General features: G+C 30.1%; 3 protein-coding genes across 13 annotated transcripts; 2 read left to right on the forward strand and 1 right to left on the reverse strand.

Annotated features, from left to right (window-relative positions):
• Positions 1–33,763: 33,763 nt before the first annotated feature.
• On the forward strand, positions 33,764–174,437 carry LOC135950094 (uncharacterized). Of its 8 annotated transcripts, none has more exons than XM_065499617.1 (15): positions 33,764–34,192; positions 38,910–38,998; positions 117,398–117,506; positions 117,820–117,947; positions 126,493–126,609; positions 142,125–142,395; positions 152,845–152,905; positions 155,851–156,124; positions 156,212–156,330; positions 159,956–160,140; positions 160,208–160,381; positions 166,889–167,032; positions 168,611–169,042; positions 173,962–174,180; positions 174,253–174,437. In XM_065499617.1, the coding sequence occupies exons 2-15, from the start codon at positions 38,942–38,944 to the stop codon at positions 174,375–174,377; spliced, it is 2,415 nt and encodes an 804-aa protein (XP_065355689.1). In that variant the 5' UTR covers positions 33,764–34,192; positions 38,910–38,941; the 3' UTR covers positions 174,378–174,437. The 8 variants fall into 8 exon arrangements, with proteins under 8 accessions (XP_065355689.1, XP_065355705.1, XP_065355682.1 ...); XM_065499633.1 differs by having other exon boundaries at positions 117,401–117,506; XM_065499610.1 differs by lacking the exon at positions 33,764–34,192 and having other exon boundaries at positions 38,757–38,998.
• Positions 174,438–174,580: 143 nt separating this feature from the next.
• LOC135950145 (uncharacterized) lies at positions 174,581–175,131 on the forward strand. Its single transcript, XM_065499676.1, has one exon. It carries the CDS (start codon positions 174,820–174,822, stop codon positions 175,042–175,044), a length of 225 nt encoding a protein of 74 aa, XP_065355748.1. The 5' UTR covers positions 174,581–174,819; the 3' UTR covers positions 175,045–175,131.
• Positions 175,132–199,252: 24,121 nt separating this feature from the next.
• On the reverse strand, positions 199,253–211,266 carry LOC135948819 (diacylglycerol kinase eta). Of its 4 annotated transcripts, XM_065498271.1 has the most exons (11): positions 210,415–211,266; positions 209,796–210,352; positions 208,880–209,741; positions 208,663–208,809; positions 208,157–208,597; positions 207,335–207,910; positions 201,527–201,652; positions 200,939–201,149; positions 200,502–200,874; positions 199,619–200,441; positions 199,253–199,561 (listed from the first exon to the last, which is right to left on the reverse strand). In XM_065498271.1, the coding sequence occupies exons 1-11, from the start codon at positions 211,213–211,215 to the stop codon at positions 199,253–199,255; spliced, it is 5,226 nt and encodes a 1,741-aa protein (XP_065354343.1). In that variant the 5' UTR covers positions 211,216–211,266. The 4 variants fall into 4 exon arrangements, with proteins under 4 accessions (XP_065354343.1, XP_065354346.1, XP_065354345.1 ...); XM_065498274.1 differs by lacking the exon at positions 201,527–201,652 and having other exon boundaries at positions 207,335–207,907; XM_065498273.1 differs by lacking the exon at positions 201,527–201,652.
• Between the last annotated feature and the right edge of the window lie 77,092 nt (positions 211,267–288,358).

Below are 288,358 nucleotides of genomic sequence, written 5' to 3' on the forward strand. Positions count from 1 at the left end.
TATGTATATACTTTCTGGTGTCGCAAATGAAAAATGTAGAAATTACAAACGGAATGACAAAGTTATATATACCCTTGCCACTCATGGTGAAGGGCATAGAGAAATATACATAGAGCAGAAGGAGGGAGAAATAGCAATGGAACAAATTACTCTCTTTTCACACATACGGGCGATACAGTAACAAAATACATGGCAATACATTCTCAAATACATTCTCAAATACATTCTCAAATAAAAAGATTTCTTGTTAAATTTAATATTTATAAGTGGTATGAAATTTTACAATTGAAATAATTAAAAAAAAAAAACTTATTTCATTTTCACAGATTTTAATTATTGGCCAAGACAGAGAACAAAAACAACATTTATTGGACCTAAACTGTTGACAATTTAAATGCCAGAGTTATGATCAACACTGTAGATCGTACTCTGCTCGATAACACAGTGGCGCTGGTAAACAAAACAAGACAAAGAGGTGTGCAGGTGTTATAATCTATACCAAAACAGGGACCGTAAATAAAGATTATCCAGAAAATTAAGCCATGTCCGTCTGTTCAAATAAATTTTCTGAAGACCCCAGATTTCTACGGGATCCAAATCTTCAATAATTCTGTCAGACATGCCTTTGAGAAGTTTCCTATTTAAAATCAGCAAAATCGGTCCACAAATGGTCGATTTTTGTCCTATTTTTGACCTATATTTGGATTACTAAGTCATTAATATAGACAATATGGATATCTAATGATAGACATAGTAAAAAAAATTACAAAAAAAAATAATTAAAAAACAAAAAAAATTTAAATTTAAAAAAAAAAAATTTAAAATATCAATTTCAAATATTTTTTTTCAAAACATGAAAACAAAAATTTTTTTTACCTAAAAATATTTAAAATTTGTATTTTGAAGTATAATTTGGTGAAGGGTATATAAGATTCGGCACAGCCGAATATAGCTCTCTTACTTGTTTTTTTATATAGTTTTTTTTCAACGAAAAAATATAAGTTCTGTTGAAACTCTTAAAAATAGAGTTTAATTAGCCGTCATAAAATAAATCTCATTTGAGGAGTTTTATTGTTCCAGTCATAAAATAAAACTCATTTGAAAAAAACAATTGAATTTTTCTGACTTGAAAAATAAAACTCATTTCGTTTTTTTTCTTCTTTTTTTCAGTATCTTTCTTTATTGAATCTATTTGATATAATGTGTGTAGTAATTTATTTGTTTAAGCAAAAAACAACAACAATTTAATAATAAGAATCAAACAATAACAAATTAAAATCGCACATGTATTTATTTCAATGACGATTTATTCAATTGCAATTCAAGTTGCTTTACAAATTGTAATGATCTGACCAGCGGCCAGCTTCAGATGTCAGTTTTATTTTCTGACAGGAAAAATAAAACTCATCAAATGAGTTTTATTTTCTGACGGGAAAAATAAAACTTCTCAAATGAGTTTTATTTTACATCGGCAAATTAAAACTCTCTTTTTAAGAGTTTCGTGCGAACTTTTAGTTGTACGTTGAAAAATAACTGTTTTAGATGGAGTTTTATTTTTAAAGTTACAAAATATCACTTACTTTTTTGATATCACTTACAACCGTTACGGTTCCTGGATCAAAACCCTTTATAGCTAATGTAGCAAAAAGATTGTAATTTTCGTTAAGTTTTATTCAATATTTTCATGTTTAATTCAAGATACAATCAAATAGGAAATAAAAGTAAAATTTCCAAAAAAAAAGAAAAAACCCTTTCCATTTCTCATATTTCAATTGTTCCATATCTGAAATCAAAGAAAAATTCTTCTCCCGGTTGTATAGCACGATTAGCAAATATACCAATAGGATCATTGGTCGTGCCTATCATAGTTGGGATTGATGGAATTTACGCTTAGCATCCACAACGAAATCATTATTCATATTGAACGGTAAAGAGCACATGCATTTTTCATAGACTTTGGCACGACGATCAGCTTAATCTTGTGATATAATTTCACCACATTTTTCTGAGCAGCCTCCTTAACCCAAACGGCCTCAACTGATGGAACCATATGCAAGTTTTTATCTGTTTAAATCATGGATATACCATTAATTAAAATTGTTAGTTTTGTTTTAAAAATCGCAAAAACTTTTTATTAAGAATCTTAATATAAAAACTTCTATTTAGAGAACAGTATTTTTTATTATTTCCCAGGAATGACTCCTTTTATAGTGAAGATCATTGAACCGTAGACCCAGTACAGTAGCATACCTTTGAGTGATAGTTGATACCATTAACTTCGTCGTGCCATCATCATATATGTACCAGATCGACCTCTTGATTCATTGGACCATCTGGTCTCAGCAATCCCTGGCGGACAAAAATGTTACGGTTTGTAATAGGAATGCCAGAAAATCCTAATCATCAATCACCGCACTCCGTCTGCGAATTAGTGAGCTTACTGTTTTTTTTACTATTACCGTGTCCAGTGATAACTATATCTCGCTATCTCATTCAGCGACATCCAGTATTCTACTGTTAATCTAGATGTCTCGAAGATACTCCTAAGGCCATTCATTTCTTACTCTCCTTATGCATTAGCCAATATTCCTTTGGATAGTCCCATAGTAATCCAAGATGTTGGAGTGTCCACAGTATAATATTTACTGGAGGCTATTTTTGAACACCTGATAAAGTTTCTAAATTAAGAAATTTCTCCATTATCCCTAAATCTTCAAAGATCAAACATTTCCTTAGAAAAACCGGGAATGTAATGTTTGTATGGAATGGAATTTCGAGAATATTATTAATCCTAAAGCAAATATTTCGATTTAAAAACTTTATTTTGTTTAAAACCCACTAACATCCTCTTAATCCTGCTAGTGACAGTAAGAAAAAAATTCCGTAAATTTAAAAATAAATATTTACCTACAAACTCCAACCAATTTCTGTAAACACCAGAAAAATCTGCTTAATCGAATAAAAACCTGCAGCATCGTCAACAATCGTTTCCTCCAGATTGTTGCCAAAACACTGTCAAACTCAATGTATTCCAAATCTTCGAGTGAAGGGTATAACGAAAAAAAAAACTGAAGGAAATAAAAGGGAAAAAAAAGCACCAGCAATGAATCTGCACAACTTAACAAGCACAAAAACGACTTAAAAACGATGTTATTCTTCCATAGACTCACAGGGATACACTCACAGTTGGTGGAAGATTTAACAACCAGAGAATTACACTCGTACAAGGAAAACTAAACTTAGGGATTGATATAAAATGTTTCTACTGCACCATTTTTTTTTGCTGTATCTTTCGTTCTTCTTACCTCTTACTACAACTGCTAAATGAATGTCTTTAACAGGCAGAACAAAAAAAAAACAACAATAACAAAACACCGTTTAGATTTTTACAAAACGTTTCATTTCTGTCTTTTGTCTTCTTCAATTCATGTATTTTCTGTAAATTGTTTTGTTGCGCTCTTGTTATCACCACGGTTGCAGTTTTCGTTGAAGGGGGTTTAAAGTAAAGGGGGTCTCTTTAAACGAAAAAAAAAGAAAGAGTTAAAATAAATGCAATGCTATGAATGGAGTCAAATGTACTCGTTTTTCTACAGGGCAGTATAACGAGATGTACCGAGATTTGATGGTCATTTCAATGCTGTTGCGGTTGGATAATGCAATGTTACATTGAACTTATTTTATGTGAGATGATGGCGATGATGATGAAGATGATGATAGTAATATTTACAACAACGTTGTAGTTCTTGATATGGAGGAAAGATATAATATTAATGATTAAATGATGATGGCATGTGATGATGGTTTAAGATATGAGGGGAATATAGTGTGCAAAGAAATATTTGAAACAAAAAGGTAATGAGATGTTTAATTTTTTTTTCAAATATTTAGAAATTTACTTCATAGCTTGACCACAGATGCTGAATTTGATGGCGAAATATTCGGATTATTACCAAAGATAATTAACCAATTGCCAAAAGTGTTGCCTAATATAAACTTTGAATATAAATTTAAGAATGATTGTATGAAATACTTCTTGTCACTAAGGAAAATGTTTAAACATATAAACTGAGGCATTTAGGATTTCAGCTGCATTTCTGATAAAAGTGGCAAGTACAGAATTGGTTATGATTGGTCAAGGAATGGGAGAGACTATGGCAAGTCAAGTAACCTAAATGATCACTGGTTAGGAAATTATTGTATTTGGTACATTTTGTGACCACGGATAGTGGTATCGATGAAAGCGGGACAGTGGTATTTGAAGTGTTTCCTCCTATATCTCTCTGTCTGCAGGTCCGATAAAAATCATTTTAAATTCAACAGTCATAGACACAACCTCATATATATTCCCCCTCCCCAAGTCATTGCAAATAATACAATAGTACGGTCTTTATTCAGATTTGACCAAGGCTTCCGATATCTTGCATACATTCCTACTCCGAATTATTATATTTCAGGAGTATAAAACTGCAGAGCACAATCCTAGATTTGAATTACTTCAGATATTGACAACTCTCTTAATAGGAATAAACAAGTAATTTTCACCCAAATTTTATCTCAGAGGATACAACATGCGTTAAATCTACCTAGATTCTACCTACGCAATCGTGTAGTGGTAATTACTGGTCACTGGGCCCTAAATCCACACGCTTAAAATCTTTCTATCCCTCTTTATAAAAGGATACAACTGAACATATTTTCCTTTATTGTCAAAACTTATACCGGTTGCTTTATTGAGAAGACCTGTCTCAATAAAACAAGAGAATGGCTGCAGGGCGACGGTGACCAATACACGTAGGAAAAATTGTGTGACAGACAACGGGACCTAAGAATTCGGCATTTATTTGTACGGTATGTCACTGCGTCCCTTTTATTAAAATGCTCATCAATCTGTTTAGGTGATAAGCGGCAGTCAATAGTTTTTTTCACATCAGACACGATAACTTTAAGCACGAAAGGGTAGTTCGAATGTCAAAGACAAAATATCAAAGCTAATTCCTCAATCGCCAAAAGCTCAACCAGTCTAAGGTTTTGTCACTGAACCCCGGGATCCAAATGATCCATATGTTAAAATGATAATCTATCTGGTTTAGAGATCGCCAGTCCAGAGTTGAATTTATCGTCAGAGTCGAGAATCGGCAAATGGCAAATCTAGTCCCAAAATCCTAAATCTTCACAGAATTCTTACATGTGGAAGCAGCATCTCCACCGCAAATAGGTGCTGCCGCGTTTAATAAATATATTTTAATAACGGTAACACAATCGTTATCAAGGGGAAACTGTGAGCTGATGCACGTGCGAATGTTGGTACCATCCTAGATTTGAATGAATTCAGTCGTAACATTCTCTCTTAGTGTGATTTATGTATGATTCACATTTCCATTAAAACAACAGGATGGCTGGAGGGGGACGTACGGGACGTAATAAATCAGGATTTTTTACGATATATCACTTTGGCCTGGAATCCAAATGATTAAAAAATGAATTTTTGTCGTCAGAAACGAATATTTCATGGACGTAATGCTAGTTCGAATGACAAAACTGGTCCGTAAATTCCTTAATCGCCAGAAGCTCATCTCCTCTAAGTTTTTTCCGGTCTGTCACTGATTCATATGTAAAAATTATCATCAATCTGGTTAAGAGAGTGGCAGTCAAGAGTTGTATTTATCGTCAGAATTGACAAATGTCAAATCCAGTCCCTAAATTCCTAAATCAGCAGAATGCCGCATGCAAACCGGAAGCATTCTTTATATTGTGAGATTAAAATCTCAAAATTATATCTATATTCCTGCCACAGAAATTGGATAGATAAGAAATAAAGACTAATTCTCAACAAATGCCGGTTCAATAAATATGTAGCTTTATCACTTACATCGATTACCTTAACATCATCGATCCAAAAACCTAAACACCGCACATTCAAGATTCGTACATGTGAATGCAGCATCTCAATAACAATTGAATTGGCTTTATCGTCTGTGAGAAAAAGGGTCACTTTTGTTCCCATTGAGCTTGGAAGGATAAAAATTATACTACATTACTAACTAAAGCGCAACATCAGACCTATATACCTTTAGATTACATTATTTTCACCCAGCCTTGGCGGAAGCTTTCATAGCGACAAACAGGTGCTGTTTTCGGGATATCTATAATAACCCGATAGGAAATACTGGCCAGTTTAGCCTCCATCATTCGTGCTAGTTCCATCTACATCTCCTCCTTTTATGATCGTCATTACTAAGTTGGCTTCAATAATCTCACTAAACGAGTTTGAGACCATTTTACAGAGCATCTTCACACGTTTTTGAATTTGATATTCCCAGTTCTTGTTTATTAAGTTTTTTGGCTCCCTCGAGTGAGGGGATCAGTTCCTTGTCCGTGTTGCGTATGGGTTTCAAACTTTGTTTATTATTTTAAGTTTATATCCATTTAACTCTCATTATTGGACTCCAAGTCATACCGAAAGGGCCATCGGTTTAGAAGGGAGGGGAAAATGAGAAGAATGGATAAGAGAATGATCACGTTTTATATACATCTTAGGCAAATTATGGACGGCCATCGGACATCGAAATATGCTAATTTTGTTTTTGATACATCTGAACACAAGATTATAGAAATAGCTTGGGGTATTATAATTTGGTGAATATAAATGCAGTAAATGTTCTAAAAGAAACATTAAGAAAACAAAATCTTTAAAAAATATAAACTATAAATTTTGTTTTTTCTTCTTCTAACTAGTCCAATCTGACTTTTATGTGTTCCTCTCTCCACATTATTTCATATGATACCAGTTCATTGTTACAAAAACATCTCTGAAAAATATAATCACATGTCAATAACTTTATTTGTTGTCAATTTTTGATCTGTTCATACATGTACCAATTGCGCCATACGTAGTATAATCCCTTTAAGTACGCTTGTTCTAAATATAGAACAATTTTGGCAGACGTACGCACACATGATGTGTATGTCAGGCAGAAAAGTTGTATAAAAGTATCTGCTTTGTAAAGTTTTTATAAGAAGTTTGCTACATCAGTTTTTTTTGTTGTTGTGTGTATTTTGATTTCGTTTAAATGTTTTTTTTTATTGTTGGTTTTTGTTGGAAATTAATCTGGAATTATTTGTGTTTAATACTTTTAAGTTTACCGATCAATAATGATTTATTTAAGGTTGATTGAACTGTAAAAGTTTATGCGTAAGTCGTAAGGCAAAAAGGTAGTGGCAATAATGGGAAATAATAACTAACAAATTTATAATAATTTAACGTTTGGTTAAATCCTAAATTTAGAAAAAGTACTTTTTTGGTACTTAAATGAAATATATTTTAGCTATAAGTACTTTAATCATTTAGGGCTTGTTTTGTTTGGAACTTTGTTTTCTTAATAGCGTACACAGAGAAAACTGATTCGTGATAGCAACCGAATTTGTTGCCAATCGAATGATTCTACCTTAGTGACCGAATTTTACAGTTGTGGCTATAGAATTTTAAAAGGAGTAACAAAAGTTTGGTTGCATTAATCGAAATTCTTCTTTGTCAACTGTCTTTCTGTTGATAGAACCGAAAAATTCTATGTGTACAACCGAATCATTCGATTGGCAACAAATTCGGTTGCTATCACGAATCTGTATTCTCTGTGTAGCTATGTAAATTTTCTGATTTTTAATGCCATTTTAAGAAACAAAAAATTTAAAAATTTAGCTAAAAAATATTTTTTTTAAAAATTAAAAATATTTATATTTCTAAAACGACAGCGCAGATTAAAAAACCCTAAAAAACGCTGGTCAGATTTCAGCAGTTCATAATAGATAGGACACTTTTGATCCCACCATATACAGAAAATTGTCTTAGCGCCATGGATATTTGGCTTTGGTGTCGATTCATATTTGGCGGTTGGCCGGGCATCACATACGATCTCTTACCCTACGGGTTATTGTAATGGATCCATTTTTCATTCGGTGAAAAAATGATTTTCTTTTATAGCGTTCGAGCATCAACATCGCAAAATTGTCTTTCAAGGTATCCCGGCTTCAATTCGTATGGTACCCAATTGCCCTGCTTTTGGATAAATCCTACTGCTCACAAAAGTTTTAAAATTGCTGCTTAAGTAGCTCCCAGTGATTTTGCTAGCTCTTATTGAGTTTTACAACTATCTTCATGGTGTAATGCCTCCAATTCTTGGTCTTCAAAATTGTTTGGCCAAAAATCACCACTTCTGAACCGCACAAACCATCTATCGCATGTTGAAACCGATGGAACACATTCACCATAAGCTTTGATGAGCAATCAGTGTGCTTCAGAATCACTTTTTTTCAAATTAAAGAAGTAAAGAAAAACTTCCCGCATATGACGCTTTGGTGGAACAAAATTCGACATTTTCGAAGCAAAAAAATGTTGTTGTTTACATTACAATTTTCAATAACTAAGTGTGAATAAATGACAAAATAACTTATTAAAAACAAAAACCGTGTTCAAAAGATACGCTACAATTCGTAGTTTAGCTCTGGGTCGGCAATCAGGTCGTCCTTTTTTAGCGGTTGACGTCGTGTAGCTGTAACTCGTTACGGTTTCCCGAAATTTTATACATTAACCACATGAATTCGTAATTTATAACCTAAAATTTTTCGTGGTGTGGTACCAAACTAAACTCACGTTGGATTTTTGTTGATACCATAAAACTCAGGAGTTGATTTCGAGAATTCCAGCTTCCTATACGAAGAAATTGTAGGGAAACCCAATGTTTGGCTACTATTTGGTCTCTGGTGTTTCGTCCACGGTTACGAAATGGTGCAGAAACTCGTTCATATTGCGGTTGAATGACGCTAAGCACTCCTGCGAAGTTGTCTCACAATTTCATTTGTGGCTGATTGTGAGCAAACGCTGCACCCATCTTGCAGAGAGCTTTCAAATACCCATGTGCTCATTCAAAATTGAAACCTCTGAGCCATGTGAGACGCGTATGGCTTTCATAATCTCTCGCATTTTCAATTTCCGATCGGCCAACACCATATCGTGATTTTGTTCAATTAGAGACCTCAACTGGGAACGTTCTAAATTCAGTAAAACACTTTTTTACCGTTGAAATTTATGGTGCAGCTTAGCCTTTATTTGAGTGATATTTTTCCAATATCTCCTCAAGTCACTCGGTAGTCTGCTATCAATGGCAGTCATACACAAACTAAATGTCGCAGCTGGTTCAAATGTTGACAGGAGTCAACTGACAGATGCCTGTTGACAGCAGCTCAGTTAGGAGCCGGGAAATTCCGAAAAACCACTGAGCCATGTGAGTTGCCTATGGCTTCTACACAATTTCAATCTCTCTCATATCAATTGTTTCGGGTGTAGAGACCTCAACTGAGCGTCCAAAACGTTTGCAATCTTCCGTGCTTATACGACCATAACAAAATTCAGTAAACCAATTTTTTACCATTGAAATTGATGGTGCAGTTCCCATAGTATTTATAAAGCTTAGCCTTTATTTGAGTGGTTCTTATGAGGAGACGAAATGCTACTTTTTCCAATTTCTCCTCAAGTCACGAGGTAGTCAGCTAGCAAACACAAACTAAGTAACGCAGCTGGTTTTAATTTTGGCAGGAGTCAACTGACAGATGCCTGTTGACAGCAGCAGTGTTGCCCTTTCAGTTAGGAGCCGGGAAATTCCAAAAAGTCGCGGACTTATTGAACCACCCTCATTTTTACCAAATGACTTAATACAAATTCTTAGCAAACACTCTCTACATTTTCTTTCTCTTGTTAACCCACCAAATTACAGGCATTTATTTGAATAATATAGCATTATAATCACAATAATGGTAAACATAATTATCCATAATTATTGCTACTATTCTTAGCAACATTACTTTCGTTTACATGTAATTTACAGGCGTTCATACATAAATACGTAATGTAGTAAAAGGTATATGGGTTAATGCAATTATCTACATACAATCTAGCATACTTTGTTTAATTGATTCTTACAGTTTTAGCATGCGTTGTCAAATATTAAATGCTCAACATACTAGTATCATCATCATAAATTTCAGTAGAAAAAGCCAAACTATAAGAATTATGCTCATTTTGCCACAAATTACATGTCGTTTTTTTTTTTGGGTAGCTGTAATATTTAAGATTTTTTTGAAATGATGAAACCAAAAAGTCATGTAGCGGAAGTTAAATTACTAACTTGCTCTTGGCTTTGTTTTAAAGATGACGACGATAATTATTACGATGAAGACGATTAAGATGAGAATGATGATGATGATTACATGAAAAATCGGTTGTGGTCTGCTGAACAAATTGAAAAGCGTATAGTGTTGTAGTGCAGCCAACAAATAATTCCTTCGCTCTCTCATCTGCCTCTTGACGCACATACCATTAATGTATACATGATGATACACTGGATACTGGAGTAGTATGTAGTCCATCCATATTACGGGTATGTGTAACACATGTGTAATTTATTGTATAATTTTTTAAGCCGGCATTAAGGCAGCTAAAATAAAAACTAAATAATTTGCAGACAAAAAAAAATATGGAAATTGAGATTGCCATAATTTTAAAATCATAAATCATTGTTTAAAGGCAAATAAACAATGTTCACAAGAAAAATTGCAAAATTTTGTTTCTGTACTAAAAGAAAAAAAAACAAACAACTAACCACTGAAGACCTTTTTAAGGCAAATTTTATAAAGAAAAATTGCTAAAGATAAACAAGTTTCCAAAAACAAAAAATATAAGAAAATTAAATTGGTATAAAAACCTCAAGCAAGATTTTGTTTTTTAGTCGAGCTAAAAAATTCAAAAAACAAAGCAATCATAATACAAGTCAGTAAGTAAGTAAGTCTATAGGGAAAATAAGAAGAAACATTATTCATACAGCAAGACGCACTGCTAAAACAGACCACTAAAACAACATTTAGTCAGTCATACAGTTGGCCAGTCAGTCAGTCATTCGTTCATTCATTCAACAAAGCCAGTTATCAAATTACAGACAATAAAGTTTGTAACAAGACAAAGTACAAAAAAGAACAAAAACAAAAAGAAATCTGTCTCAAGATGTCATATTTCAAATTATAATTTAAAATTTAAGTTTTTTTTCTTTGTTTATGAATTTAAAGGGGCGAAAAGTGTTGCTCAAATGCTGACAAATTTTAAGTGTTTTATGGAAAAAAAAGGGATTAAATATTTAAAAGTTATCTTTTAGCAACAGAAATAAAAAAATTTTATTCCCCTAACCCCCAGTAACACGAAGTCTAGTTATGTATTAACTAATAGTTAAACTGACAGTTTTCATACAAAAATATTTTTAACCGACAGTATAACTATTAGTTAGGCCATAACCAGGCTTCGTGTTAATGGGGGTAAGAGTCTAGATTTGCAAGTTTAAGTTAACATTTATTGCAAAGGCAATTTAGTTCAATGTATGGCAATAGTCCAGACTACAAAGTATTGAAAAAATCGGTTATTTACTTGATACCAATTAAAATTTGACCAAATTCAATAAAAGAGCTATATTTTCACTTCAAATATATGCTTCTTAAATGTCCGCACAGCATGCTACCGATAATAACCACTAGGGTCTCAGATCATTCATATTTCCGGCACTGAGCCACTGTGGAACAGAATCAACTTTTTTTTGGAAATAAATCTGGAATTTCTGAACGGCTGGTCCGATCGGGATAAAATTTGACGTGGGCGTAGACAAGTTATTAAATGCTCCTGGGGCGGCGTTAAGGGGGCTCAAGGTAGGGTAGGGACATGTACAATTTCCGAGTTATAGGCATTTGAAAATTGAAATTTAAAAATTTTGCCATACCTTGTTCCGATTTTTTAAAAATATGGGGCGTTTTTTGGACCAAATGGACTCGAATTTTTTGGTTTTTATATCATTCGTATATTATTGGTAATTTAGTTGTCTAAATTGCCAATAATATACGAAAGATTTCAGAACAATATCAATTATGGCTCCAAAAATAAACGATTTTCAATTTGATTTTTTTTTTTTATTATAAAAAATCTTTCTTTAAGAACATATAACAATGATATATATTTATGTAAGGTATCTTTACGGAGAACATTTTGGTATAACAAACATGTCCTATTTTTCGAATATGTCGCCCATACGACCTTCGGAATTTCACCTATTTTTTTCCCAAAATTTAAATTTTGGGTCACATATTCTAAAATCCCAAAGCTGGGATAAGAACACGGAAAGCAGTTTTGAAAACCTTGATATGTTCCCTATTTATCCCCAAATTATTTTCGCAGCCCCGAAGGAAATGTGCAAAAAAAATTTTAAAAAATACCATTTTTGGGATTTTCCCTCCAATTTTTAGGAACTGCGGGATTTCCTTTGGCCTTTTGACAAGTTTTTTTACACTTTGAGATTCAAAATGACAAATTTAAAAACTTTAATTGAGGTTTGTTAATAAATGAAGATTTTATTATTCAGCCCAATCTCCAACAAAATTTTTGGGAAAATTTTTACTCCTTGGGGTGGTTCAACGCACCTAAAGATGCGGATTTTGATCTAATTTTTCTGTAGAGCAAAAACGGTTGTGTATATTGCAAATCTGATTTCACCAGTCTATTCTGCATCAAAAATTAATACAATTAAAAAAATAATTTTAGATTTTTTAAACATGCACGATGAAAAGGCATTTTAAGCTTATCAAAACGGTACCAATATTTTCTATCACAACCCGTTAAAAAGTCGTAAAACGACTAGGTCTTACATGAAAGGCTGAATATTACTTTATTACTTACATAGAACGGTTAAGTTTGAATTAAAATTTGATATTTAGATGGCGCTATCATTAAAATAGTGCTTATTTTATATTAAAAAAAGCCATCTATTTTTCAATTTTGAATTTTAAACAAAGGAAGTAAAAACCTGCAACACAACAGCGAAAAATAATTAATACAAAATTTGTTTTTGATAAAGTCAAAATATGCTATTAAACAGTAAAATATGCTCTAAAAACGGAAAAATATGACATAAATATGCTGTTAAAACAAATATATGCAAAAATATGCATTTAAGGTAAAATATGCAAAAATATGCACTAAAAAATCGATGCCAAAATTTATAAATAGTTCTGAAACGTGTAAATATCTTGTCCCTGCAGGGAAGCAAATAAATCATTTACCCAATTACAATTAGAGACAGAACAGAATGGAAGAACTATATCAGAACTATAATTTGTGATTAGACTAAATTCTATATTATATGTATGTATGTATATTTTTAAAGATAAAATTATAAATAAAGAACAAGTCGTAATTATAATAATTATAAATATAATAATAGTATTTTCAAAAATCCTCAAATTCGGTTTCAAAAATGAACACATATTTTTATATCCTTTACCTGAATGGCAAGGCAATATATAAGTTTGTCATTCCGTTTGTAATTTCTACAGTTTTCATTTAGCCATGTCTGTCTGTATCTTGAAATCTTTCTGTAGCCCCCAAATAACATGATTCAAAATTCAATATATCGGGAATTCTCCCGGCTAGGTTGCTATTTAAAATCGATAAAATCAAAAAATCGATTACAAAAAAAAAAATTTTTTTATAATGTTTTGTTTATTTAAGAAAAAAATTCCAATAAATTTTTTCCGCTAATAAATTTAAAAAAAACAAGTAAGAGTGCTATATTCGGCTGTGCCGAATCTTATATACCCTTCACCAAATTATACCTTAAAATTTTAAATATTTTTAGGTAAACAAAATTTAATTTTTTGGAAAAATTTTTTTTTCGATTGTTATTTTAAATTTTTAAAATTTTTTTTTTTTAAATTTTAAATTTTTTTTTTTAAATTTAAAAATTTTTTTTTTTCTTTTAAAATTTTTTTTCCGATTTTGAACCATTGTAGGTCCAACTTACTGTGGTCTTATATACGTTGCAAATGTCTTTGAAATATCTATCATTAGATATCCATATTGTCTATATTAATGCCTTAGTAATCCAGATATACATATGTAGGTCAAAAATAGGTCAAAAATCGAGGTTGTCTTGGTTTTTTCCTCATATCTCAGCCATTTGTGGACCGATTTTGCTGATTTTAAATAGCAAAATTCTCGAAAGCATATCTGACAGAATTATTGAAGATTTGGATCCCGAAGATATCTGGGGTCTTCAGAAAATTGATTTTAACAGACAGACAGACGGTCAGACAGACAGACGGACATGGCTTAATCGACTCCGCTATCTATAAGGATCCAGAATATATATACTTTATAGGGTCGGAAATGAAAAATGTAGAAATTACAAATGGAATGACAAACTTATAGGTGAAGGGTATAAAAATTTAAATTTCGTTTACCTTAAAATATTTAAAATTTTTATTTTAAAGCTTAATTTGATGAAGGCACAGCCGAATATAGCTCTCTTACTTGTTTGTTTATTATTTGACAAAAAATGATTTAAAAATTTTAAACATAAAATCAATGATATTTCTTCTATATATCCGCTTGTTTAAAGAACCTTTTAACTTTTACTGCGAGAACCTTTTTCAATATGTTTACTTGCATTAATGTTCTATTGGTAAGCGCTCCCTCCCTACCTACCTTTCTCTTTCTCTTTGCAGCACTTTACAAAGATTGATGTATTGTTAATGATTTCAATTTAACACGACACCTCCACCTTCAACACAAATATTTATCATCACATTTATGCTTTGTTCGGCATCACATGGTTCTTTTTCTACTGTCAACGCTAACGTTGACTAAAAAAGTACGAGAAGTGAGCCTCCAATAAACCATTATACCCCAACATCACGTTAAGTCATCTAAGTAACAAAAAGGCCACAATAACAACAAGCCAGTTAACCAACCAACCACTCAGTCAGTCAGTCAGTTTGCTAGTCATTCAGCTAGACAACTAACCAGGCAGACAGTCTCAAGCAAGAAGGCAAGTAAGTCAACCCAGCAAACAAACAAGCAAATATCTAGCCAGATTTGTTAACATTAAAGTGATTTATGAATGTAATTGACCGCAATACGTTTACGAAAAAAATATAGTCGAATAAATAAATATGTAGGTACTATGTTTGTATAAAAGAATGTTGTTGGTGCTATATCTAGTAAAACTTGGAGAAGATACACATCCAAACATACATCAGACAACTTAAAACTTAATGTATTTTTTTAACCATATTTTCTATTCAATATTATTTTTTATTTTTTGTACTTATTTGTTCTTTTGCGTGCATCATTTGCTGCTGTTGTCTATCGGTCGGTTTTTGTGGCCACAGTCTTTTTACGGTGTTTAAGATGTTTTTTTTTTTCGTAGGGTTTTAAGTAACCGAGGAAGTGAAATTTTTAAGTAAAGTAGTAGTATTAAGATGTTTTAAGTTTTATTTATTTTCTTTCATCTTCATCTTGTTTAAGTGGCGTCTTTTGGAAGTTGAAAATAAAAAAACGAACTTCTCCTCAATGGTTAGAAATTATAAAAGATGTCTTCTTAAACATGGTTGATGTTGTTTTAAATGGTTGCTGTTTCTGTTATTGCACTTAATACTCCATTAATGATGATGATGGTTTAATATAATAAATTTTCTGTTAATTTTATGCCAGCAATATTTAGTGTCCTAGGAACAAGTATTACAAAACACTGCATGTATTGTTCATGTTTAAAAAGTTGTGATAATAAATTTTATATAAAATTTATAGCAGCTATTATCTGGAGAATAGAAAGGCTTTCAAGTGCAGGTTTGAGAAATCTTAATAATTTTTGAGAAACAATTAAACGCTAGTAAAATGCCAAAGGAGAGTGAGTGAGAGAGTTATGTGAGCAATTAACACGAGGGTTGCTTAGAAAGATTTTCTAGCTGCTAATTTTGCTATTCATAATTTTTTGCAAAAATTATCACGCCACAATATAGGAATATTACATCAAACAATCTATAAGCAACAGCAATTTTGTACTTATGTATGTCATTTTCCAGAAATACTCTCATTTGATAGGCTTTGTTTCGTATTGAAAATGAGCTATTATCTGGAGAATAGAAAGGCTTTCAAGTGCAGGTCTGAGAAATCTTAATAATTTTTGAGAAACAATTAAACGCAAGTAAAATACCAAAGCAAAGTGAGTGAGAGGGTTATGTGAGCAATTAACTCGAGGGTTGCTTAGAAAGGTTTTGCAATTTTCTAGCTGCTAATTTAGCTATTCATAATTTTTTGCAAAAATTATCACGCCACAATATAGGAATATTACATCAAACATTCTAGAAGCAACATCAATTTTGTACTTATGTATGTCATTTTCCAGAAATACTCTCATTTGATAGTCTTTGTTTCGTATTCAAAATGAGCAATATCGGTCCATGATTTCAACTAGCTTTTCCCATCTTTCTGGCAATATATAAAAGAACTGCTCATCTTTTGAGGACTAGAATGAATCAAGCCAATATTGGATTCTCTGTTCCAAAGTGAAGCATATCCCATAGAGTGTGTTCTGCCTCGATCGAAACAAATGGCAGTCAGACGGGGCACTGTCTTTACTATAAAGCGGGTGAGGCAAAACTTGGTAACTACTTCATTGTAAATACATTTTAACAGATATTGCATCATGTGGCCGAGTTTTGTCGTGATGGAAAATTACGGTTTCATGTCTGCCGCATATTCTGGGCGTTTTTCGGCCAATGATCGCTTCAAATAAATCAATTGTGTTCCGCACAGGTTCCCAGATTTCAGCAGCTCTTAATAGATAGTCCCCTTTTGCTCCCACAAAATACAAAAAATTACCTTAGCGTCATGGATATTTAGCTTTGGTGACGATTTGGCTGATTGGCCGTGCAAGTAATGATTCGTAAGTATTCGGACAAGGTCTGGAGTAAAAGGCGGGTGAGGCAAAACTACCCAACCAATTCATTCTAAATAGTTTTCAACAGTTATTGCAAATTCTGAGCGTTTTTCGGTCAATGCTAGCTTCGAACGAATCAATTGCGTTCGGTACAGGTTCCCTGTGATGGTCTGGTCAGATTAGGATCCTTTTGCTCTCACCAAATACAGATAATTACCTTAGCGCCATCGATATTTTGCTTCACATAAGATCACTTACGCTTCGGCTTATTGTAATGGATCCATTTTTCATCAAAAGTAATTATTCGGTGCAAAAATAATTGTCTTTTATAGTTTTCAAGCAGCATTTCGGACATGCAAAATCGTCTTTCAAGGTCTCCCGGCTTCAATTTGTTAGGTACCCAATATACCTGATTTTGAATGAATCCCGCTGCTTGCAAACTTTTTGAAATTGCTGCTTGATTTAATCCCAATAATTTTACAAACTCTTGTTAAGTCTTACAAAATCTTCATGGAGTAATGACTCCAATTCTTGGTCTTCAAACTTTTTTGACTGCCCTGAGTGATCTCTGTCTTCCGTGTCAAAATCACCACTTCTGAATTCCACAAACCATGTCTCACACGCTGAAATCGATGGAACACATTCACCATCTTGATGGAACACATTCACCAATTGATCGTTATGAATGACATTGAAAATAATATTAGTGAATGGACCAAGATTTAATTCACTTTTTTAGCCGCTCATCTTTGCCGGAGATGGCTGGATAGGCTACATCTAATTCTGTATTCGATAAAATTTCAGACAAATTGAATAATTATGTTACTTTGGTGATGACTCAGACAATTTCAGACAAATTGAATAATTATGTTACTTTGGTGATGACTCAGTGATATATCAATTGATTTTCTCAATAGAAACTAAAAAAATATCATAAACATTGTATCAATAATTGATGCGCTAGAAAGCAGCAAAAGCTCGAATTATAGTTGTTCCGACTTTTACTAAAATTTGGTTACGTTAAACTAATAAATTGCCCATAGAATGACTCATCCTTAATGATCGAATTTTCCAGTTGTGTCTGAATATATACAAATTGTTTTATTGTTGAGTAATCATCGTCTTTTGGTTGTTGTTGTTGTAGCAGCAGCAATTGCTGAGTTGACAGCCCTTGACCGAGTGAACTCGGGTCATTCCGGTGCTTAGGACCGGCTGTCGTGGGAATGATCATCTTTTGGTGCTACAGCCCGGTGTGGGCCTTAACCTCGTTCACTTACTTCTTCCAATCGGATCTGTCTTGCGCAGCATTCTTCCAATCTTCTTAGACTCCACCAAGCCATCATTACCTTGGTTTTTCCCTTGCTCTCGTTCCGTATGGAGTAGCATTCATTATTCTTTGTTGTGCTCGGTACTGTGGCATTCTAGCTACGTGTCCTTTATAAATTTCACAACATCTTTACCTTCGATTATATTGTCGACCTCTCCATTGCTTCTTCTAAGGAAGCCTCCGTCGTCATCACGTTTTGGGCCATATATTCTTCTTATAATTTTCCTTTCAAAGATTCTCAGCTTTTCCTCGTCTGCCAGAGTCAGACCCAACAACTGTTTTGTATAACCTAATTTTCAATGCCCGTGGTATCAGCTTCGACTCAAATAGTTTGATGTGGTTATAGAATACCTTAAGGGCAGCTTGAATGCGGTAGTTCATAGAGAGGTGCATGTCGTTGTTACTGTTAATTAAAGCACCTAGTTACCCTTTCGAACGTATACTGTTGAAACGTTATTGATTGCGGAGTGTTTACGACCGTGGTTAAAAGGGGAGAGTCTCGGAGGGTCTTTCGAGTTCCCGATAAATTCCGAGTGGCCAGTGATCCTTGTAATGATGTGGCAGACAATTGGCGCCACCTAAATAACCAATCATGCAACACTCTGTTGCAAAGAAAAAGCACGTCTGGATGCTCCAATCGGCAATCCCGATACCAGACTACGGATGCTAACGGCCAATCACCGGTACATCCTAAACACAATTGATTGAGAAAAGTTCACATTTATTGTTGAGTACTAATTCAAAAATAATGGAAGTTTGCCGGTCACTGTTCCAGAAAATCATCCTAAGTGATGAAGAACTTTTTAACCTTGAGCTTTGTTAATCTCAAAATTGCTGCAATTGTGGTTCAGAGAACACACATATGATTGTCGAAGAACGCATGCATCCACAACGTCTCACTTTTTGGCGCAGATTTCGGTTTTACTCCTTTCAAAATTTTAATGCTCAAACAGTGCTCGGTATTGCAACATGATAAAAGATTCCTTTCTATATGAATTGAATAATATTGATGTGGATGACATGTAGTTTAAACAATTAAATAATTGCCATAACACCGATGCCCTTAATACTAGGTCGTGCATATCAGTAATGTTTATGATATCCCTCGTATACATCTCGATTTCAATTAAATTGTATGGTTACTAAGTTAGTATTTCCATAAAGACATTGTCATAGACAAAAGCCTGCAATATAAAGTGAAAAGCTTTAGAATTTATTTCAATACATATAAATAACTACCGGGAAACCTTTAGTTTTATTCCATTGTTAGTAAATACAAAACCATTAATACCACAATTTCATATTGATAATGGGTGAAGATTTCACTAGAAATTATTTTACGAAATCATAAAATTTCAAAGGCTTATTATTTGCAGCTTTCAAAAGGAACAGATTTCGAAGAATGAATATTACATTTTATAGCTCTATAAATATTTACATATACACAGATATAATTTACAAAATTCTAAATAAAATTATTATAGTAAACATTTTATATTCTTAAATTTTGTTATGACTAGATTCTATAAATTCATATCAATTGCTTTTTGAAAATAATAAATAAATTAAAAAATATTTGATTTATTAACATATAAATTATTAACAATTCACAGATTGCCAAAATTTTTAAGATACATAATCTGCAAATGTTTGGGGCGTTTTTTAAATGCAAATTTCACAATTATAGCCAGTAAAATTCTATACAATAACGAGTTCTTTGACATTAATTCTTGTTTTTTATTTCCATTTAAATACTAAACATCAATCATAATCATTTCTATTAATTTTTCACACTTTTAGTCATCTATTAGTTATCTAAATACATACTTCAAATAGGAAAATACCGATACAATTTTGTGGTTTATTATTGGTATTTTTGCATTAGACTGTTTTGGTAGACAACCGCAAAATTAAACCCATTCAACGCATAATTGGCAAACAATAAAATATTGCAAAACTATTATTAATACTTAATAACGACATCAACAAAAAAATATAGATATGTATATACAGCCACCCATAAACGCTTCAAATAACCTGAATAGCTGATGATACCCGTACAAGTTGCATTTTAATGTCTAAAAAGCAAACAACCACAAATTCTAACAATTAACAATTGTTTAATTTGCTAATTTAAATAATATTTCTATAATAAATACATTATAAACATAATGCTGACAAATAAAATATGGTGCTAGACAAATTGGCAACAAATGTTATTATTGTTGTTGCCAATAATGTTGTTCTCATTTGCACCCTACAGCAGTTGGGTAGAATATTTAGTTTGATGATATGTTGTCTATGAAAACATAGGCTAAATGTCATTTTTGACAGGAATTTGGCAGTTTTTTTAGGTTTGCCTCATTTTCAAAGACTACCGATTCGATACGATTAAAAGTAACGTTAACGTTAACGGCTGGCGAGCTGAAAGGGTTTTAGAATAATGATAGCTATTCCATTGGACGAATTGAATTGAACGAAGTTAAGTAAGTTTGGCTGCGGCTATCATGGGAACCTTGACCCAAGCTGATCATAAATTGTGAATGACATAGTCTAAGCGATATAAATACACATTCCATTTCTGAAAATACACATTTTTCCATCCGGACCTCGATTCCATCTCTGCGTCTTTAAAGGGTATTTTGTGAACGCGGTATTGATGGCGTATCTCTCAATGTCATTCAAAGCTGCCTTATACGAACCCCGATCAAATGGATCATGCACATACCTCAAAATGTTCTCTTCGCATAATCGAAGGTTATTCCTGATATACTTTTGGAGAGACTCCAGCTATGTGATGATGAAGGTAGGATTACTCGTACGATGATACCCAAGAAGGAAAGTTTTTGTCAACATGACGATATATTCCATGACATACCAATATTTTTTTTCTGGTGTAGACGCTGTTCCGAGATTGTTTGGTCCCGCTCCTCACTGTGAAACATTTGCTGCAAAACATTTTTAAATTCTCTTTTGAAACTGCATTCGTGTCCCCACAGTGAAGTTTTTGCTTTTCAGTTTTTGACATTTCTGTACAGAACGAATATGAACGCATAAATGTGGATGACATACTCAACAAAAACTTCATGTACATGAAACAGAGTACCCTTTCCCATTCCTCTTTCCCCTTTTATCAACAAACTCAAATGTTTTGCAGCAAATGTTTCACAGTGTGGACCGGGTCTTGCAAGTTTCCTGTGGCGGTCCATCTGACAGCTTTTATTATTGCTACACTGGATATATTCCATGACATACCAATCTTCTTTTTCTCATGTAGACGCATTTCCGAAGTTATTTGTAAGTTTTCTGTGATGGTCCTTCTGACAGCTTTGATTATTTCTCCACTGGATATCACACAACGAAGGTGACCACACGGTGCTGCCTAATTGATTACTGGAAGTCAAATCGTCGTGTAGGTGTCCAACAAAGTCTCTTTCTCAATGACACAAGTGCTGCTAGCGCTTTGAGAACTTTGTATCTACTTCGTAATTTTAGCGAAGGTGAAAATACTGGAGCAGCTTGTGGATGGCCGACAAGGTTCCTTTATATATTCCACAAATTTTGTCAGCCATCGCATTTCGAACTTTGTTAATACTTCGTAATTTGTGCTTGAGTTGAGTATCATAAGCTAAAGAGGTAGCTTTCAAAGGTTACCTTCAAATATATTGGGTGGTACAATGACGGAATTTGGGGCCCATCAATTAAGATACCAAGATTTGCTGCTAATAGTTACAAATGAAACCGGTCAAAAAGACTGTCAAAGTTGTCGGAATTTGGACTACGATGCCAAAATTTCCTGCTAATAGTTACAAGTGAAACCGGTCAAAAAGGCTGTAAAAAGTGTCGGAATTAGGACCCCATTGACTACAATGCCAATATTGTCCGCAGATTGTTGCATGTTAGGCGCAGTGAATCATTCAAACGACTGCCGCTTCTAAGCTCAAGGATGACCTGGTTTTCAAACCCAGAGACAACCAACTGACGATCTTATCGATGTCTTTGGTTTTTTCATATTAGCTGCTAGCTTGGGCTGTCTATATATATTACATTAATATACCTTTCGTGGTCTGTACGTAACTTACAATAAACATTGTGACCTATTACTCGATACTCAGCCCTATTGCATCATCTAAGTTTGCCTCCTTTGTAGCTCACACCAAGCTTCTAGACCATGATTTTTTTATACTTTTATTATAATACTGTTCCTGCCCTTAATGCCTAGGCCTTAGAATAAGTAATTAAATCTTATAACTAAACAATTATTTTTCTCTCAGTAGAGAATCATATTTGGCAAATTAGTTTCAAATTAGATGAGTGGTAAATTGATCTGTCTTGAGTTACAGTAAGTAGCATTGCGAGCGGGTTCGGATGATGATGTAATTTTGACAAATAAGCTTCACGATTTTTTCTAAATTCGTCCTTGACCTAAATCACATCTAAGTCTGGATGGGTGTTCTCATTTCTTATGTACCATGGAGCTCCCGTTATGGTTCTAAGAATTTTGTATTGCGTTCTCTGTATGAGATCTATACTGGTATTGCTTGCTGTTCCCCATAATTGGATTCTATATCTCCAAATTGGTTTTAAGACTGTCTTCTACAGGATGACTTTACAGTTTAGTCTTAATATAGATTGATGGTTAGTGAAGCCAAGTGGCTCCACATAAAACTAAGTAAGGCTTATATGTAAATGAATACCAAGTTATGTAACGTGATCAGACTGTGGGTTGTTCCCACTGTTTAGAGTCACTGGTGGACAACTTCCGCTCCTAAGTGCTAACGTGCTTGCTTTTGATTTCATTTACATGTATTTTCAAATTTTTTATCAACGTCTCCTTGTGCCTGAGATAATTATCTAGGTTTCTAGATGCTATATTCAAGTCCACGTGATAACTAAAAATTGCAGTGTCATCTGCAAAGGTGGAAATGGTTAATTCTTCGGACTCGGTCAAATCAGAGGAGTATAATAGGTACATTGTTGGTCCTAGAACACTTCACTGAGGTACTCCAGCATTGATCGCATTGTCGCTTGTCACATAATCATCGCATTTTATCCGAAACAATCGATCCGATAGGTAAGACTCTAGTATTTTGTGTATTAGACCTTTATGTCTAAGAAAGATTTTCGTATCTCTTCAGTTAGGCGATTAACTTGCTCACTTGTTCGGGATGCTTACGGAATACGTATTAGTGATGTGGGATAATGTTTTGATTATTAAATGTTAAAATTTTGCCTTGGATTATCTTCTCAAATAGTTTAGACAAACAAGGTAATAAGCTAATCGGTATGTAGGATGATGCCAATGTCAAATTCTTTCCATGATTCAAACTAAACTTTCCTTAGACCAAGTACGGATTCCGCAATTGCCTTACAAGCAAAAACTATAATATTCCATGTTCAATGGATTGCTTTAATTCATCTCACAATATTTGGTAGAACAACAAACATGTGTTTTTGGGTTCTTCAAATGTTAGCCCAGCATCGTCTAAGATTCCTAAGCTTCTGGACTTATCCATGATTCAAACTGGAAAGTTCTGTTAGACCAAGTAAGGATTCCGCAGTTTCCTTACACAGACTATAATATTCCTTGTTTCATGGTAGAAGAACAAACCTAAGTATGTTGTGGGGCTCCGCGCAAGCGAAGAGTTGAAACGATTTATTTCCTTTATTTCGAGATATTTGGTCGGGACTCCGTAAAAAACACAAAGAGCAATCTTGTAACAAAACATTTTAACCAATTCTACATTTAAATCACTTTGAAATCGTGCAGTAGTGTACCCTTAGAGATCACCTATGTACACCTACAACATCACTAGACTTGGATAGTATGAAAATCTCTTTGGCTTTTAGTTTATTGAAGTGATAAATAAACAAATGCTATTTATAATATATACTTTTATTTGTGTGTATGTTTTTTTTCCTTTTTGCGTAAGAGATAGATATGATGTTTAGTTAATTAATTTCATTAAGTGTGCCAATAAAAAATACAACGAAAAAAATGAAAACACAAAATTATTTAGTCATTCCACTCTACTAAATAAATTGTAGCTAAACGTTGAAATGTTGCCATTGGTTTGCATTTATTTCTGTCTGGTAAAGATACTTTTCTTATGTTTTTCCTCTTTTTGGTTTGTAATTATGTTGAATATGTTTCAGTTTTTGGTTTGTATTTATGTTTATATTTTTTGTTAATTTAAATTTTATGCTGCATTTCCGGTTGGTATGTAAACATTAAAAATAAAATTTAGCAAATTATAATACCAAACACAAATTAACATTAAAGAAGAAGCCACACAAAATAAGTTTGTCTGTACATGTTAATGATTCAGAGCCAAAATTTTATTTTAAGTAAAAGAGAAATTTCTTGTTGTGTTATTTTTGTTTCAAATATAGTTGACAACATAAATATTATGGTTTGATGTGAATTAATAATGAATTAGTTTACGCGTTTATTAAGAATTTATTATTCAGCAAAAGACAACCAAAAATAAAAACAAATATTCCACTTATCAGTTGACTTACTAAATGAGTGAAATCAAAAGTTGTTTTTTTTTCTGGTTATTGTATAAAAAACAGACACTATTGTAGATTATCATTGATGGATTTTTGCTATAAATACAAACTAAAATTTTTAAAATTAAGCGATATTCCGATTAGAACAAATATTTCAAACTGAATATTTTTTGGAACTCATTTACGATTTTTATTACATAAGATATTTAACACATTTTTACTGTTTTACAAAACTAGCAAAACAAGTTTTTTTTGTCCTCCAACGTAGCTCCTATTTTAGGCACATTATTTAGCTGGGTTTAAAATGGGATTTCGTAAATAGAGCTTCGTCTACGTAAGATTTAAATCTCTTTTATGTATAACATTCCAAAGATTTTCCTTCAAATCAGATAGTCACCCAATAACTAGATGCAATAGCTACTGGCGACTATTTTCTCATAGAGTAATCGAACATAATTGGCTTATTATTTTATTTTTTTTAATTTGAAATAGTAATGGGCTGTAAACTGTAGTCAGTGATGAACCTTTATTTGTTTCAAGTTTCTTATAGCCCTCTTTATCACATAAGGCCACTTTAATATTTTACAGCTTAACATACTGTAAATGCCTTAAAAATTCGGAATTTTTTCTAATTTTTAGCTTTAATTTTGAAACATTTGTACAATATAAATTTGTAAAAACTTTTGCCTTCTATCTGGCAACATGCGGATTCCGAACCAAAAGAACTGCTCACCATTTGTGGCTAATATCGAATCAAGCCAATTTCGGATACTCTGTTCTTAAGTGAAGCGTATTCCAGAGTGAGCATTCTACATCGATCGAAATAAATAGTAGTGGGACGGGGCAAGGTCTGGACTATAAGTTGGGTGAGTCCAAACTTCCCAACCACTTCATTCTAAATATTTTTTAACAGGTATTGCAACATGCGGCATATGGAATATTACGGTTGTCATGATGGAATATTACGGTTTCATGTCTGGCCGCATATTCTGGGTGTTTTTCTCTTCAAACGAATCAGTTGCAATCGGTACAGGTTCCTTGTGATGATCTGGCCTGATTTCAGCAGCTCATAATAGATATGACCCTTTTGCTCCCACCAAATGCAGATCATTACCTTAACCCTCTAACCGGAATGGCTGCCTTTAGGCGGGTATGTTAAATGTATGTAATGCTGCTTTATTTGGTTATTTTTTCCGTTATAACGGTAAATATGAGTAAAGAGACAAACAATTTACTTATTGTGATAAACAAGAACGTGCACTTGCCTTTTGTTTGTTTTTATTCCAACGTATTTCTTTTTTTTTCAAACAATAACCTGGTATATTCACCCTTATCGTGGTTGGCGTTAACGTCTTACGCCTACGACTGTTTCGTACTAGATTAAAGATAAAATGAAAACTGTTTCTTTAATCTGTCGTAGGCGTATGACGTTTACGCCAACCACGATAAGGGTGATTATTTTACCTCCAAATAAAATTGGCCGTTTAGAGGGGTAACGCCATGGATATTTGGCTTTGGTGTCGATTCTGCTGGTTGGACGAGCTTCATATACGATATCTTACGCTTCGAGTTATCGTAATGGTTTCATTTTTCATTCAATGCCTAAATTATATTCTTTTATAGCGTTGAATCAGCATTTCAGACATACAAAATCGTCATTCAAGGTCTCTCGGCTTCAAATCGTATGGTATTAAATTTCCCTGATTTTGGATAATCCAGCAGCTTGCAAACGTTTTGAAATTGCTGATTCAGTAGCTCCCAATGATTTTGCAACAATGACAACAATCTTCATGGAGTAATGCCTCCAATTCTTGGTATTCAAACTTTTTTGGCTGGCCTGAGCGATCTTTGTCTTCCATGTCAAAAACACCACTTCTGAACCGAACCATCTCTCGAATATTGAAACCAATGGAACACATTCACCATCGCCGTGCTTCAGCGACACTTTTTCGAAAAATTCGAAATTTTCGAAGCAAAAAAAAACTTTGTTGTTTACACTATAATGTTCAATAACTAAGTGAGAATAAATGACAGATATGTAACCTTCAGAATGACATATGTATATTCAAAAAAGATTTATAAATACTTAAGAGATTTTCGGAAGTGGAATTTATATGGGGGCTATGGTCAAATATGGACCGATATTCACAAAATTCAGTAGTATGAATTTTGGCTACAAATTACTGATCTGTGTAAAATTTTGATTCAATATCAGTATTTGTTAGGTATTGGGTATTTATCGAATGTGGTCCTTATGTGGGACCTATGGCCAATTATGGGGCCGATCTTCTTAAAATTCGATACAGCGATTTTCATATACTACATGCATGGCAATTATTTATGTAAAGTTTTTACCTGATAACGGTATTTTTAAGAGATTTATGGGTATTTAAATGGTTTTCTTTAAGAGGTCTTTATAAGGGGTCTATGGTGAAATAAGGACCGCTAAAAATAAAGTATGTTATTGCGATTCCGTTAAGTTCGTAACTAATTTTTCTGAATTTTGTATCATACAGCCATATTCTGGGAATGAATTTGAATGGTGGCTAGGAGAAATCATCGACCGATTCTTACCATTTTCAGCAGATTTTTTTCTTTTATGTTATGAATAATGTGTGAGAAATTTCATAGTATTCTCTGCAATGAAATTGCCCTGAATGACAAAAAACACTTAAAAATTAGGTATCATTATTTTTGGAGATTGTCTTAAATTTTGGTCCATAACTCTGGTACTCCTTTGTTGATTTTCAATAGCAAAATGATTAGAAAACAAGTAAGAGAGCTATTATATATATATGTGCCGAATCTTATATACCCTTCACCAAATTATACTTTAAAATAAAAATTTTAAATATTTTTAGGTAAACAAAATTTAAATTTTTTTTCCAGTTGTTTTTTAAATTTTAAATTTTTTTTTTTAATTTTAAAAAATTTTTTTTAGTTTTTAATTTTTAATTTTTTTTTAATATTTAGTGAAAAAAAATTTTGGTGAAAAAAAAAACGGGTTAAAAAATATTTTTTCCGATTTTGACCCATTGTAGGTCCAACTCTTATATGGTCTTATATACGTCGTTGCACAAGTCTTTGAAATATCTATCATTAGATATCCACATTGTCTATAATAATGATTTAGTAATCCAGATATGGGTCAAAAATAGGTCAAAAATCGAGGTTGTCCTGGTTTTTTCCTTATAGCCATTTGTGGACCGATTTTAAATAGCAACCGAGCCGGAAGAATTTAGGAGATATTGATGTATCATTCGTGTATGTATGTTATTTGGGGTCTTCAGAAAGTTGATTTCAACACACAGACGGACAGACGGACATGGCTATATCGACTCCGCTATCTATAACGATTCAGAATATATATACTTTGTGGGGTCGCAAATGAAAAATGTAGAAATTACAAACGGAATGACAAACTTGCCACTCATGGTGAAGGGTATAAAAATATAAACATTTTGGTGCAAACTTCATTTATTTCGCTTATTTTGGACATTAGCGTGTTTACGCTGACAGACAGACGGACATGTATATAGATCAATTATTTTATAAGGATCAATAATTGACATAAATTCATTGTTGGGTCTCAGATGAATGCTTTTTTAATGTTACACACGGAATGACAAACTAATAACCTCATTCACAAGTTTTCGTGTGGAGGGTATAAAACGTTTATAAACTTTAAATAAGTAAAATTATCAAAAATAAATTATTTTTTTTGCACAATGTACCTGCAAAAATGTACCTCATAGGTACATAATAAGGTAGGTATTTTAAATATTTTAATAACGGTAAGAAACCTAATAAATATTTTACTCATATTTCCAACTTGAAAATAAAGAAATTGTTCTATTTTGTACAAGCTATTTTGTTCATTTCACTTACCTTCACTTCCAATAATTTATTCTTATGAATGAATGAAAAAATAACCGGTCGCTGTGGTCAATACATAGTTGTAGTTGTTGTTAATGATTAGTTGTTGCTATTGTAGTTATTATTATATGGAAAATAACCAGAATAAAAAAATCCTCTATTTAAATTTGAATGCAGTTACATTTCCATCGTGTTATTTGTGTATAAAGAGACGCCCTTTAAGAATTCCTTTTTTTTTTGTATTTTTGTTGTTGTTATACAAGCAGTAGTTGTTTTTGTTTTATTTTGTTTTTGCTTGATTTGCTTTACTTTGCCTGTGGCCAAATAATCACCCCCGCAATGTTTATTCCTTGTTCATTTCTACTTCTTCCTTTTCTTGTGTTCTGGCTCTGCTCTTTTCCTTTTTACGTTTTGCCAAACATTCACACACTGACTAATATAAAACACAAAAGACACTTCTCCTTTGTTCAAATAGAATTTTTCCTTGCCAGCAATAACAAAAACAATAAACCCTTAAAATGTTTAAGGATTTTATTTAATCAAATACTTAAATAACTTTTAGCTTTTAAATAGTTTTTTAACTAATATTGCACTATTTTGTTACTGTTATTTGTTGTTATTCTTTCACTATTTTTATTTATTTGTTTGTCCCGCAGAAAGGGCTTGCAATTTTCTTGTGTATGATTTTTAACATTTAATTCAAGGTCGTTTCTTTTGTATTTGTTTGTTTTTTTATTCAACACTTTTGTTTAAATTCAATTTGTTATATATTTAAACATTTTTTATTTCTCCTTGATTCTGAACGTACACTTTGTACTATTTAATTTAGAAATATATGCTTTTTATTTAATTATAAAATTGCACTTTTTTTTTGTTTGGTTGTCCAAATCAAAAGAAAAACACAGAGAGATTCACACACATAATACACAAACAGGGGTTAAATCGATACAAAGCGTGCGACGACAGACCGTACGAAACCAACACTTGAGATACAATGATTTTTGTCCCCATGTAAATAGTGTTGCCGTATAAGTGTGGTGGGTTTATGTTTAGTTTTAGTAAGGTGGTGGGTTTGTTTAAGTAGTTGGTGCTGCCGTATTTGTAGTGGATTGTGGTGTTGCCACTAGATGTAGTTAAGGGCTGCCGCGCAAAAGTTTATTGAGTCTAAAATCAGAATATTTGAAAAGTGTTAATAGGAATTTAGTTACAAATAATAAATAATTCCAATTTGCCAATTGTCTAAAATTTTAGTATTCAGTGATATTCTTTGAATTATTACAAATAAATTATAATAAAAATGAACTTAAGCCTAATTAAAAATTTACTTTCAAATTATAAATTAAAATTATAAATTTTTGAGTAAAGTTCATACTCATATAACGTATATAACAAATCTTATACAGTACTTTTCGCTTAAAGGCCAAAAATGGATATAAGCCAAAACAGTCCTATTCACTTACAGGTTTTTTTTTTCAAATTTCATGCAAATTATTTGTTCTAAAGTCCACTTCGCATGCATAACTAGTATTAAAAAAATCATATAGTCCACTCTGATGACAAACTTATTTGTCATGGAATTTTAAGTGATGCTGATATTTTGTACGATGAGGCTTCGGACAAATCTGGTGAAGAATGTCTTAATAATTTTAATGATGATTCCGCTGTTGAAGTTTGTCATTGCTAACAAACCAAAATTACTTCAAAAGAAGTTTTAGATTCCGTTGAACTTATAAGAAAATTTAGTGCTGACAACGAAATTGAGCAAAACTTAATATTTGAAAAAATATAATCATTTATTGTAAAATATTCTTTAAAAAAAAAGTTATGATTAAAGAATTCTTTTAAAAACTTTCAACAATTCGGAATTTATATTTCATATGTATATTGATATCTATTTTGTGTTCGATTTAGTCATCCAAAGACTTAAAATACTTTAAGTTTTAATTTTTTTTTGAATTACAATAAATAATAATACACAGAAAACAGATTCGTGATAGCAACCGAATTTGTTGCCAATCGAATGATTCTATCTTAGTGACCGAATTTTACAGTTGTGCATACAATATTTTGGAAGGGGTAACTAAAGTTTGGTTGCCTCAACTAAAATTCTTCTTTATCAACTGACTTTCTGTTGTTAGAACTGAAAAATTCTATGTGTGCAACCGAATCATTCGATTGGCAACAAATTCGGTTGCTATCACGAAACTGTTTTCTCTGTGTATGTAAAGGTTTTTGTTTTAACTATTGATTTTATTTAAATCTATATTTGATTATATTTTAAATAAACTTTTATTTCGTTTAAAAAGGTGGTTTTATTGCACTTATAATTATTAAAGTGGCTTAAAAAGAAATTCGGTTATAGTTTTAATTCGCTTTGAGTCCACAAAAATTGTGCAACTTTAGTTGAGGACTATAACCGAAAACTACGGTATATAATTCACCAAAGTATATATGAAAGGAATTTTATTGTTGAACAAAATTTTATTGAAACAAGTTTAACCTTCGCTTTACCAAAGATTTTTTTATGTACATGGTTTACCAATACCCACCCGGGTGGTACTGCAGTTCCATACATATATGCGACGAACAAAATTTAAAAAAACTAAAAAACCTTATAAAAAATTTAAAATGTTTTTATTAAATGCTACAGAACTCGAAAATTTGTTTAGTGTGACTTAACTTCATTTATATCGAAACAAAATTAAAAAAAATTATTAAACTATTAAAAACGTATAGGTCACCAGGGTAGGTATTGGTAAAGCGAAGGTTAATATTATTAGTCAAATTTTTTTTTTAAATTTTTGTTTTCAAATTTTTATTTTAAATTTCATAAATTTTTTTTGTTTAAAAAAAAATTAGTGTCAAAAAAATATTTTTCCCGATTTTGACCCGAAATATCTATCAAATATCTATGATCTTTGAAATATCTATCATTAAAAATCAAGGTTGTCCTTGTTTTTTCTTTATATCTCAGCCATTTGTTGGCCGATTTTTTCAATTTTAAATAGTAACCGAACCGGGTCTGTAGCGGATATATTGATGTATGAATCATGTATATAAGTTATTTGAAGGCTACAAAAAGTTGATTTCAACATACAGACGGACATGGCTATATTGACGACGCTATCTATAACGATCCAGAATATATATACATACTTATGTACTTTATGGGGTGTCAAATAAAAAATTACCAACGGAATGACAAACGAAGGTTATGAAAAATCTTTTGGTTTAAAAAAGTGTTGGTGAAGAAAAAATTTTGTAAAAAAAATTTGGTAAAAATAAAATTTTGTTGAAAAAAAAATCGAGAAAAAAAATGTGTTTAAAAATTTTGTTAAAAAAAACATTGGCAACAAGATTTCATAAAAAATATTTTGTGAAAATTTTTTTGGTGAAAATCGAAGTAAAAGTGGTAATTTGATTCATTTGGAATTCTTAATTCCATTTTTTAAATCAAATTAAATTGTATCTCTTAACCATTCCTTTAATAAATTCATTATTAATTAATTCATAAGCTTAATTCATTTGTACTTCAAATGTATTGATTTCATTCCTTTGAAAATTCATTCTTTATAGAATTAATTCCTTATTGAATTATTCAGTAAGGAATTGTTGAAACGTAGGGGCTATAGGGAAGTATATGTGACGCTAAAATTGTTCCCAAATACTCTTTATAGATTAGAAATGTTGAATATGGGCAAAATCGGACAAGTAGAACCAGAGTAAGGGACCAAAATGTGAGACAGCCCCTTAAAAAGTTGACATCTTAAATTTGTTTGATCAATATACAAGTTCTGTTGAAAATGACAAGAATCGGTCCAAAATTTTTCCCAGCCCTCATACAAATTTCTTCCCGGAATATGGCTCTATGCTACACAAATGCCTATATGCCTAGATGCATATACCATTGCCTCCATATATAATCCAATTCCTAAAATCACATAAATACGAATGAAAATCTTAAAAATATCGTTATCAGTTTTAAATGCGACATAAATAATCCTAATATGTATTAAAGTCTCCGTACCATATTTTGTGAAGAGAGGTTCATAATTGGTCATAGCTCCCATATAAGTATCACTTCCGAAAAACACATTAACCTAAATAAAAATTTTATAAATATCGAACTAGAATTCAGCACAGATCAGTTGTATTTAATAATCATACTATTGGTTTTTGTGACGAGCAATCAATAATTGGCCATAGCTCCATAATAGATACATAGATATCAACGCACATCATTTTAGGTTTCAGTTCCCAAATAAAGCTCAAATCCGATATTTATAAAAATTTCAACACAAGTATACTGACGTATAAAACAGGTTCATATTTTATAGCCCTCAACATAAGTTTTCGAATTTGATTTGAAAGAAATCAGTTTTATCCTTACAAATATTTTATATCTTCTTAGCAAAATGACCTCCAAAATTGGAAAATTTCCTTTATCCTTGGATATCTCAAAGAATGATATTTTAATTTTCTTAATTTTTTACACCAAATAGGCAACGCAATTTTCATTACGTTGTTAAAATTACAAAATGGGATCCCATGGGTTCAAAAGTTATGGCAGTTGTTCTATGACAACTAAGTATATGAAAAGTAGTGCATTTTAGGCCTCATTATATAAAGGTTTTAATGCGGAATGAAGTAAAACTTGCCATACTGTACTCATACATACTTTCTCATACTGTTGTAAATCTGATGATAAAAGCTACGATAAATCGAGCTTATGTTATGCGAAATATTGAAAGTAAAAATACACAAACGTTGATGTTTCAGAGTAGAAGATATGATTTGAATTTTAACAAAATCAAACACAAGAAAAATTTAAAACTCTATTTTTTAGTCGAAATATTTTTGATTACCCTTTTGTGAATAAAGGAAATCAACGAATAAATTTTAATTAATGTATGTAATTGTATGTATTTTTTTAAATGCTTCCAATAATGCAAAGAAATAAATTACGTCCCATTGTGAAATTTAAATATAACGGTTAAGTTGCTATATACAGAGCTACCACTTTACTACAACTTAAGAGATGCCATGTTATAAATTAATTTGCTAAAGGTGCTGCCATCTTTTGTTATTATATTAAAGTACAAAATTTCACATCAGTTAGCTTTCATATATAAATGGCCAATGAAAGACTACCGAAAGTGTTCATTCCTTGAATGCACTTGTACTTTAACTTTCCAACCACTCCTTCATTCAATTCGACTGCAAAGAAATGAAAACAGCAAGAAAATTTATACTACAACAGCCACTAAAATCAAATGGCCAACAAACAAAACGTTAACTTCACACAGAGCACAAAATTGTTCAGTCGTGTTCGTCTAATCGTCGTGATAAGTTGTTAAGAAATCAAAAGAAATAAAAAGCTAAATTCACTTCTAACGAGCGCGTCTGACAGAGAAAAAAAAGTATTGGAAAATTTTTTTCACAAGAAAAATTTTCACAAATCACTTTTGCAAATAATTTCAAACCCAAAAAAAGAAAAGAAAAAAATATAAGAAAAACCCCAAAAAAATTAATAGTAAAATTAAAAGTTTTTTTTGGACTCCTAAAAGCACAAGAAATTTTCCAATTTTTTTCCCCTTTCAACGAAGTAATAATAATTAAATAATTAATAATAAAGCTGTTATAAAAGAGAAGAAAAAATTATAAGAAAATAACGGTATATATATGTAGATGTATATTGTATATATATATAGATGATAAACGTTAAGTGTATTGGTGTATGAGTGTGGATTTGTGTGTTAAATGTTAATTGAACAATTTTTTCAACTTGCCTTCGTCTTTTTAACAAACGAAGGAAAAGAAACCTTTGAAAAAGAATTAATACATTTTTTTTGTCAAGCATACTTTAGGGATGAAAAACTGTTAAAAATTTTAAATTACATATTATGAAAATTGGCTTATTTAATGCATAAATTATTAATATTTTCTTTTAAAAATTAGTATGATTTTTATGCTTTTTCTATAAGTGTAAGTGTGTGTATATTATGTACAAGGAGAAAAATTTTCTTTTTTAGTATATTTTTTTACCATGTGTGAGATCACCACTTTTGATGGTTAAATTTTACGTAGGCACTGTGTTGCCAGATAAGGGGATATTATTTGTTCAAGGAAATTGCTAATTAAATGTTAAGGATTTTTAAGGAAATCTATATTAATTTTATAAGATAATAAATGTTTTAAAATTAAGTAACAACTTTAAGTGTAAAATTGTGAAAATTATTTATGTAAACGTTAAATCTTTGAAATATGTAAGAAGTTAATATTTGGAGAAAAGTGTCACCTGATTACTAGAAATTTGATACTCGAAAATTTAAGTTACAGCCTTGAGACTTCTATGATTTGATATCGAACGAAGTCTTTCGAGTAATATTAAAAATTGTTTTTTATAATACAAGTTACCTGATTAAATACTAGATATTTTATAATCATACTAGATACATTTTTATTATTAACCACTCAGTTTTTTACTAAAGAAGAATTCCACAGTTTAAAATTTGCAAGGAAAATTAAGCCAGGAACCATTATGTTTCAAACAGTACCGCTCTATGCCTAATTTTTTGTTCCTGTGTAGGAAAAAAAAAACATATTTTCTTATTAATATTTTATTATTATGTACATTAACATTAAAAATATTTTTTTAAAAAAAGTACCAAAAAGATTGATCAATTTAAAAAAAGTGCCAAAATCCATTTGAAATTTTTTCAAAGGACTTCAATTTAAATTAAGTTCTGGCATATGGTACAAAAAAGTAACAAAATTCTTGTTTCACTCGTTTTATAACTCTTAAAAGTACAAAAATCAAAAAGTACCTAAAGTTGAATTTTTGGTGATAGCTTTATTAGTTCCGGAGATATAGAGATTTTCCCATTCTTATCCCCTTAAAATTCGTATGTATTTCCAAAAAACCTTTCATAGTGGATTTACACATGGGAGAGGTGCCTACATACAAAATATCAAGACATAAAATTTTTCAATAGTTCACGAATGGACCGAAATGATCTAATGCTGTGTTTTAGCTATCTGAAACCATCTCCATAAAATTGCTTTTCTAATGAAACCGGTTTGGAGCTTATCGGTTGGATGGTCGGAATCTATAAATTCTAATCCATAACATACCTTAATTTTTCAATGTTATATTAACATTTGGTAGATGCTCCCTTCATTTTAATTACCTCCTTGCATCTGCTTTGCATATGTCCAACAAGATTAGCACAGGTTTCCGGGGATTTTTTGCTTTCTGGATTTTTTGGCACATATCGTCTTTGTTTTTACTCTTTTATAACCTTATTTTATTTTTAAGAACCCCCCACAAATGCTCAATGGGGTTTAAGTCCGGAGACTGGGAGGGTCAATCTAGCAGAAGAACTTTATTCTCTTGAAACCGTAACTTAGCAAGCCTAGAGGTGTGCTTCGGGTCGTTATTTCCTCTTCGGCAAATGATAGTATGTATTTGATTCTTAAGTATCCCTACAATATACTGCAAACATTTTTTCATTAATCTAAAAGATTGGACCGATACCAGATGACGAAAAATAGCACCAAATCAGTATGGAACCTCCATGAAGGTATTTTTTGTGTGCCTAGAGTCAAATTCTTTATTTTTTGTTCTTCGCACAAACATTTTACCATCAGGCCCAAACAAATTAATTTTGGTTTCATCCGAACACAATACATTTTTCCAATTTTCCCGACGGAAAATAACTGGCTTTTTATATTAATAAAGGTACTTTTCTTGGTCTTCGTCCCTTTAATCCAGCTTGTAACTGATGTAAATAAATCAAGTTTGATTTCACTCGATGACTTAAAAGAATTTTTTTTCTGAGTTCTTACTATAAGTTGAGGTTTTTCTCTTTCTTCCTCGAGTTTCATGATATTTTGATTAACTTTATTTTTGCAACATTTTAATATTTCTGCAATTTCACGAATAGTTTTTCCGTCTTTTTTTAAGCTCGGAATAAAATTTTTCTGAGCTTGAGTAGTGTGAACACCTCGACACATTTTTAAACAATAATTAAAATAATATGAATTCAGAAGTAAAATCGAATTAGAAGAATTATTGTTTACCGTTTTTTTTTTAAAAACAAACACAAACTGCGAAGAGATTTGCTTGTCTTCAGATACACCCAGAATATCTGGCGGGAATCGAAACCGCAACCTTCAGATTGACAGTCCAGCACACTACTGTCTAGTCTATCGGGGCACTCATAATTTCATAATATCTTTTTATTTAGAGTACAAATTTAAAATACAAGTTCAGACATTTGATCACATTCGTCAAACACATATTTTTTGGAGTCATTTGGACAATTCCATTTAAATTTTCGAAAACTCTCGATTTTAGTTTTTGAAAAAAAAATTACAATAGATGTTGGATTTTATTGCTTTAAGATACATTTGAAAGATAATTAAACAATTTTTGTTTTCCAAAGGTTTATTCATAATGCAAATGCTATTTTCGGATATTCTTTTTTAACTTTATTTATTTATTGAATCTGCCTAATTTTCTTAGGCCTAACAATAAGTATTTAAGTCTTATAATCAAATTAAAACTCTAAAGAGAACATAGATTTACAAATGGGAATCATTTTAGCGGGGTGGTAGATGGGCTCTACGAAGCCTTGATCGCGTTTAGCTCTGTGCGAGAAGTTTTACAATAACGTTATCACGTGGATGTTCTCATTTCCTATGTATTTTTGATTGATGTTCTCCACAGTTAGATTCCATATGTCTGCTCATCTTTTGAGGCCCAGAAGGAATCAAGCCTCTAGGATACTCTGTTCCAAAATGAAACGTATCCCAGAGAGAGCGAAACAAATAGTAGTCGGGCGGGCACGGTCTGGATTATACTTCGTAGTATCGTAATGGATCCATTTTTCATTGCAAGTAATGATTCGGTGCAAAAATATTTTTTTTATAGCGTTCAAACAGCATTCCACAGAAGCAAAATTGTTTTTCAAGGTCTCTTGGCTTCAATTTGTATGGTACCCAATTTTCCTGCTTTTGGATGAATCCTGCTGCTTGCAAACATTTTGAAATTGCTGCTTGAGTAGCAAACAAATTGAGATTTACAACAATCTTCATGACTGGTCTGGGCGATATTTCTCATCTGTGTCAATATCACCACTTTTGAACCGTACAAACCATCTCTCGCACGTTGAAACTCGTGGAACACATTCACCATAAGCTATGGTGAGCAATCGGTGTGCTTCAGCAGACTTGTGTTCAAATTAAAGATTTAAAGCAAAACTTCCCGCATATGACGATTTGTTGGTACAATTTTCGAAATTATAAATTTTTTTTATTTTTTTTTTAAATTTTTAACATTACCCAAAAGTACATCTGGAAATTGCATTTCAATTTGTCTAAAGAAGACATAATTATCTTTGCATATTAAAACAATAAAATCCGACATCATGTTCATAAGTTATTCGTTTAAATATACAGTACATGTAAATTTTCTTGATTTTTATAAAATTTTAAATCGTGAATAAAATCGAAATTAAAAAAATAAATAAAAATGGACTAGAGTTAAAATCTGCTTATTGTTTTTTTTTTTTAATTTTTATTATACTGATGTTAAATTCCTTGTCAAATTGTCTACATTTTTGTTTGGAATATAAAAATCCTCCTAAGTCTGGCAACTTTTCTTATACAAACGCACACAAAACGACATTTGCGTTTAGTTGCGTTACGATTTAACAAGGTAACCGACAAAAACTTTTAAATAACACTTCGGTTCGGCGTTGACACATACACGCACACATACATTTCTATTTTCGTGTATTTTGTTTTAGTTTTTGCTCTTCAAAAAATATATGTAAAAATAAATTTGTTTATAGAAAAAAATAATGTTAATCTCCCTAAAGTATGCTTTGATTTTTTGTTAATTGTTGTTGTATTGTATATAAACGTTATATCCCTTAAAATATACTACATATATGCATTTTGTTTAATTATACTTTAACGACTTTTTTTTGTATTGTACATTTTAGTTAATTATTGAAAAAGCTTCCCAAATACTTAATAATTTTACCTACCGCAAACATGTGTTAAATATCCAGTCTCTATTATTAAATTAATTTAATCAATTTTGTTAAGAATTTAACGACAGAAATACGAAAGCTTAAGAGAGTGCTAGAAAGAGCGTACGACTGTGAGCGAAAGAGTTTTCAAATATAAATAATAAAAAGAAGAACAAAAAACCGTTGCTTAAATAAATGTTAATTGTTGTTGTTATTTGTTGTTTAACTCTGTGTGCAAAAGAATAGAAAAGAAACATCCAACAGAAAAAAAATAAAATTAATTAAACAAAAATAATTACAAAACCTCCCATTCAATTGTTTGTTATTGTTGTTTTCTTCAATTTAATTCAGTTTTCGTTGAGCAGAAATTGAAACGTTTCCTTATGATCGGCTCATTTTGGAATTTGTGTAGAGCGTGCCCATCAATGCCGGTTGACAAGGTGAGTACAAACCATCACACAAATAATACCTAGTATTTAAGCAGCCAAATTATTAAGCCATAAACTCCTTTTTTTAGCCATAAATATTTTGTATTTCTTTGTAAATTTTTCTTGTTCTTGTTCGTTTTGACAAAAAAAAAAACAATTCTACCGTTATGTTTTGTTGTTTTTTTTTATTAAGCAGGCCATTGGGTCATAATACTACTACTGCCACTGCTGTTCGTCGTTCTAGTAGCTGCAATTGTTGTTGCTGATGTTGTGTGTTGTTATAAGTGATTTCATACTGCAGTATTTTTTTGTTTTTTATTTCCAAAAGCCTAAAAAGCCTTTATACACAACAAAAACTTGAAAAAAAAAATAAATATACCTACAATTGCAGTTGTGTTGTTAGACATGTTAAAACATGCTGTTGGTTTTTGTTTTGTTGTTATTTTTGTTTTTTCTGTTGTATGGCTAAGGATAATAAGGTCGTTATATAAACTTCTATACTAATAAATTTTCCAAACAAACATTTAGACAAATTAACTTAACACTACCTAGAAAAATGTAATACAAAAAAAATTATAAACACACTGGCTGTGAAAAAAGGGTTGTTTTTCCCCCAACAGTTCAATCGCCTAAAAGTAGGCAGAGTTTTTTATGTTTTGTGTAACTTTTTTTTTAAATTCAAAACTACTTGACTTGTTTTTTTTCTTCTTTTTCTGTAAGTGTGATGAGTGTGTTTGCTGTTTTCATGAATCAAACGCCTGAAATTAGGCTGAATTTTTATCAAAGCAATATAACAATAGGGAATATAAAAATATCTAAAGTACAAACGCCTAAAAGTATGCATAAAAAAATTGGCAAAGAAATGTTTTACCCATAGGTATACTATACTACATACATTGATGTGCGGTTTATCAAAGGAGGAAGTTTTTTCTTAAAACCCATTTACAAATATTTTGAAATATGTACCTACATATGTATGTAAATACATACATTTATGCATTTAAACTTTTATAAACATTTTCACACTGATACAAAAATATTTTTTTTTAGATATTTCAAACTTTACCAACAATTTTGTGCTTCTGTATAGAAAAAATCAAACATGTTTGCATATTTTTCAAATTTATATTAATTGGGTCAAAGGACACAAAACAAATTTTACATTATTAATGATTTTTTTAAAACTTTTTTCAAACTCCCAAATGTGGAAATTTTAAAAAATCAGAACAAAATAACATTAGAAATAACTTACTTACTAACTTCAAATCGATATACATAAGTATTTCGATTCCTATACCTGACCCAGCGAAACACCGGGATACGTCTAACTTTTTTTTTACCGATATAACTTTTCCCGGTGGGCAGAACCCCCGCCGATCACTGACCCCTACTATTTGCAGCATAGTGTAATTGATCTTAGAAATATCTTTAAATGTCGGTATCGTGATAAATTTAAGTTCATATAAGTTTTATACTGATGGTAATTTCTGTGATGATTTGAGCATGATCACAATTTCTCGTGCTTATAAATAAGTTTGAACTATTTGTATTGAGATAAAATAAATCAGAATTCTCTTTAAAAAATATTGCAGGAATAGGTTCATAATTGGTAACTCTTGAATGTAAAGGCTTACCACAAAAACTGACCTAATAGACCAATGAGAGAGAATGCTGCCGAATCCTTCAATGCATTGTATGGAGACTACAACTGGAGGATCTTGAGAACGCCGACGATAAGTCATGAAAGCTGTAATACCTCTCACAATTATCAACGAAAGCTGGACTGAATATTAATATAGACAAGACAAGGGCTTTAAAAATATTTAGAATACTTTAGATCTTTCCTGATAAACGATGAAATTCTGGAAGATGTCGGCTCATTCTGTTATTACTGACACTGGGGGCTCAAGCATAGATATTTCTAACCAACTACAGAAGTCCCCTCAATCATTCGGTCAGTTCGGCAAAGTGAGGAAATCATCAATAATTTCGCTCCCTATAAAAATAAATATTTTTAACTCCAACGTAAAATCAACACTGCTTTATGGCTGCGAGTCCTGGAACGCTAATACGAAAGACATCAAATCATACTACGAATACTACATGTTTTTTGGTCTCAAATCGTCTCGAGCAAAAACTTGTGACATGAAAGATATCAAATACCAATATCCGATGAAATTTGAAAACGTGTGTGGAATTGGATCGGATATACTCTCCATAAAGAAACATTAGATATTGCTAAAAATGCTATTGAGTGGTAGCCACAAGGAAGCCGAAGACAGGATCCTGCTTGTAGTGTATCATATAGACAGGCATGCTTAACTTTACTTTTAAGCTGTTAATTGATCGTTTCGTTTTCATGGAAGGAGAGCGAGGAGTACAGACAAGTTTCTATCATATTTTTGTTCAAAATATCCTTCATATTATTATCTGTATGACAGTGATAAACGTGCTAATATAAGTTTAACAGGAGACACAAAAACACGTTCTAAAACCCGTTGGTTTTAAATATTTTGAAATCATTCAATGCATACTTATTCGGTATGATTTATAATGAAAAATAATCACAGTTTAGAAGAAGATCGTTAGCGACTTAAAGGTCCTATTTTGGGACTTAGCACATTTTCTATTTATTATTTGTTTGTTTATTTTTTTAGTGAACTTATCACATTTTCTTATAAAATTTTGTCTTTATTTTTATTTTTATACCCTACACCACCATAGTGGGGAGGGTATAATGCGTTTGTTCAGATATTTGTAACGCCCAAAAATATTAGTGTAACACCCACCTTAAATTATACCGATCGACTTAGAATCACTTTCTGAGTCCGTCCGTCCGTCTAGTCGGCTGGCTGTCCATGTAAACCTTGTGCGCAGAGTACAGGTCGCAATTTTGAAGATATTTCGATCAAATTTGGCCTATTGAAACTGACTGAAATCGGTCCATTATTTCACCAAGCCCCCATACAAATGTCCTTCCGAAATTGGACTTTATCGGTCATAAATGTTTAATTTATAAATGTATCTCCACAAATTGCGCTCCAAATAAGTTTTATATATACAAAATTCATGTCACCAAATTTTGTTACGATCAGTCCATAATTAGTCATAGCTCCCATATAGACCCGCTTTCGAAAATCACTTTAACGTGCATAAATCGCTTAAAAATGTTGGTATACTCACAAAATTCAACATAGTAAACTTTCATATAGACACAAATCACACGACCTAATTTCATGGTGATCGGTCCATAATTGGTCATAGCCCCCACATAAGGCCCACTTCCGAAAATCACTCAGAAATATAAATTATTGAAATTTTAAAAGAAAAATGTTTTTGTATTATATGGTGGGGATTGACCGACCATACTTTCTTACTTGTTATCTTCATCATTGTAACTCTTTTATTAAGTTTAATGCATAGAGAAACATAGAGCGGAAACTAGAAAAAAATTCAACAACAAGATTACTCAAAATGATCAGATATACGAATGTTGTTTTTGTTTTCACATAGTTTTTTTTTACTTTGGCAGCAGAGATTCTGATCTATGTGTATTTATATGTATATGGGTTATGATCAAAATGATCCAATATTTTCTTAAAAAATTTACGTTTTTTGGCTGAAATTTAATGAATAAGCCAATAATTAAATCATGTTTGAAGTAGTTCGACTCAATTCCATTAGACTGAGATAATAATTTTGCAATTTTGACCAAATAAAATGGACTTAGCACGTTTGCATTCCAAAACATGGACTTAGTTATTTTAACACTTGCAATGATAGGACCGCATGTCCAAACTAGTCATCACATTGGATTCACATACCGATTACATAACTACTAGCTACCTAACTGGTAACTTGATCAGCTAAAAAACTAGTTATTTTACCATGTACGGTTGCTAATTGACCTCAAAATATCAGTAAAAAGTTATCCCATAGACAGTTACTACTAAAGTCTAAAGTCCAGTGACTACAATCTAGGTTACTAAGAGACAATAAAGTGACAAATCCCTTCACACTAGGTTACATGAGATGTCAGTATACTTAAGCAAAAACAAAATAAACTATATGAGAATTATATCAATACAATTTATATAAAACCTGTTTGTGCCAATTACACATAAAAAGTGCAGTACAAAATAAACGTTTAAAGTGACTACACTTTAGATTACTTATAGACACAAAAGTGTCTAAATGAATTTCAAAAATATCTGATTATACTTCAGAAATTTTCAATCGTATTTCAGATATTCTATTTTATACCACTATTTGAACTATGTTTATTGTTTTGTCATAAAATAATACTTTTTTTGTTTAAAACACAACAACAACTATTATAATATATTAGGACATTATGACAATATGACTAATAGCAGACCGTGTGAATACCTCAATTATAACTACTACTAAATACAACACAACCATTCCATAATATTGAGATTTTATATTAAAAAAATTTCAAAATTTTTTTAAATTTAAATTTTTTTTTAATATTTAGTGAAAATTTTTTTTTTTTAATTTATTAATGAAAAAATTTCATGAAAATTTTTTTTTTTTAAATTTAAATTTTTTTTTTTTAATATTTAATGAAAATTTTTTTTTCTAAAAAAAAATTTCGGTTAAAAAATATTTTTCTCAATTTTGACCCATTGTAGGTCCGACTTACTATGCCTTTGAAAGAGTCTTTGAATTATCTATCATTAGATATCCATATTGTCTATACTAAGGACTTGGTAATACAGATATAGCTCAAAAATCGAGGCTGTCCTGGGTTTTTTCCTTATATCTCAGCCATTTGTAGGCCGATTTTCTCGATTTTAAATAGCAACCGATCTTTTCATCAACATTTTAATACTTAACCCAAAATTCTTTAATGAAATATACTAGGAATGTGAATTGAAAGAAATTCTGATTTAAAATTTAAATAAAACAAGTAAGACTTCGGTTTTGCCATCAATACTGGCAAAGTTTTTTTATATTTTTTGATCCAAAACTTTTTACCGGTTTAACCTATATTGTTTATTTTTAGACACTTATGTTAGCTATTAGTAAGAATTATTTGTGACAAATTTCTATCGTATTTGAATTATTTTTAAAACGGACTTTATGATTATACGATTTCTGAACAAGGTCCTTTTCTCGATTTTCCTACATATTTTCAAATTTAAAATAACTATAAATCATATAATAATCAAATAAGAAAATTTTCACAATAGCTTTTGTAATCACAATATAAAGTCAATTCATTAACAAAATAAAAGTGTTCTTTTATAAAACCTTATTTTTTTTTAAAAAAATACTGAGGAATTTTAAAGTACGTTTAGTAAAGCAAAAAAAATCTTTTACAAATTCAAAGCCTACCGTCATCTGGTTTCTAACAAACAAAACACATTGCCTACTTTTAGGTGTGCTTTCAATTGAATTCATTCACACATACGATGGATGCTAATTTATAAAATTACTATTGATTTTCTATTTTAGGTTTAATTTTATTTTATAGCCAAGAAAACAAGAAAAAGGTTCTATATATTAGTTTGCTCTGCACAATAAAGAAATTTTCTTTAATGACGCATCCTATTTGTTTTGCTTCTTTTAGAATTTTTTTTTCTTCTTTTTTCGCATAAAAATACTACTACAGCTACAACTTTACGCAATTTCTTAGGGGTTTTATGCTAACAAGAAAACAAGTCATTAAATAAACTGACATTTCTATGAAAAAAAAGAAGAGTTGGCAAAAAATTTCAGATATATGAGTATAAAGGAAAAAAATATATAAAACGCCAGCAAAAATAACAACAACGAACAAGTGGATTTTTATACTTAAACAATGAGTAAAAGAAATACAAAAATCAATAACATATGATAGAGTGGTATTCAATTGCAAAATACTATGGAAAAGTATGAAATGAAAATACAGAAAAAAAGCAACAACAACAACAATATAATGAGTTTTTAAAGCAAATGACAGCAACAACAACTACAGTATTATAAAAGTACATTGAGAAATAAAAAAGGAAATAGAAGAAAGACTAAACAGAAAACCTGCGACAAGTGGTGGCAAGTTAAATAAAGAAAATTATACAAAATAGCCAAGAACAGAGCATGTAATATAAAGAGCGAGTGATAGAGAGAATGAGAAATTGAAAACAACACCCTGTAAATGTGAAAAGAGACAATGGAAAAGAGAATACAGCTAATTTATGTTAAAGCCTGAAACTAGGCAAGGGAAATTAAACAAAATGAATGCTTTTCCTTATTATGTATTAACTGGAAATGCATAACGGTATATATAGTAAGCAAAAGGAAGTGAGCGAGAGAGAAAGAGAGAGAGAGAGCGGCAGTGTTAAAGTATAAGTGAGAGTGTTAACAAACCCTTGTAAATGAGCGTAGAGTTCATTTATACTATACAACGAACTCAAAAAGTATTCCGCATGTGATTCCAAAAAGGTCTTACGACTGAAAGAAAAAAAAACACATTTTCTTACCGTATGACTGGAGCCGGCTTTTGACTGTTTGCTGTTAGTGGTTTGAGTTGGTGATGGCTTAAAGTATTGTATATAACAAACTAAAATCACACTGCAAACACAATAACAACAAATAACCCAGTACAAGAAAAAATAAGGAATAAAAAGGATAATATACACCATGTAAAGAGAAGGACATCAAAAAGTTTTATGAATATGTGTGTGTGTCAGTATACTGTGCTGTATGGTTGGCTGGTTAAGTTGTAATATGATTACTATTACATCAGCATGTTGGCAAAACCTTATTACTTAACAACCAACCATCCAACCTTTAACGTTGGTCGTTTCTGTCCACAAGCTTGCTACATATTAATGACTGATTTCCATGTAGAACTTAGAAAGACATAGTTTAGTGGTGGCACAGAAAAATATCATGCATTTTAATTTTATTACAAAAATGCCGGTAATAAATATTTTTCTCTACTTTTGTAGGACACTCGCCAGTCTGTATTTATTTAGCCAACATATGCTTTAAATATCAAATATACTACTAATAAATTAAAATGAAAATAAAACACACAACAACAAAAAATCTTTTCAAACATGACTCATCAATTGAAAAAAAAAACATTTCCCGTTTTAGATTAAATGAAGGGAGGTTTTTCTTTACTCTTTTTATTTTTTATTTATTTTTTTTGTAAAAAGGAGTTTAAAGCAACTAGAAGAAGTTATTTTTGTAGTAAAGAATATCACACAATTTTTGGCTTCCGGCTGTTTTGTTGTTTTAAAAAGTTTTCTTTATTTCTTATAATATTCTGGAAAAAAGGTCAGACAAAAATAAGAAATTTCTAGGAAATATAATAGATAAAATGCAAAAAATAAACTGGAAAATATGTTAACCAAGACAAGAAAACAATTTTGATATGTATACTAGACATTGAGGCTGATTGCAAGGAGAAACAAAAGTCTAAGAGCACATCGTGCTAAAATTATACCAATTTTTGATATCCGGAATTGGTACCACATCAGCTCTGAAGTTTGAGGTTATGTTAACAGAGGAAAAAATATATTTTTTCAGTTTTTGCTATTCGTTTTTAGTTGTGTAACAAATTCCTAATGCTATATTATCTTCTTTTTATTAACATAGAAAATATTTGCAAAATATATGGGAAATTAAAACTTTCCCAGACCATTGTGTATCTCAGATCATTGAAATAATAGTGTTTTCTTTTGTGAGAAAAATGTTAGAGACTTTCGACCTCTAGTATATTTTTTATGAAGATCTCAGTCTAAAATGACGGTTCAAAAACATAAAGCTGCATTGGCCTGGGAGTTTTGTTCCACGCCCTAGCTCAGTTGCACTCCCTAGCTCAGCTTAGCTAATACCTTGTCGGGTGACTAAGAGTTCCGGGACATGATGCAATTTTTTGCTCTTGGAACTATGAAAATTGGTTATGGGAGGGAGAATAGAGGGAGTATTACTTGTGGATATTCGATTCGAATTTTCCTATATTGAAAGTGACAGGTAAGACTTCAGGAGGAAGCTTATTCCACATACGAACAGTACGGCTAAATAACGAATTTTCCCTGTAATGTGTTGTGTGATCCACGGTCCAGTCGACATGATATTTATTGATGAGCCCTTGCCGAAGAACGTGTGTTCAGTAGAGCACATACCATTGCGGTATCGATAGAACAGTGAAACACAACCCACATTGCGACGAAGTTCCAGTGAGTCAATAGAGCTGCATACCCTACTGTCACCGATACCCTCTCTTGTACGCGGTCGAGTAACTACAAAATAGAATTCGAAGCACCGACCCATACACGAGATGGAGCGAAGTATTTCCTACACCGTTTTAGAAAATCAAGGCACTTGAATGCTTCTTTCGATATTTAAAAAACGTGTTTTGTCCAATGGACATCGAATACTCTGAATACTCATGCCTAGAACATCAAGAGCTTCTGATTCCTTAATATTTACACCACCCATAAATACAGATGGAGCAAAATTATCTGTTGTGCGTTTGTGTGTTAACAACACTGAGATTTGCGTGCATTAAAATGGATTCTATTAGCACAATCCCATTCAGAGATTGTAACAAGATCTTGATTAAGCGTATCATTCATGTTTTGCCTCATTGCCCAATCTCCGACAGGCTTGTTCTATAATTGAATGAATATGAATGGCAAATGTTGCTGTTATCTACAAAAGAGTAGATAGGGTCGTTTAGAAATTTTAGAAATAGAGTAGGAGAAAGGACGAAGCCTTGCAGTACCTTTGAATTTATCTTCAACTCGTTTGATGAGATTCCATCTATAACAACTCGTATAGTGCGATCTCAGAGAAAGCTCGATATAAATCGGGAGAAGTTATTACCGACAACAAAAGCAATTAGTTAGGAAAAGAACATGGCTCAGGGCTCTCTTGGTTCTTGATAGAAATTCGATTAGACTTCTCATAGGTATACTTACCGGGCTATTTATGATTGTACGTATGTATGTCAAAACAGATTGGCCACGTAACAACTAGAGTCTGACAAAGAAGAGGAACGATGCATAGGGAGACAGAATAAACATTTTTGGAAATAAATCAGAATTTCTAAATGGCTGCTCTTATTGACATAGCGGATGAGTATTCAAGCGGATAGCGGACGCCAAAGACCCCTCAGGAGCAGCTCTGTGAGGTATCAAATTTGGGAAACCCAGACATGCAAGTTTCAAAATGTTGATAGGTAGGTCGTCAGATGTACACGCAGAGAAAAAATATAATTGGGCATGGTTACTGTAACCATTTCAATATTGTTACAAGTTTTTAACTATATTATAGTCACAGTAACCATTTACATGATTGTGGTAACCATAATATGGTTAATTTACGATTCACATGATTGTATCAACCATATATATGGTTACCAACGACATGAGGTTCCAATGGACGGCGTGATTACCAACTTTATTTTAGGCCAAATAGAGTTGATAATCACGCTAAAAGAAATATGAGCCGATGATGTGCCAGCATCCAAACAGTGAATTGTTCGGGAAGCATAGGATGCTCTTGAAGCTCGTGTGGAATGGTATCGTCCCAAATTCGAAAACTTTGTTTGTTGATGTACCCATTCATCTAGAAATGCAGCTCACCATTAAATGGCGAATCGCGCGGAACGTTGCCCGAACAGAACACCCATTTTGATAACACAATTTTATAATTTGCACATTTGGTAAAACAAACTAAAAAAATGACAGCCAATTCTACAGATGTAGCTACAACAGTATTGCCGCTATCAACTGTCAAAGTTCGGAAGTCCATATTGGAAGACCTTTGTATCCACTTTTTGTTTAGTTTTTGGATTTTCTAATAAATGAGTGGATTTGAATACAAATTTGCACGATTGAGAGCCAAGGCCTTGCATACTCGCTTCTGTTAGAGGTTTTATAGAAGGCCTTCATAAGAAGTCATATTAGAAGGTCTTCCGTTGAAGGCCTGTAAAGGAGCTGAACTTATATTAAAAGGCTTACAAATGAAAGCCTGATTGGAAGCAAGCCTTTAAAAAGGCTTATAAGGGAAAATATTCTTAATGAATTCAGCATTAAACTTAAAGAATGGACTAAAAATAATCTACTCCAATTTTTCATGTGTATGATGTTTTTCCAGAACATCTTCTGGGAGAAAGCGGAGTGGAATGAGTATCGAATCTTATGGAAAATGTAGTCAGGTCTTTTAGAAGGAATACAAAGTGAAGCCCTAGAAATTTTCCCGCAATGATGTCATGCTAAGCATGTTTGAAGTACAACTTGCATTTAAGTTAGAAATAGTAAAAGTTAACTTTAAGGGTATCTTTTTCTATAGCTTAAAGTTAACTTTTACTATTAGGAACTTAAAGGCAAGTTGTAATAATGGCCCTAAGACTTATTATGTTAAAACATTAAAGTTCTTGAAAGATGCTGTAATACAGATGTAAAGGGGTATGTTATTAATAAATTGTTTAATAAACATTTATTAATGGACCACTGAATTATCCCACCACCCTAGTATATAACTTTTGTAACATTCGTATAAAAAACTATTGTATTTTTTCACAAAATTTCATTCGAAAACAAAAATTAATAGCTCTGTTAAATGTTTTTCTCTCGTGTGAAAATGAAATGCGACACCAAACGTATTAAAAGGATCAAAAGGGAGAACAAAAAAAACGTACATAAATATTCCGCAAATTAAAAGTGTTTTTTACACGAAACAAAGGCGATTTACCAAAAACACTTTGAACCAAACACCCACCCCAACTCAATTCCTGATTATACTTGGCACTTGCTGATTTTTTTTCACAAAACAAAAGAGCAAGTGCACTAATGTGTTTTTTTAGTATATATTTTTATAAAATTTTCTATGAAAATATGCAAAAGAAAGAAAAATATAATAATGCAAAAGTAATTGTAATCCAGCCGTCAAAAATAAATGAAAAACCACCAACAAATCTCTTAAACTAAAATATTGTCAAAACAAAAACAACTAAAACAAGTAAGAGTGCTATATTCGGCTATGCCGAATCTTATATACCCTTCACCTTTGTTGTGGATGCATTATTATTTTTTATAATTAGTATATAGGTATGTATGTACATTGCCCACTTTCAGCGTACAGCATCCTAAATTTATCAAGAACACAAAAAACAACAACAACGCCAAACGAAACAAAACACCAAAAGAAAAAACAAAATACGCAAGCCAATGAAACCAACACACGTCCAAACATACGTTTAATTGTTTAAAAAACAACAACGCCAAAAGAAACAAAACACACATACTATCTGTTGCTTTTTTGTCCAAACATACGATTTGTTGCTTTTTTGTCAAAAAAACCAACACACAACCAAACAAACGTTTAGTTGTATAAAAAACAACAACAACGCCAAAAGAAACAAAACACAAAAAATAAACAAAATTCGCAAAGCATGCACAACCAAGCATACGTTTTGTTGCTTTTTTGTAAAAAAAACCAACACACAACCAAACAAACGTTTAGTTGTATAAAAAACAACAATGCCAAAAGAAACAAAACACAAAAAAAAAAACAAAATACACAAAACTTGCACATCCAAACTACGTTTGTTGTTTTTTTGTCAAAGCATGCTATACATTGTGTTTTTTGATGAAATTTTCAGAGGTTGTCTCGGATTTTTGCTCATATCTCCGTTATTTATGGACGGATTTTGCTGATTTTAAATAGCAAAATTCTCGAAAGTATGTCTGACAGAATTGTTGAAGATTTGGATCCCGGAGATATCTGGGGCCTTCAGAAAATTGATTTCAACAGACAGACAGACAGACAGACAGACAGACAGACAGACAGACAGACAGACAGACAGACAGACAGACAGACAGACAGACAGACAGACAGACAGACAGACAGACAGACAGACAGACAGACAGACAGACAGACAGACAGACAGACAGACAGACAGACAGACAGACAGACAGACAGACAGACAGACAGACAGACAGACAGACAGACAGACAGACAGACAGACAGACAGACAGACAGACAGACAGACAGACAGACAGACAGACAGACAGACAGACAGACAGACAGACAGACAGACAGACAGACAGACGGACATGGCTTAATCGACTCCGCTATCTATAAGGATCCAGAATATATATACTTTATAGGGTCGGAAATGAAAAATGTAGAAATTACAAACGGAATGACAAACTTATATATACCCTTCTCACGAAGCTGAAGGGTATAATAAAAAGAGTAGGTATTAAAAAAGACCGTTATGTCATACAAAGAATACGCGTACAATAACAACAACAGAAATGACAGAAAAGAGAATAACAAAATGACCATCAGAAAACCGTAATAATGGTCCATTTGAATTTGTTTTTGTAGTTTTTTTCTGTGGCATAAAAAAAAAAACACTTATTGCAGCAGAGATTCTCAAAGTTTTGTGTAACAAGATTTTTAAATTGCAGAAATGAAAAATGAAAAGTACTAAATAGGTACCTCACAATATTAGTACAAACAAGTAAGAGAGCTGATAAAGCGAAATGTCTATATTTAAGACTTAATAATCCAAATATAGATAAAACAAGTAAGAGTGCTATATTCGGCTGTGCCGAATCTTATATACCCTTCACCAAATTATACTTCAAAATTTAAAATATTTTTAGGTAAACAAAATTAAATTTTTTTTTGTTGTTTTTTTTTCATTTTTTGGAAAAAAAATTTTTTGATTGTTATTTTAAATATTTTTTTTTTTTAAATTTTAAAATTTTTTTTTTTGTTTTTTCAATTTTTTTTGTGGAAAAAAAATTCGGTTTAAAAAAGTTTTTTTCCGATTTTGACCCATTGTAGGTCCATCTTACTATGGTCTTATATACGTCGTTGCAAATGTCTTTGAAATATCTATCATTAGATATCCATATTGTCTATATCAATGTCTTAGTAATCCAGATATAGGTAAAAAATAGGTCATAAATCGAGGTTGTCTTGGTTTTTTCCTCATATCTCAGCCATTTGTGGACCGATTTTGCTGATTTTAAATAGCAAAATTCTCGAAAGCATGTCTGGGTCTTCAGAAAATTGATTTCAACAGACAGACAGACTGTCTGACTCCGCTATATATAAGGATCCAGAATATATATACTTTATAGGGTCGGAAATGAAAAATGTAGAAATTACAAACGGAATGACAAACTTATATATACCCTTCTCACGAAGATGCAGGGTATACAAATCGATGGGCAGGCGGACATGGCTATATCGACTCCGCTACTAGCAACACCTTCGTATTAAAGTTCTTACTGTTTCCCGGGTAGCAGAAGCTTTTGGTCATTTGTTAAAAGAGTAAAAGAAATGCTAGTTCCTCAACTCCGACTCTTTTAATGGATGATCTAATATTCACTGGCCCGATTGATAAAGCTAACCATTTAGCTGAATTATTTGCAAGTAATTCTAACTTGCCGGAAAGTGATAAACCACTGGCGGAACTCGAAAGAGTATTAGTGACTATGTCAATTATAATATTTCGAGCTCGTGCTGTTAAAAGGGTTTTATGGGATCTCAACGTAAATAAATCTCCTGGACCAGATGGTATACCAGCACTGTTCTTGAAGGAGTGTTCTTCGAAGATATCTCGACCATTAGCTAACCTTTTCAGTACTTTATACCCTGCAAATTTCCTGTTTGTTGGAATGTTGCTAATTTAACGCCATTTTCTAAAAAGGGAGAGGCTCACTAGCAATTTGTTCTGTACTTTCCAAAGTTATGGAGAGTATGGTTAATTACCTTGTGAAATATTTAGATTCCAACAATTTACTCATCGACCTGCGGTATGTCCTTCGTAGAGGATGATCTACTGGAGACTTGCTAGTCTTCCTATCGGAAAAATGTTGTCGTTCTATTCACCGTTTTAGAGAAAGTAAAGTGGTGGCTCCAGATATTTCCAAGGCGGTAGATAGAGTGTGGCATGGTGCACTTTTTATCAAAACTTATTGCTTTGGTAATAACTTCTCTTGATTTAAGAGATGGGATCTCATCAAACGAGTTCAAGATAAATTCAGGGGTACCGCAAGACTCCGTTCTTTCTCCTACTCTATTTCTTAGTTTTCTAAATGAACTTCTACGTCAAACTTCCAACCTTATCGATTCTTTTGCAGATGAGAGCAACATTTGCCATTCCAATTCATTCAGTTATAGACCTATCGGATATTGTGACAATCTTCAAATGGGGTCCGAGAGTGCGAAGGTGATTATTGGTGACAGTAGAGTATTCAACTCTATTGATTCGATGGAACACCGATGCAATGTGGGCTGCGTTTCACTGTTCTATCGGTACGACAATGGAATGCGTTGTGATGAAATTAGGGAACTTGTTCCTGAGACCAGCAAATTTTTGGTCGATTGACCAGTGGACCGCACAACACACTACATGGAAATTCGTTCTTTAGCCGGACTATCCGTATGTGGAACAAACTTCCCGCTGAAGTCTTTCCTGCCATTTTCAATGTCGGAAAGTTCAAATCGAATGTCCACAAACACTACTCTCTCTTTCCTTTCTTCCTATAACCTATTTTCCTAGTTCCAGCACAATGCTTTCCATGAGTAGGGGTCATTCCCTGAGGGCTGGTTCAAGAAGAAAAAAAATCTGGCTGCTATTTATTACAATTTTTGTTTCATATATGATAGATTTTAGAAACTTCATTGACATTCATGTAGTTTTGAGTTAAGTAATCCATCAAGTTCATCATCTGGTGGCTTCTATAAACATATATGTATAAAATCGCCATTTAAGACTCCCTGCCTCAAAGAATTTGTAGTGTTTTGCGAAGGTTTTCTTTTTTTCTTTATTTGTTATTGTACTTTGGGTTATGCCATATTATTTTCTTTTTTAATGTGTTTTTTTTCTGTGCATAATGTTTTTTTATTGTTATTATTGTTTCGGTTTTTATAACTTTATTATTTATTTTTTTAAATTTTATGGTTACAGTTCATGCACCAGCAACACTAAATACCAGTGCACAAACTAGTACCCAACATCGGCCGTGCAAAATAATTCAAATAAGTGTATAAGTGTAGAAGAAAAACAAAACACAATCATTTATACTGTGGGCAGGTGTTTAGTATTGTAACTGCCGGTGCTGTATGCACATTTAATGTTGTTAGTTTTTTTTGTTGCACATTTTTTTTTTACCCAAACATGTAACTCAAGACATGGCAACATTTGCATTTTTACTACGAAATAAAAGTGTGCTTGATTTTCTTTATCTAGCATTTCTTGTAGTATATAATAGAAACTGAATATAACTCGTCCACTTATTTAAATTATATTAATGAACACTTATCACTAGTTATTCGTAATATTTCAAATAAAACTTTGTTGTAAACAAATTCAATTGTGATTGATTTAATAACACTTATTTTATTTTGATTTAAATTTTACACATTTTAGACACTTTGTAAAGAGTGAGCCAAAAAAAAACTGTTCAATATAAAATGCTTAAAAATACTTAAATTTATTCGTATAATGTATATATTCATTAATCATTAAAATATTGTCATTTGACTCGGTATTTCTAAATTTATCCCCTTTTTCCGGAAATCCTCCCATTAAAGATTTTATATTTGCTTCCGTTAACTTTTCGGACGATGTGGTCCACTTATGCTTAACATCGGACATGTTCTGTGAAACCTTTTCTGTGATCTTTAATTATTTGTTTACACAAAATTAACATTATAGTTTGAATACAGGCACCGTAAATAATGGTTATCCTGGAAATTTGAAATTAAAAAAATCCCTATGTTAGAGTCAACGGAGACCTATACCGTTGTATACCAATAGATTCGTATTGACGTGCTCTTTCAGAATCTTTGGTGATAACAGTTAACAGTTATTTTTAAACGTAAAAATAAAAGTTCGCATGAAACTCTGAAAAAAGAGTTTTAAATAGACATCAATTAAATCTCATTTGAGGAGTTTTATTTTTTCCGTCACAAAATAAAAGATATTTGACGAGTTTTATTTTTTCCGTCAGAAAATAAAACACTTTTCGATTATTTATACTTTTTTTCAGTATTTTTCTTTATTATGTGAGTCTATCTGATATAATGAGTGTAGTAATTTATTTGCTTAAAAAAAAAACAACAACAATTTAATAATTCGAATCAAATAATATGAGTTTTTTTTTTCGACGGGAAAAAATAAAACTCCTCAAATGATTTTTTTAAGACGGCTATTTAAAACTCTTTTTTTAAGAGTTTCATGCGAACTTTTATTTTTACATTGAATAATAATAACTGTTTTAGATGGATTTTTATTTTTAATTTAAAGTCACAAAATAACTGCTTGCCTTATAAAAAACTTCTTGGGGAATTTTGTTTTTTTTGTCCGGTACTGTTTTAAACATTAACTCGTTCATCAGCCACATAAAAATCTTGACCCGGAAGTTGTGAAAAGTCTGCCGGTACATAAGTTTCATCATTTATTATTATTTATCTAAGTTCTTTACCACATTGCAATCTGGAACTTTCTGATCATTATACGACTTCAACCCAGCATTAGCTTTGGTTCTGTGCACAAAAGAATCAGAGAATCTGATAGAAGTGTTCGGTGCTCTTCGAATACATAGTTTTTTTTACCTAACCAATATCTGTTTCATTTTAATGTTCAAGACTTCCTTATACTGTTTAATTGCTCTTGAAACAGAGTGAATATGAACCTTCAGAATTTTTGCTTTTTTTTTTTTTGAAAGTCCATATTGGAGTTTTTTGATAACTTTTAATTATTTTCTAACGTAATAATAATAAATCAGGCTGAATTTGACCAATAGCAAGGGCGGAGTTGGCTTAGAGGTCCGGCTTAAGGATGCGACTTGGGAAAAGCAAGGGCTGAGTTGGCTTAGAGCTCCGGCTTAAGGATGCGACTTGGGAAAAGCCCACAAGAAAAAATATAACGGCATAAAATCGAACGAAAATGACCATGTACTCAATTTGCTTGTGAATTTCCTGTGTGGCATCAGCTGCGTGGTATGTAGCTCCGTCCTGTTGAAAGCACACGTCGTTGGTGTCCATATCATCCAATTCAGGTAAAAAGAAGTTGGTAATCATCGGCCTAAAGCACTTCGCAAAGCGGTATAGAAAAAAAAGAGGGAAATAGAAAAAGTTCTAAACCCTTAATCCGATTTGAATGAAATTTCACATGCGTAAAGAAGAAGTGTTTTAAAGTTTAAGTATTGAAGTTGGACCTAATGAGCCAACTAGAAGCGCGGCCAGGGGTTCCCAAATAGGACACCTCGGGTATATTGAATTTTGAAAACGATCCTATTTATTCGTCTATGTTTTGATTTCAAAAGAATAATTGTTTAAAAATCGTGCCTGACTCCAAAGTTATATTAATTTGAATTTAAAAATTTAAAAAAGGCGATTTTTCGCTAATTTTTAGGAAAAAAGTACTTTATTTCTGTATAAGTTATCTAAAATATGTCTAAAAAGATGTATTAAGGATTTATACTTTTTGAAAAGATAACTTTACATTAAATATTTTAGACTAAAACAAATTTTAAAATTTTGGATAACGAGGGAACCAGGTCCACCCAAAAAACGCCTCTTTTGGGCAAAAATTCTCAAATTGCATAGTTGATATCAAAATGTAGTAATCCATTTTCGATGGTCAAATATGTGCTTAATTATTTTGGAAATGGTTTCGATATTCCCGCTCTTGGCATGGATATTATAGAAAAAAAATCCCATTTTTTGGGATTTTTCAACACTTTTTTGGGAATTGCGGGATTTTTGATTACAAATTTTAAAATTTGTTTTTATTTTTCCATGTTCAATGGAAAAATCTATATAACTGTTCATTAAAAAATATTCATAAATAATAATTTAATTTCAATTTGAAAAATGTGTATCTTTGCAAAAACTCAATAAAAATAATTTTTTGTCATACATTTTTCCATTGAAAATGGAAAAATAAAAACAAGAGTTTTAAAAGTCACTCAGTGTTTTTATTACAGAAATACACACACTTAAATGATACACTTGATAATGTATAAGAATGCAGTTGATGTTAACTCTAACAGCGCCATTTATACGCAGGGCCATCTTCCTTCGAGTAACTTCTACAATGATCTTAACGGACAAAACTAGAATGTTCGAATTCTAGAAACAATTAACAGCGTTGCAGCATTTTCCAATTTTTTATTCCGTTTTAAAAAACAAAAATTTCGAAATTTTGCTAAAAAAATAAATTTTCTTGGCAAAGAAAAATTTTAACTCTAAAACGACTCGCAGATTAAAAAAAAAACTTTGAGTCTTGCTTAAAAGTAATTTTATTGTGGAATTTCGGTTTTAGTTTATTCAATAAGAGAAATAGTTTTTGAGTTACGCGAATATAATATATTCGCGTACATATTATATAGTGCAACCTCCTCCATTTTCAAAATAACGGTATATCTAGAAAACAAGATCTAACCTAAAAGAAGTGTTATAACCATTGGATTCAGCGTTCTCGAATTAATTTAACCCGCCGCGTGCCCCGCTTGGCAGAAAAATAGTGTGGATTTCGAGCACAGTGTCAACTAGTTCTAGGTAATGCAGACGGTATGTAGTGGTCATTGTATGTTATTCAGTAATTGAAAAACATTACTAAGTTTTTGTTGGGCAATTTTGTAAGTCTTTAGGATAAATGTATTTTTTTTGTGGTATCAAACAAATATTTTGCATATTTAAGTTCCTATTTGTGAACGTGCGTGATAAGTAGTTGCCCGCAATGAGATCACTGTTTTAAAATAATAAGTTCCAAGAGCTAAAATTATCGCATTATTAGGATTTTAAAAACTTAGGGTTAAGTTATATAAAGTATAATGACATGGCAAGATAGCTTAAATCAAGCAAATGTAAGTTACTGTTAGATATTCTCAAAATGTAATTTTCTTAAGAAAGCTGTTGTGTTCGATTAATAAAAAAAAAAATATTTTGTTATTCTTCCAAAATTAAACTTTCTTATTAAAATAACTTTTGATGGCAAACAAGTCATCGTATGTCTACGGGTCATATGTAACAAACATATTTTTGTGACATTATAAAGCAATACTTTTCATAAAAATCGTACACACATCAACCAATTTCCTTATCGATTTAATTATCAAAAGAAAAGAAAACTATTTAACCGTAAAATATTACAAACATTTACATGTCAAGTATGGACGACTGTGTATTTTTGTCTTTGACTTTATCAATCATATGTTTGACACTTTTGTCATAAAAATCAATACAATCTTGTATTGAAATCCATGTCGACTAAAGATTTATATGAAAGCATTTTTAGACACCCTCCTCCTTCCTGCAACCCTAAACTTTTATTCTCTTATTGACAAGCACATGCTGCAACCACAATGTTGCAAGTTGTATGAGTGTGTACAGTAGCATTAAACTAAATAAATGGTGACTACTACTAAGTTGGTTGAATGAATGACTGACTGGCTGAGTGACTGAATGACTGACTGCTTGCCAATCATATGTTATAAACATGCAACATTTTTGTTTTTTTTTTTGTTGGTTGGCTCAGCTATTGTTATAATTATTTTGTATGTATTTGATATTGTAAAACTTACAGCTGTTTTGTTAAAACATGCAAACAATAAAAGAATTATTATAATGAGTGTGAGTGTGTGTGTTTATGTATCTATGTGTCTATGCAAGTTTGTGTGTCTTCATGTGTGATGGCCTTTTTACCGGCAACGAAAACAAACAACCACCAAAACAACAACAAAAAATTTTTGTTTTTTTTTCTACTGATTTTTTGCATTATTTAAAGAGAAATTTTTTTGCAGGAGAAATTAAATTTTCATTTCTTTAGCAACTAATTTTTTAATAATATAATTTCCATATACATACTTTTTTTTTGATAAAATTTTAAATAATTAAGACCATTGTTTAAATTTAATTACAATGTCTTAATTAGCTATGTCTTATTTTCAGTATTAATTAAAATATGAATAATTAATTTAGGAAGACTTGAAGATAAACACGTACGAAGAAAAATATTGTACAGTATAGAAAATTGTTACTGTGTGGAATTTTATAAATACTTCATCTTAATATCGCACTGGTTCCTCTAAAGAGAGTCAACTCAAAATTTTTAAATTTTCACTTTTTGCAAGAAATCCATGTACAGTGGTCATATCTAGCCGCTGTAAAAGTCTTACATCATTATACCCTACACCTACACATAGTGGGGAGGGTATTATGCGTTTGTGCAGATGTGTGTAACGCCCAAAAATATTAGTCTAACGCCCACCTTAAAGTATACCGATCGACTTAGAATCACTTTCTGAGTCGATTAAACGATGTCCGTCCGTCAGTCTGTCTGGTTGGCTGACTGTCCATGTAAACCTTGTGCGCAGAAGAAGATATTTCTATAAGATTTGGTACATATTAATTTTTCGGTCCAAGGACCAATCCTATTGCAACTGGATGCAATCGGCCCATTATTTCACCTAGCCCCCATACAAATGTCCTTCCGAAATTGGACTTTATCGGTCATAAATGTTTAATTTATAAATATATCTCCACAAATTGCGCTACAAATAAGTTTTATATATACAAAATTCATGTCACCAAATTTTGTTACGATCGGTCCATAATTAGTCATGGGTCCCATATAGACCCGCTTCCGAAAATCACTTTAACGTGCATACATCGCTTAAAAATGTTGATATACACACAAAATTCAACATAGCTAACTTTAATATAGACATAAATCACACGACCTAATTTCATGGTAATCGGTCCATCATTGGTCATAGCTCCCATATAAGGCCCACTTCCGAAAATCACTCAAAAATAGAAATTATTGAAATTTTAAAAGAAAAATGTTTTTGCTCTTTTACTTAGTGTAGGGTATTACATTGGTTTTCTAATTTTTGAGTTAAATTTAAATTTTTTTTGTATTATTTTATCGAAATAACAGTATCACCTCGAAATACAACCAAATTTAAATAAAACAATTTGATTATTTTTAAATTAAATTTTAATAATTTTTTTTTATGAAAATATACGATGCATTTCTGTTTCAACTTCTGTATTAACTCAAAATAATACATATTTTTGTTGATATAAGGGTAAATGTGATTTTCAAGATGAAGGAGTAATCAGAATACGTTGAAATGTTTACAGTAGATAGATATTGATGTTGTTAGTAGATTTCTTACAAAAAGAGAATTTTTAAAAATTTTTATTTAATACCCTCTTGTTGTTCAAGTGCGATATGTATTAAATCGATAATTTTTAGAAGAAAAGAGAAAAATATATTTTTTTGTGACAAATTACACTAGTCTAGCAAATTACACCAGTCTACAAGGTTTTTGCTCATGAATTGAAACATATGGGATCATAGGTCTTCTAACTTCGGAAAAAATATTAAAATAAATCCTGGACGTCAAACTTTTGAGATATTTATTAACAACAAAACATATAAAAATGTCCATTAAATTAGGACAAAACAAAAATAAAAGTGAAGTGTTTAGTCCCCTTTTTATAATTATTTTCATTTGTCTCCCTCACGACACTTCAACAGTGGTCTCCTAGCATATTCGGATACCAAAAACCTTGATAATTCCTCTTGAAAAACTTTAAATCTTGATGGAAACGCTCTTCATGTTCGTCACACATGTGTCCTGTGTCACACAGTGAATGTTGAGGGATATATTTACACCCATCAGTTCAAAATTATGTAATAAATTCGCAACAATATCTCTGTAATTTTGACTTTTCTTATTCCCCAAAAATTCTTGAATAACAAGTTTAAAAGAATTTCATGTTGCATTTTCAACATCGGTTAATAGACACTCAAATTTGGTATCAACCAACATTTGTCTTATTTGAGGACCCACAAATATCCCTTCTTTTAGTTTAGCCTCAGAAAGACTCTGGAACACGCTGCATAAATATTGAAATGCTGGTTTTGTCTTATCTAAAGCTTTTACGAAATTTTTTAATGTAAATAAGCATTTTGCAGTGTCTGTGTTATAGGAAAACCTCGATTTGACTGAATAATTTTTCAGCAAATAAAACAAAAATGGTCTGGGTTTATTTTACACTTTCTAGACGACATTTTAAAATAGTTTTACTTTAGAGTTTTTTATTTAATAGCGATTTATGGAAAAAAGTATGTAATTTTTGTAAATGGCTTCAATTAGGTTTATAATTAAAAATAACATAAATGATCGATTGAAAAAATTTCGTCATACAAATACATGGTTTGGCCAAATCAGCATAGAAGTAAATAACTCTGAAACTTACAAAATTTTTGAAACTGACCACAAAAATACAAAAAAAATGTTATTGGAATGGCAGATAATTGCAGCTGAAATTTATAGTACTTACTCTTGATACTTTACAGTATTAGATGTAATTTACACTTAACCTCTAATAGCCTCTTTTAATTTGTTTTGGCCTCTCAATTTAGTTTCTATAGATTTAAAACTAGTTCCTAATCACTTCATTTTCATATAAAAAGAACATGCAAAAACCACGTGGAATGGTTAACTGCTAACTGTTTTATGACAATATGTGCTAAATTGCAAAAAAAAACTTTAAAGAAAAAAGTACAGGCTACTTCGATTCAAAAGTAAAAAAAAATACGTTTTTCTAATATTAAAATGACAAGAAAAAACCTTTGACTTTACAGCACTATAAATAACCATATACACGCAGAGAAAAAATATAGTTGGGGATGGTTACTGTAACCATTTCAATATTGTTACAAGTTTTTTAACTATATTATAGTCACAGTAACCATTTACATGATTGTGGTAACCATAATATGGTTAACTTACGATTCACATGATTGTCTCAACCATATATATGGTTACAGTAAACATATATATGTTTGTGACAACCATTTATATGATGAAGGACTTATCATATTATGGTGCTCTCGGCTTAAGGCTTATCATAATCTGAGAACAACATATTATGATAAAATTATTCATCATAAATATGGTTGCCACAAACATATATATGTTTACTGTAACCATATATATGGTTGAGACAATCATGTGAATAGTAAGTTAACCATATTATGGTTACCACAATCATGTAAATGGTTACTGTGACTATAATATAGTTAAAAAACTTGTAACACTATATAAATGGTTACATTAACCATGCCCAATTATATTTTTTCTCTGCGTGTAGTTACTTTATAGCCAAACTAATAATGATACTGTATATTCTGAAGTGTTAAGAAAAATTGATCATCAAAATTTTATAAAAATTATAAAACAAAATAAAAAAACATTTTTGGTCGGAATTTACCACCTTGCAGTGGAGGCAAATCCCTTAACTGTCCACAACTTCGATCTGTTAAAAAGGTATTGGGCACTTGTAAAAAGAGAATTAAAGAACACAGCATAGGTATCCTAGGACATGTCCGATTTTAAGTGCAAGTGGATTACCTCGTCCAAAAAGGTAACGGAAGCAACTATAAAATCTTTAAAGGGTCAAATGCCAATATTTTAATATTTAACGAATTTGTACAATATTGGAATAAATTTAATATGTTATAATAATATCTTGAAAAGTTGCTATTGGATATCAAATGAGGTAGATCTATAATAAATTAATATTTTTTAAAAATTTTGGCAATTTACATTTATTTTCACAAAAAAAGTGTGTTCGTTGATATAGCAGAATAGGAACAAGTAAGAGTGCTATATTCGGCTGTGCCGAATCTTATATACCCTTCACCAAATTATACTTCAAAATATTAAATATTTTTAGGTAAACAAAATTTAATTTTTTTTATTTGTTTTTTTTCATTTTTTGGAAAAAAATTTATTTTAAATTTTTTTTTTTTAAATTAAATTTTTTTTTTTTTAAATTTAAAATTTTTTTTTTTAAATTTTAAAAATTTTTTTTTGGTTTTTTAAATTTTTTTTTTTTGAAAAAAAAAAAATCGGGTTAAAATTTTTTTTTCCCGATTTTGACCCATTGTAGGTCCAACTTAATATGGTCTTATATACGTCGTTGCAAATGTCTTTGAAATATCTATCATTAGATATCCATATTGTCTATATTAATGTCTTAGTAATCCAGATATAGGTAAAAAATTGGTCAAAAATCGAGGTTGTCTTGGTTTTTTCCTCATATCTCAGCCATTTGTGGACCGATTTTGCTGATTTTAAATAGCAAAATTCTCGAAAGCATGTCTGACAGAATTATTGAAGATTTGGATCCCGAAGATATCTGGGGTCTTCAGAAAACTGATTTCAACAGACAGACAGACGGACAGACAGACAGACAGACAGACAGACAGACGGACATGGCTTAATCGACTCCGCTATCTATAAGGATCCAGAATATATATACTTTATAGGGTCGGAAATGAAAAATGTAGAAATTACAAACGGAATGACAAACTTATATATACCCTTCTCACGAAGCTGAAGGGTATAAAAATGTATATAAAACGAGAAAAAAATTATTGTTTTGTTTTGAAATTTATATCACAGATGGGTATTGCATAGGGGAGCTAGTTGCCATCAAAAATTAATTTTCCACAAAATTTGAGTTAGCACATTTTGATTATAGGCACTCGATATATACATATATATAAGTTTGTCATTCCGTTTGTAATTCTTGATTTTTAATTTGCGGCCCCATTAAGTACAAATATTCTGGATCGTTATAGATAGTGAAGTCGATGTAGCTATTTCCGTATGTCTTTTGAAATCATCTTGCCGCCCCAAATAACTTTCATACAAGATTGATATATTAATATATCCGGTATAGTCCAATTTAGGTTGCTAATTAGAATCGAAAAAATCCGTCCACATATAGATATATGTAAAAAACAGCGACTACCATGATTTTTCACCTACATTTCACCAACAAATATTTTTTGTCAGAAATTTTTTTTACCAAACATTTTTTCATAAAAATTGTTTTTAATATTTATCTTAACGTATACTTTGGTGTATATAAGATTCGGCACAGCCGAATATGGCAATCTTACTTGTTTTACATTAATATTTGGAAAGAATGTTTGCATCATATTGAAATTAAATACATGTGTGTAAGAAGTATTTATGTGTTACTCTATTATAGAATGTGGTTAAGTATTTTGTTTGTGTAAACCACACAGAAACGCCGAAAACTATGCAGCATATTGCTGTAATAATAATGTAAGGGTGAACAAACAAAGTGCGTTTCTACACTCACAAAATTCTTAGTATAGCTAAGAGGGAGGATTTGATCAAGTATTCCACTCTTTTGTGTTATTAAAAATATTATAAAAACAAATGGAGAAAGAACCATTAGGATCTAGTTTATACAGTTTATTCCTCTTAAAACAACCCATTAAGCAGTGGTCGGCACTCATAACTAGCAAGAGCCGAATGCGATTAAATACTCAGATGTAAACATCACGTAAGTGAGCGAAACTAGTCAACATTTTTAAAATGGAAACAAAATGGAGTCTCTGCTTCAAAAAAGACTACAATATATTTACTAATGTGACATGTTCTGTTTGTGCCGATCACTGCTGTAAGTCACATGTATATATTATATTTCGCTACATTTCATATTTTCAACTTTTTCTTATAACCCATTTTTTTTTGTGTTGTATAAAAATAACTATGACACTATACCCTATAAATATGTAATGGTAAGTAATACATATTTTCTATTTTATTAGCGGCACTGTGCTTATGGTTAAAGGTCGTTTGTTGGAAAATTTAATCAGTTTAATAACACGATAACAACAACAGCAACAACAACACTCAAGAATACATGTAGTTTTCATAATTGAGTTAGTTTTCATAAAATCTATTACATACACACATACATCTATCTATACATATGTATGAATGTACTTTCATATCTAAATTAAATATGTAAAACAATGTAAAACCACCATGTATATATGTTCGTTATTCGAAATAGGATGGGCAAAATTTGAACAGGTTATAAGTTATAAAATAGGGTTAAAAGGTTTTCAATAAAATTGATGTTAGACAAGAAATATGAATTTACCAGAACTTATAATATAAATAAAATATCAATTTTTACAAAATAAGTAAGTGGTTGTTGGCAAAGGTTAAAATCATATTGAGGGAATGCATATGTATGACAAGACTTTTAAGGTTGTTAATATGCTGAAGATATGAAAACAAATTTATTATCGCTATAAGAAATGAATTGATACTTTAGCACTTTATAGATTATATTTTTAAATTGCTTTAAATACAGTTAAAATTACTACTTATATGGGCAATTCCATGTCATCGTACGTGACATTTGTATGAATATAGAGGGGAATAGATTTTGCAAAAATAAGGGTATCTGAAAAATATTTTGATCTGTATGTTCCAATCTGAGGGTACTTTATTTTAAAAAAATAATACCAACTTTCGAAACAATGCTGTTCAAAATATCGAGCAAAATAAGGGTATATCGCACGTGACATAAAACGGAAGTAATTTTGAGTTACATGTGGAAATATGCAAAAATTTTCGAATCATGAGAGGCATTATGTTTTACCATGAAATTAGGTCGTGTGATTTTTGTCCATATGAAAGTTTTTTTTGTTAAATTGTATGTGTATACCAATATTTTTAAGAGATTCATGCTCGTTAAGTACTATCAGAAGCCTTATATGGGAGCAATGACTAATTATGTACCGTTCATCATAAAATTAGGTGACATGAATTCCGTATATATAGAATTTATTTGGAGTGAAATTTGTGTAGATACCTATATAAATTAAATATTTATGACCGATAAAGACCAATTTCGGATAGGTGAAATAATGGACCGATTTCAGCCAGTTTCAATAGTATTCGTCCTTGGGCTGTTAAAATTATATGTACCAAATTTTATCGCAATATCTTAAAAATTGCGACCTGTACTTTGCGCACAAGGTTTACATGACCAACCAGACGGACATCGCACAGTGGTATTGAAAAACATCTAAGAAAGTATGGTCGGTCAAGCCCGACCATATAATACCCTACACTAAGTAAAAGAGCAAAACCATTTTTCTTTTAAAATTTCAATAATTTATATTTTTAAGTGATTTTCGGAAGTCGGCCTTATATGGGGGCTATGACCAATTATGGATCGATCACCATGAAATTAGGTCGTGTGATTTATGTGTATATGAAAGTTTACTATGTTGAATTTTGTGAGTATACCAACATTTTTAAGCGATTTATGCACGTTAAAGTGATTTTCGGAAGCGGGTCTATATGGGAGCTATGACTAATTATGGACCGATCGTAACAAAATTTGGTGACATGAATTTTGTATATATAAAAATTATTTGGAGCGCAATTTGTGGAGATACATTTATAAATTAAACATTTATGACCGATAAAGTCCAATTTCGGAAGGACATTTGTATGGGGGCTAGGTGAAATAATGGACCGATTTCAGCCAGTTTCAATAGGCTTCGTCCTTGAGCCGACAAAATAATATGTACCAAATTAGATCGAAATATCTTCAAAATTGCGACCTGTACTCTGCGCACAAGGTATACATGGACAGCCAGCCAACCAGACGGACGGACGGACATCGTTTAATCGACTCAGAAAGTGATTCTAAGTCGATCGGTATACTTTAAGACTTTAGACTAATATTTTAGGGCGTTACAAATATCAGCACAAACGCATAATACCCTCCCCACTATGGTGGTGTATAAATATAGGGAAATAAATAAATATTTAACTTCTACACGGTAAGCCCGATTTTTATGAAATTTCACACACACAAATAGGAAGTATTGACGAGTATAAGTTTTGAACTTGGGGCGCGACCAAGGGTCCTCAAATTAGGACACCTCGGATATGTTACATTTTTAAAACGATTTCAAAAAATTACATGTAAAGAATCTCCTCGTCCATTAACAACTCGAAGAGAATTTACCTAACATAGAAATTCATAAAATTTTTGCATAGATTTTTCAAGTTTTTTGGCCATAATATCCATACCAGAGTCCGTGTTATCGGAACCCTTTACAAGATAATTAAAAACATATTGGGTCATCTAAAATCGGTTACTATATTTTGATGTCGAATATGCGATTTGAGAATTTTTTCCCTTAAAATTGAATTTTACATAAAAAATATGCGTTTTTTGAATGGATCGTATCAACATTTTTCAAATTTCTTTTCATTTAAAATATTTGATAAAATTTAGCTTTTCTAAAAATGTTAATTTCTTATACATCCTCTTAGAAATTTTTTGCGATAACTTAAAAAGAAAAAAAGTATTTTTTTCACAAAACATTTGCGAAAAAAAATATGCGTATGTATATAACTTTGGACTTGGTCATTATTTTTAAACAATTCTTTTTCTATTTGACACATACATAAAGGAAAATTTGAGAAAATTGGGAAATATTTGAATCCGCTGTTATCAAAAAAACTGGCAAATCAGATAGCAATTCTGAGTCGATCGGTATACTTTAAGGTGGGAGTTGGGACAATATTTTTGCACTATGGTGGTGTAGGGTATAAATATATATTCGGTTTCGAAAAACAAGGTGATAATAGCAATAAACTATCAGAGTCAAATTCAATTCATACTAAAAAAAAACAATTTATATGATGTGATTCATCTCAGAAAATACTTACCTAGGGTATACATCTTCGTTGGAATCTTCGACATATTACTTTTCCTCCATATAAAAAGTGGCTCCATCTCTTTTTGGTTCAATTATTTGTACATCTCGGTTGAGTATGTACAATCTCTACTATCTCTCTTGCAATACGAAATAAAACACTTCAGGTTTCAATTTAATTCATTTACGACTATTTACATAATTCAGAAAGATAAATAACTTTAACATAAAACAAAATAATTCTAAATACGGTACTGAACATTTACTTGACTTAATCCTCACTGGTAACCGTAACTCGGTCAATGATCTCCACAACTGAATGATTACTGTCCAAAATGTTCACTCGTGTTCCTATTCCGTCCTACCTTCAGAGAGATTTGTGAAAAAAAAATCTTATTTCGTGAGAACATTTATGTGGGACCGATTTCAGCCAAATGTATGTGTCAAATTTTATCGAAATATCTTAAAAATTTCGACCTGTATTTTGAGCAAAATGTTTACATGGACAGCCAGCCAGACGAATGGACGGACGGACATCGTTTAATCTACTCCATGGGTATTGGACTAATATGTTTTAAAGTTACAATATACCCTTCCAACTATGGTTGTGTAGGGTATAATAAGGAAAACATTATTAAAATTTCGTAGAAGTTGTTAATTAAAATTCATCATACGTCATGATGTTTTCGTAACGATTTTTTATTTAAATATTATTTATTTAATTATATTAAATTTAGTCTTGTCTAATCAGTTCATGATAAATAAATTTTAATATTATCAGTCAAGTTTGCTTAGAATTTCTCCTAAAAGTAAACAAAAACAATAAATCCTTTTTGCAACAAAACTATTTTCAGCAAACTTTATGTCCTAACCTTGTACAACCTTGAAAGCATCTCAGCATAAATCCATACCAATTAGAAGCAAAATTACTGATTAGTAAAAAAAATACTGATGAAAGCTACATTAACTTTGTTCGCTTATTAAGTTTTTAATTATAATAAATAATGGCAACATCAGGTGTTTTCTATGCTAAACTGAAATGAGAATAACACTCGTAGACATTTCATTTCATTTCAGATTTTTCTCTACTTAAAGAAAATGAGCTATAAATTGTCTAAAACTTATGTATTGTATCTATATAGCAAAAGATTGTAGGCCAAAGCATAAAATACAACAAGGTTTTTAATTTTCTTCATAAGAAATAGAAAAAAATATATATAACAGATTTTTTTTTTCATTTCTAATACCCACAACATTTGCAATGACAAATTTATGTGGCCAATTTAATGCTACACGACATTTCAACATTTATATATTACCAGCAGGCAGCGGAGAATTCAACATTACGAGGAATACTCGACTACATCACACTTCTTCTATATTATCTATAGAATAAAAGTATAGAAAAACTGAATGCAAGAAGGAAAAAAATAAAAACTAAATACATAGAAGTGCTACTTTTATTGGTCTTTGGTTTTATTATTATTTCGTGTGTTTTTTTTCTCTCTCTTGTAGTTTAAGCAAGTGTGGGTAAGAAGGATTTTATCATTTTTAAGGACAACGTAAAGTAGAATTCTGAGTATTAGAAATACTCGTTTAAACACGTAACATTTAACAGAAATAAGTATTTGTCTATGTGACGCTTAATGAAAATATGTATGTGTAAGTATATTTGTGCTGTGGCAAGTATATTGTGCGATAAATAATAGTTAGGACGGGGTTTAGGAGAATACCATATATAAAGAAAATGCTATGTTTAATGGCAAACTTTTTTTTTTTTGTAAAATATAGCCGGAAATATTGAAGGTTGTATTAGGTTTCATTTTATCAAATCTTTGAACCTTTTTCCTATAATAAGGAAATTTTATACAGTCCCTACTAAATAAAATGAAACAGAAAACATTTTTGTTCTTTATTGCAAGAAGCACAACAAGCTAAATTGTTTTCAATATTTATCTTAAAGTGTACTTGGTGAAGGGTATGTAAGATTCGTCACAACTAGTGTTTATAAAAAACCGACATTTTAAAAAACCGGTTTGTCGGTTAACCGAAAATTGGCCTTTTTGAAAAAACCGGTTTTTCGGTTAACCGACATCGAAAAAACCGGTTAAACCGGTTAACAGTCATATATGTGTAGAAAACATAAAATGTCCAATAAAGTATATACAGCTTCAAAATTTGCAATTTTGAGTAGTCAGGAATTGTTAATATTAAATAACTATAAATATACAAAAGTGCTAAGTCCATTTATTTTGTAAAAATTTCAAAATTATTATCTCAGTCAAATGAGTATAAATATGTTACTAAATATATAATACTTGTTTAAATTATTGGTTATTCATTGAATTTCAATCAAAAAATGTAAATATTTTTTTTAATTAAATATTTCATAATTTTGAAATCTATTATCACCTCGACTTTCTGATATGAAACAGAAAATGTTACAAGTCCCTGTGATTATTTGGCATTATAAAAAAACTCCATTATCAGATTTCATAAATATTACAAATAATGTATTTTAGAACGTTTTTTGTTTCTCTAACACTAATGAAATTTATTGAAAGAATGTATGTACATCGAATTCAATTTAACGTTTGGTAAAATCATCACTAAGTTTTTAATGAATAATTAGTAAGATTTAGCCAAAATTTATAGAATTATGCGAGTTTAATTTTAATTTTTAATAGTTTCATTATGTGAAATTTATTCTGAAAAAGCTTTAAAGTAAACTCATCGTCCTCTACTATTTAGAATCATTGTAATTATTAAAAATATTAATCTAAAGAGGTTTGTATTGTAAATCAGCAGTTTAGGTTTCAAGCCAGACAAATAATGTTAAAAACCGGATAACCGGTTAACCGAAAATCAAAATTTTAAATTAACCGGTTCGCAAAAAACCGAGATTTCGAAGAAAAACCGGTTTTTCGGTTAACCGGTTTATAAACACTAGTCACAACCGAAAATATATTACATGAAGTCAAAAAATTTTTATATTTTATATTTAAATGAAATTTACTCAAATATTAAGATTTTTAATTTTCAGCATTGAAAATCCAATAACTGCAAAATAATTGACACTCTAATGCAGTGTTGCCAATTCATGGTGAACAAAAAGGGCTAAATACTTAGAAAAAAAGGCTAAAAAAGGGCTAAGAAAAGGCTAAAAAAGGGCTAAAATTTTTAATTAAAAAAATACATACATTTGACACAAAAAACAACTTAGAATGTAACATTTGGTTATGCCGAATAGACAACCAAAAATGTATGAATATAACACACGTTCAAATGCAAGAAAATAAGAATATTTATTCCTGTATGTTGATCTTTAACTTTAAAATAACTTAATATGGGGCCACACATATATCATATGCCGATGTTTTTAAAGCCTCGTATTTATCACCTGGCCTGCAAAATGCAAATTTTTTAATATGAAAGACAAATTATGTATAAAGTAATCCTTTGTGATAACTTCGATGGAGAATATTTTGATAAGTGAATATATGGCAAATATGACACTCATGTAATGCAGAAAAAAATATTCTAAAAATTATACACGTCGCCGGACAGAATTGATTTTCATTGGCAAAAACATAAATCAAAACTAAGGTAGCCAAAATATGTAAACATAAATATTTAATTTAAATTTGGAAAAAGTTAATTTTCTATATTTGATCAGATAAAAATGATCATACCTAAATTATTATCGATAATAAACTGAATTTTTCTTTCTAAATTTGTTGGATTGTAGTCTTTGAAAACGGTATACTACATGTCATGTGTTATAAAATATTTGTTAAAGTACTATATTTACGTCAATACATCGCCCAGATAAAGTTAAAAGTATTCTCTTTAACCCTATATATGATTTTATAAACGCCCGGACTCGCGCCTAAAACATTAACATATTTATTAATAAGTTTTATTTAAATAACGTACATTTTCTCTATATTAGTTATGGCATGTTTTTAATGTATGGAAAGTCCAACCATTTGTATGTGCTTAAATTGTTTACTGGTTCAACATTTTTAGTTAATTTTTGACATAATATCCCTGCCAATTTTTTTGAACTGATTTTACTAATTTTCAACAGCAAAAATTTCAGATCATTAGAGTAAATATATAATTTTCATTAGAGTAAATATATATGGCTAAATGAAAACAAAAAAGGCTAAAAAAAGGCTAAAGGCTAAATTAATTTTTTTGTGGCTAAACAAGATTGAAAAGGGCTAAATTTAGCCCAAAAAGGCTAAATTGGCAACACTGCTCTAATGTACGTAGTTCACAAGTTTTTCAATGTGTTTTTAATTTACTAAATTTTGGGAAATATTTTCTACAGCTGTATATATTTTAGGGAACGTCTTCCAATTTACTGTTTAGGGAATAAAATACTTGAATTACTTTGTAAAAATTATTCGGTTTCACACTGTCTATTTACAAATACTCAATATGTACATTGTAGTTTGGTCATCAAATATACAGTGCAGAGAAATCATTTTAGTTCCATTAACGATAGTTTGAAGTACTAAATATACTTAAATACATATGTATGAAATAATGTTTCATTTACATTTGACTTGAAATAGAATGTAAGTATGGTTTTTAACCATGTATAATGTTGGCAGATTAAATAACAATGTATTTAACAGTCGTATCACGTTACGATGTCCTATGAAAAATGATGAATACAAGGGAATTTCAAAAATATTTGGGAAACGTAGGCAAATCGCTTCCAATTATGTACAAGTAAGTCAATTCGTAGTGACATTATTTTTTTTTTAATTTGCAATATTTTTGTTAATATTTAAAATTGTCTTGTTTGTAATGATGAACGCTATAATTTTTAACTACACTGTAGGCAAATAATGCTAAGTTTCTCTAAAACTTTTGCTGTCGATGGATAAAAGTATTATATTATAAAATACTTAAAAGTACTTAACACGGTTTTTGAAATGTTGATATGTTATTAAACTTTTATTATTTAAAAACCACAAGGAGAAACACTATAAATATAAAGAAAAACTAATGTCTAACTTTTAAGCAAATAAAGAAAAAATTTAAAAAATCAATAATTCCATTTATTTTTTTTTTATTTATAGAATGAAAAAAAGCATTTGCGTGCATTTATTTCGAGAAGTTACGAAAATATCTGCTAAAAACCTTAACAAAAATAAGAAAAGTGCATTTATTTTCAAATTTTATTTATAAAGCCATAAGAAAATACGAATTTGTAATTCATATTTTGTTTGTTTGTACTTTTAATTGCGATTTTCTTTTAGCTAATGAGCAAAGGTTTTGCTATAATTATTATTCTTTTTGAGGCTTAAATATTTAAGGAATCACTTACATATTTCCTTAAGATTTTAGCTTTATAAAACCAGTCAAGTTTTAAAGGTGAAAGTTTAATGAAAAAAATGTTTGTTATTGTAATAAAACATGGGATTTTTCTTAACATTTTTGAAACGTTTTTTTAAGTGAACAACATTGCGTATGCAAGATATTAATTAATGAAAAATTGTTCAAATATAAACTTTTGTTTGGTTTTAAGGAAAATCCAAAAAAATGTTTTAATTAAAAACAAGTAAGAGAGCTGTATTTGGCTATACCGAATATTATATACCCTTCAGCAAAGTATTCTTCAAAAAAATTATTAAAAATCTTTTTTTCTAATTTTTTTTAAATTAAAAAAAAATTTCTTTGGAAAAATTTGTTTTTTGCTGAAAAATTTTATTAGTAAAAAATTTTTTTTTTTTTGGAAAAAAAACTCAGGTTAGAAAGTTTTTCCCCGATTTTGACCCATTGCAGGGCCGTATTGCGTTATATACATCGTTGGAAAGGTATTTGAAATATCTTTAATTTGATATCCATATTGTCTATATTAATGACTTAGTAATCCAGATATAGATCAAAACAAGTAAGAGAGCTATATTCGGCTGTGCCGAATCTTATATACCCTTCACCAAATTATACTTTAAAATAATTTTTTTTAAATATTTTTAGGTAAACAAAATTTATTTTTTTTTTAAATTGTTTTTAAAAATTTTTTTTTTGAAATAGTTTTTTAATTTTTTTTAAAATTTTTTTTTTCGAAATTTTTAAAAAAAAAATTTGTTTAATTTTTTTTTTTGGAAAAAAAATTGTTGATGAAAAAAAAATTCGGGTTAAAAAATAGTTTTCCCGATTTTGACCCATTGTAGGTCCAACTTATCTTAGCCTTATCTACATCGTTGCAATGGACTTTGAAATATCTATCATTAGATATCCATATTGTCTACAGTAATGACTTAGTAATCCAGATATAGATAAAAAATAGGTCAAAAATCGAGGTTTATTTATGGACCGATTTTGCTGATTTTAAATAGCAAGCTTCTCGAAAGCATGTCTGACTGAATTATTGAAAATTTGGATCCCGAAGATATCTGGGGTCTTCAGAAAATTGATTTCAACAGACAGACGGACATGGCTTAATCGACTCCGCTATCTATAAGGATCCAGAATATATATACTTTATAGGGTCGGAAATGAAAATGTAGAAATTACACACGGAATGACAAACTTATTATACCCTTCTCACGAAGGTGAAGGGTATAAATAGGCAAAAATAGGTAGTCATGGTTTTTAGCTTATATCACAGCCATTAGTGGAACGATTTTCTCGATTTTTAATAGCAACCGAACCGGGACTATAGCTGATATACTGATGGATGAAGCATGTATGAAGCAAGTTCTTCGGGGATACGCAAAGTTGATTTCAACATGCAGATGGTCACACGGACATGACTATATCGACTCCGCTATCTATAACGATTAAGAGTATATAAATTTTATGGGGTGGCAAATGAAAAATTTAGAAATTAAAAACGGAATGACAAATTTATTTAGACTCTTGCCCGTCATGGTGAAGGGTATGAAAAATCTTGTAGGAAGTTAATGAATTGTATAGTTAGTTCAAGTGAAATTGATTAACTTGTTAATAACTTAAAAGTAAATATTTGTTCTTTATTAACTACAATTTCCGAACAAAAACTAAATAAAAGTTCAAGAAACTTAACATATACGTCATACATAAATCCATGTCTAAATTAAGTTAAAAAAACTTGTGTATTAGATTAAAATGGTTTCTATGTAGTAAATATACATATATCAAATAAACACTTGTAAATATAAATAATTTTATTATAATGCTGATTGTAAAACACATAACATTCACATATTCATATTTTTCTATAATATTCAGTTTTCCTTTAAAACATCATGACGTATGATTGATATTAATTTAGCTAGTAAATTCTTAAATTCCTTGTAATTTTATTACCGGAGATGAAAATTTTATGATTTAAGAAGATTTTGATAGCTTAAGAAACAATAAACAGGAGATTGATTCAATTATTTAGAAATTTACAATAGATTCATATTGCAGTGACATGGAATGTAAATATTGTATATAAATATTTAAGTAGTTGAGTTTATAATACTTACATAGCAGTAATTGGTTTAGAGCTTATGAAAGTTTTATTATATGTAAAATATTAACACTCTATATTAACATAAATTTTTGAGTAATATTTAAAATATAAAGTCTGATGTACAAACAGTTTGCATTAAGACTAGAGAAAGTAAGAAATGAAATTATCTTGAATGACATTATGTTTCTATAGCAGACTTTTGTAAATAAATGCCACAACAGGATAGAATTTCATCCACTCAACTGAATTTAAATTAATATATCTCAGTTAATTTTAAGTAGAGTCAATTATCACTCAAGTGTCCCTAAGTAATCTAGAGAGTAGTCAGTGTAACTTTTTTTTAAATGCCACTTTAGGAAGAAGTTATTTTGTACACGAAAAGTAATAAGAGTTTATTGCCACTTAGAGACATTTGTAGTCAACAGTACACGGTGGGGCAGAATCAAATATTTTGGAAATAAATCTGGCATTTCTAAACTGATGTTCCCATCTGGATAAAATTTGACGTGAGAGTTTAATGGGCCCTACAGATGCTCCAGCTGCGGTGCTTTGAGGGGTACCTTCGACATGTATATTTGTTTACTATTTATCTCTTATAATTGAAATTTTAACATTGAAAGTTTTAAAATTGAAATTTTAACTTTTTGACTTAACTTGGTCCGCTTATTTTAAAATGTAGGACGTACTTTTGAACCGATTGGACTCGAATTTTTTTGTTTCTGTTAGACAACTAAATTACCAACAATATACAAGAGATTTCAGAGCACTATCAATTATAGATCCAATAATAAACGATTTTTAATTAAAAAACTCATTTTTTAATTAAAAAAAAAACTTTCTTTAAGTACATATGTATAACAAGTTTATGTTTTTCTGTAAGGTATCATGTCCTATTTTTCGAATATGTCGTCCTTACGCTCTTCGGAATTTGACATATCTTTTTTTATCAAAATTTAAAATTTTGGTCACGTTTTCTAAAATCCGAAAATTGGGATCAGAAAACGAAAAACAGCTTCGGAAACCTTGATATCTTCTTTTTTTATCCTCAAAGTAGTTTCCCAGTACCGAATGAAAGGTGGACTCTATAAGCAAAATTATAAAAATTTTTTAGGAATTGCGGGATTCTCTTTGACCTTTTGACATGGTTTTTTTACACCTTGTTATTTAGAATGACAAATTTCAAAAACGTTGAAAATTTCATTGAGTTTGGTTAATAAATAAAGATTTTATTACATATAAATTTTCTTATTTTCAAAAACTTTTGATTCTGCCCCACTGTACAGTACAGCCTGATATAATGCATAATCGTTATTTTTTGACAATATTGTAGAAATAAAAAATGAAAAATTTTAAATTTTATAAAAAATATTCAAAAAAGTGTCCTTCAATTCTGTAAGTAAAGATTCCAGAATGACCATAACATTCTTCTTAGTGTTTATAAACCGGTTAACCGAAAAACCGGTTTTTCTTCGAAATCTCGGTTTTTTGCGAACCGGTTAATTTAAAATGTTGATTTTCGGTTAACCGGTTTATCCGGTTTTTATCACTCGGTTAACCGGTTTTTAAAATTTGGGACTAAAATTGATAAATCTCACTTTTTTGTGCATTTTTAATATTCATTGTATACACATTATTGGTCTGATTTGAAACTTAAACTGCTGATTTACAATACAAACCTATTTAGATTGATATTTTTAAGAATTACAATGATTCTAAATAGTAGAGGACGATGAGTTTACTTGAAAACTTTTTCAGAATAAATTGCACATAATGAAACTATTAAAAATTAAATTCCGCATAATTCTAGAAGTTAAGCCAAATCTTAATAATGATGTAATAATAGTGATGATTTTACCAAACGTTAAGTTGAATTTGATGTGAATACCTTCTTTCAATCAATTTGAATTCATTAGTGTGTTTTGCTCTTAAAGTTTTATTTTATTAATCATTTTGTTAGCTTAGTGTACAAAGTCCTTTTCGGAAGTATTACAGGAGAGACAAAAAACGTTTAAAATCCATAAATTTAAATATGAAATCTGATAATGGAGTTGTATTACTTACATATTTGGTACGATTTATAATGACAAATAAGCACAGCTGAGAAGAAGTGCATTTGTATCTTATAGGTGCTTTTTCGGGACTTGTAACAATTTCTGTTTCATATCAGAAAGTCGTGGTGATAATAAATTTAAAAATTATCAAATATTTAATTAAAAATTAATTTACATTTTTTGGTTGAAATTTAATGAATAAACTAATTACTAAAACAAGTATTATATAGTAAGTAACATATTTATACTCAATTCCATTTGATAATTTAGAAATTTTAACAAAATAAAATGGAGTTAGCACTTTTGTATATTCATAGTTATTTAATATTAACAATTCCTGACTGCTAAAAACTACACATTTTAAAACTGTATATACTTTATTGGACATTTTATGTTTTCTACATATATATGACGGTTAACCGGTTTTTTCGATGTCGGTTAACCGAAAAAACGGTTTTTTAAAAAAGGCCAATTTTCGATTAACCGGTTTTTTAAAAAGTCGGTTTTTTATAAACACTATTTCTTCTATATCTATTGGTATACTTTATAATCAAAATAACAGTAATTCATCTTTCTTCCTCAACTTTTTAATCACCCAGACGTATGATTAATATTAATTTATGGCTTATTATTATACAAATCATAATAATTTCATTATCAATAAAGATATTTTAAAACATTTATACAGCTTAACAAATATTAAGTTAGCTTACATTGTGATCATTTAATACAAAAAGTTGCTTTAAATTTATAAAAAGTAAAAAACAATAAGTTGAAATTGAAACTTAAGGCCTGTTTCACGATGTCGAAAGAAAAATGATTCAAACAAATTTGTATGAAAACTATTCGAAAGAATTTAAAAAACTGATTGATTTTCATACACATTTTTTCGACTAATTTTTCTTTCGACATCGAGGAACTGACAGTTATTTTTAAATTTAACTTAAAAAAATTAACCAAGAATCTTTTCCACATAGGCGTATGATTAACATTATTTTGTGGCTTCTTATATAAAAATTCTATTTCTCAAGATATTTTGAGAATTTTGAAGTTTTTCTATGGCTTAACAAATCTTTACTCAGCTTATATTATGCTAAATATAATATAGTCTACTGACCCCTATTTACTCAATCTCTGGTTATTTTTTATCGTGACGATAAACTGACAGTTCTCATATAAAAAAATGTTAATTGGAGGTTTATCGTTACGAAAAACGATAACCAGATATTGAGAAAATGGGGGTTAAATCTCAAACAAAAAAATTTCTCAAAAAAGTTACACATACGAGTGTTGTTTTTGTTTTCACATAGTTTTTTTTACTAATACATTCTCACCACTTAGGTTTTTGACAACTGAGTTAGGTCTTTGACAGGAGAGTTTCCGCTCTATGTGTTTTCTCTATGGTTAAGGTTTCAAAAATTAAAAATTGGAAATCTAAATAAAATAAAATTTTAAAATTTATTGAAAAAATTCAATAAAATGTCATTCTATTCAGCAATTAAACCCTCCAGAATGTCCATTACATTCTTTAGCAATCTCTTGTTATTACTTTTCATAAAATTTAACAATAATCCAGCTTTCATTCACAATTTTTAACATAATACTTCAACTAGCAACCACCCAGACGTATGATTAATATTAATTTATGGCTTCTTTTATAAAAATCTTAATAATTTCATTATCTCTTAAGATATTTTACGAATTTAAAAGCATTTGTACAGCTTAACAAATACTAAAAGTCAGCACACATTATGCTCAATTTCATATAGTGTACTCGAGGTAACCAAAAAAAATTGTTAGAGTCTTAAAATGCTTGACTTAAGTATATGTAAATTTGTATTAGTGTCATTTTAAATATGGCTGACTTGCTAGCTGGCTGGCAGGCTGTGTGGCATTTACACTAAGTGAAAATCTGTTAAAAAAAACAACTAACAAATAAACGTCATTCATGCAAGCCTTCTAAGGGAAAAAAATACTACAACATTCAGATATTACACAAAATCTTACACAAACAAATTGAAAGAGCAATCTATCTCTAAACGGAAATTATAATAATTACATTATGACAAAAAAAAAATACGGAAAACTCAACTAAGGGAGGAAAAAATTGAATAAAACGTTGTGCATAAAATTGATTATAAATTTTTGTAGCAACTAGAAAAAAGAAATATAAACTATATTTCGCAAGCGCTGATACTTTTGAAAACTCTACATTTGCAACTGGCAGAAAATTTGAGTCTTGCAATTTTGTTGTAACCCAAAAGCAACATCTTTTTGTTACTCGTTGATCATCATGATGTTGTGGCAGATGATGATGATTATGATGATATGACTGACTTGGTAACATGTTGCATTTAATATAATAGTTTGATGCATACAGTTTTCCTTCATATATGTCATATATAAATGTATATATATGTAATAAATACATTAGAGTGGCCCATATTTTGCACTTTTCCGATACTAGCAAGGTCTAAAATTGTTCTTCGTCATCCAAAAACCAAATTCTGGAAATTTGATCAAAATCGGATAACATTTGGAGATTGTACATTTTATCTGAAAGTTATCGAGAGCGGCAGAGACACTAGAACAGCATATCAAAAGATTAGAAAACAATGTCTCCCAAATGGCTCGATCAAGAGATAGAATCGATTTAAAGTCATTACAAGGATGATGACTCCAGGAATCACAAGGACGTACTGATTAGCGCAATGAACAAACATTGATAACATTTCAGATTTTTAAAATTCCCTAAGGAATCCCCGGGAATGTGCTGTTCCACTTCTAAGTTACATTTCCGGCGCCACTCCGATTTCCAAGCACTTCCATCAAAATATAAGAAAGTACAACTCATGCTTTCAAATGGCGTCCTTCGGGGCAACAAATATCGTAAATAACGTCGGCTTCGTGGCCACGTTCCAATTGTACAACAGAATTAGTTTATTGCTCCCGATCGTTGCTATTTCACGGGAAATTAAGATAGACCTCTTTAATACAGACACCTTTGCGCAATCAGTACTGAAGTCTGACGGGAAATTGTTTCGAGCCTTCAAGCAATGTTACACGAACACAAAAGCCTTTTTCGATTATTCGAAACAGCCCTAGACCAAATGTCGATTGATGATTATATGATTGTGATTAGAGAGCTGACAAGACACCGGCTGGTGAGCATGAGCGGCGCTTCAATGCTCCGGTGATAGACGACGTAGCAGTTGTTATGGTTGGCACAAACTTCAAGCGACGAGATATAATCATCCACCGCCGGTATACAAGTGTACAACGCAAATTTTATGCTTATCATTTTATGATCAGGTCAAATTAATGTAATTATATGTTGAAATGTCGCGAACTCTTTCATCAATTCATTGTCGACAATTATGCGAAAATTTAAAGTGAACGTCTGCTCTTCATACGGTTGAATAAAAAAATCTACGCTTAGAGGAGTATGATGGAAACACTGAGAATATCGGCCAAATGGTGATATTATCATTATGGACGACCGGACCTCTTTATCACTTTCACATGCAATCCAGCATGGAAAGACATAAACACGATCTCCTCGCTCGAATATTCAAACAAACGTTGATTAGACTGATGGATATCATCAACAAAAATCACATATTTGGCGAACCTCAGTGCTGAATGTACTCGATTGAATGGTAAAAGCAGGCCTGCTACACGCCCATTTATTTACCCAAAATTTCCGAATACCACAGAAGATCCGATTCTATTTGAATCAATCCGAAAACACACGGGCCTTGCGGTGAACTGAACACAAATTCACCTTGTAGTAAAGACTACTGTACAAAGAGCTATTCACGTGAGCTGTTCCGAGAAACTAGGCGCTGAAAGCCAGATGTTGACGTCGATAAAAGATGGATCGTGCTTTACTGGTCGCCGCTTTCAAAAATGTTTGATGTCCACATCAATGTTGAGTACTGCATTTCTGTAAAATCAATCAAATATATTTGCAAATACATCAACAAAGGCAGTGACAGGCAGTATTCGGGCAGGCCAATCCTAATGACGAAATCACGCAGTTCCAGATGGTGTGCTACAGTAGCAGCAATGAAGCGATTTGGCGTATTCAACGAGCGATATCCTACAGTTCAATATCTAGCTGATCATTTGAAAAATGGCCAGCATGTTTAATTCTCCGAGAAAAACGCTGAAAATAGAGCAGAGCAGCCGCCACACACCACTCTCTTCGCTTTCTTCGATTTGTGTTCAACTGACAATTTCGAAAAGATTTTTTTATTTTATACTTGGAACACGTCTTTAAAAAAAAGTTCATGAGGACAAAGCGAGCATGTTCCCTGTGATGGTCTGGTCAGAGTTCAGAAGGTCTTACCAAACATCGTCTCTCGGCTTCAATTCGTATGGTACCCATTTTCTATGCATTCGGATGAATTCTGCTGCTCGAAAACGTTTTGAAATTGCTGCTTGAGTAGCTACCAATGATTTTGCTAGCTGTTATTGAGTTTGATCTTGATCTTCAGTCTTTTTTGGTTGATTTGCTTGATATTTGTCTTCCATTTCAATATTTCAACCGAACAGACCATCTCTCGCACGTTGAAATCAATGAAATACATTCACGAAAAGCTTTGGTGAGCAACTGCTGTGATTCAGCATCACATTTGTTCATAATAAAGATGTAAAGTAAAACTTCCCACATATGAAGCTTTGTTGGCACAAAATTCGACATTTTCGAAGCAAAAAAAAGTTTGTTGTTTACAGTGAACAGTGGGGCAGATGTAAAGTAAAACTTCCCACATATGAAGCTTTGTTGGCACAAAATTCGACATTTTCGAAGCAAAAAAAAGTTTGTTGTTTACAGTGAACAGTGGGGCAGAATCAAATTTTTTGGAAATAACAATCCCGCATTATTAAAAATTTGCGAAAATCGTAAAAAATTTATTTTTGAACAATTTTGCCCATGAGATCCACATTTCCTTTGGAGCTGAGAAAATACTTTGAGGATGAATAATGAACACATCAAGGTTTCCAAGGCTCCTTTTTGTTTTCTAATTCCAGCTTTGGGAATTCCAGTAGGTCAAATTCCGAAAGGCAAAGGGGGACATATTTGAAAAATAGGACATGTTTTTTATAACAAAATATTTTCCGTACAGATACCTTACAGAAAAACATAAAACTATTATATATTCTTAAACAAAGTTCTTTTTCTAATAAAAAAATAGTTAAGTCAGCTTTTCGACCAAAGAACAGCAAAAATTTATTATTTTTTGAATTTTTAAACTGAAAATCGTTTATTTTTGGATCCATAATTGATCTGAAATCGTTTGTATATTATAACTAATTTAGTTGTCTAACTAAAAAAAAATTCAGCTCCATTCGGTCCAAAATTACGAACAATTTTAATTTTGAAATGAATATAACTTGGAAATTGAGTTTTTTCAAGAACTAGCCGAGCGCTTTCCAAAAAATGTGAAACCAAAAAAATGACATGTGTTTAAAAATTTCACATGTCGAAAGTACCTTACTTTGAGCCCCCATAGCGCCGGCCCTGAAGCATTTTAGGGCCCGTTTTAATAACTTAAACTCGAATACTCCTTGTCTAAGCCCACGCAGATCTTGGGTGCATCGAATATCCAAAAAGAGCAAAATAAGGGCTACACTAATATATGTATAAGTGTGAATATATTTGTGTATCTATTAATGTATGTGTAACATAGACATGAATATTCAAATCCATGTGTTGGTTGTAATAATCTTTTAAAAAATCCCTCATATTTTTTTTAAAGGCCTGTCTATATCTCTCTCATGTGTAAGAGTGTAAGTGTATGTGTCATAAAAGTTTGTTACTTGTTGTTAAAATATGAAAAAGATTTATTATTTGAATCTACATAAATATTGTTGTTGTAGTACAGAGAAATTGAAATTTAATTACTATATGGTATGATTTTATTTTTATTTTATATTTACATACATATTTATTTGTATGTATAATGTAAATCATGTTATCACAGCTTTCTCATGCAAAACTGCCATGTTAGTTGGTGTTGGCCATTTGGTTGCTGCGGCATGTAGTTTGTATGTTTTTTTCAAAATTTGCTTAACAGAAAATTGAAAATTAATTGAAAAAATTGATAGCAATAAGCAAACATTGATTTATGGTTTTATATTGCAAAGATGCCAGATAAGCAGATTTTGAAATGTTATTATGTATTACAGAATTTATTATCATCGTTTGTAACTAGAGAATATTCTAAAATCGAATGTGTAGATTATTTTTAAGTAAAATACTCAATTTTAAATCAAAAAATTATTTTTATCTGGCCACACAATTGTTATTGTTAAATTCATATTTTTAGCCTTGTTGTCCTTTTGTATATTATTATATCAATCATAAATTATGAGTTGTTATCATCATTATTATTAATCAATTAAATCATTTTAATTCAATCGAAAATATACAAGTATTTGTAATTAGTGTTGTTTGATTATTTTATAATTTGATTACGAGTTTATTAATACTTCATAGCAACTGGTTTTATTTTATGCAAATAGAAAATAGAGTAAATAGAAGAGTATTTGAAGAGTGTCAAATACGGCTATGAGGAATATAAATCCTTCGGTATAATTTAACAGAAAAACAAGTAAGAGAGCTATATTCTGTTGTACCGAATCTTAGATACCCTTCACCAAATTATACTTAAAAATATTTTTTTTTCAATATAAAAATTTTTAAAAAAAAATTATATGTAAACAAAATTTTAATTTTTTTTTAAATTTTTTCAAAATTTTTTCTTTTCTAAAAAAGTTTTTTATTTTTTTTTTTAAAAGTTGTTTCGAAATTTTTTTTTTTAATTTTAAAATTTTTTTTTTTTGGAAAAATTATTTATGACAAAAAAAATTTTTGATGAAAAAAAAATTCGGGTTAAAAAATATTTTTCCCGATTTTGACCCATTGTAGGTCCAGCTAACTATATGCATCGTTGCAATGGACTTTAAAATATCTATCATTAGATATCCATATTGTCTATATTACTGACTTAGTAATCCAGATATAGATCAAAAATAGGCCAAAAATCTTGGTTTTCCGGTTTTTCCTTATATCTCAGCCATTTGTGGGCCAATTTTGTCGATTTTAATATTGATGTATGAATCAATATTGGATTAAAATCATGTAAGAGAGTTATATTCGGCTGTGCCGAATCTTATATACTATTCACTAGGGTATTCAATTAATCATGTTCCTGGTTTAATCGGTTAATCGAGTAAATAATTAATCGGGGTTTAGACTTAATCGGTTAATTTTAAATTATTCGATTAACCGAATAATTTCTATTTTAATTTTAAATTGAAAAGAAAAACACGAATTTTGTGTAATAAAACGAAAAAAAAAGACATAAAAAACTAACAAAAAACAAGTAAAAAGTATGGTCGGTCAAGCCCGACCATATAATACCCTACACTAAGTAAAAGAGCAAAAAAAGTTTTTCTTTTAAAATTTAAATAATTTATATTTTTGAGTTCATTTCGGAAGTGGGCCTTATATGGGGTCTATGACCAATTATGGACCGATCACCATGAAATTAGGTCATGTGATTTATGTGTAATACACATAAATCACACATTGTGTATATTAAAGTTAACTATGTTGAATTTTGTGTGTTTACCAACATTTTTAAGCGATTTATGCACGTTAAAGTGATTTTCGGAGCGGGTCTATATGGGAGCTATGACTAATTATGGACCGATCGTAACAAAATTTGGTGACATGAATTTTGTATATATAAAACTTATTTGGAGCGGAATTTGTGGAGATACATATATAAATTAAACATTTATGACCGATAAAGTCCAATTTCGGGAGGGGGCTGTGTGGGGGCTAGGTGAAATAATGGACCGATTTCAGCCAGTTTCAATAGGCTTGGTTCTTGAGCCGAAAAAATAATATGTATCAAATTTCATCGAAATATCTTCAAAATTGCGACCTGTACTCTGCCCACAAGGTTTACATGGACAGCCAGCCAGCCAGACGGACGGACGGACATCCCTTAATCGACTCAGAAAGTGATTCTAAGTCGATCGGTATACTTTAAGGTGGGTGTTAGACTAATATTTTTGGGCGTTACAAACATCTGCACAAACGCATAATACCCTCCCCACTATGGTGGTGTAGGGTATAATAACAAATCATCAAAACAATAAATAAATATATCGTCACCTTAAATGCAAACGGACGTAAGTAACTACACAAAAATTTAAAATCGAGTTTTTGATTGTGGTTCTTTTTATCAAACTACATGCTCACGCAAATTTGTATATCCCTGCGATAAAAATGACAACTTTATTAAAGAAATTCAAACGGACGTTTGATTTTATTATTATTGATTGTATAACGTTTTTTGCTCCGGTGGCATTTAAGGAGACGATATGTGTTTTTTAGGATTTTAGGGCGATCTTCTGAAATAATATTTTAAAAAAAGAATATAATTTAAATGCTTTCCTTTTAAACGATTTTTTTAGTTTTAATAAAATTTTACTTGAAAAAGCTCTACCACTAATTGTAGATGTTAGAGAAATCGAAAGTAAGGCATGATAAAGAATATGCGATTTCCAAGTTGTTTTTCTAAGCATATAAAATCCTCCATCATACCATTGGAGTCTTTTTGGAATGTTTAGATGTTGATTAGTTAAGTTCTGATAAAAGACTCGTTTCGGTAATGTCTTCAATTTCGTCTATTACCATGTTGTCATCCGATTAATTAGGACAAAGTTCATCATAGAACATTCTAGAAAACAGGTAATTTCCAAATTCCTTAGTTTCAGTTTTCGTACTATACTTCAAAAAACTATTTCTAGAAAGGAATGTTCATGAGTTAAAAAAATAAAATATGCGTGTTTAAAACAATATTTCTATATAAAGTGCAAAAAAAAGACATTTCGGTTAATCAATTAATCGACACAAATTAATCGGTTTATTTGTTATTTGAAAATCGTCAATTTTAAATTATTCGAACAGTTAACCGACCAAAATTAATCGGTTAACCGATTAATCGATTAATCGATTGAATACTCTACTATTCACCAAATTATACTTTGAAATACAAATTTTAAATATTTTTAGAAAAGGCAAATTTTTTTTTTTAATTTAGATTGAATTTTTTTTTTTTAAATTTTTAAATTTATGTTCAAATTTAAAAAAGAAACTTTTTAAAAAATTAAAAAAAATTTATGACAAAAAAATTAGTTTGTAAAAACAAATCAAAATCCCGATTTTGACCCATTGTAGGTCCGACTTACTATGGCGTTATATAAGTCGTTGATTATAATTTATAGAGGGTTCGTCTGGTCTATGCGGCTCCTGTTCAGCCGGAATCCTGTCTGTTCAGCACGTAGAATGTTCTCCATTTTAATTTGCCTTCCCTGTATTATGACTGCTAGTATCTTGTTAAGCAGAGTAGAGTATCTTGTTAAGCAGAGTAATTCACTTTTCGGTATGATGATGATGCCATTATTCCAAGTTATAGGTAGTCCTTCTTCCTCCAGACTGATGTGATGTGCGGTCGTAGAAGTTCAGCTGGGGTTTCGATGTCAACCAAACGAATTTCAGCTGGTATTTCATCTTCGCCTGCTGGCCTGTTATTTTTTAACTCATTTATACTGGGGGCTGCTTGATATTCTTAGGTTATTTTCTATAAATGAGGAGATCTTGTTTAAAATACCATTCATTTATAAAAATTATTATTCGAGTCTTTCGCTCATATCTGCAATTTATTGAACTATTTCGATGATTTTTTAATCCAGAGCTCTGGAACGTAAATCTGATATATTGATACTTTGGATTCGTAAGATATCTGGTGCCATTAAAAAGCTTATTTCAAGCGTTATGCGGACATCATTGTTTTTATCAACTTTCCTATACAAAAGAATGTAAAATGCTTGTAAAGTATTGTTACGAATTTTAATTAGCGATTTGAATTTAATGGTCTGTAATGACTGCTTGCTACATTCATATTGTATGGCAACATATGAATGTAGCAAGCAAAGAGTATGGCAAAACTAAATATTTAAGCTGCTAACAATAACATTGAAGCTGTTAAAAGCTCTAGAATTCGAATATTCTAGTTTTGTCCCTTAAGAGCATTCATGAAGCTACTGGAAGGAAGATGGCGCTATGTATAAATAGTGGCAGAGGTTGCAGTAGGCAGTCAGTTTATCATAGGCGATGTTAGAGTTTACATCAGCTATATTCGTGTACATTATAAAGTGTAATTTAAGTGTGTGTATTATTTGTAAATTATAAATGTGTATTTGTAAAAAAACACATAGTGACTATTTAAACTGTTGTTGTCTAAATTTGAATAAATAAAGAGTTGCAATCAAAAGTATCCTGTTTTTAAAAGGTAAAGTCGTGACAGTATGTTAAATTGGTCCTCATTAAATACTTAGTCGATTTTGATATGACCATCTGTCCATTGGTAAATGGGAAACAGGGTCACAAAGTACAGCAGAAACGTTCTTTTCATAATTCTAAGAAATGTGTTGTTTATGATTTACAAAATCGGTTCAGTAGAGAAAAATTTTTAGTTCAAAATGTGAGGCAACCTCGAGAAAATCTCAGAATTTTTGTTTGTGGGTGTAAAATCGCATCAATATTGAAACTAGTATAATTTGTACAGTGTGATGAATTGCTTAAATATACCTAAAATCTACAAGGGTTAGTTTACTGTAACCCAGTGTTATTATTTTATTTTTTTTTTAACACAGATGGGTGTTAAATTTCCAATGACCATACTCTTATTCAAATAGCAGTCACAAAAATTCATTTGAAATGAAATTTCAATTTCCGTTCTCCTTTGATTGAAATATTTTTTTTATATTCAATTTTAATTGAAATCTGCAGACATCAGCAAAAAGGCTCAAATGTATGACTCTCAAAATAAAATAAAAATGGATAATCCTTAAATAATCACCTCTTTTAAATTCCTTAAAGTCAAATAATAATATTTCATACTTAACTAAGCAAAAAACCCAAAGAAATATTTAAAAAAGGGACGCATAAAATAAAATAACAACTATAGACTTATTGACGTCGGTATTTGGCACAAGATTACTTTAAAGGAATCTCTCTCAATTTTGCTTTAGTATCAAATTTCTAAAAAAATATATTTTTATTTAAGGTCAAAGTGTTTAAACAAAAATCCACAATTGTAAACTTTAACACACAATAAAAATAACTAACGTGCACTTAATCATTATATCAAATAAATGGAAAACTAAATTACATATTGCAAGAATATACTGAAATAATTTTGTTATTTCTCTGAATAACAAAAAATAAATGTACTCAAGTGTAACACATTTTTCTGCAAAGAGAAAAACGTAAATTATTCATTACTTTGTAATATTTTCTTTTCAATTGCAGAGATGATAATTATTTGAACATACATTTTGTGCGTTTGAATAGGTTTTTCTGGTTTCAGAATGCATTTGTCATTATTCGAAATATTTGCAAAGTGATGGTAGGATACAAATTGTAAAACAATTTGTATAATGTACATATTTACTTTAAGCATATTCAATAAATTTTTATGGATTTGCAATGGAATTTTATAATTTTTTTGCATCATTAGAAACTTAGTGGTATTCATTAATGCTTTTAAGCATATTTAGAAGATTTACATTTTAGAAGGAAATAAATATTGGTGTCTAAATGTAGACACCTTAAAACTGACAGTTTTAGTTCAATATGAGATAACACCGTACGATACTCCATATTAGACACGAACCGGATGATATACGCCTGAAACAATAAATTAAATGGAGAAAAACTGCGTTTTCAGTTTTTCATTTCGTGATCCTGTTTCCTTTTAAAAAGACTTAAAGTTTTCAGAGGAGTACATTTTTAAAAAAATGTTTTAAAATACTTCTGATCATCCTACTATGTCAAATTTGATGTCAAATGATCAAGAAGAGTTGTGAAATATTTCGTGTTATTTTTATTTTATCCTGTAAGTATCAAAATATGTCAAAAATGTCCTTTCAAATTTTTATCCTTGAATATCCTTTTAGATTTCCAACAATTTTTTTTTAAAAAAATATTGAGTTAAATATCCAAATATTGAATACAACATGCCAAAATTTCATCCTTCTATCTTAACTACTTAAGTGTTAAAAAATATGTTAAATTTGAATTATTTGATTTTTTATATTTTATTTTAATATTTCATTCGAAAAAAATATAACAAAATCCGTTGTGAAAAGCAACGAAAAAGACTTTTTAGTAAACAATTAAAATGGTATAGTCGGGCAAGCCCGACCTTATGATACCCTACACCGGGTATATGATTATAAAGAGTTTTCTTTTGATTTGAAACTTATTTGTGTTGAATCTTATTTGAATACACAAATTTTCGGTAGTGCACCTTATATGGGTGCTATGACTAATTATGGACCAATCGTCCCAAAATTTGGTGGAATGAATTGCGAATATATGAAACATATTTGTGTTGAATTTTGTTTGGACACTGACATATTTCAGCGATTTATGTATATTAATGACATTTTCGAGAATGTTGCTTATATGGGAGCTATGGAATATTGTTGACCGATCATCACGAAATTTGGTCGCGAGAGTTCGGATTACATAAAACTTAATTGTGCTGAATTTGGTTTGAATATGTTTATAATTGAGATATTTATGAGAGCTTAACTATTTTGAAATAGGCCAATTGTATGGGGGCTAGGATAATTAATGGGCTGATTCTAACCAAATTCAATTGCCTTTGTCCTTGGGGCAATATAAAGGTTTGTGCCAAATTTTGTTCAATTGTCTTTAAACCTGCGACCTGTAGTTGATTACAAGGTTTACATGAATGGACGGACGGACATCGCTTAGTCGACTCAGAAAGTGATCCTGAGCAGATTGGTATACTTTAAGGTGGGTGTTGGGACAATATTTTTGTATGTTGTAAACAACAGCCCTAACACATTATACCTCCCCCACTATGGTGGTGTAGTTTATAAACATGCACTTTTCTTAATAAAACTTTTTTGTATACTAATAATTTTTTTTTATATTTTAAGTTGACCTTTAAAGGAAAAAATTTAGTATAGAATATTTGGGTCTTTAACGCACTATTTTTTTAAAAGGAATTTATTGGCAATCTTAAAGGATATTAAAGGATAAACATTTTAAAGGACATTTTTGACATATTTTGATCCTTACAGGATAAAATAAAGATAATACAAAATATTTTGCAACTCTTCTTGTTCTTTTGACATACAATTTGTCATTGTTGGAATAGCAGGAGTATTTTTAAATATTTTTTGAAAAATGTACTACTTTGAAACTTTGAAGTCCTTAAAAAGGACACAGGATCACGAAATGAAAAACTGAAAACACAGATTTTCTCCATTTAATTTATAGTTTCAGACGTATATCATTCGGTTCGTGTCTAACGAATTTTTTTCTCTATTTGTCGTACGGTGTAATGATACCAAAAATATGTATGATTTAAAAGCACAATCGCTTCTCAATACATGTTCAAATTTAAAATCTTTCCAAACAAATTGTTCTGTGATAATGTTTACACCTTTTTATCTTTTACCAAAACATCTCTTTTACCAAAAAATTTAAATTTAATTACTTTTATATTTACAATCAAAAAACACGCAATGCAGACTATTTTTCATTATAGATTGTTATTTTGAACACAAATTTTTACACACCCAAACAAATAGCAAAAAAAAAATATTGTAAAAAAGGACATTAAATTATGAACAATGTCTGTTTGGTCTACTTAAAGTACCAGTACTTTAAAAACAAACAACATAAAAGTACACACAAACTAACAAATAATAAAAGAAAAAAAAACAACAAAATGTTAAAATTATTATCCCTGACTTGAAAAGACTATATTTATGAATAAATCATAAAAACAACAAAGTACATAAACAATTCAAACAGCAACAACAACTACTACACACATCTATCACTTTCATGCAATACTAATACATAAACACATATAAATGTGTTTATTAGGGCGGCCCTTATGTTGCACTTTTTCTATTTTCGATGCTTCCAATATCTAAAATTCTTCTGCATTGTCTAGAAACCAAGTTTAAACAAATAAATGTTGAAATACAATTTCCACTGCATTAACAACTATAAACATAGTCCATTATAAATTGATTCCAAAATACGACAATTATGAATGTTGAAATCATTTTCTGAGGGGGACCTTGTATGGGGACTAGGGACAAATGTTGCCCAGTTTTCGCCATAATTTGCTGTATAATTTCAGATTACTTAGAACTAATTTGTGCAAAATTTGATCAGGATTGCAGCATAATGAAAATATGTATGTCTGCTCAAACAATATTTCGGGGGGACATTTCTATGGGGAATAGGTCAAATCATAAACCGATATTGCCCCTTTTCAATGCCAAACAAACCTTAGCAACAGAGAGTATTTGTGAATTTCAGCCATCTAGCTCCTTTCGTTTGGACCATACATGTTTTCAACAGACAGACAGATATTGATTATAAGTAGGGGGCGCATATTCATGCATTTATTATTGGAAAATATGCGCCTAAAATATGCTTCAAAGAAGTCAAAATATGACTTAAAAATTTAAAAATTATGCACTTATATTTTCGTGCAGGAACAAAAAATAATTACCCATTATGGATCGCGTAATGTCCAAAAAATACACAAAAGTATTCCCAACTGTTAGGAATTTTTACATTAAACCAGGAGTTACATAGTTAAAGCTTTAAATTTATAATTGTTCTTCTGAGAAAACGATGGTAATAATCTTTAGAGCATGTATTTGTATTTTGATTGTGCTGGAAAGTAACATTCATCTCCTAATAACCCTGCAGTTAATCAAGTAGTAAATGTATCGCTTTGAGACAGTAAATGTCACTAATGTCTGATCAGTTGGCTAACTCCATTTGACACGTATCTGCTATTTGTAATGCAGAAAGAAGTCAATTGGTGACTTTATACTTCCCATGTAATCCAGCGTAAAACCAATTGATAATTGAAGTGTCTCTAAATAATCGATAGTTTAGTCACTTTAAACGGCAATTGTGTAGTGCATTTGTCTCTAAAAAATCCAAAAGTGTCAATTGACCCTCTGCTTAGGATATGCACATGTTAAAATAACTAGTTACGTAGTCAGCTACAACTGCCGGGAAATAACTGTCAGTAGCTGTAACTGTATAACTGCGCAGTTACAAAATCTTTCGATCACGAAATCTCTTATAAATTAAAATTGAAATGATTTTTTGATACATAAAAATAACTCTAAACTTTTTTGGAGCAAAATGTTTTGAAATTATAATTTTCAATTGCTAATAAAGAAATGAAGAAGATTTAATTTCAGTTTCTCAAAGTCGAATCAAGTTAGTCGATAGCATTTAAAGCTATTTCTATAACAAATTCATTTTGTCCAGACAATATCTTGCCCATTAACGACAAAAAATATTAAAAACTTGCATAATATGCATATAAATATGCATTTTGAAGTTAAATATAATAAAATATGCATTATCAATAAAATATGCTCTAACAAATCGATGCCATTTTATTAGATAATTAGTCTACATTATATTTGGACGTTAGAGAAAAAACATGCGTTTGCATATAAATCCGCCGCCTAATTATAAGATTTTCGATTTTTAAAAATTTCGCTTAAAAAATTTTTTGAAAATGTAAAAATAAGTTTGGAGATATAAATGAAATTTTCAGATGTTTTGGTAACAACAATTTTTTAAATTTTAGTCCTCAATAATTTGTTATTAGAATAGAAAACAATATTTAAAATTTTATGTTTTGAAATTTCGGTTAAAAAAATTAAAAAATTAAATTTTGTGATTTTAAATATAGTAATTCCGTTTGTAATTTCCACAATATAATTCCGACCCTATAAAGTATATATATTCTGGATCCTTACAGATAGCGGAGTCGATTAAGCCATGTCCGTCTAACTGTTTGTCTGTTAAAATCAACTTTTCGAAGCCCCCAAATAACTTACATACACGATTCATACATCAATACTTCCTGCTCGGTTGCTATTTAAAATCGAGAAAATCGGTCCACAAATAGCTGAGATATAAGGAAAAAACTAGGACAACCTCGATTTTTGACCTATTTTTGATCTATATCTGGATTACTAAGTCATTAATATAGACAATATCTAATGATTGATATTTCAAAGACCTTTGCAACGACGTATATAAGACCATAGTAAGTTGGACCTACAATAGGTCAAAATCGGAAAAAATATTTTTTAACCCGAATTTTTTTTTAGCAAAAGTTTTTTTGCTAAATAAAAAAAAATAAAAAATAAATTTTTTAAAAACAATTCGAAAATGTTTTTTAAAAAATTAAAAAAAAATTTTGTTTACCAAAAAATATTTAAAATTTTTATTTTAAAGTATAATTTGGTGAAGGGTATATAAGATTCGGTACAGCCGAATATAACTCTCTTACTTGTTCTTATTTACATTTTTCGATAACGATTTTATAGCAGTATGTGCAAGAAATAGGTTTTGTCCATTAATTGTTTCCAATATATTAACGCAGTATCCCAAACGAGACAAAAACTATAATAAAAACTCTAGAAAAATTAAAACAAATCGGCGAATTGTAACTAGGGTTTTTATCCCGGGAATTCCCGGTACAAATTTCCCGGGAATTTTACCAATTTTTACTACCCGATTCCTGGGATTTTTAGTCGGGATTCCCGGGAACTAAAAACTGATGAAACTACAAAGAAAACAAGTTAGAACTCTACATTTTTTTTTAAAAAAAAGTGAACAGTTTTTCGTTTATATCTCGACAATAATAGACCGCTAATTATTATTTATTTGGTGTTTTTCGAAAGAACATTTAAAAATGCGCATGGAAAACTGCACGATCTAGAAATAAAAGTGAATAATCTTCAATGCCAAGATTTACCGGTGCTAATTATTCCAGAAAACAATAGTAGAACCAGGGTCCCTTTTGATGGCGGCACACCATTTGGTATTTTCAAGTATAGAATTGATTTTAGCCTTGAAAGGATACACAGCAATAGTCCTTCATAACAATGACAGCTTTATAATGAGTGCGTTTTGTAGATGTTGTATTATAAAAATTCACCTTTGAATCCAATAATTTGTAAATTTTCGAGATCAACATAAATTTTATCTCTTAACTATTCAGTTAAATGTATTGAATTCATTGAAATGTTTGCTTATTTTACAATCTTTAGTATGTAGAGAAAAATTTTAGTCGGGAAATTAAAAACCCTAATTGTAACATAATTTATTAAAGCAAAATGTGTAAGATTAATTTATGGGATTTTTCTTCAAGAATTTCTTTCAAATTGAAATTTATTTAGCCAGAGACAAGAGAACTGCTCATCTTTGAGTTGCGTTTGGTATGGGTTGCCTGTGATGGTCTGGTCAGATTTCAGCAGCTCGTAATAGATAGGAGCTCTCATCAAATTAAGAGAATTACCTTAGCGCATTGGATCTTTGGCTTTGGTGTCGATTCGGATGGTTCAGGTTATGATAATGGATCCATTTTTCATCAAAAGTAAAGATTCGGTGCAAAAATTATTTATTTTTAGAGCGTTCAAACATGCATGTTCGGACATGCAAAATCCTTTTTCAAGGTTTTTAGGCTTCAATTCGTATGGTACACAATTTCACTGCATTTGAAAAAATACTGATGCCTGTAGATGTTTCGAAATTGCTGTGTGAGTAGCTCCCAAGGATTTTTCAAGCTCTTGTTGAGTTTTGCAACAATCTTTATGGAGTAGTGCCTGCAATTATTGGTCTTCAAACTTTTTTGGCTGTCCTGGGCGATCTTTGTCTTTCTTTACAAAATCACCATTTCTGAAACATAAAAATTTAGAAATTTTTTTAATATAATGTTTATGAGCATGCTTTTTTTCGGTCACGTTGGACTTTTCTGTGATGACTTAGCAATGTTGACCCAAAACTCGAAACATCTAATGAAATTTACAACCTTAAAACATTATTCCAATCTGCAAAAGTCCAATATAAGGTGAACACTAGTGTATATACTACATAAAAACTACTTTGTGACCACAAACTATTGCTGTGAGTATAATCAATATTCAAACACTCCTTTTATAAAGAAAAACAAATATTTTCATATATTCTCATGCATATATAAATATGCACAAACATACAAACAAATATGTTAAAAATGGCAAGAACAGCAAAAAAGCAAAAAAATATATAAAATGAACAAAAAAACCAAAATAGTGTGGTATAAACATTTTAGTTGCACACCCCTTTCCTTATTTTTTGTTTGTCACTTTAAGCTTGTGTTTTTTTTGTGGGTGGGTGTAAAATGAGTGAGTATAATATTTTTGTCAACAAAATTTCTATATATTCGGTTCTTTTTTTCTTCTGCTCTTTAAAGAAACCATAAAAATGTAAATAAAATCCATGCAAAGGAGTACAAACCATAGAAAAGGACAATTACATACATGTATACGTACTTATACTTATACTCATACATCTATACTTCTATGTAAATATGTATTTACTAACACGTTTACATTTAAGGTGTCAATTCACACATTTCTACTATCACATGTGAATATAAAAGTATGAAAATAAAAAGCTTTTTGGCTTTTTTGTAATTTAAATAAAAAAAAAAAAAATAAGAGCAAATTTCTTTTTGTTTTTCCAAAATATTCTATCATTATTATTTTTGCCAGTTTTTTTTTAATTTTTTTTTAATGGAAATGGTGCATTATAAGATTTATTTTTATTTAATTTGAATTTGTTGAATAAATTTATGCCATTTCTAAGGAAATATAATTTTCATTTGTTGTTGAAAACTTTATTTGTGTTGCATACAAACAGGGTGTTTAAAACAATTAAGATTATTTTTACATTTTATGTCATTTTGAGACTGTCAAAATATCATATGTCACTGTTAGTTAATCTACAGACATTTAAATTTAATTTTTGATTTAAATACATTTGTAAAGCTTCATCATGTTTTTGAAAAAAATCGGTATCAAAGCAGATAGAGTTGACAAAGTAAACTGACAGGTATTTAAAATACAGTTTAAAATTGTATATCTTAAACTAGTCAATTACCCAGAAAGAACATGGTAATGAATTGTAATTACTTAATAAAAACTATTCAATGACGACTTATATTAGAAGTAGAAGTAATGACTTATTTATTACACCGTACGACACTTAATATTAGACACGAACCGGACAATATACTTCTGAAACAATAAATTAAATGGAGAAAAACTGCGTTTTCAGTTTTTCATTTCGTGATACGGTTTCCTTTTAAAAGGACTTCAAATTTTCAGAGGAGTACATTTTAAAAAAAAATGTTTTAAAATACTTCTGATCATCCTACTATGTCAATTTTGGTGTCAAATGATCAAGAAGAGTTGTAAAATATTTCGTATTATTTTTATTTTATCCTGTAAGGATCAAAAGATGTCAAAAATTTCTTTTCAAATTTTTATCCTTGAATATCCTTTGGATTTCCAATAATTTTGTTTTAAAAAAATATTGAGTTAGAGATCCAAATATTGAATACCACATGCCAAAATTTCATCCTCTATCTTAACTACTTAAGTGTTAAAACATATTTTAAATTTGAATTATTTGATTTTTTATATTTTATTTTAATATTTCATTCGAAAAAAATATAACAAAATCCGTTGTGAAAAGCAACGACCTCCCCCACTATGGTGGTGGGAGGTATAATGTCGGACGGTGTTATCTGTTGTATAACTGCTTACTCTCTTAGCATTTGTATGGGCATATTATGTTTTTACTGATAACGTCTCACAGTGGTTTAGAAACTTTTTTTAATAATTTGGTATCTCGAGAAATGTTGCAGATATTGTTATGAAATTTTGGAGCTTCCTGGGGGTACGTGGCCCTCAAAGTTGATCACCTCGGGTCTCAATTTTTTTTAAAAAACTCTCCAAAAACCCATTTATGATCCGAATGAGCTGAATATTAAAATATAAATAGTCCTTGATAAGTTCTATTTTTTTTTTAATTTTCCACGAGTTTTTTTTGGTTTTTTAGATAAATAAACTAAAAACAACTTGCTAACAGTTATCTCGTCCCTATAAAAAGTTACAGTCATCCAAAGTTGCAACATGTAAAATGGCCGTATTTTTTACGTTTTTTCCAAAACTCATTTTGCATGGAATATATTAAAAAAAGGTAAAATTTTCAAAAGGGAGCAATTTTGTGAAGCTACTGATGAATAAATATAAGCACTTTGTATAAGTGGTTGGTATTTGTGAAAAGCTTAGTATTTGAAGATTAACAGTTTAGTGAAATGAAATAATTTTATGAATTTTTCGGGCGTAATTTACCTTAGAAACTAAAAAACATAATATAATATTATAAAATTTGAATTAATGTAACATTTTAACGGTTAAAGATATTAGAACAAAATTCGAAAAATTTGATATTAGAAAAATATTCCTAAATCAATGGAATTTCAATCTTAAATCAAAATACTGAAATTCCTATAACAGAAAAAATATGTTTCAAAAACTGAGTTTTTTTAGAAAAGTGCCAATAGTGACGTTATTTACCGTGTGATAGTAAAATTACTTTGTATGTATTTAAAGGATCGGTGCTTTGCGTTTTTAGAATTTTTTACTCAAATCTAAATTTTTTTTTTAAATTGTCAAAGTTTGAATAGGTCTGAGGGCGACTAGGTCCGCTTAAGTGAGCCAGATTTTACTCTACACGCCTTTGCATTAAGTTATGCTTTCGGATTATATACAAATGTTATATAGTCACGAAGAAATTTTTTTTCTACGAAAGAAAAAATATAGGTACTTTTTTGGGGGAAAATGTAAAAAATATTGCCATTCCAACTTTTAACCAGCGTTTAAAAAACTAGACTACAAGTAGCAGTAGCAACGAAAAGACACAAGTAGTCTAGTTAAAAAATTAATAAAAACTCGGAGTCAATAATTACTACTACTACTGCTACCTTCACATTTTGGTAGCAGTAGTTGTAGTAGTACTAATAAAAGCAAAAATTAAAAGTAGCAGAGTAATTTATTTTCTATTGCTACCTTAAAAAAGAAAAAGTTTTGATGTAGCAGTCATTAGTTTTTTACTAACTCTGCTACTTTTAAAATTTAGTAGTAATAGAAGTAGCAGTTGATTTAGTAGAAGAAGTAGCAGTTAAGTAGCAGCAACAGTTGAGGTAGCAATAAAATAAGTCAAAAATAAAAATCTTCAGCCAAAAAAGTACATTATGTGTTGTTGTTGTGAATTTATATTTGTGTAAGTTGGTCGTGTTGTAAACAAAAGTTTTGTTATACACACAGAAAACACGATCTTTCTATTAGCAACACGAACATCTGAGACGAATAAAAACGAATAATTCTTTCAAACTCTCTCAAAACAAAAACAATACACACTGTTTAATTCTGTCAATTTTGGTGTTATGACTGAAGATTTTTTTTTGACTACTTTTATTGCTACCTTAACTGCTGCATCAATTGCTACTTTACTGCTACCTTAAAAATTAAAACTCGATATAGAGCAGTAGCAATGATTTGTATTTTTATGCTACTACTCCATTTACAATTCATGTTTTATTACTACTGCTCTGTTAAGAGTTTTATATTTTGAAGGTAGCAGTAGTTTTAAAAAAACAAGAAAACGAAAAAAGACAAATGCTACTGCAACCGCTACATGCACTTTTTTGAAGCAGTAGTTGTAGCAACAGTTAAAAATTTGTTAGTTATCGTAGCTTTTTAAACACTGCTTTTAACGCATGTAACATTTTATAAGTACAGGATAACTTTTAGCAAGTTGTTTTGATTTTATTCAGAATTTTATAGCAAATATAGCTGATATTTTAAAAAAAAATTTCGAGCCTCCATAGGACCGATATATCTAAAACAAACAAAAAAAATCATTCAGAATTAAAAAAATTATATAAATAAACCTAAATATCTCTTGAACCAAAAGAGATAACTTACATATGCATAATTGCTTTTTAAGAGCTGTTTATATTTTAAATTTCAGCTCATTCAAATCATAAATGGATTTTTGGCGATTTTTTTTTAAAATGTCAGACCCAAGATGGCGTGTAATTTTGCTAAGTCGCCGTTTATACATGCAGATTTTCCTCGCCTGAAAGTTTACTTTATAAGCAAGAGAGGCAAGGGGAATAGAAAGGGGTACTCACTCTGATGTACTTGCAATTCGTGTTGTGTTTTAGTTTGTAATACCTACATACACACAAACATGTACATTAATGTGCAAACTGTCTGCAATAAAAATCTTTGTGTGTAAACGCGAATGAGTTTAAAGAAGAATAATAAAATCTTATACGCGAAAAATCATAGAGTGTAATTGGGGACTAATTAAGCGTAAAGAGGTGTATTTACAACTTTGGTATCTTTGGTGACCTCCACTGAAATATTCCCACAAACAATTTCGTCGAATATTTTAATCCTAAATTAAATATCCTTTATGAAAGCACTTTTTTGATTTTCTCGAAAAAGGCTCAGACATTAACTTACAAAATTTTTTTTTGGCCGAGGGGAGCGACCAAAAAAAAAATAAACCTTTGACCCACTGTAAAAAGTTTATTCTACACAAATTATCTTCAGAACTATAGGATCGCTATTCTGTTCCAAAAATGCTGTTGGACAGTGTAATTTGCTTGTTAGCAATGATGAATACATACATTAGGGTGGGTCAATTCAGCAATCGATATTGTGCCATGGATTTTTTGATAGCTTTTGGCATGAGGAAAAAGAATTTACACTACGACATATCAAAACAAGTAAGAAAGTATGGTCGGTCAAGCCCGACCATATAATACCCTACACTAATTAAATGAGCAAAAACATTTTTCTTTTAAAATTTCAATAATTTATATTTTTGAGTGATTTTCGGAAGTGGGCCTTATATGGGGGCTATGACCAATTATGGACCGATCACCATGAAATTAGGTCGTGTGATTTATGTGTATATTGAAGTTCACTATGTTGAATTTTGTGAGTATACCTACATTTTTAAGCAATTTATGCACGTTAAAGTGATTTTCGGAAGCGGGTCTATATGGGAGCTATGACTAATTATGGACCTATCGTAACAAAATTTGGTGACATGCATTTTGTATATATAAAACTTATTTGGAGCGAATTTCGTGGAGATACATGTATAAATTAAACATTTATGACCGATAAAGTCCAATTTCGGGAGGACATTTGTATGGGGGCTAGGTGAAATAATGGACCGATTTCAGCCAGTTTCAATAGGCTTGGTCCTTGGGACGAAAAAATAATACGTACCAAATTTCATCGAAATATCTTCAAAATTGCGACCTGTACTCTGCGCACAAGGTTTACATGGACAGCCAGCCAGCCAGCCGACCAGACGGACGAACGGACGGACATCGTTTAATCGACTCAGAAAGTGATTCTAAGTCGATCGGTATACTTTAAGGTGGGTGTTAGACTAATATTTTTGGGCGTTACAATCATCTGCACAAACGCATTATACCCTCCCCACTATGGTGGTGTAGGGTATACAAATCATTTTCTGAACTTTTATTTTTCCAGTTTTTTTAGTAGGTAATAAAACCTTAAAAATAAAAGTCATTTTGTTAACTTTTTCTAAAATTTTGGCACCTCAAAAATGATTTGTTTGATATGTGGTAGTAAAATTTTTTTTCCTCATGCGAAAAGCTATCAAAAAATCGATGTCAAAATATCGAAATACATGCAGATAATAAAAAACAAGTAAGACAGTATAGTGGGACATGTTCTACTATACCCTACAGCTAATGTTGTGATACTTATTTCACTTCGCTATACTCTTACATATCTGGAATCTGAACTGGTCAAGTAATATATTTTTTATGAAACTTGTACTTGTTGAATTCTATCTTGATATTTATTTCGGGAGTATGGAACCAATTGCAAGCCTATTTGAAAATATAATCATGAACTATGTGCCAAATTCAAGCGCAATTCTGACAGAATGCAAATATGTTGAAATCATGAACCGATATGAAAAGGATTCGTCGTTGTCCAAAACAGAAATTTCAAAGTTTTCGTGTTTTAGTTTGGAGATCTTAATACATATAAAAATTACCAAAAACTACATCTCTGTTTAACACTACATTGGATTTGTTTATCTGAAATATTTTTCTTCAATATTTCTATAAGCTTGAAAATAAATTTCTTCAAGTATTCTGAAAAACGGTATAACGTTATTCTTTCAACAGTTAAATAGTAATATTTTTTTAATTTTCTAAATATATATTTTTTTTATAACACCCTTTATATTATTACTTTGCAACAAAACACTTGGTGTCATGCAACTGCTCCAGATGATGATAATGATGATTACAGTTGAATGGTTAAAGTTTAGGCTTAAGGCTAAAACGTCTGTGTGAATAAGTTGAAGTGATAAGGAAATGCAATTAAATGATGAATGTTGCAAGAGTGCTGGTGGAGTGACAGCCAAGAGGAGACAAACAACAACGCAACAAAAAAAGAAGTTTTATAAAATAAAATTTTATTGGATGGTAGCTGATTATACAGCACTGTACTAAGGAATTTTGAAATTATAAAAAAAAGAATTGGGAAACTGGAAGAGAAACATATGTTAAAGGAAAGAAATATTAATAAAACTTAAATTCATAAAAAAATCTAAAATTATTATTAAATTTAAGGCTAAAACGTCTGTGTGAATAAGTTGAAGTGATAAGGAAATGCAATTAAATGATGAATGTTGCAAGAGTGCTGGTGGAGTGACAGGCAAGAGGAGCCAAGCAACAACGCAACAAAAAAAGAAGTTTTATAAAATAAAATTTTATTGGATGGTAGCTGATTATACAGCACTGTACTAAGGAATTTTGAAATTTAAAAAAAGGAATTGGGAAACTGGAAGAGAAACATATGTTAAAGGAAAGAAATATTAATAAAACTTAAATTCATAAAAAAATCTAAAATTATTATTAAATTTAAAAAAGCTGCAAGGTCATTGCATCTATAAATTCAATAAGTTGAAATGTTCTTTTTCTTTTTTGGCAACTAAATATACTGCAACGCCTTTTTGATGTATTTATAACCTATTTCTCTCATAAAAACAAAAGAGGGTTTTATATAAATATCTACTTTTGTGACTGAAATTTAAAAAAATTATATCAATAAAAATAAGTTTAGTAATTTTTGTTAATCAGTAAATTGGTTTTACTTCATTAACTCCATAACCTACTTGCTCACACTGTTGAAATAAAAAAACCAAACCAATTAAAGAACTTAAATTACCATCTTCCTTATGGTAGTGTACCAGCTGGCATCAACAAAAAATAGCTGACAGACAATTTTTTTATTATCCCTACGTATTTCATAATACTGAAACTTTTATTGTTTTCCTTCTTTCATTTACAAGAAAAAAAAACCAAGAAAATTCCAAAAAAGCAGAATCCTGGCAAGTAAACTACTGCTTATATTCAAGAAAAAAAAAACTATACACAAAAATTCGTATACTGGTTTATTAGAATTTAATATATTTTATTTATACATACAGTAAGTCTGCATAACTTAAACAAAAACTCGTAATCCTCTTATATCTACAGATACATGGTTTATACACTATAAAATATTTTATTCAATTGTGAGTCTCTTGAACTCGAAATACAAAAAAAAAACGAAATTTTTATTAAATGTCTGGGAGGAGTAAAAAGCTTAATATATTTACTCCATGGCATAAATGCCTATATGTATGCTTGAGTAATATTATTTGTAACTATTTCTATATGTATTATTTCATAAAAATGTTAAACAGAATTATTTATGAATAAGTCTGGTACATCTGTGCAATACGATTCTGTTGTTTCGGTTCATTGAAAATGACAAAATGTATAATGTTGAAAAAGTGTTTAAAGTTTATTCATTTGATTATATTGTATTTAAAAGGAAAAAGGAAGACAGATGTGTTTTGTTTTTGGTAAATTTCATAAACGCGCAACCAACTGGAAATTTTACACCTTTGTTTCTTTTATATGATGTGTCAGGAAAATTAAAAATATGTGCATTCAATAATTTTATGAAATTTTGCAGGTAGTTGTCTGGCTTTCAGGGATATAATAATTGATAAAAACACTAAAGTTTCGCAATCATGATTATTTAAATTTATAGCGAATACTCCCAAATTTAAAGCAATCGTGGTTCGTTTAATACTCCCAAATTTAACGCAATAGTGGTTCGTTTAATACTTCCAAATTTAAAGCAATCATGGTTCTTTTAATACTCCCAAATTTAAAGCAATCGTGGTTCTTTTAATACTCCCAAATTTAAGGCAATCGTGGTACATTAATACTCCCAAATTTAGGGCAATCGTGGTCCTTTTAATTCTCCCAAATTTGAAGCAGTCGTGGTTATTTGGACACTCCCAAAATTAGTTCTTTTAATACTCCCAAATTTAAATCAATCGTGGTTCTTATAATTCTCCCAAATTTAAGGCAATCGTGGTCCTTTTAATTCTCCCAAATTTAAAGCAATCGTGGTCCTTTTAATTCTCCCAAATTTGAAGCAGTCGTGGTTATTTGGACACTCCCAAAATTAGTTCTTTTAATACTCCAAAATTTAAATCAATCGTGGTTCTTATAATTCTCCCAAATTTAAGGCAATCGTGGTTCTTTTAATATTCCCAAATTTAGAGCAATCGTGGTTATTTGGATACTCCCAAAATTAGTTCTTTTAATACTCCCAAATTTAAAGCAATCGTGGTTCTTTTAACACTCCCAAATTTAGAGCAATCGTGGTTATTTGGATACTCCCAAAATTAGTTCCTTTAATACTCCAAAATTTAAAGCAATCGTGGTTCTTTTAATACTCCCAAAATTAGATATTTTAATACTCCCAGATTTAAAGCAATCGTGGTTCTTTTAATACTCCCAAAATTAGATATTTTAATACTCCCAAATTTAAAGCAATCGCGGTTCTTTTAATACTCTCAAAATTAGATATTTTAATACTCCCAAATTTAAAGCAATCGTGGTTCTTTAAATACTCCCAAATTAAAAAAAATCGTGGTTCTTTTATTGGTCACAAATTTAAAGCAATCGTGGTTCTTTTAATACTCCCAAATTAAAAAAAATCGTGGTTCTTTTATTGGTCACAAATTTAAAGCAATCATGGTTCTTTTAATACTCCCAAAATTTGTTCTTTTAATACTCTTAATTTAAACCAATAGTGGTTCTTTTAATACTCCCAAAATTAAAGAAATTGCGGTTTTGATAATACTCCCAAATTTAAAATAATCTTGGTTCTTTTTATACCCCTAGATTCAGAGATATCCTGCACAATTTCCCAATGCACATATAGTAACACTCGTATAGATTATTTGCTGAATTTGATAGCCTATGCTCATACTTTACATTAAACATATGTGTTTATTCTCTATAAAATCCCTATTTATAGTCATTAGTCATAAAAACTAAAAAAGTAATAATCATACGTCACATACAAACAGCACATTAATAATAATCATACGTTACGTTGGCTTCAGCGAATTAATAATAATCATACGCCTTGGTGGTAATGTAAAGCTTAAGCCTATTTAGTTAACATAACTTAATTTGCTAATAATGTTATAAATTTTGAAACAAAAGTTCAAATAACAAATTAATTAATTAAAGTATTAAAATATTGTTTTAAAATTTGCTTACACATTTACATAAACTTTCAATTTGTGGTTTGTATAATTAAAATTTCTATTAAAATGAAATTCTTGGAAAATTGTTTACTTTTTTTTAAACATAAAAAAAGGATTACAATTTTATTAAAATACAATTCTTAGGAATTCCTTTAATTAAAAACAACAAACTGATAAACCATTTAAACAAGTTTACGCATTTTTCTTTGCTCTTCCAAATGTTGTCCTAAAATCGTTAAAGAAATTAAAAAAAAAATTCTGGCAAACTATCAACATTTTGCGTTTGGCAAAAATATATAGATCAACATTTTGTTGACTTGCTGTTTTTTTTTACTTAAATGCCAACTGCAACACTCTTCCTTCTGACATGCATGTGGTAGAGATAAATATTTATGTTTCCTGTGTGCCCTTAATGGGTTATTTATGCATTTCAATGAACTGATATCATGTTGTTGTTGTTAGTGTGTTTTATTTATTAGTATTTTTTGCTCTGGTGTTTTTGTTTATAAACTGCATTTAAAGTACTGATTGTTAAGGAAGAAAACGATAGGTAGGTAGGTTCCTTATTTAGGAGGGGCGGGGGGTAATAAGTAAATGTTTTGATATGTAAATTTTTTGAGAAAAAAAATATTTATTTGTGTGTTTATTATATATAAATTTTAAAGCATGTAATTCTTACTAATATTAGTACAATATATTGCGAGATAATCGATTTGTTTTTGGTAGAATTTGGATTTAATTGAAAATTTGAGATTTATTTATCTTCACTAATTTTATAGTGCTAGTTCTGAAGTTCTTTTGAAAGCAATCATGGTTCTTTTAATAGTCCCAAATTTAAAGCAATCGTGGTTCTTTTAATAGTCCAAAATTTAAAGCAATACTGGTTCTTTTAATAGTTCCAAATTTAAAGCAATCGTGGATTTTCTAATAGTCCCAAATCTAAAGCAATCGTGGTTCTTTTAATAGTCCCAAATTTAAAGCAATCGTGGTTCTTTTAATAGACCCAAATTTAAAGCAATCGTGGTTCTTTTAATAGTCCCAAATTTAAAGCAATCGTGGTTCTTTTAATAGTCCCAAATTTAAAGCAATCGTGGTTCTTTTAATAGACCCATTTTAAAGCAATCGTGGTTTGTTTAATAGTCCCAAATTTAAAGCAATCGTGGTTCTTTTAATAGACCCAAATTTAAAGCAATCGCAGTTCGTTTAATAGTCCCAAATTTAAAGCAATCGTGGTTCTTTTAATAGTCCCAATTTAAAGCTATCGTGGTTTTTCTAATAGTCTCAAATTTAAAGCAATCGTGGTTCTTTTAATAGTCCTAAATTTAAAGCAATCGTGGTTCTTTTAATAGTCCCAAATTTAAAGCAATCGTGGTTCTTTTAATAGTCCCAAATTTTAAGCAATCCTGGTTCTTTTAATAGTCCAAAATTTAAAGCAATCCTGGTTCTTTTAATAGTCCCACATTTTAAGCAATCCTGGTTCTTTTAATAGTCCTAAATTTAAAGCAATCCTGGTTCTTTTAATAGTCCCAAATTTAAAGCAATCGTGGTTCTTTTAATAGTCCCAAACTTAAAGCAATCGTGGTACTTTTAATAGTCCAAAATTTAAAGCAATCCTGGTTCTTTTAATAGTCCCAAATTTAAAGCAATCGTGGTTCTTTTAATAGTCCCAAACTTAAAGCAATCCTGGTTCTTTTAATAGTCCCAAATTTAAAGCAATCGTGGTTCTTTTAATAGTCCCAAACTTAAAGCAATCGTGGTACTTTTAATAGTCACAAAAATTATAGTGCAGTAAAAATTATTAAATCTATCTTCTAGTAATGCATTTAAATTTCATTACTATCCAAAGCTGGCACTCATGCCGCAATTTATACACTTTTGCTGCAGGAAGTTTATAATTTCATTATAATATGGAATGCTGTTTTAACAGTCATTGTTCTGTGTATTTTAAGCTGTTGAAAATAAGTGCAATAAACTTTTAACATAAGTATAAGTATGCTTGTATATATTTTTCAGTTTTCGTTTTATTTTTGGATTAAACAAACTTGCTAGCGGAAAATATTAAGCAGTAAGTGGAAAATGAAAATAGGCAGCATACTTTAACATATTTGTACATACATGTATTTAAATAAATACAAGGGGAGGCGAAATACAATTTTTTATATGTTGAGTGTAAGTAATATGTGATGAAATTAAAACGCCGAGTAGATTATAAAAACAAATACATTACTATAAGTAGAAAGATATTTTTTATATTTATATAAAAAATTTTATATTGAAACCTTGTAATTTAAGAGAAAATCTCTGTGATTTAAAATATTTTGTTGAAGGCTGTTGAATCAGTTGTTGGCTGTTTTTAAACGTCCTTAAGATTTGGTGTTTTTTTGGTCTTGTATCTATATTAAAATATTTGACATTGATTTTTTGCCATTTATTTTTTTAAGTTTAAGAATATTTATAGCTTAACAATTAAATAAATTTTAAAATAAAAATTTTGGCTTAAACCCAGCATTTGATAAAAACAACCAAAATATGAAAATGTGATGTCACTCAATGCTGCCAACGCAATATGTCATTTGACAATATCTACACTGCGTTATAAAATAATAAATTTGCAAAATGAATAGATAAAAAACTGAAAGTTTTATGAACTAAAAACAAAGCTTTTCAACGGCAAAAAAACAATTATTGGACCATAGTGGCTAATAAAATGAAATATTGGCCAAAAGTTGTACAAAAACTTAAATTCATGCATACACGTATGTGCATGATTACTATTCTAAAGGATTTACTCCCCCCATGCTGTGTTTTTTTATTGGCCATTTCTTTTTCATGACCTCAACTCTGGGGTATTTTAAATTCTAAATGTAGCTTAATTGCACTGCAGTGGTTGTAACTAAATTAAATATGAAATAAAATTTAAATTAGTGGCAATAACTTTAAATCAAAATAAAATACAAAAATTCATATATATTATTGAACATTTAGAGTAATGTGTTGTACTAAAAAAATACATTAAATGGGGAAAAAATAGTGGCACTTTGTTTGAAATTATGTACCATACGAATTGAAGACGAGAGACCTTGAAAGACGATTTGCATGACCGAAATGCTGCTTGAACGATATGAAAGAAAATAATTTTTGCAACGAATCATTAATGCTCTGTATTTGGTGGGATCAAAAGAGTCTTTATGTGCGGATGAAATCTAGCCGGACAATCACAGGGAACCTGTACCGAATACAACTGATTCGTTTGAAGTAAATATTGGTATAAAAATATTCAGAATATGAGGCCAGACATTAAACTCGGCTACATGTTGCATTACCTGTTAAAAAATATTTAGAAAAAAGAGGTTGGGAAGTTTTGCCTCACCAGCTTTATAGGTCACGTCTTGTCCCGTCCCACTACCATTTCTTTCGATCGAAGCAGAACGCTCTCTCTGGGATACACTTCAGTATCGAACAGAGTATTCGATATTGGCTTGATTCATACTTGGCTTCAAAAAATTAATAGTTATTATGGATTGGAATACATGTGTTGACAGAGAGATCGGAAAAGACCATAGCTAACAATTAACAATATTATAAACTTTAAAAAATCCCCCATAACCCAATAACATGTTCAACACCTTAAACTATTAAATTGGACGAACGACTAAATTTAAGGGATCTAATAATTTTAGATAGAATTAAAACGTTTTCACTTCTCATTAAATAGTTTGTTCAGTTTTCCTTAATATGACTCAGCTGTCAAACCCAATAAGGGTTCTACTACCCAACAGAATAACCTTGACCTATTAAGTAGTGGGTCATCATCCTGAAAACATATATCACTTTTAATCCTTGATAAATTTCTGAAAAATATTTATTTCTAGGACAATTCAAGAACCTATGACTTATATATTATCCACTAATAAAAAAGTTGTTCCACAATATGACCAAGTTTCCAATGGGAAATTTGGTCAGATTTTAGCCAAGTTTCTATGGAAAAGTTTTCTATAGAAAATTTTTTCCAACTGTGAACAAGTTTTCTATAGAAAATTTGATCCAACTGTGAACAAGTTTTCTATAGAAAATTTGATCCAACTGTGAACAAGTTTTCTATAGAAAATTTGTTCCAACTGTGAACAAGTTTTCTATAGAAAATTTGTTCCAACTGTGAACAAGTTTTCTATAGAAAATTTGTTCCAACTGTGAACAAGTTTTCTATAGAAAATTTGTTCCAACTGTGAACAAGTTTTCTATAGAAAATTTGTTCCAACTGTGAACAAGTTTTCTATAGAAAATTTGTTCCAACTGTGAACAAGTTTTCTATAGAAAATTTGTTCCAACTGTGAACAAGTTTTCTATAGAAAATTTGTTCCAACTGTGAACAAGTTTTCTATAGAAAATTTGTTCCAACTGTGAACAAGTTTTCTATAGAAAATTTGTTCCAACTGTGAACAAGTTTTCTATAGAAAATTTGTTCCAACTGTGAACAAGTTTTCTATAGAAAATTTGTTCCAACTGTGAACAAGTTTTCTATAGAAAATTTGTTCCAACTGTGAACAAGTTTTCTATAGAAAATTTGTTCCAACTGTGAACAAGTTTTCTATAGAAAATTTGTTCCAACTGTGAACAAGTTTTCTATAGAAAATTTGTTCCAACTGTGAACAAGTTTTCTATAGAAAATTTGTTCCAACTGTGAACAAGTTTTCTATAGAAAATTTGTTCCAACTGTGAACAAGTTTTCTATAGAAAATTTGTTCCAACTGTGAACAAGTTTTCTATAGAAAATTTGTTCCAACTGTGAACAAGTTTTCTATAGAAAATTTGTTCCAACTGTGAACAAGTTTTCTATAGAAAATTTGTTCAGAATGTGATCAAGTTTTCTATAGAAAATTTGCTCAGAATGTGATCAAGTTTTCTATAGAAAATTTGCTCAGAATATGATCAAGTTTTCTATAGAAAATTTGCTCATAATGTGATCAAGTTTTCTATAGAAAATTTTCTCAGAATATGATCAAGTTTTCCATAGAAAATTTTTAAGAGACTACTGAATAAGTTTTTTATATAAACATTTATTTCTTCACCATATTGGTCTTCTATAAATAGTCTGATTAAAAAAAGTTATGGCTGCCTTATTAAAGCTAAAACTTTTGTTTATTTTTATTAAAATCAAAAAGCGTTTGTTATTTTAATATTCTTTTGATTAGAGAAGGTTGGGAAATCACTGTTTTTTTTAGAAAACAAATATATAAAAAGAATATTAATAATAAATATCAATAAATTTATTGTTATACACATTATATTGTGCTCTATTTTTAATATTTTCCAATTTTTTTGTTCGTTATATCTATTATTGGTTGTAATACATTTGTAAAATCATTGCCTGATTGCTAATACACATATACAAATAGTGAAAACACAGATAAATTGACATTGGTATGTGTATGGGTTTTCTACAGAGGTATTATTGTATATTAGAATAAAATGGTCATGAAGGACAATGTTAATTACAATATGAGTATAAATTCCAATACGAATATGGAAAATAACTAGTTTTTGTACATACGTATATTAGGGTGCTCTTTGTTTTATAATTTTAGGATTTTTAATGACTTTTAGCGTAGAAAGAATTTATGTAATAAATGGCTGACTTTTTTTATTCTGAATTAAGTTCAACTTGAATTAATTAATGCGGACCTCTGGTTTTGTTTGAAAAATTCTCCAAATAAAGACCAAATTATTTTTAAGATACTCCGATTTTTGCCAAATCTATTCCACTCTATAGGGTTACAAATGTCACGTACGATATATAAAATTTCTATATTGTTTTGGGGTCAAGTTATAATGTTAGGAATTTTTTTATGTTTTATCATCTTTGGATGAATAAAATACAAAAACAATTTTGTTATGGATATTTTTTCAAAATCATATTTAAATTTTTGGAAAATATTGATACTGTTAGCCAAAACTCGAAACTTTAGTCGCCCGATCTATTCTAATTAATTTTTATTAGTTCTTTTTCATTAGTTTTTCAACAAAATCGTATCATAATTATTGTTTTTTACACCTAGACCGGCAACAATGCCCTGAGGCACTGTTCATCTTTTGGCACCTGGTTCCTAAACTTAATATGAAAATTAGTTTCTGATGGCAGGTTTGAGTTTATTGGGTCATAATTACCATAAAAAAATTATTCGACTTCTATTTTTCAGCTTTTTAAAGGTTGACGGTTAGTGGGTTAATAAATACTAATAATTCCAATATTAAAGCCACCCTAATATATATGTATGTCAGTGTTTGAGTTTTTGTATTAGTCCATAATATGAATATGAAAATCTCAAGTACTTTTTAGTATAGACACGAGTTTTTTTTATACTAGATGACAATATAATGCAAGTGATTGTACAGGGTTTTAAGTGTTTGTAGTGCTTATTTTCTTGTTTTATTGCACTGAAAGTATTTTGTTAAATACTTTTGTTTTAAATAATCTTTACTTTAAACGGTATTTTTTTGTTGGTGGAAAATTATTAAATTACTTGCGAACATGCAATAATGATGAGTTACGTTTTAACAATGTCGCCCTTTGGTATGTAAAATCGGTTTATTTGAAATCCTTTTTGTTTGTTAAACTAAATTTCAGAGCAGTGAAGATTTACTAAAATTATATCAATTTTGGATGAGTACTTTTAGATTTTGATTTTATGATTTTTTTAAAATATTTTTTGTAAAAAATAATAACAAAATTTGTTTATTGAAGACCTGCCTTATTTGTTATTAACAAAATAGTACTTTAAAATAGATTGTATTGGTTTGCGGCTTTATATTGTAAATAATAAACTTCCTTAGTTTGAATCCTTATTATTTTAAAATAAAATCTCATCCCCCCCTATTCGACAGACCTGAACACTAATAATTGTTTTAGTTTTACAAGAATTTTATAATGACTATGACCTATTTGAATGCTATTAAATGACAAGCAGAAAAAGAAAAAAATAAATTCAAAACAAATATAATAAACCTGATGATAGAATATTTTACTTTAGCCATTTACTTATTGTGTAATAGTGTTAAGTTTCTATACAAATTGCCTGCTTTCATTATGGTTACAATTCTCTCACAAAACAGAATTTTGTTGAAAAAAGAAAAAATCAATATTACTCATACGTCACATATGACTAAGATACACATTAATATTAATCATACGTCTAGAGGACTTAAACGTAACAAACTGGACAATACCACATACACAATCGACATCACATAAATAAGTAAAGACTTTTTTGCACTTGACATTTTATTGTGGCAAATCTTTACCATTTTTGTTCTATTTCATTTCTACGAAAAACTTGGTTGGTCAAGTTTTTTTTTTGCTTTACGAAATCAAAAGGGTAAAACTAATACACAATATCTCTTGGTCATGTCTGAAGATATAAAAATGTTGTAACAGGTTTTTTTGGGGGGGTTTGTAAATACACTGACAAGTGAACTGTATATATTGTTGTTTTTTTAAACACTATGTATTTGTATTGGCAAACCTTTAACATTCAACAAAAAAAAAAAAAAAATCCAGACAGTTGCCTTTTCTTTCCTTTTTGTTTAAAGTTTTGTTTTGTGCACATTTTACGCTTCTTGATGGTGTTCGATAAATAACTTTCGGCATGTTTCTATTTCAATGGTTATGAAATAAAAAAAAACTTGTGAATACATTTTTTTTTGGCAAGCTCTCGTAAAAAGGGGTGACATTTTTTTGTCTTGTTAAGTAATGACTTGAGTATAATAGAAGTATTTTCTATCTTTTCTTATAGTTTTTAATGGCCAGCTATTTTGATGTATTACTACTTGTTTAGGAAAAAAATCTTATCAATGTGACTATTATTCTTTAACGAGTAAATACTAGACATAAGTGCTTAAATTCTACTATTATGTTTCTATTTTATAGCAATTAACGACAAATTTTCTGTGGAAAAGTTTATCAGACACTGAAACTTCTTTTCAAGTGTTCAGGCTGTGGCAACGTTTTTTTATATAAAAGTTGACCAGAAAGTGAGAAGTTTTTTTTAATAGATGAGCAAGCCAGACAATAACCCTACTTTCTATAAAAAAATAGTGGCCAGCCAACAGTCAAAAAATTTTTGATAAAAAAACTATGTGACCAATTTTTTTTTAAGTAATGTGATCCAGAAACAAGTTTTCTATAGAAAATATGTTTCAAAAGTGAACAAGTTTTCTATAGAAAATATGTTTCAAATGTGAACAAGTTTTCTATAGAAAATATGTTTCAAATCTGAACAAGTTTTCTACAGAAAATTTGTTCCAAATGTGAACAAGTTTTCTATAGATAATTTGTTCCAAATGTGAACAAGTTTTCTATAGATAATTTGTTCCAAATGTGAACAAGTTTTCCATAGAAAATTTTTTCCAAATGTGAGCAAGTGTTCGATAGAAAATTTTTTCCAAATGTGAACAAGTTTTTGATAGAAAATTTGTTCCAAATGTGAACAAGTTTTTGATAGAAAATTTGTTCCAACTGTGAACAAGTTTTCCATCGAAAATTTGTTTCAAATGTGAACAAGTTTTCTATAGAAAATTTGTTCCAAATGTGAACAAGTTTTCTATAGAAAATTTGTTCCAAATGTGCACAAGTTTTCTATAGAAAATTTGTTCCAAATGTGAACAAGTTTTCTATAGAAAATTTGTTCCAAATGTGAACAAGTTTTCTATAGAAAATTTGTTCCAAATGTGAACAAGTTTTCTATAGAAAATTTGTTCCAAATGTGAACAAGTTTTCTATGTGAACAAGTTTTCTACAGAAAATTTGTTCCAAATGTGAACAAGTTTTCTATAGAAAATTTGTTCCAAATGTGAACATGTTTTCTATAGAAAATTTGTTCCAAATGTGAACAAGTTTTCTATAGAAAATTTGTTCCAAATGTGAACAAGTTTTCTATAGAAAATTTGTTCCAATTGTGAACAAGTTTTCTATAGAAAATTTGTTCCAAATGTGAACAAGTTTTCTATAGAAAATTTGTTCCAAATGTGAACAAGTTTTCTATAGAAAATTTGTTCCAAATGTGAACAAGTTTTCTATAGAAAATTTGTTCCAAATGTGAACAAGTTTTCTATAGAAAATTTGTTCCAAATGTGAACAAGTTTTCTATAGAAAATTTGTTCCAAATGTGAACAAGTTTTCTATAGAAAATTTGTTCCAAATGTGAACAAGTTTTCTATAGAAAATTTGTTCCAAATGTGAACAAGTTTTCTATAGAAAATTTGTTCCAAATGTGAACAAGTTTTCTATAGAAAATTTGTTCCAAATGTGAACAAGTTTTCTATAGAAAATTTGTTCCAAATGTGAACAAGTTTTCTATAGAAAATTTGTTCCAAATGTGAACAAGTTTTCTATAGAAAATTTGTTCCAAATGTGAACAAGTTTTCTATAGAAAATTTGTTCCAAATGTGAACAAGTTTTCTATAGAAAATTTGTTCCAAATGTGAACAAGTTTTCTATAGAAAATTTGTTCCAAATGTGAACAAGTTTTCTATAGAAAATTTGTTCCAAATGTGAACAAGTTTTCTATAGAAAATTTGTTCCAAATGTGAACAAGTTTTCTATAGAAAATTTGTTCCAAATGTGAACAAGTTTTCTATAGAAAATTTGTTCCAAATGTGAACAAGTTTTCTATAGAAAATTTGTTCCAAATGTGAACAAGTTTTCTATAGAAAATTTGTTCCAAATGTGAACAAGTTTTCTATAGAAAATTTGTTCCAAATGTGAACAAGTTTTCTATAGAAAATTTGTTCCAAATGTGAACAAGTTTTCTATAGAAAATTTGTTCCAAATGTGAACAAGTTTTCTATAGAAAATTTGTTCCAAATGTGAACAAGTTTTCTATAGAAAATTTGTTCCAAATGTGAACAAGTTTTCTATAGAAAATTTGTTCCAAATGTGAACAAGTTTTCTATAGAAAATTTGTTCCAAATGTGAACAAGTTTTCTATAGAAAATTTGTTCCAAATGTGAACAAGTTTTCTATAGAAAATTTGTTCCAAATGTGATGGAAGATTTTATCAGACTGTGATCAGCTTTTCTATAGAAAATTCTGGCCAAGTTTTTATAGAAAATTTTGTTCAGACTGTGAACAAGTTTTCTCTAGAAAATTTGGTCAGACTGTGAACAAGTTTTCTCTAGAAAATTTCGCCAGACTGTGAACAAGTTTTCTTTAGAAAATTTGCTCCGACTGTGAATAAGTTTTCTTTAGAAAATTTGCTCAGACTCTGAAAAAGTTTTCTTTAGAAAATTTGGCAAGACTGTGAACAAGTTTTCTAAAGAATTTTGGCCAGACTGTGATCAAATTAATTGTACAAAATTTGCTCTGACTGTGGTTAAGTTTTCTATAGAAAGTAGAAAATTCAGATCAGACTGTGATAAAGTTTTCTATAGAAAATTTGTCCAGAGTTTGTAATTTGATGCGCTATGTTATCTTCTTTGTTGAGTCTGTGTTCATATTTGTTTAAAAACATTGTTGAGACTGTAGACAATTTTTATCAAATTGTATGTTTTGTCATTAAATGAGCGCGATTCAACCTAATATAAAAATAATTAAAATGTTTACTTTACAAATTGTTAATGCATTTTATCTACGAAACATTTTGTTAAATATATCTAATATATCTCTTGCACTTGGTAAACAAAATTTGTTTTTAAAAGCTATTTATAAACGTTATCTTCATGAAATTTTATAATTTTTTTAATTGATGTTTGTTGTTTACTAATTTCGAATAAAATTTTCTTTTTTCTACTTTCCATCAAAGTCATAAATACTTGTTATTATATCATACAAGTAATTGTTATATTAGATGTACATATTAACGCAATCATTTAGGTGAAATGTGCTAAACTAAAGTAATGATTAGTTTTTTTTTTTTATTAAATAAACCACCATAAAAAACCATAAGCTGCATCAAACACGCAAGTCTGTATAACTAATATTGTTTGAAATTTATGAAATTTTGTGGCTGTAGTTTGATTTGTGGTACTGCTGAAATATTTTTTGCGTAAGACAGTGGGTTTTTATAGAAAAATTAATGAAAAACAAAAATCGGTCGTGCATGACAGTATGATGCCCTATTAGCAAAACATGACAGTCTGTAGGAGTAAATTTAATTTTTAGCGGCAATGGGATCAAGGACATTTTAGATGTTTTGACTTCGAACCATTCATTGAGTTGACTGTTATATAGAGAGTTCTACTGTTTTTTCCTTGGTTGCTAGCATATCTCCCTTTTACATGTTACTATATAGTATTGTTTGGAATTCTGACTGTCTGTGTGAATTTTAAGTATAGATTTTAGGAATGTGTTGTTGAAAATCGGTAAAGCTTGTTTAATATGTAGCTCCTTTTGAATTCGTTTTAACTTCCCTATACTTTCCACATTTCTTATTTATTTCGTAATCATTATACATAAATTATGATACTGTTGTTCACTTTATTTAGGTTTTATTTTAATATAAAAACACACACATAATTTATAAAGCTGGCAGGTAGAAAAAGTGAAGGTGGTACAAAACTAATGAATTTATGATATTCTACCGTAAGTAACAACTGCCTGTTACTTCTCTTGGTTTAGGCGTTATTTTTTTTAATTTATTAATATATTTTTGCCTTATCAAGTTCAAGGTGAATTCTGCAAGTATTTTCATTTATATTTTTAGCTGGGAAAATAAATAGAAAAGCAAACACTATTTCAGTAAATGTTAAATTTGCTGGAAATAAGATCTTTTGTTTTAGCGGAAGAACTTTAAATTGGAAAAAGGGGAGAATTAATAAGAAAAGTACTTTATGTAATAATTAGGGGAACAGATTTTGTTATTAAAGTGTTACGAACAAAGATACAAATGATTCGTTTGAACATACAAGTTGATGAAGGGAAAGCATTTTGAATTTAGATAATTAATACGGATTGTGAAGGTTTTTGTATTTATTTAAGGGATTTAAAACTTATGTTAATTCCTTCACTTTACTAGTGAACAGTCTCTCTACAATGATATTAATCGTAAAAATCAGAATTGATATTTGAAATATTCTCCTTAAACTATTTAAATATGTATATTTGTTGCAAAACATATAACACAACCTCTTAATAACCAAAATCTTCAATTAATAATAGTTTTCAGCCACAATAGAAAAAACTTTATTCCAAAAAATTTAGCAAAATATCAAAAGTTTTATTATCATAACCCAACGACTGATATGCATTGTATGTATAATCTCATTTTATTTTCCACAAAAGCTCTTAAATACATACATATTATGGCCTTTAGTTTATAATCATCATTATTTGGGAAGTATTTGCACATACGTATCAAATGTTTACCTTGCTCTTCCGACTAAAATTACCAAGATTTGCTGCTAATAAAAATAGCAGCAGCAACAATAACAAGAAATCTTTACAAATTCAAACAATGAAAATCCAACAGAAAACATAAAAAATTTCATAATTTATGTAAAACTCTAGAAAAATTAAACAAAAAATAGTAAAAAAACAAAAAATCTTACTTCAAATTCATAATATTTCTTGTGTATTTTTTCTTATTCTAACATCTATTTTGTTTGTTTTCAGCAGCTCCATTCGGAGTATAGGAGCACTTATCGTTGGCATGAGTTTACTGGTAATTCAAGGCCAGAAGTGGTACGACGCGCCCCAGCGCCAAATCCAAGTCAATTTGTGGGTAAGTTCAACAATTAATAATAAAGTGCATAAATATAAATTTGATTGCTTTGATTTTGTGTTTGTTATAAATAAAAGGAATTGTGTGAAGAAACAAAAAAAATATTGATTATTTGAAGTTTAATTAGAAAATTTATTTTATGATGTTAAGAAGAGAGACGATACGCTATTCTTAACAAAAAACATGTTAGCCAATGTATTTTGTTGTTTTTTTGTTTGATAGAACGGAGTGTCCCGCCTCTACGTATAATTCTCTATGGTGTTACCATTATTTTAAAATTTTGTTATTTGTTTGTTTCATCTTTTATTTTTAGGTCCCACAAATGAACCACCATTGCCACGTAGAAAAAAGTGTCCAGAATTAGCGTATAAATCGCATGAATTTATTATAGGTTCCGAATATACAGATGCACGTAACAATGCTGCAAATCGTATGGCCAGGGTAAGTTTAAAATATTTGAAAGCAACAAATATATTTGAATCTTAAGCAACAGCAACATTAATATTTACACTTGTAGAAATAGTCAAAGACTATGACTAGACTATGACTAGACTATGACTAGACTATGACTAGACTATGACTAGACTATGACTAGACTATGACTAGACTATGACTAGACTATGACTAGACTATGACTAGACTATGACTAGACTATGACTAGACTATGACTAGACTATGACTAGACTATGACTAGACTATGACTAGACTATGACTAGACTATGACTAGACTATGACTAGACTATGACTAGACTATGACTAGACTATGACTAGACTATGACTAGACTATGACTAGACTATGACTAGACTATGACTAGACTATGACTAGACTATGACTAGACTATGACTAGACTATGACTAGACTATGACTAGACTATGACTAGACTATGACTAGACTATGACTAGACTATGACTAGACTATGACTAGACTATGACTAGACTATGACTAGACTATGACTAGACTATGACTAGACTATGACTAGACTATGACTAGACTATGACTAGACTATGACTAGACTATGACTAGACTATGACTAGACTATGACTAGACTATGACTAGACTATGACTAGACTATGACTAGACTATGACTAGACTATGACTAGACTATGACTAGACTATGACTAGACTATGACTAGACTATGACTAGACTATGACTAGACTATGACTAGACTATGACTAGACTATGACTAGACTATGACTAGACTATGACTAGACTATGACTAGACTATGACTAGACTATGACTAGACTATGACTAGACTATGACTAGACTATGACTAGACTATGACTAGACTATGACTAGACTATGACTAGACTATGACTAGACTATGACTAGACTATGACTAGACTATGACTAGACTATGACTAGACTATGACTAGACTATGACTAGACTATGACTAGACTATGACTAGACTATGACTAGACTATGACTAGACTATGACTAGACTATGACTAGACTATGACTAGACTATGACTAGACTATGACTAGACTATGACTAGACTATGACTAGACTATGACTAGACTATGACTAGACTATGACTAGACTATGACTAGACTATGACTAGACTATGACTAGACTATGACTAGACTATGACTAGACTATGACTAGACTATGACTAGACTATGACTAGACTATGACTAGACTATGACTAGACTATGACTAGACTATGACTAGACTATGACTAGACTATGACTAGACTATGACTAGACTATGACTAGACTATGACTAGACTATGACTAGACTATGACTAGACTATGACTAGACTATGACTAGACTATGACTAGACTATGACTAGACTATGACTAGACTATGACTAGACTATGACTAGACTATGACTAGACTATGACTAGACTATGACTAGACTATGACTAGACTATGACTAGACTATGACTAGACTATGACTAGACTATGACTAGACTATGACTAGACTATGACTAGACTATGACTAGACTATGACTAGACTATGACTAGACTATGACTAGACTATGACTAGACTATGACTAGACTATGACTAGACTATGACTAGACTATGACTAGACTATGACTAGACTATGACTAGACTATGACTAGACTATGACTAGACTATGACTAGACTATGACTAGACTATGACTAGACTATGACTAGACTATGACTAGACTATGACTAGACTATGACTAGACTATGACTAGACTATGACTAGACTATGACTAGACTATGACTAGACTATGACTAGACTATGACTAGACTATGACTAGACTATGACTAGACTATGACTAGACTATGACTAGACTATGACTAGACTATGACTAGACTATGATTATAGTATACTAGTGAGTCCCAATGAAATAAAATAAGTCTGGTACTTAGATGAACACTAGGGTGGCCCTTAATAAACGAAAGTTGGATTTTGGCCATTCTCACCCTCCAGTTTGGTGAACATTAGCAAAAAAATCATCCTGAAAAAATTTTAGGTAAATCGGTTGGGGTTAAGACGTGCCGCAAGCCCTCTGAAGTTTTGAGATGCATTTACAAGTGGAAAAAATGCATTTTTTTCAGTTTTTGTAAAAATTTTGCCATTAAAAAATTACTTTTGTAATTTAATTTAAAAGAATCGAAATGTGTACGTAATTGTCGTTCTAATGAGACATAAAAAACAGAAATCGGTCAAAAAATGTTAAAGTTATTAAAAATTCGCCAGGCCATTAACGTGTCTCAGGCCACTAGAACATGAAATGTAGGAACAAAATTAACATATTTTGAGAAATATTAAAATAAAAGCTCATTTTTACTTAAAATTGTCCATATTTACTTGTATATGAGTTTTTGTCTTCGTAGGATACCGTTAACCTATTCTTAGGTATGAACAAAAAAATTTAATTTTTTTAACGGCAGTTTCAAAACTCCATTTTCAAATTTTTAAAAATTTTGTTAAACAAATTTCAGAATTTTTTGATCATCTCATTGGGATTTATTAAGAGTATAATAGGGAATAAAAATGTGAAAAAATTATGAAAATATCTCTTATAGTTTTTCCGTACCTGCGATTTAAATTTTGAAATTTTCGAGAAAAACCAATTATTTGGCAATTTTTAGGCCAATGAGCTCTATTTCCTTACTCTTATGAATTTTAAGTAAAACCTATTCAGAATATTATAGTCCAGATAATTCAAAATATACTCTGAAACTTCTACTAAAATCGGAAGACGTTAACCCTTAAATCGTGAAGGTCAAAGGTAAAATTTTTCAATATTTGGAATTTCTCTTGGAAAGATTTCGAAATGATCGAAATGTTGTATATTTTTGGGCCGATTGGACAGCACAAGAATGGAAATTAACGATTAATGGCACTTGGGGTTAAAATGACACCAAACTTTTAAAATCATAATTTTTTATGGTTTTAGAAGTTTGGGGTCATTTTAACACCAAGTGCTATATAGGGTTAATTTTAATTTTTCTGCTGCTTTTGTAAATACTAGGCTTTGTGTTATATTTTTGTTAAATTTCATCAAAATCGGCCCAAAAATATACAACATTTCGAACATTTCAAAATCTTTCCAAGAGAAATTCCAAATATTGAAAAATTTGACCTTTGACCTTCACGATTTAAGGGTTAACGTTTTTTGATTTTAGTAAAAGTTTCAGAGTATATTTAGAATTATCTGGACTATAATATTCTAATTAAGTTTTGCTTAAAATTCATAAGAGTAAGAAAATAGAGCTCATTGGCCTAAAAATTGCCAAATAATTGGTTTTTCTCGAAAATTTCAAAATTTAAATCGCAGGTACGGAAAAACTATAAGAGATATTTTCATAATTTTTTCACGATTTAATTCCCTATTATACTCTTAATAAATCCCAATGAGATGATCAAAAAATTCTGAAATTTGTTTAACAAAATTTTTAAAAATTTGAAAATGGAGTTTTGAAACTGCCGTTAAAAAAATTAATTTTTTTTGTTCATACCTAAGAATAGGTTAACGGTATCCTACGAAGACAAAAACTCATATACAAGTAAATATGGACATATTTTAAGTAAAATGAGCTTTTATTTTAATATTTCTCAAAATATGTTAATTTTGTTCCAACATTTCTTGTTCTAGTGGCCTGAGACACGTTAATGGCCTGGCGAATTTTTAATAACTTTAAAATTTTTTTACCGATTTCTGTTTTTTATGTCTCATTAGAACGACAATTACGTACACATTTCGATTCTTTTAAATTGAATTACAAAAGTTATTTTTTAATGGCAAAATTTTTACAAAAACTGAAAAAAATGAATTTTTTCCCCTTGTAAATGCATCTCAAAACTTCAGAGGGCTTGCGGCACGTCTTAACCCCAACCGATTTACCTAAAATTTTTTCAGGATGATTTTTTTACTAATGTTCACCAAACTGGGGGGTGAGAATGGCCAAAATCCAACTTTCGTTTATTAAGGGCCACCCTAATGAACACATTACTTATGATTAACTAAAAAATCAAAATAGTACCATTCCTCCATTCGCTTTTACCTTGTCTTTAATGTGGAATTTAAATATTTGTATGTAATTCCAACGGCTTAATGTATCGTTTAAAAATTATTCTAAACAAAGCCTTTTTTGCCATCTTTTACAAAATCTTCCGAAATCTTTTAAAAATTCACAAAACGGATGTAATACCTTTGTACACAAAGAGTCTTTCATCTCCTATCCATAAACCTATATACATATTTGTTTTTATAAGAAAATTCAAATTTCTTTTTTCATGTTTGTATTTAAAACTCTTTAAAATTTGTCGTAATATTATTTTCGTACATGGTACAGGATAAGAGCAGTAAGATGAAAAAGGGAAAAATAAAAAGTATTGTTGTTTTAAAATCCATTTTTATCCTCATTGTTGTTCTTAAAATATTTATAATATGAGTAGAAAAAGCTTTTTATGATTTTTTCTCGTTTTCGTTTCTTCTATGCCATCAGTTTTCTTTGTTTTTTTTTTGTTCATATAAATTTATTGTTTTTATTGTTTCGTCATATTTTCCGCTTTTAAGCCGTATGTCCTTTTAGCTGTTGGCAATTCAAGACTGCTTATATGTATTTTTTATTTGCTGTTTACATATTTCCATGTATGTGTGTGTTTGAGTGGTATGAATGCATTTGAAATGATGCCACAGCAAAGACTTGGATATGCAGTAGACTTTTTTTCTTACTGTTTTCATTCATAGATTTGGAGGACCTTTTTTTGCTGTTTCCATTTTTCTGCTGCTGCTGTTGTCGTTTTGTTGTGAAGCAAAGCAGTCAGGAGCAGAGTTCTTATCGATTTGATAAGAAAAGTTTGTTAGATGGTGTTAAAAGTAATGCTAATGGACGCAAATAGTGTTGTTGATATGAAGGAAATGTATAAAGTTACATGTTGAAAGGTGGGGTGAAGAGTTTTAAACAATGAAGATGTTAATTACTTATGTTTGTTTAAGCAGACCTCTGACATTCGGATAGATGGCATTTTTGTGATGAAGTATTTTCCTTGTAAGGTGGTTGCTTTGGATTAATTATGGAGACAACTGGCGCTGTATCTTTAGGCTTTGGTATTTGTACATTTCTTTAATGAAGGAAACTTATGATAATATGAAAACCCTTTTAATGTAGTGATTGAAAAGTACGCTATAAAAGAAACATGTGAAAACATTTGCTATGGTTCACTCGATTTGGTTTCTAGTACTAGAAAATATCTGTGGTGGATTTCACATTGCTAAAAAAACGTTTATCGATATTTACAAGCGATATTAAGGGGTGATTGTCAAACCAATTTGTGATAATATTTTTAGGGTCTTTCATTAAGCGCTTCCTATCTTCAAATTTAAATAAACCAAAATTAGTGTGAGATATCATCGATATTTTTTATAAGTCTGAAAGGTCAATTGATGCCATTATGTATGGAATATAACTTGGTGAAATATCTGCCGCAGCTTCGCTAGTTTCCGCGCATTGGTTCTTTTGGCGCGATGACATGGGTTCTGTTGGCCTTGAAGGTTGTTGTGGTTTGTGGCTTATTCGCATAGACATGTGACTTAATTTCTTAATCCCACAAGAAAGGGTGTAAAATCTCACGATCTAAGTGATCAGTTTTGGTTTTTTTAAAACAAACACAAATTTCGAGTCGTGTTGCATGTCTGCCGAAACAAACATCGTCTTTGGCAGGATTCGAACCCGCAACCCTTCGTTTGATAGTCCAGTACACTATTGTCTAGTCTAAAGCTATGTTTCCACATACACCGTAATCGGCGCCGACAACGAAAACTGAAACTGAAAAACGTTGGTGTTCGTCACCGTCTCGTTTCTGAATTGTTGCGGCATAAAACAGAAACGAAATTATTTTTTAATTTTGGATGTCACACGTTAAGTAGAATTTCATTATTTTTGACAAAATCTAATTTAAAGAAAATTTATTTTTTTTATTCATTTTGATTTTCTTTAAATTAGAAAAAAAAACAAGTAAGAAGTATGGTCGGTCAAGCCCGACCATATAATACCCTACACTAAGTAAAAGATGCAAAATATTTTTCTTTTAAAATTTCAATAATTTATATTTTTGAGTGATTTTCGGAAGTGGGCTTTATATGGGGGCTATGACCAATTATGGACCGATCACCATAAAATTAGGTCGTGTGATTTGTGTCTATATGATAGTTTACTATGTTGAATTTTGTGAGTATACCAACATTTTTAACCGATTTATGCACGTTAAAGTGATTTTCGGAAGCGGGTCTATATGGGAGTTATGACTAATTATGGACCGATCGTAACAAAATTTGGTGACATGAATTTTGTATATATAAAACTTATTTGGAGCGCAATTTGTGGAGATACATTTATAAATTAAACATTTATGACCGATAAAGTCCAATTTCGGAAGGACATTTTTATGGGGGCTAGGTGAAATAATCGACCGATTTCAGCCAGTTTCAATAGGCTTCGTCCTTTAGCCGAAAAAATAATATGTACCAAATTTGATCGAAATATCTTCAAAATTGCGACCTGTACTCTGCGCACAAGGTTTACATGGACAGCCAGCCAACCAGCCAGCCAGCCGACCAGACGGACGGACGGACATCGTTTAATTGACTCAGAAAGTGATTCTAAGTCGATTTAAGGTGGGTGTTAGACTAATATTTTTGGTCGTTACAAACATCTGCACAAACGCATAATACCCTCCCCACTATGGTGGTGTAGGGTATAATTAAAATAAAATAATTTCTTTCCTACAGTACCGAAAACTGGTCGGTGCCGTTTCGTTCCCAATTTTCTTTTTTTCTGTACAAATGTATGGAATTTCGTTTTCGGTGCCGATTACGTACACCGGGGGGGCACCCATCTCACATCACCTCCACGTCAGATGACCATGCCCTCATATTGCTCTCATGTCCAATGTGGTACGTAACGCTGTCCTGTTGAAACTACATGTCATCGAATTCGGGCCAAAAGAAGTTGGTATTCATCGACCTATAGCGCTTGTCGTTGATGGGCATAGCCTGGCCAAAGTCCATCTCAAATTAATATGGACTGATACATCGGTCATCGCGATGACGCCAGCTCAAAATCCACACCAAACAGTTACTTTTTCTGCAATGCTTTGAACGCTCTTGGATCTCTTGTAGATTGGTATCGTTCTAAAATTCGACAATTTTGTTTGTTGACATTCTCGAAGATTGACATTCACCAAAGTCTGCCATAAATTGGACTCATCGCTGACGATGATTTTTTTTGCTGAAAATTCACAGAACAGAACCTGCAAATGATAAAACAATTTTATCATTTGCACGTTTTTTTGAACGCTATATCCATTCCTGGTAATTTGGCAAACCAAACAGACAGATGTAACCTCAATAATATTGCCTCTATCAACCGTCAAATTACGGAAGTCCCTATTGGAAGACCCTTTACTTTTGTTTACATATTATGTACTCCAACTATTTTACAATTATTAAACAAATGTCAAAGTTGTTAAGCTTTCAAACTTTAAATAATAGAATTTCATACAATAATCTACTACTTTGTCCTTGTTTAGAGCGTTCACGAAAAAAAAACTGAATTTGTTTGGTTTTTTTTTCAAAAAAGTTTACCTTATATTCTCGTACTCGTATAATATAGTTTTGTTTCATATATTTTATTTCTCAACAATATGCTCACATGATGGTCCTACCAAAAAGAAAAAAAAGAGGGCGAGGACGGTTTATGTTAATGCCCACAAGCATAGGTTTGGTTTATTATAGTCGTGTAACGAGTACATATACCTTTTTAACCATTGGTAAATATTTTTAAAATATTTTTATTTATTTTATGTTTAACATTTTGTTGAAAATGTATGCCTTGTTAACACTTAAAGGACACCTATGTATGCAAACAAATACTTGCAAATATATAAATAAGCTTTTTACAGACATCTACATACATATATAACATATGTAATAGGGCGGCCCTTATATGGCACGGGGCAAGGTCTGAATACAAAGCGTTTCTGCTCTTTTCTAACGAATCAGTTGTATTCGCTATAGGTTCCCTGTATTAGTCTGGCCAGATTTCATAGATGGAACTTAGTTGGTCCCACCAAATACAGATCATCACCTTAGGGCCATGAATATTTGGCTTTGGTGTCAAGTTGGCTGGTTTGACGTTTATTTTTTTAGATTGACTAAGAACAATTTGAAAGCATTGAAAATCCAAAAAAAGGAAAATAAGTACCGACCTAATATTTACACTTTAGTGTGTGTGGGTGGGTTTTAGATTTTACAAAAAGAAAACTTTATTTTCCAAAAGCAATTTGTAGAAGGCATGTTAATGCTATACTTAACATTATGAATGAACAAATAGCGAAAAAAAAAACAAAAAAATAAAATAAAAACTGCAAAAAAGGCTAATTTGTTAAGAGATGACTAACCATATGTTGTTGTTGTTGTTATAGTTGCTGTCGTTGTTTAAATACTTAACAATTCTTATAAATTTTAAATTCTAAAATATTTAAATATTAAAATTTTAGTCTGAAGAACGTAATGGTACACCTTCACGGCGCAGCAAATCAGAGGGTCCCCCAGCCGTGCCCAATGGTCGGGCTTATGCAATTCCCACGGAAGTTGATGGACCGGAAACCAAACAGGTATGTTAACGTACATTCAGCATGCAAAACATAAAAAGTATGTATTTAAAGAAATATTAATAATTAAAACAAATTTAAAAAAAAAACAAGAAAACAAATATTATAATAATTTAATGAAACTGTAATTGTGTGTGTGTGCGTGTACTTTTGTGTGTGTGTGAAGTATTTAAGATAAATTTTAAGTTGAAATGATTTATAATTAATCTAATAATCAATGAACAAATTAATAAAATTGCTATTATGAAAAACTTTGTGTTAAATGTTGTTCTGTTTTTTTGTTTTTTATTTTTTGAAGAAAAATTTCATTTAGTATGAAAAAAAATAAATAAAAAAAACAATAAAAATTTATCATGCATGAGCAAAATCTTGAGATTAAAGCAAGTATTAATTGGTTTGTTTTTTCTACTTCTTACAATTTAAACAAATATTTTGTTTTTTATTTTGTTATTTCTTTTTTTTTATTCTAATCTATATATAATAGTAAAATGTTATATTTTTAACAGTAAAAGCTTTAATAAACTGGTTTGATGACCAACGTGATTTTGAGGGGTTTCAAAATGATTGAGAGTTATAGATACAAATATTTAACTATTGATCCATGATAACAATTTTATGTTTATTTCAGTTTTAATCGGAAAATATTTTGCCAGATCAGTTCCACATTTTTATTAAATCTGAAAACTGTGTTTTTTTTGAATGTTTAAAAAATTTAAAAATTTAATTACATCAATATTTAAGTTCTTGTTGATAACATGATTTTGACAATTTCATTAAATTTAGAGAATTTTAATTTCTAGAAATGCAGTAAAGTCCCATTTTGTCGTTTCTTAGTTTTTTTGTGGATCATGTATGTAACTAGTTTCGTGTTTCAAGGATTATGAATTTAACAAGTCTTTTAGAATAAGCAATAAGTTCCGCAAACTTCCTTCTTTCAAATGGTCCTAATATTATATTCAATAAAGACTTTAATAGGGATTTCTGAAATTTGACATTTGATAGCGGCTATATTGTTGAAGCTAAATCCGTTGAATAGGCTGTCATTTATTCAGTTTGATTTGCCAAATCACCATGGGGGGATATAGCGTTTAACAACACGTTCAAATAAAAAAAATGTTTTATCAAAATGGGTATTCTGTTCGGGCAAAAAAAAGTCATCGGTCCATATATCTTTGAGAACGATGTTTACCAGACCATCACTGTCAACAGCGAGCGCTATAGGTCGATGATTACCAAATTATTATGGCCTGAATTGGATGATATGGAAACCAACGATATGTGGTTTCGAAAGGACTGAGCCACGTGTCACGATTTGAGGGCATGGTCATTTGAACTGACGTCGTGAGATTTGACCCATTCGAATTTTTCTTGTGGAATTTTCTTAAGTCGTAGGTCTATGCCAATAAGCCACAAACCACAGCTGCACTTAAATCCAAAATAACTCAACCTTCGGTTAAATTGAGTTTGATTTATGCCTGACAAACAAAACAGTTTTTATTCCCCCCAATGTTCGTTGTGTTGTGATGGATAAAAAACTAAAAAAAATTTGCAAAACAATAGTTTTTTTCTAAAAACTTGAAAAAAAATATACAAATAAAGCTTGAAAAACATGCCCCTGTGTGTCACACAGCTCGATTTGAGGGCATGATCATTTCACGTGGAGGTGATTTGAACTGACGTCGTGAGATTTGACCCATTCGATTTTTTCTTGTGGAATTTTCTTAAGTCGTAGGTCTATGCCAATAAGCCACAAACCACAGCTGCACTTAAATCCAACATAACGCAAGTTATCGGTTAAATTCAGTTTGATTTATGCCTGACAAACAAAATAGTTTTTATTCCTCCCAATGTTCGTTGTGTTCTGATGGATAAAAAACTAAAAAAATGTGCAAAAAAATAGTTTTTTTCTAAAAACTTGCAAAATATACAAATAAAGCTTGAAAAACTTTCCCGTTCATAAGATATTTAAATTTTTAAATTCTCTTTTTTTACAAAGACTTTATTGTGTTTTTCGAAAATATCTTTGGTAATGGATGTCCAAGTATTTTTCTAATAAATTAAAAAATAATAAAAGTTTTTTAACAATATCTAAATACGCCTAATTTTGAAATGAGTTTGAAAGTGTCTTAAATTTTCACAAAAATGGGGCTTAATGTATTTGATATATGACTTAGGTTTTTTTTTACTTGGAAAATGGTTAATTTTGTACCAACGAATCGTCATATGCGGGAAGGTTTTCATTATTTCATTTCATTTCATTTCATTTCATACCAAAGCATATGATAAATGTGTTCCATCTGGTTCAGAAGTGGTTATTTTGACACGGAAGACAAAGTTCGCCCAGGCCAGCCAAAAATGCTTGAATACCAATAATTGAAGGCATTACTCCATGAAGATTGTTGTAAAATAAAACAAGACCTTGCGAAATCATTGGGAGCTACTCGAGCTACAATTTCAGAATGTTTGTGAGCAGCAGGATTCATCCAAAAACAAGGAAATTGGGTATCATATGATTTGAAGTCGAGAGAACTTGAAAGACTTTTTTTCATATCCGAAAAGAAAATCAGAATCATTACTTGCGATGAAAAATAGATCCATTACAATAACTCAAAGTGCAATAGATCGTTCATATACTATGTATTGCCCGGTCAACCAGCCGAATCGACACCAAAGCCAAAAAACCATATCGCTAAGGTAATTCTCTGTATTTGGTGTGAGCCAAAGGATCCTTACTATTATGACCTGCTGAAGTTTTGCAAGACCATCACAGTGAACCTGTACCGAACGCAACTGACTCATTTGAAGCGAACATTGGTCGAAAAACGCCCAGAATATGCGGCTGATATGAAACCGTAATATTCCATAATGAAAACGTTCGGACACATGTAGCAATACCTGTTAAAAAGTATTTATAATGAAGTGGTTGGGAAATCTTGCCTCACCTGCTTTATAGGTCAGACCTTAGCCCTACCGATTACTATTTGTTTCGATCGATGAAGAATGCCTTATCTGGTATAGTTTGGAACAGAGTATCCGATATTGGCTTGATTCGTTCTTGACCTCAAAAGATGAGCAGTTATTTTGTCTCAGAATCCATATGATGCCAGATAGATGGTCAATAATTTAAAAAAAAAATTCCGCATTTGTAAGCCATACATCCAGTAATATTTTTCCATGTTTGTTAATAACTTGGTTTAAAAATAACTAAACAAAAGTTGTTTAATTTAATATTAAGGGTACTCATTTAAACGCTTAAGTTTCCCATTTGTGCAAATGAGCAAATTTGCGCGATGTGTTTCATGAACCCACCTTTTTAATTTTGTGCAAGTTTATACAGAAAATTTATATTTGATAAAAATATCAAATAAAAATAAATTCAACAAAAGCCTTAAAAAAAATTTCAAATTGTATCAATTTTAATTTTAAAAATGTTGAATGAAAGTAAAATCTTTGGGACAAACGGTGGTATACGTAATTTCTAAGATTTTGTTTATGTTCTAGCTGTTGGTTAATGTTTTCATACACAATGCCATTAATACAATCATTCTGTTCCAAAGTTACACAATTTTCACATGCAAAACATTTGTATATATTATATGATTTTTATTTCTTATTAATAAAAGTAAACAAAAGCAGCTGATTCATCAAATGCACAGTAAATTTAAGTTTGCGAGTCTAAATTGTGGCGCAAACTTATCGGAGTTGTGCAAACAAATTTTCATACATTTTTTGACAGTTCATTTGCGAGAGTGTAAAAATGCACAGATTGCACAGTTTGCTAGGCATTTAAGTATTTACATGAGGACCCTTATTAATTCAAGGCTGGAATTACACTTGATTTATTTGAAAGTTCATTTGGTGCAGTCCCTTATATTAAAAAATATGTTTTTATAGAGGCGGATAACTTAGAATTGAAACTAAACAGAGAAAAATATTCTTGGCTTTATTAATTAGATAATTTGATAATAATTTCTTCAACCCTTTGCAGTAAATCATGTTGTATTTCAGTAATTATGCGATTCGAATGATCGCTTCGAAGTGGTCAATCATGTCTGGTTTATTTGCAAAGACCTGGTGCTTTATATATCCCCAGAGAAAATAATCTAATGGTTGCAAATCACATACATAAATGTCTTGGCCAGTTAACAGGTCAATTTCTTGAAATTAACTAACGTCTTCCATCAGAATCAAGAAAAAGTTAGTAAGAGAAAATGTATTGCGAAAACGATCCATATTTTATCAAATAAATCGCTCTGAGTAGCATAAATTGCACGTATACACGATGAGTTTGTCGAATTGAATTGATGATTGGAAAATTAATTTTAACAGTTTACAAACCGAGTTCTGCGACTCTAAAAACACCCCTTATAAGGAAATACCTATTAAAAGCAAACATAAATATATAGCACTGGTTCCTTTAAAGCATTGTTAACCGAACTCTCACAACAATAGATTTGCTTCGTATTCTTCGTATTCGTATTCAAATTTCTTATGAAAATATCCTTCACTGACAACACTTGTAAAATAACTCATGTTCGTTTTTTAATTTCGGTTTCACATGTATAAGAAACTCACACATAGACGGTGCCCACGGGCGTACTGCTGGAGAACAATGCTTTTCACTTTTTGCAAGAAATCAATGTACAGTGTTCATATCTACACACTGCAAACAATTTACATAATTTTCTCTACTCTTTCTTCGTATCTTCAACTTTCATTGTAATGTATTAAAAAAAACAGTTTTGTTTTTTACTCTACTCAGGCAGTTAACTCTCTTTAGAGGAACCAGTGCTATAGATATATATTTTGGGAATCGAAATATCTTAAAGTACTTACGTATTGCTACGTTTCCACCTTTTAAAAACGGTGGTTTATTTCCCTTAACCCTCGGAGATATAGGAATTTTTTGGCGCTAAACGGTATAACCAGGTCAGTGCAGACCTATATGGGATTTGTATGGAAATGCATAGTCAGATATCCTAAAAGTGTGTGTAAATTTTGTATGCTAGGAAAAACAAAAAATTAATAACAAAAACACATTTTAATAAATCTTAGGTAGCTACATACGCTATTTTATTTTAAAGGCAACAAAACAAATATTATGTACGGCGTATTATATGCGAATACCTGGCATGTGAATGATGTACTTTTTCGCTGTTTTTTGTCCAATTTATGACAAAGTGGGCACGATGGACTTCTTGAAGAGGATGCAGAGTTGGTTATATACACCGCAACGTCCAACATATTGAAAAACAAGGCTAACGGCCATCGGTTTGTGGATCGTTTGCAAGTCAAAGCACCAACCATCTGATTGTAATCAAATATTTTAAATAGATTCTGCGCTGGTTTCGATGAATTTACAATTGCGACATGAGTGGGACATTTTTGTTGTGGTAACATAATAAAGTTCTCAATATCTCTCTTTAAGGATCCAACGTCTCCTTCGGTATGCATGCTTTGTTTCTTCGCATGGTTCCTACATAACCCAGCCGTTTTGTCATCAAAATCGTGGCCAAATCATTTGCCAGAAAAATGTATCAGCATATATTGTTTGTCCAGAACCACAATATTTTCCAAACAATTTCAGAACAACGTTATCGCCTAGATTAGCCGCACGTGCTTCGTTTGCTTGTTTTCCAATACAAATTTTTCCTTTCAGTGGGTAATTGGAGTTGGAGTCGAATATCCACCAGATTTCTATGCCGTATTTGGCTGGTTTTGATGGAATATGTTGGAAGAAGCGCGAGCGGCCTCTGTACGGAAACAGTTGCTCATCAACTGTTATCTGGCTATCCGGAACATATCGACGCTCCAAGTTGTTCATGAGCATGTTCCAAACGTCGTCGATGGCGGTCGATATACTTTCTCCTAGTCGAGCGGATCTTGTACTGCTATTGTCAAATCGATTGTACTTGATAATCTGTTTATATCGGATAACAGACATCCTCACCTTGTAGATTAGGTTTCCATTACTGCCCCACAACTCAGGAGCAGGCTGATTGTTTGACCCATACAAGCCGGAAAATAAAGTAAGGCAAATAAAATCATATATTTCGTTTTCCGTCACTGGAATTAACACACAATTTGTTCACAGGTCTGCACAGACCTGGTTATATCGTTTGAACCAAAATATTTGAAAATGTGGATTAAACCGAATCTAGAACCATACTCGGTTTGATTTTTTTCTCATTGTGCCCGGTGAATGTTGCTCCAGGAAGTCATGAAAGGATTTGTCTTTAACACGAAAAACAATAATGTTATACACACTTTTATGTGCAAAAGGTCTGCACAGACCTGGTTATACCACGGAGGGTTAAATTAACCGGATTCTTTATTCAAATTTACACAATAATTTAAATGGTTACTCTCTTTTAATACACACTGGTAATACGGTTGATGTTAAAGCTAACAGCGCCTACGATATACTGACTCCTCTGCAACTCACTGTTTTTATTTATATACACAGCGCCATATTCTAATAGTTTCATGAATTATTTAATGGAAAAACTCGAATGTTCTATTTCCATAATGATCACCTAGATATTTTAAAGCTATTTCACAGATAAACATTGTTAATAACAGCGTGTTATCAACATTGTTTATAAGTAGAAGTTTCTACAGACCTTTAAATTAAAATTGATAATGCTATTTCGTAGCTACTATATAAATAATAAATTTTCGATGTGAAACTAACTGGTTTATTAAAGTTTTTACTGTAGCGTCTTATTATTTTCATCATTCTGTTAAAATATTTAATAAAAAAATATATGTTCAATAAATATTTCTTTTGCATATTATTACACTTGCATTATTTTACTTTTATTACAAACATTGATCTTTATGTTGTATAATATGTACATTTATATGCATAAAAATATACTCATTGATTATCTTACATATGTATATAAGTATATACATATTTGTATGTATACATATATTTTCTTATATATAAGCATTTGTCCAATACATTGTATATTTGTTGATTATAGATTATAAGGAGGTTTATGACTTTCAAGTGTTTTTTATTATACTCTTTTTTTTAAGTTCTTGTTATATTTTCTTATACGTTTTTCTTCTTATTTTATTTTTTTTTGTTACAATTTTCATGTCTTTATTTTTGAGCTTAGACTAGCAATCTGTATTATGTATTGATATATAAAATGCATTTTTTTGTCTGTTCTATTTTTCTTCTACTACCCTGTATTGCTACTACTTCTTATTTTCCTATTGGTCTTCTTTCGATACGTTTTTTCATTACAAATTTAAAGCGTTATCATACTCAGTATAAGAGTTTTATAGAAATTTTATTTTTCTTTTATATTTGTTGTAACATATTATTGTTGTTGTTGTCGTTGCTGTTGCAATTGTTGTAGAGTATTCGACAAGGTTTCTATGTCTATGTACTGTGGGTACTTGTAATTCTTCTTTGTAATTTGAAATTCTTGTGTCAATTTTCTATTACATTCATTACATTTGTTACATTACATGTGTGTATGCTGTTTGTCATTACATCTAGACCATCGATTCATGTAATTTTTTTCTTTCCATTTTTAATGCAGTCGGACGGACAGACAGATAGACAGTCCGTTAGACGTTCGTTCAGCTGTTCTTTGAATTGTATCTATAATGATGAATGTATCTGTTTTGTGTTAAACTCAATTACTTTACAATTTTCAATAATATAAATTATAGTTGTTGTCATTTATAGTCGAATTATTTATAGAGATGGTTGGCTGTTTTCTATTTTTTTTTTTTATTTTCAAATCGTATTAATCAGTGTTTTGTTGGAATAATAACTATTGGAATTTGTATTGTGTTGCATTGTAAGGAAAATGATTTATTATAGATTATATGAATTTCTATCAGGTATTTTGATACACAGACAAATGTAGTGTCTCAGTGTTAATGTAGTTTTTCATTATTTATTATGTTTTTAATGAAACACTTAAATTTGTAATGAACTCGAAGAAAAATTCATTTGAGAAAATAAGTTAATACCCAGTACTTTTATCTATATTCTTTTACTGAACTTGGTGTTAATAAGAAAGTTGTAATAAAATATGATTTTGCAGAAATTTACACGGTCATGACAGTATAGGTTCGACTCTACTAACAAAGTGTTGTAAAACCCTATACTTAGTTTGGCGATTTTGGTTACCAATTTTTTTATGGGCTTCCAAAGATTCTGAAAATCAGTGGGCCCTTAAAATAAGGTGTCATGAGTTTTTGACCAACAGCTAATTCAAACTTGGTGAGACCGCTTCACTTTATATGGCAACAATATAGCTAAGAGTCTATCAAGTAAATTTTCTTTACAGTTTTTGCCAAAAAATTTCTTTTTTGTGTCCTGTTTTTGAAAAAAATATAGAAAGAATTTTTTTTTTTCAATTTTTTAGAATAACATACAGGGACTTCTATTTTTCAACTAAGAATATTTACGAAGTAGAAAAATGTAACAAAAATTTGTTTGGTGGACTCTCAGCTATATTATTGCCATATATAGTGAAGCGGTATCAGCATGTCTGAATAAGCTGTTGGCCAAAAACTGATGACACCTTTTTTGTGGGCCAACTAATTTTTAGAATCTTTGGAAGCCCATAAAAAAGAATTGGTTACCACAATTACCAAACTTAGTATTGGGTTTTACTACCCTTTGGTAGTAGAGTCGAGCCTATTCTAGCTGTTACACTGTGTTATTAGTTACTGTAATTAAGTCAAAATAACGCAGTTTTTACACATTATACGTTTTTCTTAAAGCTTTAAATACCATTATGATAAGATCTATACTAACAAATATTCAAAATTATTTGGTGTCATTTATCGAGGTTGTCACTTGAAATAAATTGTTTCTTTATTAAGTGCAGTTAATATTTGCATATAATCGGTAAATTAGTTTTGATATTTTATTGTCAAGTTAATGCTGGGAAGTTCGAAAATATAATTTTCCATACTCTTCAAATTCTAGGTTAAAATCCCAGTTAGCTCATTGTAATACATAACCTTAAAATATCGAGCCCTTAGCGCCAAATTATCGTAAGCGACAAAACACAAATTTTACAGGAGAAGGTTTTTTTGATTATTTTGAAATTTATACAGTGCCGAACTTAAGTATTGGCACAGGATGTTCATTGTACTTTAAGGTCGATTTAAAGGCCATATTGTTGAAATTTTTAATAAAAAAATATATTTATCAGATAGTTTGATGAATTTCCTACAAAATACCACCAACTTTATTATTAAAATTTTGCAATATTATTTACTAATAATAAATAGACGAAAAATTCCCCACTTCCGTCGAACAAAACTATTGGCACACTTAACCAGATTCTTCAAATTTTATCAATCTATCCACTTTTTGTTCATAGAAAATGCCATTTTATCTTCTTTTATTTAACAGTTTTCGTTTCTAAAACTGTTAATGTCAATTTGTAAAAAAATTGCACAATAATTATCAATTTTGCTGAAAATAGCTAACAAAAAAAAGGAAACAACAGAATCTGAGCGCAAAATCATTTTTCACTTGCGCAATCAAGGAAAATCGTATGCTGAGATTGTAGAGATTGTGGAAAGGAGCCGTTTTACAATTCGGAGTATCGTGCAACGTTTTAAGGGAGAATTAACAATTGAAAGTGCTAAACATACAGGTCGTACTAGATCCTTAAGTGAGCTTAAATGCAGCCATATAATCAAAAAGGACATGTTATGACCAAAAATATCTTTAACAGAGGTTGCTGCAGAGATTAAAGAAGAGTTTGGGAAAGAAGTTCACGCAGCAATAGCCAGAAGAGTGCTCCAGAAGACAAACTATAGTTGTCGTATTGCTAGACGTAAACCATTTATTTCATCTGTGAACCAAAAGAAGCGTTTAGAATATTCCGTTTAGGAATTTACGTAAAATTAATAATTTTCGCTCTGATGGCCGTCAAACGGTATGGAGAAAACCAAATAAACAGCTGGAAAAACAAAATATTGCTTCAACAGTAAAATATGGTGCTGGAGAGGTAATTGTATGGGGTTGTATGTCCGCTGCAGGGGTTGGAGAGCTGGTGTTCATTGACGAAATAATGGACAAAGTGAAATATATGGATACACCTCAGAAAAAGTGCAGAAAAGTTAATTTTACCATTTTCTTTCACTTTTCAAAATGACAATGACCCCAAAAATTCGGCCTATACTGGACGTATGTGGCTTTCATACAATATTTCGCATGCCCTACCACACCCTCCACAATCTCCGGATCTCAACCCAATGGAGCATCTGTGGGAAGAGCTATATAAGCGAGTGAAAACGGAATTAGTTGAAGAATGGCAAAGTATTGGGTCAGATATCACAAACAAGTTGATGGATTCCTGCCTAAGCTACTCGAGGCAGTTATAAAGCAAAAATCACTTGCAACTATATACTAAATTTTGCAATGTTGCTTCCTAAATCAAATGTTTTTTTAGCTTTTAATGAAGTGTGCCAATAATTTTGTTCATTGAAATGAAGTATTTTTTATGTTGTTTTGTTATTAATAAATAGTGGTATTAAATTGTTGAAATAAAGTTGGTTATATTTTATAGGAAATTCAACAGTCTATCTGGTAAATATATTTTTTTATTAAAAATCTCTACAATACTGCCTCTAAATAGACCTTAAAGTACAATGAGCATCCTGTGCCAATACTTAAGTTCGGCACTGTACATAGAATTAAAAATTTTATGATGCGATATAATACAATTTCGTTTAAGATAATTGTCTATTTTTCAAAAATATTTATTTTGACAATTAAAAATTCATGGAATACTTTATTGAAAAATGTGACAAAATATATTTTTTATTGAATTTTTGCATAGATACAAATTTTTCGAATTTAAATTAAATTTTTGTTTATGAATAATTTTTATTGAAATTTCACAGTTATGTAGATTTTTGTATTCAAAATGGAAAAATAAAAACGAATTTTGAAATTTATTATCAGCAATTCCGCAATTCCCAAAAAGTGTTGAAAAATTCCAAAAATGGGAATTTTTAGTTTTTTGGCTATAATATACATACCAGGGTAGGGGTTATAGGAACCCTTTACAAATTAATTAGAAACATATTGGGCCACCTATATTTTGATATCGAATATGCGATTTGAGAATTTTTGCCCTAAAATTTAATTTTACATAAAAAATAGGTGTTTTTAAATGGACCCGGTCCCCTCGTTAACAACAATTTTTATATTTTTTTTCATTTAAAATATTTTATGAAAACTTAGCTTTCAGAAAGTATAAATTCCTTATACAGCCTCATAGAAATTTTTTGCGATAACTTAAAAAGAAAAAGTTCTTTTTTCCCAAAAAATTAGCGAAAAATCGCCTTTTTAAATTTTTATAAATCCAAATGCATATAACTTTGGACTTAGTCATTATTTTTAAACAATTCTTTTTTCTTCTTTGACATATACATGTGTTGTTAGTACAATAAAGGAAAATTTAAGAAAGTCGGGAAATATTTGGATACGTTGTTATCAAAAGACTGGAGTAGGGTGGGTAAAAATGTTGAAAATTTAATTTTTTAATACGAATATTTCCTAAGCTACGAGGAGGTTTTTTGTAGTGCTCTATGAGAAGATTCCATATATGTAACTTTTTTTGAAATCGGAACTCAAACGAAGAAATATGATCGTTTTGAAAATGTAACATACCCGAGGTGTCCTAATTTGAGGACCCTTGGTCGCGCCCCTTGTGGGTCCATGATGTCGACGTTCAAAATTTAAACTCGACAACACTTCTTCTTTGCGCATGTTAAATTTAATTCAAACCAATCTAATTATTTAGAAGTTACAGATTTATTTCCCTCTTTTTTTTCTATACCACTGTGTGTCGCTTACCATAAAATTCGTTTACTGTAAAATGTAAACATTAACTTACGATAAAATCTTACCCCCTATATTTTTGAAGTTATTAACAATTTTGATATTCTGAGAAGGCTAAAACATCAGTCGGTCCATAAAATTTAAATTTCTGCAATAAAAAAAATTAGAAAATGTCGCTTATGTTTGGTTCATCCTACAGCGCCAATTCTGCTTAATAAATGTGGCCCACAGCATATTCTATTACATCCACAACCTTGTTACCATAATGGTGAGGTTTTTACCCATTTAAAGTTTGAGAATAGGTGAAAATAGTTTATCTGCCTATAAATTGGTATAAGAAGTCTTCCAAAGTCATGTCTTCCTATAGATAAATTGCTGGTTTTCCTATAGAAAATTTAGTATATAAAAGTTTTTTCTATAGATAAATTTGTTTTTTAAAGAAAAAATCGTGTATGACAGTTTTTTCTACAGAAAATATTCAGTATAACAGTTTTTGTAAAGAAAAATTTTTGTATAACAGTTTTTTTTTAAAAAAAACTGTATATATACCAGGTATTGCTATAAAAAAAATAGTCTTATAGAAAATATTGTGTATAACTGTTTCTTCTAAAGAACATTTTGTGTATATTAGTTTTTAATTCTTTAATAAAAGTTTTTCTATAGAAAAAATTCTGTATAAATTTATTATTAATCGAAAACTTTCTGTATAACATTTTTTTCTAAAGAATAATTTGTGTATAACAGTATTTTATATAGAAAATTTTGTGTATATCAGTTTTTCTATAAAAAAAAGTTCTGTATAATATTTTTTCTATACAAAAAATTGTGTATAACAGTTTTTTCTATAGACAAATTTGTGTATTATACATTTTTCTATAGAAAACTTTGTGTATAACAGTTTTTTCTACAGAAAATTAAGTGTATAACAGTTTTTTCTATAGAAAATATAGTATATAACAGTTTTACTATTGAAAAATTTGTCCGAAAGCCTCAAATTGCTACTTCTTTTATACATGAACATTGAGCCTTCAGGATGATCTTTGTTTATTCAGTGTTGGGATCATCCAAGTTATACTCAAAGTGTGCATATTCCAGAGTAAGTTTCTCCGCGGATTTAGAAAAAAGAAACTATGGCCTTTCGAATTGCATATATTTTTTTTAATTAACCTTGAGAAATCCGTGTTCATTTCTCTAGCAAACATATTGTATTTGTTTTAAAATAATGGCGAATTGATGTTGACAGTTTGAGGTTAGCAAATCTGCTATTTATTATTCGATCATTAGTGCCAAATAATCATATCACGTTACATGATTGCTGTTCGGCGGGGATTTTGTTCCAGTGGAATTATTTCTTTGAAAATAATGTTGACAAGGCGATCGCTGGAGCTTCACAGCGAATTTTAGGTTAATAGCCGCATGGTAGATAAAGGAAAGAGAGCAGCTCACTGGGGTCCAAACAGTAGGTCCCTTTGTGTTATACAGAGAATGTGTAGTGGTTATCCCTAGCGGAGGTCTCCAAGATCGTGTAATTTGACCCAGCTATACGGCAGATTCATTGAATATTAAACCTCTCGGATCCGAGACACCGAACAAAGCCACAGCAGACATCAGAACTATGTCATATTCCTTGCCATTCATTTGCCATTCAAATAAAAAAGGAATTTCGTTAATATCTCATAAACAGCTTGTACTATTCCATTTCAACATTGATTTGCTTTTATTGGAAAACACGATACTTGTTTGACACTTTAGAATTATTCGTGGACAAGCCTTCAAGATCATTCTTTAGCAACATATGTATATTGCTTTGCTGTTTATTCCGAGATTCTCATAACAGTTCTCCCAGTAGAATGTCTCTCTTTAAAAATCTTCTTAAATCACACTTCGGTCATCTAAAGTTTTTCGTTTGGGGATCTTCTATTTCGAACCGAATCACACTCTTGCAAAGTTTTAATTAAGTCTAATGTTAGCTTTTCTTCCAACCTATCTATTTTATGTATACCGCCGGTATGTTTACCAGATACCGTAAACGATACCGTAAACATACAGAGTCTGATGTTGAGGTTTGCTGTAAAGGTTATGGCTTCAGTTGGTTGGTGATTCGGAGTAACGGATATCCTTCGATGTATCGGTGAATTTGACAAACACAAAAATCGTCCTGAGGCAAACGACAACTATAATTAAATGTGTAAAACCAGCGGAATATGGTGGTCTGGTATAAGAAATAACAACATAAGCCAATGGAAATACTCGGATCTGATTCTTAGGTGAATTCATTTCGTGGTCTTAAGAAATTATATCACGAAATAGTTTACGAGTTTTTAATATTGTGGACTGAATCCTAATCTTTACAACCCTAATAATATAACTTCTGGAAAAGACAATTTATGTCAGAAATATCTATTAGAAATGGGATCTTATTACGTTGGCTTTGATAAATCATATTTTTCCAAGAATATTGAACAATTACTGTGCAACAGCAAAAAACACTTACCAAATTAACACTCATATCACCGTCTAATGAGTTGCTAGTGCGAAATACATATAAACTACATATGTGTGGAAAACCACACAAGAAGATAATCAACGTAACTTTTTAGATATCTCGAAATCCAAAAATATTTTTGAATAAATTAATACGTTTTCCGTGCTAAACAATAATAGCTAACAAATATTTTTAAAAATTTATAAAAAATATGAATTTAGTGTGGTTTTTCACACAAGGGTGGGATCAGAGTTAAGTAATTCAGCATGTATTTTCCAAAATGTATGCAAAATAGTTTTTCAGGTGATATTTTATATTTTGGCAAGTCCTAGGCAATCATTTCTTCCAGTTTAAAAATTTATAAAGACATGAAATACATTTTCAATTAAGGAATGTGTGTTTAAAATTTCTTCTTTAGTAGCTCCTTTTGTGTTATTGCAATGAATCTCTTTCATTATAAATTTTAAGCAAATTGCGTCATTTTAGTTTTTAAAATTCAAGTTAAGAAATAAGACCTTTCCTAATCATAAGTCTTTATAATTTGTATATTTTAATTAAAACATTCAGTTTATTTGCATTACAATAATTTCTAACTTCTTTAAAAGTATTTGTAGCATGTTTTATTTGATTTTTTTTCAAGTGTATGATGATTACAACTAACTTTATATGAATTTGTTTGGTAATTTTTGAATTTTAAGCACTTTTTTTATTTTTGGAAAATTTATCATTTAAAATTTAAGTAACTAAAGTGTATTATAAATAATGTATAATGCATATAATTATTACTATACATAAATATATAAACAATTTTATTAAATAATTTAATTAAATAAATAAAAAAAATAAATTAGTTTAAATTAATCTATAAATTTATCAAAAAATACTTGTATTTTGTCTGTCTCTCTTTCTCTTTCTTTTCTTTAAATTAAACCAATTAAATCGTGGATCAACTACAACAACCACAACCAACTACATTTGTAACTACTGCACATTATCTTCTACCTCTCTACCTTAAACGTCCCGGATGTTGATGATATTGATGATTTTAACATAAACTCAAAACGTTTTATAACAAAACTTTCCTTTTTCTAATTCTTTTTTTTTCAAATTCATTTTTGGGTATATATCTTTATTTGAAATTTGTTTATTATTATTTGTTTTTTGTGTTTTTTTATTGTATTTTCTTTGCAGGCGGGTGAGTCGAATAATGGCTTATTCAAAAAGACCATCTCAAAATTGAGCACAGAGTATCGTTTGCAATTCGTTTGGCCCAATGTTCGTAGAATAAGAGATCAAACTGGGTCAAACGTACAAAAAACAACAGCCAAAGAACAGCAACAACAACCGAAAAAATCAATATCATTAGGTGCGATTAGGGGTCAACAGCACCATCCGCTCAATGATCGATGTACGGCTGCGATGCCAACCGTTCATAAAAAACGTACAACAAATCAAAAAGAAGGTGCGACAAAATATTCCATTTAGTTTTGTCGCTTTTTTTTACAAAAAAAAAAAACAAAAAACTTGAAAGAAATACTTAAAGTACACTTTTTTTGGTTTCTAAAGCAAAAAAAAAAAAACTAACAAAATTTAATTAATTTTTAATACTCGTTTAAACAAAACGTACCAATAGCTGTAATTTTCTTATTAACTTATTTATATATTCAACGTTTTTTTTTATCAAAATCGTTGTGAATGCAGCTGTTAAGAACTAAATAAGGATTTCAATTGAATATTTAATTCAAAAATTGATACTAAATTTATTGTAGTTATGAAAAATTTAGTACTTTTAAATGTACGTTTTAAAATAGTTTCATAAAATAGTTGCTTTAAGTAGCTTTTTAAGGCAATATTGTTTATTCAGAAATCAGATTTAGTTTCTTTTTATAAATAGTCGCTTTGTTTTTATTAAATAGAATTTCTCAAATACAATGGAATTTTAGGATTTATTTTATAATATTATGCGGTCACAGTGAAGTATTAAGGATTTTTATTGGAATTAATTTGAGTTTATTTTGAGTATCAACAAAATTTAATATTCATAACTTTCTTAAACAAAACCAAGAGAAAAACTGTAGTTGTACATGATCACCGCAATCAGATTAACATGATTAGAGGATATTAAACAATATTAATTCACATACTTGCAGCAATCATATTCTGATTGTAGTAATTAAGTATATGTTTGTGGTAAACATGTCTATGATGAAACATTATATCATAATATATTGCTCTCAGATTATGATAACCATATTCAGAGATCAACATAATATGGTATAATCCATTATCACCAAAATGATGGCCACAAATATAAGTATATATATTTGTTACTATGTACAATGTGAATACAATCCTGGATATGATGGTTACAATCATGTGAAATATAGTTATAACATATTATGGTTGGCGCAACCATATACATAATAAAAGTGACCATAATATTGTTTAATAATATTTAATCATGTTTAAATTATTGCTGTGATCATATACTATATTATTTCATTGGTTGTGCCCTGCTAACTTCAGCATAAGAAAGTCTTTTTACAGTTATACAAAAAAAAAGACCCGTGTCTCCCAGTTTATCATTTTTGCAAAAAAGTGATCATTATCTCAGGCTCATAAGTTTTTTGCGATTTTGATCTTGAGGATGAAATTGTTTTGATTTTATATGTTCACAATTTTTGTTCTTTATGACAAGGGCTACAACGCTGCCTCAGAGATTAAATAAAAATTCCTAACTGTTTGCAAGATATGAGCCTGAGAAAATGATCACTTTTTTGTAAAAATGACATCAAGACCACAAATCTTTTATCACGTTTCAATAACCACTTATAAAATAAATAATAATAAATAATCCCACCTTTTCTGATTCTTACTTTGATCACTAAGGTTGTGTTTTCTTGTTACCAGGTTTAATCAAATTGTGTTGATAATTACAAAATTAATCCCATTACAAAATTACATGTAGGCATACTACATCGCTGTATGTCAGAGTTTAAATCATTTGGAAAAGAGAAAAATAATTACACTATAACTCGAAAACGGTTGATATTACTCAAAAGGTTTGTGGAATCTATCTTTCTGAATTTTTTTTGGCTTCAAATTTTATATTCGAACGTCCTATGATAGAGGAGGTGTAGTTGAGTTTAAGTTATCCAATAAGGGCTGGTTGAAATGGAATAATATAGGCTGCATGTGAGGTATCGATGAAATTCTCTTGCATTCTAATGGCCTACGATAGAGGAGGTGTAGTTGAGTTAAAGATTAGAATTTTGAATTTAAACACCAAAGAGGCCGTAACCTCAAGGTCCCAAAAGTGTGGTACCTCGGGTATATGATAAATTAAAAATTATGCCAAATGTTTTTGTTCGTCTGAAAAAATAATCCTCAAACTAAAAAATAATTTTTTAAATTAAAAAATTAGTAAAATTGTTACCAGTTACTCGACATATGTTTTTTCGTAAATTCCAAACGTCTTATAATTCGAATTCTATCATGGATTTTTCTTTCATTACGATCGAATAATGTGGGGCTGTGCCTTAATAGATATTAAAACTGAACTTTTAGATGTATTTAAACCCAAATCCATTATAATTTTATTAGCATTTCATGCAATGTGGGAAGCCATTCTGGAAATTTTTCGAATTGTATATAATTTTCCGATTTTGTTTCAAATTAAGTACTATAAAAACAAAAATATGATAAAATTAACAATGATTAGATTCTGAGATATTTATTACCCTGACATTATCATTTTGACGCAGTTTAAAATGTGAGTGACCATATCATTTTGACACTAGAGAGATCTACTAAAAATTTCTTAAATGTTTTGCAAAGGGAATTTTCGCCTTCACCTTGGTATGGACGGTACCAAAAATTGAAATAATAACATTTTTGGGAATGTTGATATTCCTTGTTATTAGAATTTTTTTTAAATTTTAAATTATAATTTAATTAAAAAAGATTCACAAAAACAAACATTTTATTGGATTTAAAAAATTTAAATTTTCAAAAAAAAAAAATCGGTTGAAATGTTGATTCCTTATTTTTATTAAATATCTTCTCTGTATATTTTAATTCATAACAATTTAATACATTTTTGAAAAGAGGACACAATTTTCTATACTTTAATATATAATATATATATATCTTATCAAAATATTTAAGAATATATTGGGGCATATATATTAGAGTTCGTTTGGAGACCAGATCACTTCATTTGTTTTTCGGGTATCATAATTTTTTTGAAGGTTTTTGCGTAAATAAAAATAATGGCTGTCTTTTTTTGGAAAAATTTTCACTCCTTATTTGAGCTAATTTTTCTGTAGAGCAAAAACTTTTGAATGTATTGCAAAATAATACAATGGACGTTTTTTAAACCCATAACAAAGTTCCAAAAACCAAAAACAGGAAGAAATTCTCTTAATGTCTATAGTTGTTGTAGTTTTCTAGTAGATTACTTATACAGTCAAAGTCAAAATTTAGTATACAGCACGCATTTTCATCTATGAAGCTAAATATTTTAATGATAGATAGAAATATATTATTAATATGTTGGTCCCCATATAGCTTAAATACTGCCTCTATTTGCCATTTCATAGAGTTTCCAAGATATTCAGGTATGTCTTTAATAATTTCCTTTAAAGTGGGTTCGGAGTTTGTCCTTAGATGAAATGCTTCGTTTTCCAATATTCCGGTCTAAAATTTCCGACATGAACTCTATTGGATTAATACCTGGAGATTGCGTAGGTGAATATAACAGCTTAGGCACTTATACAATAGTCACTCCTTAACAATTATTGCGGTGTGCTTTGGGTCATTGTCTTTCTGAACGACCCATGTGTAACACCTATTTTTTCAGCACTTACTTTCAGATTGTCCTTTAAAATTTTTAAATAGTCTGCTGTTCATTGTAATTGCAATGAATACAGGTCCTGCAGCTGACATACAGCCCATACCCACACCATGAAAGACCCACCGCCATGTTTTACGGTAGTACTAAGGAATTTGGTGTTTAAAGTCCAAATTCTAAACTTAAACTCAACTGTAACTCCTTTATACTCATGGACACTTATATTAAAATCGGGCTAACTGTTTAGAAGTTATATATCTATTTTCACTATTTTTTGGTTCCCCCATTAAGTGCAACATAGAGCTGACTAAATTTGATCAATCACCTGATTTATGTTGGCTTTGAGACCATCGCACAGTGGGTTCGATCGGACAAAAGTGACAAGAAGTCTATATATATTCTAAACTACTGGTCCTATTTCAAAATGATGTACAAACGTATCTTACAATATTATAGCTGCAGCTTTATCTTACAGTTAAGGAGTTCATGTCTGAGATGCATAACTTTAATGAATTTAAGCTACAGTTAACATACACAGCTACAGCTATGTATGTCAAGGATATTTAATACTATTAGAGAAAGTTAGAATATCTTAAATTGTTATGATACAAAAAGTTCCTTAACATCACTGTGACCGCTTAAAAAAAAAACTAGTCGTAACTACTAATTCATGCAAAAAGTAGTAGATATTCGTAGTTATCACTTTTATTAAACAAATTTCATATATAATTTATTTTAATTTCTAAATGATTTCTTCTTTTTCTGTTTTTTTTTTTTGTATACCACTACCACCAAAATTTTCTTTCAAACTTAATTCTTAATTATCAGTTTGTAACGATTTTCAAAAACAAAAGATTTTCTTTATGTTTCTTTGTTCTTTCTTATTATTATAAAAATAACTCTGTGTATAGAACGAAATTATCAAAAAAAAAACAAATTATTAGAGCGCATTAAGTTAAAAAGATTTTCAAATCATAATTATGAACAAAAAAATATTGAAAATTTAAAAGTTAAAAAACAAAAACAAAAAACCTTTACACACGTAAAAGTTGTTGGATGAAAACTTTTATAGCAAAGCTTTTTTTTAGCATTAATGATTGATGATTTTTTAGGTAAAAAGCAAGTAAGTGCTGTTGTTCTTAAACTTTTTAGATTTTTCTTTTGTTGTTTCAAATAACAAAATAAAGAAAAGAAATAAAACAAAAACAAATAATATTAATAATTATAATTATTAAACTAAAGATTGGGTTTGTTTAGTTTTATTGTTTCTTAAAGATTTTCTTCTAGAAAATTGTTCCATTAGTGGGAGCATGTCTTGTGTGTGTGTCTGTTTTCATTTCTTTTGTTAAACAATTGTTTAGTTTATTTTTATTTAGAGATTTTCTTTGTTTAGTTTTTCATTTAGTTTGTTTTAAATATAACTACATATTGATTTGTACATAAATATACTCGCTTAAGTCGCTCATGCTAATATAATTCATAATTCATTAGAAGTACTTAATAACACAAAATGTACTCGTAATTAGATGCATTAATTATCGATTTGAGATGGAGTAGCAGAAGAATATAGGGAAGTTATGAACTAAAAGTATTTAAATGAATTCTATTAGATGCTCTTTTCGTACATAGTTTGTGGTTTTTCTCTCTAGCCGATGATAATGATAAGAAACACCAGGTGGTATGAGTAATATTTAATGAAATTCATACGCCCTAGGAGCCCAAGTAAGTTCTAATGCACAGTTTTAGTTGTTTTAATAATAATTGGGTAATTTTTCTTGTTGTCTTATTAGTGAGTTTTGACTTCTTGTAATTTTCAACTGTGAAGGTATAAGGCACAAAAATAAATATCCTGTTGTTCAATATTTTATAGGAATACCACTGAAATTATGTGAAATTATTTATTTAAGCAAGGAGAATTTAAATTGCAAAGTTTTACTTTTTCTGGAATCTTAAAATTGGAAAGCAAAAATTTTTTTGTACAAATTTCAAAGCAAATATAAATATTTTTTGCAATTTTATTGAAATTTCAAAAATACATATCTGTAATTGTATTTCAGTGTGCAAAGCCCTCCAACTTTTGTCTAATTGATTTTTAGTGACACTATTTCTTCTAAATTTTACCTATAAAATATAATTTATTTATTTATTTATTTATTTATTTATTTATTCCAAGTAATATAAAAAGCCTATAAGGCCAATCAATTTAATACTCATCAGGACATGCTGGACTCGAATCTGTCTAAATATTGGGTGTATAGTATAAAAATTCGGGATTCACAGCAGATGGTGTATCTGTTGAATGCGGTTTTAGTCTTTAATAATTTATATGTAATTTTGAAGGGTGCATAACTGTCATTTATTCTCAGTTAGTTACTAAGCATTATAGTGTAAGAACAACGCTTTTACATTGGCTTTGAAAATGTCGAATTTTGTTCCAACAAAGCTCCATATGCTGGAAGTTTGATTCTACTTCCTTAATTTAAAGAAGGAGCCGCAGAACCACACCGATTGCTTACCGAAGCTTATAATGAATGTGATCTGTCGATTTTAACGTTCGAGCCAAAAAAATTTAAGATTAAGATTGTTGTCAAATTCACCAAGAGTTTCCAAAATCATTGAGAGCTATTCAATCAGCAATATCAAAATGCTTGCGAGCAGCAGTTTTCATCTAAAAGCATGGAAATTGGGTACCGAATGCTATAAAAAAAAATTAATTTTTGTACCGAATCATTATATGTGGTGAAAAATGGATTCATTACGATAACCAGAAGCGTAAAAGATCATACGTAAAACCTGGCCAAGCAGCCGAATCGATATCAAAGCCAAATCCATGGGATCCTTTTGGTACCACCAGATACATCTATACCAGATCATCAAAGACTGGCCGATATGCTCAGAATATGCGGCCAGACATGAAACTGGAATAGTCCATCATGAAAATGAACGCCCACATCTTGCACTACCTCCCAATGAAGTTGGGAAGTTTTGCCTCACCCGCTTTGTAGTCCAGAGCTTGCCCCGTCCGACTACTATTTGTTTCGATCGATGCAGAAAGCTCTGTCTGGGATATTCTTCACTTTAGAATAGGGTATTGGCTTGATTCGTTCTTTGTTGTACAATGACCAATATTTTAAAATTTATATTGCTAAAATGTTTAAAAAATTCAACAAAATCCGGCGTTTTTAAGTTATACACCTAATATTATTAATTTACTAAAGCATTTTCGAGATCGCTTATTTTATAATTATATATATGGGGCATTTCATGTCAAGAAAACCTACTTTTGAAATTCTTCCGACAATTTTTCAACAAGATCGGTGGAGAACTATCTGAGTTAGAGGGGCCAAATCTTGACATTTTGGCCAAGCAAGTGTTTTTTCTCATCAATATAACTTTTTACCTATTGTTCTTAATAAAATGTGTCCGAAATAGTTTATTTAGTTATTTCTTCAATCTTTCGTTAAAAAATATTGAAGAAAAAAATTAAAAATTTTTTAAATTTGAAATTGAAGAAAAAAATTAAAAATTTTTAAAATTTTTTTTTTTCTCAAAAGAAAGCTTAGATATTTTCCTTGAAGACCTATTTGGTCGCTTAGTGGGATGCAAGTTGGATATCTATCAAAATAAATATTTTGTATCTCAAGACATAAAATTTTTGACTTTTTTTGGGCAATATCGATCAAAAACCTCTTAAAGGAGTTGACTTAAGCTTTCTTTTGGGCAAAAAAAAAGTTTAAAAAGGGCCCATTTTGGAAAAAGTTCGATTTTGCAAAAAAAAAGTAAAACATTTTATGTTTATGTCCCTATCTAGCTAAGAAAATATAAATACTCTATTAAATTTTTGGTAGAAACTCAATTAGACTTCTTATAATTACTGTGCACTAGACTGTAGGCTGGCCCAAATCAGGCAATTGTCCCAAGATCTTCGACATCTAAAAATTATATGCGGAGAATTTGAGAAAAATCGCATAAAGTTTAGAGGCTCCGCAATTTATTTGAATTTTAGGTCAAAGTAGTAACAAACAAACAATTTAAAATATTAAATGTTGAAAATCAGACGGTTGAAAAATATAATATTCTGAAAATTATGCATTGATCAATTCGAAGTTCCAATTTGTTCCAATGTAACTGCCAGTTGTCTAAGATGCATAAGTATTTCAAAAGCTACAAGATTTTGAAATTTTAAAAAGTACTAATTCCTTATCTCATACATTTTTAATTATAGTCGTTTAGAAGTTTTCCAAAAGTTACAAATTCATTTTCTTAGTTTTGGGTTCGATAGAGATGTATTTATATCCGTTTGCCCTTTGGATGATGTTTTCGGCAGAAGAGAAATCTTTCATCCGAAATTCTTACCTACTCTTAAGAATGACTTACAGGTAGCGAATATTACAGTAGTGATGGTAGGATTCCGGCCTTACTTGCCATATAGTTATATTATGATTTAACTATACCATTTCCATTTATATTTCACAATTTTCCAATTGTAATTCAGAATTTTCTAATTGTATTTCAGAGACTTTGAAAAAAAATTTCATAAAATTCTAATTATATTGGGTGTATAATTTAAAACTGCGGGATGTACAATAGATGCAGTATATTTTTTGAATGCGGTTTTTGTTTTTAATAACATATATGTCATTTTAAAGGCTACATATCTGTTATTAATTCTCACTGAGTTATTCAACATTATAGTGTAAACAAAAAAGTTTTTTTTTGCTTCGAAAATATCTAATTTTGTGCCAACAAAGCGTCATATGCAGGAAGTTTTGCTTTACTTCTTTAATTTGAAAAAATTGCCGCTGAAGAACACCGATTGCTCACCAAGGCTTATCGGTTTCAACGTGCGAGAGATTGTTGGGTTTAGAAGTGGTGATTTTGACAGACAAAAAAGACAAAAATCGCCCAGGCCAGGCACGAAAGTTTGAATACCAAGAATTGGAGGCAATACTCCATGAAGATTTTTGTCAAACTCAACAAGAGCTTGAGAAATCATTGGGAGCTTCTCAAGCAGCAATTTGAAGATATTTGCAAGCAGCAGAATTCATCCAAAAGCAGGGAAATTGGGTACCATACGAATTGATGCCGAGAGATCTTGAAAGACGATTTTGCATGTCCGAAATTATGTTTTGGTCAACCAGCCGAATCGACACCAAAGCCAAATATTGTGTGCAGCTGAAATTTGGCAAGACCATCACTGGGAACTTGTACCGAATACATGATCGCCCAGGCCAGCCAAAAAAGTTTGAAACCAAAAATTGGAGGAATTACTCCATGAAGATTGCTATAAAACCTAACAAGGGCTTGCCAAATCATTCGGAGCTACTAAAGCAGCAATTTAAAAATTTGTTCAAGTTGCGGAATTCATCCAAAGGCGGAGAGATCTTGAAAGTTGTTAATGGATTAAAAAGGAATCCATTAGCAACAGATTCGTTTGAAGATAGCATTGGCCGAAAATGAACCAGAATATGCGACTAGATATGAAGCTGTAATATTCCGTCATGACATCGCTCGGCCACATGTTGCAAGACCTATTAAAAAGAGTTTAGAATGAAGTGGTTGGGGAGTTTTGCCTCACCCGCTTCGTGAGGCAAACTATTTGTTTCGATTGATGCAGAAGGCTCTTTCTGGGATACGCTTTACTTTTTATATTGGCTTGATTCGTTCTACGTGACTTCTAAAGATGAGCAGTTCTTTTGTCTCGGAATCCATATTTTGCTAAAAAGATTGGAAAAGGTCATAGCTAACAATGGCCAATACTTTAAATAAACTTATATTGTACAAATGTTTCAAAACAAAGCTGAAAATTTTTAACAGTCCCGTATTTTTAAGACTTACACCCAATATTTTAGAAAATTCCAATTGAATTTCTGAAATTTTCTATTATTTTTGAGAAATTTATAATGGCAATACCAATGGAAATTTCTGAAATACAAATATAAAATTCTGAAATAAAATTGGAAAATTTTTAAGTATATGTAGGTTAAAATTCTGAAATTGAAGTAGAAAATTCGAAAATACAAATAGAAATTTTCAGATATATAATTAGATACTTCTGAAATGCTATTGGAAAGGGTATAGTAGACAAATTAAGGACTTTGGAAAAAATAGGCTTTGTTTTTTGTAATGATTTATGAATTATATAATTTTTCAATATTTTGCAGGTTAATGAAAAACAGACATAATTGCAGTAAAGAAAATTAAAAAAAAAAAATTAGTAAATGCAAAGGGATGAGTAATATTTAGCACATCAAAACTGAATTCATCTATAAAAACAACCCATTTAAATTATTCATTTAATATCATTCATTTGTTTGATGTTTGTTTTGCGTAATTTAATTGATTTAATTGATTCAGTTTTTAATTTAGCATTTTCTATTGGAACACTTAGTTATTCAGTTTTGTACAATTCAAAAATGAATCAAAAAACATATTGGTTAAAATTTCGTTCTATATTGTAATTGCGATTAATTAAAAACTAATTATCAGTAACTAAGTTCACTACTAACCTAGAATTCTATATAATTTAAGTTTAATTCATTTAATTTAATGTACTATTAACTTTTACTAACTCCAACTTAAAACAGTTGTTTTAAATTTTTATTTATTTAATTTTTTTCACATTTTATTGATTTGTTTGATTTTTTGTATAAACGAAATTCAAATTTAGTTTCTAAGGTTCTTTTTTTTTGTTAACTTTCTACTAACTTAAATACTAAAAGTAACTACATTTGCTGTTGTTGTTAATTTGTTTACTAATCTAACAGAGTTCTGTTACATTTGGTTCTATATAGTTTTCTATTATATTTTTTTTTTTTGGTGAAAACTAAACAATGAATAAATTAACCCAAAATCGAACTAATTCAAAAAAAGTAACAAAAATAACAAATTAAAAGTTGTATTGCAAACGTACTACTACTTAAATTTTAGATAAAATATTTACTTACTTACAAACGTTTTAGTAACAATTAATGTCAATGGATTTTATTTTTCAACAAAATACTAACGAAAAAAAAAGAAAAACGAAAATCAATTTTATATATTTATATATTTTTTTAGCAACACTACATGAGTTGGAGCCGCTGGTTAGCGATGCTGAAGATAGAAAACCCATTGAAAAGTATGCAAATACACAGTTTTAGTTTTAAGTTTTAAATAGTTTTTACTTGTTTTTTTCAGTTTTTATTGTAGATTTTCATTTTGTATATTTTTCGGTTGGTAGCAAACAAATATTGAGAAGTATATCAAAAGTGCAAACGAGCATCTAATCCTATTAATGTCAATTGAATAATTAAAGAGTGTATAACCATGAATGTGTAAATAATTTAGAAGTTTTGATTTAAAATTTATGGGATTTAAAATTTAAAAATAATTGAGAAAAGCTTCAAATATTGGATTAAAAGTATATATTTATATGAAATGAAGTTTTATAATGCAAACTGCTTATGAAAAGGTTTTCGAAAACATGAACTTCTGGTTAACAGGATAGATCAATCCACCAAGTCTTATTCGAGTTGAGGTCTTGTAAGTTCTTTTGCAATATTATTACACAACTTGGATAGCTAGAATTAGATTTTTTAATAACTGTTGTTGTAAATGTTACCATAGTTCAGATGTTGTTATAATTAAGAGATATATCTCTTACGAAGGCCGCAATAATTTGAGATTTTGTCCTCTATATGAGATCAATACCATTCTGCTGACATTTTACAAAAGATTGAACTCAATTTTATACCTTCGTCATGAGTGGCAGGGGTATATTTTTCATTTGCGACCCCACAAAGTATATATATATGGATCGTTATAGATGGCGAAGTCGATATAGCCATGTCCGTCTGTCTGTCTGTCTGTCTGTCTGTCTGTCTGTCTGTCTGTCTGTCTGTCTGTCTGTCTGTCTGTCTGTCTGTCTGTCTGTCTGTCTGTCTGTCTGTCTGTCTGTCTGTCTGTCTGTCTGTCTGTCTGTCTGTCTGTCTGTCTGTCTGTCTGTCTGTCTGTCTGTCTGTCTGTCTGTCTGTCTGTCTGTCTGTCTGTCTGTCTGTCTGTCTGTCTGTCTGTCTGTCTGTCTGTCTGTCTGTCTGTCTGTCTGTCTGTCTGTCTGTCTGTCTGTCTGTCTGTCTGTCTGTCTGTCTGTCTGTCTGTCTGTCTGTCTGTCTGTCTGTCTGTCTGTCTGTCTGTCTGTCTGTCTGTCTGTCTGTCTGTCTGTCTGTCTGTCTGTCTGTCTGTCTGTCTGTCTGTCTGTCTGTCTGTCCGTCTGTATGTTGAAATTAACTTTACGTAGCCCCCAAATAACTTACATAAATGATTCATACAACAATATATCGGGAATTCTTTAGGCTCAGTTTCTATTAAAAATCGAGAATGTAGATCCACAAATGGCTGAGATATAAGCAAAAAACCGGGACCACCTCGATTTTTGTCCCTAAGTCATTAATATAGACAATATGGATATCTAATGACAGATATTTCAAAGTCCATTGCAACGATGTATATAAGGCTATAGTAAGTTGGACCTACAATGGGTCAAAATCGGGAAAAATATTTTTAACCCAATTTTTTTTTCATGAAAAAATTTTTTTGTCATAAATTTTTTTGCCAAAAAAAAAAAATTGGAAAAAGCTTTTTTAAAAAAAAATTAAAAAACAATTTAGAAAAAAAAAATTTAAACAATTTAAAAAAAAAATTTAAAGCAATTAAAAAAATAATTTTGATTCATACATCAATATATTGGGAATTCTTTCGGCTCGGTTTCTATTTAAAATCGAGAATGTCGGCCAACAGATGGCTGAGATATAAGCAAAAAACCGGGACAACCTCGATTTTTGCCCTATTTTTGATCTATATCTGGATTAGTAAGTCATTAATATAGACAATAAGGAGATATAATGATAGATATTTCAAAGTCCATTTCAACGTTGTATATAAGGCTATAGTAAGTTGGATCTACAATGGGTCAAAATCGGGAAAAATTAATTTTTAACCCGATTTTTTTTTCATGAAAATTTTTTTTGTCATAAATTGTTTTTGTAAAAAAAAATTTTAAAAATTAAAAAAAAAATTTAACAAAAAAAAAAATTGGAAAGTTGGACCTACAATGGGTCAAAATCGGGAAAAATATTTTTTAACCCGAATTTTTTTTTCATGAAAAATTTTTTTTCTTTAATTTAAAAAAAAATTTTTAAAAAAACATTTTTTTAAAAATAAAAATTTAAAACAATTAAAAAAAATTAATTTTATTTAAATAAAAATATTAAAAAAAATATTCTTAAGTATAATTTGGTGAAGAGTATATAAGATTCGGCACAGCCGAATATAGCTCTCTTACTTGTTATATTTCGGATGATACAATGATAACTTTTTTCGTTTTTTATTCAGTAAATAATACTCCTCAGTTTTGGTATACTTCTCAACATATTTCCTTTATATTTTCTGTTGTAGTCCTCAGATTTTTTAATCTCAATAAACCATTGTAAATAATTTTGTAAATTTTTGAAAACTGAACAAGAAAAACTAGATTAATCATCACCTTTTTCCAAATCAAAAAACGCACCCTACATCATGTTTCAAACATCATTGTTTATTTCTAAATATATGTTTTAATTAATTTTCGTTTTCTTAACTTTTCACTTTCTTTTTTTTTTTTGAAAAACAAATAAATAAATAAAATCCTCAATACTTGAATGGTTTTTTAAAATAAAAATCCAATAACGCAAAACCTAAAATAATAACAAACAAACTGGATGCTTGCTCGTATGCCTTTAAAAACATGATGCTTTGACTGCTTTTTTTCAAAAAAAAAAAAAAAAAAAAAACAATCCTCTAAATCATCTGTTTTCAAAACAAACATCAAAACTGATGCCATTTAAAATAACAAACAAACACTACCTCCTTCCCCTACCATACAAAACTAAAAATGGCTTGCATTTTTTTGCACATGGCTTAAAACTATAACAAACGTTAAAAAATTTATTATAAAACTTAATAAAAACAAAAACAATCTGTACAAAATGTTTGCACTTTTAAACTGAAAATTTAAAATAAAAAAACCAAATAAAATAAAATACTTAGACAAGTAACTATACAAGAGAAAAAGGTCACCACACGACCCTTCTCCCAACTGATTGATCAAGAGCGAGCCAATCATTTCATCACCAAGAAGGAAAATTTCGGTTTCGCTGATATAACCGAAGCAGACAATAAGCAACAGCATGCAAAACTGCAAGAACAGCAACAGGGTGGTGAGATCATTATGAATGGCTCGGCCCCACCCTATTCGAAACCAAATTTGGATTTATGGTTTAAAGAGGTAGTAGAAATGCGCAAAAAGGCTGGAGAATACAAGGTCTGTATATGTGTTGAGTGTTATTTTTGTCATAAAAAATTAAAGTAATTTTTTCTTTGATTTTTTTCTTTTGTTAATTTACTAAAGAGCCGAGGATGGGGCAAGGAAATTGATCCTGAATTGTATAAGAAACAACAGGAACTCTGGGATCAGGTCTCGAAACGTAGTTCATTGTCTTCACTATGTTTGGCCTCAACTGTGCCAAGGTGAGCAAAAACAATATTATTGAAAACAAGTACGAGTAATATATTTGGCTATGCCGAATCTTATTTACCCTTTACCAAAGAATACTTTAAGAGATTAATATTAAAAACTATTATTGAAAAAAAAATAGGTGAAAAAATCAAGGTGTCTAGAGTTGCAAAATATTTATTTTAATAGATATCCCACTCAACGATAACCAAAAAAATTCTTAAAGGAAAAGATCTAAGCTTTTTTTTGATCAAAAAATAAAAAAGGGGTCCATTTTGAAAAAAAGTCAACAAATTTTTTGATTTTTTAAAAAAAATGAAAACATTTTATGTCTTGAGTTAGAAAACATTTCTTTATATCCCACTAAGCCACCAAAAAGTTCTTCAAGGAAAAGATCTAAGCATGTTTTTTTTCGAAATATTGAAGAATAGCTATTTAAACTACACTAATGCATATTCCTATAAACGCATTTAATTTTTTCTGTATTTTAGTTATATCTTTGTTGTTATCACCCAAAAGGTAATTTAACTTTTTTAAAGAGAGACAACTTAACTGTACTTTTTGAAAGTAAACAAGTTGTTTTTCTTATTCTTGTTGTTTGCCTTAATTATGCGATCAAATGTTCTTGATGTTCTTGAAAAAGTTACCAAAAATAAAATGTTATCAATTTTAGTTTTTTTTCAACCAAAGGTACGTTTCTAATAGTAAAATCTCAATTAACTGCAACTTTTTTTTTTTGAATCAATAAATTTCATCACTTTTAAAGATGTTCAAGGGAACTTTTTTGTCCGATCAAGAAAAGATTAAAATTAATTTTTTTCACGACCAAGGATGTTCCAATAGAGAAATTGGACGTACAATCGATCGTTCGGAAAGTGTGGTGCGAAATTTCTTGAAGAAAGGTCAAAATTATGGAGTTCGCAAACCTACAAAGGGAAATACAAAACTAACAAGAAGACAACTTAATCTAATAAAACAAGAAACAACCCGCAACAAATTGAATTCCACACAAATAAAGAATAAATTGAATCTTCCAGTGACTTCCAAACACGTTGCACACATTTTACGAAACGATGAAAACATAAAATGGAAAAAGCCGAAATGTAAACCAATACTAAAAATGTACCATAAAGAAAATCGTCTAAAATTCGCAAGAAAATATATGAAATGGACAGAGGAGTGGAAAAAAGTAATTTTCTCTGAAGAAAAAATAATCTAATTTAGATGGTCCTAGCTCATACTCATACTCATGCTATTGCCATGATTTGAGATCAAACGATGTTCGGATGTCAAAACTTAATTTTGGTGATGGCAGTGTTATGGTTTGGGCAGCGTTTTCTGCAGTTAGCAAGTCGAAAATATGTTTTGTTCCGACAAAAATGAATAGTGCGATTTATAACGAACTGGTGGAAAATGCTCTCTCTCATTTATGGATGAAAAAATGGATGAAGATTGCATATTCCAACAAGATAATGTGCAATCCATGTTTCTAAGCAATCGAAATCTTGGTTTAATGAACATAGCATTCCTCTGTTGGACTGACCGGCTTGTAGTCCGGACTAAAAAAGTTTATGCAAATAATGCCCAGAATGAAAGCGTGAATTAAACAAGTCTGGGAGGAAATTGATTCCAATCTGCTTAAAAAATTAGTGGAATCAATGCCAGACCGTATTTTTGAAACAATCCATAACAAAGGATCATCTACACATTATTAATAATGCTACAGTGGCCCATAAACTAAAGTGCGTTTATAGTAAAATACCCTTAAAAATGGCTGTTAATCTCGAAATTTAAGTAAAAAAATAAAGTACAAATGAATTTTTTTTGTAAATAATATTTTAAGTGAAGTCTTAACTGATTTAATAAACAAATTTGTAGCCCCCTAAAAATGTTCATGTTTAATTTTTACAATCTTTTTTAAAAAAAAGTAGTGTACGTTTATAGGAATATGCACCATTGTATATGATACTCATTTTGCAAATAAGTTATTTTGTAATAAGTTACATGGAGGAGAAAAACACCAAAATGACAAATTTTGACTCCCTATACCTCAGAGAGTCAAAAATTAAATTTTTTTTTTTAAATCGAATAAGTATCTTTCAATAGAGGAAAGTTTTTTTGAAAACGCTTTCATTGTTTTAAGGAAGTTATTTTGTATTTCTTTTTTTAAATTTCGAAATACAGTGGAGTCGGGATAGAGTGAACTAATTAATGCAAGGCCTGTTCACTTTATCCAATAAATTCACTTTATCGAGACTGAAAAAATTATAAAAATTCATAAAATTTTATGTCAAAAATGTACATTTTATTATATTTTTATAAAGGAACAAATAAATCATTAATGGTATCTTGTTTTGTACATGTTCTTTTGGCTTTTAATACTGCTAAATCACGAAATTTGTAAAACTAAGATATTTTTATAATCTTTAGTATTGTTCTCAGCCCTGCTGCTTTAAATGGCTTTTTCAAAAATTTTAACAGCTTGAGTTGCTGCTTTATACTCCTGAAGCCATCCTGCGCTTGCATTGAAACCTGCTGATCGTGTAACTGCTCGTGTATTTTTTTTTTTATTTTGCTTTAAGCATTTCTCCACTGAAAATCAAATTTTTACATAGCTGCTTTAAAAGTCAATTATGGAGTATTTTTTCGACACTTTTATTGTGGCATAGAATTCCACTTTGTATTTTTTCAATACCACATATTGTGGACTTTGCTACACCAAATTTATTTGCTAGAACTGTTACTCCTACTCCATTGTTCATATCTTTTATAGAAATATTTTTTTTTGGTTTATATAGCAATACAAATAGTAGAGTCAAAAAAAGTCAAAAATCTCAGAAAAACCAAAGCAAAAATAACGGTGTTGTATACAAAATGTGTGTAAAAAAATAATGTAACTTAGTTTAAGTGGTGTAAAAATACTAATGAGAGTCAAAACTACCTGTAGACAAAAAATAACAAATAAAAACTTTTGATTTTAATTTTTTTTTCAAAAAAAAAAACTAAAGTGCACTCCTAAAGTGCACTCCTAAAGTGCACTAGAGGTAGGCGATGTTCACTCTTTAGAATCTCCAATGTAAAAATGTGTGTGTTCATACTATCCAGTAGTTCATATTATTAAGTGTTCACTCTAACCCGACTCCACTGTACTAGTTTTTCTGCGAGGAAAGCTTTATTACGTAAAAACCTTTTTTTTAGTTGAAAAGCTGTTTATTTAAAATAAAGCTTTTGGAAACTTTTTTGTTAAAAAATAAAAACTTTTTGTTTAAATTTTATTTTTTATAACAGATTTTGTTTAAAAATTTAATGTTAATTTATTTTAATTTATAATTTTTTTTTTGGAGAAAAGTCTTTAATTTAAATTATTAGAAATTAAAGCTTTTTTTGGAATTTTTTGTGAAAGAGAAGTGAACGAAAAAAAGTTTTATTTTCAATATTCAGAAAAAGCATTTTTCAGTCATGAAAGCTTTTTTCAAAACTATTTTAATGTTTAACGTTTTTTTAAAAAAAAAATTAAAAGCTTTTAAGCAAAAAAAAAAAAAAAATTATTTATGATTTTTTTGATAATGATTTCATGCAGTAAAAGCTATTTTGTTTAAAAATACTTCTTCCATTAAACATATGTTAAATTATTTCCAGGCCCATAACTAAGGAAGAAAAAGAAGAGGAGAATAATAAGAAAACCGCTCCCATATTAAAAACTTATAAACCTCGAGTTCCTGGTCAGGCTTACTTTTTGGAAAATTTAACTAAAGACGAATTAAATGCACTGCCAGCACGATTTAGTCATATACGTCATCATTTGGAACGTACCACAGGACCAGGTTTAATTTTGCCTCTACTCCCCGCAAAACTCAAATTTTATTAACCCTAATTTATTTCCAATTCTAGATGTTGAGGAAGGCGCCTTATTGCCATCACCCACACGCGAAAAATTAATGCCAGCCATTACTAAACGCGAATCAGAATCACAAAGGGGTAGTCCTAAGAAAACCGCCGCCTCACGTCATGGCTCACCACAAAAGGGTAGTCCCCAAAAGGGCAGTCCCAAAAAGGTTCTCAAATGTAAGTACTCACTTTAGCCTTAACCTCTACTCTTAAATATTATACACATGAAAAAAAAATCTACAATATTATTTATTACACTTTATATGAAAAGCGCAACAAGCTAACAAAACAAAAATTTATGAAATTAAGGAACATACTTTTTTTTAGTACCACCACACCAACACTGACACGTTTTTCTTAGGCACTTGTCAGGCGGGGTTTATTAATTCCGAAAAAAAACCTCAAAACCAATTCAAATCTGTATTTCTTTTTTGTTAATTTATTTCTACTTCTAAACACTTAAACCACACAAAGTTTTGTTGTTTAACAATAAACATTTAATTTGTTCATTACCTCAGTTTTATTATTATATTTTTAATTGAATTTTTATGTTAATTTTTTGGTTTTTATTCGTATAAGTTTAATGCTAAATACGTTTGTCTTGCTGTTTGATTTTTATTGAAAAATATTCAGTTAAAAAAGTGTGTTGATTTTTGCTTGTTTATTTGCAAGATTTTTTTTGTTAGCAATTATTTAAAATAATTTTCTTTTTTTTTCATATATTAAAAGCGTTTTTGAGTGCAGTTTATGTGCAAGTTTATTTTGTAAAAAAAATGTTATTGAACTTTCTTAAATACTGTTCATAAAGTGTTAGTTAAGAGATAAACTAAATAACAATGAAGGTAAATTTTATGAATCGTTGGTCATGGTCATTATCATGAACATCTGTTTAAGAATTTACTCGATTTTCATTCAATCAGAAAGTTTGCATACTTTTATTTCGACTTTCCTGTTTCTTGTCTTTAAAATTTTACTTCAACTTCTAGAATTCTTTTTTTTTATTTTTTGTTTACTTTGTATTTTCACTAAGCAATATTTCGAAAATTCTTTTTAAGTGCCTATTGACATTGGAAATTTTTCGTGCGATAAATCGCAGCAACCTTTTTGCTTGTTGGTTAAAAGTGTAATGTGGAACAAGCAAACAGGCTGAAATGGGTAAAAACATATTATGGTTACCGCAATCATACACCTGATTACAGTGACCATAATATTGTTAAGAAACATGTAAAAATTTTGAAATGTTTATGGTAAACATGTACAACTATATATTGTTTCATTCGTGTTTACCATTATTCTCTTCTGATTAGTCGTCACTGAGAATGCGACGAGTGAACATGCTGAGCGGGTGTATCAATATTTTTCTAGTCCACAGTAGGGTTATATAATTGAAACAAACAGAAACAAATAAAAAAAGTAGAAAAGTCATATTTTTATTTCAACTAAGCATATGCATTCGTCGCCGTCTTTGTGACTACTAAACAAAAGAGAATAAGAGTACATAATTGGCTATGAAATGGACCAATCCTCACAAAAGTTGGTTGAAAGATTTAGATTCTTATAAAACTTTTTTTTTATGTCCAATTTCATCACGATATTAATTATTATAAGACAATTATGAATGTTCAAATCATTTTCTGAGGGGGACCTTGTATGGAGACTATGGACAAATGTTGTCAGATTTTCGCCATACTTTACAGTATAAATTCAGAGTACTTAGGACTAATTTGTGCAAAATTTGATCAGGATTGCCGCATAATTAACATATTTATGATAGCTCAAACAGTATTCCGGGGTGACATTTGTTAGGGGGGGGGTTACGTGAAATCGTTTATCAATATTGTGCGTTTTCAATTTTTGATAAATTTCAGCCTGATAGCTCCTTTCGTTTGGGTCCTATCGTGTTTTCAATCATCTTAGAATCTAATGAGAACGCAGAATATATATACTAATGTGGGTCGGCGATTAATATTGGCTGTATGACTTAAAAATGCGGGATTTACAATATCTTTTGAAGCGGTTTTTGTTTCTTATATCTTATATGTAATTTTGAAGGATACATATCACTTAGTTATTGAACTTTTTAGTGTAAACAACAAAGTTTTTTTTGCTTCAAAAATTTAGATTTTTGTACCAACGAATGTAATATACGAGAAGTTTGGCTATACTTCTTTAGTTTGAAAAAAAAGTGCAGCTGTAGTACATCGATTGCTCACCAAAGCTTATGGTGAATGTATTCCATAGGTTTCAACGTGTGAGGGTTGTTTTGTGCGTCTGAATACAAAGAACTGAAGGCATTACTCCATGAAGATTGTTTTCAAACTCAACAAGAGTTTGCATATTGATAGGAGCTACTCCATCAGCAAATTCTTTTTGCGAGCAGCAGGATTCATCCAAAAGCAGGGAAAATGGCTACCGCATGAAATAAAGCCAAGAGAATTTGAGAGACGATTTTGCATATCCGAAATGATGTTTGAACACTATAAAAGAAAATCATTTTTACACCGAGTTAGTACATGCGATGAAAAATTCATCCATTACGATAACCCGAAGCGTAGGAGATCTTATGTGAATCCTGGGCAACCGGCCTAATTGTAATGAAAAAAATTTGTCGATATTGTGTCGTCGATTTTTCGATAGCTTTTGGCATGAGGAAAAAAAGTTCCACTACAACTCACAGAGGGATTTTTTTGTCAAAATCCCTATTTTTCGAAAATTTCAAAAATCGGCAGTTTTGTACAGAAATGTTTAAAGATGAAATATGCATTTATAGTTTTAAGAAACATTTTATTTTATTTTTATAAAATTGAAGTAAAGTCCATGCAGAACCAAAAATTTGCTTATATTTTCACGCAATTCAGTGGTTTATGTATGTATAATTTTCCTGCTAATATAATTTAAGTTTAACATATTTGAAAAATGTAGCATTTCTCCATAAATAAAAAAAACAAAATTATGGGGATATCATAAACCGTTAAGAAGATATGGCCATATCTATAAGCCTCTAAAACTTATTTTATTTTAGATTTTACATGGAAAAAAAATAATGTAGCCCCAATTTTCACCAAGCTGTTTTTTAACAAAATGAAAGGTGGGAGTGTCCTGTTTTGATTTAAAAAAAAAAATTTTCTCGGAAGTTTGCGGAAAAGGAAAGGAAATATCAAAAAAAATCTCATTGAAATTCGGCATGCGTTCTTTTTTTGTTTCAAAAAATGTATATGCCAAATTTCTAGACGTGGATAGAAAAAATGTTATGGGAAAAAATCAGTTTGGGCGATTTTGATAAAATTAAATTTTTTTCTTAATTTAGTCTATATAATTCTCGGTCCCAAATTTCAATGCTCTACGACCACTCCTTATAATTTTTGCACAAAAATGTGTGAAACCATCCCTCTGTGTGACTTATCAAAAATTAATTTTCGAGGCGACCAAATTTAAAGTTTTTGACTACTACTTTAGGTAATACCAAAAAAAAAATCGACTGATTTTTTTTTAATTTTAGCTATTCAAGGTGAAATTATACGCTAAAAGAATGGCGAAGGTTTTTAGACGAGTTTTTGTCGAAAAAACTTTTTTTTTAGATTTTTACTCTTTTTTGTTATTTTAATTTTAGCTATTCAAGGTGAAATTATACGCTAAAATAATGGCGAAGGTTTTTAGACGAGTTTTTGTCGAAAAAACTTTTTTTTTTTTTAGATTTTTACTCTTTTTTGTTATTTTTAAGGTCGAATTTTTTTTCGAATTGATATTGTCGTCATTTTATGCGCGCAATTTTACATTGGATAAATTTAAAAAATTTGAAATAGTCGAAATTTTTTTTTAACATACCTACTAGGGTATTCAATCGATTAACCGATTAATTTTTGACGGTTACCAGTTCAAATAATTTAAAATTGCAGATTTTCGAATAACAAATAAACCGATTAATTTGTGTCGATTAATCGATTAACCGAAATTCCTCTTTTTTTACACATTAACATACATATTTTTTTGTAATTATTTTTCCGTTTCAATTAAGAAACAAATTTCAAATTAAAATTACATATTTTTTCGAACATTCAAGAAACATTTTTAGTGAGTATAAAAACTGACATATTTAATTTACATGTATTTGAAACTTTGTTTGTATTTACATGTATAAACGAAATTTTTTTGGAAAAGAGTTTTTTATCAGAACTTAACGAAACTATTAAAAGTATTCAATATCTAAAACAATCCAAAAAGGACTCCAAGGTATAACTAAAGAAAGAACAGATATATTGGATATTCCTTATCATGATTTCGATTTCTCCAACAATACATCAGCGAGAGAGTTTTTTCCAAGTCAAGTTCTATTAAATCTAAAGAAAAAATAGTTTTAAAGGAAAAAATTGTTTATTTTTTAAAAGATTATTTCAGAAGTTTTCTATAAAACCCTAAAAAACTTACATATACAAAACGGATCTCAAATACCATATTTACTATTATTTTTTGGTTGAATTGTTATGTTTTGTTTTTTATGTACAAGGTGACGCAAAAGTAAACTTCCGATGTTTTTGGCTGTAATTAAAAAAAAATGAAAAAATTTGATTCATCTTGTGGATTATTTTTATTTGGTCTTTTAATTTTTTTTACATCAAGTCGAGCATATGATGTCATGTAAATGGCCGTCGACACTGACTAGAACTGAGGGGCCAATCGAATTTATTTATAGCATTTTCTGATAGGAGGATTACTTTTGCGCCACCTTTATTTATACACAAAATTCGTTGTTGTATTTTAAATTTAAAATTAAAATTGAAATTATTCGGTTAATCGAATAATTTTAAATTAACCGATTATTAACCGAATAAATCTAAACCCCGATTAATTATTTCCTCGATTAACCGATTAAACCAGAAACCCGATTAATTGAATACCCTAATACCTACTAAGAAAACCTTAACAATTTTTTTGACAAGTACTCGTCCAAAACCTTAAGAAAACATTTTTTGGAAAAATAGCTATCTCCATCGTTTTAAGCCTACAATTTTATTTTTAATTGGAAATATTTAGAAAGTTTGGAATCATTGATTTGTTTATTACCTACTAAAAAAACCTTAAAAATAAAAGTTGAGAAAAAGTGATAAAATTTAAATATGTGCGCCACGAAAATGATGTCGTAGTGGAACTTTTTTGTCCTCATGCCAAAAGCTATAGATAAATCGATGGCACATATAGATTGCTAATTCGACCCACCCTAAGGTATATATATACAATAGTATTTGTGAGAAATTTTAATCAGCTAAAATTTAATAAAATAAAGGCCCTATCGTGCTTTCTGATGCAAACGGATATGCTGTTTAGAGTGCTCTAATCATTAATAACTTTACATTTTGGGGGTATTATTAAAATTAAAAATATTGAAGGCTATATTTTATGTATTTTGTAATTTTAATATTACAAACTACTGTTTCTATTAAGTTTCTTTCTGCAAAGGAAAGCAAAAAAGATAATTTAAAAGTATCTCATCTTGGACAGAAAATAATTGGCCTTTTTGAATATACAGTAAAACCTTGATTGCAGACCCTATTCTGGATTACCAAATTATCCGGACTGCTGAATACGAACTTAAAAACACATACTTATTGCGTAGAAAATAGTTCGTTTTTGAAGCAAAAAAAGAAAAAAATTCTATGTTTTTGAAGTAAAAATTAATTGGGATTAACACTACAGTTTGTATGCATCCGGTTTATAAAGTTATAAAGATGCAATCAATCCGAATTACAGAGTACATAATGTAATGAAAATTTATGTCCGGATTACCGACTAATCCGGTTTAACGAGGTTCGGATTATCAAGGTTTTACTGTATTTTGAGATGAGCCTTATAACAACTATCTACTTATTGGTGGCAAAGAGATATTTAACTGCGTTTCTGTATGTTGTTATTACAACATTTTGTTGCTGAAAATGTTTTAATAAAATAAAGATTGAGGGTCTGGTTTTGTAATAAAAAATAGTTTTCTCTTAAAAATCTTTATTGAAAACAACAAATAGAAAAGGAATTAAGTATTATAAAAATCTTTACTTTAACATTTTCTGTGATTATATTTTAACTTTAACTGTACTCTCTAAACTTTAAAACTGTCTCACTTAATATTGTGTGATATTCACCAACATTAAAAATTCATTTAACATCAACTACAATCATGACAACTAGTTAGATACAATCTAAGGACATCTATCTATCTATATGTTAGTTACTAGTTTAGTGATGTTAGTTAAACAAGCTAGGTTAAAATAACTTGTAACAAAAACGTCTACCTCACAGTCTATCTAAATATTATTTATGTGAATTTGTTAAAAATTAGCAATGTATTTATAAAATTAAACTAAATTTTAAATGTTTACACCTTAGATGAGTTTTATTAATCAAGAGTCTCTAGACTATAAATGTACCTAAACAAAAACAGAATAATTGGTGTAACTCATTCAATATATGTATTATAAATTAATTAATTAACTCACCCTTTTAGTTTTAAACATAGATAAATTAAGTTATGTCATTTTCAAACATCATTAACATTTAAACAAAAAATTCAAATTTTTTCTTCAAAAAAAAAAAAAAACAACTTTAAAAATTCAATGAAATGGTATAAAAACGAATTTTGCATAAAAAAACAAACAATATTGTATAAAAACTACTTTGATAAATGCATAACAAAAGTACGCTCACAATCGGTTGGTCCAGAACATGAATCGCCTAAACGTCAGTTACGTTCTGCTAGTACAGCACCCTACAATCGAACGGCTGGCAAGAAAACTCCTACAACAGCTACCCAAGGAACGACTGAGCGTAAGCCACGACCATGTAAGTAATTTGAAACAAAAAATCTAAAAAAAAAATAGAAAAAATTAGAAAACAAAAATTAAACAAATAAAGTAGCTAACATACGTTTAATTCACTTACACACATAAGTTTTTTTTACTTTTTTATTATAATTGGCTGATTTAACAAAAATAAAAAATTTTTATTTTAAAAAAGTTTAGGTTTCAAAATTCCATTAAATTTCATGTTTATTGAAATGAGTTTTTTTTTGTTTTTAGTTTTCTTTTATACATCTAACTTTGTCTAGGTCTTAGTTCTAATTTTTTTTCTGTGTAATTGAATTGTAGCAAATTCAAAGTAGTTTCCATTAAATTGTATAATTTAGTATGACTTGTTTCTTTAAAATTAAACTGAAATTACTAACATTTAGCTGTGATTTTTCATTAAGTTGTTTTTCTTTATACTTTCAACTGTGTTTAAATATTAAAAAACAAAAACAAAATAACAATTTAAATACTTTTGTAAATTGTTTTCAAAATATGTACTCTTAATATTTTCATGTAATGGTGTTGGGTTACTACTACTAAATACTACTCGTACTTACTTACATTTACATATCTTAACAATTCTTATGAGTTTAGCATGTTTGTTTATTAGTTATTTTTTTTTTAATAAAAAAAAATAAAGAAATTTGTATAAATTTGTTAATGTTTTTTAGCAAAACATTTAGAGAAAATAAAATATAAAGAATAATTGGTGTTTTTAAGTGTTTAGTTTATAAAATATCTAAAATTTAAAATAACAACTCATATTCATTTCAATTCGTTTTTTTTAAATGTAAAAATTACATCTTGTTTTTTAATAATTAGGGTGGTTAGTATTCATTCCATGAGTTTTTCTTTTTATTTCTATTTACTTCTCCACGATGTTCATGATTTGAAGTCTGGCGAATAACTGAATGAATTTAATGAAGCCTTACTGTATTTATAAGCTATTCGTTAAGCTTTATTATTTGAGCGAAATGAACTTTCTACTTAAAGCTTTAGATTGTAGTGTTAAGGGTTTGCTCCAGTTGAAAGCTGTTAAAGCTTTAAAACAGTGTTTAAATCAGAGATCACAAGCAGGGGTTTATGGAAATCAGTTTATTTAAATTTGTGTTTGAATATAAATAAAAATAATTTTAATTTGAAATCAAAGAAAAAAAGTGAATTTTGAACGATCTCTGGTTTAATCAATTTTGCAATTATTTTTTTTAACATAACTTTTGAAACATCAGCTTTATAAGCTTTTAAGCTAAAGCTTTATAAATACAATATTTCTTAAGCCTTATTTTTAATTTAAATTACATTTCTTTTAATTTTTGTTTTATATTTAACTAACAAACAGAAAATATCTTAATAAATCGGCACTTTTTTTTGCCAAAAACAACAACTTTATTTAATTTTAATTAAAGCTTTATGTTTTCTATATGTTGTAACAAAAACATTTTTTTTATCAACTAAAAGAAAAACAAATTCAATTTTTATTTATTTACTTCTTTATTCTTTTATTCCCACGTTTTATTGCCCACATAATTTTTTAAAACAAAAAAAAAATACAAAAAAAAATCTATATATATAGCTACCCTATCCACAACATTTCATTCCCGTACGAAAAGTAGTTCATTACCTCCTCCTAGTGGTAGGGCTCATACAATTGCTGCTGCTACTGCTAGTCATGCTGCTGCTAATGCAAATCAAATGCATTTGTCAAACAAATCACCGCAACCGCCTCAAATGCGCAAAAGTGACAAAGACAAAACCAATGCCGCTAAGCCACGTTCAAAAACGTCAGCAGCTAAATCATCATCTTATCCTTCACATCCTCCATCAAACGTTATGACAAGCTCAAAAATATTGGTAAATGGTCATGATGCTCATCATAAGGATGTTGTTGATGTTGACGATAATGAGCATGATAATGATAAAATTATTATTAGAGCTGGCAAGAAAGCTAATTTATTGGCTTTAGATCATTTAGCTGTGCCAGGTCGTGATAAGAAATTGATCGAAAGTGAGTAGAGAAGGTCGTTCAACAAGAAACTGATGTTCACAATTTATACAAAACATGCATACATATGACTTATTTTTTTGCAAAACAGGAATGTTATATTCAATCAATATGTATCTACATTTACTATTTCTTATTTTAATTTTTTTTTGTTCCTAACTAATGTTTTTGGTTTAACCCCAAAAGAAAAAATAAACAAAATGCCTTAAACACTTGTGAAATTGAAAGTAACTTGCAAATTGTAAAATGTATGTGTATTGATTACACTTGTGCTCAAATAATTAAGTCATCGCTTTTCTTTTGAATTGTTTGAATTCTTTGGCATTTTTTTACCCAAAGGATATCCAGATATGTTGGAAACATTCTGAAACAATTGTGGAAAATATAAACTGAAAAATAAATTTAATTACTCCACCTAATCGTGGTTAAATTAGGTCCCAGAAATTCATCGCTGTCCCCGTAGAAGGAGTAGATGCATCTAAGATTTATCCTTGATAGCTCAAGGAAGAATGATAGGAATGGGATTCCTAGGAAGCGTTCCTTCAGGTTTATCAGAGCCGGGCAATGGCAGAAAAGTTAAGACACTCTCCTCCTCTTCTTCATTATGACAGCTTCTACAGCAGTCGTATTTGCGCATGACGGAATTCCATAAGTAGATTCGTCCTGCTGGCATCATATATGGGCCACCATCACTGTGGGAGTAGGGTCCCCGAAGATTATGAATCTAGAACTGAATTTTATACCTGCTGCCAGGTGTTGAATAGCTCCCGCCCCACTGGGGAATAACAGACACAGACCACCATCCGCCAAATATGGGCTGGTGGATTTCGGACGGACATAAAATGAGTCCTTGCAGACCAACCGGACCATAACCAATAAAACCATTATGTTAACCGCAACTGTACTAAAACTGACAACAAAACCATTTGTTCACTGCAAATGAACTAGAACTGAACTAGAACTGAACTAGAACTGAACTAGAACTGAACTAGAACTGAACTAGAACTGAACTAGAACTGAACTAGAACTGAACTAGAACTGAACTAGAACTGAACTAGAACTGAACTAGAACTGAACTAGAACTGAACTAGAACTGAACTAGAACTGAACTAGAACTGAACTAGAACTGAACTAGAACTGAACTAGAACTGAACTAGAACTGAACTAGAACTGAACTAGAACTGAACTAGAACTGAACTAGAACTGAACTAGAACTGAACTAGAACTGAACTAGAACTGAACTAGAACTGAACTAGAACTGAACTAGAACTGAACTAGAACTGAACTAGAACTGAACTAGAACTGAACTAGAACTGAACTAGAACTGAACTAGAACTGAACTAGAACTGAACTAGAACTGAACTAGAACTGAACTAGAACTGAACTAGAACTGAACTAGAACTGAACTAGAACTGAACTAGAACTGAACTAGAACTGAACTAGAACTGAACTAGAACTGAACTAGAACTGAACTAGAACTGAACTAGAACTGAACTAGAACTGAACTAGAACTGAACTAGAACTGAACTAGAACTGAACTAGAACTGAACTAGAACTGAACTAGAACTGAACTAGAACTGAACTAGAACTGAACTAGAACTGAACTAGAACTGAACTAGAACTGAACTAGAACTGAACTAGAACTGAACTAGAACTGAACTAGAACTGAACTAGAACTGAACTAGAACTGAACTAGAACTGAACTAGAACTGAACTAGAACTGAACTAGAACTGAACTAGAACTGAACTAGAACTGAACTAGAACTGAACTAGAACTGAACTAGAACTGAACTAGAACTGAACTAGAACTGAACTAGAACTGAACTAGAACTGAACTAGAACTGAACTAGAACTGAACTAGAACTGAACTAGAACTGAACTAGAACTGAACTAGAACTGAACTAGAACTGAACTAGAACTGAACTAGAACTGAACTAGAACTGAACTAGAACTGAACTAGAACTGAACTAGAACTGAACTAGAACTGAACTAGAACTGAACTAGAACTGAACTAGAACTGAACTAGAACTGAACTAGAACTGAACTAGAACTGAACTAGAACTGAACTAGAACTGAACTAGAACTGAACTAGAACTGAACTAGAACTGAACTAGAACTGAACTAGAACTGAACTAGAACTGAACTAGAACTGAACTAGAACTGAACTAGAACTGAACTAGAACTGAACTAGAACTGAACTAGAACTGAACTAGAACTGAACTAGAACTGAACTAGAACTGAACTAGAACTGAACTAGAACTGAACTAGAACTGAACTAGAACTGAACTAGAACTGAACTAGAACTGAACTAGAACTGAACTAGAACTGAACTAGAACTGAACTAGAACTGAACTAGAACTGAACTAGAACTGAACTAGAACTGAACTAGAACTGAACTAGAACTGAACTAGAACTGAACTAGAACTGAACTAGAACTGAACTAGAACTGAACTAGAACTGAACTAGAACTGAACTAGAACTGAACTAGAACTGAACTAGAACTGAACTAGAACTGAACTAGAACTGAACTAGAACTGAACTAGAACTGAACTAGAACTGAACTAGAACTGAACTAGAACTGAACTAGAACTGAACTAGAACTGAACTAGAACTGAACTAGAACTGAACTAGAACTGAACTAGAACTGAACTAGAACTGAACTAGAACTGAACTAGAACTGAACTAGAACTGAACTAGAACTGAACTAGAACTGAACTAGAACTGAACTAGAACTGAACTAGAACTGAACTAGAACTGAACTAGAACTGAACTAGAACTGAACTAGAACTGAACTAGAACTGAACTAGAACTGAACTAGAACTGAACTAGAACTGAACTAGAACTGAACTAGAACTGAACTAGAACTGAACTAGAACTGAACTAGAACTGAACTAGAACTGAACTAGAACTGAACTAGAACTGAACTAGAACTGAACTAGAACTGAACTAGAACTGAACTAGAACTGAACTAGAACTGAACTAGAACTGAACTAGAACTGAACTAGAACTGAACTAGAACTGAACTAGAACTGAACTAGAACTGAACTAGAACTGAACTAGAACTGAACTAGAACTGAACTAGAACTGAACTAGAACTGAACTAGAACTGAACTAGAACTGAACTAGAACTGAACTAGAACTGAACTAGAACTGAACTAGAACTGAACTAGAACTGAACTAGAACTGAACTAGAACTGAACTAGAACTGAACTAGAACTGAACTAGAACTGAACTAGAACTGAACTAGAACTGAACTAGAACTGAACTAGAACTGAACTAGAACTGAACTAGAACTGAACTAGAACTGAACTAGAACTGAACTAGAACTGAACTAGAACTGAACTAGAACTGAACTAGAACTGAACTAGAACTGAACTAGAACTGAACTAGAACTGAACTAGAACTGAACTAGAACTGAACTAGAACTGAACTAGAACTGAACTAGAACTGAACTAGAACTGAACTAGAACTGAACTAGAACTGAACTAGAACTGAACTAGAACTGAACTAGAACTGAACTAGAACTGAACTAGAACTGAACTAGAACTGAACTAGAACTGAACTAGAACTGAACTAGAACTGAACTAGAACTGAACTAGAACTGAACTAGAACTGAACTAGAACTGAACTAGAACTGAACTAGAACTAAGCAAATGCGTCAAAAAATACTCTAAATATTTTGAAAATAAATATTTCATTTTAATTAACATTAAAAACAGATGACTTCAGTAAGCACAAGTGTAATCAATTAACTTGTAACTAAATGTTTGCCTTATATGTATGACGTGAATCACTAATTTGATAAAACAAAATTATTATTGTACTTCCAAAGAAAAGAGTATAAACCTTGAAACATTTACTTATTATAAACAAAATTTTATACAACTTAATCAACAACCAATTATTTGAAAAAAACCTAAAGATTTTATTTTGAATAACCTTTAAAAAAAACTGTAAATGTTGCCTGGTTATTATGTATTAGAAATGTAAACAAATTAAATGTAATTTTATGTATTTGTTTTATAAAATGCCTTCAATGTTTGTAACAAATGTAAAAATAACATACTAACTTGTATTTGTAGTCCTTTTCTCCTGCTCTGTTTTTTCTCTAGACTTGTTGTAAATACATAATTAACAATTTCCAGTAGTTGAGTGTTAAGTACTCGTAGTTTTATTATTAACTTAAGTTGCTGCGTTTAAATATAAATACTACTCTCCGATACTTCTCTACAAAACTCAAAAACTAAACAATCAACTCTAAAACTTAAACTAATTATAAATACTAACGATTAAATACTCCTCCAACTAACATTTTAACATCACTCTCTCACAAGCAAAATAAAAATTATGTGTTACTCTATCTCTTATTCTAACTCTTACTCTAACTCTTACTTACTCTGTCTAACTCTATTTGAATTTCTTTGTCTTACTTTATAAACAACAATAACCATAACAACAACTTTACAACTATGATCATAAAAAAACTTAACAATTAACAAAAGCTTGGTTGAAAAGTTTGGTTTGAAATTGCAAAATATTTTATGGAAAAGCTCTTAAAGCTTTAAGCATGCCTTTTAAATTGATGGTTTTTATTTAAGCAATTAAGAAAAATCTAATTACTCAATTTGATATTTTAATTAAATTTATTTCTTTTGATTTAATGCAGCTTTGTTTTACTTATATTTTCCATATATTTTGTTAAAAACATAATTTTTCTAACAGGATTTTTTTTTTGTTGAATTCAAATATTTTGAAACCTAATTTTTGAATACTAAACCATTTTACTAATAACAAACTATTAAGTATGCTTTAATTAAAAAATAAACAAACTAAACATAACAAATGATTGATTTTTAAATAACTAACCATTAGATTGAGGGGGAAAGAGGATATTTATTATATATTTTCTGTTGTTAATATAGATGATACCGAAGATGGCCGTGATACTGCCATATCTGTATCCAGTTGCAGTCCCCAACCAGTGGCTGAGGTTCCCGAAGAACCCATTGTTAAATCGCCACCCGAACCTACTCGTGTCAAGAGTCCCGAACAAATAATTATGCGTTCACCAGATCCCGTTAACTGGACTGTACCCTTGGATACAGGGAAAACATTTACCGTAACACAAAACGTCAAAGAAGGTAGGTTTAGAGTTTAAAGTAAAAACGTTTCCAAATAATTGGTTTAACATTTTGCGATTAATAACATTATAGGTGAAAATTATAGTAGACCACAAAGTGAAATAAAAGCTTCTACCCCTGTAGAAAAGCCACCACCACCACCCCAGTCGGCTCCTCCCGAATTGACTGAACAAGTCAAAATGGACGGTAAGCTTTAAAGCACGCTTGTTCTTCGTAACATCCATATCCAATAAAAAACCAAAAAAAAAAACAAAAAACGCTTTTCAATACTAATTCGCTTTCATCATTATATATCATCATTAAACCAAAAAACGTTTTTAAAAAAAATCTAACTCAAAAAAAAAAGCTTAAAAAAGTCAATCAATCAAGCAAGAAAGCACTTTTTTCGTAACACTTCATTCTTCTTCGTAATTTAATCCCTTAATTCACTCACGTTTGTGTGATAAAGCAGCCTGGAAAACAAAACAACCACGCAGCAATAATTCTCACAATAACAACAACGAAGCTAAGTCACCAACACAAACTACTACAACCACAACTGGCAGTCCTACATCGGATGTGGGCAAAAATACTCTACTGCAAAATAATGCCAACAGAAAACCAGTGCCTGGCACCACCATCAGGGTCCTAGAAGATCCCATGTTTGATGTAGATGTTATATTGGCTTCATCGGCCGCTGCAGGAGGACAGCCACAACAAACACAACAACAACAGCAGCAAGCCGCTAATTTGTCTTCATCCTCTAATTCAACAACTACCACAGCTTCTACAGCTCGTACCACAGCCACAGACGTTCTAGAAAAGGCTCGTGATCGTTTTGATCGTTTTTGGGGCGGTAGCACTAGCAAAGAGGAAAGTGTTTAAGTCAATAGATTTTTATTAAATCACAAATGAAACCAATAAAGTCTCAAAGTATATTTATTCTGATGAAAAATATACAAAGAAAAACAATGGCTTTTAAATCTTATACTTGAACAACAAAATACAGTACTTAAACATCTTAAGAGAACAAAAAAATATTTAAGAAACAGAAATAAACAAATAAAACAAAATAGTATTAAGACCTTTTTGCAGTTAAGAAAATTACCAAAAAAAAAAAAACAAAACCCCACACAAATATTGAACAACATTTAGGTTGGTATTTAAATTGCCTAAATTATTTCTCTAAATTTTTTTTAAAAAAAAAAACAAAATTGTTTTACTTTTTCTTTTTATTTCTTGTTTACCACTTACCTTCTTGCTCACACAAGAGTTCAGCAACGACAAACATTAAAATTGTTTAAAGCCTTGCTTTATACACAAATATGGTGTAAAATAACACTCTCTCACATAAAACACATACTTACACACTTTCAAAACAATGTGTTACACTTTAAAACTAATGCTCAGCAAAAGAGAATCATTTCAAAAAGAGCTACCAAGCTTTGAGTAAGACAAAATATTTTTGCTATTTTAACGTGAGTATTACAGCTATACAGCAACAAAACAAGCATACGAGTTCATACATTTCATTACAACAACCACAACAACAACAAGAAAAAACCAAAGACACGAAGACCCGTCCAAAAAAAAATATTAATAAAAAAACAATTAAAAACAATAAAAAAAGAAACTTAAAAACTCAAAAAGTAATTAAAAACAAAAACTTACTAAAACATTAAAAGAAAACAATTTTAGGCCATTTTATTATTCAGGCGCATAGAAATTTCCGTCATTAAGAAAACAATTTTACATACATTAAAACAAAAACAAAAACAAATTTAATTCTCGTATGTGTAAAACAATTTTCAGAGGGTATTTAAAATTAAAAAAAAAAACATTTTAATATTAAATATAAGCATATTAATAATGAACTAGAAAAACAATTATTAAATAAAAAATTTTTCATAAATTTCTTTGCCTTTTTCCTAAGTGATTAAATTATTTGTGTTTTTCTTTTTAATTTTCCAATTTCTTTTTTTTGATAAAATTCTCAAGTGCTTAATAATATGTTTAACACAAATTTTTTTTTAAAAAAAATAATAATTTTAGTTAGTTTCATAAAATTTGAAAACTTGAAAGTATTGAAAATATTTTTTAAGCTGAATCATTAAAACAAAAAAAACTCATTATTAAACTAAATGACAAGCAAAAGAAAAGTATTATTATTGGATTATGATTAAGAACGTAAGAAGAAAACCAACACTGCAAAACAAGTCATTATAATTAAATTAATAAAATGCATGTTAAATTGATATTATTATAAACTTATTACAAACAAAAAAAAGAACAAAAAATGCAAAAACCAAATTTATATTTACATTACATTTATATTTATATATTATTATTATTATTAAAAAACAAAACAAAAGCTTGCATTAGATGTTTTTTGTTTAAGATGATGTTAAGCTTTTTTTTAATTTTCTTTAATAGCGCAGTGTATAGGAAATTTATAGAATAATTTTAAATAGGCTCCTTAATTTGTTCTTATAAGCTAGAGCATACTTTAAGGCGCAAATAATAATGATAATACACTTGTGTGTAATTTGTGTGACATGCTTGAATTGAAGAACTTTTCTGAATGTTTATTATTTCAAGGCTTTTATAGTCTATGCAATATTCCGATTTAATTATTTAAGTATTGTTTTATGACCTTAGTATTTTGTTAGAGATTACTGAAATTTTTATTTTAGATGTTTTTGAAAGTATTGCTTACAAATGTTCTTTGTTCAATTTTACAATCTTTCAAAACGATAAATTAAGTATAATAATTGTTGATTGTAAAGAATGATTACATGATGTCTATGATCTCGTAGATATTTTAGAATTCATATTTTTTAATATTTTCATGTAGGTTTAAAAAAGCCTTAGTGATTGCAATACCAAATCGATGAAGGTTTTTCTAAAATGTTTTCCAGTTTCAGTTTTATGGACTCTAGAATTTGGTATATTTCGTCATTAGATAATATCAATTTCAAATCAAATGCGTCCATCCAAAACCTTTAATATGACACCCAAATTAAATATTTTTCCTTTAGAAAGAATATGAGAAAAATTAGAAAAACTTTATATAAATTTTTAAGAACAGTTAAATCTGAAGTCGCTTAATTCATTATATATACAATTTTTTTATTTTATCAATTTGTAGACGTAAATCTGCAAGGTTTGATACCTTTGAGAGTACAAGAGATGACTAGCTGGCTTCTGTCTGTCAAAGCACTGGCAAGTAGAAATAATGTTAGGGACATTTTCAAGCCACTTTGTTATGAAGATACCAGTTATTAGGATGAAGTCAGATTTAAATAATATGTAGATCATGAGTTTATTAAATTGACCAGTGTTGTATCAGAACAGAGTATCACCAGTGAATTGATTTGATAAAATCATGTTTTATGAGCTAAATAAAACGTCCCAAATACTGATGGGGTCATGGAAATATTTAATACAACAAACTGAACCTGACTCCAAAATTAAAGTAATTGACACTGAATTGGTCACATAATTGGTTTCTGTTCGAAAAATTTATAAGAATTTGTGTCGTTTTTGAGAATTAGAGTGCACTCTGAGATATATTTCTGAAATTTATCTGATACAGTTTGAACTTAGCCTTAGTTAAACCGTTGAAGGTTTAATATAGGTTTACAGTTAGACTTGGTATCTAACTGTCAGTACTATTCACAAACTAACTGATAGTATTATGAAGTTTTTAAGCATAAACTTAAAACATTTATTATTGAACTTTTTCAAAACAAACATGTCATTGAAAAGTGCTAACTAGCTCAGACAATGGGGATACTGTTTAAGAAGCAAAAGCACTTTACACTTCAGAAACCTTGTATCAGAGAATGACATTAACTAGCTCAGTCAATGGAAATTTCGCAGAGAGAAAATATATTATGGAAATTATTAATTCAATTATTACCTTCAAAAAAATTACATTTATATCCATTATGGAAATACAGGTCTTACAAGTGAAAGTGTGGTAGCCGGAAAATAGCTAAGAATAAGCTTAGAAACTTTTTCTTGCTTGGTATTGTGTTCTGTTTAGAATATTTTGATAAGGTTTTCAATAGTACATTAATTTTCTGTGATGGTTTTGAAAAATATCACCATGTTTGAGTATAATCAATTTTCAATATTAAGCACTTAAATAATGACTACATTTTGCCAATAGAAAAAATTTCTATTTAAAATGTTATAGATTTCGATCTTGATTTAAAAAAATTTAAATCATGTTGTAGAATGTCTATAAAAAATTAATTGATGTGACTTACTTATAAATTCTAAAAAATTTCAAATCGAAAAATGTTAAAAATTTTTTTTACTCATACCGTTTTTAAAATGAGAATTAAAATACTAATTCCAAATATATTTCAGTACCCTTAAAGAAATCCAAATATAGAACATGTACTCACACTAACACCTATATTAAACAAGATATGCAAACATTTTTCGAATGGAAAATTTCTCACATAATATCCGATTTTATAATTCCATTTAGTCTAAATATAAACAGTTAATTAAGAGCTTTACTTTTACAAAAACGTATAGAAAGTAATATAACTTATTAGTTTTTAACAAACTTTTCAGAAAGTATTTCGTTTTTAGGACTGATGTATAATAAAGTATCAAATTTATTAAAATTCCAACTATACAAAACACGAATTGCAAACAAATATATGCGTATGATTAATATTCAATTATTCATTAAGTCACATCCTAAAAGTATGCAATATTTGAGGGACAAACTAACGGCGAAGAAAAACATGCGTATGATTAATATTTAATTATTTATGTAATTGGAAATAATGTATACGCAATATTTAGGACGATTTTAAAAATTTCAATAGAAACCAAACGAGTAAGTTGAGTAGAAATTTAACACATGTTTGGTTATTGTAACAAAAACAAAATACATGGTAAAAGTCCACTCAAAGTAGAAACTGCTAGTAAATAAGTTTTATAATGTAATGGTATTAAGAATTTTTCCTTAACAAAAACATTTCATTGGACCTAAATTTCAATCAATACAAGACTTTAATTTTTTCACAAAAATTTATATATTTTTTTTTTTAACATAAACAATTTTTAGAATTCAGCATAAGAGTTTGTTACAAAAATGCCTTCATTAACAATTTCTCTTTGTAAGGTTTTCTTAAACAGTTTTTTTTATAATAAATTTCCATTTCATTTTACACTGCGCCACTTGTTAGCCACTATTTAATTTTCTTATGACCTTTAACATTAAATAAAAACAAAACAAATATTATGTGTCTTTAAAGCAAAAATCAAATATTTATTAATTTCTTTACAAAATAATTAAAAACAAAACCAAAACATAACAAATATTTAACAAAGATTAAGTTGCCCAGCATCATGTTGACAAAATTATTTAAAATTTAACAGCTAAATAAAACAAGTTGAGTTTATTAAAACAAAAAAACCATAAAAGAAATTTATTATTATTATTAATTATTTAAACAAAAAAAACAGCAAAAGATAAAATAAAATAAATATAAATGTTTAGCCTTCTTAATCAAATTAATAAAATAAAAACGAAACAAAATAAATCTATATACTCTCTGAATTATATAAACTTAAACATAAGACACTCCTTTAATAAAATAAATGAACAACAGAAAAAAAACACATAAAACAAAAGAAATGAACTTACACTTATTGACATAAAACACCAAAAAGAAAAACAAAAAACCAAAACAGCCGTAAAACATAATTATGAAATGAAACCAACAAATTTCCATAAAGAAAAATTCCTTCCCTTCTTCAGTAACAAAAGCAAAAGAAAGAAAAAAAACAAAACTAAAGACAAAACAATAAAAATAGCTAGTAATTAAATAATAGTAATAAATAATTATAATAAACCTCATACTTAAACGAAAAAAAATTAAAACAAACAAAAGAAAATTACAAATAAAAAACAAGCACATATTCAGAAAATCTCTTAAACAAAAATCCTTGTGTGTAATTTTATGGTTTTACAAACAATTTGGGGTTTTGGTATTGTGGAAATTTTTATTGCAGAGTTTTAGGTACAATGTGAATATTAAATATTTATTTCGGTGGAATTTTTATTCAAATGTTTACATTTTTTGAAATCTACTTCCCTTCCTGAACATTACGGCATTGCATAGTATTCATCTCTAATTGAATGAGAAATATTTAAGACTGCAAATATGTTAATAATTGTTAAATGTTTTTGCTCACAAGGTAAAAAGTGTAATGATATGAGGCCAAGTCTATTGGTGCCTAAATGCAAAACTCAATATATTTTTCATATATGGTTCTAAAATTGTCTGGCTCTAGGTGCTTCAATTTTCGTTTAATTTCAAGTTTAAAGGACTGAATCACATTCACTTTTGGAAAACCATTTCTGAAAACTTAACTTAACTGTTAATATTTATCCATACAAATCAATGCAAATACTATAGAAGGGGTTAATAGTCTACGTCTTTCATGAAATATTCCGTAACTTACCCAAATAATAATTAAGTTGTCAATTTAAAGGAAATATCGTGTAAAAATAATCTTCAATCATTTTGAAATGGACTCCTATTACTCTCAGAAGTATTTGATTGATGAATTAAAAAATCAACATTTATTTTAAATTTCAAATATAGACAAAAATTACAACAATTATCTACGCAGAATTAATATTCAATTATGCATTGAGTAATAATGTATACGCCTGGCCTGTATTTTAAACATCCTAAAAGTATGCAATATTTAAGGGACGAACTTACAGCGAAGTGAAACCTGCGTATGATTAATTATTAATATGATTAGAAATAAAGCATAGGCAACATTTAGAGCGACTTTAATAATTTTCAAGGAAACTGTTTGAATAATCCCAATTGATATCCTGAAACAACATGAGCATGTAGTACATTGTCGAGGTAAATTACTTTGAACTAAAATTTGTAAGAAAACAAAAAATACGTGTGGCCAGAACTCTTTAAAAAATACAAAGTTTTTTTCTTGCCGAGGTCTTTATCAAATGTAATTTTCAATATTCTTAAGAAACTGCTTTTTGTTTATAAAAATTAATCAAAATGCATAGTAGACCAAAAATATGACTTCAAGATCTACAAATACCAGTAATAATCAATATCTATGTATTAAACTTCTGAATTTATTACAAGAGTTTAAACAGCCTAAAAGTACGCAATGTTTAAGAAGTGTGAACTTAGGCCCGCATACGTATAATTAATATTAATAAATTGCTGTAGTATCGAAAATTAAACAAATATCAAGTAAATTTAATAAATATTTGGCAAATAAAAATGTGTTTTTCTTGAATCTAAGGTATAAAAAGCATTTATGAATAATTTCATTCGATTAGGGGAATATATGCGAACTACTTGAATAAAATCAGTTATTGAAGATAATTGAACTACCCTGTGAGAGTGATAATTTTAATTTTTCAGAATATATTTAATTTAAAAATGGACATCTTAGATATTGTTTTCATTTTAAAGCATGTTCTATATATTGGTTGAATTTCACCTTTCTCTTAATTTTCTAATGTGTTAATACAAACACATTGTGCTACTCCAACAACTAAAGCAATCAAAAAATGCTACCATTTTGTAGCAAAACTTTTATACAAATAATATTTGATTCCACCAACAACTCTTGTTTATATTGCCTTAAAATTACTAACTTTTAACATTTATATCTAATAAAAAACTATCTCCCTAAATCTTATAAAAAAATCCATCTAGTAACACACACAAAAAACAATTTTTTAGGTTTAAATAAAACCAAACAAAACAAAAAAGAAAAAAAACGAAATAAATAGGAATTTAATAAATTGTCATAAAAAACAAACTCTTTTAGCTTGGTAAACTGACTAAATCTAAGTAAAATACAAAATTAAACAAAAAAAACTAAAATCCTTTAAAACAATTAGTAATTACCACAAGCTTAAAATAAAAAAATAAATAAAAAAAATTAAATTTCAGAAAAAAGAAAACAAAAAAAAAAAATCAATTTTAATACTTTATAGTGAGTAAGCACCACTGTCTTTTGATTAAATACTAAACAACAAACAAAAGAGTAAAAACAAGTATATAATGTGAATTTAATTAAATAAATAGTGAGCTTTTTTTAAAAACCAAACAAAAATTAACAAAAAAAAAAAATAAATAAATAAAGAAAATCAACAACAACAAAATTCCACACACTCCTTTAATAATATTAAAAGAGAACGATATTAAAAACAAGCAAAACATTTAAAAATCAAATACCTTTTACCAACCAGGTGTTTTTTAATTAAAAACAATTTCAAATGATAATTAAGAAAATCACTAAATAAAAACTTCAAGTGAATACTTCAAATGAAAAACCGAGTAATAAGCTACAACAAAAAAAAAAACGATCAATAAAAAAAATATATATTTAAATAAAGAAATGCATATAAACGTTTCAATAAATATTTGAAAATGTGTTTTATTTATGGGAAGTTGGTAGGGGTAAATAAGATTAATTGTTATCAAAGGTTTTTCGTTAAGGATATAACGTACCATGCGCAAATTTCCCGCCATATTTTACTAGTTTTCCACATAAATCAACCTGACTTACTCTAACTTTGTGTAGGCTAATTGGCATAAACCTCTGGATATTAAAATGTCGGTTTTAGTTTTTTTGGTTATTTTAAATTTTTTTCTTATTTGTTGATTATTGCATAAATGGAGTTTAAAATTTAAAAAAAAAAACATTTTAATACTGGTATTCTATTCTTTGACATCAAGTTTGTTTATCCAAATTCCAGGATATAGTGGTGAAATTGCAAGGATGTTGAGAATGAACTCTTTTTAGTTTCATCCTTATAAGTTTGACCTATGGTGAAAGGGTTCAAAATTTGTTCTCGATGTACAATGAAAACCTATACGTAAACTAATTTATACAAACAAATTGAAAATTTTTCATTTCCGACCCTATAAAGTATATATATTCTGGATCCTTATAGATAGCGGAGTCGGTTTTCTGCTCATATATCCGTTACAGACGGACGTCTGTCTGTCTGTTGAAATCAATTTTCTGAAGACCCCAGATATCTTCGGGATCCAAATCTTCAATAATTCTGTCAGACATGCTTTCGAGAAGTTTGCTATTTAAAATCAGCAAAATCGGTCCATAAATAACGGAGATATGAGCAAAAAACCGGGACAACCTCGATTTTTGACCTATTTTTTTTATCTATATCTGGATTACTACGTCATTATTATAGACAATATGGATATCTAATGATAGATATTTCAAAGTCCATTGCAACGATGTAGATAAGACTATAGTAAGTTGGACCTACAATGGGTCAAAATCGGGAAAAATATTTTTTAACCCGAATTGTTTTTTCATCAAAAAATTTGTTTGTCATACATTTTTTTTCCAAAAAAAAAAATAAATTTAAAAACTAAAAAAAAAAAATTAAAAAAAATTTTTTTTAAAAAATTTGGAAAAACTTTTTTTAAAAAACAATTTAAAAAAAAAAAATTTTGAAAAACAATTTAAAAAAAAATTAAATTTTGTTTAAATAAAAATTTTTAAAAAAAATTATTTTAAAGTATAATTTGGTGAAGGGTATATAAGATTCGGCACAGCCGAATATAGCTCTCTTACTTGTTTTAATTAGATTTAAATTAAAGATTTATTTTTGTAGAGCGTGATCATAAGATATCTCTGAATTTGTTGTTTAAATTATAAGAGAAAACTACTTATTCTTAAACAATCAATATTTTGGTTAGGTAAGGCTCTGTTTTCTCTTGATATATTATTTCATTATTGCTAGTAAGATGAGATGCTTATTAAATATCCTAATATGGTTTGTTACATTTGCGGCGAATATATATATGTTAAAGGCTCAGCAATAATCAATTATAGACACTGTTTTCCTATTGTATTTTGCTTACTTTGGTATTCAAATTCGCAATTTAGACAATATAATGTAGAAATTAATCTATATGTATGAACAAATTTATTTATTTTGTCTATAAAATAAACTAAATCTGATACAAAAAAACATAGTAGTATATTTGATATTATTTTGATAATAATTTTGAGATATTGTCAGTAAAAACGCTGTATATCACGTAAAGACAAAATTCACGATATTTAAAAACGGCAAATGAAGTATTTCTATTGCTGTAGATTAAGAAATAAGACTAACCGGTGTAATTACACTGTGCAACAAGAAAAACCAGCCCCAACAATTCCAATGGGAAATGAAAGTAGACCATTAAGTAAACAGAACTGTCAAAGGGTTTTGAAAAGTTAGCTCGAATTAAATTTTTATGGCCTCTTGAAGTTGGGACGTTTTTTAAAATTTTTTGCACTATGATTGTTGCATTGAATCCAATGGTGTGCGGTATTGATCACGCCTAGTCAAATATAAAGAAATTATCAATTTTGGATTAAAATGCACTGTAACTAATTCCATTTGAAAGTAAAATTATTTCTATTAATAATATATGTATATTTGTGAAACAAATTACAGATACCGAGGGAAAAAGTCGCCTGACTCCGTTCTAGCGAAAATTTTTTATGGAGTAAAAACTTATTTATAGATCAAGAAGAAATAAATGAAGCTGATAATGGAGCTAATTTAGAATGTGAAGCAGAAATGGATTCGGCCTCGAAATATGAGAGTGACGATACCCTGAATTTACAGCTTCCGCCAACATCAAAAAGACTTCAAACCATATAGTTTAAAATATTTATATTGGTTCCAGTGAACAAAATGGCAACTCTGAGTTTGTTATTGCAATAAAAATTTTTAAACACATTTTTTTAATGAAACAAAAAATTCTGAAAATAAATTATAGTATTCAATAGAATTACAGATTCATTTGATCTAGAATAGTTTTAAATTTTTCTTAAAAAGACAATGAATGGCATTTTAATACTAAATTTATAATTTCTTTATATTTGACTTGGCCGCCCACCATTTGTTGAAATAAATGAAAAAAATTATTTTTCCACATTGGATTCAAAGCAACAATAAGTACGCACAATTTTTTTTTCTCCATTACCCCTCTTGGGAGCATTTGGCTTCTACAAAGCATCTCCATCTTATACGATTTGTTTGCAGTTGCTTTTTTTCGCATATTTACCATGTAAGATTGCACTCCTTGTTATTGGAGTATCGTGCATTTTCATGTAAGATGTTGCCATTAGAACCAGACTGTTTTTATTTTTGTATCAGTTTCGTTAAACGGTTGTTGTTCCTGCTAAGTAGCGGGTCCAAGGATACATGTAGGATGTTGCCATAAGATCCAGCCTTTTCTTATTTTTGCCTTGTGTCAGTTTCGTTAAACGGTTGTTGTTCCAACTGCTGTAGCTGGTTTATGATAATGGTGCTGTCATCTGTCGTTGCCTAGAAACAACGCCCTCTGTGTATTTGGTGTAGTGGTGGTGGGGAACCTTGCTAATTAAATTCTTTGATTCCTACCTATCTCCCAGGGGGTGGCGGGCTGACTGACCTTTATCATGATGTTATCCTATTTTCCAGGGGGAGGGGTGGTCAGGGGATTTCTTGGATGTATTGTTTGGATGTATTGCACCATGCCGCCATCATTTCAATTACATTCCATTAAATATTTTTATTTTATTTTTAATTTTCAATCATAGTGCAAAAAATGGTACAGAAAAGCCCAACAAGTGAATGGTGAACTTTCATTTCGCATTGGAGTTGTTGAGGCTGGCGGCGATGACCCGAAATTTGTTGCATAGTGTTACCTAGAAAATGTATTTATAGAAAAAAATATTTTTTTTTAAGGATGTAAAAGTTCGGGTTATTATCTAAATATTTCAATACATTTTTAACTAATTTTAATTTAAAATTATGTTTTTGGTTTGCAAAATTATACAGCTCGTACATTGTACAAATATGGACAGATATCTTCAGTAATGTTATTCAACATTATTATATAAAAACATCCTCATTTTTATAATAAATCCCAAACTAATACGTAAAATATACGCTTAGGATTGGTCACTATGGTCTTAAAGTCATTCCTCGAATGTTAAAGCACATTCTTTTTTATATATTTCCGGTTGCATTTGTTCTAATGAACAAAAAATCCAGCAAAGGTTACACATATTAAATATCTAAATATTTAAAATCAGAGTGTATGTATCAAATTTTATGGAAATATTTTCAAAATTCCGACATGTACTTTGCGCACCAGATGTTAGTCCAATATGTTTGGGCGTTACAAACATCTGCACAAACGCATTATATCCTCCCCACTATGGTGGTGTAGGGTATAATGGGAAAGGTCTCCGATGGGCAATAATAACCGCATTTTCAAGTTCCAGAATATTTGGAGTCTGGTTAAATTACTGTCAAGTATTACGTCGTCAAATATCATCGAAATATAACAATTTAGCTAAATTCATGTATGAAAATTTAATAAACACATTTTATTAAATACAAAATAATAGGGTCTTATCTAATTTTTTCTGGAACTTGTTTCAATGGGATTTATTTCCATATTTTTCTTCGAAAAATAATTAGGTTTCGGTGAGCCATACTCAAATTTATAATTGCAAAGAAAATAAAATGTTCAAATTCGAGTTTAGAGTAACTAAAATGTTGTAGAAATTAAAAAGTTTTTGTTAAAATGATTTTCGGAATTGGGCCTTATATGGGAGCTATGAAGAATTATGGAGCGATCGTTATAAAATTTGTTGAAATGCTTTTGTATATGGGGGATTTCATGTGAAGTGAACTAACTTTTGAAATCTTCCGATCGGGATGAAATTTGCACTAAGGTTGGTAATTCAGTCACAGTTTTTCAACAAGATCGGTCGAGAACTCTCTGAGTTAGAGGGGGTCAACATTTGACATTTTATCCAAGCATGTGTTTTATCTCATCCATGTAATTTATTACCTATTGTTTTTAGCAAAATGTGTCCCAAATAGTTTAGATAGCTACTTTTTCGATCTTTCAAAAAAAAAAAATATTGAAAAAATTCAGAAATTTTTTTTTTCCGAAATCAAAAACTTTTTTGAATTTTTTCAAAATGGGACTTTTTTTGAAAAAGAAAAGTGAAAAATTTTTTTGATTTTGCAAAAAAAAAACATTTTTATTTATTTTGATATATCGAGCCCTTAGCGCCAAATTATCGTAAGCGACATTTTCAAAAAAAATTTTTTATTGCAAAAATTAAAATTTTATGGACCGACTGATGTTTTAGCGTTCTCAGAATGTCAAAATTGTTAATAAGTTCAAAATTATAGGGGATAAGATTTTATCGTAACTCAATGTTTACATTTTACAGTAAACGAATTTTATCGTAAGCGACACATAGTGGTGTTGAAAAAAAAGAGGGCAATAAATCTGTAATTTCTAAATGGTTAGATTGGTTTGAATGAAATTTTACATGCGCAAAGAAGAAGTGTTCTCGAGTTTAAGCTCTGAACGTGGACCTCATGGGCCCACCAGGACCGCGACCAAGGGTCCTCAAAGTAGGACACCTCGGTTATATTACATTTTTCAAATTATCGTATTTCTTCGTTTGTGTTCCGATTTCAAAAAAATTACACACATAAAATCTGTTCATCGAGCGCTACAAAAGACCTAGTCGTAGCTATCAATTGTCTCCTATAGCTTTAGAGATATTCACATTTTAAAATTAAATTTTCAACATTTTTAGCCAACCCACTCCAAATTTTTGATAACAGCGTATCCAAATATTTTACTTATTACTCTCCAGTTTTCCTTCATTGGACTAACAACATACGTATGTGTCAAATAAGAAAAGAACTGTTTAAAAATAATGACTAAGTCCAAAGTTATATGCATTTGAATTTAAAAAATTTTGAAAAGCCGATTTTTCGCTAATTTTTTGGGAAAAAAGAACTTCTTTTCTTTTTAAGTTATCGCAAAAAAGAGGATGTATAAGGAATTTATACTTTCTGAAAGCTAAGTTTTCATAAAATATTTTAAAATATTCAAAAAACACCTATTTTTTATGTAAAATGAAAATTTAGTGCAAAAATTCTCAAATCGCATATTCGATATCAAACAACAATAACCAATTTTAGATGGCCCAATATGCTTTTAATTATTTTGTAAAGGATTAAGATAATTCCGATCCTGGTATGGATATTATAGCCAAAAAACTAAAAATTTTCATTTTTGGGATTTTTCAGCACTTTTTTGGGAATTGCGGGATTGCTGATAATAAATTTCAAAATTCGTTTTTATTTTTCCATTTTGAATAGAAAATTTTACATAACTGTTAAATTTCATTAAAAACTAATGATAAATAAATATTTTATTTCAATTCGAAAAATTTGTATCTATGCAAAAATTCAATAAAATATATTTTTTGTCATATTTTTCAATAAAGTATTCCATGAATTTTTAATTGTCAAAAGTTATGAATATTTTTGAAAAATAGACAAATAGCTTGAACGAAATTATAATATACATATATTGCATCATAAAATTTTTAATTCTATGGATAAATTTCAAAATAATCGAAAAAACCTTCTCCTGTAAAATTTGTGTTTTGTCGCTTACGATAATTTGGCGCTAAGGGCTCGATATATCGAACTCGTATCCCACTAACCGAATCAACAATGTTTTTGATTTTGCAAAAACAGTAAAAAAATTGTTTGTTTTGAGTTACAAAACATTTATTTTAATAGATATCGAACTCGCATCCCACTAAGCAAGGAAAATATCTAAGCTTTCTTTTGAAGAAAGGTCCCAATTTGAAAAAAAATTCCAGAAATTTTTTAATTTCAAAAATGTCAAAATTTTGTTATTTTTTTTATATTTTTTTCGAAAGATTGAAGAAATAGCTCTAAACTACTTGGGACATGTTTTGCTAAGAACAATAGGTAATAAGTTACATGGATGAGAAAAAACACACAAAATGTTAAATTTTGACCCCCGTCTAACTCAGAGAGTTCTTGTTGAAAAATGGTGTCTGAATTACAAATTTCACCCCAGTCGGAAGACATCGATTTTAAATGTTGGTTAACTTGACATGAAATCCACCATATATTTATGTATTTTAGAGAGTTTTTGTATTGAACAGTTAAAGTTTTATTTAACTTAATACAAGTATAAGTTTTTTTATGCTCACTCTTTATGAAACTTATTTGTGTTGAGTTGATCTGTTACACTATGAGACAAATGGCAGGGGTCAGTGGTCGCGGGGATTCTACCCACCGGGAAAAGTTATATCGGTAATAAAAAAGTTATACAAAACGCCGGGACACGTATAACTCTTATTTTACCGATATAACTTTTCCAGGTGGTCAGAACCCCCACCGATTTGAGCTGTCTTACAGTGTTATTAACCGATCACCATAAAATTTAATCGTATGATTTATTTCTATATTCGATTCCTTTCTGTTCAATTTCATCTGGATAATAGCTTTGTTTAGAGACTTATGCTCGTTAATGTAATTTCAGGAAGTAGGCATTATATGCGAGCTATGAGCAATGAAAAACCGATCGCCATGAGATTATGCCGCGTGATTTATTTCTATATGAAATATATTTTTCTTAAATTTTATTTAGATTGCAACATTTTTAAGTTATTTATGTCCGATAAAGTCCTATTTCGTGTGGACATTTGTATGGGGATAGGAGAAACAATGGATCGGTTCAATGTAAATTATATATGCTTCGCTCTTACGAAGTATGTGCCAAATTTCATAGAATTATCTTCAAAATCGGACTGACGGACATCGCTCAATCGATTTAGGAAATGATCTTGAGCATACATGGCACAATATTTATACCATACACCACCATAGTGGGAAGGGTATAATGCGTTTGTGCAGATGTTTGTAACGCCCAAATTAAAGTATATCGATCGACTCAGAAACACTTTCTGAGTCGATTAAACGATGTCCGTCCGTCTGTCTGGCTGGTCGGCTGGCTGGGTGTTCGGCTGGCTGGGTGTTCGGCTGGCTGGTTGGCTGGCTGACTGTCCATGTAAACCAGAGTACAGATCGCAATTTTGAACATATTTCGATCAAATTGGGTACATATTATTTTTTCGACCCAAGGACTAAGTCTGTTGAAGCTGGCTGAAATCGGTCCATTATTTCACCTAGCCCCCATACAAATGTCCTTCCGAAATTGGACTTTATCGGTCATAAATGTTTAATTTATATATGTATCTCCACAAATTGAGCTCCAAATAAGTTTTATATATACAAAATTCATGTCACCAAATTTTGTTACGATCGGTCCATAATTAGTCATAGCTCCCAAATAGACCCGTTTCCGAAAATCACTTTAACGTGCATAAATCGCTTTAAAATATTGATATACACACAAAATTCAACATAGTTAACTTTAATATAGACATAAATCACACGATATAATTTCATGGTAATCGGTCCATAATTGGCCATAGCTCCCATATAAGACCCACTTCCGAAAATCAATCAAAAATATAAATTATTAAAATTTTAAAAATAAAATGTTTTTTGCTCTTTTACTTAGTGTAGGGTATTATATGGTCGGGCTTGACCGACCATACTTTCTTACTTGTTTTTATTCGTTGCAAACAACTGCATAAGCCTAATTTACCCTCACTACTATGGCGATGCAGGGTATAAATACAACTTCAAAACCCACCAATCTAAACCAATCTCACTAAATTTTATAAATTTATTTTTTGATCTCAGAATTTTAATTTGTATCTTACCTTTTACAGTTTATTTCTTTAGTTACGACTTAAATAATGAAACATTTGTATTGTTAGTTTTGGGTTTTTGTAAAGATTTAAAGAAAAAAAAATATCTATTTGTTTTTATTCAAGGATCATTACAGAATTTTACAGGGGTTTTTTGTATATTTTTGTTTTAATATTAATTTTTTTTATTTCTTTTGTTGCATAAATATTTAATATTCTATTGCTAGGTATTAAATATAGAAACATTTAAATTATTTAAAATAATTAACAAAAGAAACAACCAAGTTTAAGTATTGATTAAGTACAATTTGCTTGTTAATAATATTGAGTTTTGTTTGGTTTTTGTTTTAATATTGTATATTTAAATACTCGTATAGTGATTGTTTTGATATTTATTATTGATTTTGAGTTTTAAGTTTAAATAGTAAAACATAATGAAATGAGTTTGGTAAACTGAAAAGAAAAAAATTCAGGACTGCTTTAATATCACAGTTTTTATAATAATACAGCGAGTCCTTTTAAGGAAGAGTAATGTTTAAACTTAAATTATTGTATATAAATTGTTGGTTTTTTTTTGGAAAAATTTTAGACAAGTGTTTTTTTTTTTTGTTTTGTTTTGGGTAAATTGCTTTTTGAAGTTTGTTTTGTTTACAATTAAGGATATATACGAATATAATTGTTTGTTTTTTTTTTATGAAATACAAATATTATCTAAAAAACATTTAATTATAGATTTATTAATAATTGTCTAAATTTGTTTGTTTGTTTTTACTTAGGAGTAGAGTTTTGAAAAAACAAAATTTGTATCGATTTGTTTGGTTTTTTTTTCATGTTTTTGAAAAAAATATAATCATAAAAATGTCTTACGAAAAAAAGTTTCGTTTTATAAGCGTAATTCGAATTTTTTGTTTAAAGACTTTTAGGGTTTTTGTGTTTCTTTTTAAACTTATTAATTACAGTTTTTGTTTTTTAATTTTGAAATTAGTTTGTTTTTAATTTTTATTATTAAAGCGAACATCATGTATTTAACTGGGCTCTATTTGTTTAACAAGATAAATACACAAGATTCTCTTTGAGGCTTTTTGTATTTTATTAATATTAAGTTTTTTTTGTGTTATACATAAATATTCATTTGTGTTTTTGTGTTTTAATGGAATATAATGGAAACAATTTGGAAATATAGTGTAAGTTATTTGTTTTCAATTATTAGTTTTTGTTTTAGTTTAAATTTCTATTTATTTGTAACAAAAATGTTTTAAATTTTACATTTACTTAAAGGTTTCCGGCTAGTTCAGCTGGAAATGAAGATGTAATAATACCTTCACCAAATTATACTTTAAAATAAAAATTTTAAATAGTTTTTTTTTTCAATTTTTTTTTTTTTTTTAATTTATTAGTGACTATTAAAAACCTTTTAAGGCTAAATAAATTTTTAAAATATTTTTTTTTTAAATTTATTTTTGTCAAAAAAAAATTTTTTGTGAAAAAAAATTCGGGTTAAAAATATTTTTCCCGATTTTAACCCATTGTATGTCCGACTTACTATAGCCTTATTTTTTTAGTGAACATTTTTTTGTCAATTTTTTTTTAATTTTTCATTTTTTAATTTCGGGTCAAAAATTATTTTTTCCGATTTTGACCAATTGCCAGTCAAACTTGCTATGGCTTTGAAATATCTTTCATTAGATATCCATATTGTCTAAATTAATGACTTAGTAATCCAGATGTAGATCAAAAATTTTTCAAAACTCGAGTTTGGCCTGGTTTTTTCCTTATATCTCAGCCACTTGTGGGCCGATTTTCTCGATTTTAAAGTGGAATACTGAAAATTGATGTCAACATACAGACTGACAGACGGACATGGCATATAGCCTACGACTCCTCTATTTATAACATTCCAGAATATATATACTTTGTGTTGCAAATGAAAAACGTAGAAATTACAAACGGTTTTTCCATTTATTTTGATCATGTTGCTCTTGTTTGGTATCATTTTGGAAAGAACGCACCACTCTATAAAATTGAGAATCTCAATCAATACTAGATGGCAGTGAGATGATTACTAAATCCCATCAATTGCATTTAGTTATATAATAATGTCAGGCAATATGGTTCCCGATACCTCAGAAAGATCGTTAAAAATATGATCGTCAAGAAAATCATTTTCTTACATATTAAGAAACTATTACGTTGAACAATTTTCAAAATTTTATTAAACTCGATACGTTTAGAACTTGTCCGTTGATAGCAAACATGGTTCAGGTAGAAGCAATGGTCCACATGATGCTTCTAAAGTCAATAAAGAGAAAGCTCCCAACACATCCGCTAGGAATGTAGCCCGGTTAGATCAGAACTCGAACTATTTGTTACGAAAAGTTAAATACAATGCAGGTTTAAAAACAGGCTCAAGAAGACTCTGCTAAAAATTTAGAGGCCAAAGACAGAGCACTGAAATTGAAGTCAACTTTTTATCAAAAATATACAAGCTGCATAATGAATGATGATACGTATGTTCTGGAAATTTTTCGCAGCTTCCGGGTCAATATATACCGAAATTTACATCAAGGAATGTTTAAAAAAAAGGATACTTCTATTCATAATACTTCTTAATGTGTCCACTTATTTTTGGCCTGATTTGGCATTCTGTCACTATGTTAAACAAGGTCTTGTGTTGTACAAGAACAATTATGTGGTATTTGTACCAAAATAGGTAAATCCTCCAAACAAATCCTCTCCAAGTCCAGTGGAGAGATATTGGGCTCTTGTTAAAAGAGAATTGAAGACCACAAAAAAGTTGTCCAAAAGTGTTGAGATGGACTACCTGTTCGAACAAAGAGACAGAAGGCACTATAAAAACATTAATGGAAGGTTTTCCAGATAAGGTTCATAAATTCATCACTAGTGATTAGAACTATAAAAATAATATTTTTTGTAAGTTGAAATAATAATTTCCATCAAGTAAAAAAATCAAAACTGTAAGTTTAGTAGTTTCTTTATACCCTACACCACCATAGTGGGGAGGGTATAATGCCTTTTTGCAGATGTTTGTAAACGCCCAAAAAGATTAGTCTAAGATCCACCGATCGACTTAGTCTAACATCTACCGATCGACTTAGAATCACTTTCTGAGTCGATTAAACGATGTCCGACTGTCTGCTGGCTGGCTGGCTGGTCGGCTGGCTGGTCGGCTGGCTGTCCATATAAACCTTGTGCGCAGAGTACAGGTCGCAATTTTGAAGATATTTCAATAAAATTTGGTATATATTATTTTTTCGGCCCAAGGACGAAGCCTGTTGAAACTGGCTGAAAGCGGTCCATTATTTCACCTAGCCCCCATACAAATGTCCTTCCGAAATTGGACTTTATCGGTCATAAATGTTTAATTTATACATGTATCTCCACAAATTGCTCTCCAAATAAGTTTTATATATACAAAATTCATGCCATCAAATTTTGTTACGATCGGTGCATAATTAGTCATAGCTCCCATATAGACCCGCTTCCGAAAATCACTTTAACGTGCATAAATCGCTTAAAAATATTGGTATACACACAAAATTCATCATAGTTAACTTTTATATAGACATAAATCACACGACGAAATTTCATGGTGATCGGTCCATAATTGGTCATAGCACCCATAAAAAGCCCACTTCCGGAAATCTCTAAAAAATATAAATTATTGAAATTTTAAAAGAAAAATGTTGTTGTTCTTTTATTTAGTGTAGGGTATTATGTGGGCGGGCTTGACCGACCATGCTTTCTTACTTGTTTTTATTAACATTTGTAATGACAGAATATCCCGGCTGTTAAGCTTGTAAGCGAAAATCATGAGCATTTAATCGAGAACTGGAAGTCAATATACTGAACTACTTAAACTCTTAGGACATATAGACGCGATGAAAGCCATTCTTAATATAGAAGGAGCCTTCATTAATATCCATCAAGAACATTTTAGAATAGAAACTTGGAATTGACTTATCGGTTGTTAAATTCATTTCCGATCTCTTTATCAATAGGTTCATTGAATCCAAAATGGGGATGACAACTACCTCCAAAACGGCCAATAGAGGAACATCACAGGGCGGAGTTTACTTGTCCTTTTAATTATTACTTTTCTTAGAAAATCTACTTGATTAAATTATAAATTGTCTTGTTAAGGTCTCTTAGAAATTGGATACAGTGCTCATTATGCTAAGGGAAATTCTACCAAAACAGCATTTGCGATCTCCTCGATCAAATACAAAATTCCTTCTTTTTGGCCATCCAGTCTGAACAGTATTGAAATGGATCTCTTGGATAGCGCAGAATATTTAGATAGAAAATTATTCTGGATCAATCCCATGAGGATAATTTTCCAACGTATTATAGCAATTCAGATAACAAATGACAAAAGACATCTACGAGTCTTATTGCTGCAGTCTCATGCGCGAAGTCCTAACGAATTCTCGGAAGATCTAAAGAGAAGAGAATGTGTCAGCGGTGGCGTCTACAATGTGGAAATTCGATGTTAAGATGTCTTTCAGGCAGCCAAATTAATATGATATTATTTAAGCATTTAAACCCTCTGAACTTTTGACTATTAAAAGAGAAGCAAACTAAATGGTGTATGAACCGACTGTCGAGTTTACACTACTTCACCATTGGTGCAAGTAGTCCAGGAATGCTGGACATCGTTAAATTGGATGTAGAGACATCGACTTTCAATGGAAATTGTATTACTGATCATCTGGCGTTGAAAGGGTTTCTTGACGAGAATGTAGATAGGTTTTGTAGCATTAGCAGTTCGAAGATGCACAGACAAATCGACTTGTTCCATAGCTAGACCTATGTGGACAATGTTTGATAGTAATCGTACATTGCATCTTTCAAAACTACAAATACTGAAAGATAGCAACATGGTAGGTGTGAGCACAGGACACTACACAATCCGTTCTTAAGCGGGAAAGCTTGGACTACCATTAAATGTTTTTTCAGCAGCTGCCACATCTAGGAAAAAGAAAGAACCGCAGATAACTTGCTACTCGATTCCCTTCATTTGCTAATTGGCTACACACTTTTATCGAAATTGAAAACATCGATTTGTCAATATATGAACAAGGTTGGATAGGGCCGTGTATTGTATCTTTTAAAACAGCAATGACTGATAGCTAGCAAAATGGTAGCTGTGCCACTGCAAACTCGGAAATTAAAAATGACTTGTGCATTAGCTGTCATGAAGAGGAAGGAGAGAAGACCATAATTACTACTAATCTATCGATGCCCTGCAACATCAAATCCTCAAAGCATGACAATTCTTCGAAAATGTTTACGAAATGGAAAACATCCGTTTGGGATGTATAAATTTCTTTATTAGGAGTAACGGCCTTTTACGATATTAATCAAGTAAGAAATTAGTGTTGGTCAAGCCCGACCATATAATACCCTATACTGAGTAAATGAGCAAAAACTTTTTTCTTTTAAAATTTTAATAATTTAATTTCGTGAGTGATTTTCGGAGAGCTATGATCAATTATGCACCGTTCATGGTGATCGGTTGTGTGATTTATGTCTATAAGAAACTTATTTTTGCTGAATTCTATATCGATACCTAAATTAAAGTGATTTTTGGAATTGGTGATTTTGGAAGCTATGTTTAGTTATGGATTGATCATCATAAAATTGGGTGATATGACTTCGGTATACATATATAAAATTTATTTATGACCGATAAAGTCCTATTTCGGGAGGACTTTTGTATGGGAGCTAGGTGAAACAATGGACCGATTTTAGCCTGTTTCAATAGGCTTTCCTAAGCCCAAAGAAAGCATGTGCCAAACTTGATTGAAATATCCTCAAAATTGCGACCTGTACTTTGCCCCATGGTTTACATGTACAGCCAGCAGTCAGCCAGCCAGACGGACGGACATAGTTAAATCGACTCGGAAAGTGATTCTGAGTCGACCGGTATACTTCAAATTGGGTGTTAGGCTAATATTTTTGGAGGTTACAAACATCAACACATAATACCCTCCTCACTATGTTGGTTTTTTACAGAAGTTTTTACAGAAAACTAAAAAACTTTAAATATTTATTACGTGTGTACAACTAGATTACTTGTAAGTGCGTCACAAATTAGCATTACAAATTTGAGAAACACATTAAACAATTTGAATTATTAGGTTCTTGTACTAACTACTTTTCTCGGTGATTACTATTTTTAAATGTTTTTAGAAAGTAGAGAAAGCGTATCCACTCATTACGTATGACTGGGATGCTTAGCAATTTATTCCAAATTTTGGAAAGTCTTTGAAACGTTTGAACTATTGAATATAATGCCTTCAAAAATATTCAATAATAATATATATGGATCTGAATATAAAGTGTTTCAAATAACAGAATTGAAGCGACATAGTTTTTAAAGCAAATTTAAAATTTTGGCTTTACTGTAATGATAATTTAAAATTTTATCTTTCAGAGATTTTGCTGTTATTGTATAATTTTATATAAATGACAATTAAAACATTTCTGTTACAATCCATAGTTTTGTTTTAGCACTTGTTTAATCTTATAAATTAATTTAATTCCTTTTTTGTTAAATTTATTTATTATAATAATTTTTTTCTGTGGAAAAAATACTTAAAAATTTTAATTTAAATGTTCGTTATACTGCTGCTTTTTTTTATAATATAATTTTTTATATAGTTTCAGAACCAGTCATTTTATATTTTCTTATTAATTCTCATTTTTATTAATTGTTTTTTTTAACTTAAATTTAAATTAGTTGTTATTTTATTTATTTATTTTTTTTTTTAATTTAAGGTTTAAATTTGGAATTAAATTGCTTTTAAAATTTAGAATAATAAGAATCTTGTGTTTTATAGAATTTTTTTTTAAGTGATTTTTGTATTTTTTTTAATTTAAATTAAATTAAATTCGTGTTGTAAATTTCAAAAATTTAAATTTTATATTTCTGTTTTATAAAATAAGTCTTCCACTTAATTTTAGTTGTTGGTTTGATTTTGGTTTTTCTGGGACAATTTTTTTGGTTTTATCTTTGTAAATTTTTCTTAATCTTAAATTATTTAAGGAATTATTAAAAATATTAATTTAACATCTATTTTGGTATTGAATTTAATTATCAAATTAATGTTAATTAAATAAAAATATGTTTAAATGTGTATTTCGTTAATGTTTTTGTTTAATATTCGTTAAATTTTTCTTGATAAATTTTCAAAAAGTTTTGTTTTGTTTTAAAAAATGTTTGTGATTGTGTTTTGTTTTTGGTTTTCTTTCAAAATTGGAATTGTAAGGATGTGAACATAATTATTCTTAATTATTTTTCTAGACATTTTATATAAAAATTGCAAACTTTCTTTAAATCTTAACAGCTGACATTATTGAGAAAATATTTCAAATAGAATTTTATTCAAATCTGCAACAAAATTATCTTTTAATTGCATATAAATTTGGTGGAACAAAATCAAATTATTTCAATAAAAAATATTTATATTAAAAGAAAATTTTTGGTGGAAAAAAATTGCAAAAAGTTTTCGGAGAAAAAAATTATTGAAAAACAAATAACAGCAATGATATATGTATTCGGTTGTGCCGGATTTAATACACCCCCCATCCATCAAAATTCGGTAAAAAAAAAAATGTCGTGAAAAACAAATTTAGTGAAAAATATTTTTGGTGGGAAAAATTTTTAAAAAAAAAAATTTTGGAGAAAGAAAAATTTTGGTGAAATAATTTTTTTAAAAAAAAAATTTTGAAAAAAACCTTTGGTTAAAAATCTTTTGGTAAAAAAAAACTTTTGGTAAAAAAAAATTTTTTTTCCAAAAAAGTTTTCAAAAAAAATTTTGGTGAAAGGATTTTTAAAAAAAAAAATTTGATTAAAAAAATTTTTTTTTTAAAAAAAAAATTTGGTGAAAAAAACTTTGGTTAAAAAAACTTTTGGTGAAAAAAAATATTCGTAAACAATTTTTTTTAGTGAAATAATCAGTGTAGTCGCGTATTTTTTCTTATATTTCAGCCATTTATGGGCCGATTTCCTTGATTTTAAACAGCAACCCAAGTTGGACTATAGCAGATATGTTGAAAATTTTGATTGGGAAAATTTAAAACCGTCTTGTTCCTCACAAATCATTTTAAATGCAGCTCTTTTATTCAAAATTTTTCATAATAAGTTTTCATATATAAATTATATTTTCCTAATTTGCCAACTTCTGTTAAGTCTTTGTTTGTATCCTGCCACTATCTTAAAAATATTTTTGTATGTTCTTTTAAATTTAACTTAATTTTAAATAGATTTGTTTTGTAGCTTATCTAAAATTTAAGATTCAATTTTTTTTTTTTGCAAAAATATTTTCTTTAAATATGATTGTTTTAAGCATTTTTGTTTGATACTTTAACTGAGTTTATCTTAGTTTTCATTCATGTCCTTGATGGCCTGCAAGATACGCTTGACATGACCCACCTTAATGACACCCAAATCCTTGAGATCACGACGGCCCAGTGTTAGCAGCTCTTTGCCACGGATATCGTTGCGTAAGAAACTATCAACATATTCGGAAAGTTGCATGTTCTCCAGCCAGGTAATGACTTCATTGACACTCCAGTTGCTGACCGCTTCACGGGTGTTGGTCAGGGGAGGTTTGAATTGTTGCTGGCCGGCGGTAGAGCCGGAACGTAGGCGGGTCCAAAAGGCGCGTGACTTACGGCGGCCATCACCCTGTTTACAAATATACACAGATATAATTGTTGTTTTTTTTAAACAGAAATCTCTTACCTCTTCATTGGGTGCCAAAACATTGAAATAGGCTCTCAATTTGCCATCTACACATTTTTGCACCGAACACTTCTTCAGCTCCATTTCCATACTGGCCAGGGCAGCACTTAGTTTACTTTCCAAATCTTCTCTCAATATCAAACTATGACCACGATCTCTTAACAAAGTGCAAGCATCATCGTACAGCTGACGCGAAGAATCTATAACCTCTACCAAGTTGGTTCTCAATGAAGGACCCTCCAATAGTTTACCCTGAGGATGTATACTCTCCAAAGCATCTTGAGCACGACAGGCCACCGCATAAAGATCATGTCTCAAGGTGGGATGTGATATAATCAAGAATTTCACCCATTTCACTAGAGAACTAACGGCCTCAATGAAATTAAGCAAAACATAACATTCACGTTCCGAAATAACTTCATCTGTGGAGTTGGCATGTTCCGAAGCGGTGGATGAATGATCTCGTTGTATTGATATGCTATGCTGGCGTTGTTTCTCTTGCCAGGTCTTGAGTGAGGCCTCCAGTGAGCGATTGCGGCATAACATTTGTACACGATTCTTGTGCAATATACGTATCATGCCGGGTGGTTGTAGCCAGGCTTCACCATCTACCTGTATGGGTATTTCCTCATCTCCTAAAATATTAATTTGTACACTATGGCATTGAGCAATACGATGATGTTGTAGATTTATAAGCCTGGAGGCAGCCATTTGTACAGAACCAAATACAGCTACTACCTCCAATATGCGATCATCGAAACTGGGTGGCAGGAAAATGTCGTCCTTCTTGGTGTTGCCCCAGAAATTGGTGCCACCCATGAAGCTTAACCATAAAATATTCTTATCAGTAAAATGTTAAAGCTAAAAATTAAACAAAACTCACCTGGGTATATTTAAAATAACAATACCCTGCAGTGAGGGCAAAGGTATTCTTTGGCCATCACATTCCAGCTGCACTCGTTGCTCCAAATTCTTACAAGTCTTTTGCAATAATTGCTTGGAGCCCAATACACCATACCACATATAGTTCTTGGCTCTGGAGCGACACTTTTCCGGATGTTCTTCACGTTTGTTGTGGAAATCCAAAGAGATCTTGGCATCTATGCCAATACCAAAATAATTGTTCATAACACATTTCTCATGATAGCCGGCCAATAGAGTTTCATCCGGGTCCATTAGGGGACTAACAGCAGCACACAAAGTATCGGCATTGGCCATTAGGCATTTGGAAATAAAACCAGAACCTCCAGTAAGATCTGTAAACAAAATAATATTGATTAACTTGTCTTCTATAATTCAATTACACATTATCTCAAATACTTGGCCAGTTAGGTAACTTCACTATCGGATTAATAATCGGCAATTTACGATTTTCCTCTGTGGGAGTTTTCTCTTTTTCCTTTCTCTCCTTATCCTCTTTTTCGGGAGTAGCAGCCGATGCAAAATGATCAAAACCAAATAAGGTTGAGCCCATAAATAAACTGGTCTTGGATCCTTTAAGATTTTGTATATTGGGCAAAGCTTCATTGGGCTAAAACGATCAAACACAATTACACTATAAATATTTACTGGCAAAGAAAATGGTCAAGTTCAAGGAACTTTATTTAATTTTTTAGCTTTACAACAAACTACTTGAGAATATGAGGGTATGTTTTGAAAAGTTTTAGCATATGAATAAGTAAGTAAGTAAGTATATAAATAATATAGTAAAGGTCTTGTTTTGAAATAATTTCAAAAACAAATTCACTACATACAACTGAGAATTTGGATAGAGAACTACAGAAAATAATACCTTGTAAGAGTTTTGAATCAAAGGATAGGTTTTTGTCGGATTTGGTTGTAGTTATTATTTAAAATTGTTTGGTTGGTTGTTGGGTAAAATTTTGGTTTTTGTTTGTTGGGTCTTACCAATGGTATTAGAGGCCTGATTAATGCTAGTGTTGCTAAACGTATATCGGGTTCCGCAACCACAAAAAATCTTAAACCCAAAAATCCGTATGCTCGTTCCGACATACACATACCCTTCGATTTTTTCTTCTATAATAAAAGTTTGTAGTAGCCAAAAAGATATAGACAGCGTGTAGTGGGTGTAATTAAGTTAGTGTTTTGTCGATAGTGTTAGTGAAAGTTGAAAATTTTTTGTTTTTTTTCTTTCTTTAATTAAGGAAATTTTAAATATTATGGAACTGTTGGAAAAACTTATTTATGTATTGTTCGTGTGCAATTAAAGTATTTTTATTAGATCATCTGAAATCCCGTTTGCTTGCCAAGTTTTCAAAACTATAAAAAAACAAGTAAGAGAGCTATATTCGGCTGTTTTTAAAATTTTTTTTCCAAATTATTTTTGAATTTTTTTTCAACATTTTTTTTTTAAATTTTGTTTAATTTTTTTTTTTTGAAAAACAATTTATGACAAAACTTTTTTTTGAAGAAAAGAAAATTCGGGTTAAAAAATATTTTTTCCTGATTTTGTCCCATTGTAGGTCCAACTTACTATAGCCTTATATATATCGTTGCAATGGACTTTGAAATATCTATCAATATATATCCATATTGTCTATATTAATGACTTAGTAATCCAGATATAGATCAAAAATAGGGCAAAACTCGAGGTTGTCCCGGTTTTTTCTTTCCTTATATATCAGCCATTTGTGGACCGATTTTATCGATTTTATATAGCAACCGAGCCGGAAGAATTCCCGATATATTGCTAAAAAAGTACATTTTGTTCTTCGGTTCCTCATATAGTCAATCCTGACAATGAGTATTGGTTATGTATTATTTATGGTATTCATTCGACTAATGATCGTTCGATTAATCGAATAATTTCTTTCGAATAATTATTCGAACAATTTAAAAATGGCCATTTTCTAATAACGAATAATTCGAACAATTTTATGTAGAATAATCGAATAAAACGAATAAATGTTCATATATATTTAAATTTATTAAATTGCTTAAAATTTTTCATAATTCCAAATTTAAATAAGTAATAATGACTCACAAAAATTGTATTGTTTCTGAAATTTAACAAATAACTAAAGACAAAGGGATTTTCGATCATTGTAGATGAGTTTTCCAATAGCTCCTTTTAACAAATCTTTCAAAATTTTTAACTTAGGACTTGAACCAATGAAAATAAAAGGTACGGAATAAAATATTCGTTATTCAGCTGGCGAAATATTAAAAAATCGCAATTATTAATCAAAATTTTAACTTAGATTAAAGTGGAGTTGATTGTGATGGAGAATGTGATTTTGAAACGGTCGTCGAAAGTGATAATGTGGATGACATTTATAATGATTACATTGAAATAGATAAAGGCTATGATCTTAAAATATATGCATGTTATTAACCGTGCACGTAAGTGTTGCAAAATATTTAGGCCCTAATTTTGTAAATCACGTCACCAAAGTGATATTTATGTGCAAAGCAAAAACAACAATTCACACATTTCAAAAATTTGTTTTTGTTTTACACAGAAAAAAGTTTCAACATAAATATTATGATTCGAATTCATTGATTTCAATTCATAACATTTATAAATAATTTCTTAAATAGTATGATTTTTTTAATATTTTATGTTTTGAAATAAAATCTAGAAGGCTTGAAAAATATAATTTCAATTTCATTTTTATTTTTATGTTGTTCAAAAATGTTTGAAATTTTTCATGGAAAATTTTTAGTTTTTTTATGATTTTCAGCTACAAAATTATATAAAAAGCGCGAAAATGATTAAATTGATTTAAGAGGATGAAATGCTTTTATATTTATGAATGTTTTATTATGTTTAATGATAATTTTTAAGTTTCAGATATTCTGCTTTTTATCTTAAAATATTGGCCAATATATGGCTATTATGCAAATATTCTTGCACTAATTCATTATATAATACAATTATAATGCAATTTATTAAAAAAATTAAGTAAAAAAAGCAAAAATTTCCGTCATGAAAAATTTTATAATATTTATGAACATGTTCTTATTTTGAATGAAATAAGTTTGGGAAAAAAAAGTCAAGTTCGATTAATAATATTTATTACAAAATTCATTCCAATTATGAATTTTTTTTTTCTGTGTATGTACAAATTGTGAACCAAACAAACGCACAAAAATTCAAGCGTTGATTTGCCTTTCATAATTTGAAAATTGTGTACACAAAACAAAAACAAATTTTTAAAATGTGTGAAATGTTGTTTTTGCTTTGCACATAAATATCACTTTGGTGACGTGATTTACAAAATTAGGGCCTTAATAAATCGAATGATAAACACAAATATTGCAAACTAACGTATTGTTGCAAGAAGAGCATGGAGTTCGTTTTATACATGATTTTGAACATCGTTGAAGATCTTTGTCGAACATGGTAATAAACTTTTTGCGTATTTGTAAATGCGTCAATCATGCACTGCCTGACTTCAAATTAGCCACGTTCACTGACAATGATATCAAACTTTGGACAAATTTTCTTTATTTTGAAATTCCCCAAGACCACTTTATTGAGCAAAGATTCGGCAACGTTGATAGAGCTTGATGTGTAATACAATTTGTTATAAATAATTTACAAATAGTGAATAATTAATTTACTAAATAATTGGTTACTCAATTTAAAACCCGAATTAATGAACGACATAAAAAAGTTCTTAATACGTTTATATTGTATACGTTTATATTGTATTTGAATTCAAGTCCAACTATCTCAAATTTTGTAAATTTGGAGCTACAAAACGGAAACTAAAGCGTTTGTTAGTCAATTGTTTTGTAGATTGTTCGGGAGTTAATCTGATCAGAATATTTCTGTTGAAAATTTAATAATGGATAAAGGAATAATGTGTTTTCGAATGTTTTTTAACATTATCACTACTTGAATTGTTAACTTAATGTTATTTTTGTTTTTCTTTAACAATAACATATTAAAAAGCCTACGTCAAAACTTCATTTTTTACTTTTTTAAAAAAATTAAATTATTCGAATAATTCGATTAATTTTAAATGTGAGATCGAATTATTCGAACAAGTTAATATCTCTTATTCGAATTATTCGTTTTATTCGAACAAGAGAAAAATCGAATAATTCGAATACCCTAGTATTATCTTTACCAAACCACTACTTATGTAAAGTATTTGGAAGTTTAGTATAGGAAGAGCCATCAGAGCATATTCTGGCAAATTTTGAACCCGAATCAAAATTCAATCCTGACTTTTTCATTGTGATAGACAGCCGAGGTTATCTACTGAATAATGTTTTAATCACTTCGAAAATTGTTCACGAAAGTCTCTTGAAGAGATAGCGAGACATTTATCGTTAATCCCCATACAGATCCTTGAATTCATAATGCTAAATCTTTGAATCTACCCATTCTTGCTGAATTTGAGTCAACTCCCAAAGAGACCAAAGACCAAATCTTAAATGGTCACTAAAAGACCTAAATGCCATGAAAATCTTAGAAAATATTGTAAAACATATCTACAAACGCCTGCTGGTTGTAAACGAATACCGGAGTTTTCTTGAAGAGATAGATATACAGAGAAAACAGATTTGTAATATCAACCGAATTAGTTGCCAATCGAACGATTCTACCTTATTGACCGAATTTTGCAATTGTATCAAAATTTTAGAAGGAGTAACAAAAGTTTGGTTTCTTCAACCGAAATGCTTCTTTATCAACTGATTTTCTGTTGACAGAGCCGAAAAATTTTGTGCTTGCAACCGAATCATTCGATTGACAACTAATTCGGTTGCTATTACGAATCAGTTTTCTCCTTGTAGACATTCATTGTTGTTATAGAATGCTGGATATAGTCTCGAAATAGTAGAGACTAACCTGGATCCTAACAAGAGTAATCCAGGAATTTCTATATAAATGACACTGAATTGTTTTGCAAACAATAGATACACAGAGAAAGCAGATTCGTGCTAGTAACCGAATTTGTTGCCAATTCATTTGGTTCGTTTGCGACACAGAATTTTTCATTTCTGTCAACAGAAAGTCAGTTGATAAAGAAGTATTTCGGTTGAAGCAGCGAAATTTTTCTTACTCCTTCCAAAATTTTGTAGCCAATCATCAAGATAGAATAACCGACAAATTATATGTGTGTGTAATCATTCGATTGGCATCATATTCATTTGTTACTAAGAATCTGTCCAAACGAGACTAAAACGTAGGAAGTGGATCCAGCATTAAATGAAAAAAAGTTCAAATTCATTGCATTCATAGGGTCTTCAGGTCAAATTTAACACATTTTAAAATTAAAATTTAATTTTTTCTAAAAGTGAGTAGTTGATATTTTTATAAATATTATTTTTAATAAATATAAATATTATTTAGTTTCAAATATCAACAACTACGTTAGGTTTTTAGAAAAAAAAAATTCTATAAAATTTGTTACACTTTTTGGGTCATATTTGACCTGGATCAAAAATCTTAAGTTTTTGCTACGCACAATTAAGTTAAATGTTTTCAGAGCATTGGTAACACCAATATATGGCTCTTTCATCATACTTGCTGAACATTATACTTGAATGAAAACTGGAATTCCCCGTGTAAATAACAAAGCAATATTTTTCTTATCCTTCATAAGGTCATCGGGTCAAATTTGACCCATTTTGAAATTTTGATTGAATTCTTTCTAAAAGTGAGTGGTTGATATTTTATGACTATTATTTAATTTCAAATATCAACAACTATGTTAGGTTATTTTATAAAAAATATCTATTTTCTATTTGGATCAAATTTGACCGGAAGATCGTTAACTTCAGTAAATTTGAAGGCCTTATGAAGATTAAATCTTTATTTTCTTCACAATTTTAAAAATTCTTCATCATTCTCGTTTTCTTGTTTCGAAGCAACACCCCTGCTATCCAAAATATCACGGTAAAACTTTAAGCGTTCTATTCCTCGTCAGTGTACACTAAAATGTTGCAAGGAAGCATTTTAGTGTACAAGCAGTTTCATTTAGTGCAAGGAAGCAGTTTAATTTCTCACTAGACAAGGCAAATAAAGAGTTTTGGAACTCACTTAAATTTTCAATGTAATTTACAGTGGTCAAGAAGAGATTTTGGTTTGTTATTCTCTTCAGATACTAAAGCGGCACGATTTTATCTGCCAAAAGTCATTGCTATCATGCATTTTTTAAAAAATTAAGTTTTTGTCCTGTACATCTATAAATCTTTTTTGAAGTATATAACCTTATCGTACTGAAGAACATAACTGAAACATCTTTTCGTTTTACTGGTATAGACCATATACAATTGTTTTCCAAACAGTTCTTATTATTTTAAAATTCCCTTAAATAAAATAATTAAATACAACGTAAGACATAAGCAGTTAGTTAATGGCTTTAATAACGAATAGAGAACAATAGTTATGTAAATATTTATTTGAACAAAATAAAATTTTGAAATACATACCAATTGCGTTTGCTAAATATTTATGTTTTTTTTTTTTTGTTTTTTCAATTAACATATAAACAAAAAGTAAATTTTAAATAAATTAAACTTTATAAACTAAAATATCATATAACTAAAATCATATTTGTTTGACTATTGTGGTTAATTAGCCAATTTGTAGTAAATAAAATTGTTTAAAGAAATCACCTAAAAAATTAACCCTTCCAAAAGTGTGTTGTGCCTATACGTTTCATTTTGATATTTTTTTGTTTTTGTTTTTTTTAGTTTGCTCTCTGTCTGTATTAGATGCTAATAAGGTTAGCTTACCTTAAACAAACTGCCACAGCTAATGCGACGACTAGCGGCTGGTGAGGAGCTAAGGAAACGTGTATGTTCCGGATCCAAACTTAAGTAGTTTGGATTGATACCGGAATGACGACGATCCTTTTCCTTGTCGAACTCACGCACTGTTAAGCTGGCAGCATGACTGGAATGTCGCCGTATCTCCGTTGGTACACGCACCGACAGCAGACTGTTACAGGCATCGGGATCTAAAGGCCGTATAGCATCTCCTCTCAGGGGGGTGGGTGGTCTAACGACAACACTTATCTGTGGATGATGGGGATTTACATCATCAAATGATTCTTTTTTACACGAGTCATCAAAAGTTATGCGCTTTACATCTTGTCCTGGTCCTAGTTTCTTCGGTGATGTCTGACTGTTGCTGTTGTTATTGGCCGCCGTGCTATTATTGGTCTTCAAGCAGGATGTGTTGGTGGTTTCACTAACCTCAATCCTTATGGCTGTGGCTGTTGACAGATCATCCTCCGACTGATGGCCGCTGGTCGTAATGGTGGTTGCCGTGGTCGTTGTTGTGGTCAATGCTCCATCCAATGATAGCTGCTGTTGAGATACAAGTTTCGAAGTTGTTTGTTTAGTTTGTTTAAGGGAAGTGCGTCTTTTGGTACGCTTTTGGTTTTATTTTATTTTGTTTTTTTTTGCGTTTGAGTTAAAGAAAAAGAAATCATAAGGTTACCTTAATGATGAAGCCAAACCCTCATATTTAGGCAAAGATGTTCAAACTACACATCACACACTTAACGTTTTGTATATGTATTACGGGGAAAGGGGAACTATATAAAAACTTACCTTGAAACTTTGTCGAGCAATATCGTTACCTTCCACAAATTGTGCCAAGGAACAAAAACGTGGCGGTTCACGTATCTTCTGGTCATCACAACGATTGTCAATTTCGAATACAATATTTTCAAAACCAAATTGTTGGGGATTGTCATCGCTGTCCATGTGCACCAAACGTGGTCTGTTCGGTGGAGAGGAATTACGTCTGCGGGGTGCTGTGGTCAATGGTTTTTTAGATCTTGCTGGTTTTGGTGGTGGCTTAGGATTAGCAACATGTTCCGAACAGAGCGTAGTGGAATCTTCGGTTATGGTATTGTCTTGCAAAGCACAGGTTATATCGTGACCCAAAACTGAACTAATGTCATCCATTATGCTTTCGCCAGGCATATTTTCCGTTTCATCACTGGTTTCAGGCGAATCAATATGGCAAAAGTCAGCTGAATCCAAATTCTAGATAGTTTTTAAGGCAATTGGTGTATTACTTTATAAAAAACCTTTTTTATTTCTATACAAACCTGCAAAAAGTCTCCTAATTGCAAAGCGGCCACAGATTGTTCCGGTTTATCGAATATCTCGGAGCCAACGCTAATTTCCTCATTACTAATGGCTGACAAGACATCACTGCCATCCACTGGCAATTCCTCAGAGCAAGAACATTCATCCTGTTATTGGAAAAAGATACATGAAAATGTAATTAAAATATTGCTCTATTTTATGTTTTGGGAAACATACAGTGTTTCCGTCTGTATCGATTATGGTTATATTTTCACTTGTATACACATTATTAGGATCTTTAGGGTTTGCATTATTATTGCTGGGTACCTGTAGCTGGCATGTATGTATCAATTGTCCCGCATCCATCATTCTATCTTCCTCATCCAATGATTCTTTTTGCTTATTCAGTTCGCGACTCATGTAGTAGTTGCGCTCGAACACTTCAATGGGCCGATAGTCAGACAATGGATCAACCATGTGTTCATTGGTTATAATGGGTACTTTTAGGAATTTCCTTTCGATTGGAGTGGTGGCGCCTTCGCTGCCAGGCGATAAACGATTACCAGCATCGTCAATATTGGCCCCACCGCTCAGCGACATGCGATGTATCTTGTATGTGATCTCTCCATTGGCATTTTCTTCTTGTTCCTGTATGACTTCCGGTACCCCAGAACTGCGGCGACTATCAGCAAATTGTCTGGGCACCGGCAAACTGATGGAATTAAAGAATTGTTCGTCCATGGACTCACGTCGGGTATCGGGTAAGGGTGATATGCATGTTAGACGTGAGGTTTCCATGGTAGGTGATATAATGTTAATGGGTGGTATAATGGGCAAAGGTGAAGTACAGGGTGTAGAATCACTGGATGTGGTAGTGGGTATCTTCAAGGCTTCGAAGGGGGTAACAGACAGTCGGCGCTGATAGCGTTTCGGACGGCCAGGCTCGGAGTGTTCCACGACATTGTACATGGCGCGCTTAACACTATTAGCACGACTTTGTAATGCCTCCCGTTCGTTGCCCCGAAGTGAGCGGCTATTACGCCTCTCTTTGAGATTCAGTTGATCCTTTTCGTTTTTCTGAATTGATATGTTTGGATTTCTGCAAATAAAATTGAGTTAATTTAAAAACCATATTGATATTTCTCACACTTACAATAATGATGCTGATGATGCCGATGGAACTGGTGAACTGGGTGCTGATTTTGCGATTATGCTACTGATGGTGGCAAACAAATCATCACCACTATGTGAGCCATTCTCTTCCTCCTTCAAGGCATCTAACAGCATGTTTAGCTTTTGCCTTAGAATGTCACATTTAACAGTCAATTGATCGTCTTCTCTGCGATGTTCGCACATGCGATCTAGCAAATCGTCTATAGTTTCGCACAGAGTTTTTGTAGCCGACATCAGTGTAGGCAAATCATCTGTTTCCACAATGGAACATAAGTTTTCATTGGCAGCTGTAACCATGCCGGTTAAGAGTGCCTCCTGTTCAGAGGACAAAGACATCTTGGGTACTTTAGGTTGTACAGAAATGGCTTTCTCAAAAACCATAATACTCCAACGATCTAACATTTTAGTACTGGCTGTTTCATAACGTTCCAGCACTTGGGGTAAATGGGCATCATCATCGCAGGAGGAGCCCCAGCCTAAAACACGGGCCAAGTCATTGCCCGTGCCCAAAGGCAGAACAGCCACTTGGCATTGTTTCTGTAAAACAAAATATTATCAATATCATATAATTTATGAATTGTATTTTATTGTCTACTTACACCCATACTAAAACGATCGATTTCACTTAAAACCCATCCCACCGATCCATCGCCCGAACACACCAATATGCGAAACATTTCAAAATGACGAAACAGTCTTAAACCCAAACCAGGGCCAGTTGAAATTAAATCAAATACTTGTGCCGGATTCAAAAGTTGTTTGAAGCGCCGCAAAAACTTTACACCCTGATTGTCTCCCGACTTGGAGTTGACAAATACCAAAAGCGGTGAAAACGTCCCCCTTGGACTGACCACATCCCAGGAATCATCATTGCCTATGGAATGCACACATGTGGGAGGAACCACCGACAGTTTTGCTGGACCTATAGGGCAAGCTATGGCCACATTGGGCCGGCAAGCCACATGCACCGTCATACGACACCACAAACAACGCCAATCTTGTAAACGCAACACTGAGCCACAAGTCCTTTTGCACACTTGACATGAGGCTGATACTGGTAAATTACCCTCCATCCATTGATGTGGCATAACAATACTGCCCTCTCTATCCTCTATGATATCTTTGCCCACCGTAGCCAACGTTGTCCATTTGCAATTGGCTATTGCTTTGGCTGCACAACGTTTGTGCACTTTACATTTACACACCTCACAGGAGAGTCCATGCGAAGTGACACCCGACAAGGCATCCCGGCAGACATTACAGTATGTTGGCCGTGCATGTGAGGTGGCATACCAGTGATGATGATTTGCAAATATATCATGTTGTTCGATGAAGAAACTATCACCTCTTGACCGCGGTGGTATTGAGGCTGATTTCAGTGATCCTAACCAGTCTTCCATTTCGCGTCTGGATTCGGCACACAGTACAAGGGAACGAGTGGGAGTTATAACCTGTAAGTGCAAAAGAAATAACAATTTGTAAGTTAAATGATTTTTAAATATCTGAATGGGAATTAATTTTGCAGAACTTTACTTTTTTTTAAATAAAGTACAAAAAATTAAAGTTTGTTCGAAAATATACAATTGGGAGGTTTTTAAAATTCTGATGTTTCACACACATGGACACAGGTTACAAAATTGTCCTCGTCGTTCTAAAGCCAGTTGAAAAATTTAACAAAATTGTATTACGCTTAGAGGTTGCACATTTTATTTGAACTTTCGAGCTTTAGGTTAAAGTTTTAAACCAAAATTAATTGTAAACAAAAATCGAATTAAAAATAGTTTTCGAACTTCATTTCCTCATAGATGTTTAAATATAAAATGTAACACTTGTCTAACAGTTTGGTGGATTTGACGTGGTACAAAATTGACTTTATTGTTCGAATACCTCTCAAGTGTCTTTTTTCAATAGTCAAATCTGGCCAGAAAATAAGTTTTTTTTCCGGTATTGTTCTTGAACCTTAACCTGTCCATTAGCCATATAAAAATGTTGATCCGGAAGTTGTGAAAAGTCGTCCAATACATACGTTTCATCATCCATCACACAACAGGTGTATTTTATTTATAAAATTTTAGATAAAGTTGTTCGCACTTTCTTTTTGTTCTAAGTTCTTTACTGCATTGCGATCTGGAACTTTCTAAACTTTATAGGATTTCAACCCAGCATTAGCATTGCTCTGCGCTCAAAAGAATAAGAGCATTTAACTTTTCGAGCTGCTTTTCTGATAGAAGATTTCGGTACTCTTCGAAGTACAGTCAGCGTCAAAAGAAAGTTTACAAAAAATACATTTAAAACGCTTTATTTACATATAAAAAACAAGTTTTTTTTCAAGTTCTAGTATATTTAACAAAATATTTAATTGTTCTTTTACAATATACATATATACAAAAAACTAAATTAGTTCAACAGTAACAACAAAAACAAAAATACTCCATTTTTAACGCGTCAAAATTGATTAATGATTAAGAAAAGATAATATCTGACATATTTTTAGAAGCAAACGTGATTAAAAAATAATAACTTGTTGGATCAAGGATAAGTTTTGGTTGGAATAGAGTGTTTAAATTTGTTTTACTCACTCTTAATTCAAACAAACTTCAAACTCAGACTACCAATTTTAGTTTCGGTGTGTCTATAATTTCCTAAATCTCCCATATAAGGACCACTCTTTTTTGTGACCGAAGGCCTAACCCCACTGGAATTATGATACGATAACGTTAACTGGTGGCGTAACGACGCTGAAATTTTGAGGTGCATTTACAAGAGGAATGCAATTTTTTCAGTTTTTGAATAATTTTGCTGTTTCATAACTCCATTCTAAAATTTTTAAAAATTTTGTTAAACAAATTTCAGAATTTTTTTTATCGCCCCATTGCGAATTATTGAGAACAGAATAAGGAGTAAAAATATGAAAAAATTATGTCAATACCCTTTATAGTTTTTCCGTACCTTCGATTTAAATTTTGCAATTTTCGAGAAAAAATAAATTTGTTGCCATATTTTAGCTGTTAAGAATTTTTAGCAAAATCTATTCAGAATATTATATTCCAGATAATTTTTTACTAAAATCTGAAAAATTTTTGAATATTTGAAATTTCTATTGGAAATATAGCGAAATGTTATATATTTTTGGGTCGATTACAATCACACTGATTTCGGCAGAGATACAAATTCAAGATATACTTGATTATTAAGGAGTGAGATCGAAAAATTCTTAACATACATATATGTTTATAAAAAAGAAACCACTAAACTTACAGCTTTAATTTTTTTTTTATTTGATTGAAATTATTATTACAATTTACAAAAAAAATTATTTTTATAGTTTTAATCACTAGTGATGAAATTTTGAACCTTTTTCGGAAACCCTTCCATTAACGTTTTTATAGTGCTTTCTGTCACTTTGCTCGAACATGTAGTCCATCTCCGTTTAAAATCTACCACACTTTTGGACACCTTTTTTGTACTCTTCAATTCTCTTTTAACAAGAGCCCAATATCTCTCCACTGGCCTTAGCTCCGGGCAGTTTGGAGGATTTGCCTCTCTTGGTACAAATACCACATTATTGTTCTTGTACCACTCAAGGGCTTGTTTGCCATAGTGACAGGATGCCAAGTCAGGCCAAAAATAAGTGGACACATTATGAAGTCTTATGAATGGAAGCAGCCTTTTTTGTAAACATTCCTTGATGTAAATTTCGGTATTTATAGAGCCCGTTGTAACAAATGAGTGGCTTCTTTTGCCGCAACTGCATATTGCTTGCCATACCAAGAACTTTCTGGGAAATTTTGTCTGCTTTTGGGTCCTAAACTTTTCTTCAACATTCCCTCGAGCATCAGCAACATAAAATTTTTGACCTGGAAGTTGCGAAAAATCTGCCAGAACATACGTTTCGTCATCCATTATGCAGCAAGAATATTTTTTTATAAAACTTGACTTCAATTTCCGTGCTCTGTTTTTGGCCTCTAAATTTTTAGTAGCGTTCCTGTCAGGAACTTTTTGAGCCTTGTATGTTTTTAAACCTGCATTAGCTTTAACTTTTCGTACCAAATAGTCCGAGCACTGAGCTAACCGGGCTGCTTTCCTACCGGATGTGTTGGGAGCTCTTTTGAAAATGCGTTCTATTTTTTTGGCTTTAGAAACATCATGTGGACCATTCCTTCTACCTGAACCAGGTTTTCTATCAACTGACAAGTTCTCCCGGTACTGTTTAATAACATTGGAAACAGTTTGACGGCAGACCTTTGTATGCTTGGCCAACTTTTTGTAAGACCAAGTTGGGTTTTGTTGAAAATATTTAATAATTTCAGTACGCACTTTTTTCTGGTCACTCATTTTAATCAGATTAACAAAAAAATTAATATAATTGACATTACACATAATAACTGACATGTTTTTCAAAGGTAACTTGATCAAAAAAAAATTCAAATAATACTTGGGTTAAAAAATGTAATGAAAAACGTGTGTTAAGAATTTTTCGATCTCACTCCTTATTTGAAAAAATACGCAAACTACAAGTTAACTCTCTTTTGCTAAAGGGGATGTGATGGTTCTTCTCGGAGCCTTCGATCAGTAGTATGTAATCAAAGGATATTTGAAAAACAAAATAAACCTTAAAAAACAATTTACTTTTTTTGTCCAAAAACAACTGGTTCTAGTGGAACCAGTTCTAGAATTGATAAAGTGGGACGCTGTTTACAAAATTAACCTGGGTATTATTAATTTTTTTTTTATCAGCTTATAACTTCTTTTTAAAAAATAAAGCTGATTCAAAAAACCAAAAATCTGCATTATCATAAATGCTATAAAAAAATTAAAAGTTCAACTTTAATCTTAAATTTCTCAACAACTGCTGAACCGATTTTAATGATATTTAAAGAGGAAATATCTCAATATTCAGGAAAATATCCCTCAACCAACAAAAAACTCTAAAATATCTGTTTCGATTTAAATGTTACAGAGTTTTGACCGATGAAAAGCAATTCTGAGCAACTGTGTGCCGTTGCGTTGTCATGTTAGGTTTTTGATGTTACGTTACCCTATGTCTGTATCGATTTAAAAATTTCTTATTAGCTATTTTTTTAAGTCAGTTCTTATCAAATATATACATATAAATATTACAAATCCTTTTGAAAATCATCAAAAATAATTTTTCAAACTCGTATCAAAATTTTGACTTTTATTGTTTTTCCCGACTAGGTGGATTGAGATATTGCCATTTTGTTATTAGAAATGAGACAATATTTGTAAAAAAATATATGGGCATCAATTTGCAAAGATATTTGCTAAAAACTAAATAAAATGAAGGTAATCTTAACCAAGTTTTCCTTACCAGAAGTGGTACACTTTAATACTCTGTAAGTCACCTTGTAATTTAACATGTTGTTCACAATTTAAATTTTCTTAAAGCTCATGTCTTACCCCACGATTCGTCTATACATCATTTGGCAATCGGAGTAGTTTAGAAGATTCAGATTTATTACCACAATTGTTTGGATCAAAGGATTGAAAGTTTGCGAAATCACTAAAACTCAATGTTTGACTATAACTATCAATTTTGAGGGTATTTTCAAAGTTTAGGGCCTAATTCTATAAAATTGAACAAACGTTAAACAAATTCTGTATGGAAAATATTCAAGTTTTAAACCCTTTTCCCAGTATTCTTCATACAAATTGCTAACGCTTTCAAACGTTTATTTTTATAAAATGAGGCCTTTACGTTTTAACACCTCAGCGCACTACTGTGGCGAGTTAAAATTTACTAATCTTTAAACTCAAAGGCTCTGCAATAAATACCATTACATATCTTATCAATAATAAGCTGTCAATTACATACATATTTAAATATATTAATTTAAACAACTTCAAAGAAATTTTATTGAAAAATTATTGTATTTTTTTTTTTGTAAATTTATGAAAGCTATTAAACCTCCCACCATATGTTATTAAAAATAATTACTTGTTTCTGGAAAAACAATTTTTTTGCTTTAACCTTAATTTCTAATAAATAATAAATTAATATACTATGACGTTTTCACCTCTACCTAAACACTTAAAATAAAATGCATGTTATGTTTTTGACATTGACTGACTGAGTGAGTGACTTCAACTATGTATCTTAAGTAGAATGACTAGAAGTATCTATCTGAACCAGATGCAATGACATCATACAAAACCGTTGTTTAAAAGCTAAAAAAATAGTAAACAAAAAACGTAGAAAACCTCACCATAAGTGTGTTATATAAATTTCATAGATGTTATTATTTTCTTTTTTTTCGGATCATTCACTTAACAAGTACCTCTGTACATACCACAGTCATCACGTAAAGACACAAACTAAAGGCAGGCAACATATGTCGTTATTGTCACTCAACTCTGTTTCAATATTTCATGTTGAAAATGTAGTAGTTGTATCCATGTGTATAAATTTGTTTTTTTTACCAATATAAAAAGACATTTTTGCTATAAATTATTTATGAATGTATCTATATAACACAATATGTAGTAAATGGAAGAAAAATATGAAACTATCTTAGTATAAGCATGAAAACTATCGAATATTTATTTTGCCTGGCTTTATGATGATCAGGGCAAGTTTAAATATGCACAGTTCAAAAAACGGCATAATATGCACACAAATATGCAAAAAAACAAGTAAGAGTACTATATTCGGCCGTGCCGAATCTTAAATACCCTCCACCTAAATATGATGGTATAACAACTGAAATAATATAACAATTGTTAGAAAGACTAGTTTACGCAGAAGATATTTTATTGTATTGTATATGTACAAAAAATTGTATTTAATTCAGCAATTTATAATTTAAATTCCTATTAGAACGTATGAAATTTAACAATTTATATACATAATAATTAGTTAATACGTTTAGAACATTTTTCCCTGTTAAACTCAAGTGAAGAAACAGAGTATAAAAAAGGGTATACAAATATATTTGGTCAAATTTCAAAATATTTGGTTGTGGGACTTATGTGCGAGCTATGACCTATTATGATTTGATTGTCATAAAATAATTTAACGTGATTTTTATGTACTTATATGGGTGCTGTGGCCAATTATTTACCGATATTCACAAAATTCAGTATTATGATTTTTGAATACAAATGGAATGGAAGCTATGACCTATTATGGTCCTAAGTATTTGAGGGATATTTTTGTAGAATTTCATATAAACAACGCTATTAACAAAAGTTTACCTTATATGGCAGCTATGCCGAATTATGGTCGAATATTTAAAAAATCTTGTAGTACGATTCTTGGATACAAATTACTGATTGGTGTAAAATTTTGGTTCAGTACAGATTTTTTTTGGATATTTGTGCAGGTTAATGTGTTTTCCTGAAGTGTTTCTTATATGAAATTTGGTACATCGATTTTTGTATATATTGAATAAATTTGTTTCGAATTTCAACCTGATAACTATATTTGTAAGAAATTTATGAGGATTTTAGTGATTTTCGGGAGTTGACCATATATGGGAGCTATGGTTAAATATGGACCGATATTCATAAAATTCAGAAGTATGATTACTGGATACAAATTACTGATCTGTGCGTTATTTCATTTTGTTATCGATATGTTTTAAATATTTTTTAAGGTTAATAAACCAATTATCGGCCAATCTGCATACAATTTAGTACAGTGATTTCTATGTACACATCTGCTCAAAATAATAGATACACCAAAATTTATTTTTTAAAAATGAAAAAAAATAATGGTATATTGTAAAATTATAAAAAAAATTCAGTCGATTTTTATTTATAGTTAAAAGGAGAGTAAAAAACAAAAACAAAATATTTCATAATTAATAATAAATATTATAAAGTAAATTAAATTTCTTAAATTTCGAAAAATTTGGTGCTCATAATAATAGATACATTTTTAAAAATTCTTATTAAACAAAAGCTAATAAATTTTATCTTAAAAAAATTAGTTTATTATTAAAGTAAAGCTAGTATCCAGTATATCCACCTTTGTTTTGTAAAACTTTCTCCACTCTTCTGGGCATACTGGATATCAAGTTCTGACACTTCTCCAATGGAATCTCGTACCATATTTTTTGCGTTTACTCCCATAAATCGTCTTTATTTTTGAAAACTTCCTTCGAAAGCCTTATCTTTAATTCACTCCACAAGTTTTCTATTGGGTTTAAATCAGGGGATTGGCTGGGCCAGCTTAAAACAGGTACGTTATTCTCCAAGAACCAGTTTTTAACTAATCTTGAACTATGTTTTGGGTCGTTGTCCTGCTGGAATGTCCATATTAATGGCATATTTTCCGATGCATATGGAAGCATTACGTTTTCCAATATGTCTCTATACCCACTAGCATTCATGGTATCTTCTATTCGGAATATCGGACCAACACCATTCCATGAAAAGCAACCCCAAACCATTATGTTTCCCCCGCCATGTTTTACCGTCTTTTTTGTAAATTTAACGTGGAATTCTTTTCCTTTTGGTCGGCGTACATTTCTTTGGCAGTCGTTTCCAAACAAATTTATTTTTGTTTCGTCGCTCCATAATATGATGTATTCTTAACGCTTGCGAGGAAATTTTCAATGTTACCGCCATTTAAATTTTTTCCAATTAGGTGTATCTATTATTTTGAGCAGATGTGTATATGAGTATTATTTTTGTCGAATTTTAACATGATAAAGATATTTATAAGAGATTTATGAGTACTTAACCGATTTTCGGAAGTTTAACTTATATGGGAGCTATGGTCAAATATGGACCGATATTCACAAAATCCTGTAGTATGATTTCTAAATGTAAGTTATGGATCTTTGTAAAACTTTGTTTTGATATTGATATTTTTTAGTTATTTATGTAGGTTAATGTGTTTTTCGGAAGTGTTCCTTATATGGGAGCTTAACCAATTATCGGCCGATCTTTATAGAATTAGGTACAGCCATTTTGGTATATATGGGGAATATTTATGAAGAATTTCAACTTAATAGCGATATTATAAATGCTTATTTAAGTGATTTTCGGAAATGAACTTTATATGGGGGATACGGTCAAATATGGGCCGGACCACAAAAAATTTCGTGTTGTAATTTTTTTAAGCACAAAACTTATGTTTTCCTGAATTTTGTGTGGATACTGCAATTTTGTAGGCATTTACAGACCATATAACCATATAGAAATTTGTATGGGGGCTAGGAGAAATAATGGACCGATTCTTATAATTTTCACCAGAGTTAGTCCATTTAACATAAAAATAACGCGTGTAAAATTTTATGGTATTAAATGCAATATATTTGCACAAATAGCGAAAACTATGTTTAAATTATCAAGTTTTTTTTTAGGTTGTCTCACATTTTGGTTCATAACTCTGGTTCCACTGAACCGATTTTGCTGATTTTCAATACCAAACTGCTTAGGAGAACAATAAACAGGTTTTTTGCAAGTCTAGCGATTTTGTTTTCCTATTTTGAACGTGAGCGTGTTTTACACAGATAGACCGAAAGACGGACAGACGGACAGACAGACGGACATGGCTCAATCGACTTAGAATTTCATAAGGATCAATAATATATATACTTTGTTGGGTCTCAGATGAATATTTCTCAATGTTACATACGAAATGACAAACTTATATATAAACTCCTTCACCACTTATGGTGGTGGAGGGTATAAAAATCAAGAATAAGAGTTTAAATTAATTTTATTATAATAAAGACATTTTTCTATGAATTGCTTTTCAACTTTCCAAATCAAAAAATAGAATTTTATAGAAGAAATATTAAAAAAAAAATGTTTCCTTTCAATACAGACAAACCGATGCACGTTGGGTTGAATCATGGTCAAAGCGGCGTTTAATTGATTTTTTAGAATTAATATTTATTTATTAAATTTGGTACCGGGTAAAAGTAGACAAAATTCTACATCACTAATAGCTAAAATCGTTATTCTGGGTTGCATACTTTATCTACAGTTACTGTCAAATGGGATAAATTTTTCGTATTTTTAGATAAAGTAATACAAATTGAAATTAAACACAATTAAAATAATTTTTTTTTTTTAAAATATTTAAAAACTAACTTTTTATAATGGAACCTTCAACTTCATATATTTGAGTATATGAATAAGAATCTTGTATTTAGATTTTTTTTTGAAAAATTATTTTTATTTTTTTTCTAAATGTTTCAAATTAAACTATATAATAAAAAAAGTACAACATTTAGGCTTTTATTTTAACAAAAAAAATTTGGCGCATATTTGGGCACCTTTCTTTAAATTAAGATTTTATTAAAAGACTCAAGCTCCACTGTGGCGGAAATTAAAAACTGGAAATAAATGAAAAAATGGAAATAAATCTGTAAATTCTAAACGTACACAGAAAAACCTATTTCTTAAACCGTTTCAATTCAAATATTTGTCACATATTGAACTGCTTTCAATTATTTCATAATTAAATCAAGTATTCATTTGCTCAAAAACTAAATTTCTTGATATTTTCTATTGAATTTTGAGTTTTGAATTTGATTATTTTGACAATTGAATATACAATTCTCGTTATTGTTTGAATTTCATATACAAAAATTATTGAGTACATAATTTTCGTAATTGAAAACACATTTTTGTTATTTTTTGTGTTTCAATTACAAAAATTATCTATGCAATAATTTTTGTATTTGGAATTCCACCAATAACGAAAATTGTATATTCAATTGTCAAAATAATCAAGAAATTTTGTTTTTGAGCAAATGAATACTTGATTTAATTATGAAATAATTGAAACCAGTTCAATATGGGATAAATTTTGAATTGAAATATATATTTTTCTGTGTATATTCCGATTTCAATACAATTTCTCATGGCTATAGAGGAGGTGTAGCTGAGTTTAAGTTTTGAATTTGAAGTTAAATCACTAATACGCGCCGGAGCCTTAAGGCCTCAAATTGAGGTAACTCGGGATGAGAAAAAACACCGTTTGGTCAAAGTGTCATATTTGGAATCCCAATAACACAGAGAGTTCTTCACCGATCTTGTTAAAAAATTGTGTCTAAATTACTATCTGATAGAACTATCTTTGGTGCAAATTTCGTTTCGATCGGAAGACATCAGTTTTAAAATTTTTTTTAATGAACTTGAACATTTTTTCTTTTGTGAAAATTTTTTTTATAAAATTTTTTATTTCAAATTTTATCAATTTTTTTTACTTAATAAGGCATAATCTTTAAAAAAAAATATATAGAAAAAATCTAACATTATTGTCTGAGTTAAGTAAGGTATTTTTAACAAAGCTTCGATGTCTGGCAGTGGATAAAAAATTCAAAAGCAATATTTGATTTAAACAAATTAAAGAAAATATTGCATCACGGTTCCGCAAAAAATGTTTTTTTTCTTCTAAAAGCTTGTAAAATACGCAAGAGTTTAATTTTCAAGCATTTTGCTTAAAAAACTTGCCCTGATGATAGTCTGTTCTATATAACTTGTATTTGTTTTTTTATTTCAATTTTACGACAGCTATAATGATGATTATATCATAAAGTGCATTTACACAATATTATTGAAGTATTGAGTATAATGATAAGTTTGTGTGTAACGAATTCTAAAAGAAAAACTATAAGGTATTAAAAAGGTCAAGTGATGACAACATACTTTAAACTGAACTTGAAAATGATAATAAATGTATAAATCAAGAACAGCATGTGTTATAGTTTAAAAGAGGAATGCTATTGAAAGAAGTTTTGCAGCATACTGTACATATATTCATTGGATATTTTAGTCTCAGATTGTTTTCAACAATAATCCAAAGATATGTACATTTCCACAAAAATTGTTGAGATTATGATAGGGATAAGAAAAAGTTAAACACTTTTATACTTAGAAACTTCAAGTTAATTTTTCTCACTTCAAATTAAGAGGCAATTACATGTTGTGTTGTTTTAATTGATGACAGTTTTAACTACGTTCCACTAGATCATGCTTAATATATACTGGACTAAAAATTAACAAAAGTAAGCATTTTCTTTGTATGAAGGAGTTGTAGACAGACAAAAGTTTGTACCGGTAACGTTTTATTAGAATTTAAGATACACAAAAGCCACATCATGGAAATGATTTTGTGAAAACTACGAATCTGTCTCTGGAATTTCTTGGTCGCGAAATATCATAACTGATAAGATTTGTATGTGGCTGATGGACGAGGTAATGTTTAAGAACCGGACAAAAAAAATAAACAAAATTTCTTAAGAAGTTTCTTGTGTGGCTAGCCATTTGCAGTTGTGGCTAAAGAAACTAATCATTTCTGACATCACGCACGATAAACACAGAAATATTTATTAAGGATTGTCTACGCGAACGTCTTTCACCTTTCTTAAAGCACCACGGAGTGACTGTGCTGCTTTATCTTTTAGGCTATGGAAAAAGGGATGAAAGTTGCGGAATACATTGCGAAGAAGAAATATAATTGGGTCCCAAAGCACAGGTATTTATAAAGGAATCTCGTGATTATTTTGTTGGAAATACGGAATTTTGTTGCAGAATAACTATAGATGGTGAGTTGCCCAATGGAAGGAGGAATGTTAACTTTAGCAAAGATGTCACCAAGTTGCACAAGCAGGATAATTTATCCAGCTATCTAAATCTCTACCTATAAAGAAAGCTTTCGAGAGAGTGCTTGGAAACGATTTTTGATCGCGGATTCTTTCTTGTAAATTTAGACTTCACAGTACGTATTAAGAGTTATGATAAATGAGTTGGAATAGTTGCAGGACAATCAAGCAATTATGGACTGTGCTGGGTAGGAGGCAAATATTTGTGCTTGTATATCGTCCGCTTAATAAAACAATAGTGTATAACTCTTTTGCCATTTCGAAATAATTGAGTTTTAAATATTTGTGTTAGTAGACATCTAGAACACTTTGTGGAAGTAGAATTTCATCCAATTTTGACCACATATAGAATCAGTTATGTAGATTATTATGCAAAATAATGGTGTATATGCTTTATACACTATTGTTTTATCGAGGAGACGATATATAATCAATGGAATTTGTTTAACTGGGGATCAATTTAGACTTGAGTACAATGATTTCGGAAGCAGATAATAATGAGGAGGTGGACACTGAACTCTACTGTTCTACAATGACGAGGCAAACGAATAAAATTCATTGGACTGGTTGTCCTCGATGAACTCTCTCATGTTTTATTTTAAGAATGTCAACAATACAAACAAATATTTGTAACTTCTTCTATGAACAATCGAGAATCAGAAGCGCTTAAAAAGGATTTCATCTTTTAAATAGCTTTTCATAAAAGCCTTGATATTTCAATGACTTTTATAAACTGATGATGAGTGTATAATCTCAGAATTATCAAACTGACCACTTAATCTTTGCTTCATTACAATCTATGTTATTTATGAACTTTAACATAAAAAATGTACTTTTCAAATGAAACTATGTGTGCTATGTGACCTTTGTCACTCTTTTCTTTTATATATATTTTTTTTGCTTTTGATTTTATAATCGAATTTTATTCTTTCTTAATCTTTGTCTACATCACATTTCTTTGCTGTATTGTTTTTCATACAGCATTGACCGCAAATGTTAAACTTTGTACTCGTATGTAACATTTAATCTACAATAACATGTGTGAGCCTGAGAGCCACTGTGCACTTGTGTGTGTGTAAAAAAGGACATGTTTTCACATATCCTATGGTTTATTGTACGCTTCACATTGTGTTTGTTGTTTTAAGTCAACAAAAACAAACACCATGCTTATGTGACCTTTGGGCAACATCATCGCCATCATCATCATCAACATCAACATCGTCATAACAATAACCACACAATATTAGTTTAGTGTGCCAGCAAAAGCAAAAAAAAAAAGAACTCATTATAGTTTGTGCATTTGACAGTATGAATTAATAGCAGCTTATACTACTCATTCTACTATAGCAAACAAGGATATGTTATACTACTAACACATGTAACACATTAATTAACGCTGGGTAATATTTTAAAACATTTCTCTTTTTTGACTGATTAGGGTTTGATTGTATTACACTGTTTGCTTCAGTTAATGTTGTTTTGTTTGTTTAGTTGTTGCTGTTGTTGTTTCGAAAAATGTGGCAATTTAATGCTGCATTTCACTTTACAAATTAATTGCTTCATTTTGTTGGTTGGATGTATACGTAGCACGCGCTAAACTTGGCTAATATCAAACCGGATGTTTAATTTTGTATGTATGTGTATTTATGAATGTATTTTACAGGATGTCTCTGGAATTTTTGTACACTTAATGCAATTTTATAGTTTCATGTTGCTGTTTATTTAAACAAGCTATTGAAATTTCATTAAATGATGCTGAGTACTAATTAATTGCTTATTGAAAATAATTGCACATGTTGGGTAGACGTTTTGTCAAATTGCTATAAGAAGAGTAAATATGGATAGGAACCCTATACATGTTTTTATGTTTTAAAATTTAATCACGATATTAATTATTGTAAGATAATTATAAAGGTTCAAGCCATTTTATGGGGGGGGACTTTGTATAGGGAGTAGGGAAAATTGTTGGCCAATTTTCAGAGGACTAATTTGTGCAAATTTTTTTCAGAATTGCCGCATAATAAACATATTTATGACTGCTCAAACAATATTCCGTGAGGACATTTGGTGAAATCATGGACAAATAACTATCTTACGTAGTTATTTAAATACATTTGAATGTAAAATGTTAGCTTAACCCAGTGTTCTTCATGTGCAAATTCATTTTGGGTGGACATTTCCAGAGAAAGGTCCACATGGATCGAAAATTAAAGTGTTAATAAGCAAATGCTTTTTTAACATTCATAAATTTTATTTTAAAGGACCACAAAAATTTAGCATGAAAAAAAAATGTTAAAATTTTCATCTATAAGCGTTTTTCAATGGGTGCGTATATCTGATGAAATATGGGAATTTAAAAAATAAATTTTTGTTGAATTATGGTCAAAAATTTCATCAAACATAGGCACCCACTGAAGAGCGCTATAAATTCAAAAGCATTCATTGGCTTATCGCTGAAATATGCTAGACATTGCATGGTGGTGGAGTGGAATTGCCTAGAGCTAAAAAATGTAATTAATGAATAATTCCTATCCAACTTTGCTATCGAAGGTAAAATAGATATATTAGTGATTTTTTAGTTAAATTTTACCTATTTTATTTTCATGCTAAATTTTTGGGGTCCTTTAAAATAAAATTCTTAATAAATGCGAAGCTCTATTTTAATGTGTCTTATATCTGACTTTCTGGTTGAATTTTCCGTTTTGGCGTATTCAGGGACTTATAGTAAAATTTCACGAATAATATGTTTGCGGAACATTTTAACCCCTTAAATCCCTGTTTTAATGGAGTTTTTTGCTCCTTTTTAAAAGATTGACAAAAAAGACCCATGGCTTGAGGATTTAGAGGGTTAACATATTCTAAAAAAATATTCTCCGTAACATTTTACATACATTTGCTGAACACATATTATAAAAAAAATGTAAGGATCACATGGTTTCTCATACCGATTAACAAGAAGAATGTGCCAGAGTTGGAAATCATTAAACTACCCTTTTTTTTTTGAAATTTCGATTAAAAAAAACTTTGACAATTTATAATTATGGATTTGAGTAAGAGCATTGCCATCAGTGTTGCCAATTTAGGCCTTTTCAGTCTTGTTTAGCCACAAACAAATTAATTTAGCCTTTAGCCATTTTTTTTAACCTTTTTTATTTTCATTTAGCCATTTTTATGACATATATTTACTCTAATGATCTGAAATTTTTGCTGTTGAAAATTAGTCAAATCAGTTCAAAAAAATTGACAGGGATATTATGACAAAAATTAACTAAAAATGTTGAACCAGTAAACAATTTAAGTACATACAAATTGTTGGACCTTCCATACATTAAAACAAGTAAGAAAGTATGGTCGGTCAAGCCCGACCATATAATACCCTACACTAAGTAAAAGAGCAAAAAAAATTTTTCTTTTAAAATTTCAATAATTTATATTTTTGAGTGATTTTCGGAAGTGGGCCTTATATGGGGGCTATGACCAATTATGGACCGATCACCATGAAATTAGGTCGTGTGATTTATGTCTATATTAAAGTTAACTATGTTGAATTTTGTGTGTTTACCAACATTTTTAAGCGATTTATGCACGTTAAAGTGATTTTCGGAAGCGGGTATATATGGGAGCTATGACTAATTATGGACCGATCGTAACAAAATTTGGTGACATGAATTTTGTATATATAAAACTTATTTGGAGCGGAATATGTGGAGATACATAAATAAATTAAACATTTATGACCGATAAAGTCCAATTTCGGGAGGACATTTGTATGGGGGCTAGGTGAAATAATGGACCGATTTCAGCCAGTTTGAATAGGCTTGGTGCTTGAACCAAGAAAATAATATGTATGAAATGTCATCGAAATATCTTCAAAATTGCGACCTGTACTTTGCGCACAAGGTTTACATGGACAGCCAGCCAGCCGACCAGACGGCTGGGCGTTACAAACATCTGCACAAACGCATAATACCCTCCCCACTATGGTGGTGTAGGGTATAAAAATGCCATAACTAATATAGAGAAAATGATAACGTCCATTTTATAATAAAAATGGAAAATTTTTGAATAACAATTGTTAATATATATGGTCCGGGCGTTTATAAAATCATATATAGGGTTAAAGAGAATACTTCTAACTTTATCTGGGCGATGTATTGACGTAAATATAATACTTTAACAAATATTTTATAACACCTGCCATGTAGTATACCGTTTTCAAAGACCGATAATAATTTAGCTATGATAATTTTTATCTGATCAATTATAGAAAATTAACTTTTTTCCAAATTTAAATTGAATATTTATGTTTGCATATTTTGGCTACTTTAGTTTTGATATGTTTACTAACTAATGGCAAAATTTATGTTTTTGCCAATGAAAATCAATTCTGTCCGGCAACGTGTATAATTTTTAGAATATTTTTTTCTGCATTACATGAGAGGCATATTTGCCATATATTCACTTATCAAAATATTCTCTATCGAAGTTATCACAAAGGATTACTTTATACATAAATTGTCTTTCATATAAAAAAAACATTTTGCAGGCCAGGTGATTAATGATATACGTGTGGCCCCATATTACATTATTTTAAAGTTAAGGATCAACATACAGGAATAAATATTCTTTTTTTATACATTTTTGTTATATTCATACATTTTTGTTTGTCTATTCGGCATAGCCAAATGTAAGAGTCTAAGTTGTTTTTTCTGTCAAATGTATGTATTTTTTTAATTAAAAATTTTTGCCCTTTTTTAGCCATTTTTTAACCTTTTTTTCTAAGTATTTAGACTTTTTTGTTCAACATGAATTGGCCAGATAAATCAAAAGTTAACAAACATTATTTTATGACTTGTATTATTAAAGAAAAATACTTAAATTTTATTAAATTAACTTTTAAATAACATTTCCGTTAAATATTTGCTCACCGCAAATAATAAGCCACAACAATAATTAGCTCTAAAAAAATTAAAAAAGTAAAGAAAGATCAGTAAACTGCAAGTTTTTGATTTGCTTTCACTGACATTTTAATGTCACGTTCGTGATGGCAAAACATCATTTATTCTCATTACTTTTGCGTTTCAATACCATTTTAAAATGCATTTCAAAAGTTTCATAATTTTCTTATTATATTTCCAATTATATTGTAAAAAACATATGTATGTATGTATGTATGTTTAATAAAATATTTTTTATATTTAATTTTTTTGAGTACTTTGTCACAAAACTCGACATAAAAGCTATGTTCAATAACTAAAACTTGTTACTAGTTAGTAACAATTGTTATTGGAAAAGCGTTCATTAACTCCAAAAACTTGCAAGTAGAGAAACAATCAGATTTTAGAGAATGTTCTCTCGTTGCCAACTATTACAAGTTCTATTTTGAACTCGTAATAGTCAGCATCTTATATTTCATATGTTTTGTATTATTGTTTATTTATTTACAATTTTATTTTTGTGGTGAAAGTATGTAAAAAAAAGAATTTTCAGTAAAATTGAAGAAAATATGAGTATATATACATTTTAAAGGGAATAAAATAAGAAAATTGTGTGTATAAAACAATTGTTACTGGAAAATCGTTCATTTACTTTTTACAATTTTTGAGAATATAAGAGAGTAATTTTGTAAATTTTGATTTTATTCTCTCGTTGCAAGTAAATGTAAACTTTTGAAATTTTAGCAATTTTGAGGTACTAGATGCAGCTTTTTCGGGCTAATTTGTTTTACACTTTCTTCTCCTAGTAAGACTGGAACAAAATTTCATTTGGTTTGCAAGACCAAATGCATGTTATTTAGAAATGTCACTAACAATTGCTTTTAATATTTATCTTCAAATATAATTTGTGAAGGGTATATAAAATTCGATATTTATTACAGAACTTAAAAAATTGTAGATTGTAGCCATTGCTTCTATAACCCACATTTGTATGTTGTCATCATTTCAGTGTACAACATTAAGCAATTTTCAGTGAATAAGCATGCCATAATATAGATATTAAAACCACAGGATGGTATGGGTTATAGCATTCCAATTAAAACAATTAAAAACTTAATGTGATTAAACTTGGTGTGAGGTTTTTTTATTTGTTAAAAAAAAAACAAACAATTGCTAAATGCGTTGTTAAAAAAATTAAAAATATAACAACGCAACTGTTGTTTATATTTGTTGAATTTTTCTGTTTTGCATTATGCACATTAGCAATTGATTACAATAGTAATGAAGCTGGAGATAAAGTTATTTGTTTGCTCTTTTTCTTGCTTTGGTTTTGATAATGGAAAATAAAATACAAATTCAACAAAAGAAACGAAAAGAAAAGTTTACTTGTTTATATTAAAACTGTCATGAGTTTTATGCAGATGATAAATGATTATAATAATAAATAAATGGATACAATGGAGATATAAATCGCTTGGAAATTATTTAAATTGAAATATAAAAAGGTGGTTTTTATAATAAACTGCGGGGTTTGGCAAATGAATTGGTATGCTTTATCACTTTATATTTGAGGTAATCGAGATATGTCCAGAATCAGAAGTTAGACCCAAAAATAGACTATCGATATATCAAAAATTATTAAGCAATATGCCGTTAATTATTTTCGAATATTGCTGATGTACTGCTAAAAAGTTTTTCTGCAGTTAATATGGTGATACTAATAGTACCAGCAGTATCTTCTAATACATCTGTTTTCTTTATCGGTTAATTGAACCTATAAAAGTATTAGCAACATTTTGCTATATAATGCCATCATTGAACATATTCCAACAAATTTATAATTCATTAATTTCAATTCCACAAAAACTTCTCAACATTGCTCAATAATGCAGAAAATCAATTCAAATAGACAAATTGACATTTCAAGCCACAAATGGAAATTAATTTTTTTTTGCAAAACCCATATATACTATAATTGATCTTTTACAATACATTTCATACATACAAATATATAATCATTGTCAGCACATATGTAAGCCTGTAATAAAAGTAAAATTGATACCATTCGATTGCCCTTAAAGACTAGTAACATCAACAATGGAAATAAAGTAAATAAAAATGAAGATTTCCTTGAATTTTTCAATTAAAATTATCTGTAAATTTCTAGGAATTTCTTCTCTTGAACTCTTCAACACAATTTATTAAAAAGGAATTATTATCCTGTGAAATTCTTAAGCAAACAAATGAAGCCACAATTGTGTGTAAATAAAGGACTGGGGTAAGTACTAAAATAATTTATGTATGATTGTTCATTTAGGTGATACGTATACATTAGGTTGGCATCGTTTTTATGGAGGCAAAGTAAGGTGTTGATGTGTCCATTTAATAAGAAAGATTGGGTTATTTGAGGAGACAATTTCTCAAAACTTTTATCCAGGCATCAATATTTGGTAAGTTCGATCAGATGATAAAGTGGTCCTTTTCTAAGGAGAGTTTTGTTCAATATGTCATGGTATCATGATAAAGGTTTCTGAATTTTTTAGTTTAACTAAAGTACTTGCTACATTTCAAGGAAAAAAATTTAATTTAATTGTCATAATTTTTTGTGATTCAAATTGTTAATATTTTTGCTTGTCTCCCTATTGCAAGACCCCTAATTCCAATAGGGACTTCCGAACTTTGACAGTTGATAGAGGCCATGTAGTGAAACTTCATCTGTCGAGTTGGCTTTTTTGCGAAATTTCCATAGAGTTCATCAACACATGAAAATTATAAAATTGCTTATTCACTCGTTTTTCCCATTGAACGCGATGAGTCCCATTTCTTGATAAATGGATCAAAAAACAAACTTTTTAAATTTGCGACAATAACAATCCACATGAGACCCAACAGCGTTCAATGCATCCCGGAAAAGGCAATATTTAGTGAAGATTTTTGGCTGGCGGCATCACCGTTAACGGCAAGCACTATTGATCGATGATTACTAATTTATTTTGACTTGAAGCGGGTGATATGCACACCAACGACATGTGATTTCCACACTATGGTGCCACACAGTTCATGCTATATCGGACATTCTGCACGAGCGATTTGAGGGAATGATCATCTCACGTGGTGGTGATGTGTACTGGCTACAGAGATCGTGCGATTTGACATTGTTAAACTTTTTCTTATGGGTTTTTATTAAGTGCGCGAATAAGCAACAAACCACAGCGGCCATCAAAGCCAATATAAACTATGCCATCGACAAATTCAGCCTTTTAAAATTCTGAATAAGATAAAAATAATTAACTTACTGTTCGGGTCATAAATGGAGTTTTAAAAAATGTGAGACCCTACACAGAGAAAACAGATTCGTAATAGCAGCCGAATTTTTTGTCAGTCGAACGATTCGGTTGCAGACATAGAATTTTTCGGTTCTATTAATAGAAATTCAGTTAACAAAGAAGAATTTCGGTTAAAGCAACCAAAGTTTTGTTACCCCTTTCAAAATTTTGTAGCCACAGCTGTTAAATTCGGTCACTAAGGTAGAATCATTCGATTGGCTACAAATTCGGTTGCTATCACAAATCAGTTTTCTCTGTGTGATTTCACCTAGCCCCCATACGAATACTGGTTGAGCAGACATAAATATGTTGATTATGCGGGAATACTGATAAAGTTTTGCACAAATTAGTTCTTAGGACTCTGAATTTATACTGTAAAGTATGGCAAAAAAAAATGGAAGACCCAAGGTGTCATGTAATTTTGCTAATTAAGTGTAAACATGATTTGGTGGACCCCTCTGAAATTTTCCGGCAACAAATTTTGTGGAATTTTTTATTCCTTAAATGTCCTCTTTTAAAGGGCGTTTTTTGATTTCCTACACAGAGAAAACAGATTTGTAGTAGCAACCGAATTTGTTGTCAATCGAATCATTCTGCCTTGGTGACCGAATTTTGCAAATGTGGTTACAAAATTTTAGAAGGGGTAGCCAAAGTTTAATTGCTTCAACCGAAATTCGTCCTTATTAACAGATTTTCTGCTGCTATCACCGAAAAATTCGATGTGTCCAACGAATCATTCGATTGGCAACAAATTCGGTTGCATATACGAATTTGTTTTCTCTGTGTAGAAAAAGAGGGCAAATTGGCTCCTACACAGAGAAAACGGATTCGTGATAGCAACCGAATTTGTTGCCAATCGAATGATTTTACCTTAGTGACCGAATTTTACAGTTGTGCCTATAAAATTTTAAAAAGGTAACAAAAGTTTGGTTGCTTTAATCGAAATTATTCTTTGTCAACTGTCTTTCTGTTGATAGAATCGAAAAATTATATGTGTATAACCGAATCATTCGATTGGCAACAAATTCGGTTGCTATCACGAATCTGTATTATCTGTGTAAAGATAGGGGCTAGAGGGTTGAGTCCTTCCACAAAACTGATACCCATAAAATACCACAATATAACTCTGACAATGAAAATTCGGTCAGACATTAACTTACAAAATTTTTTTCATTTAGTATAATGGCCCCTACGGAAATTTTCCGTCAAAAATTATTGCAGAATATTTTATTCCTTAAATGTCCTTTTTGAAAGGAGTTTTTTTGATTTTCTCGAAAAAGAGGTCAAGTTGAACCCTAAAGAGAGGAGCTAGAGGGTTATAATCTGCCACAAAAATAATGCCCATAAAATTCTACAATATAACTCTGACAATGAGAATTATATCAGAAATTAAGTTACAAGATTTTTTTCATTTAGTATAATGCTTCCTCCGATCAAAAAATTAAAAGACTACAAGTTTGTTCTACGAAAATTATCTACTCAACATGCCTTTTAAGAATTAAAGGGTCGCCATTCTGTTCCAAAAATGCTGTTGCACAGTGTAATTTAAACTAATTATTTTAAATAATTATATAAAAAAAATTAAAAAAATAATTTAAATATTTTTGGAATTACACGATATACTTTGATCCAGCTCACCAAGTACTGAAAACATGACAAACATTTGAGACGTTATCTTATAACTGAATTAAAGTTTTGTTTTAGTTGAAAACATTCACATTGTTTTTTGGGGCCACCCAAATTTGCTTTGCTCTAATACAATTCCAATGAAATTTGTTATGTTATTGATTTTGTTGTTGCTTAAGCATTTTCCTAAAAACTGATGTCTACTGCTGTTATTTATTGCATCGATAATAAATTCAATTTGGTAAAATTTGTTTTATTTGCAATACACAATATGTTAATAATGCTTTAAAATATTGTCAATTGTTTAAAAAACTAAGGTTGCTGATTTTGCGGACAGTAATAGTGGAATTACAAAAAATTATATTTCAAAATTTTCCTCCCCATAGATGTAAACTGTATGATGAACTATATTTGAATACAACTATGAAACTAACGTTTATAAAATGAACAAAAATTTAATATAAAATTAAAAATTTTTCAATAATTTCCAACATTCACACTACAATTTTACTATTTTTTAATAAGCAATATTATATTCGCCCCCTAAGGTATGCAACAGCTGTAGTCATTATTATGCTTAACACAACTACTGAGTACTACACTGCGTATGATTATTATTTCGTAAGCATGTTGTAATATAAAATACAAGTACGTACTGATGTACCAGGAAAAAAACTCTCTTCTCACTTTCCTTCGTACAAATGTTAGTCTTCATTAAAAAGTTTTCAATATTAAAACGAATATATGGCCAGAACATATACAGCTTTAAGGAATTTAATATTTGTTGGGGAAAAAAAACGAAGAAAAAACTTTTGGCATTAATAAAGTTTTAGGACTTTTATGTTTAAAACTGTATATATCAAGGAAGGAAAAACATAAAACATTCATATTACAAATGTTTGCCTTCAAATATATGTATTTTAACTGTGCGAATGTTATTGGTGAGGAGAAAATATTATAATGTATGTGTTGGATGTGATATAGCAAGGGAAATTGAATCTAACGGAAATGTTAATAGTATGATACGAGAGATATATAGTTGAAAAATATTCATAAGACCAAAACAATTTTTTATAATATTATTACCTGAATATACTTTCACTCTACTCCAATGCAATGAATAAAATTTGAAATTGTTTCGTACATAAAACATTATTAAATTGTTCGTAAATTCAAGTGATATATTTTTATGTTTTTATTATAAAAAAAACCAAATAACAGCATCAAAATTACTTTGGAATTTTATTGCCAAAATTCATGCAAAAGAAATAAATGAATGTGAAATAAAATAAACATTTTGAAAGGTCAAAGTACAAATTTATTGTATCTCATTTATAATGCTGTTGTTCATATATCATTTTGTTTTAACAGCGAATACATAAAGTATCCAACAATTTAATGCAATGACAAATATTGTTTGGGCAAAATATTTTGCGAATTTTTGCAACCATGAAACTTTGTACGTTTTAATTTTAAATTAACTGGAAACACATAAAATTTATTTATTTGAATTTTATTTCTCAATTCAGACTAGATTTAAAATTCAGTTTTGCCTTCAACGGGAATTCTGTAAAAACAAGCAAATGAATTAGTACATTTTTTGTCTTTATTTTTTTTTTTAAATACAGATTAGCTCTAAAACAAATAAACAATAAGAAAAGTTTATGGGATTTTAAAGTTATTTTTGAGTAAATATAGTTTTTTGTCAATCCCTTACAACTACGTTTAGAGTTGGAAAAAATGGAATACCAAGAAAAATAAAAACATTTTGTATTATTGGTGCCAGGGCACACTTAGAAAGGTGACTGCGATGAAACAGCTGATTATTTTTCAGTTTGAATTGTCAATTCACTTGTGGTTGTTGTGGCGAAAAATACAACAAACTCAAAAGCAAAAACAACAACAGGCAAGTTTGACAGCTCACCTACTTTTTAACAAGAACAAAGTACCTGTTGTTTTTGTATTGTAGTAATGATGCAGTCACCTTACTTAGTGTGCCTTGATTGGTGTTTTGTCAAAATTTTAATATTTTGTGCAAGGCTTACTAATTCTCACAAAGTTTATCGCAAGTCTTGCATAAGATATTGCTAGTTTAACCAAAACTTTAGGAAAGGTATCCTGATGAGCTGGCCTAGAAATCCAGCGAAATACCAGAACTAGCTTATCTCCACAATACTTTTAATTTTTGTATTAATTTATTTGAAAATATAAACTTTGGCAGCTTTTGCATATTAGAAACATAATTTACTCAATAAATAATAAATTTTGTTATAAATCATTTAATAAAACAGCGCAATAAATGCATAAAACAAAACAAAATTTACTGAGATGAAATATTTGTCTGGACTATTAAATTTGCTTATAAATCATAATTTTGACAACACGTTGTGTGGCAAAAAAATAAAAAAATATGCATGGCATTTTTATCTTAGTTTATGTTAGTTTAAGGAATTATAATCAAAAAAAAAATAAGACTTCAGTATTTTGGCTTAATAAGCAAATCCATAAATTGTGTGACAAACTTTTGTGATAGCTGCAAACTGAAATGTCATATTAGTTTTATGAAATATTTGTATTAGAAACTAAATTTATTTTCGAAGCTCTTTATGAGGATTTGTTTGGCATAATTTATGTATAGTAAAAACATTAGGCTGAGCCTATTTGTAGGAAGCCAATGAAAGTAATTAATGTAAAATTTGAAAATAGTTTTTTAGCGCTTCTTATGTTTGTATTTTACATATTAAAGTTGTTTAAAAAACTGCCTTAATACGAGTATATACATTAGGGCGGGTCGATTTTTTTCACGAAAAATCGTATAGCAGAAACGCATTCTACAGAAAATTGTAAGAAATTTTCCCCAAGAAACCATAGGTCTAAAATCAAATCCTATCTGCTATATGATTTTTTACTTTTTGATCGTCCATACAAATCGACCCGGCCTAATATACATACTTTTGGAATGACGTAAATATTTTGTAATATTCTTTAAGGAACATAAATATTTAAATAATCAAGGTTTTTCCTAATCTTTTTCTAGAATTTTCTCAGATTTTAAGAATTGTGGTTACAAGTAATTACCATTTGCCACTGAAATGTGTTTGAATGGGTCTTTATTAATCCTAAATGATTTCCTTGGAAACCCAATTATTTAGTGGTTAATCATCGCCATACGCAGTTTGTATAATAGAACTGAAGATTTTAACATAAAAATCTAACGTATTTTTGTATGGTTTCTTTATTTAATACAGAAATATGCAGTTATTGCCGTGAAGGGCCCACCTAATTCTACAAGGGCGGGTTAATTAGTCCGTGATCATAAATGGCATCAGTTGGCCCATGTCAAAATTTGAACAAACTGCGTCATTTAATTTTTGTTTGACTACCGCGTGACTTAAATTCGTGTCATAATTTTTTGGGAAAAAAACAAACCGAGGCTAAGCTTGATAAATAATATAGGAAATCTGTACCATCAATTTCAATGGTAAAGAATTTGTTTTACTGAATTTCGTTGTATGCAGTCTCTACACCCGAAACAATTGAAAAAAATTCACGATATGGTGTTGGGCGAGATTGTGGAAGCCATTGGCATGATTACTTGAGTATGAGAAATCTTTCCGCAAAACGGGTGCCACGTTGGCTCACAACCGATCATAAATACAATCGTGTGACAACTTCGTTGGAGTGTTTGAGTTAATGCACCGATTCGTAACCAGAGATCAAACAGCTGTTAAAGCAAGCTGTTTTGATCGGCGCCAAAGAAGGTGGGTTTGTCAGCCAATAAAGTCCTGGCGAATGGTTTTTGGGATACACGAGGTATAATTTACATTGACTACCTTGAAAAGGATAAAAAAAATCAATGGCGAATATTATGCTAACTTATAGGTCGATTTAAGAAGGATTTTTTTAAAAAAAAACCACCTCATTTTGACAAATAAAGATTTGTAGTTCACCTGGACAATGAGAGGGTGCACATGTGCAGTTTCCAAGGCAAAAATACATGAATTATACTAACTTATTCAGCCTATTGTCTGGGTTTAGCAGCCACTTTTTCTTGTTTCCAAACCTGAGAAAATGGCTCGGCGGAAAGAGATCTGACTCCAACGAAGGATCATCTCACCAACAAATACCTATTTTGATGACCTCGACAAATCTTATTTTTTGGAAAAATATTAAAGAAACGTTGCACAAAGTGTATAGAGCTCAGAGGATACTATGTTGAAAAATAAAATTATTTTTTTATCCAAAAACCTGTGTTTCATTCAAAAAGTCATGGATTTATTCACCTGCCTTCGTATATATTTACACACGGCCTCAAAACTGAGTAAACACCACAAATTTCTTGATTCTTTTAGGATAATGAATATCATAAAATCTATCCATCGATTAAAATTTTAAAGTTTCGGTTTGTTGGAGATTGTGCTGAATAATAGATTCGGTTCTGAAAAAAAGATTTTAAAAAAATCCAAAAAATCACTGGTGTTTACTCACTTTTGAGGTTGTGTGTATGTATGATTGCGTGTCTTTCATTACATATATACCTGATTATTAATTATATAGAATTTGTATTCGAGGCTTACATAACTTTTTTATTGTTCATTATTTCTTTATTGTTCAAATGTGCACAAAAGTTTTAATGAAAATTAGTTTTGGACATTTGTGTTTCTTTGATACATACTATACATGTATATTTTCAGTAATTTTTTGATAATAATAATAAAAGAATTTACTTAAATTACACATAGGCCCTTCATCTAAAATCTAACATTTAAATATAGAATTTCAAACATTTTTGTGGCCAAAACTATAAGGAATCACTGAACAAGGATGAAAATTGGTATACAGGGTTTTTCAAGGTTGCTGATTTCGAAACTGAGGTAAAATTTTTTAAATTAATAATGGCGGATCCAATATGCCGGAGTAAATTTTAAAGTGTCTTTGGATATATATGAAAATCGGTATACGAGCGTATTCAAGATTGCTGATTTCGAATCTAAGGAAAATTTTTTCAGATTCAAAATGGCAGATCCAATATGGCTGTAACTCTCCCATCTAACTGAGATATTCTTACAAAAAAAAATTCACTTTTTCCTTCACATAATCCGATTCCACATTTCCGCGTTCAACTTTATCAACAATAAAATTGTAAACAGTATTTTTACTATTAAGCCCTACTATTACTTTTGTTTTCCATATTTAGTTAAAATTTATGTTTGTTTCTTTAACTATTTAAATAAGCTGCATATACTGCATTCAACACTTTGGTCACAAACAATGACTTTGACAACTTGCTAAGCAGTCGCCGTTAATTATTTACAAAAACAAAACTTGCAGTTATTTGCTTTAATGTTTTCTTTATCAAATACTAACAACAAAAAATTCATTCTTGCAAGTGCATAAGATGACTTTTTGCCTCAAAAATGGGTTAATTTACCTACAGTGCATTGTAGCGCTTAAAGCATTTTGGATTTGTTTATATTATATTACAGGTTTTATGACCATATTTCGGAGAACGTCAACCAGATAAAAACTGATGGATCAAGATCACATAAAAAGCTAGTATATTAAATCATAGACTATCTCTCAGGCAATAAGATTACGGCAGCATAATTTACAAGTTGAAGAAAATTGGAACTGCTAATGAGCGGAAAAAATAGAAAGTAACAGAAAATTTCCCATGAAGTTTGCAATTACTATATGAATCAAAATGATTGTGGAAAGAAAATTCTTACTGATATTGGGCTAGTTATCGTTTATGATTTATCTGAAAGAGATACTGATGGTGAAAAGAGATTTAAACAACACGAGGATGCCGATGACACCACCGATGATAACACCATCCGATGCTGTCAATAATAATAGTGACACTGAGGACTTGAAGGACAATGTTCAATGTGTATGTGATAAATCGAAGCTGCCTCGAGAGATTGCCGGAAAATTTTAAATTGAATGTGCTGACGATGATTTGATAGAACACATGTTAACGGGCGGCGACAAGAATTAAAATAAGAAGAAGGTGTTATGGCAATTGTCTCAGCATCTAGTGGTCGTAACTAAAAAGCAACATACAAATCAAAAAAGGCTCTGAAGCTACCCTAAAGCGATGAAGATATGAAACCAAACAGCAATTCGAAGCAATTCGGTTGTAAAAATGAATCTGATTTCTTTGTGTAGTTAAATATAGGCAATTCCATGTCATCGTACGCGACATTTGTGCGCCTATAGAATGGAATAGATTTTGAAAAAATAAGAGTATCTTAAAAATTATTTGTCCTTTATGTTCCATTCAGAGGGTACTATATTTTAAAACAAATAACACTATACAACAAATACAAATTTTTTCCAAAATTACAAGGTCCGACCAATAAATTTTGATAGAGGTGACAAAAAAAAAAGACACGTGTATCGGCGTTTTAAAAGTTTACATCTGAATTTCATTTGAGGGGGGGTTAAATATTCCCAAATCTGGCACATTCTTATTGTTAATCGTCATAAGAAACCATGTGATCCTTACATTTTAGGTATAAAATGTTTTCAGCAAAGTTATGTAAAATGTTACGGAGAATATTTTTGTAAAATATGTTAACCCTCTAAATCCTCAAAGCATGGGTCTTTTTTGTCTTTCTTTTAAAAAAGTGCAAAAACCACCATTAAAACAGGGATTTAAAGGGTTAAAATGTTCTGCAAAAATATTATCCGTGAAGTCACTGAATATATCAAAACGGAAAAAGTCAGAAATAAGACATAACAAAAGAGAGCCTAGGGTTAATTTCGCATTTATTAAGAATTTTATTTTAAAGAACATTTTAGGTATAAAATGTATTCAGTAAATTTATGTAAAATGTTACGGAGGACATTTTTGTGTAATATGTTAACCCTCTAGATCCCCAAGGCATGGGCCTTTTTTGTCCTTCTTTTAAAAAAGAGCAACAAACACCATTAAAACAGGGATTTAAGGGGTTAAAATGTTCCGCAAAAATATTATCCGTAAAATTTTACTATAAGTCCCTAAATACACCAAAACGGAAAATCAACCAGAAAATCAGAAATAAGACACAACAAAAGAGAGCTTACGGTTAATTTCGTATTTACTAAATAAATATAAATATTGGTTTAAGCTTTCTGCTACAGATACACCATTACTATTCAGAAAATGTTCATTTTGGTTAGTTTACGTGGTAGTTCACTACGTGCGAACAATCAAGTAGAGTGGAATGGACCCCGTTTTCATTTTACTTTTAAGGGAAGCCCTTAGAAACTTCTACATGTGTATTTATGCATGTACCAGCATATACATGACAACTTTAATTGTTTGACTAACTGGCATTATGTCATCAATTTAATAGCATTAATACGACTTGTGTGGTATAATATTTTCCTTATATTTTTTTTCTACTTCATACATTTATCGTTAGTAATTCATTTTGGCTACATGGAAACATACATAGCTCCAGCTAATGTAAGTAAATTACAAAAAAAAGTTTTCACTTTTGTTTTTATTTAAGTAGAATATATTCTACAATTTTGTTTTATTTTTGTTTCAAATTAAATTGATATTTTATCGGATTTAATGGAACTCATATACATTGATATTTTATTGAAAACTTTTTCAATTGAGAGTGAAACGATAAAGTAAGATGAAATTTAAAACAAAAATGTTGCTGTTAAAAAAAGTTGTTTTGTATTACCAAAAATAAACAGATATGAGATAGAAACAACTAATAAAATTGTATGCTTACATACAGGTATGTGTATGAGGGTATGTTTTAATATCTATGTATGTAATTTTAGACAAGTTAATAAACATTTTGGGTTAATGGCAATTCAGGCTCGTGTAGCGAGTTTGAAATAAACTTTGTTAGAGGTAAATAAATTACAAAAATTCGTCTGTGTAGAAACTTAAATACCCTCCACCTAAATATAATGTGAATTATAAAAACGAAGGACTGAGATCGAAAAACCTTAACACACGTATTATTTTATTTTTTTTTTATCAGATTACCTTTGAAAAGTATGTCAGTTATTATGTTTAATGTCATTTGTTGTTAAGCTGATTGAATGAGTGACGAGAAAAATGTGGGTACTAAAATTATTAAATATTTTCAACAAAACCCAACTTGGTCCTACAGAAAGTTGGCCAAACAATCAAAGGTCTGTCGTCAAACTGATTCCAATGTTATTAAATTGTATCGGCAGAACTTGTCCGTTGATAGATGACCTGGTTCAGGTGGAAGGAATAGTCCACGTGATGTTTGTAAAGCCAATAAATGGAAAGCATTTTTAAAAGAGCTCCCAACACATCCGGTAGGAAAGCAGTCCGGTTAGCTCAACACTCGGACTATTTGGTACGAAAAGACATTAAAGACAATGCAGGTTTAAAAACATAAAAGGCTCAAAAAGTTCCTCACAGAAACTCTTCTAAAAATTTAGAGGATAAGGACAGAGCATGGAAGTCAAATTTTATAAAAAATATACCTGCTGCATAATGGATGACGAAACGTAGGAATGGAAAATTTTTGGCAACTTTGGTTTCAATATTTGTATGTTGCTGATGCTCGAGGGAATGTTGTAGAAAAGCTTGGGACCCAAAAGCAGAGGATTTTCCCAAAAAGTTCTTGGCATTGATTTGTTATAAAGGGCTCCATCTTCATAAGATTTCTTAATGTGCCACTTATTTTTGGCCTCATTGGAAATCCTGTTGCTATGGTAAGCAAGAAGGGCAAATCGTCCAAATTGCCTGGAGCTAAGACCACTGGAGAGATATTATGATCTTGTTAAAATATAATTGAAGAGCACAAAAAAAGTGTCCAAAATTGTGATAGATTTTAAACGGAGATAGACCACCTGTTCGAACAATGTGACAGAAAGCTCAATAAAAACCTTAAATTTCCGGAAAAGTTTAACAAATTCATCAATATTGATTAGCACTAAAAAAATAATTGACAACCTTCAGAAATATTTCTTTATTCTAACTAAAGATGATCTGAAAAGGAGGAAAAGCTTATTACAACATTTTAAGGCCAATTATAACAGTTTAAAGTGACTATATTTCATTTTTTACTTAGTATGTTTTATGCGCAAAATGGCGCAATATGGCGCAAAAACTATGTGCCCAATTAATATATAATATGAAATGAATTTAACTCTGATTAATTGTTTGCTATTATCAACTTGTTTATTGAAACCGAATATATAAGTATTTTGTTATTTACTTTTTAGTTTTAAAATACATATATTTACAGAATATATATTGTTTTGCTATAAGAGAAAAATCTGTTGCGTACGGTATGTCATGTACGATATTAAATTTTATTTATTATAAAATCATCCAAAGATTTTTTTCGTTTAAATATGACCGATTGTAAAGTAAAATCTTTGGTTTAGTGAAAGAAATTTAAAGAAAACATAACGCCGCTCACGATTCACAAATTTTCGCATATTTTTACATGTACCTCAAAATTACTTCCGTTTTATGTCACGTACGATATAACCTTATTTCGCTCGTTATTTTGGACAATAATATTTCGAAAGAATTTATTATTTTTTTTAGTACCTTCTGAATGGAAAATAAAGACCAAATTGTTTTCAGATACTCTTATTTTTGCAAAATCTTTTCCACTCTATAGGCATACGAATGTCAAGTACGATGACATGGAATTGGACATATGGAAATGAGTTATATTCGCTGGATATAGAGTTCGGGTTAAATGAATGAACGATGGTCACAAAATTTTGCAGTATGATTTATTCCAGCTTATACCAAATGGTGGTTAAAATTTGTATCGATGTTAATGTGCGTCGATATATAGGACCTATGACCTATTATATTCTGTTCGCCATAAAATATTGTAATGTGAGTTCAACGTAGTTGATACCTATTTTGGTTGAATTTCATTTCAATAAATTTATTACCAAATGTTCAATTGCACACCAAATCTTATGGTGAATTTTTTACGTGCATTTAGGAAGTGGTGATTTTGACATGGAAGACAAAAATCGCCCAGGCCAGACAAACAAGTTTGAATATCAAGATTTGTAGACATTATTTCATGAAGATTGTTGTAAAACTCAAAAACAGCTTGCAAGATTATTGGGAGTTACTCAAGCAGCAATTTCAAAATGTTTGCGAGCTGCGGGAATCATCTAAAGGCAGAGAAATTGGGTACCATAGGAATTGAAGCCGAGAGACCTTGAATAACGATTTTGCATGTCCGAAGTGATGTTTTAACGCTATAAAAGAAAATAATTTTTGCACCGACTCATTACTTGCGATGAAAAATGAATCCCTTACGATAAACTGAAACGTAAGAGTTCGTACATTAAGGCCGGCTAACCAGCCGAATCGACACCAAAGCCAAGGTAATTCTCTATTTATGTGGGAGTAAAAGGCTCCTGTCTATTATTAGGTACTGAAATCTGGCCAGACTACCACAGGGTCTTATTCATTTGAAGCGAGCATTGGCCAAAATACGTCCAGAATATGCGGACAGACATGAAGCCGTAACATTCCATCATGACAACACTCGGCTGAATGTTTTAATACCTGTTAAACAGTGTTTAGGATGAAGCGGTTGGCAAGCTTTGCCTCAGTCGCTTAATAGTACAGCCCGTGACCCACACAGAGGGATTTTGGTGTCAAAAAGTATTTTTTTCAAACACTTAATTTCAAAAATCAAATGATGCAGTTTTGTAGAGAAATGTTTAAAGATGAAATGTACACTGATAGTTTTAAGAAAAATATTATTTTTTTTAAAAAAAATTGAAATAAAGTCCATGCAAGGGTGTTAAGCAAAAATTTACTTATATCTTCAGGCAATTCAGTGGTTTATATATGTATAATTTTCCTAATAATACCATTTACCTTTAACATATTTGAAAGATATAGCATTTCTGCATAAATACAAAAAAAAACTATGGGGATACTATAAACCCTTATGAAGATATGGCCATATTTATAAGCCTCTAAAAATTATTTTATTTTTGATTTCCCATGGAGAAAAAAATGTAGCCCCACTTTCCCCCATGCTGTTTTTTTAATAAAATGAAATTTGGGATTGTCTTGTTTCGATTAAAAAAAAAATAGTTTTCGGAAGTTTTCGGAAACTAGCCCTTTTTGGACTAAATTTAGCCCTTTTCAATCTTGTTTAGTCACAAAAAAAATAAATTTAGCCTTTAGCCATTTTTTTAGCCATATATATTTACTGAAATTTTTGCTGTTGAAAATTAGTACAATCAGTTCAAAAAAATTGGTAGGGATATTATGACAAAAATTAACTAAAAATGTTGAACCAGTAAACAATTTAAGCACATACAAATTGTTGGACCTTCCATACATTAAAAAAATGCCATAACTAATATAGATAAAATGGACGTTATTTGAATAAAAATTGTTAATAAATATGTTAATGTTTTACGCGCGGGTCCGGGCGTTTATAAAATCATATATAGGGTTAAAGAGAATACTTTTAACTTTATCTGGGCGATGTATTGACGTAAATATAATACTTTAACAAATATTTTATAACACATGCCATGTAGTGTACCGTTTTCAAAGACTACAATTCAACCAATTTAGAAAGAAAAATTCAGTTCATTATCGATAATAATTTAGCTATGATCATTTTTATCTGATCAGATATAGAAAATTAACTTTTTTCCAAATTTAAATTAAATATTTATGTTTACATATTTTGGCTACCTTAGTTTTGATATGTTTACTAACTAATGGCAAAATTTATGTTTTTGCCAATGAAAATCAATTCTGTCCGACGACGTGTATAATTTTTAGAATATTTTTTTTTCTGCATTACATGAGAAGCATATTTGCCATATTCACTTATCAAAATATTCTCCATCGAAGTTATTACAAAGGATTACTTTATACATAATTTGTCTTTCATATAAAAAAATTTGCCTAGGAGCATTTTGCAGGCGAGGTGATAAATACGAGGCATTAAAAACATCGGCATATGATATACTTGTGGCCCCATATTACGCTATTTTAAAGTTAAGGATCAACATATACGAATAAATATTCCTATTTTCTTGCATTTGAACGCGTGTTATATTCATACATTTTTGTTTGTCTATTCGGCATAGCCAAATGTAACATTCTAAGTTGTTTTTTGTGTCAAATGTATGTATTTTTTTAATTAAAAATGTTAGCCCTTTTTTATCCACTTTTTAGACCTTTCTTAGCATTTTTTTCTAAGTATTTAGCCTTTTTTGTTCACCATGAATTGGCAACACTGCTTACAATGGCCAATACTTTGAAAAAATTTATATTGCACAAATGTTTTAAACTAAAAGCTAAAAATCTCAATAGTATTATGATTTTCGAATAGAAATTAATGATATTGATAAAATTGTGGTTCAGTATAAATTTGTAGATTAATGTTTTTTTCGGAAGTGGTTCTTATGTGGTAGCTATCACCAATTATGGGCCGATCTTCATAAAATCCGGAACTGCGATGTCTGAGTGTTTTTTGTGTTTTTTTACCTGCTAAAGATATTTATAAGAGATTTATGAGTACTTAGATAATTTTCGATTTATGAGTACTTAGGTAATTTTTTAGATACAAATTACTGATATTTATGTAGTTATAAGCAGGTCTTCATAGAATTTGGTTCAGATTTTTGTGTATATGTGAATTATTTGTGTCGAATTTCAACATGGTAACAGTATTTATATGATTGTTATGAGTGTTTAAGTGATTTTCGGAAGTGAACTTTATATGGCTAATATGGTCGTGTAATTTATTTTAGCACGAAATTTATTTTATATGGATTTGATTTCGGCAAGAAATTTGTATGGGGGCCAGAAAGAATCATGGACCAATTCTTTCCATTTTCAACAGACTTAGTCCTTTTATCATAAAGACAACTAGTAAACAATTTAATGGTACTATCTGCAACATATTTAGACAAAATAACAAAAAATATGTAAAAATTATAATTTAATTAACATTTTGGTCCTTAGCTCTGGTTCCAAAATATTGTTTTTGCAAATCTTACTAAGGTTTTTTGTGTATTTTGAACTTGATAATGTTTTACACAGACGGGCAGATAGACGGACATTACTCAATCGACTTAGAATTTTACAGGAATCAATAATATATATACTTTGTTGGGTCTTAGAAGACTATTTCGCTAAGTTACACATTGGTGGTAGAGGATATCAAAACAAAAGTATTTTTAAAACTAAAAATTTGCTCTTGTACTGAGTTAAAAACCTCAATTTAATGATGAAATTATATGATACAAAAACAAATGATTTTTTTATGTAAAGGTCGTAGTAATTTATGTTTTCAACATACATATCTCTTCACTATACAATTACTATGTAATATCCTATTACTCGTTATTAAGTAATTTGACAAACACAATTATATTCTTTATTATTCTTCAATTTAATTGTTGAATATACTCAATATATTGATTATACCTCTATTGTATTTCAATTATATTGTTTATTGTATTTTCTCTATCAAAATAGTCACATCTCCGTTGCCCTGAACTAATTGCAATTTTGAATTTAATACGTAAAATGAATTGTAAATTTTGTACTAATTAAATTGGTCAATTGTATGAAATTCAATAACAATTACTGATATAATAAAATAATAACAATAATTTGAAGAGCAGGCATGCTGCATTGCAAATAAAATAATAATGGTGAAAAAAAAACTAATACACCATTCTTTATAATAAATAATAGTTGATAATTTGTAAATTTTATACACGTACACTTAAATGAAATATTAATTGAACATTTTGTCATAAATTCAATACAAAGGAAATAAATTGGTATGCGCAGCATCAATTTATTTATTTGTTGTTTGGTTAAGGTTTTTTTAATATTGCAGTTAATAATTTACATTTGATTTGGCGTTAGTGGATGGAGGATTAAAAGCGTGTTAAAGCAGAAGTGGCAACAATTAAGGAATTTAGGTTTGGTCAAGTTGGATTCGCAGAAACCATAATTCGGCTGTGACGAATTTTATGTACCCTTTTTTTATACCCTTCACCTTCGTGAAAAGGGTATATAATACATAGCGAAGTCTATTAAGCTATGTCCGTCTGTCTGTCCGTCTGTTTGTTGAAATAAATTTTCTGAAGACCCCAGATATCTTTGGGATCCAAATCTTCAATAATTCTGTCAGACATGCTTTCGAGAAGTTTAATATTTAAAATCAGTAAAATCGGTCCACAAATGGCTGAGATATAAGGAAAATACCAGGACAACCTCGATTTTCGAACAATTTTTGACCCATATCTGGATTACTAAAGGTAGGGGGGACACACATAACAAATATTTGACGAAAAAGACGGAACCACTAAATAAAATACATTTGAATTCGTTTATTTATTTGAAAAACTTATTTTACTTAGGATGATTCAAAACAAAAAATGTTGTTTTATTTTATTTGATGCTGTTTGAAATTAAAAAAAACACTTGTAAGAGTAAACACTTTTTTTCTCTTGTTCGAATAAAACGAATAATTCGAATAAGAGATTTTAACTTGTTCGAATAATTCGATCACACGTTTAAAATTAATCAATTTATTCGAATAATTTAAATTTTTTTAAAAAAATAAAGAATGAATTATTGATGTCGGTTTTTAGTATTTTATTGATAATGAAAAACAAAAAATAATGTTAAAATTAACAATTCAAGTATTGATAATGTTAAAAAAAACATTCGAAAACAAAGTCCATCATTAAATTTTTAACAGAAATATTCTGATCAGAATAACTCCCGAACAATATACAAAACAAATGACTAGCAAACCCTTTAGTTTCCGTTTTGGATCTATGCTTTAAAAAATTTGAACTAGTTGGACATGATCCTGAATTCAAATACAATAGAAACGTATTAATAACTTTTTTATGTCGTTCATTGATTCGGGTTTTAAATTGAGTAACTAATTCTTTAGTAAATTAATTATTCACTATTTCTAAATTATTTATTACAAATTGTATTATACATCAAGCTCTATCAACTTTGCCGAATTTTTGCTTAATAAAGTGGTCTTGGGGAATTACACAACAAAGAGAATCTGTCCAAAGTTTGATATCATTTTCAGTGAACGTGGCTAATTTGAAGTCAGGCAGTGCATGATTGACGCATTTAAAAATACGCAAAAAGTTTATTACCATGTTACACAAAGATGTCCAACGATGTTTAACATCATGTATAAGACGAACTCCTTGCTTTTCTTGCAACAAAACGTTAGTTTGCAATATTTGTATTTATCATTCGATTTATTAAATATTTTGCAACACTTAAGTACTAGGTTAATAACATCATTGTAATCATTATAAATGTCATCTTCAATATCACTTTCGACGACCGTTTCAAAATCACATTCTCCATCACATTCAACTCCACTTTAATTTAAGTTAAAATTTTGATTATTCATAGCGATTCTTCTAATATTTCGCCAGCTAAATAACAAATATTTTATTCCGTATCTTTTATTTTGATTGGTTCAAGTGCTAAGTTAAAAATTTTGAAAGATTTGTTTTTAGAAGTGTAACTTCTTGCAGTAATATTTATATATTTATAGAAGGAGCACTATCGGAACACTAATCTACAGTGATCGAAAGTCCCTTTGTCTTTAGTTATTTGTCGAATTTCAGAAACAATACTATTTTTGTGGGTTATTATTACTTATTTAAATTTGAAATTATGAAAAATTTAAATATATATGAACATTTATTTGTTTTATTCGATTATTCTACATAAAATTGTTCGAATTATTCGTTATTCGGAAATGGCCATTTTTAAATTGTTCGAATAATTATTCGTAAGAAATTATTCGATTAATCGATCAATCATTAGTCGAATGAATACCCTAGTAAACACGTCAAACTAATTTGAGCTAAAAAAAGTGGTTACGCTTTTTGGAACAAATATTTGCCATGTGTGACCCTACCTTAAGTCATTAATATAGACAATGTGGATATCTTATAATAGATATTTCAAAGACCTTTGCAACGACGTATATATGACCATAGTAAGTTGGACCTACAATGGGTTAAAATCGGAAAAAATATTTTTTAACCCGAATTTTTTTTCACCAAAAAAAAAAATTTTTTAAATTTAAAAAAAAAAATACAGGCAAATCCCGGTATAACGAACGATATGTTGTCAGGCCCATTCGTTAAATTGAAAAATTCGTTATATCGAGACTTTTTATTTTTTAATTTTGGACAACTTTTTCTATATTCGAATTCAACCAATTCCAATATAGAAAAAGTTGGATGAGTGGTGTGACATTAGGAAGCATGAATATTGTCCAAATTTGTATATCTTTAGTAGTGGTTACTAATTGTTCTTCTGGAGGGTGGATTGGTGCATTATCCACGATTAATAAAACCTTCATTGTAAGGGATTTCGATTCTGAAAATGATTCAACCTGTAAAAAATTAAACTCATGGAAAAATATTTCCAAAAAAACCGCTTTTGAAGATTCCAGATTCCACTTTGTGTGAAGATAATTTACAGGAAACATTTAGTCAAGATAAAATGTTTGTTTTTATTATTTTCAAAATACATGCTGAGAATTTTGTTATTCCATATTTCATTTATTCATCTAAATTCTCTTACGGTTTCCAATATTTAATTCACGCGATCACTTGCAAAATTATAGCCTATTTCACAATATGAACGAATCAGTTTTCTTTCGCTTAGAATGCAAACGAAATCTTTCATTCGATATTGCGAAACAAGCTATTAAAACCACAATAGAAAAAATGACAGCCCCTATTATTTAAGAGAATAACCATTGGAAACGGTACTGTAACGACTTATTTTCTTATATTTACATTCTTTACTACTTTTGTTTTATATACTTTCTGTTCGTTATATTGAGCGAACAATTTTCGAAATGTTCGCTATATAAGGTTGTCAATGTTAAAAATTTGGTCGTTTGTTTGTTTTTTCTCAACATTCGTTATATCGAGCATACAATTTTTGAAACGTTCGTTATATAAGGTAGTCAATGTTATGAATTTGATCGTGCGTTAAATCGGATTTTCGTTAAAGTGAGATTCGTTATACCGGGATTTGCCTGTATTTAAAATTAAAAAAAAAATTAAAATAACAATTCGAACATTTTTTTTCCAAAAATTAAAAAAAACAACTTTGTAAAAAAAATAAATTTTGTTTACCTAAAAATATATAAAATTTGTATTTTGAGGTATAATTTGGTGAATTTACTTGTTGTTAAACATTTAAATTTTTTGTTAAAAACCTTTTGCACAGTGGTGTTAAACTGAAACTTTTTTTTTAAATGTTTGTATTTTTTAAACTACTGGTCCTATTGCATAATGATGTACGTTGTAAATCCCGCATTTTTAAGTCATACACCCAATAAATAACATTTCTAATAGCAGCACAACCATTATTCCCAATGAAGTTTCGAATATTATCCTAAAAAAAATCATCTCTAACACACTTCACCATAGTTTATACAATTCATTAATAAGGATTATGAAAAAAATACTATTGGACAAGCACGTTTATAGATTAATTGAATAATAAAAAAAATGTTAAGAGGTTTATACAAAATTATTTATAAGCCAACAATATAAAAGTATTGTTAAGCAAATTTAAGGTAGTTAAGCAAAAAAAAATTGTGTGAGAAATAAAAGAAAATCAAACGTTTTCTTTTCTGCTATGCTAAGCCCAACAGATAAAAATAAAATTAATATTCCTTAAGACTTTTTGCATTTAATATTTAAGAGCAATTTAATGTTAAAAGAAAAAAATTTTCAGGCTTCAATAAAGATTTAGTCGTGTGTAAAATAAATTCATCGGTTTATAGCGCGTAGTGCATAGATACCATCTCAATTTTTTTTTTTTGCAAAACTTTTGTATTTAAAATTTTGTTTTCTTTTTTTTATATGCAAAATTAATATTATTGTTTTACTTGAGTTTTTTTTCTGCTTTATTTTGTATACAAATTGTGTTATGGTTGAGTTGTGTATAGAAAATGAGAAAAGTAAGTGGAAAAACTTTGCCTATTTTGTCAAACTTAGTGAGAGACAAATTTGCCTTGTCTATCTCTAAAGGTGTTTTGCTTTTCTTATTTCCTATACTTTTCAAGGTCTTCTGTCGGATTTATGTATGAAACATATTAACGCTTAATGCTTGATATCTTATGCTAAAGTTTTGTTTCGTCAAGTAATTTCACGCTTAAGTAAGTTTCTCTTTATATTGTCTGGAAGAAAAGGAATGTTCATATCCGTAGTAATATTAAATATTTTATACCATGCCTGCATGTTAGTGATCAGATGTGTAAGCAAAATAGTGAAATTGATGATAAAGTGTTTATTATCATTTAACTTGTTTTGGAAAATTTTATAGCGTAAGACTATTTTCAGGTTTATTATGAGCTCTGTTATGAGTCTTTGCCTAAGGTTATTGTTCTTATCTATGGCCAAATATGTTTTTTTTCTGTGTACTTTAATTTCAAACATTTGGAAATCCAAAAATTGATAAAACTGTTCCTTATTATTTTGTTAAAGGGAAATAATAATTTCTACCATTTAGTTTGATTATTCGTGGATAGAAATAAAAAAATAACTTAATTTCGGACACAGTCCTTGCTAAACAATGATGGACATTTTCACATTAATACAAGCATGTATCAAAATAGTCTTTAAAATTTAAATTTTGCCTATGTTTTCTGTTTCGTTCGAAATTGCGCCAATTTAGAGACACCCTTTATTAGTGACTCAGTAATTTTGACGACTATGTTCAATTGCAATGTAATGAATCGGAGCTGCCTTGATAGATTGGCGGACAATTCGAAACCATATGAGCTTACGACCATTTAAATGAACAGAAGCCATACAGTGGGGTCGATCCGCATACAATGGAAACAAATTAAACTAATAGCTTGATTGGAAGATGATGTATGAACGATTCTTAGCGGAGGACATAAGCTTTTAGAAAATCGAATTTGATACGAACTTGTTGAAAAACAGTGTGAGACACTGGCTGTCAAAGTCGATCGCCTCTGGTTTGCAAAACTTAACTTTGTACAGCTCTTAACTTGCACAAATATAAAGAAATTTCAGTGAATTTTACTTTGTTATCAAAATAAAATTCTGTGTAATTCTCTAAGTTTTTGTTTACTTCAAAAGCTCTTTAAGTTTCAATTTTAAGATGTTTTAATTTTCGTTTTTTTCTATATGAATTTTCGTCATTTCCTGAGGGGGACCTTGTATGGGGACTAGGAACAAATACTTTACAGTATAATTTTTGAGTACCTACTTCGAACTAATTTGTGCAACATGTTATCAGGATTGCTGTATAATCAACATATTTATGACTGCACAGTCATAAATATGTATACTTAGGAGTCATTTGTATGGGGTCTAAGTGTAATCATGTACCGATATTGTTATTGTGGAAAATTTAAGAGAGGTAGTTTCTTTCGTTTGTCCCCTATAGTATTTTCAACTGACAGACAGACAGATGTACAGACATAGCTAGACCATCTTATAATCTTATGTGGACACAGAATATGAGTGACAAATATGTTGATGTGTTACAAATGGAATGACAAAATTGTATGGGAACTTCGGCCAATGCCCCCATATTTTTTATGGTGGCTATACAAATATCCTAAAATCTCTCACTTGGCTTGCACTAGAATTTCTTGAGTATAACCAATTTAATGGATATTTAAAAACCCAGTAATAAGAATATTTTTTTGCAGAAAGGAAAAAAATAAGTTCCAAATTTTTAATGAGCCTATGTGGCAAAAAAAAAATAACCATATACGGATACCACGGATAAAAGACCAATAAAATCGCAAAAAACTTTAAAAAAATTTAATTTTTTACATTTCTTCCCCTGTTCATGCACACAGAAAACAGATCGATTGGAAATCAGTTACTATTGTTAATATTTTATCAAATGAACTGAAATTTTACAGTTATTATTAAAAGATTATAAACTCAACTAACTTTCTATGTTATGGATAGAAAAGCCCTAATTTGAATCGAATTATGGTACTAACAACTCTAATGTTAGTTAGATGAACCAATATGTATATGAAATAAAATGTATGTTATGAATTCGTCTACAATAACTAACTATAATTCAGCAATATGTACTTCATTTCCAATTATTAGTTCATGTAATCGAAAATTCGATAATGAATTAAGAAAATCAAATTCGTTGTTCTCAACCGACAGAAAATTGTCTGACATTTTTGTATACCAACATTTCTAAAATAAAATAAATTGAAATTGAAAAATACAAAATATGATAAATTTTATTGAGTTTTAAATTTAAAAATTTCAAATTAGCTGATGGGCATGAATGGGTAAGTATGTATATTAGCTTTATCTTTTCTTAAAATCGTGAATATAACTATGTATTAATAGCGTGTTTAAATCCATTTCAGATTTACTTACACGGAAATAACAAATTTCTGCATCAAAAAATGCTAGTAGAAATTTACAGCTTTTAATGAAGATTGGGAGCTTTATCTGTCGTTCCTTTATACATAGACTTTATTTGAAATTATTTTAATTTTTGCAATTAAATTTAGATGAATTTGGAGAAAATAGAAGAGATACATATGGTTGAGTTTTTCTAATCACTATCAGCCTTAATGTGAACAAGGAACATATGGAAATAAATATGGACTCCATTAAGAAATCCCCGTAGGGAAATTGCTGCTTTTTACAAAAATGTACGATTTATCTTTCGGAGCCTAATAATCTTTGGGACGTTTATTTAACTTAGAATACGAGAATCTCTACAATCCGCTTGTATTTTTAAATGGAGCTTGTTTGCCTTTATTATACTTTCAACTTTGCCTTGGAATTTGACAACATGACTGAGGTCTGAATAGACAAGAATAGCAGAATATTTACATCATTTTTTTCATTGTAATATTAAATAATTATTAGTTTAATCTTAGTATTATGTTTATATATTAAGAATAAATAAAATGGGAAAAAATACATTTGCATATAATTTGTTCTTAAAATAAAAAAATATTTTAGCTACCCCTACCTACATATCATTCCTTAGCACCGAATGGATTAATTTTTAATAGTTACGTGTACCATTAATTCAGCAATTGATTTGTGCTCGTACCATATATTCAGTTGCTTCAATCGAATTCTGAGATAGTACGTGCAACCGACAAAATTCGATTGGCGACAAATTCGGTTGCAATAACGAATCTGTTTTCTCTGTGTGCTCATTGATAGCAATCCGTATAAAATACAAGGAACAATCAACTATAAAAATGTACCTAATATCTCAATAAACAACTTTCTAGAACATATCGAGTCCTAAACGCAAAAATAACGTTATCGACATTTTTTCAAAATTGACTTTTTAATGAAAATCGATAGAAAATTGTCGTGCGTATCAACACCCGAAATAATGAAAATTAAGTGTTTATATATACAGAGATAACGCAATTTCAATTATATCGTAAGCGACACTTACCTTTTTGCTTTACCGCAAAAATAATGTAAGCGACATAAAAGCATATCATATTATGATCTTCCTAGGAATGATTATTAACACCGTTTAGGTAGGTCAATATAAGCTAGTAAGATAAAACTAAAGAAATTAAGTGTTTTGGGCCATAAACTATTAAATTATTATAAACTAAAGCATACTTTTAGGTAGCTTTAAAAAATTTAGTTTTAAATTTATTTAGAATTTTTTAAAGTTTTATGCGATTTTGATTTTGAAGACGATTTTTTTTGTAGACAATTTTTAATCTTTATGACAAGGGCTACAACTTTGCCTCAGAGATTAAATCAAAATTAAGATATGAGCCTGAAAAAATTATCACTTTTTTGCAAAAATGACACCGAGGCCAAACAATTTTGGGGGCCCATAAAATAAGTGCATGACTTTGGGCAGAACTGGGAGACACTGGTCTTTTTTTTTGTCTTTTTATATAGATTTTTTTTTTTACTTTTAAATCTGACTAAATATTTAATTTTCTCTATTTAAAATATATAAATTCTTAAACACAAGAAGAATCAATTAAATTTATTCTTTCTTTTTTGTTTCATGCTTTAAAATTAACTCAACCAAGACATACATTTTTTTCTTAACAATATGATAATTTGCTCTCATAAATATATATATTTATTAACCTTACAAATGTTTTGTACAAATTCATGACTATGTATCTATTATTAAAAATAATAAAGAAGAAAAATGTTGAAACAAATTTCTTCAAAATATGTTCCTAGGTATGTACAGGATATTGTTTGTATTTATTTTTGCAAAATTTTCAATTGAAATTGTTGTGAAAGCAAATTGTACATAAACTTTGTACTGCTTATCTATCTTTTTATGAGTATTAGCTGGTATTAAAGTTGAATATAACAATATTAATATCCTGTTGCCATGTGGTAACCTTTTTATATGCCACTACCGCTGCCTAAAGTTCCAACATGTATGAAGGTACCAACCAGTATGTATGTTAACATTTGTTTAACTTTTGAAAGAATGAAAACGAAAAACTTTATCAGTTAGCGATTGAAAAAACAGTAACTTTGTACTCTAACATCAATAAGTAAGTAAATTTAAACCACTTTGGTTAGAAAGACAAAAAAATATTAAAATACACACAGAAAACAGTTTGGTTGGAAATCGGTTACAATTATTAATATTTAATTAAATGAAATAAAAGTTTATTATAACTATGGAAAATGTATTAATTCAACAGATTTTCCATATTTACAGCTAAAAATATATATTTATAATTGTATTACGATTCCAACAATTGTTAAATTGGTTTATGTAATCAATTTGTGTGAGACTAAAATAAATTGAAGTGATTCGGTAACTTCAACCGATGTGTATTCAGGTTTTAATAGTAAATATGGTGGTTACAATCAAATTCTCGGCTGTATTAAAATATGTTCTCCTAAAAGTATGCTTCTAGTTAAAGTAACCAATACTTATTCAAACTAATTTACAAAATTCGATGTTCACAACCGAAAAAATAAGTACATAATCCAATCGAACTATTTGTTGATTTATTTGACAATGAAAAATATTTTATTAAAACAAACCAGAAAATAAAATATGCAAAAAATATTAAAATAAAAAACATAGCCAAAAATATTGAATAGACTGCAGTTGCGGTTATAAATCTGTAGAATGGTAAGTTCATATGAAATTTTATTAGAAACATTAATTTTAAGAGATTTCCTTGCTACTGTTAGATGTACTCTGATTTAATGAGAATAAGGACGAGGTGTAATATTTTGAATCTCCTTGCTTTTCCATTTGATGCCGTATTGAACTGTTATGTATTTGGTGCTGCTGTTATATCTGCTGAAACCGTTTTAATGGAAATATTAAGAGTTGGAAATAGAAGATTTCAACTGTAATGCAGATGTAATAAAAAAACGGTAAAAATAAATGTTCTACCATTTCTGGACCCACCGCCAATTTTAAAAACCAATTTTTGTATTTTATGTTAATTGTTTTTGGATAATAAAATAAACAAAAATCATTTTGTATTCATTTTTATGGTAAACATAATATATTCGTTACTTGCAATCGATTTATGGATTGGTATGGTAACCGATTGCATGTAAAAAAATTCGGCTGCCATAACAAATTTAGTTTCTCTGTATACCAATAAAGTGTCATTAGGACCTCAAAAATTCGGTAATTCCAACTGATTTATTTGATAGTAGATATAACCGACTAAATTCGATTGGCGACAAATTCGGTTGCCATAACGAATCTGTTTTCTCTGTGTAGCAATATACATGTTAAGCGTTTTAAAATAACAAAATAAGTAGGTAAGGGAGATATATTCGGCTGTGCCGAATTATTTATAACCTTCACCAAAGTATACTTTAAGAGAAATATTGAAAATATTTATATTATTTGGTAAAAAAACACGTGTTAAAATATGTCCGAATTACTACAGCGTTATAATGTAGCTGGAAAGGTTTTTGAAATATCTATCCATATTGTCTATATTAATGACTAAGTAATCCAGATATAGATAAAAACAAGTAAGAAATGATGGTCGGTCAAGCCCGACCATCTAATACCCTGCACTAAGTAAAAGAACAAAAACATTTTTCTTATAAAATTTCAATAATTTATATTTTTGAGTGATTTTCGGAAGTGGGCCTTACATGGGAGCTATGACTAAATATGGCCCGATCGTAACAAAATTTGGTAAAATGAATTTTGTATATATAAAACTTATTTGGAGTGGAATTTGTGGAGATACATATATATATTAAACATTTATGACCGGTAAAGTCCAATTTCGGAAGGACATTTGTATGGGAACTAGGCGAATTAATGGACCGATTTCAGCCAGTTGCAACAAGCTTGGTCCTTGGGCCAGTTGTACCAAATTTTATCGAAATATCTTCAAAATTGCGACCTGTACTCTGCGCACAAGGTTTGCATTGTCAGCCAGACGGACGGACATCGTTTAATCGACTCAGAAAGTGATTCTAAGTCGACCGGTATACTTTGAGGTGGGTGTTAGACTAATATTTTTGGGCGTTAAAAACATCTGCACAAACGCATTATACCCTCCCCACTATGGTGGTGTAGGGTATCAATAGGTCAAAAATTTACCCTGTCGTATTTTTATTTATATATCAGCTATTTGTGGATCAATTTTATTGATTTTAAATGAAGCAACTGAACCGGGACAATATAGCGAATATATTGATGTATGAATCATGTGTTTAAGTTATTTTGGGGGCTACAGAAAGTTGATTTCAACATACAGACGGACAGATGGACAAGGCTGTATCGACTGCGCTGCCTATAATATTCCAGAATATATCTAATACTTTATAACAAACGGTATCGAAAACTTATATGTACCCCTTGGTGAACAATATAAAAATAAGCATGAAACCTAATACCAGTCATATAAAAAATATTTACCTATTTTATTTTTATATCTTGTACATTTTTTATTACACAGTTGGTTTTGTTAAAAGTATAAGATAAGATTTTGTTTGTGTATATTTATAGCAAAAGTTCTTATACAAACTATTAACAAATAAATAAAAAATAATTATAAATGAATCTTGTTAAGAAAAGTACATAAATAAGTATAATAGAAAATAAGAAAACATTTTTTAAAGGTAGTTTTAGATAGTGTTAATGAGACTTTTACTATGTTTTTTATTATACTGGTGTATAATATAATGTTTTACATACCCAAACTATATAAAACAAACTGACCTTTGACATTAAATATTATAGTTTTTTAATATGCTGATAGCTAGAGCTTAAAAATAAATAAATTTCAAGAAAGAAATTGTTAAAGAAAGTTGCATAAAAAGAATATATTTTTTTTTGCAGCATCATGCGGTGGGAGACTTTTAAGGACAAACAATCCTTAGAAGTTGATAGTCCAGTTTTGTGGTGAATAGAGAGATATGTAGGTTTTCAGGCACAGTGGTGTTGATTGCAAGATATGTGGCATATGAATGTACTGCTTAAAAGCCAAACAATTACATTCTCTATATAACTGTTTCATGGATATTAATGACAAACTTACAAAATTGTAAAGAAATTACTATTTTGGACCATTTTGCACATCTTTATCGATGACAAATATATTGCACTGTGTATAATTTTTTGAGTCATACCACTACATGATAAAAGACCAAAAAAAATACCCGTGTCTCGCAGTTTTGCGCAAAGTTTTGGGGCCTCGGTGTCATCTTTGCAACAAAGTGATCAGTTTCTTAGGTTCCTATCTTGCAAACACTTCGGTATATTGTTTTACTCTCTGAGTCAAAGTTTTAGCCCTTGTCATAAAGAACAAAATTTGTGAACATATAAAATCAAAAAAACTTCATCTTCAAGATCAAAATCGCAAAAAACTTTAAAAAATTCGAAATAAATTCAGGAATAATTTTTTTTAAAGCTGCCTAAAAGTATGCTTTAGTTTATAATAATTTAATATTTAATGCCCAAAACACTTAATTCCTTTAGTTTATTCTTACTAACTTATATTGACCTGCCTAAACGGTGTTAAGAATCAATCCTAGGAAGTCCATATGTTCTTGAAAGTTGTATATTGAGATCTTAGGTACATTTTTATACCCTTCACCATGAGTGGCAAAGGGTATATATTCCGTTTGTAATTTCCACATTTTTCATTTGCGACACCATAAAGTATTTATATTCTGGATCGTTATAGATAGCGGAATCGATATAGCCATGTCCGTCTGTGTGTTGAAATCAACTTTCCGAAGCCCCCAAATAACTTACATACACGATTCATACATCAATATCTCCGAAATTCGTTCGGCTCGGTCGCTATTTAAAATCGAGAAAATCGGTCCACAAATGGCTGAGATATAGAAAAAAACTAGGACAACCTCGATTTTTGACCTATATCTTGATTACTAAGTCCTTAATATAGACAATATGGATATCTAATAATAGATATTTCAAAGACCTTTGCAACGACGTATATAAGACCATAAAAATATTTTTTAACCCGAATTTTTTTTCATCAAAAATTTTTTTTTGTCATAATTTCTTTTTCCAAAAAAATTAATTAAAGAAATTTAAAAAAAAATTTTGAAAAAACTTTTTTTAAAAAAAATTAAAAAGCAACTGAAAAAAAAATTTTTTAAAAAAATTTTAAAACATTGTTTAAATAAAAATATTTTAAAAAAAAATGTTTTTAAGTATAATTTGGCACAGCCGAATATAGCTCTCTTACTTTTTGTAGTTGATTTTTTCCTTGAATTTTGAACGGCTTGCTATTTATGGACCTGAACAGGGGAACAAATTTTCAAAACATTTAATTTGAATATTTTTCACGACTAGGCGAATTGAGATATTACATAAAATCATTTTACGTTATGCTGTTTTCCGAAAGCCAAATAAAGTCAAGATAAAAGCGAAAATTTTAAAATTTAAACTTTGACAATTTTGAAGTATTTTCTTTATTTTTCTGTAGATTGTGTGATAATATTGCATAACAGTTGCGATTCCAGGAATATGCTAAGACACACTACACTCTGCCAGTCAAAACTTATCCAAATTATTATTTTTTTAATCATGTTGGCTTTTAAAAATATGTCAGATATTATATTTTCTAAATCATTAATTTTTAACTGATATTTTGATCAAAATGGCACTTCTCTTTCCCTCTTGTGTGATTTTCCACACATATATAATAACTACGTATTTTACAATAGCAACATAATTCTCTTGTTGTCAATCATAATTTACCATCAAAAAGATATTTATCTAAACTTTTATAGCAGATACTGAATATTTGCTGACAAAAAATGCTGTTGCTAGTTCACGATACATAAATATTACATATGTATGGAAAACCACACAAGAGAGAAAGAGAATTGCAATTGAAAAATAAATGTATGTGAAAAATTAATGCGTTTTCTTTGCTAAATTGATGCGACAGAAAAATTAAAATAAACTTCATGAAGATCGCTTATAAATGTATAACAAGGTTTCATTTTGTGTGGTTTCCCACACAAGGGTGAGATGTTTCTTCCCTCAAAGGATTGAAAAGATTCAATGTCCATTAAAGCTACTGCTACTGGGTCCACTGTATTCCTTACAAAGTGATACTGATATCTTAATAGAGCTTTCACAAAACTGCTCATCACATCCCTTCTTCAGGTGAAGATATCCAAGTAAGTGGGATATCTCATGTCCATTAGTTTCTGTCGCTGGTTTACTGTATATAATTTGGGCGAGATTTTACATATACGGAATTTTATACAGAAGCACACATCTGGTTATGGAAAAGTTTGACAAAAGATCATTCGTGTTTTAAGATTTAATTAAAATATAACAATTTAAAGATATGAAATTTGGGATAGCCTTTACACAAAATAAATAAAATAAAAATAGTTTGGATTTGGCGAAAAAATATGCTAAAAAAAAGCAGTTGCTTAAAATTTAATTTTCCTCATAAAGCACCTCGTGTATTGTACATTAACCCTGAATTCAACCAAAGTTACATTAACTAATTAACAATTTACAACCAAACTGATTAACTTACCTGAAAACTATGATTTACGTTTTTAATACTACACTCAGCTGTACACAAGTCTGATAAATCAATTTCATCGAATACATCACTCTAAAATGAAACAAAAAAAAAATAACAGCCAGATAAAAAAAGGTCAAAAGTCTTTACAAATTTATTTTAACAGTATTAAATAAATTATAAAATACAGCAGCTGTAATGGATGTTTAATATTATTTTTAAACGTTTGACATTTAACTGAAATCTGGCTTAATTTAATTTATAACAACATGTTTGTATCATGTTTATTTGCTGAGCTTTTAAATAAAATTACATTTTACATTTAACAAATTGTTATTTATAAACTCACACATATCAAAAGATTATAATTTAATAATAATTTCTATTAGTTTAAATATAAAGCAGGAGATTTTTTTTTTAAAACATCCTTATGTTCTGGTGATGACGTTGTTGTTTTCAACTTAATTGTTATAAAAACTGTATAAGGTCATTATTTTTAACAAGACCATCAATTTACAATTTTACTTTTAGATTTTTTATTATGTTTTTTACCACTCTACACAAGCAGCTCTTGACTATGCTGAAGAATGTTGAAAACTTATTGAGTTGATCATTAAAGTTTTTTTTTGGTTTGTTTTATTGAGTGAATATATGGTTTTTAATTGCATTACAGGGACATTTTATTTTTAAGGTTATACTTATTATATATAAATGATTTTTTAATTTTGCCTTAAAGAAAATATTACAATTACTTTGATGAGCTCAAATTTTTTGGATCTTTTGAAATATTTTTATGGAATGATTTTACATTTAATTTTTGTGCAACTGCTAGATATTTCTCGCTCATTTTATTTTTTCTTCTTCCATTAAATAAACATTTGATTTTTCCATTATTTCTTTCAAACTGTTTTTCCAATCTTCTAAACTCTTGGTTTTTTTCCAAACATTTTTAATTCAGCTTGTTTAAGGACCATTACAATAATTACTGCCATTGCTTAAATATGACCTGATATAAAAAAGATGTTTTTTTTCTTTGCAAAGAAATAAATATATGTACCAGCACACAGTGGGGCAGAATCAATTTTTTTTGGAAATAAATCTGGTATTTCTAAACGGCTGGTCCGATTCGAGTGTAAGTTATTAAAATGGGCCCTAGTAGGGTACCTTTTTGTTTCCCATCCGATTTCAAAGTTTTTTATATTTTTGGAAAGCCTGCGTATTCTATATATCGTATAATTTCCGAGTTATAGGCATTTCAAAATTGAAATTTTAAGATTGTGCCAAACCTTGGTCCCCTTTTTTAAAAATATAGGTCGGACTTTTGGACCTAATGGACTTGAATTTGTTTGTCGGTTAGAGAACTAAATTATAAATAACATACAACAGATTTCAGAGCAATAATATAAGTTCGTCAAGTTTCTCCAAAAAACTTTTTTATTACAGTTGACTGGACTCAAAAAAGCTGGTTTTAGCCGTAATTTTTTCTTTTTTTTCTTTACAAAACATCTCCTGAAAATTTCCAATCGAATAAAAAAAATCAGCGAAATCGTTCCAGCCGTTCTCACGTGATGACATTACATACATGGACCATTTCATTTTTATATATATATATATAGATAAACTTTCTTTAAGAACATAAGTATAACAATTTTATACTTTGCTATAAGGTATCTTTATGAGGAACATCTTGGTATAAAAATCATGTCCTATTTTTCGAGTATGTTGCATCTACGCCCTTCGGAATGTGACCCATTTTTTATAAAAAATTCAACTTTGAGCCACGTGATCAATTTGGTCCTAATATTTGCAATCCTATTCAAATTTTGATAAAAAATTTTGTTTTAGAATCTCAATAAATATGTATTATGTAATAAATTCTTTATTTATTAACATTCTAAATAACAAAATGTAAAAAAAACTTGTCAAAATGTCAAAGGGAATCCCGCAATTCCTAAAAATTGAAGCGAAAATCTCAAAAATGGTATTTTTTACAATTTTGCCCATAGGATCCACATTTCCTTCGGGGCTAGGAAAATGCTTTGGGGATAAATAGGGAACATATCATGGTTTTCAAAGCTGCTTTCCGTTTTTTGATATCAGCTTTGGGCTTTTAGAACAGTGGCCCTTAAATTTACCCCACAAATGAGCAAATATAATCTTATGTCCTTTAAATATATACCCTAAAACTATAATCGTATATCCTTAACATTTGTGTTGTTTCATACCTCACACAGTGTAGTGTGCTTTTAGTATATTTCTAAATAAAATCACCAACCCACCAAAAAGGCACTTAACAAAAATTATTTTTTATAATTGATTTATATAATATAATTGAGTTTTCTTTAGTCACAGAAATGTTAGATAAGTTACGAACTTTGACAGTTGATAGCGGGCATAATGTTTAAGCTACATCTGTCGAATTGACTGTCAGTTATTCAGTTTGTTTCGCCAAATCCCCATAGAAGGATACAGCGATTCATAACACTTGCAAATTATAAAATAGTTTTATCCAAATGGATGTTCTGTGTGGGCTACGTCTTGCTGACTTTCGTCAAAAAATACTTTTCAACGATGAGGCCCAATCCTGGATGAATTGGTACGTCAGCAAATAAAGTTGTTGAATTTGGAACAATACCAACACACATGAGATCATTGATCGTCCAATGCATCCAGAAAAAGTTACAGTTTGGTGTGGATTATGGGATGGCGGCGTCATCGCTCCACATTTCTTTTAGGATAGTCCATCAGCATAAATGACGAGTGCTATAGGCCCATGATTACCAACTTCTTTTGTCCTGAATTAGATGATGTGGATGCCAACGAAATGTGGTTTCAGCTCATGCTGAAACGGCGCTTCGTGTCAGATAGCTCTTGCCACATTGGACAGTCTCCACGTGCGATCTATTACGTGGAGGTAATGTGAACTGACCCGCGAGATCGTGTGATTGTACCCCGTTAGACTTTTTCTTGTGTTAGAAAGTATTTTTTTATAAAAGAAAATATCTTTGTCAGGTAAATTCTCTGCGAAATAATAAGTTTTCCTTAACTAATTTGCCACGTAAAAACATAAGGTAGATATATAATATATCAATGGATAGAGAAAATATATATAACTTTTGACAATTAAAAAGTCCATGGAATACTTTTTTAAAAAATATGGAAAAACTGCTTTTATTTTATTGAGTTTTTTCAAAGATACGAATTTTTTATATTGATATTAAATCTATATTTATGAATATTTTCTAATAAAATTTTGCAGTTCTAATGATTTTTCTATTGAAAATGTAAAAATAAAATCAAATTTTGAAATTTATTATCAGGAATCCAACAATTGCCAAAAATTTTTTGAAAAATTACAAAATGGGTTAGACTTATCGAAGAACATATTTGGCCATCTACAATAGGTTACTATATTTCAATATCGACAATGCGATTTGAGAATTTTTGCCCTAAATTTTAATTATACAAAAAAAAAGAAGTGTGGCCACTTAAAATCCGTACGCACTGTAGTAATCATAACAAAGCTCCCAGTTATCAAAATGGAAAAAGATTTACATATGTTTTTAACAACAAATCTACCGCTTTTCTACAATGAATTGCAAGTCATTATGTTTAGTTTTAAAAAGTGTAGACACAATGGAAAAAGAAGCTAGTGATAAAATTGTGCACAAATATCTAGAAAATCCGACTTTGTCGTGTTAAAATTTTACATCTCGGCAGCTCGAGGTTGTGTGTTCTTTAAATATGAATACGTAAAATTGAGCATAAATATTAATTTGGCAAGCAATTTGGCTGTTAGAAGAGTCAAGATTTTCAGAAATGTTTTTAAAGAATTTTCAGAATTATATATAAAAAGATAGTTTGGAAAAGCGATTGTTTTTATTTATAAGACATCACACATCTGATACAAAGTTTTATTCAAGTTGTCACTACTCAATGACAAGTTGTCATTACTCAGATACAACTATGAAGTGGTATAAAGAGAATAATATTGATGTTACAGCAAAACACATCAATTAAACAAATTGCCCAAATCTTCGTCCAATCGAGATATATTGGAGAATTGTTAAACGTAAATTGAAAAAGAGTGCAGGTACAGTAAATAACCAGATTTTGATGAGAAGAAAGTGGAATAAATATGCTGGAATAACGGTAGAAGTGGGAAGTAAAGTTGTGCAGCTATTAATAGGAGGCATACAAAGAAAGGCCAGAAAATGTATTTGAAATAAAGACACATAAACCTGCAGTTATATTTTTTTTAAAGCTTAATAATTTACCTTTAATTTCATGTATACAATGTTAACTGACGTTGTTTCATTTAGAAGTTATGCTTGTTTTAATCCGTCCGGATTTTAAGTGGCCATTTCTTTAAAATTGTTTTTTATTTAAAATATTTGATGTAAATTTAGCTGTTCAAAAAAAATATAAATTTATTCTACATTTTTTAGATAATTTAGAAAGAAATAAAATACTTTTTTCAAAAAAAAAAAATAGCGAAAATAGCCCTTTTAAATTTTTTTAAATCCAAATGCATAGAAAGAAATATGGTTCTATTTTGGGAACCCCTGCTGAGCATATGATTGAAGACACTTCCTCTTGGCGTATGTAAAATGTCATTCAAATTCGACTAAAAGTTTAGAAGTTGCAGATTTATTTCCCTCTGTTATTAAACCCTACACCACCATAGTGGCGAGGGTATATTGGATTTGTGCAGATGATAAGGAAATTGGGCTCATTCGACAAAATATGGCCAAAAAATTAGTTTTTCTTGAAAATCGCAAAATTTAAATCGCAGGTACGGAAAACTATAGGAGGTATTGACATACTTTTTTCACATTTTTATTCCATATTATGTCGGAAATAAATTTCCATGTGAAATTCAAAAAATTCTAAAATTTGTTTAACAAACATTTTTAAAAATTTGAAATTGGAGTTATGAAACTGCCGCTAAAAAAAATATTTTTTTTTGGTTATACCTGCGAATAGGTTAACTGTATAGTATGAAGATAAAAACTCATATTTCTCTTGTTCTAGTAGCCGGAGACACGTCAATGGCCTGACGATTTTTTAATAACTTTAACATTTTTTAATCAATATTTATCTTTAATATCTCATTAGTACGACAATTACGTACACATTTCGATTCTTTTAATTAAATTGCAAAAGTAATTACTTAATAGCAAAATTTTGAAAAAAACTTAAAAAATGCATTTTCCCCCTTGTAAATGCACCTCAAAACTAAATCGAAAGTCGACACGGGTTGCCCTTCTTAGAACAAGCTAAAAACTATGTTGATGGTATTTTAGGTCATTACGAAAGTTTTCAACATTTCAAAAAATGTAATTCTAAGGGACTCGATAACATTTAAAACTATATTTCATGAAAATAACAATGTGAAATTTACCACTGATATTTAAAATTTTTACAATTCAAGCCTTTTATAGAGTAAGTTCGGGTAATGTGGTATAGCTGATTTTCTCTAAAACTAAGAGCATAGGAGTAGCTGTACCAAGCTTAAGAGGTTTATGATCTCAGAAAATTCACATTGGATGAGTGTACTTCATTTTTGCAGGTCATGGAAATAGTCAGTTATAAAAAATCAGCATTATCTTATGGTAGACTTTTTTTGTGATCTGTTAAAAATTAATTTTTTTCTACAATCACGTGTTTTAAACTTCATTAATTTAATTTTAAAGCCAAATGGGAATACTTTGTTATTGAAGAACGTATGTAACAATATAGTATATTTAGTGTATATGTTTAATTTTATAATAATTTCATTAAAACACGTGGTTGGCTAATGTGGTATAGCTAATGAATTTCAAGCAAATAATATGCCAAAGAAATGTGAAGTATGAAAATGGGCAGCGGAAGATTTGAAGAACGCTATCTGAGCTATTAGAAACAACAAATGGAAATTTTTTCGCATCAGTCATTCAATGTCTCCTACGAAGCGAAGAGTGTATTGAGGAGCTTCTGGTAAGCTAGGTCAGACGCCAACTTTAACCGCATCCATTAAAGATGATTTAAATAAAACGGTACTCATTTACAAATTAAAATACTATGTATCGGTTATGCGGTTTGGTATACAATATAAAAAGAACATCGTGTACTACATTACCCGCCAATTTTTTCAATGGCTTGTTTCTGGGTGTTTTCTCTTTTTCCCAAATTTCTCTGAAACTTGAACTTAAAAGGCTTTTTTACTTTCATGTATGTAAACCTAACACTTGTAGTAAAATACCAGCTGAAAACTGTTCCAATCGAACAAAGATTCTAAAAATTATATTCAAATAAAAAATAGGTATACCACATTACCCGAACTTACTCTATAAAAGACTTGAATTGTAAAAATTTTATTTGTTAAAGAACAAGGAGATCGAAAACATCAAATTCTTTAAGACTCCAGGACAATAAAGCGCGCACAGCCATAGGTTATACAAAACCGTATTTAATCATCTATCACAAATCATTACCTAAGTAATAATGGAAACACGCATAGTGTAATGCTGTACGACCAAAAAAACATAGCTTCCCCAAAGGGCTATTAGAAAAAATATTTCAACGAGTTACATATAAATTTAGTGCGTAATAAAACGAAAACTTCTGTAAATTTACAATCTTAATAGCAACCATTTAAAACTTAAATGTGATACTGACCCTTTTCAGTTTCTTTTATTTGATATCATTTCTTTTTTCTGTTTCATACAATTTATAGTATTTTCAGCTAAAAATGAAGAATGAAAAAATTTACAGTTAAGCAGGATTTTTCTTCAGCTTTTTATTTACCAACATCGTACGTGCTGCGTGGGGAGGTATATAAGTTTGTCGTTGCGTACGTAACAACTAGATATATTTATTGGATTCTTAATAAAGTTGACATATTCTGAGTCTAAAATAAGTAATTTTAATTTTTCCAAATATGTACACTGACACTTTTTTCAGTCCCAAAAAATTTCTTTAGAATTATTTTCTACTCTCAATAGCGGACACCACTCAAAACCGGACAAATTTGTCAGTCCCTTAGGTGTACGCTTATGGGAGAGCACACTGTAGTTTAATATTGAAGCGAAATCGGTTTAGTAGAACAAATTTATTGACCAACCTCGAAAAAATTAGATGTTTTACACATGAATTTTCAATATCAAAAGTGTTTGCAGCAATGAAAACACCAACATCCCATCAGTTCTAGTGATTTTACCTATCCTTTAGGGTGATAATTTATTACATAACTAACTACGTGACCAGTAATTTTAACACATGCATTTCCTCAGCAGGGGTCCAATTGTAGTCAAGTAGTCAACAAAAGTTTTAAAAAAACTTCCTCCGACAACTCTTCAATACAATACTTCTGGTGGGTAAAATAACTGCTTTCTAAATTTCTGTACGAAATAAGCGTTTCAAGTGACTACACTCTAGGTTACATAGAGACAGTAAAGTGACAATTGACTTCACGCTATGTAATGTATACTTAAGCAAAAAGAAAATAAATTGTATGAGAATTATATCAATACAATTTGTATAAAAGCAATGCACAGTGGAATGAGAAAAAAAAGAGGGAAATAAATCTGTAACTTCTTAACCCTTAGTCTGCTTTGAATGAAATTTGACATGCGCACAGACGAAGTGTAGTTTTGAATTTTGACCGCATGAGCCCACCGGGGGTGCGGTCAGGGTTCCCCAAAGTAGGACACCTCGGGTATGTTAAATTTTTAAAACGATCCTATTTCATCGGCTATGTTCCGATTTCAAAACGATCACATATATAGAATCTTCTCGTCGAGCACTACAAAAACCTCGTCGTAGCTATCAATTATCTCTTATAACTTATTTTTATAACTCATTTTTACCCACCCTAATCCAGTTTTTTGATAACTTAACAAAAAAAATAGCGAAAAATCGCTTTTTTAAAATTTTTAAAATTCAAATGCATGTAACTTTGGACTCAGTCATGATTTTTTAACAATTCTTTCTATATTCCATACATAAATTTATTGTTAGTCCAACAGAAGAAAAATGGAGAAAATCGGGAAACCGCTGTTATCAAAAAACTGGAGTAGGGTGGGTAAAAATGATAAAAATTTAATTTTCAAATGCGAATATCTCCTAAGTTATAAGAGATAATTGATAACTACGACGAAGTTTTTTGTAGTGCTTGAAGAGAAGATTCTATATATGTGATCATCTTGAAATCGGAACACAGCCGAAGAAATAGGATCGTTATAAAAATTGAACATACCCGAGGTGTCCTACTTTGGGGAACCCTGACCGCATCCCCGGTGGGCCCGTGCGATCAAAATTCAAAACTTAAACTCGACAACACTTTGTCTGTGCGCATGTCAAATTTCATTCAAATCGGACTAAGGGTTTAGAAGTTACAGATTTATTTCCATCTTTTTTTTTCTCATACCACTGTGCAATGTTCGCAGAAGTAAATTGAGGGAAAAAACCAGACAAAACTTTGAAATTAACATTAAGTTCGATATATATTAATCAATCCAAATATTTCTTTCAGTGATCATGAACAAAAAATAAAAAATTGCAATACACCCCCTTAGTATGTGTATTCGTCGCTGTCTCAGTGACTACTAAACAAAAGAGAATATGAATTTGTGTGTTGTTTGTTAGTCAGCTCGAAAGCACAATGAAATGGGCACCATTGCTCTAGATTACTTAGAGACATTTAAGTGACAATTTTCTTCACGGTAGATTACATGGGATCTATAAGGTATGCAATGGACTTCTCTTTGCATTGCAAAGATTACATACATGTCAAAGAACCAAAAATATATAAATTGGAGTCAGCCAAGTGGTCAGACATTAATGTGCACTTGTGTTCCTGTCCATAAATGATCATTCATGTTGAAGCGAGTGTTTTTTTTATATTAGTAGAGGGTCTTTATGATTCGACACTACCGAATTTAACATTCTACTTCATTTGTAAAAGTATTTCTATGTGCAGCACATAAAAATAAAATCCCTTTAATAAATGTTTTAGTAGAACATTTTAAATTAAAGGAAAGTGAACAAATGAGATACTAAAATCATTAAATTTACCGTGATTTTTCTTTTTTGTCTGATACTTTTTTTTTCAAGCTAGCTGGTTTCTTTCTTTCTAGTTTTTTTTTTCGTTTTCGTTAATGTATAGCAAAATAAAACAGATTTCCTTGCATTAAACGCACATTTCCTTTTGCTCATTTTCGCTTAGTTTCTTGTTTTATTAAGTGTATTTTGTTGCTTCTAATCTTTTTTTTAGCAGTGAGTAAATTTAGGAGATTCACAAACAGTAAGGTGAAATGACTAAAAGTATTTGTATTTAAGTGCCAATGGCTCACAGATATTTGTATGTAATAACTGAAAACAGCAAATAAAAGTTTAAGAGTCTCTGGAAATTGTTTTCATGCTAGAAAAAGGTATACAAATGACTTTATGTGCAAAAACTAATCGCTGAAATGTTCCTTAAGCAGTTAAACAGTTCCTTTTCCCTTGTTTTTTTTTTGCAGCTTTCCATGACTGTCTTAAATATTTCTGTATTTTTTTGGCATAAAATTAACGTTATTTTTTTGCTTTATAGGCAAACATAATCTTATTCCAAAAGATAAAAAATCAAATATTTAAATTTTACTTTTGCCAAGGATTTTCTTTTTTTATTCACATATGTTGTTTGCTCTGTATTTGTGTGTATGTAATTAAACGGTAGACTAATTTTTAATTTTCTCATCAATTTATTTACATACTTATTTTTTGCCTAAAGATTTCATTTTATTTACAGTTGCCTAACAACATATCTGTAATTTGATAAAGGACTAAATTGTGTTGATGCTTGTGTTTGTAAATGTGTTAGAAAATTAAGGTTTATTTGTATTTTATCGTGTGTTTCTGATTTATAGATCCTACTCTACACATTACTGGTAAATAAGTATTTGTCATTCCATATGTAACACCTAGAAATTAAATTATTAAACTAAATTTATATATTCTGGATGCGCTGTAGGTATGTGTAAATCACTCTCACGTTCAAAATGTATAATAAAACTTAATATATATCTCGTTATATACTTACAACATTTCTATGAGGCTTGGTATTGAAACTCATCAAAATTGCTTGAGTAGTAAAAAAGTTATGAACCTCCAAAAGTTTTTTTTTTAACAGAAACAATTTACATTGTTATTGATGTAATGCTACTGTAAGACAACTGAAATAGAACTAATTACGTAACTGGTTCTTTGGGGTCAGATTAACATTGTGTTAAATTAACATTGTGTTAAATAGGCTGGACTGACTCCTTTAGATACTCTATGATAGGTCAGTGAACAGAGCCAAATATTTCAATGAAGTTATTACATATCTGAATACAAAACTGGATTAAAATTAATTGACACAAATTCACACCAGGGAAAGATTTAAGAATGTTCATCAATGTTGCGATGATTTATGTAATGCTAATATTAGCTGAAGGGTATTTACATTTCGGCAGTGCTGCATTTTCTTCATTTGTAACAAAAATCTTTGAAAATCATGAAAAATGTAGCAACAAATCAGAACTGTCAAAAGAACGTAAAAATCCTTTTTTACAGTAATAAATAATTGAAAGAAATATCTTTGAAATACCTTCTGTTGCTTAATTATAATTAACAAATCATTCTCTTCAAAAATTCTTCAAAGTCTTACAAACTCACACACAAACTGTTTTCAGTTTTTCCAAATAAAATGTTTAAAGAGTTTTTTCTCTTTTTTGTTTTCTTTTCTTGAGCTAATGAATAAATTGCCAATACTTATAAATACACTTGACTGTGTCTATAAATGTTCATTTGCAATGACGTAAGAAAACTACATTAGAGTGGGACTGTTTGCTAACAAAATACATAGACTGAAAATTCAATTTAAAGTTAAGAGCATGAAAAATTTGATTTGTTAAAAATAAAAGCAAAATTTTATCAAAGTGCTACTTACTTATACGCCATGTAAGTTGATTAACTTTTATATTTGACACTTTAGCAGAGAAAAGGGCAACAAAGATTGAGCTAAATGTGAATTTATTGCTTGTCTGCAAATGTAGTGTTTCACAAACCAAATGAAGTGAGCTGTATTGTTATTAGTTATTCCTAGAAGTTGGAAGGAAATCAAAATCATAGGTCTATTTTTAAATATAATTTTAGGAAATTTTTGTTATTTTGAGAGACTGGATATAAATAGACTGAAACTACAAAATAAAGTAAATTGTTTTGGTGCATGACCTAAAAATGTGAAATTTACAATAACTTTTGAAAGCGGTTTTTGTTTTTATAGCCTTCACCAGATTGGCAAGGGTCATTCCGTTTGTAATTTCTACATTTTTCATTTGCGACACCACAAACTATATATATATTCTGGATCATTATAGATAGAGATGTCGATATAGTTATGTCCGTCTGTCCGTCTGTATGTTGAAATTAACTTTCCGTAGCCCCCAAAAAACTTACATACACGACTCATACATCCATCTATTGGCTCGGTTGCTATTTAAAATCGGGCCACAAATGGCTGAGATATAAGGAAAAAACCGGGACAACCTCGATTTTTGTCCTATTTTTTTTAGCTATATCTGGATTACTAAGTCATTAATATGGACAATATGGATATCTAATGATACTTCAAAGTCCATTGCAAGGCTATAGTAATGTGGACCTATTATGACTCAAAATCGGGAAAATATTTTTTAACCCGAATTTTTTTTACCAACAAAATTTTTTTGTCATAAATATTTTTTCACTAATAAATTTAAAAATTTGAAAAAGAAATAAAAAAAATTGGAACATTTTTTGGTTTAAAATTTTTATTTTAAAGTATAATTTGGTGAAGGGTAATGTGGAGCTACAATGACTCAAAATCGGGAAAATATTTTTTTACCGGAATTTTTTTGTCATAAATATTTTTTTACTAATAAATTTAAAAAAAATTTTAATAAAATTAAAAAAAAAATTTTGAAAAATAAAAAAAAAATTTTAATTTTTTTAAAAAAAAAAGATTTGAAAAACGATTTTGAAAAATTTTTTTTTAATTTCGTTTAAAATTTGTATTTTAAAGTATAATTTGGTGAAGGGTATATAAGATTCGGGCAATTCAATGTCATCGTACGTGACATTTGTACGCCTATAGATTTTGCAAAAATAAGAGTATCTGAAAAATAATTTGGTCTTTATGTTCCATTCAGAAATTCAGAAAAAATAAATAATAAATTCTTTCGAAACATTGGTGTCCAGAATATCAAGTGAAGTAAGGGTGTACTGTACGTGACATAACCCTGAAGTAATTTTGAGGTACATGTAGAAATATACGAAAATTTGCGAATCGTGAGAGGTGTTATGTTTTCTTTTAATTTCTTACACTAAACCAAATATTTATCCTTTGAAATCCATCATATTTAAATAAAAACAATCTTTGGATAATTTTATAATAAATAAAATTTAATATCGTACGTGATATACCGTACGTGACAGATTTGTCTCTTATAGTAAAACAATGTTGAATTTTGTGCCCACAAAGCGTCATATGCGGGAAGTTTTGCTTTAATTTTTTTTTTTTTTTTTTTGGAAAAAAGTGGTGCTGAAAGACACCGATTGTGTTCCATCGGTATATACACAAAAAAGAGGAAAATAAATCCGTAACTTCTAAAGGTTAGTCCGGAATAAATTAAATTTTACATGAGCAATAAGAAAGTGTTGTAGAGTTTAAGTTTGAATTTGCTCCTCAGGGTATGTTTGCCTGCCTAACAACTTTTTTTATGAATGAAAATAACGGTGTAAGGCAAATTCTCTGCGAGATGCGAAGTTTTTCCTAATTAATTTGCCACCTAAAACACACAAGGTAGGCATGTTATCTACCAACGAATAGGGGATTTTGTCAATTTTTTAAAACTAAAATATACCTCTTTGCGCATGTTAAATTTCATTAAAATCGAACTAACCGTTTAGAAGTTTTAGATTTATTTCCCTATTTTTTTTAAATACCACTGTGCATCGGTTTCAATGTGCGAAATATGGTTTGTTCGGTTCAGAAGTCATGATTTTGACACGGAAGACAAATATCGCTCAGGCCAGCCAAAAAAATTTGAAGACCAAGAATTGGAGGGAGGCATTGCTCCATGATGATTGTTGTCAAACTCATCAAAAGCTTGCAAAATCATGCTACTCAAGCCTCAATTTAAAGACGTTTACGAGCAGCAGGATTCATCCAATAACAGGGATATTGAGTATCATACGAATTGAAGCCGAGATACCTTGAATGACTTCAATGTCAGAAATGATGTTTCGACGCTATAAAAGAAAATAATTTTTGGAGCTAAGGCAACAATCTATATTTGGTGGGAGCAAAAAGGTTACGAGCTGCTGAAATCTGGTCAGACCATCACATGGAACATGTACCGAATGCAACTGATTTGTGTGAAGCGAGCATTGCCCGAAAAAAGACCAGAGTATGAAGCCAGACATGAAACTGTAAGATTCTATTGTAACAACTCACTGCCACATGTTGAAATACTTTGTAAAAACTACTTAGAAAAAATGGTTGGGAAATTTTGCCACATTCGCTTTATAATCCAGACCTTGTCGTGTCCGACTGCTATTTGTTTTGATCGATGCAGAATGTTCTCTCTGGCATATTCTACACTTTCGATCAGAGTATCCAATAGTTGCTTGATTAGTTCTTGGCCTCAAAAGATGAGCAGTTCTTCTGGCTCGAAATTCATATGTTGCCAGAAAGATGGGAAAAGATGGCCAATACTTTGAATAAATTTGTAGAGTACAAATGTTTTAGGTCATACACCCAATAAAAATCTAGCCAATTGAATTAGTGTAGGTTGTTAGTGAGGTTTGCTTGTTACTCTATCGTATTGTTTTTAAAAATTGAAAAATATCTTCAAAATTTGAAGTTTATATTTATTTTTCGATTTATGAACCATTTTACCATTTCTTTTGTTCAACTTTCAATTAAATTGTAATAAACAATTTATAACCCATCAGGTACTTAAGAAATCACAAAAATCATTTTGGTCCTTCATTGTTGCCCTTCACAATAAACATTTAATATGGCCTTTTTTTTAAACTCTACTATGTAAGTTAATAAATACGTAATTTAATACAATAAAAACAAAATAAGCATTGATGTCTTAACACATATTTACTGCTCAAAACACTTATTGTTCATTTTGATTGATTTGATGTTAAGTTGAAAATGAAAGAGAAAATCTAGTGTTTTTCTAAAAGGTTGTGATTCGTTTAACCCCTAGAATTGTATTTTGCTTTCTGTTTTTATACTAAAATGTGGGGCAATCAAATTAAATATCAAAGGCACTAGCTGTATACTTAAGTAAGTATCATATAGATGTAACCTTTTGGCTGGTAATTTAAACGAATTTGATTTTGTTTTTCTTTAGCTTTTACTTTACCGTTTTACTTTTGATAGAATCATGTAGAAATGTAAGTAAATAAATACAAAAAATGAGGTGTTATAGAAAGGATATATTGTTTTGAATTGCAAGAAATAGTATTGAGAATACATTTACTAAACAAATTTACATCCCTAAACACTTTAAGAGTAAAAAATCATTGTTATTATATCCTTCTCCCTGGTGAAAGGAGTAAATACTAGGTTCCCAATTATTCGATATTTAAAATGATTCGAAGTTTTAGAATAATTCAAATTTATTTAAATAAAGTATTAAATTAAGCTTTTCGCTCCGTCAAGTCGTACATTCTAAATCCACAAACATGTCAGTAAATATTTGGACAAGACCCCAAAGAAAGGAGTGGATGAGCTCCCAAACTTGTTCCTTAATTGAAGAAAGACGATCTTTGAAAACTTCAAAGAACAATGAAAAGTCGCTTAGTAAATGCATCGGACAAGATGTTCAATAAAGTATACGGAAGTAGGAAAAGCTTTTAGGAGAGACTAAAGGGTATTTTCCGGTGAACTTGTCCAAGCAAACGATGTCGCAAGCAAAAACTACACTAAAACTCTTTGTGAGATAACGAGAAAAGTAACTGATAAACATAAACCACCTGATCGCCCCATCAAATCCAAGGATATAATTCTACTAACAAACGTAGATGAACAATTAATAAGATGGATGATGCACTTTATAGAAACCTTCAAAAACAGATCACCATATCCTGGACCATCCAATGACAAGGTTGGCTCCAAGTCTTCATCAGGGATGGGTGGTGGCTTCTATATTCCCAATTTTCAGAAGGGGTGTGTTTCAGGCTACAAGATTAATGTAGTGTAATTCAAGCTGAAATTTCAGCGATCAAAAGAGTGTACCGTTCTGGATAAGGTACTATAGGTTATTTGGTGTGAATATCCGAATCTGTACTGACAGTAAGCCTGCTATCAAATCCCTATCTGGTGTCTATTCGACATCCAGATTGGTACATGAATGCCGGGTATCTCTTAACGAGATATCGAGACATTCTAAGCTGGAGTTATTCTGGGTGCCGGGTCACTCTGGTGTACCTGGATATACAATTGCGGATGATCTCGCCAAAAGAGGATTAAGTCTACAAGTTGATGAGATAGAAGATCGATCTCGGTTTACCGCTATCCTGTTGTAAATCATACAGACTAAATTATTTGAGTCTGCTCAGCTCAGATGGTCTAATCTGAAATATTGCTCAATATCGAGGTTCAAATGACCCGTTTTAGACCATTATATGTCAATGTCCAACACTGGGATATCACGGACTACTGGGCACTGCTTGATGTGTGCGCATCCTAGGAGACTGAATACTCCATACAACGACTTCTGTAGGAGTTGCCATGAGGAAGACGAAGAGGAAACGGTCGAAGATCTCCTCTGTCTTTGTCCTGCTCTATCGGGCGCTCGGACTGCAACAATAGATAGTCCTCTTTTGCATGGAATAACGGATCTATCTACTGTAGATGTCAGAAAGATAGATTCGCTCATTCGTGTGACAGGTTGGTTCTGCACTGAACCCCATTCTGACATGTGAAATACCTCTTCAGGACCTGAGCGACGACGACGGATGACTAGCTACAAGGAATCCTTATAAAAGTTCTAAAAGAATTATCGTGGAATCTCACTTCTTTCTATACAATCCAAAATTCTTACAAGAATCCTCCTTAATAGAATAAATGATTCAATAGGAACGAAATTGCGTAAGGAACAATCTGGCATTCGTTTAAATAAAGAGTATATTAAATTCGTTTCCACCAATTTCAATTTGCATTTTTTTTATACATTTTCTTTACAAAGATCTAAATTTAATGCCCCAATGAAAATGGTAAAAGAAAAGGTAAAATGATTTTACAGCTGCCTCATTATTTTTGCAAACATTTTCCTTTAATCATGAACATTATTTTTGTTAAATGTTCATTTTTGGAATGATTTTTTACGAGCTTTTTCCTTAAACACAATATCTTTTTTTTAACGATATATTAAAAAAAAATATATACACATAATATGGAATGTATTGTGTTATTAGCACCTTAAACATAATAAATCATAAACAGCAGTATATATTAGTCATGTGGATTTTTAATAATTTCCCCCGCTTTTTAGTATGTAGCTTCTTTTTCTTTAATGGTTTTTGTTGCCTTAGTTTACCATTTTATTATTTTATAATAAATTAATGTTAATTAGAATATTGTTATTATGCTTACGGCTATTAGGATTTGTTTTTCTTTCGTCATAAGACCAAAAGGTGTGTAAAATACTTTTTTAATTAATTAACCAAAAAAAAGGTGAAATACATTGTATTGTAAGTAACTTTATGCAGACATATCTTTTTTGTTTGTTTGCTAATCAGGTGTATATTTACAATTATATACTCAAAATTATAGCAAATGGGTGCGATCTGTGTGATAGTCGTGTGCTCCGAATGAAAGTGCTCGTATTAGTTATGAGATTACTTATGTCTGCTGAACAACACCCGTGATAATATCTGTAAAATAAGGATAAGCCGCCCACATTCCGACGATGTTCTAAAGTGTCGATAAATCTTGTAACAGTTTCATTACCTATAAGATCAACCGCCCTTCTTTGAACACAGTCCAGCTGCTCAAGACTTGACCTTGCAGCTCCGGCCCATATGTAGGAATTATATTTCATTTTTGGACGAATAAATCTTGTGTTTGTGTATATACGAAGAAGGTCGGAAGGGGAGAATTATGGCCGACACCGTCTCAAGAAACCCAAGAACCTGAAAGTTTCCTTCGCAACATCAAATATATGACGATTACAACGGACATCTGAAAATCCAACAGTTGTATTACCCATACAAAGAATTGATTGTGGTGAAATCTCAATACATTTGTGTGTCAATAGGCAGTACTGAGTTTTGCGTGCGTTGAAATTAACTCGGTTCAATTCACCCCATCTGGAGATTGTTGTAAGGTCACGATTTATCGAGTCATCCATATTTATTCTTGAGTGTTTAATATCAGAAAGAGTTGGTATATAGTCGAATGAATATCAGTGACAGGAATAAATCAGATTTGAAGTGATTGTTAGTAAATCGTTCCTGAAAATTAAAAAAAAATCATCAGAGCTCAATATGAAGTTCTCGGAGAAAATCCCATCTATTACTACCCTTATAGTACGTTCACGAAGGAAACTAGAAATAAAACGAGAAAATTCAACACCGACACCGAAAGAGATCAATTTCGAAACTAGTCCATCATGTCACACCCGATCGAATGCCTTCGTAATGTGGAGTGCGACTATCTTACTCTCTCCCATGCGGTGTATTGATTGACACCACTGTTCAGATAGAAACGGCATTAGGTCCCCAGTTGAACGACTACTACGGAAGCGATATTGTCTGTCATTCAGAAGTTTGTATTATTCTCCATAACCTTCGAGAGCGCCGAATGAATTGCGATTGGGCGATAATTTTCCGAATTGGTGGGGTCACCTTTTTGGGGATTGGCTGGATGTTGGCAACCTTCCAACAATTGGGGAAAATCCCAGATTGATATGAAATATAGAAAAGGTTCCTTAGTGGATGGGCCAGTGATAATGAACGTTTTTTTAAAACAAGTGCTGGACTACAATCAGGACCAGGGGATTTGTTCTCGATGAGTCCGGATAGAGCTTTCTTAATTGCCCGTATTCTGAAGAATATCTTAGGTATAATACAGATTTTTGGAGAAAAAACATGTTTGTGCGGAAAAGGTGTAAACATAAGTTTTACGGTTTCTAGTGCGGAAAAAGGGCTTTTGGGGTAATCAAAAGTTTTGCGGTTTCTAGTGCAAAGTGTTTTTCAAAAATGCTTTTTGCTTCAAAAAGTGGTTTTTGTTGAAAAAAGTTGTTTGGTGGAAAAGTGTTGGATGATGAAAAAATTGTTTTTTGATAAGAAAAAAACAATTTTGAAAAAAGTACATCATGATGCTTTTAGGTGACAAAAATAGTATGATGGGTCCAACTTGTGATAATTTAAATGCACAAAAACAAATTATTTGTGGTGTAGCCTTCTTATACCCTGCACCACCATAGTGGGTGTCTAACACCCACCTTAAAGTATACCGATCGACTTAGAATCACTTTCTGAGTCGATTAAATGTATGTCCGTCCGTCCGTCTGGTCGGCTGGCTGGCTGGCTGTCCATGTAAACCTTGTGCGCAGAGTACAGGTCGCAATTTTGAAGATATTTCGATCAAATTTGGTACATATTATTTTTTCGGCCCATGGACTAAGCCTATTTAAACTGCCTGAAATCGGTGCATTATTTCACCTAGCCCCCATACAAATGTCCTTCCGAAATTGGACTTTATCGGTCATAAATGTTTAATTTATAAATGTATCTCCACAGCTTACGCTACAAATAAGTTTTATATATACAAAATTCATGTCACCAAATTTTTTTACGATCGGTCCATAATTAGTCATAGCTCCCATATAGACCTGCTTCCGAAAATCACTTTAACGTGCATAAATCGCTTAAAAATTTTGGTATACTCACAAAATTCAACATAGTGAACTTTCATATAGACACAAATCACACGACCTAATTTCATGGTGATCGGTCCATAATTGGTCATAGCCCCCATATAAGGCCCACTTCCGAAAATCACTCAAAAATACAAATTATTGAAATTTTAAAAGAAAAATGTTTTTACTCTTTTACTTAGTGTAGGGTATTATATGGTCGGGCTTGACCGACCATACTTTCTTACTTGTTTAAATTTATTTTAATATGAATTATATGAAACTAAATTAATAAGTTTTGTGAAAATAATTATAACTGCGGACTTTTGACAAAACAACTTTAGTGGAATTTTCAAGATTTGAATGTAAAAACTGTGGAATTGATCGATAATAATTCGTATTGTTTATCCTCTTAAAGAATTATACAAGGCTTTCGAAATTTTTAAGTACAAATAATATAAATAATTATCGCTCAATTCAACAGTTTTTACGCTGTCCTGAAAAATTTGAAAATTCCACAGTTGTTCTGTCATATGTCCACAGATATACAATTGAAATGACTATAGAGTCCCGTATATTAAAGTAGCTGAATATGAGAAAATTCTCCGTACTCTGTACATTATTATGCATCATTTGAGAGGTATTTCTACAACATATTCGTAAAAATTTGTTTTCTACAATTGTTTGCCCCTAGAAACACTCATTACAGCCAATGTCCTATGAAACTCGTGTAGTTATTTCTCTCACTGTAATCATTTTCCTTTAATTCCCCAATGTAGGCTTTTGTTGTGTAACCAAACGGAATTACAAAAAGTAAATAAAATCCCAAATGTCCTTGACAATGTTGACAAAAACTCCATTAAATAAATAAATATCTGCAGCAAATTCTTTATATATTCCGTATTGCCAAAAGGTTGAAATAAATACATACTTGATGAAACATTTCTACTTAATAATTTTGTTTGCTAATAGCTGTTGATTTTAAGCTTTAAATCAATAACTGGCGGTGAAATATATACAGCTAACATTCAATGAATATGACAACAGAAAAAAAGGTAATTTTCCTTTTTCCTGAAAGTTTATGTTAAATCATATACTTCTTCAGCTTTTTTTGCACTTAATGTTTAAGCAACAATTTTCCATTAAAATGTCACATTTAATAAGGCATCACATCGATATTCACAATGAAAACATTAAAAACTTGTGAGACATTCTTTGTACTAGAGTATACAACAAACCCCTAGAGAATTTAAATAAAAAGTCAATTAAAAAAGGTTGGAAAGACACAGTAAAACAACTAAAGGCACAACAAGCTAGCATTTGTGGAAACAATAAGAAAATTATAATTGACAGTGGTGCCGGAAAAATGGAGCAATTGATGGGAGATAACGTGATATTTAATTTAAACAAAACTAAATTGAGACTGCTTTAAGTTATTTATAAATTTAAATTCATAGATTAAATAACTACAAATTGGTATTTGTGCTCTAATTTAGCTAACCTTAGTCCTTAGCTTTACACTTGAAATTTACGTGACTTACTGCATTGCTGTGTGTCATCTTTGTTTACCTACATACATTTACTGTCCACATTGATATTTTTTTTTTCAATTTTACGCAACAAAAATCCTTAATGTCATGCCAGCTTTAACATACCTACAATCCTGATTGTTCTTCCACAGGATTAATACTCACTCCTACTCTTCATACACAGCACTATTATTTACTTATAGCCACCTCAACCTTTATCCAGTCCTACAATAAGTCTGCTAACAAGACCATTGTTCCTTCATTCCATCAGGCTACGTGATGAATAGTGCTTTTGTCATTTGAATTCTCAGTGAAATTACAAAAATATTTATACTTTTGTGTTGTTTCTGTAATCAGCTGCGTACGTTTTTAGGTGACTGAATGAAAGTTATTTATGTTTAATTTTATTACTGGCGTAAGTGTATAAGTTTGTCGTTACAATTTAGAAAATTTATTAAGGAATTCCTTTTAAATATTAATCAAAAGAGCACAATAATTGTTTTTTTTTATATATAAATTTTATTGAATTAAATAAATAGTTGAATTTTCTAAATTGGTGTGACAGATAATGATGATTTATTGTAAACTGTGAAAATGCTAAATAAACTGATTTTATTTTGAAATATTTGCTATGAATAGCAAATTGGGTGTTTATATATGTACATTAGGGTGGCCCCAAAATTTAAGTTGCGGATGTTCCCACCTAAAATGAAAATTTGATTCATTCTAAGACTACGTTTTGAATTTTTTTCGTCCTGGGGTCAATATTTGGCGAGCTGGATCGAAGGATAAAAAGGTCCTTTTTTGGGGTTTTTTACATTTTTTCCATATTTCTTCCAAAGGAAGTATATGTAAATTTGGTATCATATGAAAGGTCTTTGAGAGACGCATTCAATTGGTTAAAAGAAATTTAAAAAAAAAAAATTTTAATTAAAAAATTTTAAAAATTTTCGACAAAATTTTAGTTTTTTTTAATTTTTTCATAGAATTTATTCAAATACATAGATGAAATTTCTTGATCATAAACATCATGTAATTTCACCGAAATGGTTTTTCTCGTTTTTTAAAATTCAGTCCAGTTCAATGTTTATTCAAATTTGTTTAAACCCAATTTCATCCCTATCTGTTAAGCAGTTTTTCACATGTTACTTAAAATTAACAACAACATTCCAAAGGAATAACATTAAAATAATCATTATAGCGCGATGTATAGTAAATGTTTTAGCTTAAATTTAAATATTCGTAGTGTAACAAAAGAAAAGTATAAGAATTTATACATCGATGGAAAGCTTATAAAATTTGAGTTATTTTGATGCCCATACATATACTATGAATTGAGTACAGAGATTGTCAGATAGGGATGAAATTAGGTTTAAACAAATTTGAATAAACATTGAACTGGATTGAATTTTAAAAAACGAGAAAAACCATTTCGGTGAAATTACATGATGTTTATGATCAAGAAATTTCATCTATGTATTTGAATAAATTCTATGAAAAAATTAAAAAAAACTAAAATTTTGTCGAAAATTTTTAAAATTTTTTAATTAAAATTTTTTTTTTTTAAATTTCTTTTAACTAATTCAATGCGTCTCTCAAAGACCTTTCATATGATACCAAATTTACATATACTTCCTTTGGAAGAAATATGGAAAAAATGTAAAAAACCTCAAAAAAGGACCTTTTTATCCTTTGATCCAGCTCGCCAAATATTGACCCCAGGACGAAAAAATTTCAAAACGTAGTCTTAGAATGAATCAAATTTTCATTTTAGGCGGGAACATCGATACCTTATTTTTTCTCCATACAAACGGGGCCACCCTAATGTACATATATATTCCATTTTTAATTACTCTATAATTCAATGCTCTGTTGGAAATTTTATAAAAATAATTTTTTGTTGAATTAAATAATACATCATTTAGACAATAATAGAAATACTTTTGTTTATATTCGAAGTATCATTTCCATAATTATTTTGTTTTACAAACCTCACCATATCGAACTATTGAAATGAGGAATTTAATTATTTTTTTAGTTTGAACAGCTAAACAGGGCCATAATTCATGGTAGAGAATTTGATTTTATGTACTAGAACAGAGTTTCTTAAACTTATTAATACCATGCTCTTTATTAGTGTTTATAAACCGGTTAACCGAAAAAACGGTTTTTCTTCGAAATATCGGTTTTTTGTGAACCGTTTAATTTAAAATGTTGATTTTTTCGGTTAACCGGTTTATCCGGTTTTTATCACTCGGTAACCGGTTTTTAAAATTTGGGACTAAAATTAATAAATGCCACGTTTTTGTGCATTTGAAACCTAAACTGCTGATTTACAATACAAACCTCTTTAGATTAATATTTTTAAGAATTACAATGATTCTAAATAGTGGAGGAGGATGAGCTTACTTAAAAACTTTTCAGAATAAATTTCACATAATGAAACTATTAAAAATTAAAATTAAATTCCGCATAATTCTATAAGTTTAGGCTAAATCTTATTTATGATTCATTAAAAATTTTATCAAGCGTGATTTTACCAAACGTTAATTTGAATTCGATGTACATACTAGGGTATTCGAATTATTCAATTTTTCTCTTGTTCGAATAAAACGAATAATTTAAAAAACATTCGAAAACAAAATTTATTAAATTTTCAACAGAAATATTCTGATCAGATTAACTCCCGAACAATCTACAAAAAATTGACTAGCCAACCCTTTAGTTTCCGTTTTGGAGCAACGCTTTAAAAAATTTGAGCTAGTTGGACATGATCCTGAATTTAAATACAATATAAACTTATTAAGAACTTTTTTATGTCGTTCATTAATTCGGGTTTTAAATTGAGTAACTAATTCTTTAGTAAATTAATTATTCACTATTTCTAAATTATTTAAAGCAAATTGTATTATACATCATGCTCTATCAACGTTGCCGAATCTTTGCTTAATAAAGTGGTCTTGGGGAATTACACAATTAAGGGAATCTGTTCAAAGTTTGATATCATTGTCAGTGAACGTGGCTAATTTGAAGTCAGGCAGGGCATTTACAAATACGCAAAAGGTTTATTACCATGTTAGACAAAGATATATACGATGTTCAAAATCATGTATAAGACGAACTCCATGCTTTTCTTGCAACAAAACCTTAGTTTGCAATATTTGTGTTTATCATTTGATTTATTAAATATTTTGCTCAACACTTACGTTAATAACATCACATATTTTAAGATCATGGCCTTCATCTATTTAAGAACATGGCCTTCATCTATTTCAATGTAATCACTATAAATGTCATCCTCAGTATCACTTTCGACGACCGTTTGAAAATAACATTCTCCATCACATTCAACTCCACTTTAATCTAAGTTAAAATTTTGATTATTAGTTGCGATTATTCTAATATTTCGCCAGATAAATAACAAATATTATTCCGTACCTTTTATTTTCATTGGTTCAAGTCCTATGTTAAACATTTTGAAAGATTTGTTTTTAGAATTGTAACTTCTTGCAGTATATTTATATATTTATAGAAGGAGCTATGGAACACTCATCTATAGTGATCGAAAGTCCCTTTGTCTTTAGTTATTTGTCGAATTTTGGAAACAATACAATTTTTGTGAGTCATTATTACTTATTTAAATTTGGAATTATGAAAAAGTTTAAGCAATTTAATAAATTTAAATATATGTATATGAAAACTTATTCGTTTTATTCGATTATTCTACATAAAATTATTCGTAAGATATTATTCGATTAATCGAACGATCATTAGTCGAATGAATATCCTAGTACATACCTTCTTTCCATAAATTTGACTTTATTAGTTTTGTTTTGTTTTTAAAATTTTAATTTATTAACCATTTCGTTAGCTTTTCAGAAATATTATAGGAGAGACAAAATACATACGTTCTAAAATTCATTATTTGAAATATTTTTGAAATCAGATAAAGGATAGTAGTGCGTTTGCATCTTATAGGTCCTTTTTGGGACTTGTAACATTTTCTGTTTCATATCAGAAAGTCGAAGTTATAATAAATTTCAAAAATTATCAAATATTTATATTTAAAAAATTTATGATTTACATTTTTTTGGTTGAAATTTAATGAATAAACCAATAATTAAAACAAGTATTATATATTTAGTAACATAGTTATACTCAATTCGATTGATTGAGATAATAATTTTGAAATTTTTACAAAATAAATGGCCTTAGGTCTTTTGTATATTTATTATTTAATATTAACCATTCCTGACTACTAAAAATTAAAAATTTTTAAGCTGTATATACTTTATTGGACATTTTATGTTTTCTACACATATATGACGGTTAATCGGTTTAACCGGTTTTTTTCGATGTCGGTTAACCGAAAAGCCGGTTTTTTAAAAAGTCGGTTTTTTACAAACACTAATCTTTATAAACACAATCACAAAAGATGGAGGGTATATTGATTTTGGCATACCCTTTTGTAACATATATTCATATTCATCGCAGACCCACAAAATTATATATATTCTGGGTCCTTATGAAAGACGATCTCGCTATGTCCGTCTGACTGTCTGTCTGTTGAAAACATTATTGATACAATTTTGCACAAATTAGTTAGATTCTGCACAGCTGAATATAACACTCTTACTTGCTTTAACTTTGTTTGAATGTCGCACAGTGGAGCCCGTTGAACAAGTGAAGTTGCAAAAATTATAAATTTAATGTGCCCCAAAAAAATATGGAATAAACCTATTTTACATGAAATTCTCCAATGATTTCAAATATGGTAGTATTATTACAACCAGAAGATATTGAAGGGCTATATCTTCTAAGTTTATTGATTTTCAGTATTTAAAAAAACAGTCCATTTTTAGATAATTTGGTCCGCTTTCAGATACAGAATCTAAAAAAATTCTTTTGAATTCTATTGATAGAACAGTTTATCTATTTATTAAGAAAATAATAAAAAAAAATTGTGCTGTTGGCTTTGTGTTTGTCCAGGTAAATCGATATTTACCAGCTATCCATTTTTTCAATATTTCTCAATTTTGATGGAAAATAAAAAAACTATAAATTTCTATATTTGCCATATTTTCAAAATAAGTTCTTTGAATATGCCTTTACCTAATGCAAAAATTTCAAGCTGCCCGTCCTTGTCCTATTTTTTTGGGCAATTTATGGAAGTTTTTTTTACGGATTGTGAGCAATATTTGATAAAAAATAAAAAATAAAATTTAAATCTTTTCTGGAATAATTTTAAATTAAAAAGTATTTAAAAAGAAACATAAAAATCAAAAATTTTAAAAAATATTTTATTTTACTTCCCATAAAATTGATTTTTCCACAAATTTAAAATTTGCTAACCCATAAGTAGGCACATTAAAGGGTGTATAACCCTTTTGAAACACTCATTTCATAGGCTGATAAATTATCTATCATATGCCTTTTAAATTTTTTGATATCTCATTTGGTTCAAAAGTTATGATTTTTGCAACGAAAAAAATCAAATGGCGCCACTGAGCGTCGTTATCAAAGAAATAGGGACCAATGACGCCTCCAGCCCAAAATACACAATAAACAGTGACTTTTTCAGCATGCTCCTGGATCTCATGTGGATTGCTATTGTCCCAAATTTAACGATTTTGTTTATTGACGTACCCATTCATCCAGAAATGGGCCTCGACATAAAATGGGTGAATCGCGAGAAAAGTTGCCAGATTGTTGAACACTATATCCCTCCATGGTGATTTGGTAAAACAAACTGAATATATGACAGCCAATTCGAGAGTTATAGCTGCTACAATACGGTTGCTATGAGCTGACTTCGGACTTAGGAAGTCCCTATTTTCAAATGGTGTACAAAAAATTTAAGCAAGATTTATCTTAAATGGAGAAACACAGTTTCACAGGATAAGCTTATGTATAGAATAGAACATTTGAAAATATCATCCTTCCTCCTTTGTCGAAATTTTAAATAAATGTGGCTGAAATTCGTTGATGTTCAATATAATTTCCTCCTTCAAAGCTTAATCGTCCGATGGGTGAGAAAGTCCCTGGTGAACTTTTTCATTTTCAAACTGAAATTACTCCTAGATGGTATACCCGAAATCCACATATATTCCAACGAAATTTTATGTAGCATCGTTTAAAAAAAAGTTCAAGGCGATCCGACCAATAGTTTAGTTTCTATTGAGATTTAAATGGGGAACGTTGGGACCTTGTACTGAAATATCAAGAAATAATTAATAAATGCACTTTCTTTTGGCAAGTTTTATTGCATGAAATTTGAACCATTTGGTTATTAGAAGTCAGAGAACAATTGGGTGCATCAAACATTCAAAAAGTGCAACAATAAAAGGTTCACCCTAATGTACATATATTTGCATATATACAATTATGTACTCCTGTATTTGACACTTTGATTATTGTAGTGTGAAGCCAAAAGAAACACTACATATATTTTGTAATTATTTTTTCTAAAAAAAAATTTTATTAAAAAAAACATTTTCTATAACAATCAAAAATATACATATGTATCACAAAATTTTATGTGTGCAATTCAATTTTAGACTTTCAGTAGTATAAAGTGCAATACATTGCATCGAAAAAAATGTATGTTTAATCATAAGATCGGTAACAGCGAAAATATCTTAAGTGCATAACAACCAATTTTACAGAAGAAGATTTTTTGCATGTTTTTATTTAATGTAAATATACGGTACTTGGGTGTACCAATGAAATTTCATCAGATTATATAAACGTACTAAGTTATTGATATGCATTCAAAAATTAAAATCTAATATATTGTTAGTTATGATATTTTCGCAGTTAGTGCTCGATGTTTAATCATAAATTTACACAATAACAACAGAAAACTTGAATGTCCTAAATAAATTTGTTTGTAACAGTTTGTCATACATTTTCTGGAACCTTGTTTATTTTCCACCACTCCTCCACACTCTTCATGCAAGTTGTTTTAACAACGACACACATCAGACACGTTTTTTTCATGTTTGTTTTGTATTTCCTTCTATTCAGATCGTTGCTTGCCGTTCACATGTTGTTTTTTTTTTGTTTTCTGTTTGTAAAATATCCTTTCACATGTAACAAGTCTAACTGAAAATATATTTTATTCATATTTTGTAAAGAAGCAAGAACTAAATGAGAAGAGTGAAATAACCACAGGCATATTCAAACACATGAGTGTATGTTGAGGGATTTCTTATAGTTTTTTCTTTTTTATATTTTATTTTTGCTTTTCATACATGTGATAACCAAAACCAATTCCCATCAAGCCGGCATCCAACCAACCATCACTGGGTATGACATGAACATGAACGTGGATACATACATACATATTTATGTGCCTAGTGTGGCATTAACATGTGAATAGTTAAATGAAAAATGTATAACTCAAAAAAAAAATAAATAAACTAAAATAAAATAAAAGAAAAATTATTACAAAAAATTATTTTCATCTTATGAACAAATTTTCATGATTATTTTAATACAATCTTTGTATAGATATTTATTACATAAAAGTGAATTATTATGCTGTACAGTACTGGAAAGGAATTTAATATT

Source organism: Calliphora vicina, chromosome 1, assembly GCF_958450345.1.
Source record: "Calliphora vicina chromosome 1, idCalVici1.1, whole genome shotgun sequence".
Lineage (NCBI taxonomy): Eukaryota > Metazoa > Arthropoda > Insecta > Diptera > Calliphoridae > Calliphora > Calliphora vicina.

What these genes read in the sequence shown, in the direction of transcription:
- LOC135948819 (XM_065498271.1), bottom strand. Translation starts at nt 211,215, where the DNA reads ATGGAAGACTGGTTAGGATCACTGAAATCAGCCTCAATACCACCGCGG. An exon ending in GCATCATCAGCATCATTATT is followed by an intron (nt 209,742 to 209,795) that starts GTAAGTGTGAGA and finishes TTTTATTTGCAG; the next exon opens with AAATCCAAACATATCAATTC. An exon ending in AATTAGGAGACTTTTTGCAG is followed by an intron (nt 208,598 to 208,662) that starts GTTTGTATAGAA and finishes AAAACTATCTAG; the next exon opens with AATTTGGATTCAGCTGACTT.
- LOC135950145 (XM_065499676.1), top strand. Translation starts at nt 174,820, where the DNA reads ATGTTTGATGTAGATGTTATATTGGCTTCATCGGCCGCTGCAGGAGGA.
- LOC135950094 (XM_065499617.1), top strand. Translation starts at nt 38,942, where the DNA reads ATGATCGGCTCATTTTGGAATTTGTGTAGAGCGTGCCCATCAATGCCG. An exon ending in CATCAATGCCGGTTGACAAG is followed by an intron (nt 38,999 to 117,397) that starts GTGAGTACAAAC and finishes GTTTGTTTTCAG; the next exon opens with CAGCTCCATTCGGAGTATAG. An exon ending in ATGGACCGGAAACCAAACAG is followed by an intron (nt 126,610 to 142,124) that starts GTATGTTAACGT and finishes TTTTCTTTGCAG; the next exon opens with GCGGGTGAGTCGAATAATGG.